General features: G+C 46.3%; 1 non-coding gene across 1 annotated transcript; it reads right to left on the bottom strand.

Moving 5' to 3' along the window:
* Positions 1-230,537: 230,537 nt before the first annotated feature.
* Trnak-cuu (transfer RNA lysine (anticodon CUU)) lies at positions 230,538-230,610 on the bottom strand. The gene has a single exon. It is a non-coding gene; the product is annotated as a tRNA-Lys (tRNA).
* Between the last annotated feature and the right edge of the window lie 57,748 nt (positions 230,611-288,358).

Consider the following 288,358-nt stretch of genomic DNA (forward strand, 5'->3'; position numbering starts at 1 on the left):
GAACTTAGGCACACAGATCAGTCAGTAAATGTCTTGTTGTAGAAGCATGTGGATCTAAGGACAATCCCATTTATGCAGTCACACAGAAAAGCAGGGATGGTATTGCCTATGTGTAATCCTGCACTTGGTAGGTAGAAATGGTTGGGGCCTGCTGGCCAGCCAGCCACTGCCTCTAGGCTGGTTGTTTCTTTTTGAGGCTATGTGCCTAGTGAGTTAGGTGATAGATGTTAGATGATTGATTGATAAATAAACAGATAGATACATACATACATGCATACATAGGTACATAGATTGATAATTGATTACTATAGACAGATAAGTGATAGGAGATGATAGATGATAGATAGATAGATAGATAGATAGATAGATAGATAGATAGATAGAAGATGAGAAATAGTTATGGGGCAGACAAGATAGCTGCATGAGTAAAAATGCTTGACATAGAAACCTGACAGCTTGAGTTAGAGTTCCAGAAATCCTGTGAAGATGAGAGGAGAGACTGACTCTTCATAACTCTCCCCTCACCTCCACATGTACCTCCCTACCTACACACACCCCAGACACAGGGGAGCAATGTTTTAGGAAAAGAAGGTGATAGCCCTGGCCTAAACACACACACACACACACACACACACACACACACACACACACACACACCAAATAAACCTATTAAAAGTTGAATTAAAAAAAATGAGGAGAGAATTCTCAATAGAGGAATCCAAAATGGCTGAAAAAAAATTAAGAACTTGCTCACAATCCTTGGGTATAAGGGAAATGCAAATCAAAACAACTCTGAGATATATTACTCCAGCCAGAATGGCTAAAATTAGAAACACCAATGACAACTTGTGCGGGAGAGGATGTGGGGAAAAGGGAACACTCCTCCACTGCAGGTGGGAAAGCAAACATGTACAACCATTTTGGCAATCAGTGTGGCAGCTCTTCAGGAAAATGGGAATGACTCTACCACATTACCTAGCAATCCCCCACTTAGGAATATAGCCAAATAATCCACATCCACACAACAAAGACATGTTTATGTTCAGAGCAGCATTATTTGTAATAGCAAGAACATTGAAGTAACCTAAATGCCCTTCAACTGAAGAATGGATAAAGAAGATGGTGCACATTTCCACAATGGAGTACTATGCTGTGAACACACACACACACACACACACACACACACACACACACACACTCACTCATACACACTGTAATCTTGAAATCTAGAGGCAAATTGATGGAACTTGAAGAATCCATCCTGAATGAGGTAACCCAGTCAGAAAAAGGGGAACATGGTATGTACTCACTCATATATGGATTTTAGACATAGTGCAATTGATCACCAGTTTATAATTCACTTTGGCTGAGAAACTCAGCTACAAGGATGATTATAAGAGGTTCATATAAGGTCCCTCACAGAATAGGAAAGGGACAAGATCTCCTGAGCATATGGGGTGTTGGTGGGGACAATGAATAGAGAACGATCTACAAGAAACAGAAGAGGAGAGAAAAGCACGTGGGAAGATTGTGTCAGGGAAGGAATAGATGAGAGAAAAGGGAGTGAGAGAGACAGAGACAGAAGGAGAGACACAGAGAGAAACCATAAAAGAGGGAGCCATTGTAGGTTTAAAGAGAAAACTGAACCTAGAGAAATGTCCAGACATCTACAAGTCTGACCCCAACTAACAATTTGAGGAACAGTGGAAAGGCTACCATACATGGCCTTCCCTGATAATGAGATTGATGAGTAACTTATGCACCATAATAGAGTACTCATCTAGTAGCTGATGCAAACAGAAGGAAACAGCCACAACTAAACACTTGGCATAACTGGAATCCATATGCACAGAGGGAGGACAACACCAGGCTGCAGTAACAAATAGAGGCAGCTTATCTGAACATAGAGGAGCCAAGGGGCACCAGAGGGATAGCTGGCAATTCATCATGGGACTGACTCGGATCCACTAAACATGGGTCTAAGTTAGAATGCCTGGACAGTGTAAGCGACCTTGGAGATTGGAACTACTATGTATCCCTGGTGCACACAAGGGTTTCGGATCACATCCTCCAAGAAGGGATACTCCCTTAACATAGATACAGGAGAAAAATCTTAGTCCCTACTCCAAATGACTTGAAAGATTTAGATTAGCCCTCCTGGAAGGCATCACCCTACATGAGGAGTGTGGAGAGCTAGGAGGGTAAGGGGGTCAGGAGGCATGAGAAAGTGGAAGAGAAAAAGATGAAGGGAGGGAGAGGCAACTGGCATCAATATATAAAATTAAAATAAATAAAGGAATACTTATGTTTTTTAAAATGTACATTTATTGTGCATTACATATGTTTGATTTTTTTGTGTTGTATTATCACTCCCTCTTTGCAATGATGCCTCCTTTATTGGTTTGGATGATATTTTGTCCTGTTTTGGAATCTCTTTATGAGGATTTTATTATTTGTTCACATATATTCACGAGAAAAATTGATCTCCAATTCTCTTTATATTTCCCACAATATAGGAAAGCCTTGCTGAGTAAGGTTTATGATCTCAACGTTATCAGGCAGAGTGGCTATGATCCATGGAATTATTGAAATTGGAATCCCCAAGTCTGTCAACCTGTTGCAATATCCAGATTGTTAAGGGCTATCCAGAAAGCCAAATTTCCACTGTACCCTGTTGCAGGTTAAAGGTATATGATGTAGTAACATCTGACATAAATTATGTATGAATATTAAAAAAAAAGCCTGAATGCATGGATATCTGTGTACCTGTGGCATCATAAAATAAATTGGGTAAAGTTTCTTGTGTTTTTATATCATGGAATAAGTTGAGAAGTAACATTTCTAACTCTTCTTTGAAAGGCTGGTAAATTCCAATGTTAAAACAATGTTTCACTCAGATTTTATTTATTTATTTATTTAAATTCTTACTTATTTTTGGTTGTGAGGCTTGTAATGATTCATTTTATTTCACTATGTGTGATAGTTCTATATTCAAATTGTTCATGTGGAGTTGATTGAACTTTGGTAAGTGGTAACTATGAAGATATATATTCCCAATTTGGATGAAGTATTTTTAAAGTATTTCTTATGGTTCTGTAGTTTTCCTTGTTGATTAAGTCTCATTTTAATTTCTGATTTTATTAATTGTTATATTGTCTCTCTCTCTCTTAGTTTTGTCTGTATAGTTGATTTTCACACAAAAATCAAATATGTTTTTCATTCAATAATTTTATTTTTCTTTGTTTCTAATTTATTAATTTTAAATGTGATTCAATAGTTTCTTCCTGTTTAATCTTCTTGGGTATGTTTCCTCATCATGTGTTTGGGGCATAGATATTAAGAATTGACATGTCATATCAGTGTTTGCCATTGAATATGGATTGTTCTACCCCATCTTTTTTAATTAATTTTTGTTTTAACACTATTTTGGTAGATACAGAATTTGCTCAAGAACCTTACTTGCAAAGACTAGTAAATATATCTTGGAAGTAAATGCTACAAGAAATGGAATGAGCTAGAGATGAGGAGGGTCAAAAGGGAGAGTAGTGTGGGAAGAAAACAAACAAGGAAAGCACATAATCACAAGCATATAAAGATACCACTATGAAACCCAATACTCTGTATTTAAACTAAAACTAAAATATGAAATTAATTGTCATTGAAGTAGATCATTGGATAGTGGCACTTTATACCAAATTCCAGTGACACAAAATGTTTCCTTGATTGGTAAAGCCTGGAAGATAGCACATGTGTACAGGCATGTGTTTGATCAAAAAAAAAAAAAAAAAAAAAAAAAAAAAGAAAAGAAAAATGTAATTAAAACTACACAAGAAAAAAATACTTTTAACTAAAAACATAAATTAGGATTAGGAGCTTTAGAGCTATATCAGAGGCAAAGAGTATTTACTGCTATTGCCAAATACCTGTGTTCACTTCCCAGTATCCATGCCTGGTGGCTTATAACCTCCTATAACTCCAACTCCATGTAATCCAGTGCTCTTTTATGGCTTCTGCAAGCAGTCACATGCATTGCATACATTCATACAGACACAATTCACATAATGAAAGCAAATATATGTATTAAAATGTAATTAAAGAATAAACTCAACAAGGTATTACAGTACAATCATGCCAGATTTGGAAGGGTAATGGGAATAAAACCATTTCCAGGGCCCAGTCTAGAGGACCTGAGTAAAATATCTGAGATTCATGGTGGAGAGAATAGGCACCAAAAGTTGTTTTCTGGTCTACACACACACACACACACACACACACACACAACACACACACACACACACACACACACACACACACACACACACACACTGGGAATGTGAATACATCCAAAGACTTGACTGATGCTTATTACACTGGGCATTTTTTGGAGAAATGGATAACCAGTCAGGAAAGAGAAAAAAAAATCCCAATATTATTGTGCATGACAGACAAAATGCAAACATGTTTTCACTAGTAAAAAAATGCAAAAGAATTTCTTAGGGTAAGGCTTGAAGAGTAGAAAGAAAATTAAGACACATGACATATTTTATTTATCATTTGGAGGGATAAATAAAAACATATTTGCTGGAGTGGTCTTTTGTGTGCTTTTCCAGAACTTGTTTCTCTGTGAATCCCAGGCTGTCCTGGAGATGATTTTGTAGACCCAACTACATTCAAACAGAAAGAATTCCCTCTGCCTCCTGAATGTTGAGATTAAAAGTCCTTTGTCACACACTTACAGCTAGTGGCCTTTATAACATTTTTATAACATTAACGTTCTATAATTAACAAGGGAAATAATAGCACCCAGTAAACCATGTGCTACCTAATAGTAATAATTGATTTATTGGATTCACCCTCATCTTAGGCAACCTGGCCCTGTTCCTACTCCCAAAGACTCCTCTTCCTGCCTTGGTGGTTTCTCCTCAGCACCTGACTGTCACTCCACACATGTCCTCTCCAGGGCCTGTTTCTTCTTAGGGAACCTTTCCAGATCACAGGCCTCTCTAATGCTCAAGTTCTTTCCATGCCCTGGAGTCGATCTTCTCTGATTTCCACAGATAACCTTCACTTCTCTCCTGGATCTGTTTTTCAGAGATGATCACTCTACACTGACATCTCAAAAGCTGTCAAAGTTGGAAGGCTAAGCCTTGCATTCATTAAGTGACTCCATAAGACAGTGCATGCAAAGGCCATGAGGAGCTGGGCCAATGGAACCCCCATGTCCCCAGTTAAAAGGGCCCCAACTGCAGAGCCTGGTTCTAAACTTCTTCCCTCCTCTTTATTAGCAAGCAACTACTGCCAATTTTCTCTCTCTTTCTATTTCTGCCCCCAATTGGTTGACATCTACCACTGCCTTCACTCCCTTTCCCAATAAACTCCTGTAGGTTTGTTGAGTTTGTTGGATCCAGTATCATCACTCAATGCTGCATCAAAGAATGATATTAACAATTAATAATAATAACAATAATAATAATAATCTGTAGAAGAACTAACTGTAAGTAGTGAATCTCTTTGGCTAGCAACATTGTTCAGGTTAGGAGCATTTATTCCTCTTCCAGAGGACTGGACTTCTGTTTCTAACACCCAAACCTGGTGTCTCAAAACCACCAGTAAAGAAAGCTCCTGGTGATGATGATTTCTCCTAATCTCCATGGACACTTGGATGTGTATGTACATATGTGTACATAATTCAGGGTAGCACACACACACACACACACACACACACACACACACACACAGGGTTTCTCTTTGTAGTCCTTGATGTTCTTCAACTCAGAGATCTACCCGCTTCTATATCCAGAGTGCTGAGTTTACAGGCTTGAAACATCATTGCTTGGCTAAATTCTCTCTCTCTCTCTCTCTCTCTCTCTCTCTCTCTCTCTCTTTCTCTCTCTCTGTTGTTTTATTTTTTTGTTCAATTCATTGTTTTTGTTTTATTTTGTGTTGTTTTAGGTTTTTGATATAGGGTTTTGCTGTGGCTTTGGAACGGGTCCAGAAATTCCTGTGAAGACCAGGCCAGCTTCAAACTGACAGAAATCCAACTGCCTCTACCTCCCAAGTACTGGGATTCAAGGTGAGTGGCATCAATGCCTAGCTGTTGAATTCTTCTTTTTTTTTTTCAATTCGTTTGCTTTTCTGATGATTGAAAAGGAATTTGCCAATTAAGTACCTTCAATAAAGTTTCAGCGGGAAAGTGGTAAGTATCTTTGTCTAGACTGGAGGTCATTGTCACACTTCCTCTGTGATGCCTAGTTTAAAAACTTGGCCATCTGTGGGGTCTCATAGATCCAGATTGAACTTCCTGTAACTCCAGGATTCAGAAAGCTAATGAGAGGAGACAGCCAGAGTTTGAGGCCAGTCTAAGCAACATAGAAAGACTCTGTCTCAAAAAAAAAAAAAAAAAAAAAAAAAAACAAAAAAAACAAAACTAAAATCAAAAACCAAAACCAAATACATGACAGGCACAGTGACACTTCAGTTTGAAAAAATGTAAAGTCAGGTCTTTGTATTTATTTATTTTTTCACAAAAGAAATGTTATTTTGATGGCAAAAACAAAATAATAATAACTCTGAATGGATGTGACCCCTAAACTTTAGATGTTAAAAGCAGGACTGCTGGAAGGCACTGAAGTAACCGAACCTCTCCTTCTTTGGTAAATGGCCATCCCTGTGCACCAAAACCATAATAGAGCTGACTACACAGAATTTTATTCATAATGCTACCAGATCAAAATCCTTTCCTCAGAAACAGCCCACATGGAGAAGTATTCATAGGCCACAACGTGGTCAGGGAAGCTGCTGGACCACCACCACCACGGGCCTAACTGAATACTGAATATGGCAGCACATTCCAGTCCAGCCTCCTGCTGGAGGGCCTGCCAAAAAGAATTTCATTACTCCCCATCCCACCCTCCCACATACCCTCACTCACCTTGCTTCAGCTTCTCTGTTGATCCATGCTCCTCCCATAATTCCCCACAGCACCACTCATAGAGCAGCAATCAATCCTCTGGCTCCTGTTCTGATACAAAACCAAGCCTGCAGCATGGCTCCAGGAAGTCTCCTCCAGACCTCAGACTAGAGGGTTGGCTCAATGTCCCTGATTGGCTAGTGAGGCTTGAGTGACAAGAGCAGTTCCCCAGGGTTAGACTGTTCTTAAAGACACAGCAAGCCCAGCACCTTCTTTGGCCCTGGTTTCTACTCCAGACCTAGAAATTTTTGAGATCTGCACAAACAGGAACTTATTTTTTGTTTTGTTTTGTTTTGTTTTGAGAGAGAATTTCCCTGTGTGGTGCCTGTTCTCCTAGAACTTGCTCATTAAACTGAGCTGGTCAATTCCTTCCTAATTATTATTATTAATCTTGTTGTTGTTGCATTGTAGTAGATTTTTCTCATTACTTGTTTAATATAAATTAATTATTTGATTATTTGATTAATTCAATCATTTCTTTTGGTGTTTGAAACAGAGTTTCCCTGTGTGGTCCCGCTGTCCTGGAACTTACTCTGTAGACCAGAGTGTACTTACAGAAATCTACTTGCCTCTACTTCCTGAGTGCTGGAATCAAAGACAACACCCAATACAACATAGACAGACACAAATTTCAATGTCGCTTACCCATGTCACCAATAAACAGTCCAGCTCACTTCCTGCAGTGCACAGGTTCTATCTCTCTTTCGTCCTCCAAACAATGTGCAGAGATTGCTCAGACCATTACACAATACAGACTGAAATGATTCTCTTATTAAACAGATGGAAGGCTTCCCAGAATATTAAAGGTATAGAGAAATTTTTTAGGACACAAGTGATGTTTGCTCTGTGCTGTCTTATTGAGGTCTGGAGACCTGACGGGACTTCTTACCTCATTGTCACAGGCCTCTCGGATAACCATGAGAGAAAGGCAGGAGCCATATTACAAACAAGATGATATATCTTTCTCCTCACAGACGCCAGTGATATAGGTCTATTGTATTGGAGTTTTATTCCTGATATTTGAGTCAAATTCTTGACATATGAAGAATAATAAAAAGTGTAATCTGCAAGGTAAGCTGAATACTCAAAGACAATGGTGCTGGGAAGAACACCTTTATCTATGAGTATTAGGCTGAACCAGCACAGGTTCCTCAGTAGGAAGATGAGGAAACAGCTGCATTATTCAATGTTCTCTGTTTGAACAGGATTGGTAGAACATATCTCTCTGTGTCTGTAGAAAGTGGGTTTATTGGAATGTCTCACAGGCTGTGGAATAGCTAGTATATCAGTCATGATGACCAATGGAAATTTGAAGAATTTGGTATGTGTTTGGTTTATGGGTGTGGGTGTCTCAGCTGGTCTTCAGTGCACATGAGTATGTCAAAGAAATAGGCTCCAAAGCTATAAAGTGATAAACTCAGCAGGATCCACACGCCATTAAATTTGTGGGGTCCATAAAGGTTTTCTCCTTTAGGGTGGTGTTGTGGTATTTTTTTTGCTTTAGCAAATAAAGCCTGCCAGGTGGTGGTAGCATATGCCTTTAATTCCAGTGCTTGAGAGGCAGAAGCTGGTTAATCTCCGTGTGTTTGATTGAGTTAGAAATGTGCACAGGGAAACCCTGTCTGAAAATAACACCAAACAAAAAGAATACACAAATCTAAACAAATAAACAAACAACAACAAAAAAAATTGCTTTAAGAAGAGAGTGTGGAGCTAGGCTGTAGTTAGCCATAAAGGACAGGCCATGGTGGAGCACACCTTTAATCCCAGCATTTGGGAGACATAATGAGGTGGTATCTGTAATTTCATGGTTGCCCCAAGCTACATCAGATTGACCCAGTCTAAAAGAGAAAGAGAGACAGGTGATGGCTCATTCCTTTATCCCTGTACTTGGGAGGTAGATATGGCTGGGAGGAGAAATATAAAGTGGAAGAAGACAGAAGTTTGTTACATTCTAATGGAAGACTCGTAGAATCAGAATTGCCCACCCCTTAGGTCTGAGGATTCAGTAGAAGTAAGACCTAGGGGTGGGCTGCTCTGCTACTCTGATTTTTCATCATTAATCACATATCTGAATTCAGGTTTTAACTATTAAGACCAAGTACAATTAGCTTTACAATTTCCAGTGTAGTGTGTCAAAGCTAAATTGTGGTGTCAATACTAGAATTGATGGTAATAGAATTGGTGTAATAAATATTTATCAATTTTCCAAGTTTATTACTATCTATTATATTGTTGAGCATGAGAGAAAATTGTTTGTATGAGTATACATGTTATGGGATGTAATTAATTATGTGAAGTCATGTGTCAGTATCTGACCTCTGTTCATCCCCCAAAAGATGTACTGAGTTTCTTGCCAAGATACACAACATGTTTTATCTGATGAGACAAACACTTCCACAGATTAGCAATAAAACAAAAATAAAGAACTAAATAATGGTCTTTTGGAGCATGAAGCATCAGAATTAAGACCCTATACATGGTAAGTTTGCAACATGAAATGAATACAACCCTATGACAATGAACAACAATTTATAACAACATGCTGATTACAAAGGCACATTAACAATTATTTTCGGAAATACTCGGAAAGTTCAATGTAATTATGAAAACATCTATGATAGCATCCCATCACTCACCATGTTGTGGCTTCTGTACTCAAACATGTTCCAATCACAATTTACTACAGTAGCACTCCCACAAAAGCAATCAGTCCACGGGCACTAGTTCTGCTTAAAACCAAACCTGCATCAAGAACAAAAGCCTACAGTATGGCTATAGGAAGTTTCCTGAAATGCCTGTGACTCGCAGGTCGGCCTGATGTTACTGATTGGCTAGTAAGGCTTGATCAACAAGATCACTTCCTTAATGGTTAAAGTGTGCTTAAAGACACACCACGGGTACCTTGGGTCTGGCTTCTACTCAAGATCCAGACCTTATAGACAACTGTAGAGACACAAATCTCAATGTCACTTACCCCTGTCTAAAATAGACAACCCACTCTCTTCAAGCAGTGTGAAAGATCATCCCCTCCTTCCTCAAAAAATGTGCAGATGTTGCAGATAAAATTACAAAATGCAGATGGGAATGAATATTTTAGTCAACAGAGGGAAGGGTGCCTAGAATATTAAAAAAATGAGAGAGATTTTAGCTCATATGGCAAAAAAAAAGATGTTGTTCTGGGCTTTTTGCTGAGGTCAAGGAAACTGGGTGAACATTTTATCTAGTACTCACAGACAATTTAGAAACCATGAGAGAAGGGAAGGAACAATATCAGAAAGAAGATAATATAACTTTCTCCTGTCAGATGCGTCGGTGATAGCTCCAATGCATTTGGAGTTTTATTCCTGAAATTCTTGAAAAATGAATAATAATAAAAACTGTTGTCTTCAGGGTAATTTGAATACTTTGAGAGAATTGGGCTGGGAAGTTTGCTTCTACAAGCACTGTGGTGACCGAGCAGAGCTTCCTCAGGGTACAGTGAGAAAATAGCTGCATTATTCAATGTTCTCTTCTTGAACAGGACTGTTGTCAGGTTTCTAAATCAGTGGATCCATCATCCAGCCTTGAGAATGCAGAAAGACTTATTTTCTTGTTTGAGATCTGGTTCCTGTTTTCTTTACTTTTTTCCCCCTGCTTTTCTGAAGTCCCAGTGACAACCATGAAATAAGTGGTTTCAGTACATCTGACATCAGTGGGAAACTACAGAATATCTCATTTTCTATGCCAAAATCTCTCTCATTAGTAGTTAAGACAGGGAATAATCACATCATGTGATTGTGTAGTGGCCTGTGAAAGCTAGAGAGCCACCTTGTTTTCAGGAGAAAGGAGTGGGTGCAGGAAGAGCAGTATTATTGAAGTCAAAGCCAGTGAAGTAGAAATGTGTATCTCTGCTGACCTAGAAATGGTTTTTGTCTGGGTTGGAAGTCCAGGTCAGGAATCATTGTGATGTCTCTTTAAGAAGGTGATCTTGTTACTCAGTCATCACTAGCCAACCAGACCCTCCTCAAGATTGGTCAATAATAAAAGGTACAGGGACCTTCTTAGTGCCAGATTCAGGCTTTTCTCTAAAGGAGAGCTGGCACCTTTATTGTGTGTGTGGTGTTCTTCAATTATTGCTGCAGTAAGTTCAATGGAGAGCTTGGGCGAGCTCAGTAATCACATTGTGAGTGAGGGGTCGCTGTCCCCAGGATAGAGGTGTGCATTGTGTAGTATATGAATCATGTGTTGGGTCCTCCCAACATCTGAGTGGGAACATGAAGACAGATTATACTTCTTGTGGGTTTTCATGAGATACGTGAATCTCCCTGGAATCAATGACTAAACTTTGTGGGTTGATTCTCTTCAGAGTATTGGGAGCAGGGAGCCCTGTGTAAAAACATCTTTTTAGTAAACTTCAATGAGCTTTTTGTGCATCCTTGGAAAGACTTCATTTCTTGGAGACATTTAACAATGTATATTTTACTTTATGTGATTGAAAAATTAAAAATTAGGGTTAATGGCAAGAAGGATAAACTACAAAGAACAAGAATCTCTTCTAGTGGATAACTTCCTGATTTCAGAGTAGAGACCCCACATGTTATTTTCATGAGATACAGGAAAAAATAAAGAAAAAGAAATCCTTGCAGGTGTGCTAATCAATCTTGATGCCCTTGCAAACAAACTTTGTACTCTATGAAATACTGTAACCTTGAAAACCCTATGAGCTGAGACTAGTGGTGTCAAGCCTCCATTTCACTTTTGTTGCTAGGTAACTTAGCCTTCCAATAGAGTGAACTCCCAGACTGTTTTGTTCTTCCCAATTAAAACCTTTTGCTTTCACATTTGGGAATAACTTCATTGGACTTGAGGAAACCCAGGAGGTACAAAGTTTGTGGGCTCATCCCAGATTTCCTCCAACCACCCAGGACCTTTAACCGTGAAAGACTGAAATAGACAAAGTAAAGACAAAAACCGAAGGAATGCTGGAAATAGAAAAACTGCGCAAATGATTGTGAACTACAGACACAACATGACCAACAGAGAAAAGAGAGAATCTCAGGCATGGAAGATAAACTAGAGGAAATACATTTATCTACCAAAGAAAATCATAAATCCAAGAAATCCTTAACACAAAACATCCAAGAAATCTGGGACACCATGAAAAGGCCAAACCTAGGAATAATAGGCAGCGAGGAAGGTGAGGAAGACCAGCTTAAACGTGTCAAAAACATACTAAACAAAATCATCGAGGACAACTTTCCCAATCTGAAGAATGACACGCACATGAAAGTACAAGAAGTATACTGAAGACCAATTAGGCTGGACCAAAGGAAAAAAAACCCTAGAAATATAATAAGGAAAACACCTAAAGCACAGAATAAAGAATACTAAGTGCAGCAAAGGAGAAAGGACAGGTAACATATAAAGGCAAACCGATCAAAATTACAAATGACTTTTCCATGGAATCCCTCAAGGCCAAAAAAGTCCTGGATAGATGTTCTACAAATACTAAGAGTCCACAGATGCTAGCCAAGGCTACTATACCCAGCAAAACACTCAATCATTATAGATGGAGAAAACAAGATATTTAATGACAAAGACAGATTTTTCTCCAATACTTACCTACAAATCCAACACTACAGAAAGATTTGGAAGGAAAACTCCAACCCACGGAAGTTAACTACGCACACAAAATGTAGGCAAATGATAATCTCCCTACACAAGAAACCAAGGGTAATGGAGGTCAAATATATTCACAATAGCACTGCCAAAATCAAATCTAAAACAAACAAGCATCACTAATCAATGGCCTTTACTCACCCCCAATATTAATGGTCTTAACTCACCTATAAAAAGACACAGGCTAACATAATGGATACGAAGAAAGAATGCATCCTTCTGCTACATACAAGAAACACATCTAAGTTTCAAAGATAGACATTACTTCAGGGTAAAAGGTTGGGGAATATCTTCCAATCAAATATACACAAGAAGCAAGCAGGCATGGCTATCCTAATATCTAACAAGATAGACTTCAAACCAAAATTAATCAAAAGAGATGAAGATGCTCATTCAGTATTCATTGCAGGAGAAATCCGTCATCACAAAGTCTCAATTCTGAAAATTTATGCCCGAAATACAAAGGAACCCAGAGTAAACCAACTGCCAACATCAAAATGAAAGGAGAGAAGCTTAAGGTGATTCCTCTAAAATCATGAGCAAGACAAGTCTGCACTCTCTCTCAATATCTCTTCAATATTGTACGTGAAATTCTAGCTAAAGCTATAAGACAAGAAAAGGAGATAAAAGGGATCCATATTGGAAAGGAAGAAGTCAAACTATCACTATTTGAAGATGATATGATAGCTTAATATAGCTTAATAAGCAACCCAATAAAATCTACCAAGGAACTCCTATAGCTGATAAACATCTTCAGCAAGCTAGCAGGGTACAAGATAAACTCAAAATAATCAGGAGCCCTACTTTTTTCAGAGAACAATGAAATTGAGAAGGAAATCAGAGAAACATAACACTTTACAATAGCCAGAAACAACATAAAGTATCTTGGAGGAATACTTCGCAAACAAATAAAAAACTCATATAATAAAAATTTGTGGCTCTAAAGAAAGAAATTAAAGAAGAAACCAGAATATGGAAAGATCTCCCATGCTCTTGAATAGGTAGGATAAATATAGTAAAAATGTCAATCTTGCCAAAAGCAATCTAGAGATTCAATGCAATCTTCATTAAAAACCCACCATAATTCATCACTGAACTTGAAATGATAATAATCAACTTTTTATGGAAAAACAAAATACCCAGCATAGCCAAAACAGCCCTGTACAATAAAAGAATTTCAAAGGCATCACCATCGCTGACTTTAAGATCTACTACAGAGCTATACTCCTGAAAACAGCCTGGAATTGCCACAAAAAACAAAAAACAAAAAACAAACAAACAAAAAAAAAAACAAAAACAAAAAACAGAAAAAGAACAGGTAGAACATGGAATGGATTTCAAAAACCTGATAAAAACCCACATACGTATGAACACCTGATTTTCTACAAAACATATAAAACAATACAATGGGATGAGGAAATCATCTTCAACAAATGGTGCTGGCACATTTGGATGATGATGTTTAGAATACTGCAGGTAGACAAGTCTGTAGTCATACACAAAACTATGGTCCAAATGGATCAAAGACCTCAACATCAATCCAACCTCACTGAACCTCTTAGAAGAGAAAGTAGGAGGTACCCTTGAACAAATTGTTATAGGAGACCATTTCCTGAACATAACTCCAGGGGCACAGACACTGAGAGCAACATTAATAAATGGGACCTCTTCAAACTTAGAAGGTTCTGTAAGGCAAAGGACACAGTGGAAAGACAAAATGGCAGCCCACAGACTGGGAAAATATTTTATGTAAGGAGTAAGGTTTTTCTGCCCGCCACGGGTCTGGTCCTGCCATCACGCCAGCACCAATTAACACACCGAAACTCTATATTTGACATAATGCTATTGGCCTGGTACTAGTTTCTTATCTGCTAGCTCTGTCTTAAGTATTAACCCATTTCTGCTGATCTATGTATGTTCATGTGGTCTTCTTACTGAGGAGCATACCGGCATTCTGTTTTCTCCAGACTCTTCATGCTGAATCCTCCTTCCAACTTCCTCTTTCCTCCTTGTCTCTTAGTCCTTCTTGTCTTCCTTTCCTATTGGCCAACATTTACAGAATGGCATCTCCCATCAATTTTCACCAATACTACATCAGACAATGGGCTGATCTCCAAAATATACAAACAACTCAAAAAACTAATCAACAAAACACCAAACAGCCCTATTAAAAAATGGGGTATAGACCAGCAGAGGAACTAGGTTACAAGGTGTATTCTAAGAGATTCATATAAAGTCCCTCACAGAACCAGGAAGGGACAAGTCCCCCAGAGCTCAGGGGAAGTGGGGAGGGCAGCGAATGGAGAGAGTAGTAGGAGAAAACGAGGGGGAGGAAAGGAAAACCTGTGCGACCAGGAAGATTGAACCTTGTTAGGAATAGAAGACAGGAAAGAGAGACACAAAGAGAGAGAGAGAACATAATAGAGGGAGCCAATATTCGTTTGAAGATAAAATTGAACACAAAGAAAGGTCTAGAGAACTACAAGACTCCACCCAACTAACAATTTGAGCTTCCTTGGAAAGGCTAACATAAATGCCCTTTCCAGAGGGTGAGGGAGAGTGAGATCAACAACTAACTTATCCATGGAGGCCTCAATTAATACCTGTTGGAAACAGGAGCAAATACCCATACATAAAAACTAAGTCGAAGTAGAACCCAGATGCATGTTGAGAGGACAAGACCAGGTGGCAGAAACACATAGAGACAGCTTACCTGAACAAGGAGCAGCTAACGGGCCACCAGACCGATAGCTGGGAAGCCAGCATGGCCGCCCTGAATATGGGTCTCAGCCAGAAAGACTGAGCAGTCTAAGGAACCTCAGACAGCGGAGCCAGGATGTATGCCTGGGACACAAAAGGACTTTGGGAACACATTCCCCATGGAGGGATAACTGCCTTAATCTTGAGACAGGAGAGAAGCACTAGTCCCTACTTCACATGAACTGTCAGCTCTACATGACCCCAACTGGATGGCATTCACCTACATGTGGAATTGGGGTGGGGGGATGGGAGGGTAGGGTGGTTAGAATGCATGTGAGAAGGCAGCGAGGGTTAAACTGAGGGAAGGAGGGAGGAGGAAGAAAGGGAGGGAGAGGGAACTGGGATTGACATGTAAAATAATAAATTAAATTAAGAAAATTGCTTTGACTCCAAAATTAAGTACAAGGACATGTTACTGGGGAAAAGGATTTCTATTATTGTTTTCACAGAAAATCAAAAGATGTTAATTCCTTCCAGACTTATGTGTTTGATCAAGCCAGACCACCTGAAAGAGAATACCAGGTGATCCTACATTCAAAACAGGTGGACAAAGCAGCCTTGCAGACTACAGCCAGGATTTCTGAATCTTCTTCGAATCCTCCATGACAGCACCTCTTACCAGCAGGAAGTAGTTTGATAAGAACGACACCCAAATCCCCAAATATTGTCTATAAATGTTTGTTATTATTTAAATGGGCTTGGTTATATAAAATGAAAAAAAAAAAGAATAGAAGCGTTGATTGAAAAAAAAAAACTTTATAAAATCAAAAAATAAAAATGGGGTACAGAACAGAAGAAATAATTCTAAATAGAGGAAACCAAAAAAGCTGAAATGCACTTAAGAAAATGTTCACCATCTTTAGCTATTAGGGAAATGCAAATCAAAACAACTTTGAGATACCATCTTACTCCTGCCAGGATGGCTAAAATTAAAAACACCAATGACAACTTATACCAAAGAAGATGTGGAGAAAGGGAATATTCCTCCACTGCTGGTGGGAGTGCAAACTTGTACAGCCATTTTGGAGATAAGTATGGAGGTTCCTCAGGAAATTGGGAATTAGTTTACCACGGGACCCAGCAATCCCCCCTTAGACATATACCCAAATGATCCATATCCCAGCAACAAAGACATCTGCTCAACTATGTTGATAGCAGCATTATTTGTAATAGCAAGTCACTGGAAACAACCTAGATGATCCTCAATTGAAGAATGGATAAGAAGATAGGATAAGGATAGGAAAGAAATTGTGACTAGGAAGATTAAGTCAGGGTAGGAATACGAGACAGAAGAGAGACAGAGAGATAGATAGGCAGAGAGAGACTGAGAGTGAGTGAAAGAGAGAGAGGGAGACAGAAAGAGAGAGATAGAGAATAAAAGAGAGAGCCAGTACAGGTTTGAAGAGAAAAGTGAATCTAAAGAAAGGTCTAGAGACCTACAAGACTGTTGCCAACTAACAATTTGAGCAACTGTGACAAAGCTACCATAAATGCCCTTCCTGGATAGTGAGATCAACAACTAACTTATTCACCATCATGGAGCCCTTCTATAGTGCTATTGGAAACAGAAGCAAACACCCAATCCTAAACACTGAGTTTAACTAGAATCCAGATGCAGATGGACAGAACAAGACCAGGTTGTAGAAACACACAGAGACAGCTGACCTGAACAAGGAGCAAATAACAGGCACCCAGACTGATAGCTTGGGATGCAGCATGGTACTGACTCAGTCTTCTCTAAATATGGGTCTCAGCCAGAAGGACTGAGTAGTCCTAGGGTCTGCAGACAGTGGAACCATGATGTGTTCCTCATGCACAAAAGGTCATTGCAGACACATCCCCCATGGAGGGTACTCCCTTAACCTAGAAACAGCAGAGAAGCCCTAGTCCCTACTTCAAATGACTTGAGAGATCTACATGACTACACCTGGATGGCATTGTCATACATGTGGAATTGGGTTGGGAGCTGGGAGCGGAGGGTTGTAACGGTGCATGTGAGGGGGAATAGCATGTAAATGGGTGGGAGGAAGGGAGGGAGGGAGGGAGCGGGAAATGGGATCGACATGTGAAATAAAAAAATAAATAAGTAAATTCAAAAATAAAATAAAATAAATACTCCCAGGCCAGAATCTTACAAGCTGCTGGTAAACAGCACCAGGCTCCTCCTGGTACAGAAGTCCTAAGCCATGCTCATCCAGGATCCATGCTGGGTTGTTGAAGACATAGGTGCATTGGGCCACCTGATGGGCAGTCAGAGAGGAGAGGAGTTCTGAATCCCTGGGGGCTAATGACAGAACCAGCCCCTGGCCCAGCTTCTCCTCTCCTCAGGTGGCAGTGACTGCGACCATAGGGAAAGGGGTGAGGGTGAGAGTGGGGAGGAGGAGGATGAGGGGTGTTGGGGAGAACAACTTTGGTAAATATTTTTGTGTCAACTAAAAAAAATGAAAATAACAAAATATATGGTAATTAGAAGTGATGGCTATGTGCAGACTTGTTACAATCAGTCTGAAGCAAGGAAGACAAAATAAGATAACAGTGGTCTAGTAGACAGGTCAAGTGGACTGCAGATTTATAGGTCAATGCAAATCATCAAAGCAGAACATAGAACATCAGAAGGAACTTTCAGGTGTTACGAGTATGATTAATTTCTCTGGGCAATAAAAGGTAGAACAGGAAAAGGATTGGCAAGATCCAGAAGAGTGGAAAAGAGATAAAAATAAAATTATAATACTGAAAGATAACATAAAAGAAGATCTGGTGTAACCCTCAAAATCCATAAAAGGAGCTAACAATTAAGAAAGCAGAGAGGCTCAGGGGAAAGCACCAATGTCAGAAGGTAGAGTCAGGAATTAAATAAATAAATAAGATTTCACTTGAGGCATGCATATCTGGGTAAGAGTCACTGATAAGAAAAAAGAAAAAGAGGAAAGGAGAGACATTTCTATGCTAGGGATGTCTGAGAAAATCGAGAGAGACTAAAGGTAATGTAAAAAGTTGTGGAGGTTCAAAGAAAAGTCGTCAAATGTCAAGAAAGATGTAAACTGTTTGCTGTGGGCTCTCATATCTACAAATATAAATTTAAGATTAGTAATATGAGTTAAAATTTTTGACCATACCAGGTTAATGGTTTAAAAGTTCTGTTTATTTCTCTCAAGAAAAATATATGTATTTGCTAAAAAGTTCTATCAGTGTTTCCTGTTAGAAACCTGTTTGTTGCAAGAATAGAGCTAAAACAAAAATGGTTTAAACATTTTTGCTGTTTAATGATAACAGACCCCAGCTCAAAATTTACCTCTGAGCACTGATCATTAAATTCAGATTATCAGAAAATCAGATGTCCTTTTAATGTAGATGACATTAATTCTGTTTTATGTTGAAAGCTGTTAAAAATTGAAACTAGTTAAAAAGTTACAATTATTAACACTGGAAATTAACATAAACTTAACAGGCACCAAGGTGACAATGGGTTTAAAGACATAAAGGGTGCTAAAATTATTTGATATTATATGAAGTCAGTACAGGATGTTTAATTGTTTTATCAAACAGTTTTTTATATGTTTAAATTCAGAAGGTTACATTATACTTGTGCTTTATTACATTGTTAATATTTGTACTTAAATTAAAGGGCTAAAATTTAAGATCATAGCCATACACTGAATATACTAACCAAAAGTTGAGAAGCTCATTTTTTTTATGATACAGATGGCAATCCATCCTTGTTTTTGCTAAATTTGGTAAGCATAAGTTATTTAGATAAACTGAATCACATAGCTCTTTTATGTTTTCCTAAAAGGAGTTTCAAATTAAAATCAGTATTTTTAAAGCTAAAACTGACAATGCAAAGTTCTAGTTTTATAAAATCTGGTAACTATTATAAAATGTTAAGAAACACAAGTGACCAGCCATCCTTATAGATTAACTTTTGGTTATAGTCAAACTAAGTATTAATGATTAATAACAGGAATAAACCTCACTCTGTCTCCTATACATATTCTAAAAGTTTAAGCTGAAATCGAGTAACTGAAAACCAAGTTGTCTATTAAGACCTACCTAGAAATACTTGTAATACTACACAGATCTGTGGAATAAGACATTTAAATATTAACTAAAAAAAACTGTACTAATTTCAGACAAAGAATCACAAAACCTAACAATGACCAAAGAAAGGTCTCTAAAGAACATTGTGGGGCAGCATGGATTGTGATGACACTGACCAGGGAGCAAGATGCTGAAACACAATACCTGCAGCATGATAGGACCCAGCTCGGACTGTGTAGAGGCTGCAGGGAACTGGAAAATTGTCTGCACCTTTGACTGGACAAAATAAGTTCAGACTTTTCCAATTCCAGGCTCCACAGTGGGGGGAAAAACACCTCTCACATTATGTACTTGGTGAAAAATTTCTCCCCTCAATGCCATAGAAAAGTGGATATGGCTAAGAATATAAGGAATGGTCCCTGTGATTTTTTTAATAGATTCAAAAGTAACATATACTTTATCCTTCTCAGATCTTTAATTCTATTGATGACTTGGCTAACAAAACTTTGTGAGCTTGGCAATAAAGGCAGGCTTGATATGGCTCCTAAATAAGAATTTAAAAATATAAAGATATATAAGTCTTTTTTGAACATTTAATTATTAATTATGCATACAGTGTTCTGCCTGCTTACAAGTCTGCACACCCAAAGAGGATACCACATCACATTATAAATGTTTGTGAGCCATAATGTAGTTGCTGGGGATTGAACTCAGGACTTCTACAAGAGCAGCCAGTGATCTTAACCTCTGCCACATCTCTCTAGCCCAAGACATATACTTCTGCTGTGCTTAAATTACAGCCACAGGGAGTAGACTGGATATATTGGAAGAGCTGCTAACCATGACATGGTGAATGAGGGGCTACTGTTCCCAGTTGGGGAGGGGCAGATCCTGACATTCCTGAACCAATTTGAATCTGAATGGGAAACTGCAGCCAGTTTCACTGCCCTGTGATGTATCACAAGGTCCTTGCAATTTGCTGTGCCCAAGTGTAGGCCTCTGAATCACTTCACTCTGTGGGATGAATGTGCTCAGAGCATTGGGAGCAGGGAACTGTGCGTAGAATCATGTCTCTACTCAACATCAATCTGTTTCAGTTGCATCCATGGAAAGGTTTCCAACCTCGGAGAGGCCTCATTTCTTTAGTATCTTCAAGATATTTAGCACTTTGCATTTTACATTTATTTGTTGACATGCATTACTGTGGCTGTTGTAAAAGGCTTCCCTTTTGTTCAGTGTACTCTACTTACATGCCATGATGTAGATGAGTAAAATTGTTTGTATAAGTGATTTACCAAATGTTGGAAATAAATAGTAAGTATCACAAGGTATATTTTAGCTTACAGACGACTGCCTCTAAGACACTCCAAAGACAATTGTATAATAACCAGTTCTGCTAGAAATCAGGATGGTAGAATACACATTTATTCAAGAGGATTGTCTAGACATTTGGGTCCAAACTGTTACAAATGAGCCACCCTTGATTTATAATCTGCTACTATGCCCATTGTTCTATGAAAAACAGGCCTCTAACAAGGTGCTCAAGGAGGCATTACACTGTCAAAAGCAACCTTAAAGCCAGTTGTGCCATGAAGTTACAGTGTTCTTCTTGAGACAAGCATTGCTATTCCAGGTGGGCAATAGGACACCAGGTGAAAACTATTTGAGAATCAAATCATTGCCATTTTAAGGACTTGCCCTATCATGCAGTTCATCACATGGCTTTCGTTTAGGCACTCAGTCAGGGAGGAGGAACATTCTTGGGAGGCTTCCCTAAGGGCCTAATATATTGACAAGAAAGCAGAGCTTTCTCTAAAACCAGGAGTGTGTTTGGTAGAGCTGGTAATGGTCTGCAGTCACAGCTTTCATGGAGGGTTTGCTTCAGATCCTGAGAACCTAAGCTTTCCAACCATGTAGAGCTGTCATTATTGATCGAAATGCCATCTTGGGCTTAGTCAGTAATGTTCTTGAGATACCCTGTGTTTGTCTTGTATAGTGTTATTTGAGTAGCTGCCTCCAGAATTTGTCCCATGGTCTGATGCTTCCTACTACTACAAAGAAGTCCCCTATTTTCTTCCAATCCTCCTATCCCCCCATGGAGAAGTATACAAGTTGCTATTCTGAAGAAGCTTAAATCCCTGCACTCTGAAGGCAGAGGTTGGCAGATCATAATGAGTTAAAGATGAGGTCAATGGTGTATTTAACAAATTACTCTAGGATGTTTCTTTGCCATATAATCCTTCCATATATCTCAGTGCCTACAACTACAAGTTCCCAGTCTCTCTTTAATTTGTTCAAAGTGTAACTTGGACCATGGACCCAAAAGACACTTAAGGATGATTGTGTATATGGAATGCGAATGTATCTAATCTGGGTCTACTTTGAGCATTACCTAGAGATGTATGCATGCCATCATTAAAGAGATTTTTCTTTATTAATCTCACAAGTGTGTGAAGGGATTTATCCCTAGGAAGGGAGAACAGCTGCATTTTGATCTTGTTAGAAAATAATGTTGCTGAGTCAAACTCTCCATGTTGAATCAATTGGCTTTGACACAAGTCTGTTACTCTCCAAAACAATGAACATCTGTGCTATATATTACATCTCCAAAATTCTTAGGTAACTATTCCACATAAAAGACTTCAAATTTTCCACTTTCCATCATGAAGTCATACACAGTGTGGTCATAGGAAAACAATTCACTTGTAGACCAATTTTTTTTCTGCCTCCAGGCAAGAGTAGGAGGCATGGTTTATTGTGTACACTGTAGGAAAAAAAAATTGAGAAAAAATTCAGGTGATTTAGTAAACTTTATGAGAAAGGACCAGACTGTGATAGGGGTAGTGATTCTGTAATTTCTCAGCAAGTTTTCATCCCTGTCATGTGTATGAATACAGATTAGTTTGGGTGCACAGTTTTGGAAGGTTATTTTGAGGCAATTAATATTTAATTGGCAATGAGGAAACTGTCATGTGTCCATTCCTGCTTGACACAGTTATGTCAGGTCAGAGGTTTGAGAAACAGATCATTGACTGTAAATGTATGTGTCAGGTTACAGTTCTCAGACAATATCTACATATGGGCATCATCAATCTATCTATTTGTTTCTTTGAGACAGGGTCTCTGTAGTTTTGGAGCTGGTCCTGGAACTCTGTAGACCAGGCTGGCCTTGAACTCATAGAGATCTGGCTTGGCACGGTGCTAACTGCACCTTGCCCAAACCACATTCTATGACACCTCAAGGAACAGGATGGCAGCTAAGAAAAGTTCTTCACCCACACCTCCTGAGTGTGAGCCCATGGACTCCTTTTTCTTCCCACCCCACATCAATCCTAGCCAGCACAATTAGCGAGAATCAAAACAACACCCATATACCCAGGGACTCTGGGTTGTTTAGGTAGAAGCTCTATAGGCTTTTATATATATGCTAAAAATTTGAAATATTTGTTAACCTTCCCAAAGCCGCCCTCATTGGACTGTGTCTCTTGTGTACACCTGGTCCTGTCACTCAGGTTTTACTAACCAATCAGAGCCTCTAGCACACCCACCAGTCAGAGGGAAAATTTCCAGGCTTTATTCTCAGATCATCTCCTGAGGAAGTCAGAATCTGTCTCATATAATGATTCTTTGTTTCTGATCAGAAGGTTGAGAAGTGTGTGTTGTGCTCTCCCTCTCTTCCTCCCTCTTTCTCTCCCCCTCACCTCTTCTTGTGTTGCAGAATTGTCAGATAAGAAAGTATATTTTCTTGAGTAGGACACTTTCCACATTTCTATATTTTCATCTGTGTAAGTTGTTTCCCAAGAAAACACACATTTATCATTTCTCTTGTTTCTAGTGAACTTATTAATACCCCATCTTCAAATGAAATAATATAGTTCACTGAAACTAAAGACAAGTATGGTATCTAAGTTATTCACCAAATTGTTTATATGAGATGTATTTTCTTTACTGTAAGTTGCTCCCTATTACCTGTTATCAAGATAATATGAAAGGATGTGAAATATGTACAGCATAGAGAATGGAAAAGCAAAATTATGACAAGCTCATTGCGAGGACGTATGTCTGATGTTTGAGAATGTTCTGGAGTTCCTGATCAAGGAATACTCAAGGGTCTAACCATCTTGGGAACAAACAATCACAGTCACAAACCAACACACTGACATCACATGATTAAAATTAAATCAAATCTGTAATCACAGTTTTCCACACATGGATATTTTCTCTTGTGAGCACTCTTACTTGACCCACATGCCAAGGAACTTATTCAAACAACAATATTCCTTCATCATGAACTGGTACATGTAAAAGAATGCAATCATGTAGGATTTGATTGAGAAAAATGAATTCATCTGAACAAGATTTTCTACCTTGTGGGTGTTAATTGTCTCCTGTGATTTCATTATTTATTTATTTATTTTAAACAATGGTGATATCATTTTATTATCTCTCTAGGGTTGAATTAAGAAAATTATCTCATCATTCATTTTTGTTCAAATCTATGATTAAAAACTCAATGATCTCTTCAGTTTTGAGCAATCTCGTAGGAGTCATGAATAAAACACCATCTACTTGTTTCATTTTTATTCATTTAATTATGAAAATCTGTCATTATTTATTCAGTGATCACTGGAGCTTTGAGCCTATTTATGGGAGTCAGTCTTGCAAGACCATCACATCATCTAATACTACACTTACTTATTTAACTGTAAAATTAGGAAATTAAATAATAATTCATCATTTAATTAACTTATTTAAAGTAAAGGTGATGTTATGGACCATAAGTCCCTTTTGGAATCAGATTATTGTAGTTGATGATGTAACATCATCTCGTCACTTGATTATTTAGCTACTGAAATAGATCATTACATCAGCCATAGATTCATGAGTTTGGTGCCATCTTGTCAGAGTTAATATAAAGTGCCAACTAATTAATTATCAATTTAAGTTTTTAAATAAATCATTATTACAGTAAGACAATGGTCTGACTTCTGCATGTGGGAGTTAAGTATGCACCACCATGTCATTAATCAATTATTTTTCATAACATATTAATTATTTAAATCCGTGAAGATGTTGTCCTTCATGACTCAAGTCTGGCCATTCCTCCCTGGGAGTTAATCGTGTGGCATTATTTAATGATGTAAGTGTTACTTCCTTGAGTGGGAGTCAAGTGAGAGTCAATTGTGTCGCGTATGGCAGACCGTTTCATCCTCTGATTATGTTGTTATTCGATTATTAAAATAGGACATTAGATAATCCATAACCAGTAGATTGTGTTTCTACGATGTGGGAGGCAATTATTATAGTCCATTTAAGTATCAATTATGTAGCTAAAATATGTAAATTAATCACGTCAGCATTGTTCACAAGTCTGGTTTGTAGCCACCATGATGTTACATGAACTCATTATTTGATTATTTAATTGTATAAAACAATGATTATATCATACATGACACCTGGGATTTTGTGCCAAAGATCATCTAATTACATAATTAAAGTATTTAAATTAGAATTCATGTTAATACCCAAGATAATGTAAATATTTTATAGTTATGTCAACCAAAATTCCTCCTTTCCATGAAGAGACCCGTAAAGCTCCCTCTTGTGGCGTTAATGTGCAGTATCATCACATTTTATGATTCATTGTTTCAATTGATGATGATGACATCCTTCATGACTGGAGTCTTGAAATGCTTCGCTGCCAGTTATATGCTACATCCACTCTTTATTGTGACAGTTAGCTACAACTGACTTATTTAATTCTTTAAATTGTTTAAATGACAGACAATGCCATCCCATCACCTATTATGATTAGGGTGCAATATCTGTCAGGGATGAGGTTAGGAAAGTTGTAGACATGGGCAGAGCCATTTCTGAATGATCTATGCATCTCCCAGAGTAATAGGGATGCTGGATGTTTGAGTCCAGAAGATTGCATGGTGCCCTCTGAAGAGTACAAGGACTTCACGAAGACAGGCTTGGTGGTATGTTTTGACTCCCTGCTCTTCCTCCACATCTTCACATATGTATTGCTCTACGATGAGAATTAGTAGTGGCACAAGGATGTCGGAACCGTCACCAAGAACTAGCAAAAGGATGAAGAACCACAACACCGCAGAACATCTCTCTCTCGGCTATGCTGACGTGCCCCTGCTGCAGCCATCTTTTCAGCTGATATCAACATTGTGGCTACTACTGCTACGTCAAGATTGGGCCCACTATCTCACATCCTGCCACATGATGACAGAGATTCAGGCGCTTGTGATGAGGTCAGGCCAACAGAATTCATCAGGCAAGACAGTATGATTATCTGACGCTTAACTTACGGAATTTTAAAAATCCATGATGACAGCATACTTTTTCATATCTGACAAGTCTGCCCAGGAATTGATGTTACAAAACAGGTCAATGAGTTACAGATGTAAAGATGCAATTATTAAATTGTTTCATTATATAATCTGTGAACCCTGAAGTTTGGTGCCACCTTGTGTGACTCAACGTTACAGACGGTATAACGATCTGATTGTTTTATTATTCAAGCCTGTCTTTTTCTACTCCCGGAAGTGTGGAGTCTGGACCCACCCTGTTGGTGTTAAGTTGTCTCTTGTGATTTCATTATTTATTTATTTATTTATTATTTATTTATTTAAATCAATGTTGATATCATTTTGTTATCTCTCACTAGGGGTGAATTATGAGAAATTATATCTTTATTCATTCATTTTTTTGTTCAAATCTATGATTGAGAACTCAATGTCTCTTCAGTATTGAGCAATCATTTAGGCTTCACGCATAAAACACCATCCACCTGTTTAATGTTTATTCATTTAATTATGAAAATCTGTCATTATGTATTCAGTGATCACTGGAGTTTTGAGCCTCCTTAGGCAAGACCATTGTACCAGACGATCATGTCATCTCATACTACACTTGCTTCTTTAACTGTTAAACTAGAGAATTAAGTAATAATTCATCATTTAATTTACATATTTAAAAAACAGGTAATGTTATGGACCATAAGTCCATTTTGAAGTCAGATTTTGGGAGTTAATGATGTAATATCATCTCATTACTTCACCATTTAGCTATGTAAATAGATTTTTACATCAGCAATAGTTTTAGGACTTTCTTGCCATCTCGTCAGTGTTACTATAAAAGGCCCACTAATTAATTATCAATTTAATTATCTAAAAACATCATTGTTCCAGGAAGAGATCAGTCTGACTACTCCATGTGGGATTTAAGTATGCACCACCATGTCCTTATTCAATCATTTTTCATTATATAGTAATTATTTAAATCGATGAAGATGTTGTTCTTCTTGACTGGAGTTGGGCCATTCCTCCATGGGAGTTAATCACGTGGCATTATTTAATTATCTAAGTACTACTTCTTAAACAATCAATGGAGTTTGGGTCCATCTTTTGAAAGTTAAATATGGAGGACTATCCAATTATTAAGTTATTTGATTGCGTAAGTAATGATGGTGTCATCCGTCATTTGGCTGCTGTGGGATTGACAGAGCAGGAGATCGGTACCAGAAGCAGTGCCCAGAGAATGGGGGACACTGCCTTATAAAGTGATTACTGATTACATAATAGTAGATATTTAACAATCGAATGATTACACTATTTAAAAAAAAACTGTACTGTTTCGCATGATCTGGTTCTGGGAGGTTGGAACAGAACTGACCCATGAAGGACACAGTGACCACTGATTTTAAAAATGGAATAACTGAATAATCTCCTGATCAGGGAATCTCATCTAATGAACTCTGTTGGGCTGAAAACATGACACACCACCAACAATAAATAACTCTAAATAACAATATTAGAAAGCGGGGTACATGATTTAATAGAGACCAGTCAATTGAGGAATCCAAAATGACTGAAAGAAACATAAGACACTGCTCAAAATCCTTAATCATCAGCCTAATGCAAATCTAAACAACTGTGAGAAACCACGGGATCAAGCTCCTCTAAAGGGAAGAGGATGAAGGGGAGTTTATTTTATTTTCAATAAAGGAAAAGGATTATGGTAGAGGCTATTAACTGTGTTGTTTCCATTGTAGAAATTAGAAAATTGAAGCATAGAAAACAGGTTTAAAATACTCATCATTGTACTGGAATAGCACAACGATGTTTTCTTTTTCATGCTTATGTCACTATAGGCAAGTTTTAGCTTGAGAGACTGGTAAATATGTAGAACTCAAAAGAATGAGCCCTGCTTTGTTTTTGTGAGAAACTCAGTGAGATTGTAAGGTTAGTTCATCGGGGGTATACACCTTTTACCATGGGGGAGGGGCACTAGAAAGTGACAGAAAGTTGGTTCATAAATGTTGCCTGGCAACCTTGCTTGCATTCTGTATCCTGTTATCATGGGCCAAGGACCAGAGAGCAGCTTCGAGAAAGTGTTATCATTGGACATTACAATCTCCCAAGATAGCTATATTCCCATAGCACCTGTCTGTGTGAAGGTCAAGATGAGTTCGCCATTGACACTCCAGACGCTGGCAAGAAGTAGTCTGCTCAAAAATGAAGCCTTGGCTATCTCTGCTCTGAATAAACTACCCATGGAGCTCTTCCCACTGCTATTCAAAGATGCCTTCAAGGGGAAACAAACCAAGATCCTAAGTGCTATGGTGGCAGCCTGGCCTTTCAGATGCCTTCCCTTGGGAGCCCTGATGAAGTTTCCTGACCTGGAGATCTTGAAGGCTGTGCTGGCTGGCCTTGATTTGCTGATTCAGCAGAAGGATCGACCTAGGTGAGTCAGAAAGTGTGACATGGAGGGGAAGAGTGTGGATGGAGAGAAGTGACTACAGAGTTCAGAATGTGGGTCGAGTTGAATCAGAGCTGTCTTAGAGAAGTGAATAAATGAAAAGAGACAGTGGTGCATGGAGCGCACTGCTAAGAGATGTAGTCAACACACAATGAGTCTACCTCGGCCTCTGTAGCCAGGCCCTAGAAAGGAAATTTTTGAGTCTTGGTTTCCAGGATGCATTCAAGGGAAGTGGATGTGTGAGGTGAAAGCCGATTATACATTGGCAGTCCTGCCATTTGAATCCCCTTCTTGTTTGACCAACAGGAATTGCAAATTAGAGGTGCTTGATTTTCGGGATGCCCATCATAACTTCTGGAACGTGTGGGCTGGAACAGAGGATGGTGTCTGCTCTCCAGATGTCGTCGTGGAGACCCAACCAGTGGTGCACCATCCCGAAAGACAGGGAAAAGAGGTTGTGACTGTGATGATGAACATTTCCCTCCATTCCAGACATCTCTGTGAATACCTGGAATGTTTCCACTGCTGGGCCCAGCAGAGAAAAGATGTGCTGCAGGTGATCTGTGAAAAGCTGGAGTTTGGGGCCCGCCCTGTCTATAACCCCCTAGAGCTGCTGGATGTATTTGCGCCATGCAGTATACGGGAACTGGAAGTGAATGCTCGCTGGGACCTGAGGACCCTTGCAAAGTTTGCCCCTGGCCTGGGCCAGATGAAAAACCTTCAGAAACTCCTTCTTCATGAAGTCTTCACACCCTTGCGTTGGTTGTGGAACCAAGAGATGAAACGACGGTGTTTTCGACAGATCGTTTCTCAGTTCTCCCAACTCAACAAGCTCCAGCATCTCTGTTTGAATCGTGTCTTCCTCCTGAATGCAAGACTGGACCAAGTGCTCAGGTAAGGAAGGATAGAGAGCTTGTTTAACAGGCCAGAGAAGAGCCTTTCCGTGTTACATGAAACATCAGTGTACACCTGGGGCTTGCCAGCCACTGGTGACTACACACGGATATGACCTCTGAATGAATGCTCTAGTAGTCTTTCTGCTATTCTTGCCACCATCACCGAGAAACGGTCTTTGAAACCTGACCTACAGAGGGGAGGGTGTTTTAAGTCACATGTTGCCCCATGTCAGCACTGTCCTCAGAACTGTATGCACAGTTTACATCGCTCTCTGATTTTCCAAGGGACAGGGGCTCTCTGAGCACAGGTAGTGTCTAAGTCAATGGAAAATTACTGAGAGTGAAGTGATTAGGGTGGGTCAAAGGGAAGACCCCTCAGTAGTACAGAGGCTGTGCTAGGAGGTGGGACTCATGAGGACCAATGTTAGCACACACAGAGAAGGCTCTGAGTTGCCACCAGGTCTTCATTCTTGGCTTCCTGCTGGCCCCATTTGTCATCTGATGAGGCTTTGAGTTTGACAGCGCAGGGGAACCAGGGTTGGGGACCTAAGCAGTCACATGATTTTGCCTGTGCTATTACTTCTCCATCTGAGAGCATTCTGGAATTGACCTCCACCAAGATCTCAGAACGACATTAGGACACACTAACCACTGCTCACTTGAAGTTGGTGCCCTTTGTCTACCACTATTAAACTTACTGAGATAATCTGCCTTGTCTTTCTGTAGGAACTTGGAGAGTCCCTTAGAGACGCTAGCAATCACTCGCTGCTCACTATCAGAATCAGACATGAGTTACCTGTCCCAGTGCCCAAGCGTCCATCGGCTCACACATCTGGACCTGAGTGGTGTCACCTTTTTAAATTTAAGTCATCCACTTCTGGGAAGACTGCTAGAGAGATTGACAGCTACCCTGCAGACATTAAAATTGAAGGGTTGTATGCTCATGGACTTCCAAATGGATGTCATCCTCCCTGCCCTGAGCCAGTGTTCCCAGCTGGTGGAGGTGAATTTGATGAAGAACTTCCTGTCTTTGACCAGCCTTAAGAAGCTGCTTCAGCACACTGCCCACCTGACACAGCTCACCTTGGAGATGTATCCTGCCCCTGGTGAAGTGTATGATGACTTTGGTGATGTCCTGCCAGACAGATTTGTCCAATGTTGTTCTGAGCTCTTGGACACTCTTAGAGCAATAAGACAGCCAAAGGAGGTCTACTTTGTGAGTAAGAAGTGTCTAGATTGCAGGCGATTCTGTGTCTATCACCAAGAGGCCTCCCTATGTTCATGTTGGGAATAAAGGATGAGAGATTACTGCTGGCCTGAGAAAGGAAATCAAGGACTCCAGTGACTCTTTAGAGAGACCCAGAGCTTGTCTATTCAAGGTGTTTTGGATATACTTGGAGACAATGTCATACCAAGGAATCAGAGGAGAGAGAGAGAGAAGCTTTGACATGGACAATCAGGGCCTGCTCAACTGCTCAGGGCCAACGGTGAAGACCCAACCTCAGATAGGAAAAGGGATTTGAGAACACTGTGTACTGACCCCACCACAGTCAGTGTGTGAGAGTTCAGATACACAGGGGAGGGGATAAAGACAGAGCATAGTACAACGAGCACCATGGACTGGATGAAATGTGTTCCATGTCTCTGCCTCCACCTTTTCTTTGCCTGACTTACATAAAGATTTGTAATATGTGCACATATATTTCCTTTTTGAAGAGTAACATTGACTGTAGAATGAACTGTTGTTGAGAGCACGGTCCTCTCCCTTTTCAACTGAGATCTGTCTTTCTGTGGTTACGAGAGGCATTTAAGCTGGATATTACTTGCCTCGCCCACCATCCTTAACGTTACAGTTTCCAATAAGCTCAATAAAAAAATGCTTTTGCATGAGAGAGTGTGTTGCACACTTTTAATTTACTAAGGTTTTCCCTTGACAATCCCAGACTTGTGCACTGCGCTCACTGTGTTTGCATACTCTTGTGTCTCTTTGTCTCTACACCTTCTGCGTCTTAGAACTTTCAGGCAGATGCTAACCTAACGTGCCACACTCTTGGGATTTTTATACCTCAGCTTCATGTAATCTCATCATAAAGTCCGAAAGAAACTCTTGGAATGATGGATGACTCAGCAAATGAGGGTACTTCATAACTTCTCTGGGGACCAGTGTTTGATCTTAGCGGGCAGAAACACTTGGACCTCTTACCAGATATCTGACATTCATTTCTGGTTTCTGGAAGCGCTTGCTGTTACCTCCATATACATACACACATTCCACACACATGCCCTTCAAAAGACATTTTCTTAAAGATAAGTAAAGTTAAAGTATGGAAAAACACAAATGAATTTATAGTATTAAACAGGAAGCCAGTCTAGAGGTCGATATCCCCACAGGGTTTAACCCATCAAAGTATGAAAAAGATAATAGCAAGTAGACTGATGATGCCCATGTGGGAATCTCCATAGATTCCCACATAGACAGTTCCGGTAAACGGTCCCTATGTGTTTCTGCAGCCTGGCCTTGTCCTCCCTGCCTGCATCTTGATTCCAGTCGGCTCAGTGTTTAATTGTGGGTGTTTGCTTATGCTTCCATCAGGTACTAGATGAGGGCTCCATGGTGTTTGATAAATTAGTTGTTGATCTCATTATCAGGGAAGGCCATTTATGGTAGCCTTTGCAATGTTGCACAAATTTTTAACTGGGGTCATTCTCGTAGGTATTTGGACATTTCTTTAGGTTCAGTTTTCTCTTCAATCCTATAATGGCTCCCCTTTTTATGGTCTCTTTCTTTCTCTTTCTCTCTCTTTTCTCTCTTCTATTCCTCAGCTGACTCAGTCTTACTAATCCCACGTGGTTTCCCCTCCTCCCCTTCTATTTCTCCTAGACCCCACCACACTAACGGCTCCCCAATCCCCTTGTGCTCTGGAGAATTTTTTGTTTCCACCTTCATTGAGGGACTTTATTTGAATATCTTAGATCTTCCTTGTCTATCAGTTTCTCTGGTGTTGTCAATTATATGCTGGTGATCCTTTGCTCTATGTCTAAAATACATATGTGAGCAAGTACATAGCATGTCCTTCTTTTTGTGATTGTGTTACTTCATTCAGGATGGTTTCTTCAAGTTCCATCCTCTTGCCTGAGAATTTCAAGATTCCATTGTTTTTTTCTTTCCCCCCACAGAGTAGTATTCCATTGTGTAGAAGTGCCATCATATCTTCTTTATCCATTCTTCAGTTGAGGGGCATCTAGGTTGCATCCACGTTCTTGCTGTTACAAATAATGCACCACGAACACAGTTGAGCACATGTCTTTGTTGCATGGATGTGCATCCTTTGGGTATATGACTAAGAGAGGGATCAGCGGGTCCTGTGGTAGACTGATTCCCAATTTCCTGAGGAACCGCCACACTGACCTCCAAATTGGCTGTGTAAGTTTGCACTCTCAGCAGCAGAGAAGGAGTGTTCTCCTTTCTCCACATCCTCTCCTGCATAAGACGTCATTGGTGTTCCGAATTTTAGCCATTCTGGCAGGAATAAGATGGTATCTCAAAGTTCTTTTGATTTGCATTTCCCTGATAGTTAAGGATGTTGATCACTTCATTTCGTGTCTTTCGGCCATTTTGAATTCCTCCATTGAGAATACTTTTCATTTCTGTACCCCCGTTTTTTAATAGGGTTATTTGGTGTTTTGATGGCTAGTTTCTTTTCTTGTTTTTTTTTTTTTTTTTTGGTATATTTTGGAGATCAGCCCTGTGACAGATGTAGGAGTGGAGAAAATCTTCCCAGTCTGTGGGCTGCCATTTAGTCTTGTCAACTGTGTCCTTTACTTTATAGAAGCTTCTGAGTTTGAGGAGGTCCCATTTACTAATTGTCAATGTCAGTGTCTGGAATTAAGTTTCGAAGGGGTCTTCTATACCAATTTGTTCAAGGGTACCTCCCCACTTTCTCTTCTAAGAGGTTCAGTGTGGCAGGATTTATCACGATGTGTTTGATCCGTTTGACTTGAGGTTTGTGCATGGCGATAGACATGGTTCTATCTGCAGTTCTACACACCATCATCCAGTTGTGCCAGCATCATTTGTTGAAGATGATTTACTCCTACCATTGTATAGTTTTAACCGTTTTGTCAAAAATCAGGTGTTCGAAGGTGTGTGCGTTATTATCATGTTTTCTATTCAATTCCATTGGTCTACTGCTCTATTTCTTGGCGATACCAGGTCCCTTTCAGGAGGATTGCTCTTTAGTAGAGCTTAAAGTTGGGAATGGTGATGACCTCTGAACTTCCTTTATTGTACAGGATATTTTGCCTATCCAGGTTCTCTTGTTTTCCAATATAAAGTCCATTATTATTATCCTTTCAAGGTTCGTGAAGAATTGTGCTGGGATTTTAATGGGCATGGCACAGTATCTATGGATTGATTTCGACAAGATTGCCATTTTTACAATGTTCATCCTTCCAAGAGCATGGGAGATCTTTCCATTTTCTGCTATCTTCTTGAATTTCTTTCTTTAAAGCCACAAAGTTCTTATTATTAGGTCATTTGCTTATTTGGTAAGCATTACCCCAAGGTATTCTATGTTGTATGTGGCTATTGTAAATGATGATGTTTCTCAGATCTCTTTCTCAGCCCCTTTGTTGTCTGAATAAAGTAGGATTACTCATCTTTTTTGAGAATATCTTGTATCCTGCTAGTTTGCTGGAGGTGTTTGTAAGCCTCAGGTGTTCCCTGGTAGAAGATGGTTTTTTGTTTTTTGTTTTTTTGTTTATTTGTTTTTTGTTTTTGTTTTTGTTTTGTTTTTTTTTTTGGGTTGGGGTTCAATTTTGTAAACTATCATATCATCTGGAAATAGAGAAAGTTTGATTTCTTCATTTCCATTTTGTGTCTCCATGATCTACCTTTGTTTTCTTATTGCTTTAGCTAGTAATTCAAGTACAATATTGGAGATATGGAATGAGATGATAGCCTTGTCTTGTTCTTGATTTTAGAGAAATCCCCTTAAACTTCCCTCCATTCAATTTGATATTGTCTATTGGTCTATGAACAGTGCTCTTTTTATGTTTAGATATGTTCCTGTTACCCCTGATCGCTCCAAGGCCTTTTTCGTGAAAGGGTGTTGATTTTTGCTGAAGGCTTTTTCAGAATCTAAGGAGATTATCGGGTGGATATCTTTTTCAGTTTTTTTGTAAGGTGGATCACCTTGATACATTTTAGAATGTTAAACAACCCCTGCATACCAGTGATGAAGCCTACTTGGTCATGATGGGTGATTTCTGTGATGTATGCTTGGATTTGGTTTGCCAGTATTTTATTTTGTATTTTTGCATCAATATTCATTAGGGATATTGGTCTGTAGTTTTTATTCCTAGTTGTGTCTTTGTGTGGCCTGAATACCAAGGTTATTGTCGGCCCCAAAAAAAAAAAGTGTTTGGCAATGAACTTTCTGTTTCTATTATGTGGAACAATTTGGGGAGTACGAAATTTAGATCTTCCTTGATTTTCCAGTAGAATTCTGGACTGAAGCCATCTGGCCCTGGTCTTTTTTGTGTGTCTGTCTGTCTGTCAGTCTGTCTGTCTGTCTCTCTCTCTCTCTCTCTCTCTCTCTCTCTCTCTCTCTGTGTGTGTGTGTGTGTGTGTGTGGTGGAAGGCTTTTGATGACTGCTTCTACTTCGTTAAGGGTTTATAGGTCTATTTAAGTTGTTTGTCTGTTATTGATTTTATTTTGGTGATAATTTTCAAGAAATTTGTTCATTTCCTTTGCATTCTCAAGTTTTGTGGAGTACAGGTTTTCAAGGTATGACCTGAATATTGTCTTGAGCTCACAGAGTTCACACATTTAATCCCAGCCCTAGAGAGGTATAAAAGGTAGAAGCAGGGGATTGAGGAGTCAGTCTCAGAATTCTCCAGCCCCTCCAAGGAGAGGAAGGTGTCTGAAACTTGGTGAGAGTTTGTGGAGACAGGAATAGCGCTTTCTTCCTGACATAAAGGTAAGAGGTAGTGGCTTGGCTTTCTCTGGATCTGCTATGTATCTTGCTGCACTCAACATTATTGGCAGCACATGGGAGTTAGAGGAAGTCACATCTCTGTGAGTTGTCGGGTAGCATAGCACGGTCTTAGAGCTAGTACCAGGAATGTAGGGTGTGACCACTGACAAACACTGTCTCAAAAAAATACAATTGATTTTGTAATTTTCAACACGATCAAACTCAGTTCAATCTCTGTCCTGAAAGTAGACGTAATTAACACGAACATGTCTTGTTTCGTTATTCTTCCACTAAGATTGGAAGGTTACTGAAGCCCTGGTTAGATTCCAGTGGTCATGGCAATGGTTACATAAAATGGAAATCTGATTAAAGACTATAAAACTAATTATTTAACAATACAGAGACAGATGCTTAGAGTTTGAGATGACTTGGAGAATGGGTTTTTACTGTTACCAGAGACTCAGTTCAATCTGTTTCCTGATGGGAGATCCAATCAAACTGGTCACATACAAGCTATAGCACTAAGCTCAGGTAGGAGGATTAATGAGATTTCCATGTCAACTCAGAATGAAAAAAGAGTTTAGATAGGGCTGAGCTTCATTGATCCAATGAATATGGAAATCTTACAACTGTCTACATGTCATCATGAGAGTAAATCCCAGAATTGAAAATTGGGGGAGAAGTTTTGTTTGCTTGTTTGTTTTGTTTTGTTAATTTTTTGTTTTTTTTCAAGACACGGTTTGTGTGTATTGCATTGCAGTCTGTACTGGAATTCAATCTGTAGAACAGGCTTCTCTTGAACTCACAGAGATCTGCCTGCCTCTGTGCCCCAAGTGCCGGGACTAAATGTGTGAGAAACCAATGCCTGTGCATGGACTAGTGTTTGAGTTAACCTGAGTCTTTGGTACAATCTGGTCTCCCCCCACACACAACTTTCCCACATCTGATTCTCTCAAGCCACAGCTGTGAAAGCTCAAGTATGATTGGGTGGGGATATGCTCAATTATCCAATCAGATGGCAGAATATGGCTGATGGTAGCGATTTGAATGGAAGTTGTAAGAGGATATGGGCATATAAGGGTTATCCTGGCCAGGTTAAACAGAGTTGTTTGGATCCTCAAGTCACTAACACAACTGCTGGGATTGGAACACCTCTTATGTGTGTGCTGATCAGGTTAGCCATTCAAGCCCTTCAGGACATACAACCTTACCAAGGATCTCCAGTCCCTCAGGCCATCTTAGTAACCTTGGATTTGTTATTATGTTTGGTTTTGCTATTTGAAGCTGAAAATCTCATTTAGCCGTGGTTAGCCTAGAACCCCACATGCAGCTTAGTGTTATGAGAGTATTATGAGATTTGCTGATTCAGCAGAAGTGTCGACCTAGGTGAGTCAGAAAGTGTGACATGGAGGGGAAGAGTGTGGATGGAGAGAAGTGACTACAGAGTTCAGAATGTGGGTCGAGTTGAATCAGAGCTGTCTTGGAGAAGTGAATAAATGAAAAGAGACAGTGGTGCATGGAGCACAGGTGCTAACTTGCTGTGCCCTTTAAGAGAATGATGAGGTTGCGATATTCAGGGGTTAAGACACACTGAGCAAGTACCGACCAACAACTCCAATCTGGCTTAAAAGGATTTAATTCAATGTGATTATGGACTTGTTAACTGAAGATGAAGAAAATTCTGTAGAAGCCCACAGATGGCCATGAATCTCAGCGAAGCATCAAGTTGACAAATTGTCAGTACTCAAACTCCTAAAGAGTGGTCTGGGGCTCATCTTGGCTGCAGGTCTAAAATATTAGAAATGACAGTGACTGTCTCCATTTCACATATTCTCCCAACAACCCCCACCGATTGAATGCAAAGTAAACTTGGCTGTGGGATTTTTAACTTTGACCTTGTGGATCAAGAAAGACATTTGAAGATGATTTCCCACAAAAGAGTCTAGCTCTTGTTTACTTTTCCACTCTCTCATTGCCCAGGGTTGTAGTATTCTGGGGAGCAGTGTTTTTGATTAGCAGAATAACGGGGAGATTTGTTGCCATGGTGGCTCATGTCCATGAGCATGAGGCCTTTGAGGGACCTATGCCTATGAGAAGTCAGACAGTGTGTAATAGGAAATGTGGGTTTTCCAACATTTCTAGACTAGTGACCAAAGCCCGGCAGGGTTTACGCCATGAAGGGGCAGAGAGTCCTGCTGAAAGTGACTTGTCTGAAAGGATTAATTCCTCTGAATATTCCCATAGCACCTGTCTGTGTGAAGGTCAAGATGAGTTCGCCATTGACACTCCAGACGCTGGCAAGAAGTAGTCTGCTCAAAAATGAAGCCTTGGCTATCTCTGCTCTGAATAAACTACCCATGGAGCTCTTCCCACCGCTATTCAAAGATGCCTTTAAGGGGAAACAAACCAAGATCCTAAGTGCTATGGTGGCAGCCTGGCCTTTCAGATGCCTTCCCTTGGGAGCCCTGATGAAGTTTCCTGACCTGGAGATCTTGAAGGCTGTGCTGGCTGGCCTTGATTTGATGATTCAGCAGAAGGATCGACCTAGGTGAGTCAGAAAGTGTGACATGGAGGGGAAGAGTGTGGATGGAGAGAAGTGACTACAGAGTTCAGAATGTGGGTCGAGTTGAATCAGAGCTGTCTTAGAGAAGTGAATAAATGAAAAGAGACAGTGGTGCATGGAGCGCACTGCTAAGAGATGTAGTCAACACACAATGAGTCTACCTCGGCCTCTGTAGCCAGGCCCTAGAAAGGAAACTTTTGAGTCTTGGTTTCCAGGATGCATTCAAGGGAAGTGGATGTGTGAGGTGAAAGCCGATTATACATTGGCAGTCCTGCCATTTGAATCCCCTTCTTGTTGCAAGGGGATTGCAAATTAGAGGTGCTTGATTTTCGGGATGCCCATCATAACTTCTGGAACGTGTGGGCTGGAACAGAGGATGGTGTCTGCTCTCCAGATGTCGTCGTGGAGACCCAACCAGTGGTGCACCATCCCGAAAGACAGGGAAAAGAGGTTGTGACTGTGATGATGAACCTTTCCCTCCATTCCAGACATCTCTGTGAATACCTGGAATGTTTCCACTGCTGGGCCCAGCAGAGAAAAGATGTGCTGCAGGTGATCTGTGAAAAGCTGGAGTTTGGGGCCCGCCCTGTCTATAACCCCCTAGAGCTGCTGGATGTATTTGCGCCATGCAGTATACGGGAACTGGAAGTGAATGCTCGCTGGGACCTGAGGACCCTTGCAAAGTTTGCCCCTGGCCTGGGCCAGATGAAAAACCTTCAGAAACTCCTTCTTCATGAAGTCTTCACACCCTTGCGTTGGTTGTGGAACCAAGAGATGAAACGACGGTGTTTTCGACAGATCGTTTCTCAGTTCTCCCAACTCAACAAGCTCCAGCATCTCTGTTTGAATCGTGTCTTCCTCCTGAATGCAAGACTGGACCAAGTGCTCAGGTAAGGAAGGATAGAGAGCTTGTTTAACAGGCCAGAGAAGAGCCTTTCCGTGTTACATGAAACATCAGTGTACACCTGGGGCTTGCCAGCCACTGGTGACTACACACGGATATGACCTCTGAATGAATGCTCTAGTAGTCTTTCTGCTATTCTTGCCACCATCACCGAGAAACGGTCTTTGAAACCTGACCTACAGAGGGGAGGGTGTTTTAAGTCACATGTTGCCCCATGTCAGCACTGTCCTCAGAACTGTATGCACAGTTTACATCGCTCTCTGATTTTCCAAGGGACAGGGGCTCTCTGAGCACAGGTAGTGTCTAAGTCAATGGAAAATTACTGAGAGTGAAGTGATTAGGGTGGGTCAAAGGGAAGACCCCTCAGTAGTACAGAGGCTGTGCTAGGAGGTGGGACTCATGAGGACCAATGTTAGCACACACAGAGAAGGCTCTGAGTTGCCACCAGGTCTTCTTTCTTGGCTTCCTGCTGGCCCCATTTGTCATCTGATGAGGCTTTGAGTTTGACAGCGCAGGGGAACCAGGGTTGGGGACCTAAGCAGTCACATGATTTTGCCTGTGCTATTACTTCTCCATCTGAGAGCATTCTGGAATTGACCTCCACCAAGATCTCAGAACGACATTAGGACACACTAACCACTGCTCACTTGAAGTTGGTGCCCTTTGTCTACCACTATTAAACTTACTGAGATAATCTGCCTTGTCTTTCTGTAGGAACTTGGAGAGTCCCTTAGAGACGCTAGCAATCACTCGCTGCTCACTATCAGAATCAGACATGAGTTACCTGTCCCAGTGCCCAAGCGTCCATCGGCTCACACATCTGGACCTGAGTGGTGTCACCTTTTTAAATTTAAGTCATCCACTTCTGGGAAGACTGCTAGAGAGATTGACAGCTACCCTGCAGACATTAAAATTGAAGGGTTGTATGCTCATGGACTTCCAAATGGATGTCATCCTCCCTGCCCTGAGCCAGTGTTCCCAGCTGGTGGAGGTGAATTTGATGAAGAACTTCCTGTCTTTGACCAGCCTTAAGAAGCTGCTTCAGCACACTGCCCACCTGACACAGCTCACCTTGGAGATGTATCCTGCCCCTGGTGAAGTGTATGATGACTTTGGTGATGTCCTGCCAGACAGATTTGTCCAATGTTGTTCTGAGCTCTTGGACACTCTTAGAGCAATAAGACAGCCAAAGGAGGTCTACTTTGTGAGTAAGAAGTGTCTAGATTGCAGGCGATTCTGTGTCTATCACCAAGAGGCCTCCCTATGTTCATGTTGGGAATAAAGGATGAGAGATTACTGCTGGCCTGAGAAAGGAAATCAAGGACTCCAGTGACTCTTTAGAGAGACCCAGAGCTTGTCTATTCAAGGTGTTTTGGATATACTTGGAGACAATGTCATACCAAGGAATCAGAGGAGAGAGAGAGAGAAGCTTTGACATGGACAATCAGGGCCTGCTCAACTGCTCAGGGCCAACGGTGAAGACCCAACCTCAGATAGGAAAAGGGATTTGAGAACACTGTGTACTGACCCCACCACAGTCAGTGTGTGAGAGTTCAGATACACAGGGGGAGGGGATAAAGACAGAGCATAGTACAACGAGCACCATGGACTGGATGAAATGTGTTCCATGTCTCTGCCTCCACCTTTTCTTTGCCTGACTTACATAAAGATTTGTAATATGTGCACATATATTTCCTTTTTGAAGAGTAACATTGACTGTAGAATGAACTGTTGTTGAGAGCACGGTCCTCTCCCTTTTCAACTGAGATCTGTCTTTCTGTGGTTACGAGAGGCATTTAAGCTGGATATTACTTGCCTCGCCCACCATCCTTAACGTTACAGTTTCCAATAAGCTCAATAAAAAATGCTTTTGCATGAGAGAGTGTGTTGCACACTTTTAATTTACTAAGGTTTTCCCTTGACAATCCCAGACTTGTGCACTGCGCTCACTGTGTTTGCATACTCTTGTGTCTCTTTGTCTCTACACCTTCTGCGTCTTAGAACTTTCAGGCAGATGCTAACCTAACGTGCCACACTCTTGGGATTTTTATACCTCAGCTTCATGTAATCTCATCATAAAGTCCGAAAGAAACTCTTGGAATGATGGATGACTCAGCAAATGAGGGTACTTCATAACTTCTCTGGGGACCAGTGTTTGATCTTAGCAGGCAGAAACACTTGGACCTCTTACCAGATATCTGACATTCATTTCTGGTTTCTGGAAGCGCTTGCTGTTACCTCCATATACATACACACATTCCACACACATGCCCTTCAAAAGACATTTTCTTAAAGATAAGTAAAGTTAAAGTATGGAAAAACACAAATGAATTTATAGTATTAAACAGGAAGCCAGTCTAGAGGTCGATATCCCCACAGGGTTTAACCCATCAAAGTATGAAAAAGATAATAGCAAGTAGACTGATGATGCCCATGTGGGAATCTCCATAGATTCCCACATAGACAGTTCCGGTAAACGGTCCCTATGTGTTTCTGCAGCCTGGCCTTGTCCTCCCTGCCTGCATCTTGATTCCAGTCGGCTCAGTGTTTAATTGTGGGTGTTTGCTTATGCTTCCATCAGGTACTAGATGAGGGCTCCATGGTGTTTGATAAATTAGTTGTTGATCTCATTATCAGGGAAGGCCATTTATGGTAGCCTTTGCAATGTTGCACAAATTTTTAACTGGGGTCATTCTCGTAGGTATTTGGACATTTCTTTAGGTTCAGTTTTCTCTTCAATCCTATAATGGCTCCCCTTTTTATGGTCTCTTTCTTTCTCTTTCTCTCTCTTTTCTCTCTTCTATTCCTCAGCTGACTCAGTCTTACTAATCCCACGTGGTTTCCCCTCCTCCCCTTCTATTTCTCCTAGACCCCACCACACTAACGGCTCCCCAATCCCCTTGTGCTCTGGAGAATTTTTTGTTTCCACCTTCATTGAGGGACCTTATTTGAATATCTTAGATCTTCCTTGTCTATCAGTTTCTCTGGTGTTGTCAATTATATGCTGGTGATCCTTTGCTCTATGTCTAAAATACATATGTGAGCAAGTACATAGCATGTCCTTCTTTTTGTGATTGTGTTACTTCATTCAGGATGGTTTCTTCAAGTTCCATCCTCTTGCCTGAGAATTTCAAGATTCCATTGTTTTTTTCTTTCCCCCCACAGAGTAGTATTCCATTGTGTAGAAGTGCCATCATATCTTCTTTATCCATTCTTCAGTTGAGGGGCATCTAGGTTGCATCCACGTTCTTGCTGTTACAAATAATGCACCACGAACACAGTTGAGCACATGTCTTTGTTGCATGGATGTGCATCCTTTGGGTATATGACTAAGAGAGGGATCAGCGGGTCCTGTGGTAGACTGATTCCCAATTTCCTGAGGAACCGCCACACTGACCTCCAAATTGGCTGTGTAAGTTTGCACTCTCAGCAGCAGAGAAGGAGTGTTCTCCTTTCTCCACATCCTCTCCTGCATAAGACGTCATTGGTGTTCCGAATTTTAGCCATTCTGGCAGGAATAAGATGGTATCTCAAAGTTCTTTTGATTTGCATTTCCCTGATAGTTAAGGATGTTGATCACTTCATTTCGTGTCTTTCGGCCATTTTGAATTCCTCCATTGAGAATACTTTTCATTTCTGTACCCCCGTTTTTTAATAGGGTTATTTGGTGTTTTGATGGCTAGTTTCTTGCTTTTTTTTTTTTTTTTTTTGGTATATTTTGGAGATCAGCCCTGTGACAGATGTAGGAGTGGTGAAAAACTTCCCAGTCTGTGGGCTGCCATTTAGTCTTGTCAACTGTGTCCTTTACTTTATAGAAGCTTCTGAGTTTGAGGAGGTCCCATTTACTAATTGTCAATCTCAGTGTCTGGAATTAAGTTTCGAAGGGGTCTTCTATACCAATTTGTTCAAGGGTACCTCCCCACTTTCTCTTCTAAGAGGTTCAGTGTGGCAGGATTTATCACGATGTGTTTGATCCGTTTGACTTGAGGTTTGTGCATGGCGATAGACATGGTTCTATCTGCAGTTCTACACACCATCATCCAGTTGTGCCAGCATCATTTGTTGAAGATGATTTACTCCTACCATTGTATAGTTTTAACCGTTTTGTCAAAAATCAGGTGTTCGAAGGTGTGTGCGTTATTATCATGTTTTCTATTCAATTCCATTGGTCTACTGCTCTATTTCTTGGCGATACCAGGTCCCTTTCAGGAGGATTGCTCTTTAGTAGAGCTTAAAGTTGGGAATGGTGATGACCTCTGAACTTCCTTTATTGTACAGGATATTTTGCCTATCCTGGTTCTCTTGTTTTCCAATATAAAGTCCATTATTATTATCCTTTCAAGGTTCGTGAAGAATTGTGCTGGGATTTTAATGGGCATGGCACAGTATCTATGGATTGATTTCGACAAGATTGCCATTTTTACAATGTTCATCCTACCAAGAGCATGGGAGATCTTTCCATTTTCTGCTATCTTCTTGAATTTCTTTCTTTAAAGCCACAAAGTTCTTATTATTAGGTCATTTGCTTATTTGGTAAGCATTACCCCAAGGTATTCTATGTTGTATGTGGCTATTGTAAATGATGATGTTTCTCAGATCTCTTTCTCAGCCCCTTTGTTGTCTGAATAAAGTAGGATTACTCATCTTTTTTGAGAATATCTTGTATCCTGCTAGTTTGCTGGAGGTGTTTGTAAGCCTCAGGTGTTCCCTGGTAGAAGATGTTTTTTTGGGTTTTTGTTTTTTTGTTTTTTTTTTTTTTTGTTTTTTGTTTTTGTTTTTGTTTTTTTTTTTTTTTTTTTGGGTGGGGGTTCAATTTTGTAAACTATCATATCATCTGGAAATAGAGAAAGTTTGATTTCTTCATTTCCATTTTGTGTCTCCATGATCTACCTTTGTTTTCTTATTGCTTTAGCTAGTACTTCAAGTACAATATTGGAGATATGGAATGAGATGATAGCCTTGTCTTGTTCTTGATTTTAGAGAAATCCCCTTAAACTTCCCTCCATTCAATTTGATATTGTCTATTGGTCTATGAACAGTGCTCTTTTTATGTTTAGATATGTTCCTGTTACCCCTGATCGCTCCAAGGCCTTTTTCGTGAAAGGGTGTTGATTTTTGCTGAAGGCTTTTTCAGAATCTAAGGAGATTATCGGGTGGATATCTTTTTCAGTTTTTTTGTAAGGTGGATCACCTTGATACATTTTAGAATGTTAAACAACCCCTGCATACCAGTGATGAAGCCTACTTGGTCATGGTGGGTGATTTCTGTGATGTATGCTTGGATTCGGTTTGCCAGTATTTTATTTTGTATTTTTGCATCAATATTCATTAGGGATATTGGTCTGTAGTTTTTATTCCTAGTTGTGTCTTTGTGTGGCCTGAATACCAAGGTTATTGTGGCCTCCAAAAAAAAAAGTGTTTGGCAATGAACTTTCTGTTTCTATTATGTGGAACAATTTGGGGAGTACGAAATTTAGATCTTCCTTGATTTTCCAGTAGAATTCTGGACTGAAGCCATCTGGCCCTGGTCTTTTTTGTGTGTCTGTCTGTCTGTCTGTCTGTCTGTCTGTCTCTCTCTCTCTCTCTCTCTCTCTCTGTGTGTGTGTGTGTGTGTGTGTGTGTGTGTGTGGTGGAAGGCTTTTGATGACTGCTTCTACTTCGTTAGGGTTTTATAGGTCTATTTAAGTTGTTTGTCTGTTATTGATTTTATTTTGGTGATAATTTTCAAGAAATTTGTTCATTTCCTTTGCATTCTCAAGTTTTGTGGAGTACAGGTTTTCAAGGTATGACCTGAATATTGTCTTGAGCTCACAGAGTTCACACATTTAATCCCAGCCCTAGAGAGGTATAAAAGGTAGAAGCAGGGGATTGAGGAGTCAGTCTCAGAATTCTCCAGCCCCTCCAAGGAGAGGAAGGTGTCTGAAACTTGGTGAGAGTTTGTGGAGACAGGAATAGCGCTTTCTTCCTGACATAAAGGTAAGAGGTAGTGGCTTGGCTTTCTCTGGATCTGCTATGTATCTTGCTGCACTCAACATTATTGGCAGCACATGGGAGTTAGAGGAAGTCACATCTCTGTGAGTTGTCGGGTAGCATAGCACGGTCTTAGAGCTAGTACCAGGAATGTAGGGTGTGACCACTGACAAACACTGTCTCAAAAAAATACAATTGATTTTGTAATTTTCAACACGATCAAACTCAGTTCAATCTCTGTCCTGAAAGTAGACGTAATTAACACGAACATGTCTTGTTTCGTTATTCTTCCACTAAGATTGGAAGGTTACTGAAGCCCTGGTTAGATTCCAGTGGTCATGGCAATGGTTACATAAAATGGAAATCTGATTAAAGACTATAAAACTAATTATTTAACAATACAGAGACAGATGCTTAGAGTTTGAGATGACTTGGAGAATGGGTTTTTACTGTTACCAGAGACTCAGTTCAATCTGTTTCCTGATGGGAGATCCAATCAAACTGGTCACATACAAGCTATAGCACTAAGCTCAGGTAGGAGGATTAATGAGATTTCCATGTCAGCTCAGAATGAAAAAAGAGTTTAGATAGGGCTGAGCTTCATTGATCCAATGAATATGGAAATCTTACAACTGTCTACATGTCATCATGAGAGTAAATCCCAGAATTGAAAATTGGGGGAGAAGTTTTGTTTGCTTGTTTGTTTTGTTTTGTTAATTTTTTGTTTTTTTTTCAAGACACGGTTTCTGTGTATTGCATTGCAGTCTGTACTGGAATTCAATCTGTAGAACAGGCTTCTCTTGAACTCACAGAGATCTGCCTGCCTCTGTGCCCCAAGTGCCGGGACTAAATGTGTGAGAAACCAATGCCTGTGCATGGACTAGTGTTAGAGTTAACCTGAGTCTTTGGTACAATCTGGTCTCCCCCCACACACACCTTTCCCACATCTGATTCTCTCAAGCCACAGCTGTGAAAGCTCAAGTATGATTGGGTGGGGATATGCTCAATTATCCAATCAGATGGCAGAATATGGCTGATGGTGGCGATTTGAATGGAAGGTGTAAGAGGATATGGGCATATAAGGGTTATCCTGGCCAGGTTACACAGAGTGGTTTGGATCCTCAAGTCACTAACACAACTGCTGGGATTGGAACACCTCTTATGTGTGTGCTGATCAGGTTAGCCATTCAAGCCCTTCAGGACATACAACCTTACCAAGGATCTCCAGTCCCTCAGGCCATCTTAGTAACCTTGGATTTGTTATTATGTTTGGTTTTGCTATTTGAAGCTGAAAATCTCATTTAGCCCTGGTTAGCCTAGAACCCCACATGCAGCTTAGTGTTATGAGAGTATTATGAGATTTGCTGATTCAGCAGAAGTGTCGACCTAGGTGAGTCAGAAAGTGTGACATGGAGGGGAAGAGTGTGGATGGAGAGAAGTGACTACAGAGTTCAGAATGTGGGTCGAGTTGAATCAGAGCTGTCTTGGAGAAGTGAATAAATGAAAAGAGACAGTGGTGCATGGAGCATAGGTGCTAACCTGCTGTGCCCTTTAAGAGAATGATGAGGTTGCGATATTCAGGGGTTAAGACACACTGAGCAAGTACCGACCAACAACTCCAATCTGGCTTAAAAGGATTTAATTCAATGTGATTATGGACTTGTTAACTGAAGATGAAGAAAATTCTGTAGAAGCCCACAGATGGCCATGAATCTCAGCGAAGCATCAAGTTGACAAATTGTCAGTACTCAAACTCCTAAAGAGTGGTCTGGGGCTCATCTTGGCTCCAGGTCTAAAACATTAGAAATGACAGTGACTGTCTCCATTTCACATATTCTCCCAACAACCCCCACTGATTGAATGCAAAGTAAACTTGGCTGTGGGATTTTTAACTTTGATCTTGTGGATCAAGAAAGACATTTGAAGATGATTTCCCACAAAAGAGTCTAGCTCTTGTTTACTTTTCCACTCTCTCATTGCCCATGGTTGTAGTATTCTGGGGAGCAGTGTTTTTGATTAGCAGAATAACGGGGAGATTTGTTGCCATGGTGGCTCATGTCCATGAGCATGAGGCCTTTGAGGGACCTATGCCTATGAGAAGTCAGACAGTGTGTAATAGGAAATGTGGGTTTTCCAACATTTCTAGACTAGTGACCAAAGCCCGGCAGGGTTTACGCCATGAAGGGGCAGAGAGTCCTGCTGAAAGTGACTTGTCTGAAAGGATTAATTCCTCTGAATATTCCCATAGCACCTGTCTGTGTGAAGGTCAAGATGAGTTCGCCATTGACACTCCAGACGCTGGCAAGAAGTAGTCTGCTCAAAAATGAAGCCTTGGCTATCTCTGCTCTGAATAAACTACCCATGGAGCTCTTCCCACCGCTATTCAAAGATGCCTTTAAGGGGAAACAAACCAAGATCCTAAGTGCTATGGTGGCAGCCTGGCCTTTCAGATGCCTTCCCTTGGGAGCCCTGATGAAGTTTCCTGACCTGGAGATCTTGAAGGCTGTGCTGGCTGGCCTTGGTTTGCTGATTCAGCAGAAGGATCGACCTAGGTGAGTCAGAAAGTGTGACATGGAGGGGAAGAGTGTGGATGGAGAGAAGTGACTACAGAGTTCAGAATGTGGGTCGAGTTGAATCAGAGCTGTCTTAGAGAAGTGAATAAATGAAAAGAGACAGTGGTGCATGGAGCGCACTGCTAAGAGATGTAGTCAACACACAATGAGTCTACCTCGGCCTCTGTAGCCAGGCCCTAGAAAGGAAACTTTTGAGTCTTGGTTTCCAGGATGCATTCAAGGGAAGTGGATGTGTGAGGTGAAAGCCGATTATACATTGGCAGTCCTGCCATTTGAATCCCCTTCTTGTTTGACCAACAGGAATTGCAAATTAGAGGTGCTTGATTTTCGGGATGCCCATCATAACTTCTGGAACGTGTGGGCTGGAACAGAGGATGGTGTCTGCTCTCCAGATGTCGTCGTGGAGACCCAACCAGTGGTGCACCATCCCGAAAGACAGGGAAAAGAGGTTGTGACTGTGATGATGAACCTTTCCCTCCATTCCAGACATCTCTGTGAATACCTGGAATGTTTCCACTGCTGGGCCCAGCAGAGAAAAGATGTGCTGCAGGTGATCTGTGAAAAGCTGGAGTTTGGGGCCCGCCCTGTCTATAACCCCCTAGAGCTGCTGGATGTATTTGCGCCATGCAGTATACGGGAACTGGAAGTGAATGCTCGCTGGGACCTGAGGACCCTTGCAAAGTTTGCCCCTGGCCTGGGCCAGATGAAAAACCTTCAGAAACTCCTTCTTCATGAAGTCTTCACACCCTTGCGTTGGTTGTGGAACCAAGAGATGAAACGACGGTGTTTTCGACAGATCGTTTCTCAGTTCTCCCAACTCAACAAGCTCCAGCATCTCTGTTTGAATCGTGTCTTCCTCCTGAATGCAAGACTGGACCAAGTGCTCAGGTAAGGAAGGATAGAGAGCTTGTTTAACAGGCCAGAGAAGAGCCTTTCCGTGTTACATGAAACATCAGTGTACACCTGGGGCTTGCCAGCCACTGGTGACTACACACGGATATGACCTCTGAATGATTGCTCTAGTAGTCTTTCTGCTATTCTTGCCACCATCACCGAGAAACGGTCTTTGAAACCTGACCTACAGAGGGGAGGGTGTTTTAAGTCACATGTTGCCCCATGTCAGCACTGTCCTCAGAACTGTATGCACAGTTTACATCGCTCTCTGATTTTCCAAGGGACAGGGGCTCTCTGAGCACAGGTAGTGTCTAAGTCAATGGAAAATTACTGAGAGTGAAGTGATTAGGGTGGGTCAAAGGGAAGACCTCTCAGTAGTACAGAGGCTGTGCTAGGAGGTGGGACTCATGAGGACCAATGTTAGCACACACAGAGAAGGCTCTGAGTTGCCACCAGGTCTTCTTTCTTGGCTTCCTGCTGGCCCCATTTGTCATCTGATGAGGCTTTGAGTTTGACAGCGCAGGGGAACCAGGGTTGGGGACCTAAGCAGTCACATGATTTTGCCTGTGCTGTTACTTCTCCATCTGAGAGCATTCTGGAATTGACCTCCACCAAGATCTCAGAACGACATTAGGACACACTAACCACTGCTCACTTGAAGTTGGTGCCCTTTGTCTACCACTATTAAACTTACTGAGATAATCTGCCTTGTCTTTCTGTAGGAACTTGGAGAGTCCCTTAGAGACCCTAGCAATCACTCGCTGCTCACTATCAGAATCAGACATGAGTTACCTGTCCCAGTGCCCAAGCGTCCATCGGCTCACACATCTGGACCTGAGTGGTGTCACCTTTTTAAATTTAAGTCATCCACTTCTGGGAAGACTGCTAGAGAGATTGACAGCTACCCTGCAGACATTAAAATTGAAGGGTTGTATGCTCATGGACTTCCAAATGGATGTCATCCTCCCTGCCCTGAGCCAGTGTTCCCAGCTGGTGGAGGTGAATTTGATGAAGAACTTCCTGTCTTTGACCAGCCTTAAGAAGCTGCTTCAGCACACTGCCCACCTGACACAGCTCACCTTGGAGATGTATCCTGCCCCTGGTGAAGTGTATGATGACTTTGGTGATGTCCTGCCAGACAGATTTGTCCAATGTTGTTCTGAGCTCTTGGACACTCTTAGAGCAATAAGACAGCCAAAGGAGGTCTACTTTGTGAGTAAGAAGTGTCTAGATTGCAGGCGATTCTGTGTCTATCACCAAGAGGCCTCCCTATGTTCATGTTGGGAATAAAGGATGAGAGATTACTGCTGGCCTGAGAAAGGAAATCAAGGACTCCAGTGACTCTTTAGAGAGACCCAGAGCTTGTCTATTCAAGGTGTTTTGGATATACTTGGAGACAATGTCATACCAAGGAATCAGAGGAGAGAGAGAGAGAGAAGCTTTGACATGGACAATCAGGGCCTGCTCATCTGCTCAGGGCCAACGGTGAAGACCCAACCTCAGATAGGAAAAGGGATTTGAGAACACTGTGTACTGACCCCACCACAGTCAGTGTGTGAGAGTTCAGATACACAGGGGAGGGGATAAAGACAGAGCATAGTACAACGAGCACCATGGACTGGATGAAATGTGTTCCATGTCTCTGCCTCCACCTTTTCTTTGCCTGACTTACATAAAGATTTGTAATATGTGCACATATATTTCCTTTTTGAAGAGTAACATTGACTGTAGAATGAACTGTTGTTGAGAGCACGGTCCTCTCCCTTTTCAACTGAGATCTGTCTTTCTGTGGTTACGAGAGGCATTTAAGCTGGATATTACTTGCCTCGCCCACCATCCTTAACGTTACAGTTTCCAATAAGCTCAATAAAAAATGCTTTTGCATGAGAGAGTGTGTTGCACACTTTTAATTTACTAAGGTTTTCCCTTGACAATCCCAGACTTGTGCACTGCGCTCACTGTGTTTGCATACTCTTGTGTCTCTTTGTCTCTACACCTTCTGCGTCTTAGAACTTTCAGGCAGATGCTAACCTAACGTGCCACACTCTTGGGATTTTTATACCTCAGCTTCATGTAATCTCATCATAAAGTCCGAAAGAAACTCTTGGAATGATGGATGACTCAGCAAATGAGGGTACTTCATAACTTCTCTGGGGACCAGTGTTTGATCTTAGCGGGCAGAAACACTTGGACCTCTTACCAGATATCTGACATTCATTTCTGGTTTCTGGAAGCGCTTGCTGTTACCTCCATATACATACACACATTCCACACACATGCCCTTCAAAAGACATTTTCTTAAAGATAAGTAAAGTTAAAGTATGGAAAAACACAAATGAATTTATAGTATTAAACAGGAAGCCAGTCTAGAGGTCGATATCCCCACAGGGTTTAACCCATCAAAGTATGAAAAAGATAATAGCAAGTAGACTGATGATGCCCATGTGGGAATCTCCATAGATTCCCACATAGACAGTTCCGGTAAACGGTCCCTATGTGTTTCTGCAGCCTGGCCTTGTCCTCCCTGCCTGCATCTTGATTCCAGTCGGCTCAGTGTTTAATTGTGGGTGTTTGCTTATGCTTCCATCAGGTACTAGATGAGGGCTCCATGGTGTTTGATAAATTAGTTGTTGATCTCATTATCAGGGAAGGCCATTTATGGTAGCCTTTGCAATGTTGCACAAATTTTTAACTGGGGTCATTCTCGTAGGTATTTGGACATTTCTTTAGGTTCAGTTTTCTCTTCAATCCTATAATGGCTCCCCTTTTTATGGTCTCTTTCTTTCTCTTTCTCTCTCTTTTCTCTCTTCTATTCCTCAGCTGACTCAGTCTTACTAATCCCACGTGGTTTCCCCTCCTCCCCTTCTATTTCTCCTAGACCCCACCACACTAACGGCTCCCCAATCCCCTTGTGCTCTGGAGAATTTTTTGTTTCCACCTTCATTGAGGGACTTTATTTGAATATCTTAGATCTTCCTTGTCTATCAGTTTCTCTGGTGTTGTCAATTATATGCTGGTGATCCTTTGCTCTATGTCTAAAATACATATGTGAGCAAGTACATAGCATGTCCTTCTTTTTGTGATTGTGTTACTTCATTCAGGATGGTTTCTTCAAGTTCCATCCTCTTGCCTGAGAATTTCAAGATTCCATTGTTTTTTTCTTTCCCCCCACAGAGTAGTATTCCATTGTGTAGAAGTGCCATCATATCTTCTTTATCCATTCTTCAGTTGAGGGGCATCTAGGTTGCATCCACGTTCTTGCTGTTACAAATAATGCACCACGAACACAGTTGAGCACATGTCTTTGTTGCATGGATGTGCATCCTTTGGGTATATGACTAAGAGAGGGATCAGCGGGTCCTGTGGTAGACTGATTCCCAATTTCCTGAGGAACCGCCACACTGACCTCCAAATTGGCTGTGTAAGTTTGCACTCTCAGCAGCAGAGAAGGAGTGTTCTCCTTTCTCCACATCCTCTCCTGCATAAGACGTCATTGGTGTTCCGAATTTTAGCCATTCTGGCAGGAATAAGATGGTATCTCAAAGTTCTTTTGATTTGCATTTCCCTGATAGTTAAGGATGTTGATCACTTCATTTCGTGTCTTTCGGCCATTTTGAATTCCTCCATTGAGAATACTTTTCATTTCTGTACCCCCGTTTTTTAATAGGGTTATTTGGTGTTTTGATGCTAGCTAGTTTCTTGTTTTTTTTTTTTTTTTGGTATATTTTGGAGATCAGCCCTGTGACAGATGTAGGAGTGGTGAAAAACTTCCCAGTCTGTGGGCTGCCATTTAGTCTTGTCAACTGTGTCCTTTACTTTATAGAAGCTTCTGAGTTTGAGGAGGTCCCATTTACTAATTGTCAATCTCAGTGTCTGGAATTAAGTTTCGAAGGGGTCTTCTATACCAATTTGTTCAAGGGTACCTCCCCACTTTCTCTTCTAAGAGGTTCAGTGTGGCAGGATTTATCACGATGTGTTTGATCCGTTTGACTTGAGGTTTGTGCATGGCGATAGACATGGTTCTATCTGCAGTTCTACACACCATCATCCAGTTGTGCCAGCATCATTTGTTGAAGATGATTTACTCCTACCATTGTATAGTTTTAACCGTTTTGTCAAAAATCAGGTGTTCGAAGGTGTGTGCGTTATTATCATGTTTTCTATTCAATTCCATTGGTCTACTGCTCTATTTCTTGGCGATACCAGGTCCCTTTCAGGAGGATTGCTCTTTAGTAGAGCTTAAAGTTGGGAATGGTGATGACCTCTGAACTTCCTTTATTGTACAGGATATTTTGCCTATCCTGGTTCTCTTGTTTTCCAATATAAAGTCCATTATTATTATCCTTTCAAGGTTCGTGAAGAATTGTGCTGGGATTTTAATGGGCATGGCACAGTATCTATGGATTGATTTCGACAAGATTGCCATTTTTACAATGTTCATCCTACCAAGAGCATGGGAGATCTTTCCATTTTCTGCTATCTTCTTGAATTTCTTTCTTTAAAGCCACAAAGTTCTTATTATTAGGTCATTTGCTTATTTGGTAAGCATTACCCCAAGGTATTCTATGTTGTATGTGGCTATTGTAAATGATGATGTTTCTCAGATCTCTTTCTCAGCCCCTTTGTTGTCTGAATAAAGTAGGATTACTCATCTTTTTTGAGAATATCTTGTATCCTGCTAGTTTGCTGGAGGTGTTTGTAAGCCTCAGGTGTTCCCTGGTAGAAGATGGTTTTTGGGTGTTTTTGTTTTTTTGTTTTTTTTGTTTTTTGTTTTTGTTTTTGTTTTTTGTTTTTGTTTTTTTTTGGGTGGGGGTTCAATTTTGTAAACTATCATATCATCTGGAAATAGAGAAAGTTTGATTTCTTCATTTCCATTTTGTGTCTCCATGATCTACCTTTGTTTTCTTATTGCTTTAGCTAGTACTTCAAGTACAATATTGGAGATATGGAATGAGATGATAGCCTTGTCTTGTTCTTGATTTTAGAGAAATCCCCTTAAACTTCCCTCCATTCAATTTGATATTGTCTATTGGTCTATGAACAGTGCTCTTTTTATGTTTAGATATGTTCCTGTTACCCCTGATCGCTCCAAGGCCTTTTTCGTGAAAGGGTGTTGATTTTTGCTGAAGGCTTTTTCAGAATCTAAGGAGATTATCGGGTGGATATCTTTTTCAGTTTTTTTGTAAGGTGGATCACCTTGATACATTTTAGAATGTTAAACAACCCCTGCATACCAGTGATGAAGCCTACTTGGTCATGGTGGGTGATTTCTGTGATGTATGCTTGGATTCGGTTTGCCAGTATTTTATTTTGTATTTTTGCATCAATATTCATTAGGGATATTGGTCTGTAGTTTTTATTCCTAGTTGTGTCTTTGTGTGGCCTGAATACCAAGGTTATTGTGGCCTCCAAAAAAAAAAGTGTTTGGCAATGAACTTTCTGTTTCTATTATGTGGAACAATTTGGGGAGTACGAAATTTAGATCTTCCTTGATTTTCCAGTAGAATTCTGGACTGAAGCCATCTGGCCCTGGTCTTTTTGGGTGTTTGTGTGTCTGTCTGTCTGTCTGTCTGTCTGTCTCTCTCTCTCTCTCTCTCTCTCTCTCTCTCTCTCTCTGTCTGTCTGTGTGTGTGTGTGTGTGTGTGTGTGGTGGAAGGCTTTTGATGACTGCTTCTACTTCGTTAGGGGTTTATAGGTCTATTTAAGTTGTTTGTCTGTTATTGATTTTATTTTGGTGATAATTTTCAAGAAATTTGTTCATTTCCTTTGCATTCTCAAGTTTTGTGGAGTACAGGTTTTCAAGGTATGACCTGAATATTGTCTTGAGCTCACAGAGTTCACACATTTAATCCCAGCCCTAGAGAGGTATAAAAGGTAGAAGCAGGGGATTGAGGAGTCAGTCTCAGAATTCTCCAGCCCCTCCAAGGAGAGGAAGGTGTCTGAAACTTGGTGAGAGTTTGTGGAGACAGGAATAGCGCTTTCTTCCTGACATAAAGGTAAGAGGTAGTGGCTTGGCTTTCTCTGGATCTGCTATGTATCTTGCTGCACTCAACATTATTGGCAGCACATGGGAGTTAGAGGAAGTCACATCTCTGTGAGTTGTCGGGTAGCATAGCACGGTCTTAGAGCTAGTACCAGGAATGTAGGGTGTGACCACTGACAAACACTGTCTCAAAAAAATACAATTGATTTTGTAATTTTCAACACGATCAAACTCAGTTCAATCTCTGTCCTGAAAGTAGACGTAATTAACACGAACATGTCTTGTTTCGTTATTCTTCCACTAAGATTGGAAGGTTACTGAAGCCCTGGTTAGATTCCAGTGGTCATGGCAATGGTTACATAAAATGGAAATCTGATTAAAGACTATAAAACTAATTATTTAACAATACAGAGACAGATGCTTAGAGTTTGAGATGACTTGGAGAATGGGTTTTTACTGTTACCAGAGACTCAGTTCAATCTGTTTCCTGATGGGAGATCCAATCAAACTGGTCACATACAAGCTATAGCACTAAGCTCAGGTAGGAGGATTAATGAGATTTCCATGTCAGCTCAGAATGAAAAAAGAGTTTAGATAGGGCTGAGCTTCATTGATCCAATGAATATGGAAATCTTACAACTGTCTACATGTCATCATGAGAGTAAATCCCAGAATTGAAAATTGGGGGAGAAGTTTTGTTTGCTTGTTTGTTTTGTTTTGTTAATTTTTTTTTTTTTTTCAAGACACGGTTTCTGTGTATTGCATTGCAGTCTGTACTGGAATTCAATCTGTAGAACAGGCTTCTCTTGAACTCACAGAGATCTGCCTGCCTCTGTGCCCCAAGTGCCGGGACTAAATGTGTGAGAAACCAATGCCTGTGCATGGACTAGTGTTAGAGTTAACCTGAGTCTTTGGTACAATCTGGTCTCCCCCCACACACAACTTTCCCACATCTGATTCTCTCAAGCCACAGCTGTGAAAGCTCAAGTATGATTGGGTGGGGATATGCTCAATTATCCAATCAGATGGCAGAATATGGCTGATGGTGGCGATTTGAATGGAAGGTGTAAGAGGATATGGGCATATAAGGGTTATCCTGGCCAGGTTACACAGAGTGGTTTGGATCCTCAAGTCACTAACACAACTGCTGGGATTGGAACACCTCTTATGTGTGTGCTGATCAGGTTAGCCATTCAAGCCCTTCAGGACATACAACCTTACCAAGGATCTCCAGTCCCTCGGGCCATCTTAGTAACCTTGGATTTGTTATTATGTTTGGTTTTGCTATTTGAAGCTGAAAATCTCATTTAGCCCTGGTTAGCCTAGAACCCCACATGCAGCTTAGTGTTATGAGAGTATTATGAGATTTGCTGATTCAGCAGAAGGGTCGACCTAGGTGAGTCAGAAAGTGTGACATGGAGGGGAAGAGTGTGGATGGAGAGAAGTGACTACAGAGTTCAGAATGTGGGTCGAGTTGAATCAGAGCTGTCTTGGAGAAGTGAATAAATGAAAAGAGACAGTGGTGCATGGAGCATAGGTGCTAACCTGCTGTGCCCTTTAAGAGAATGATGAGGTTGCGATATTCAGGGGTTAAGACACACTGAGCAAGTACCGACCAACAACTCCAATCTGGCTTAAAAGGATTTAATTCAATGTGATTATGGACTTGTTAACTGAAGATGAAGAAAATTCTGTAGAAGCCCACAGATGGCCATGAATCTCAGCGAAGCATCAAGTTGACAAATTGTCAGTACTCAAACTCCTAAAGAGTGGTCTGGGGCTCATCTTGGCTCCAGGTCTAAAACATTAGAAATGACAGTGACTGTCTCCATTTCACATATTCTCCCAACAACCCCCACCGATTGAATGCAAAGTAAACTTGGCTGTGGGATTTTTAACTTTGATCTTGTGGATCAAGAAAGACATTTGAAGATGATTTCCCACAAAAGAGTCTAGCTCTTGTTTACTTTTCCACTCTCTCATTGCCCATGGTTGTAGTATTCTGGGGAGCAGTGTTTTTGATTAGCAGAATAACGGGGAGATTTGTTGCCATGGTGGCTCATGTCCATGAGCATGAGGCCTTTGAGGGACCTATGCCTATGAGAAGTCAGACAGTGTGTAATAGGAAATGTGGGTTTTCCAACATTTCTAGACTAGTGACCAAAGCCCGGCAGGGTTTACGCCATGAAGGGGCAGAGAGTCCTGCTGAAAGTGACTTGTCTGAAAGGATTAATTCCTCTGAATATTCCCATAGCACCTGTCTGTGTGAAGGTCAAGATGAGTTCGCCATTGACACTCCAGACGCTGGCAAGAAGTAGTCTGCTCAAAAATGAAGCCTTGGCTATCTCTGCTCTGAATAAACTACCCATGGAGCTCTTCCCACCGCTATTCAAAGATGCCTTTAAGGGGAAACAAACCAAGATCCTAAGTGCTATGGTGGCAGCCTGGCCTTTCAGATGCCTTCCCTTGGGAGCCCTGATGAAGTTTCCTGACCTGGAGATCTTGAAGGCTGTGCTGGCTGGCCTTGGTTTGCTGATTCAGCAGAAGGATCGACCTAGGTGAGTCAGAAAGTGTGACATGGAGGGGAAGAGTGTGGATGGAGAGAAGTGACTACAGAGTTCAGAATGTGGGTCGAGTTGAATCAGAGCTGTCTTAGAGAAGTGAATAAATGAAAAGAGACAGTGGTGCATGGAGCGCACTGCTAAGAGATGTAGTCAACACACAATGAGTCTACCTCGGCCTCTGTAGCCAGGCCCTAGAAAGGAAACTTTTGAGTCTTGGTTTCCAGGATGCATTCAAGGGAAGTGGATGTGTGAGGTGAAAGCCGATTATACATTGGCAGTCCTGCCATTTGAATCCCCTTCTTGTTTGACCAACAGGAATTGCAAATTAGAGGTGCTTGATTTTCGGGATGCCCATCATAACTTCTGGAACGTGTGGGCTGGAACAGAGGATGGTGTCTGCTCTCCAGATGTCGTCGTGGAGACCCAACCAGTGGTGCACCATCCCGAAAGACAGGGAAAAGAGGTTGTGACTGTGATGATGAACCTTTCCCTCCATTCCAGACATCTCTGTGAATACCTGGAATGTTTCCACTGCTGGGCCCAGCAGAGAAAAGATGTGCTGCAGGTGATCTGTGAAAAGCTGGAGTTTGGGGCCCGCCCTGTCTATAACCCCCTAGAGCTGCTGGATGTATTTGCGCCATGCAGTATACGGGAACTGGAAGTGAATGCTCGCTGGGACCTGAGGACCCTTGCAAAGTTTGCCCCTGGCCTGGGCCAGATGAAAAACCTTCAGAAACTCCTTCTTCATGAAGTCTTCACACCCTTGCGTTGGTTGTGGAACCAAGAGATGAAACGACGGTGTTTTCGACAGATCGTTTCTCAGTTCTCCCAACTCAACAAGCTCCAGCATCTCTGTTTGAATCGTGTCTTCCTCCTGAATGCAAGACTGGACCAAGTGCTCAGGTAAGGAAGGATAGAGAGCTTGTTTAACAGGCCAGAGAAGAGCCTTTCCGTGTTACATGAAACATCAGTGTACACCTGGGGCTTGCCAGCCACTGGTGACTACACACGGATATGACCTCTGAATGATTGCTCTAGTAGTCTTTCTGCTATTCTTGCCACCATCACCGAGAAACGGTCTTTGAAACCCTGACCTACAGAGGGGAGGGTGTTTTAAGTCACATGTTGCCCCATGTCAGCACTGTCCTCAGAACTGTATGCACAGTTTACATCGCTCTCTGATTTTCCAAGGGACAGGGGCTCTCTGAGCACAGGTAGTGTCTAAGTCAATGGAAAATTACTGAGAGTGAAGTGATTAGGGTGGGTCAAAGGGAAGACCTCTCAGTAGTACAGAGGCTGTGCTAGGAGGTGGGACTCATGAGGACCAATGTTAGCACACACAGAGAAGGCTCTGAGTTGCCACCAGGTCTTCTTTCTTGGCTTCCTGCTGGCCCCATTTGTCATCTGATGAGGCTTTGAGTTTGACAGCGCAGGGGAACCAGGGTTGGGGACCTAAGCAGTCACATGATTTTGCCTGTGCTATTACTTCTCCATCTGAGAGCATTCTGGAATTGACCTCCACCAAGATCTCAGAACGACATTAGGACACACTAACCACTGCTCACTTGAAGTTGGTGCCCTTTGTCTACCACTATTAAACTTACTGAGATAATCTGCCTTGTCTTTCTGTAGGAACTTGGAGAGTCCCTTAGAGACCCTAGCAATCACTCGCTGCTCACTATCAGAATCAGACATGAGTTACCTGTCCCAGTGCCCAAGCGTCCATCGGCTCACACATCTGGACCTGAGTGGTGTCACCTTTTTAAATTTAAGTCATCCACTTCTGGGAAGACTGCTAGAGAGATTGACAGCTACCCTGCAGACATTAAAATTGAAGGGTTGTATGCTCATGGACTTCCAAATGGATGTCATCCTCCCTGCCCTGAGCCAGTGTTCCCAGCTGGTGGAGGTGAATTTGATGAAGAACTTCCTGTCTTTGACCAGCCTTAAGAAGCTGCTTCAGCACACTGCCCACCTGACACAGCTCACCTTGGAGATGTATCCTGCCCCTGGTGAAGTGTATGATGACTTTGGTGATGTCCTGCCAGACAGATTTGTCCAATGTTGTTCTGAGCTCTTGGACACTCTTAGAGCAATAAGACAGCCAAAGGAGGTCTACTTTGTGAGTAAGAAGTGTCTAGATTGCAGGCGATTCTGTGTCTATCACCAAGAGGCCTCCCTATGTTCATGTTGGGAATAAAGGATGAGAGATTACTGCTGGCCTGAGAAAGGAAATCAAGGACTCCAGTGACTCTTTAGAGAGACACAGAGCTTGTCTATTCAAGGTGTTTTGGATATACTTGGAGACAATGTCATCCCAAGGAATCAGAGGAGAGAGAGAGAGAGAAGCTTTGACATGGACAATCAGGGCCTGCTCATCTGCTCAGGGCCAACGGTGAAGACCCAACCTCAGATAGGAAAAGGGATTTGAGAACACTGTGGACTGACCCCACCACAGTCAGTGTGTGAGAGTTCAGATACACAGGGGAGGGGATAAAGACAGAGCATAGTACAAAGAGCACCATGGACTGGATGAAATGTGTTCCATGTCTCTGCCTCCACCTTTTCTTTGCCTGACTTACATAAAGATTTGTAATATGTGCACATATATTTCCTTTTTGAAGAGTAACATTGACTGTAGAATGAACTGTTGTTGAGAGCACGGTCCTCTCCCTTTTCAACTGAGATCTGTCTTTCTGTGTTTATGAGAGGCATTTAAGCTGGATATTACTTGCCCCGCCCACCATCCTTAACGTTACAGTTTCCAATAAGCTCAATAAAAAATGCTTTTGCATGAGAGAGTGTGTTGCACACTTTTAATTTACTAAGGTTTTCCCTTGACAATCCCAGACTTGTGCACTGTGCTCACTGTGTTTGCATACTCTTGTGTCTCTTTGTCTCTACACCTTCTGCGTCTTAGAACTTTCAGGCAGATGCTAACCTAACATGCCACACTCTTGGGATTTTTATACCTCAGCTTCATGTAATCTCATCATAAAGTCCGAGAGAAACTCTTGGAATGATGGATGACTCAGCGAATGAGGGTGCTTCATAACTTCTCTGGGGACCAGTGTTTGATCTTAGCGGGCAGAAACACTTGGACCTCTTTCCAGATATCTGACATTCATTTCTGGTTTCTGGAAGCGCTTGCTGTTACCTCCATATACATACACACATACCACACACATGCCCTTCAAAAGACATTTTCTTAAAGATAAGTAAAGTTAAAGTATGGAAAAACACAAATGAATTTATAGTATTAAACAGGAAGCCAGTCTAGAGGTGGATATCCCCACAGGGTTTAACCCATCAAAGTATGAAAAAGATAATAGCAAGTAGACTGATGACGCCCATGTGGGAATCTCCATAGATTCCCACATAGACAGTTCCGGTAAACGGTCCCTATGTGTTTCTGCAGCCTGGCCTTGTCCTCCCTGCCTGCATCTTGATTCCAGTCGGCTCAGTGTTTACTTGTGGGTGTTTGCTTATGCTTCCATCAGGTACTAGATGAGGGCTCCATGGTGTTAGATAAATTAGTTGTTGATCTCATTATCAGGGAAGGGCATTTATGGTAGCCTTTGCAATGTTGCACAAATTTTTAACTGGGGTCATTCTCGTAGGTATTTGGACATTTCTTTAGGTTCAGTTTTCTCTTCAATCCTATAATGGCTCCCCTTTTTATGGTCTCTCTCTTTCTCTTTCTCTCTCTTTTCTCTCTTCTATTCCTCTGCTGGCTCAGTCTTCCTAATCCCACGTGGTTTCCCCTCCTCCCCTTCTATTTCTCCTAGTCCCCACCACACTAACGGCTCCCCAATCCCCTTGTGCTCTGGAGAATTTTTTGTTTCCACCTTCATTGAGGGACCTTATATGAATATCTTAGATCTTCCTTGTCTATCAGTTTCTCTGGTGTTGTCAATTATATGCTGGTGATCCTTTGCTCTATGTCTAAAATACATATGTGAGCAAGTACATAGCATGTCCTTCTTTTTGTGATTGTGTTACTTCATTCAGGATGGTTTCTTCAAGTTCCATCCTCTTGCCTGAGAATTTCAAGATTCCATTGTTTTTTTCTTTCCCCCCCACAGAGTAGTATTCCATTGTGTAGAAGTGCCATCATATCTTCTTTATCCATTCTTCAGTTGAGGGGCATCTAGGTTGCATCCACGTTCTTGCTGTTACAAATAATGCACCACGAACACAGTTGAGCACATGTCTTTGTTGCATGGATGTGCATCCTTTGGGTATATGACTAAGAGAGGGATCAGCGGGTCCTGTGGTAGACTGATTCCCAATTTCCTGAGGAACCGCCACACTGACCTCCAAATTGGCTGTGTAAGTTTGCACTCTCAGCAGCAGAGAAGGAGTGTTCTCCTTTCTCCACATCCTCTCCTGCATAAGACGTCATTGGTGTTCCGAATTTTAGCCATTCTGGCAGGAATAAGATGGTATCTCAAAGTTCTTTTGATTTGCATTTCCCTGATAGTTAAGGATGTTGATCACTTCATTTCGTGTCTTTCGGCCATTTTGAATTCCTCCATTGAGAATACTTTTCATTTCTGTACCCCCGTTTTTTAATAGGGTTATTTGGTGTTTTGATGGCTAGTTTCTTGCTTTTTTTTTTTTTTTGGTATATTTTGGAGATCAGCCCTGTGTCAGATGTAGGAGTGGTGAAAAACTTCCCAGTCTGTGGGCTGCCATTTGGTCTTGTCAACTGTGTCCTTTGCTTTATAGAAGCTTCTAAGTTTGAGGAGGTCCCATTTACTAATTGTCAATCTCAGTGTCTGGAATTAAGTTTCGAAGGGGTCTTCTATACCAATTTGTTCAAGGGTACCTCCCCACTTTCTCTTCTAAGAGGTTCAGTGTGGCAGGATTTATCACGATGTGTTTGATCCGTTTGACTTGAGGTTTGTGCATGGCGATAGACATGGTTCTATCTGCAGTTCTACACACCATCATCCAGTTGTGCCAGCATCATTTGTTGAAGATGATTTACTCCTACCATTGTATAGTTTTAACCGTTTTGTCAAAAATCAGGTGTTCGAAGGTGTGTGCGTTATTATCATGTTTTCTATTCAATTCCATTGGTCTACTGCTCTATTTCTTGGCGATACCAGGTCCCTTTCAGGAGGATTGCTCTTTAGTAGAGCTTAAAGTTGGGAATGGTGATGACCTCTGAACTTCCTTTATTGTACAGGATATTTTGCCTATCCTGGTTCTCTTGTTCTCCAATATAAAGTCCATTATTATTATCCTTTCAAGGTTCGTGAAGAATTGTGCTGGGATTTTAATGGGCATGGCACAGTATCTATGGATTGATTTCGACAAGATTGCCATTTTTACAATGTTCATCCTACCAAGAGCATGGGAGATCTTTCCATTTTCTGCTATCTTCTTGAATTTCTTTCTTTAAAGCCACAAAGTTCTTATTATTAGGTCATTTGCTTATTTGGTAAGCATTACCCCAAGGTATTCTATGTTGTATGTGGCTATTGTAAATGATGATGTTTCTCAGATCTCTTTCTCAGCCCCTTTGTTGTCTGAATAAAGTAGGATTACTCATCTTTTTTGAGAATATCTTGTATCCTGCTAGTTTGCTGGAGGTGTTTGTAAGCCTCAGGTGTTCCCTGGTAGAAGATGGTTTTTTGTTTTTTGTTTTTTGTTTTTTTGTTTTTTTTTTTTTTTGTTTCTGTTTTTTTTTTTTTTTTTTGGGTGGGGGTTCAATTTTGTAAACTATCATATCATCTGGAAATAGAGAAAGTTTGATTTCTTCATTTCCATTTTGTGTCTCCATGATCTACCTTTGTTTTCTTATTGCTTTAGCTAGTACTTCAAGTACAATATTGGAGATATGGAATGAGATGATAGCCTTGTCTTGTTCTTGATTTTAGAGAAATCCCCTTAAACTTCCCTCCATTCAATTTGATATTGTCTATTGGTCTATGAACAGTGCTCTTTTTATGTTTAGATATGTTCCTGTTACCCCTGATCGCTCCAAGGCCTTTTTCGTGAAAGGGTGTTGATTTTTGCTGAAGGCTTTTTCAGAATCTAAGGAGATTATCGGGTGGATATCTTTTTCAGTTTTTTTGTAAGGTGGATCACCTTGATACATTTTAGAATGTTAAACAACCCCTGCATACCAGTGATGAAGCCTACTTGGTCATGGTGGGTGATTTCTGTGATGTATGCTTGGATTCGGTTTGCCAGTATTTTATTTTGTATTTTTGCATCAATATTCATTAGGGATATTGGTCTGTAGTTTTTATTCCTAGTTGTGTCTTTGTGTGGCCTGAATACCAAGGTGATTGTGGCCTCCAAAAAAAAAAGTGTTTGGCAATGAACTTTCTGTTTCTATTATGTGGAACAATTTGGGGAGTACGAAATTTAGATCTTCCTTGATTTTCCAGTAGAATTCTGGACTGAAGCCATCTGGCCCTGGTCTTTTTTGTGTGTCTGTCTGTCTGTCTGTCTGTCTGTCTGTCTCTCTCTCTCTCTCTCTCTCTCTCTCTCTCTCTCTCTGTGTGTGTGTGTGTGTGTGTGTGGTGGAAGGCTTTTGATGACTGCTTCTACTTCGTTAGGGGTTTATAGGTCTATTTAAGTTGTTTGTCTGTTATTGATTTTATTTTGGTGATAATTTTCAAGAAATTTGTTCATTTCCTTTGCATTCTCAAGTTTTGTGGAGTACAGGTTTTCAAGGTATGACCTGAATATTGTCTTGAGCTCACAGAGTTCACACATTTAATCCCAGCCCTAGAGAGGTATAAAAGGTAGAAGCAGGGGATTGAGGAGTCAGTCTCAGAATTCTCCAGCCCCTCCAAGGAGAGGAAGGTGTCTGAAACTTGGTGAGAGTTTGTGGAGACAGGAATAGCGCTTTCTTCCTGACATAAAGGTAAGAGGTAGTGGCTTGGCTTTCTCTGGATCTGCTATGTATCTTGCTGCACTCAACATTATTGGCAGCACATGGGAGTTAGAGGAAGTCAGATCTCTGTGAGTTGTCGGGTAGCATAGCACGGTCTTAGAGCTAGTACCAGGAATGTAGGGTGTGACCACTGACAAACACTGTCTCAAAAAAATACAATTGATTTTGTAATTTTCAACACGATCAAACTCAGTTCAATCTCTGTCCTGAAAGTAGACGTAATTAACACGAACATGTCTTGTTTCGTTATTCTTCCACTAAGATTGGAAGGTTACTGAAGCCCTGGTTAGATTCCAGTGGTCATGGCAATGGTTACATAAAATGGAAATCTGATTAAAGACTATAAAACTAATTATTTAACAATACAGAGACAGATGCTTAGAGTTTGAGATGACTTGGAGAATGGGTTTTTACTGTTACCATAGACTCAGTTCAATCTGTTTCCTGATGGGAGATCCAATCAAACTGGTCACATACAAGCTATAGCACTAAGCTCAGGTAGGAGGATTAATGAGATTTCCATGTCAGCTCAGAATGAAAAAAGAGTTTAGATAGGGCTGAGCTTCATTGATCCAATGAATATGGAAATCTTACAACTGTCTACATGTCATCATGAGAGTAAATCCCAGAATTGAAAATTGGGGGAGAAGTTTTGTTTGCTTGTTTGTTTTGTTTTGTTAATTTTTTGTTTTTTTTTCAAGACACGGTTTCTGTGTATTGCATTGCAGTCTGTACTGGAATTCAATCTGTAGAACAGGCTTCTCTTGAACTCACAGAGATCTGCCTGCCTCTGTGCCCCAAGTGCCGGGACTAAATGTGTGAGAAACCAATGCCTGTGCATGGACTAGTGTTAGAGTTAACCTGAGTCTTTGGTACAATCTGGTCTCCCCCCACACACACCTTTCCCACATCTGATTCTCTCAAGCCACAGCTGTGAAAGCTCAAGTATGATTGGGTGGGGATATGCTCAATTATCCAATCAGATGGCAGAATATGGCTGATGGTGGCGATTTGAATGGAAGGTGTAAGAGGATATGGGCATATAAGGGTCATCCTGGCCAGGTTACACAGAGTTGTTTGGATCCTCAAGTCACTAACACAACTGCTGGGATTGGAACACCTCTTATGTGTGTGCTGATCAGGTTAGCCATTCAAGCCCTTCAGGACATACAACCTTACCAAGGATCTCCAGTCCCTCGGGCCATCTTAGTAACCTTGGATTTGTTATTATGTTTGGTTTTGCTATTTGAAGCTGAAAATCTCATTTAGCCCTGGTTAGCCTAGAACCCCACATGCAGCTTAGTGTTATGAGAGTATTATGAGATTTGCTGATTCAGCAGAAGGGTCGACCTAGGTGAGTCAGAAAGTGTGACATGGAGGGGAAGAGTGTGGATGGAGAGAAGTGACTACAGAGTTCAGAATGTGGGTCGAGTTGAATCAGAGCTGTCTTGGAGAAGTGAATAAATGAAAAGAGACAGTGGTGCATGGAGCACAGGTGCTAACCTGCTGTGCCCTTTAAGAGAATGATGAGGTTGCGATATTCAGGGGTTAAGACACACTGAGCAAGTACCGACCAACAACTCCAATCTGGCTTAAAAGGATTTAATTCAATGTGATTATGGACTTGTTAACTGAAGATGAAGAAAATTCTGTAGAAGCCCACAGATGGCCATGAATCTCAGCGAAGCATCAAGTTGACAAATTGTCAGTACTCAAACTCCTAAAGAGTGGTCTGGGGCTCATCTTGGCTCCAGGTCTAAAATATTAGAAATGACAGTGACTGTCTCCATTTCACATATTCTCCCAACAACCCCCACTGATTGAATGCAAAGTAAACTTGGCTGTGGGATTTGTAACTTTGATCTTGTGGATCAAGAAAGACATTTGAAGATGATTTCCCACAAAAGAGTCTAGCTCTTGTTTACTTTTCCACTCTCTCATTGCCCAGGGTTGTAGTATTCTGGGGAGCAGTGTTTTTGATTAGCAGAATAACGGGGAGATTTGTTGCCATGGTGGCTCATGTCCATGAGCATGAGGCCTTTGAGGGACCTATGCCTATGAGAAGTCAGACAGTGTGTAATAGGAAATGTGGGTTTTCCAACATTTCTAGACTAGTGACCAAAGCCCGGCAGGGTTTACGCCATGAAGGGGCAGAGAGTCCTGCTGAAAGTGACTTGTCTGAAAGGATTAATTCCTCTGAATATTCCCATAGCACCTGTCTGTGTGAAGGTCAAGATGAGTTCGCCATTGACACTCCAGATGCTGGCAAGAAGTAGTCTGCTCAAAAATGAAGCCTTGGCTATCTCTGCTCTGAATAAACTACCCATGGAGCTCTTCCCACCGCTATTCAAAGATGCCTTTAAGGGGAAACAAACCAAGATCCTAAGTGCTATGGTGGCAGCCTGGCCTTTCAGATGCCTTCCCTTGGGAGCCCTGATGAAGTTTCCTGACCTGGAGATCTTGAAGGCTGTGCTGGCTGGCCTTGATTTGCTGATTCAGCAGAAGGATCGACCTAGGTGAGTCAGAAAGTGTGACATGGAGGGGAAGAGTGTGGATGGAGAGAAGTGACTACAGAGTTCAGAATGTGGGTCGAGTTGAATCAGAGCTGTCTTAGAGAAGTGAATAAATGAAAAGAGACAGTGGTGCATGGAGCGCACTGCTAAGAGATGTAGTCAACACACAATGAGTCTACCTCGGCCTCTGTAGCCAGGCCCTAGAAAGGAAACTTTTGAGTCTTGGTTTCCAGGATGCACTCAAGGGAAGTGGATGTGTGAGGTGAAAGCCGATTATACATTGGCAGTCCTGCCATTTGAATCCCCTTCTTGTTTGACCAACAGGAATTGCAAATTAGAGGTGCTTGATTTTCGGGATGCCCATCATAACTTCTGGAACGTGTGGGCTGGAACAGAGGATGGTGTCTGCTCTCCAGATGTCGTCGTGGAGACCCAACCAGTGGTGCACCATCCCGAAAGACAGGGAAAAGAGGTTGTGACTGTGATGATGAACCTTTCCCTCCATTCCAGACATCTCTGTGAATACCTGGAATGTTTCCACTGCTGGGCCCAGCAGAGAAAAGATGTGCTGCAGGTGATCTGTGAAAAGCTGGAGTTTGGGGCCCGCCCTGTCTATAACCCCCTAGAGCTGCTGGAGGTATTTGCGCCATGCAGTATAAGGGAACTGGAAGTGAATGCTCGCTGGGACCTGAGGACCCTTGCAAAGTTTGCCCCTGGCCTGGGCCAGATGAAAAACCTTCAGAAACTCCTTCTTCATGAAGTCTTCACACCCTTGCGTTGGTTGTGGAACCAAGAGATGAAACGAAGGTGTTTTCGACAGATCGTTTCTCAGTTCTCCCAACTCAACAAGCTCCAGCATCTCTGTTTGAATCGTGTCTTCCTCCTGAATGCAAGACTGGACCAAGTGCTCAGGTAAGGAAGGATAGAGAGCTTGTTTAACAGGCCAGAGAAGAGCCTTTCCGTGTTACATGAAACATCAGTGTACACCTGGGGCTTGCCAGCCACTGGTGACTACACACGGATATGACCTCTGAATGATTGCTCTAGTAGTCTTTCTGCTATTCTTGCCACCATCACCGAGAAACGGTCTTTGAAACCTGACCTACAGAGGGGAGGGTGTTTTAAGTCACATGTTGCCCCATGTCAGCACTGTCCTCAGAACTGTATGCACAGTTTACATCGCTCTCTGATTTTCCAAGGGACAGGGGCTCTCTGAGCACAGGTAGTGTCTAAGTCAATGGAAAATTACTGAGAGTGAAGTGATTAGGGTGGGTCAAAGGGAAGACCTCTCAGTAGTACAGAGGCTGTGCTAGGAGGTGGGACTCATGAGGACCAATGTTAGCACACACAGAGAAGGCTCTGAGTTGCCACCAGGTCTTCTTTCTTGGCTTCCTGCTGGCCCCATTTGTCATCTGATGAGGCTTTGAGTTTGACAGCGCAGGGGAACCAGGGTTGGGGACCTAAGCAGTCACATGATTTTGCCTGTGCTATTACTTCTCCATCTGAGAGCATTCTGGAATTGACCTCCACCAAGATCTCAGAACGACATTAGGACACACTAACCACTGCTCACTTGAAGTTGGTGCCCTTTGTCTACCACTATTAAACTTACTGAGATAATCTGCCTTGTCTTTCTGTAGGAACTTGGAGAGTCCCTTAGAGACCCTAGCAATCACTCGCTGCTCACTATCAGAATCAGACATGAGTTACCTGTCCCAGTGCCCAAGCGTCCATCGGCTCACACATCTGGACCTGAGTGGTGTCACCTTTTTTAAATTTAAGTCATCCACTTCTGGGAAGACTGCTAGAGAGATTGACAGCTACCCTGCAGACATTAAAATTGAAGGGTTGTATGCTCATGGACTTCCAAATGGATGTCATCCTCCCTGCCCTGAGCCAGTGTTCCCAGCTGGTGGAGGTGAATTTGATGAAGAACTTCCTGTCTTTGACCAGCCTTAAGAAGCTGCTTCAGCACACTGCCCACCTGACACAGCTCACCTTGGAGATGTATCCTGCCCCTGGTGAAGTGTATGATGACTTTGGTGATGTCCTGCCAGACAGATTTGTCCAATGTTGTTCTGAGCTCTTGGACACTCTTAGAGCAATAAGACAGCCAAAGGAGGTCTACTTTGTGAGTAAGAAGTGTCTAGATTGCAGGCGATTCTGTGTCTATCACCAAGAGGCCTCCCTATGTTCATGTTGGGAATAAAGGATGAGAGATTACTGCTGGCCTGAGAAAGGAAATCAAGGACTCCAGTGACTCTTTAGAGAGACACAGAGCTTGTCTATTCAAGGTGTTTTGGATATACTTGGAGACAATGTCATACCAAGGAATCAGAGGAGAGAGAGAGAGAGAAGCTTTGACATGGACAATCAGGGCCTGCTCATCTGCTCAGGGCCAACGGTGAAGACCCAACCTCAGATAGGAAAAGGGATTTGAGAACACTGTGTACTGACCCCACCACAGTCAGTGTGTGAGAGTTCAGATACACAGGGGAGGGGATAAAGACAGAGCATAGTACAAAGAGCACCATGGACTGGATGAAATGTGTTCCATGTCTCTGCCTCCACCTTTTCTTTGCCTGACTTACATAAAGATTTGTAATATGTGCACATATATTTCCTTTTTGAAGAGTAACATTGACTGTAGAATGAACTGTTGTTGAGAGCACGGTCCTCTCCCTTTTCAACTGAGATCTGTCTTTCTGTGTTTATGAGAGGCATTTAAGCTGGATATTACTTGCCTCGCCCACCATCCTTAACGTTACAGTTTCCAATAAGCTCAATAAAAAATGCTTTTGCATGAGAGAGTGTGTTGCACACTTTTAATTTACTAAGGTTTTCCCTTGACAATCCCAGACTTGTGCACTGTGCTCACTGTGTTTGCATACTCTTGTGTCTCTTTGTCTCTACACCTTCTGCGTCTTAGAACTTTCAGGCAGATGCTAACCTAACGTGCCACACTCTTGGGATTTTTATACCTCAGCTTCATGTAATCTCATCATAAAGTCCGAGATAAACTCTTGGAATGATGGATGACTCAGCGAATGAGGGTGCTTCATAACTTCTCTGGGGACCAGTGTTTGATCTTAGCGGGCAGAAACACGTGGACCTCTTTCCGGATATCTGACATTCATTTCTGGTTTCTGGAAGCGCTTGCTGTTACCTCCATATACATACACACATTCCACACACATGCCCTTCAAAAGACATTTTCTTAAAGATAAGTAAAGTTAAAGTATGGAAAAACACAAATGAATTTATAGTATTAAACAGGAAGCCAGTCTAGAGGTGGATATCCCCACAGGGTTTAACCCATCAAAGTATGAAAAAGATAATAGCAAGTAGACTGATGACGCCCATGTGGGAATCTCCATAGATTCCCACATAGACAGTTCCGGTAAACGGTCCCTATGTGTTTCTGCAGCCTGGCCTTGTCCTCCCTGCCTGCATCTTGATTCGAGTCGGCTCAGTGTTTACTTGTGGGTGTTTGCTTATGCTTCCATCAGGTACTAGATGAGGGCTCCATGGTGTTTGATAAATTAGTTGTTGATCTCATTATCAGGGAAGGGCATTTATGGTAGCCTTTGCGTTGCACAAATTTTTAACTGGGGTCATTCTCGTAGGTATTTGGACATTTCTTTAGGTTCAGTTTTCTCTTCAATCCTATAATGGCTCCCCTTTTTATGGTCTCTCTCTTTCTCTTTCTCTCTCTTTTCTCTCTTCTATTCCTCTGTTGGCTCAGTCTTCCTAATCCCACGTGGTTTCCCCTCCTCCCCTTCTATTTCTCCTAGTCCCCACCACACTAACGGCTCCCCAATCCCCTTGTGCTCTGGAGAATTTTTTGTTTCCACCTTCATTGAGGGACCTTATATGAATATCTTAGATCTTCCTTGTCTATCAGTTTCTCCGGTGTTGTCAATTATATGCTGGTGATCCTTTGCTCTATGTCTAAAATACATATGTGAGCAAGTACATAGCATGTCCTTCTTTTTGTGATTGTGTTACTTCATTCAGGATGGTTTCTTCAAGTTCCATCCTCTTGCCTGAGAATTTCAAGATTCCATTGTTTTTTTCTTTCCCCCCACAGAGTAGTATTCCATTGTGTAGAAGTGCCATCATATCTTCTTTATCCATTCTTCAGTTGAGGGGCATCTAGGTTGCATCCACGTTCTTGCTGTTACAAATAATGCACCACGAACACAGTTGAGCACATGTCTTTGTTGCATGGATGTGCATCCTTTGGGTATATGACTAAGAGAGGGATCAGCGGGTCCTGTGGTAGACTGATTCCCAATTTCCTGAGGAACCGCCACACTGACCTCCAAATTGGCTGTGTAAGTTTGCACTCTCAGCAGCAGAGAAGGAGTGTTCTCCTTTCTCCACATCCTCTCCTGCATAAGACGTCATTGGTGTTCCGAATTTTAGCCATTCTGGCAGGAATAAGATGGTATCTCAAAGTTCTTTTGATTTGCATTTCCCTGATAGTTAAGGATGTTGATCACTTCATTTCGTGTCTTTCGGCCATTTTGAATTCCTCCATTGAGAATACTTTTCATTTCTGTACCCCCGTTTTTTAATAGGGTTATTTGGTGTTTTGATGGCTATTTTCTTGTTTTTTTTTTTTTTTGGTATATTTTGGAGATCAGCCCTGTGTCAGATGTAGGAGTGGTGAAAAACTTCCCAGTCTGTGGGCTGCCATTTGGTCTTGTCAACTGTGTCCTTTGCTTTATAGAAGCTTCTAAGTTTGAGGAGGTCCCATTTACTAATTGTCAATCTCAGTGTCTGGAATTAAGTTTCGAAGGGGTCTTCTATACCAATTTGTTCAAGGGTACCTCCCCACTTTCTCTTCTAAGAGGTTCAGTGTGGCAGGATTTATCACGATGTGTTTGATCCGTTTGACTTGAGGTTTGTGCATGGCGATAGACATGGTTCTATCTGCAGTTCTACACACCATCATCCAGTTGTGCCAGCATCATTTGTTGAAGATGATTTACTCCTACCATTGTATAGTTTTAACCGTTTTGTCAAAAATCAGGTGTTCGAAGGTGTGTGCGTTATTATCATGTTTTCTATTCAATTCCATTGGTCTACTGCTCTATTTCTTGGCGATACCAGGTCCCTTTCAGGAGGATTGCTCTTTAGTAGAGCTTAAAGTTGGGAATGGTGATGACCTCTGAACTTCCTTTATTGTACAGGATATTTTGCCTATCCTGGTTCTCTTGTTCTCCAATATAAAGTCCATTATTATTATCCTTTCAAGGTTCGTGAAGAATTGTGCTGGGATTTTAATGGGCATGGCACAGTATCTATGGATTGATTTCGACAAGATTGCCATTTTTACAATGTTCATCCTACCAAGAGCATGGGAGATCTTTCCATTTTCTGCTATCTTCTTGAATTTCTTTCTTTAAAGCCACAAAGTTCTTATTATTAGGTCATTTGCTTATTTGGTAAGCATTACCCCAAGGTATTCTATGTTGTATGTGGCTATTGTAAATGATGATGTTTCTCAGATCTCTTTCTCAGCCCCTTTGTTGTCTGAATAAAGTAGGATTACTCATCTTTTTTGAGAATATCTTGTATCCTGCTAGTTTGCTGGAGGTGTTTGTAAGCCTCAGGTGTTCCCTGGTAGAAGATGGTTTTTTGTTTGTTTGTTTTTTTTTTTTTGTTTTTTTGTTTTTTGTTTCTGTTTGTTTTTTTTTTTTTTTGGGTGGGGGTTCAATTTTGTAAACTATCATATCATCTGGAAATAGAGAAAGTTTGATTTCTTCATTTCCATTTTGTGTCTCCATGATCTACCTTTGTTTTCTTATTGCTTTAGCTAGTACTTCAAGTACAATATTGGAGATATGGAATGAGATGATAGCCTTGTCTTGTTCTTGATTTTAGAGAAATCCCCTTAAACTTCCCTCCATTCAATTTGATATTGTCTATTGGTCTATGAACAGTGCTCTTTTTATGTTTAGATATGTTCCTGTTACCCCTGATCGCTCCAAGGCCTTTTTCGTGAAAGGGTGTTGATTTTTGCTGAAGGCTTTTTCAGAATCTAAGGAGATTATCGGGTGGATATCTTTTTCAGTTTTTTTGTAAGGTGGATCACCTTGATAGATTTTAGAATGTTAAACAACCCCTGCATACCAGTGATGAAGCCTACTTGGTCATGGTGGGTGATTTCTGTGATGTATGCTTGGATTCGGTTTGCCAGTATTTTATTTTGTATTTTTGCATCAATATTCATTAGGGATATTGGTCTGTAGTTTTTATTCCTAGTTGTGTCTTTGTGTGGCCTGAATACCAAGGTGATTGTGGCCTCCAAAAAAAAAAAGTGTTTGGCAATGAACTTTCTGTTTCTATTATGTGGAACAATTTGGGGAGTACGAAATTTAGATCTTCCTTGATTTTCCAGTAGAATTCTGGACTGAAGCCATCTGGCCCTGGTCTTTTTTGGTGCTGTCTGTCTGTCTGTCTGTCTGTCTGTCTCTCTCTCTCTCTCTCTCTCTCTCTCTCTCTGTGTGGGTGTGTGTGTGTGTGTGTGTGTGTGGTGGAAGGCTTTTGATGACTGCTTCTACTTCGTTAGGGGTTTATAGGTCTATTTAAGTTGTTTGTCTGTTATTGATTTTATTTTGGTGATAATTTTCAAGAAATTTGTTCATTTCCTTTGCATTCTCAAGTTTTGTGGAGTACAGGTTTTCAAGGTATGACCTGAATATTGTCTGGAGCTCACAGAGTTCACACATTTAATCCCAGCCCTAGAGAGGTATAAAAGGTAGAAGCAGGGGATTGAGGAGTCAGTCTCAGAATTCTCCAGCCCCTCCAAGGAGAGGAAGGTGTCTGAAACTTGGTGAGAGTTTGTGGAGACAGGAATAGCGCTTTCTTCCTGACATAAAGGTAAGAGGTAGTGGCTTGGCTTTCTCTGGATCTGCTATGTATCTTGCTGCACTCAACATTATTGGCAGCACATGGGAGTTAGAGGAAGTCAGATCTCTGTGAGTTGTCGGGTAGCATAGCACGGTCTTAGAGCTAGTACCAGGAATGTAGGGTGTGACCACTGACAAACACTGTCTCAAAAAAATACAATTGATTTTGTAATTTTCAACACGATCAAACTCAGTTCAATCTCTGTCCTGAAAGTAGACGTAATTAACACGAACATGTCTTGTTTCGTTATTCTTCCACTAAGATTGGAAGGTTACTGAAGCCCTGGTTAGATTCCAGTGGTCATGGCAATGGTTACATAAAATGGAAATCTGATTAAAGACTATAAAACTAATTATTTAACAATACAGAGACAGATGCTTAGAGTTTGAGATGACTTGGAGAATGGGTTTTTACTGTTACCATAGACTCAGTTCAATCTGTTTCCTGATGGGAGATCCAATCAAACTGGTCACATACAAGCTATAGCACTAAGCTCAGGTAGGAGGATTAATGAGATTTCCATGTCAGCTCAGAATGAAAAAAGAGTTTAGATAGGGCTGAGCTTCATTGATCCAATGAATATGGAAATCTTACAACTGTCTACATGTCATCATGAGAGTAAATCCCAGAATTGAAAATTGGGGGAGAAGTTTTGTTTGCTTGTTTGTTTTGTTTTGTTAATTTTTTGTTTTTTTTTCAAGACACGGTTTCTGTGTATTGCATTGCAGTCTGTACTGGAATTCAATCTGTAGAACAGGCTTCTCTTGAACTCACAGAGATCTGCCTGCCTCTGTGCCCCAAGTGCCGGGACTAAATGTGTGAGAAACCAATGCCTGTGCATGGACTAGTGTTAGAGTTAACCTGAGTCTTTGGTACAATCTGGTCTCCCCCCACACACACCTTTCCCACATCTGATTCTCTCAAGCCACAGCTGTGAAAGCTCAAGTATGATTGGGTGGGGATATGCTCAATTATCCAATCAGATGGCAGAATATGGCTGATGGTGGCGATTTGAATGGAAGGTGTAAGAGGATATGGGCATATAAGGGTCATCCTGGCCAGGTTAAACAGAGTTGTTTGGATCCTCAAGTCACTAACACAACTGCTGGGATTGGAACACCTCTTATGTGTGTGCTGATCAGGTTAGCCATTCAAGCCCTTCAGGACATACAACCTTACCAAGGATCTCCAGTCCCTCGGGCCATCTTAGTAACCTTGGATTTGTTATTATGTTTGGTTTTGCTATTTGAAGCTGAAAATCTCATTTAGCCCTGGTTAGCCTAGAACCCCACATGCAGCTTAGTGTTATGAGAGTATTATGAGATTTCCTGATTCAGCAGAAGGGTCGACCTAGGTGAGTCAGAAAGTGTGACATGGAGGGGAAGAGTGTGGATGGAGAGAAGTGACTACAGAGTTCAGAATGTGGGTCGAGTTGAATCAGAGCTGTCTTGGAGAAGTGAATAAATGAAAAGAGACAGTGGTGCATGGAGCACAGGTGCTAACCTGCTGCGCCCTTTAAGAGAATGATGAGGTTGCGATATTCAGGGGTTAAGACACACTGAGCAAGTACCGACCAACAACTCCAATCTGGCTTAAAAGGATTTAATTCAATGTGATTATGGACTTGTTAACTGAAGATGAAGAAAATTCTGTAGAAGCCCACAGATGGCCATGAATCTCAGCGAAGCATCAAGTTGACAAATTGTCAGTACTCAAACTCCTAAAGAGTGGTCTGGGGCTCATCTTGGCTGCAGGTCTAAAATATTAGAAATGACAGTGACTGTCTCCATTTCACATATTCTCCCAACAACCCCCACTGATTGAATGCAAAGTAAACTTGGCTGTGGGATTTTTAACTTTGATCTTGTGGATCAAGAAAGACATTTGAAGATGATTTCCCACAAAAGAGTCTAGCTCTTGTTTACTTTTCCACTCTCTCATTGCCCAGGGTTGTAGTATTCTGGGGAGCAGTGTTTTTGATTAGCAGAATAACGGGGAGATTTGTTGCCATGGTGGCTCATGTCCATGAGCATGAGGCCTTTGAGGGACCTATGCCTATGAGAAGTCAGACAGTGTGTAATAGGAAATATGGGTTTTCCAACATTTCTAGACTAGTGACCAAAGCCCGGCAGGGTTTACGCCATGAAGGGGCAGAGAGTCCTGCTGAAAGTGACTTGTCTGAAAGGATTAATTCCTCTGAATATTCCCATAGCACCTGTCTGTGTGAAGGTCAAGATGAGTTCGCCATTGACACTCCAGATGCTGGCAAGAAGTAGTCTCCTCAAAAATGAAGCCTTGGCTATCTCTGCTCTGAATAAACTACCCATGGAGCTCTTCCCACCGCTATTCAAAGATGCCTTTAAGGGGAAACAAACCAAGATCCTAAGTGCTATGGTGGCAGCCTGGCCTTTCAGATGCCTTCCCTTGGGAGCCCTGATGAAGTTTCCTGACCTGGAGATCTTGAAGGCTGTGCTGGCTGGCCTTGATTTGCTGATTCAGCAGAAGGATCGACCTAGGTGAGTCAGAAAGTGTGACATGGAGGGGAAGAGTGTGGATGGAGAGAAGTGACTACAGAGTTCAGAATGTGGGTCGAGTTGAATCAGAGCTGTCTTAGAGAAGTGAATAAATGAAAAGAGACAGTGGTGCATGGAGCGCACTGCTAAGAGATGTAGTCAACACACAATGAGTCTACCTCGGCCTCTGTAGCCAGGCCCTAGAAAGGAAACTTTTGAGTCTTGGTTTCCAGGATGCACACAAGGGAAGTGGATGTGTGAGGTGAAAGCCGATTATACATTGGCAGTCCTGCCATTTGAATCCCCCTTCTTGTTTGACCAACAGGAATTGCAAATTAGAGGTGCTTGATTTTCGGGATGCCCATCATAACTTCTGGAACGTGTGGGCTGGAACAGAGGATGGTGTCTGCTCTCCAGATGTCGTCGTGGAGACCCAACCAGTGGTGCACCATCCCGAAAGACAGGGAAAAGAGGTTGTGACTGTGATGATGAACCTTTCCCTCCATTCCAGACATCTCTGTGAATACCTGGAATGTTTCCACTGCTGGGCCCAGCAGAGAAAAGATGTGCTGCAGGTGATCTGTGAAAAGCTGGAGTTTGGGGCCCGCCCTGTCTATAACCCCCTAGAGCTGCTGGAGGTATTTGCGCCATGCAGTATAAGGGAACTGGAAGTGAATGCTCGCTGGGACCTGAGGACCCTTGCAAAGTTTGCCCCTGGCCTGGGCCAGATGAAAAACCTTCAGAAACTCCTTCTTCATGAAGTCTTCACACCCTTGCGTTGGTTGTGGAACCAAGAGATGAAACGAAGGTGTTTTCGACAGATCGTTTCTCAGTTCTCCCAACTCAACAAGCTCCAGCATCTCTGTTTGAATCGTGTCTTCCTCCTGAATGCAAGACTGGACCAAGTGCTCAGGTAAGGAAGGATAGAGAGCTTGTTTCACAGGCCAGAGAAGAGCCTTTCCGTGTTACATGAAACATCAGTGTACACCTGGGGCTTGCCAGCCACTGGTGACTACACACGGATATGACCTCTGAATGATTGCTCTAGTAGTCTTTCTGCTATTCTTGCCACCATCACCGAGAAACGGTCTTTGAAACCCTGACCTACAGAGGGGAGGGTGTTTTAAGTCACATGTTGCCCCATGTCAGCACTGTCCTCAGAACTGTATGCACAGTTTACATCGCTCTCTGATTTTCCAAGGGACAGGGGCTCTCTGAGCACAGGTAGTGTCTAAGTCAATGGAAAATTACTGAGAGTGAAGTGATTAGGGTGGGTCAAAGGGAAGACCTCTCAGTAGTACAGAGGCTGTGCTAGGAGGTGGGACTCATGAGGACCAATGTTAGCACACACAGAGAAGGCTCTGAGTTGCCACCAGGTCTTCTTTCTTGGCTTCCTGCTGGCCCCATTTGTCATCTGATGAGGCTTTGAGTTTGACAGCGCAGGGGAACCAGGGTTGGGGACCTAAGCAGTCACATGATTTTGCCTGTGCTATTACTTCTCCATCTGAGAGCATTCTGGAATTGACCTCCACCAAGATCTCAGAACGACATTAGGACACACTAACCACTGCTCACTTGAAGTTGGTGCCCTTTGTCTACCACTATTAAACTTACTGAGATAATCTGCCTTGTCTTTCTGTAGGAACTTGGAGAGTCCCTTAGAGACCCTAGCAATCACTCGCTGCTCACTATCAGAATCAGACATGAGTTACCTGTCCCAGTGCCCAAGCGTCCATCGGCTCACACATCTGGACCTGAGTGGTGTCACCTTTTTAAATTTAAGTCATCCACTTCTGGGAAGACTGCTAGAGAGATTGACAGCTACCCTGCAGACATTAAAATTGAAGGGTTGTATGCTCATGGACTTCCAAATGGATGTCATCCTCCCTGCCCTGAGCCAGTGTTCCCAGCTGGTGGAGGTGAATTTGATGAAGAACTTCCTGTCTTTGACCAGCCTTAAGAAGCTGCTTCAGCACACTGCCCACCTGACACAGCTCACCTTGGAGATGTATCCTGCCCCTGGTGAAGTGTATGATGACTTTGGTGATGTCCTGCCAGACAGATTTGTCCAATGTTGTTCTGAGCTCTTGGACACTCTTAGAGCAATAAGACAGCCAAAGGAGGTCTACTTTGTGAGTAAGAAGTGTCTAGATTGCAGGCGATTCTGTGTCTATCACCAAGAGGCCTCCCTATGTTCATGTTGGGAATAAAGGATGAGAGATTACTGCTGGCCTGAGAAAGGAAATCAAGGACTCCAGTGACTCTTTAGAGAGACACAGAGCTTGTCTATTCAAGGTGTTTTGGATATACTTGGAGACAATGTCATACCAAGGAATCAGAGGAGAGAGAGAGAGAGAAGCTTTGACATGGACAATCAGGGCCTGCTCATCTGCTCAGGGCCAACGGTGAAGACCCAACCTCAGATAGGAAAAGGGATTTGAGAACACTGTGTACTGACCCCACCACAGTCAGTGTGTGAGAGTTCAGATACACAGGGGAGGGGATAAAGACAGAGCATAGTACAAAGAGCACCATGGACTGGATGAAATGTGTTCCATGTCTCTGCCTCCACCTTTTCTTTGCCTGACTTACATAAAGATTTGTAATATGTGCACATATATTTCCTTTTTGAAGAGTAACATTGACTGTAGAATGAACTGTTGTTGAGGGCACGGTCCTCTCCCTTTTCAACTGAGATCTGTCTTTCTGTGTTTATGAGAGGCATTTAAGCTGGATATTACTTGCCTCGCCCACCATCCTTAACGTTACAGTTTCCAATAAGCTCAATAAAAAATGCTTTTGCATGAGAGAGTGTGTTGCACACTTTTAATTTACTAAGGTTTTCCCTTGACAATCCCAGACTTATGCACTGTGCTCACTGTGTTTGCATACTCTTGTGTCTCTTTGTCTCTACACCTTCTGCGTCTTAGAACTTTCAGGCAGATGCTAACCTAACATGCCACACTCTTGGGATTTTTATACCTCAGCTTCATGTAATCTCATCATAAAGTCCGAGATAAACTCTTGGAATGATGGATGACTCAGCGAATGAGGGTGCTTCATAACTTCTCTGGGGACCAGTGTTTGATCTTAGCGGGCAGAAACACGTGGACCTCTTTCCGGATATCTGACATTCATTTCTGGTTTCTGGAAGCGCTTGCTGTTACCTCCATATACATACACACATACCACACACATGCCCTTCAAAAGACATTTTCTTAAAGATAAGTAAAGTTAAAGTATGGAAAAACACAAATGAATTTATAGTATTAAACAGGAAGCCAGTGTAGAGGTGGATATCCCCACAGGGTTTAACCCATCAAAGTATGAAAAAGATAATAGCAAGTAGACTGATGACGCCCATGTGGGAATCTCCATAGATTCCCACATAGACAGTTGCGGTAAACGGTCCCTATGTGTTTCTGCAGCCTGGCCTTGTCCTCCCTGCCTGCATCTTGATTCGAGTCGGCTCAGTGTTTACTTGTGGGTGTTTGCTTATGCTTCCATCAGGTACTAGATGAGGGCTCCATGGTGTTTGATAAATTAGTTGTTGATCTCATTATCAGGGAAGGGCATTTATGGTAGCCTTTGCAGTGACAAATTTTTAACTGGGGTCATTCTCGTAGGTATTTGGACATTTCTTTAGGTTCAGTTTTCTCTTCAATCCTATAATGGCTCCCCTTTTTATGGTCTCTCTCTTTCTCTTTCTCTCTCTTTTCTCTCTTCTATTCCTCTGTTGGCTCAGTCTTCCTAATCCCACGTGGTTTCCCCTCCTCCCCTTCTATTTCTCCTAGTCCCCACCACACTAACGGCTCCCCAATCCCCTTGTGCTCTGGAGAATTTTTTGTTTCCACCTTCATTGAGGGACCTTATATGAATATCTTAGATCTTCCTTGTCTATCAGTTTCTCCGGTGTTGTCAATTATATGCTGGTGATCCTTTGCTCTATGTCTAAAATACATATGTGAGCAAGTACATAGCATGTCCTTCTTTTTGTGATTGTGTTACTTCATTCAGGATGGTTTCTTCAAGTTCCATCCTCTTGCCTGAGAATTTCAAGATTCCATTGTTTTTTTCTTTCCCCCCACAGAGTAGTATTCCATTGTGTAGAAGTGCCATCATATCTTCTTTATCCATTCTTCAGTTGAGGGGCATCTAGGTTGCATCCACGTTCTTGCTGTTACAAATAATGCACCACGAACACAGTTGAGCACATGTCTTTGTTGCATGGATGTGCATCCTTTGGGTATATGACTAAGAGAGGGATCAGCGGGTCCTGTGGTAGACTGATTCCCAATTTCCTGAGGAACCGCCACACTGACCTCCAAATTGGCTGTGTAAGTTTGCACTCTCAGCAGCAGAGAAGGAGTGTTCTCCTTTCTCCACATCCTCTCCTGCATAAGACGTCATTGGTGTTCCGAATTTTAGCCATTCTGGCAGGAATAAGATGGTATCTCAAAGTTCTTTTGATTTGCATTTCCCTGATAGTTAAGGATGTTGATCACTTCATTTCGTGTCTTTCGGCCATTTTGAATTCCTCCATTGAGAATACTTTTCATTTCTGTACCCCCGTTTTTTAATAGGGTTATTTGGTGTTTTGATGGCTATTTTCTTGCTTTTTTTTTTTTTTTTTTGGTATATTTTGGAGATCAGCCCTGTGTCAGATGTAGGAGTGGTGAAAAACTTCCCAGTCTGTGGGCTGCCATTTGGTCTTGTCAACTGTGTCCTTTGCTTTATAGAAGCTTCTAAGTTTGAGGAGGTCCCATTTACTAATTGTCAATCTCAGTGTCTGGAATTAAGTTTCGAAGGGGTCTTCTATACCAATTTGTTCAAGGGTACCTCCCCACTTTCTCTTCTAAGAGGTTCAGTGTGGCAGGATTTATCACGATGTGTTTGATCCGTTTGACTTGAGGTTTGTGCATGGCGATAGACATGGTTCTATCTGCAGTTCTACACACCATCATCCAGTTGTGCCAGCATCATTTGTTGAAGATGATTTACTCCTACCATTGTACAGTTTTAACCGTTTTGTCAAAAATCAGGTGTTCGAAGGTGTGTGCGTTATTATCATGTTTTCTATTCAATTCCATTGGTCTACTGCTCTATTTCTTGGCGATACCAGGTCCCTTTCAGGAGGATTGCTCTTTAGTAGAGCTTAAAGTTGGGAATGGTGATGACCTCTGAACTTCCTTTATTGTACAGGATATTTTGCCTATCCTGGTTCTCTTGTTCTCCAATATAAAGTCCATTATTATTATCCTTTCAAGGTTCGTGAAGAATTGTGCTGGGATTTTAATGGGCATGGCACAGTATCTATGGATTGATTTCGACAAGATTGCCATTTTTACAATGTTCATCCTACCAAGAGCATGGGAGATCTTTCCATTTTCTGCTATCTTCTTGAATTTCTTTCTTTAAAGCCACAAAGTTCTTATTATTAGGTCATTTGCTTATTTGGTAAGCATTACCCCAAGGTATTCTATGTTGTATGTGGCTATTGTAAATGATGATGTTTCTCAGATCTCTTTCTCAGCCCCTTTGTTGTCTGAATAAAGTAGGATTACTCATCTTTTTTGAGAATATCTTGTATCCTGCTAGTTTGCTGGAGGTGTTTGTAAGCCTCAGGTGTTCCCTGGTAGAAGATGGGTTTTTTTTTTTTTGTTTTTTGTTTTTTTGTTTTTTGTTTTTGTTTTTGTTTTGTTTTTTTTTTTTTTGGGTGGGGGTTCAATTTTTGTAAACTATCATATCATCTGGAAATAGAGAAAGTTTGATTTCTTCATTTCCATTTTGTGTCTCCATGATCTACCTTTGTTTTCTTATTGCTTTAGCTAGTACTTCAAGTACAATATTGGAGATATGGAATGAGATGATAGCCTTGTCTTGTTCTTGATTTTAGAGAAATCCCCTTAAACTTCCCTCCATTCAATTTGATATTGTCTATTGGTCTATGAACAGTGCTCTTTTTATGTTTAGATATGTTCCTGTTACCCCTGATCGCTCCAAGGCCTTTTTCGTGAAAGGGTGTTGATTTTTGCTGAAGGCTTTTTCAGAATCTAAGGAGATTATCGGGTGGATATCTTTTTCAGTTTTTTTGTAAGGTGGATCACCTTGATAGATTTTAGAATGTTAAACAACCCCTGCATACCAGTGATGAAGCCTACTTGGTCATGGTGGGTGATTTCTGTGATGTATGCTTGGATTCGGTTTGCCAGTATTTTATTTTGTATTTTTGCATCAATATTCATTAGGGATATTGTTCTGTAGTTTTTATTCCTAGTTGTGTCTTTGTGTGGCCTGAATACCAAGGTGATTGTGGCCTCCAAAAAAAAAGTGTTTGGCAATGAACTTTCTGTTTCTATTATGTGGAACAATTTGGGGAGTACGAAATTTAGATCTTCCTTGATTTTCCAGTAGAATTCTGGACTGAAGCCATCTGGCCCTGGTCTTTTTTGTGTGTCTGTCTGTCTGTCAGTCTGTCTGTCTCTCTCTCTCTCTCTCTCTCTCTCTCTCTCTCTGTGTGTGTGTGTGTGTGTGTGTGTGTGTGGTGGAAGGCTTTTGATGACTGCTTCTACTTCGTTAGGGGTTTATAGGTCTATTTAAGTTGTTTGTCTGTTATTGATTTTATTTTGGTGATAATTTTCAAGAAATTTGTTCATTTCCTTTGCATTCTCAAGTTTTGTGGAGTACAGGTTTTCAAGGTATGACCTGAATATTGTCTGGAGCTCACAGAGTTCACACATTTAATCCCAGCCCTAGAGAGGTATAAAAGGTAGAAGCAGGGGATTGAGGAGTCAGTCTCAGAATTCTCCAGCCCCTCCAAGGAGAGGAAGGTGTCTGAAACTTGGTGAGAGTTTGTGGAGACAGGAATAGCGCTTTCTTCCTGACATAAAGGTAAGAGGTAGTGGCTTGGCTTTCTCTGGATCTGCTATGTATCTTGCTGCACTCAACATTATTGGCAGCACATGGGAGTTAGAGGAAGTCAGATCTCTGTGAGTTGTCGGGTAGCATAGCACGGTCTTAGAGCTAGTACCAGGAATGTAGGGTGTGACCACTGACAAACACTGTCTCAAAAAAATACAATTGATTTTGTAATTTTCAACACGATCAAACTCAGTTCAATCTCTGTCCTGAAAGTAGACGTAATTAACACGAACATGTCTTGTTTCGTTATTCTTCCACTAAGATTGGAAGGTTACTGAAGCCCTGGTTAGATTCCAGTGGTCATGGCAATGGTTACATGAAATGGAAATCTGATTAAAGACTATAAAACTAATTATTTAACAATACAGAGACAGATGCTTAGAGTTTGAGATGACTTGGAGAATGGGTTTTTACTGTTACCATAGACTCAGTTCAATCTGTTTCCTGATGGGAGATCCAATCAAACTGGTCACATACAAGCTATAGCACTAAGCTCAGGTAGGAGGATTAATGAGATTTCCATGTCAGCTCAGAATGAAAAAAGAGTTTAGATAGGGCTGAGCTTCATTGATCCAATGAATATGGAAATCTTACAACTGTCTACATGTCATCATGAGAGTAAATCCCAGAATTGAAAATTGGGGGAGAAGTTTTGTTTGCTTGTTTGTTTTGTTTTGTTAATTTTTTGTTTTTTTTTTTTTTCAAGACACGGTTTCTGTGTATTGCATTGCAGTCTGTACTGGAATTCAATCTGTAGAACAGGCTTCTCTTGAACTCACAGAGATCTGCCTGCCTCTGTGCCCCAAGTGCCGGGACTAAATGTGTGAGAAACCAATGCCTGTGCATGGACTAGTGTTAGAGTTAACCTGAGTCTTTGGTACAATCTGGTCTCCCCCCCACACACACCTTTCCCACATCTGATTCTCTCAAGCCACAGCTGTGAAAGCTCAAGTATGATTGGGTGGGGATATGCTCAATTATCCAATCAGATGGCAGAATATGGCTGATGGTGGCGATTTGAATGGAAGGTGTAAGAGGATATGGGCATATAAGGGTCATCCTGGCCAGGTTAAACAGAGTTGTTTGGATCCTCAAGTCACTAACACAACTGCTGGGATTGGAACACCTCTTATGTGTGTGCTGATCAGGTTAGCCATTCAAGCCCTTCAGGACATACAACCTTACCAAGGATCTCCAGTCCCTCGGGCCATCTTAGTAACCTTGGATTTGTTATTATGTTTGGTTTTGCTATTTGAAGCTGAAAATCTCATTTAGCCCTGGTTAGCCTAGAACCCCACATGCAGCTTAGTGTTATGAGAGTATTATGAGATTTCCTGATTCAGCAGAAGGGTCGACCTAGGTGAGTCAGAAAGTGTGACATGGAGGGGAAGAGTGTGGATGGAGAGAAGTGACTACAGAGTTCAGAATGTGGGTCGAGTTGAATCAGAGCTGTCTTGGAGAAGTGAATAAATGAAAAGAGACAGTGGTGCATGGAGCACAGGTGCTAACCTGCTGCGCCCTTTAAGAGAATGATGAGGTTGCGATATTCAGGGGTTAAGACACACTGAGCAAGTACCGACCAACAACTCCAATCTGGCTTAAAAGGATTTAATTCAATGTGATTATGGACTTGTAAACTGAAGATGAAGAAAATTCTGTAGAAGCCCACAGATGGCCATGAATCTCAGCGAAGCATCAAGTTGACAAATTGTCAGTACTCAAACTCCTAAAGAGTGGTCTGGGGCTCATCTTGGCTGCAGGTCTAAAATATTAGAAATGACAGTGACTGTCTCCATTTCACATATTCTCCCAACAACCCCCACTGATTGAATGCAAAGTAAACTTGGCTGTGGGATTTGTAACTTTGATCTTGTGGATCAAGAAAGACATTTGAAGATGATTTCCCACAAAAGAGTCTAGCTCTTGTTTACTTTTCCACTCTCTCATTGCCCAGGGTTGTAGTATTCTGGGGAGCAGTGTTTTTGATTAGCAGAATAACGGGGAGATTTGTTGCCATGGTGGCTCATGTCCATGAGCATGAGTCCTTTGAGGGACCTATGCCTATGAGAAGTCAGACAGTGTGTAATAGGAAATATGGGTTTTCCAACATTTCTAGACTAGTGACCAAAGCCCGGCAGGGTTTACGCCATGAAGGGGCAGAGAGTCCTGCTGAAAGTGACTTGTCTGAAAGGATTAATTCCTCTGAATATTCCCATAGCACCTGTCTGTGTGAAGGTCAAGATGAGTTCGCCATTGACACTCCAGATGCTGGCAAGAAGTAGTCTCCTCAAAAATGAAGCCTTGGCTATCTCTGCTCTGAATAAACTACCCATGGAGCTCTTCCCACCGCTATTCAAAGATGCCTTTAAGGGGAAACAAACCAAGATCCTAAGTGCTATGGTGGCAGCCTGGCCTTTCAGATGCCTTCCCTTGGGAGCCCTGATGAAGTTTCCTGACCTGGAGATCTTGAAGGCTGTGCTGGCTGGCCTTGATTTGCTGATTCAGCAGAAGGATCGACCTAGGTGAGTCAGAAAGTGTGACATGGAGGGGAAGAGTGTGGATGGAGAGAAGTGACTACAGAGTTCAGAATGTGGGTCGAGTTGAATCAGAGCTGTCTTAGAGAAGTGAATAAATGAAAAGAGACAGTGGTGCATGGAGCGCACTGCTAAGAGATGTAGTCAACACACAATGAGTCTACCTCGGCCTCTGTAGCCAGGCCCTAGAAAGGAAACTTTTGAGTCTTGGTTTCCAGGATGCACACAAGGGAAGTGGATGTGTGAGGTGAAAGCCGATTATACATTGGCAGTCCTGCCATTTGAATCCCCTTCTTGTTTGACCAACAGGAATTGCAAATTAGAGGTGCTTGATTTTCGGGATGCCCATCATAACTTCTGGAACGTGTGGGCTGGAACAGAGGATGGTGTCTGCTCTCCAGATGTCGTCGTAGAGACCCAACCAGTGGTGCACCATCCCGAAAGACAGGGAAAAGAGGTTGTGACTGTGATGATGAACCTTTCCCTCCATTCCAGACATCTCTGTGAATACCTGGAATGTTTCCACTGCTGGGCCCAGCAGAGAAAAGATGTGCTGCAGGTGATCTGTGAAAAGCTGGAGTTTGGGGCCCGCCCTGTCTATAACCCCCTAGAGCTGCTGGAGGTATTTGCGCCATGCAGTATAAGGGAACTGGAAGTGAATGCTCGCTGGGACCTGAGGACCCTTGCAAAGTTTGCCCCTGGCCTGGGCCAGATGAAAAACCTTCAGAAACTCCTTCTTCATGAAGTCTTCACACCCTTGCGTTGGTTGTGGAACCAAGAGATGAAACGAAGGTGTTTTCGACAGATCGTTTCTCAGTTCTCCCAACTCAACAAGCTCCAGCATCTCTGTTTGAATCGTGTCTTCCTCCTGAATGCAAGACTGGACCAAGTGCTCAGGTAAGGAAGGATAGAGAGCTTGTTTCACAGGCCAGAGAAGAGCCTTTCCGTGTTACATGAAACATCAGTGTACACCTGGGGCTTGCCAGCCACTGGTGACTACACACGGATATGACCTCTGAATGATTGCTCTAGTAGTCTTTCTGCTATTCTTGCCACCATCACCGAGAAACGGTCTTTGAAACCCTGACCTACAGAGGGGAGGGTGTTTTAAGTCACATGTTGCCCCATGTCAGCACTGTCCTCAGAACTGTATGCACAGTTTACATCGCTCTCTGATTTTCCAAGGGACAGGGGCTCTCTGAGCACAGGTAGTGTCTAAGTCAATGGAAAATTACTGAGAGTGAAGTGATTAGGGTGGGTCAAAGGGAAGACCTCTCAGTAGTACAGAGGCTGTGCTAGGAGGTGGGACTCATGAGGACCAATGTTAGCACACACAGAGAAAGCTCTGAGTTGCCACCAGGTCTTCTTTCTTGGCTTCCTGCTGGCCCCATTTGTCATCTGATGAGGCTTTGAGTTTGACAGCGCAGGGGAACCAGGGTTGGGGACCTAAGCAGTCACATGATTTTGCCTGTGCTATTACTTCTCCATCTGAGAGCATTCTGGAATTGACCTCCACCAAGATCTCAGAACGACATTAGGACACACTAACCACTGCTCACTTGAAGTTGGTGCCCTTTGTCTACCACTATTAAACTTACTGAGATAATCTGCCTTGTCTTTCTGTAGGAACTTGGAGAGTCCCTTAGAGACCCTAGCAATCACTCGCTGCTCACTATCAGAATCAGACATGAGTTACCTGTCCCAGTGCCCAAGCGTCCATCGGCTCACACATCTGGACCTGAGTGGTGTCACCTTTTTAAATTTAAGTCATCCACTTCTGGGAAGACTGCTAGAGAGATTGACAGCTACCCTGCAGACATTAAAATTGAAGGGTTGTATGCTCATGGACTTCCAAATGGATGTCATCCTCCCTGCCCTGAGCCAGTGTTCCCAGCTGGTGGAGGTGAATTTGATGAAGAACTTCCTGTCTTTGACCAGCCTTAAGAAGCTGCTTCAGCACACTGCCCACCTGACACAGCTCACCTTGGAGATGTATCCTGCCCCTGGTGAAGTGTATGATGACTTTGGTGATGTCCTGCCAGACAGATTTGTCCAATGTTGTTCTGAGCTCTTGGACACTCTTAGAGCAATAAGACAGCCAAAGGAGGTCTACTTTGTGAGTAAGAAGTGTCTAGATTGCAGGCGATTCTGTGTCTATCACCAAGAGGCCTCCCTATGTTCATGTTGGGAATAAAGGATGAGAGATTACTGCTGGCCTGAGAAAGGAAATCAAGGACTCCAGTGACTCTTTAGAGAGACACAGAGCTTGTCTATTCAAGGTGTTTTGGATATACTTGGAGACAATGTCATACCAAGGAATCAGAGGGAGAGAGAGAGAGAAGCTTTGACATGGACAATCAGGGCCTGCTCATCTGCTCAGGGCCAACGGTGAAGACCCAACCTCAGATAGGAAAAGGGATTTGAGAACACTGTGTACTGACCCCACCACAGTCAGTGTGTGAGAGTTCAGATACACAGGGGAGGGGATAAAGACAGAGCATAGTACAAAGAGCACCATGGACTGGATGAAATGTGTTCCATGTCTCTGCCTCCACCTTTTCTTTGCCTGACTTACATAAAGATTTGTAATATGTGCACATATATTTCCTTTTTGAAGAGTAACATTGACTGTAGAATGAACTGTTGTTGAGGGCACGGTCCTCTCCCTTTTCAACTGAGATCTGTCTTTCTGTGTTTATGAGAGGCATTTAAGCTGGATATTACTTGCCTCGCCCACCATCCTTAACGTTACAGTTTCCAATAAGCTCAATAAAAAATGCTTTTGCATGAGAGAGTGTGTTGCACACTTTTAATTTACTAAGGTTTTCCCTTGACAATCCCAGACTTATGCACTGTGCTCACTGTGTTTGCATACTCTTGTGTCTCTTTGTCTCTACACCTTCTGCGTCTTAGAACTTTCAGGCAGATGCTAACCTAACATGCCACACTCTTGGGATTTTTATACCTCAGCTTCATGTAATCTCATCATAAAGTCCGAGATAAACTCTTGGAATGATGGATGACTCAGCGAATGAGGGTGCTTCATAACTTCTCTGGGGACCAGTGTTTGATCTTAGCGGGCAGAAACACGTGGACCTCTTTCCGGATATCTGACATTCATTTCTGGTTTCTGGAAGCGCTTGCTGTTACCTCCATATACATACACACATACCACACACATGCCCTTCAAAAGACATTTTCTTAAAGATAAGTAAAGTTAAAGTATGGAAAAACACAAATGAATTTATAGTATTAAACAGGAAGCCAGTGTAGAGGTGGATATCCCCACAGGGTTTAACCCATCAAAGTATGAAAAAGATAATAGCAAGTAGACTGATGACGCCCATGTGGGAATCTCCATAGATTCCCACATAGACAGTTGCGGTAAACGGTCCCTATGTGTTTCTGCAGCCTGGCCTTGTCCTCCCTGCCTGCATCTTGATTCGAGTCGGCTCAGTGTTTACTTGTGGGTGTTTGCTTATGCTTCCATCAGGTACTAGATGAGGGCTCCATGGTGTTTGATAAATTAGTTGTTGATCTCATTATCAGGGAAGGGCATTTATGGTAGCCTTTGCTACAAATTTTTAACTGGGGTCATTCTCGTAGGTATTTGGACATTTCTTTAGGTTCAGTTTTCTCTTCAATCCTATAATGGCTCCCCTTTTTATGGTCTCTCTCTTTCTCTTTCTCTCTCTTTTCTCTCTTCTATTCCTCTGTTGGCTCAGTCTTCCTAATCCCACGTGGTTTCCCCTCCTCCCCTTCTATTTCTCCTAGTCCCCACCACACTAACGGCTCCCCAATCCCCTTGTGCTCTGGAGAATTTTTTGTTTCCACCTTCATTGAGGGACCTTATATGAATATCTTAGATCTTCCTTGTCTATCAGTTTCTCCGGTGTTGTCAATTATATGCTGGTGATCCTTTGCTCTATGTCTAAAATACATATGTGAGCAAGTACATAGCATGTCCTTCTTTTTGTGATTGTGTTACTTCATTCAGGATGGTTTCTTCAAGTTCCATCCTCTTGCCTGAGAATTTCAAGATTCCATTGTTTTTTTCTTTCCCCCCACAGAGTAGTATTCCATTGTGTAGAAGTGCCATCATATCTTCTTTATCCATTCTTCAGTTGAGGGGCATCTAGGTTGCATCCACGTTCTTGCTGTTACAAATAATGCACCACGAACACAGTTGAGCACATGTCTTTGTTGCATGGATGTGCATCCTTTGGGTATATGACTAAGAGAGGGATCAGCGGGTCCTGTGGTAGACTGATTCCCAATTTCCTGAGGAACCGCCACACTGACCTCCAAATTGGCTGTGTAAGTTTGCACTCTCAGCAGCAGAGAAGGAGTGTTCTCCTTTCTCCACATCCTCTCCTGCATAAGACGTCATTGGTGTTCCGAATTTTAGCCATTCTGGCAGGAATAAGATGGTATCTCAAAGTTCTTTTGATTTGCATTTCCCTGATAGTTAAGGATGTTGATCACTTCATTTCGTGTCTTTCGGCCATTTTGAATTCCTCCATTGAGAATACTTTTCATTTCTGTACCCCCGTTTTTTAATAGGGTTATTTGGTGTTTTGATGGCTATTTTCTTTTGTTTTTTTTTTTTTTTTTTGGTATATTTTGGAGATCAGCCCTGTGTCAGATGTAGGAGTGGTGAAAAACTTCCCAGTCTGTGGGCTGCCATTTGGTCTTGTCAACTGTGTCCTTTGCTTTATAGAAGCTTCTAAGTTTGAGGAGGTCCCATTTACTAATTGTCAATCTCAGTGTCTGGAATTAAGTTTCGAAGGGGTCTTCTATACCAATTTGTTCAAGGGTACCTCCCCACTTTCTCTTCTAAGAGGTTCAGTGTGGCAGGATTTATCACGATGTGTTTGATCCGTTTGACTTGAGGTTTGTGCATGGCGATAGACATGGTTCTATCTGCAGTTCTACACACCATCATCCAGTTGTGCCAGCATCATTTGTTGAAGATGATTTACTCCTACCATTGTACAGTTTTAACCGTTTTGTCAAAAATCAGGTGTTCGAAGGTGTGTGCGTTATTATCATGTTTTCTATTCAATTCCATTGGTCTACTGCTCTATTTCTTGGCGATACCAGGTCCCTTTCAGGAGGATTGCTCTTTAGTAGAGCTTAAAGTTGGGAATGGTGATGACCTCTGAACTTCCTTTATTGTACAGGATATTTTGCCTATCCTGGTTCTCTTGTTCTCCAATATAAAGTCCATTATTATTATCCTTTCAAGGTTCGTGAAGAATTGTGCTGGGATTTTAATGGGCATGGCACAGTATCTATGGATTGATTTCGACAAGATTGCCATTTTTACAATGTTCATCCTACCAAGAGCATGGGAGATCTTTCCATTTTCTGCTATCTTCTTGAATTTCTTTCTTTAAAGCCACAAAGTTCTTATTATTAGGTCATTTGCTTATTTGGTAAGCATTACCCAAAGGTATTCTATGTTGTATGTGGCTATTGTAAATGATGATGTTTCTCAGATCTCTTTCTCAGCCCCTTTGTTGTCTGAATAAAGTAGGATTACTCATCTTTTTTGAGAATATCTTGTATCCTGCTAGTTTGCTGGAGGTGTTTGTAAGCCTCAGGTGTTCCCTGGTAGAAGATGGGTTTTTTTTTTTTTTGTTTTTTGTTTTTTTTTGGTTTTTGTTTTTGTTTTTTTTTTTTTTTTTTTTGGGTGGGGGTTCAATTTTGTAAACTATCATATCATCTGGAAATAGAGAAAGTTTGATTTCTTCATTTCCATTTTGTGTCTCCATGATCTACCTTTGTTTTCTTATTGCTTTAGCTAGTACTTCAAGTACAATATTGGAGATATGGAATGAGATGATAGCCTTGTCTTGTTCTTGATTTTAGAGAAATCCCCTTAAACTTCCCTCCATTCAATTTGATATTGTCTATTGGTCTATGAACAGTGCTCTTTTTATGTTTAGATATGTTCCTGTTACCCCTGATCGCTCCAAGGCCTTTTTCGTGAAAGGGTGTTGATTTTTGCTGAAGGCTTTTTCAGAATCTAAGGAGATTATCGGGTGGATATCTTTTTCAGTTTTTTTGTAAGGTGGATCACCTTGATAGATTTTAGAATGTTAAACAACCCCTGCATACCAGTGATGAAGCCTACTTGGTCATGGTGGGTGATTTCTGTGATGTATGCTTGGATTCGGTTTGCCAGTATTTTATTTTGTATTTTTGCATCAATATTCATTAGGGATATTGTTCTGTAGTTTTTATTCCTAGTTGTGTCTTTGTGTGGCCTGAATACCAAGGTGATTGTGGCCTCCAAAAAAAAAAGTGTTTGGCAATGAACTTTCTGTTTCTATTATGTGGAACAATTTGGGGAGTACGAAATTTAGATCTTCCTTGATTTTCCAGTAGAATTCTGGACTGAAGCCATCTGGCCCTGGTCTTTTTTGTGTGTCTGTCTGTCTGTCTGTCTCTCTCTCTCTCTCTCTCTCTCTCTCTCTCTCTCTCTCTCTCTCTGTGTGTGTGTGTGTGTGTGTGTGTGTGTGTGGTGGAAGGCTTTTGATGACTGCTTCTACTTCGTTAGGGGTTTATAGGTCTATTTAAGTTGTTTGTCTGTTATTGATTTTATTTTGGTGATAATTTTCAAGAAATTTGTTCATTTCCTTTGCATTCTCAAGTTTTGTGGAGTACAGGTTTTCAAGGTATGACCTGAATATTGTCTGGAGCTCACAGAGTTCACACATTTAATCCCAGCCCTAGAGAGGTATAAAAGGTAGAAGCAGGGGATTGAGGAGTCAGTCTCAGAATTCTCCAGCCCCTCCAAGGAGAGGAAGGTGTCTGAAACTTGGTGAGAGTTTGTGGAGACAGGAATAGCGCTTTCTTCCTGACATAAAGGTAAGAGGTAGTGGCTTGGCTTTCTCTGGATCTGCTATGTATCTTGCTGCACTCAACATTATTGGCAGCACATGGGAGTTAGAGGAAGTCAGATCTCTGTGAGTTGTCGGGTAGCATAGCACGGTCTTAGAGCTAGTACCAGGAATGTAGGGTGTGACCACTGACAAACACTGTCTCAAAAAAATACAATTGATTTTGTAATTTTCAACACGATCAAACTCAGTTCAATCTCTGTCCTGAAAGTAGACGTAATTAACACGAACATGTCTTGTTTCGTTATTCTTCCACTAAGATTGGAAGGTTACTGAAGCCCTGGTTAGATTCCAGTGGTCATGGCAATGGTTACATGAAATGGAAATCTGATTAAAGACTATAAAACTAATTATTTAACAATACAGAGACAGATGCTTAGAGTTTGAGATGACTTGGAGAATGGGTTTTTACTGTTACCATAGACTCAGTTCAATCTGTTTCCTGATGGGAGATCCAATCAAACTGGTCACATACAAGCTATAGCACTAAGCTCAGGTAGGAGGATTAATGAGATTTCCATGTCAGCTCAGAATGAAAAAAGAGTTTAGATAGGGCTGAGCTTCATTGATCCAATGAATATGGAAATCTTACAACTGTCTACATGTCATCATGAGAGTAAATCCCAGAATTGAAAATTGGGGGAGAAGTTTTGTTTGCTTGTTTGTTTTGTTTTGTTAATTTTTTTTTTTTTTTCAAGACACGGTTTCTGTGTATTGCATTGCAGTCTGTACTGGAATTCAATCTGTAGAACAGGCTTCTCTTGAACTCACAGAGATCTGCCTGCCTCTGTGCCCCAAGTGCCGGGACTAAATGTGTGAGAAACCAATGCCTGTGCATGGACTAGTGTTAGAGTTAACCTGAGTCTTTGGTACAATCTGGTCTCCCCCCACACACACCTTTCCCACATCTGATTCTCTCAAGCCACAGCTGTGAAAGCTCAAGTATGATTGGGTGGGGATATGCTCAATTATCCAATCAGATGGCAGAATATGGCTGATGGTGGCGATTTGAATGGAAGGTGTAAGAGGATATGGGCATATAAGGGTCATCCTGGCCAGGTTAAACAGAGTTGTTTGGATCCTCAAGTCACTAACACAACTGCTGGGATTGGAACACCTCTTATGTGTGTGCTGATCAGGTTAGCCATTCAAGCCCTTCAGGACATACAACCTTACCAAGGATCTCCAGTCCCTCGGGCCATCTTAGTAACCTTGGATTTGTTATTATGTTTGGTTTTGCTATTTGAAGCTGAAAATCTCATTTAGCCCTGGTTAGCCTAGAACCCCACATGCAGCTTAGTGTTATGAGAGTATTATGAGATTTCCTGATTCAGCAGAAGGGTCGACCTAGGTGAGTCAGAAAGTGTGACATGGAGGGGAAGAGTGTGGATGGAGAGAAGTGACTACAGAGTTCAGAATGTGGGTCGAGTTGAATCAGAGCTGTCTTGGAGAAGTGAATAAATGAAAAGAGACAGTGGTGCATGGAGCACAGGTGCTAACCTGCTGCGCCCTTTAAGAGAATGATGAGGTTGCGATATTCAGGGGTTAAGACACACTGAGCAAGTACCGACCAACAACTCCAATCTGGCTTAAAAGGATTTAATTCAATGTGATTATGGACTTGTAAACTGAAGATGAAGAAAATTCTGTAGAAGCCCACAGATGGCCATGAATCTCAGCGAAGCATCAAGTTGACAAATTGTCAGTACTCAAACTCCTAAAGAGTGGTCTGGGGCTCATCTTGGCTGCAGGTCTAAAATATTAGAAATGACAGTGACTGTCTCCATTTCACATATTCTCCCAACAACCCCCACTGATTGAATGCAAAGTAAACTTGGCTGTGGGATTTGTAACTTTGATCTTGTGGATCAAGAAAGACATTTGAAGATGATTTCCCACAAAAGAGTCTAGCTCTTGTTTACTTTTCCACTCTCTCATTGCCCAGGGTTGTAGTATTCTGGGGAGCAGTGTTTTTGATTAGCAGAATAACGGGGAGATTTGTTGCCATGGTGGCTCATGTCCATGAGCATGAGTCCTTTGAGGGACCTATGCCTATGAGAAGTCAGACAGTGTGTAATAGGAAATATGGGTTTTCCAACATTTCTAGACTAGTGACCAAAGCCCGGCAGGGTTTACGCCATGAAGGGGCAGAGAGTCCTGCTGAAAGTGACTTGTCTGAAAGGATTAATTCCTCTGAATATTCCCATAGCACCTGTCTGTGTGAAGGTCAAGATGAGTTCGCCATTGACACTCCAGATGCTGGCAAGAAGTAGTCTCCTCAAAAATGAAGCCTTGGCTATCTCTGCTCTGAATAAACTACCCATGGAGCTCTTCCCACCGCTATTCAAAGATGCCTTTAAGGGGAAACAAACCAAGATCCTAAGTGCTATGGTGGCAGCCTGGCCTTTCAGATGCCTTCCCTTGGGAGCCCTGATGAAGTTTCCTGACCTGGAGATCTTGAAGGCTGTGCTGGCTGGCCTTGATTTGCTGATTCAGCAGAAGGATCGACCTAGGTGAGTCAGAAAGTGTGACATGGAGGGGAAGAGTGTGGATGGAGAGAAGTGACTACAGAGTTCAGAATGTGGGTCGAGTTGAATCAGAGCTGTCTTAGAGAAGTGAATAAATGAAAAGAGACAGTGGTGCATGGAGCGCACTGCTAAGAGATGTAGTCAACACACAATGAGTCTACCTCGGCCTCTGTAGCCAGGCCCTAGAAAGGAAACTTTTGAGTCTTGGTTTCCAGGATGCACACAAGGGAAGTGGATGTGTGAGGTGAAAGCCGATTATACATTGGCAGTCCTGCCATTTGAATCCCCTTCTTGTTTGACCAACAGGAATTGCAAATTAGAGGTGCTTGATTTTCGGGATGCCCATCATAACTTCTGGAACGTGTGGGCTGGAACAGAGGATGGTGTCTGCTCTCCAGATGTCGTCGTAGAGACCCAACCAGTGGTGCACCATCCCGAAAGACAGGGAAAAGAGGTTGTGACTGTGATGATGAACCTTTCCCTCCATTCCAGACATCTCTGTGAATACCTGGAATGTTTCCACTGCTGGGCCCAGCAGAGAAAAGATGTGCTGCAGGTGATCTGTGAAAAGCTGGAGTTTGGGGCCCGCCCTGTCTATAACCCCCTAGAGCTGCTGGAGGTATTTGCGCCATGCAGTATAAGGGAACTGGAAGTGAATGCTCGCTGGGACCTGAGGACCCTTGCAAAGTTTGCCCCTGGCCTGGGCCAGATGAAAAACCTTCAGAAACTCCTTCTTCATGAAGTCTTCACACCCTTGCGTTGGTTGTGGAACCAAGAGATGAAACGAAGGTGTTTTCGACAGATCGTTTCTCAGTTCTCCCAACTCAACAAGCTCCAGCATCTCTGTTTGAATCGTGTCTTCCTCCTGAATGCAAGACTGGACCAAGTGCTCAGGTAAGGAAGGATAGAGAGCTTGTTTCACAGGCCAGAGAAGAGCCTTTCCGTGTTACATGAAACATCAGTGTACACCTGGGGCTTGCCAGCCACTGGTGACTACACACGGATATGACCTCTGAATGATTGCTCTAGTAGTCTTTCTGCTATTCTTGCCACCATCACCGAGAAACGGTCTTTGAAACCTGACCTACAGAGGGGAGGGTGTTTTAAGTCACATGTTGCCCCATGTCAGCACTGTCCTCAGAACTGTATGCACAGTTTACATCGCTCTCTGATTTTCCAAGGGACAGGGGCTCTCTGAGCACAGGTAGTGTCTAAGTCAATGGAAAATTACTGAGAGTGAAGTGATTAGGGTGGGTCAAAGGGAAGACCTCTCAGTAGTACAGAGGCTGTGCTAGGAGGTGGGACTCATGAGGACCAATGTTAGCACACACAGAGAAGGCTCTGAGTTGCCACCAGGTCTTCTTTCTTGGCTTCCTGCTGGCCCCATTTGTCATCTGATGAGGCTTTGAGTTTGACAGCGCAGGGGGAACCAGGGTTGGGGACCTAAGCAGTCACATGATTTTGCCTGTGCTATTACTTCTCCATCTGAGAGCATTCTGGAATTGACCTCCACCAAGATCTCAGAACGACATTAGGACACACTAACCACTGCTCACTTGAAGTTGGTGCCCTTTGTCTACCACTATTAAACTTACTGAGATAATCTGCCTTGTCTTTCTGTAGGAACTTGGAGAGTCCCTTAGAGACCCTAGCAATCACTCGCTGCTCACTATCAGAATCAGACATGAGTTACCTGTCCCAGTGCCCAAGCGTCCATCGGCTCACACATCTGGACCTGAGTGGTGTCACCTTTTTAAATTTAAGTCATCCACTTCTGGGAAGACTGCTAGAGAGATTGACAGCTACCCTGCAGACATTAAAATTGAAGGGTTGTATGCTCATGGACTTCCAAATGGATGTCATCCTCCCTGCCCTGAGCCAGTGTTCCCAGCTGGTGGAGGTGAATTTGATGAAGAACTTCCTGTCTTTGACCAGCCTTAAGAAGCTGCTTCAGCACACTGCCCACCTGACACAGCTCACCTTGGAGATGTATCCTGCCCCTGGTGAAGTGTATGATGACTTTGGTGATGTCCTGCCAGACAGATTTGTCCAATGTTGTTCTGAGCTCTTGGACACTCTTAGAGCAATAAGACAGCCAAAGGAGGTCTACTTTGTGAGTAAGAAGTGTCTAGATTGCAGGCGATTCTGTGTCTATCACCAAGAGGCCTCCCTATGTTCATGTTGGGAATAAAGGATGAGAGATTACTGCTGGCCTGAGAAAGGAAATCAAGGACTCCAGTGACTCTTTAGAGAGACACAGAGCTTGTCTATTCAAGGTGTTTTGGATATACTTGGAGACAATGTCATACCAAGGAATCAGAGGAGAGAGAGAGAGAGAAGCTTTGACATGGACAATCAGGGCCTGCTCATCTGCTCAGGGCCAACGGTGAAGACCCAACCTCAGATAGGAAAAGGGATTTGAGAACACTGTGTACTGACCCCACCACAGTCAGTGTGTGAGAGTTCAGATACACAGGGGGAGGGGATAAAGACAGAGCATAGTACAAAGAGCACCATGGACTGGATGAAATGTGTTCCATGTCTCTGCCTCCACCTTTTCTTTGCCTGACTTACATAAAGATTTGTAATATGTGCACATATATTTCCTTTTTGAAGAGTAACATTGACTGTAGAATGAACTGTTGTTGAGGGCACGGTCCTCTCCCTTTTCAACTGAGATCTGTCTTTCTGTGTTTATGAGAGGCATTTAAGCTGGATATTACTTGCCTCGCCCACCATCCTTAACGTTACAGTTTCCAATAAGCTCAATAAAAAATGCTTTTGCATGAGAGAGTGTGTTGCACACTTTTAATTTACTAAGGTTTTCCCTTGACAATCCCAGACTTATGCACTGTGCTCACTGTGTTTGCATACTCTTGTGTCTCTTTGTCTCTACACCTTCTGCGTCTTAGAACTTTCAGGCAGATGCTAACCTAACATGCCACACTCTTGGGATTTTTATACCTCAGCTTCATGTAATCTCATCATAAAGTCCGAGATAAACTCTTGGAATGATGGATGACTCAGCGAATGAGGGTGCTTCATAACTTCTCTGGGGACCAGTGTTTGATCTTAGCGGGCAGAAACACGTGGACCTCTTTCCGGATATCTGACATTCATTTCTGGTTTCTGGAAGCGCTTGCTGTTACCTCCATATACATACACACATACCACACACATGCCCTTCAAAAGACATTTTCTTAAAGATAAGTAAAGTTAAAGTATGGAAAAACACAAATGAATTTATAGTATTAAACAGGAAGCCAGTGTAGAGGTGGATATCCCCACAGGGTTTAACCCATCAAAGTATGAAAAAGATAATAGCAAGTAGACTGATGACGCCCATGTGGGAATCTCCATAGATTCCCACATAGACAGTTGCGGTAAACGGTCCCTATGTGTTTCTGCAGCCTGGCCTTGTCCTCCCTGCCTGCATCTTGATTCGAGTCGGCTCAGTGTTTACTTGTGGGTGTTTGCTTATGCTTCCATCAGGTACTAGATGAGGGCTCCATGGTGTTTGATAAATTAGTTGTTGATCTCATTATCAGGGAAGGGCATTTATGGTAGCCTTTGCTACAAATTTTTAACTGGGGTCATTCTCGTAGGTATTTGGACATTTCTTTAGGTTCAGTTTTCTCTTCAATCCTATAATGGCTCCCCTTTTTATGGTCTCTCTCTTTCTCTTTCTCTCTCTTTTCTCTCTTCTATTCCTCTGTTGGCTCAGTCTTCCTAATCCCACGTGGTTTCCCCTCCTCCCCTTCTATTTCTCCTAGTCCCCACCACACTAACGGCTCCCCAATCCCCTTGTGCTCTGGAGAATTTTTTGTTTCCACCTTCATTGAGGGACCTTATATGAATATCTTAGATCTTCCTTGTCTATCAGTTTCTCCGGTGTTGTCAATTATATGCTGGTGATCCTTTGCTCTATGTCTAAAATACATATGTGAGCAAGTACATAGCATGTCCTTCTTTTTGTGATTGTGTTACTTCATTCAGGATGGTTTCTTCAAGTTCCATCCCCTTGCCTGAGAATTTCAAGATTCCATTGTTTTTTTCTTTCCCCCCACAGAGTAGTATTCCATTGTGTAGAAGTGCCATCATATCTTCTTTATCCATTCTTCAGTTGAGGGGCATCTAGGTTGCATCCACGTTCTTGCTGTTACAAATAATGCACCACGAACACAGTTGAGCACATGTCTTTGTTGCATGGATGTGCATCCTTTGGGTATATGACTAAGAGAGGGATCAGCGGGTCCTGTGGTAGACTGATTCCCAATTTCCTGAGGAACCGCCACACTGACCTCCAAATTGGCTGTGTAAGTTTGCACTCTCAGCAGCAGAGAAGGAGTGTTCTCCTTTCTCCACATCCTCTCCTGCATAAGACGTCATTGGTGTTCCGAATTTTAGCCATTCTGGCAGGAATAAGATGGTATCTCAAAGTTCTTTTGATTTGCATTTCCCTGATAGTTAAGGATGTTGATCACTTCATTTCGTGTCTTTCGGCCATTTTGAATTCCTCCATTGAGAATACTTTTCATTTCTGTACCCCCGTTTTTTAATAGGGTTATTTGGTGTTTTGATGGCTATTTTCTTGCTTTTTTTTTTTTTTTTTTTTTTTTGGTATATTTTGGAGATCAGCCCTGTGTCAGATGTAGGAGTGGTGAAAAACTTCCCAGTCTGTGGGCTGCCATTTGGTCTTGTCAACTGTGTCCTTTGCTTTATAGAAGCTTCTAAGTTTGAGGAGGTCCCATTTACTAATTGTCAATCTCAGTGTCTGGAATTAAGTTTCGAAGGGGTCTTCTATACCAATTTGTTCAAGGGTACCTCCCCACTTTCTCTTCTAAGAGGTTCAGTGTGGCAGGATTTATCACGATGTGTTTGATCCGTTTGACTTGAGGTTTGTGCATGGCGATAGACATGGTTCTATCTGCAGTTCTACACACCATCATCCAGTTGTGCCAGCATCATTTGTTGAAGATGATTTACTCCTACCATTGTACAGTTTTAACCGTTTTGTCAAAAATCAGGTGTTCGAAGGTGTGTGCGTTATTATCATGTTTTCTATTCAATTCCATTGGTCTACTGCTCTATTTCTTGGCGATACCAGGTCCCTTTCAGGAGGATTGCTCTTTAGTAGAGCTTAAAGTTGGGAATGGTGATGACCTCTGAACTTCCTTTATTGTACAGGATATTTTGCCTATCCTGGTTCTCTTGTTCTCCAATATAAAGTCCATTATTATTATCCTTTCAAGGTTCGTGAAGAATTGTGCTGGGATTTTAATGGGCATGGCACAGTATCTATGGATTGATTTCGACAAGATTGCCATTTTTACAATGTTCATCCTACCAAGAGCATGGGAGATCTTTCCATTTTCTGCTATCTTCTTGAATTTCTTTCTTTAAAGCCACAAAGTTCTTATTATTAGGTCATTTGCTTATTTGGTAAGCATTACCCAAAGGTATTCTATGTTGTATGTGGCTATTGTAAATGATGATGTTTCTCAGATCTCTTTCTCAGCCCCTTTGTTGTCTGAATAAAGTAGGATTACTCATCTTTTTTGAGAATATCTTGTATCCTGCTAGTTTGCTGGAGGTGTTTGTAAGCCTCAGGTGTTCCCTGGTAGAAGATGGGTTTTTTTTTTTTTTGTTTTTTGTTTTTTTGTTTTTTGTTTCTGTTTTGTTTTTTTTTTTTTTTTTGGGTGGGGGTTCAATTTTGTAAACTATCATATCATCTGGAAATAGAGAAAGTTTGATTTCTTCATTTCCATTTTGTGTCTCCATGATCTACCTTTGTTTTCTTATTGCTTTAGCTAGTACTTCAAGTACAATATTGGAGATATGGAATGAGATGATAGCCTTGTCTTGTTCTTGATTTTAGAGAAATCCCCTTAAACTTCCCTCCATTCAATTTGATATTGTCTATTGGTCTATGAACAGTGCTCTTTTTATGTTTAGATATGTTCCTGTTACCCCTGATCGCTCCAAGGCCTTTTTCGTGAAAGGGTGTTGATTTTTGCTGAAGGCTTTTTCAGAATCTAAGGAGATTATCGGGTGGATATCTTTTTCAGTTTTTTTGTAAGGTGGATCACCTTGATAGATTTTAGAATGTTAAACAACCCCTGCATACCAGTGATGAAGCCTACTTGGTCATGGTGGGTGATTTCTGTGATGTATGCTTGGATTCGGTTTGCCAGTATTTTATTTTGTATTTTTGCATCAATATTCATTAGGGATATTGTTCTGTAGTTTTTATTCCTAGTTGTGTCTTTGTGTGGCCTGAATACCAAGGTGATTGTGGCCTCCAAAAAAAAAGTGTTTGGCAATGAACTTTCTGTTTCTATTATGTGGAACAATTTGGGGAGTACGAAATTTAGATCTTCCTTGATTTTCCAGTAGAATTCTGGACTGAAGCCATCTGGCCCTGGTCTTTTTTGTGTGTCTGTCTGTCTGTCAGTCTGCCTCGTCTCTCTCTCTCTCTCTCTCTCTCTCTCTGTGTGTGTGTGTGTGTGTGTGTGTGTGTGTGTGGTGGAAGGCTTTTGATGACTGCTTCTACTTCGTTAGGGGTTTATAGGTCTATTTAAGTTGTTTGTCTGTTATTGATTTTATTTTGGTGATAATTTTCAAGAAATTTGTTCATTTCCTTTGCATTCTCAAGTTTTGTGGAGTACAGGTTTTCAAGGTATGACCTGAATATTGTCTGGAGCTCACAGAGTTCACACATTTAATCCCAGCCCTAGAGAGGTATAAAAGGTAGAAGCAGGGGATTGAGGAGTCAGTCTCAGAATTCTCCAGCCCCTCCAAGGAGAGGAAGGTGTCTGAAACTTGGTGAGAGTTTGTGGAGACAGGAATAGCGCTTTCTTCCTGACATAAAGGTAAGAGGTAGTGGCTTGGCTTTCTCTGGATCTGCTATGTATCTTGCTGCACTCAACATTATTGGCAGCACATGGGAGTTAGAGGAAGTCAGATCTCTGTGAGTTGTCGGGTAGCATAGCACGGTCTTAGAGCTAGTACCAGGAATGTAGGGTGTGACCACTGACAAACACTGTCTCAAAAAAATACAATTGATTTTGTAATTTTCAACACGATCAAACTCAGTTCAATCTCTGTCCTGAAAGTAGACGTAATTAACACGAACATGTCTTGTTTCGTTATTCTTCCACTAAGATTGGAAGGTTACTGAAGCCCTGGTTAGATTCCAGTGGTCATGGCAATGGTTACATGAAATGGAAATCTGATTAAAGACTATAAAACTAATTATTTAACAATACAGAGACAGATGCTTAGAGTTTGAGATGACTTGGAGAATGGGTTTTTACTGTTACCATAGACTCAGTTCAATCTGTTTCCTGATGGGAGATCCAATCAAACTGGTCACATACAAGCTATAGCACTAAGCTCAGGTAGGAGGATTAATGAGATTTCCATGTCAGCTCAGAATGAAAAAAGAGTTTAGATAGGGCTGAGCTTCATTGATCCAATGAATATGGAAATCTTACAACTGTCTACATGTCATCATGAGAGTAAATCCCAGAATTGAAAATTGGGGGAGAAGTTTTGTTTGCTTGTTTGTTTTGTTTTGTTAATTTTTTTTTTTTTTTTTTCAAGACACGGTTTCTGTGTATTGCATTGCAGTCTGTACTGGAATTCAATCTGTAGAACAGGCTTCTCTTGAACTCACAGAGATCTGCCTGCCTCTGTGCCCCAAGTGCCGGGACTAAATGTGTGAGAAACCAATGCCTGTGCATGGACTAGTGTTAGAGTTAACCTGAGTCTTTGGTACAATCTGGTCTCCCCCCCACACACACCTTTCCCACATCTGATTCTCTCAAGCCACAGCTGTGAAAGCTCAAGTATGATTGGGTGGGGATATGCTCAATTATCCAATCAGATGGCAGAATATGGCTGATGGTGGCGATTTGAATGGAAGGTGTAAGAGGATATGGGCATATAAGGGTCATCCTGGCCAGGTTAAACAGAGTTGTTTGGATCCTCAAGTCACTAACACAACTGCTGGGATTGGAACACCTCTTATGTGTGTGCTGATCAGGTTAGCCATTCAAGCCCTTCAGGACATACAACCTTACCAAGGATCTCCAGTCCCTCGGGCCATCTTAGTAACCTTGGATTTGTTATTATGTTTGGTTTTGCTATTTGAAGCTGAAAATCTCATTTAGCCCTGGTTAGCCTAGAACCCCACATGCAGCTTAGTGTTATGAGAGTATTATGAGATTTCCTGATTCAGCAGAAGGGTCGACCTAGGTGAGTCAGAAAGTGTGACATGGAGGGGAAGAGTGTGGATGGAGAGAAGTGACTACAGAGTTCAGAATGTGGGTCGAGTTGAATCAGAGCTGTCTTGGAGAAGTGAATAAATGAAAAGAGACAGTGGTGCATGGAGCACAGGTGCTAACCTGCTGCGCCCTTTAAGAGAATGATGAGGTTGCGATATTCAGGGGTTAAGACACACTGAGCAAGTACCGACCAACAACTCCAATCTGGCTTAAAAGGATTTAATTCAATGTGATTATGGACTTGTAAACTGAAGATGAAGAAAATTCTGTAGAAGCCCACAGATGGCCATGAATCTCAGCGAAGCATCAAGTTGACAAATTGTCAGTACTCAAACTCCTAAAGAGTGGTCTGGGGCTCATCTTGGCTGCAGGTCTAAAATATTAGAAATGACAGTGACTGTCTCCATTTCACATATTCTCCCAACAACCCCCACTGATTGAATGCAAAGTAAACTTGGCTGTGGGATTTGTAACTTTGATCTTGTGGATCAAGAAAGACATTTGAAGATGATTTCCCACAAAAGAGTCTAGCTCTTGTTTACTTTTCCACTCTCTCATTGCCCAGGGTTGTAGTATTCTGGGGAGCAGTGTTTTTGATTAGCAGAATAACGGGGAGATTTGTTGCCATGGTGGCTCATGTCCATGAGCATGAGTCCTTTGAGGGACCTATGCCTATGAGAAGTCAGACAGTGTGTAATAGGAAATATGGGTTTTCCAACATTTCTAGACTAGTGACCAAAGCCCGGCAGGGTTTACGCCATGAAGGGGCAGAGAGTCCTGCTGAAAGTGACTTGTCTGAAAGGATTAATTCCTCTGAATATTCCCATAGCACCTGTCTGTGTGAAGGTCAAGATGAGTTCGCCATTGACACTCCAGATGCTGGCAAGAAGTAGTCTCCTCAAAAATGAAGCCTTGGCTATCTCTGCTCTGAATAAACTACCCATGGAGCTCTTCCCACCGCTATTCAAAGATGCCTTTAAGGGGAAACAAACCAAGATCCTAAGTGCTATGGTGGCAGCCTGGCCTTTCAGATGCCTTCCCTTGGGAGCCCTGATGAAGTTTCCTGACCTGGAGATCTTGAAGGCTGTGCTGGCTGGCCTTGATTTGCTGATTCAGCAGAAGGATCGACCTAGGTGAGTCAGAAAGTGTGACATGGAGGGGAAGAGTGTGGATGGAGAGAAGTGACTACAGAGTTCAGAATGTGGGTCGAGTTGAATCAGAGCTGTCTTAGAGAAGTGAATAAATGAAAAGAGACAGTGGTGCATGGAGCGCACTGCTAAGAGATGTAGTCAACACACAATGAGTCTACCTCGGCCTCTGTAGCCAGGCCCTAGAAAGGAAACTTTTGAGTCTTGGTTTCCAGGATGCACACAAGGGAAGTGGATGTGTGAGGTGAAAGCCGATTATACATTGGCAGTCCTGCCATTTGAATCCCCTTCTTGTTTGACCAACAGGAATTGCAAATTAGAGGTGCTTGATTTTCGGGATGCCCATCATAACTTCTGGAACGTGTGGGCTGGAACAGAGGATGGTGTCTGCTCTCCAGATGTCGTCGTAGAGACCCAACCAGTGGTGCACCATCCCGAAAGACAGGGAAAAGAGGTTGTGACTGTGATGATGAACCTTTCCCTCCATTCCAGACATCTCTGTGAATACCTGGAATGTTTCCACTGCTGGGCCCAGCAGAGAAAAGATGTGCTGCAGGTGATCTGTGAAAAGCTGGAGTTTGGGGCCCGCCCTGTCTATAACCCCCTAGAGCTGCTGGAGGTATTTGCGCCATGCAGTATAAGGGAACTGGAAGTGAATGCTCGCTGGGACCTGAGGACCCTTGCAAAGTTTGCCCCTGGCCTGGGCCAGATGAAAAACCTTCAGAAACTCCTTCTTCATGAAGTCTTCACACCCTTGCGTTGGTTGTGGAACCAAGAGATGAAACGAAGGTGTTTTCGACAGATCGTTTCTCAGTTCTCCCAACTCAACAAGCTCCAGCATCTCTGTTTGAATCGTGTCTTCCTCCTGAATGCAAGACTGGACCAAGTGCTCAGGTAAGGAAGGATAGAGAGCTTGTTTCACAGGCCAGAGAAGAGCCTTTCCGTGTTACATGAAACATCAGTGTACACCTGGGGCTTGCCAGCCACTGGTGACTACACACGGATATGACCTCTGAATGATTGCTCTAGTAGTCTTTCTGCTATTCTTGCCACCATCACCGAGAAACGGTCTTTGAAACCTGACCTACAGAGGGGAGGGTGTTTTAAGTCACATGTTGCCCCATGTCAGCACTGTCCTCAGAACTGTATGCACAGTTTACATCGCTCTCTGATTTTCCAAGGGACAGGGGCTCTCTGAGCACAGGTAGTGTCTAAGTCAATGGAAAATTACTGAGAGTGAAGTGATTAGGGTGGGTCAAAGGGAAGACCTCTCAGTAGTACAGAGGCTGTGCTAGGAGGTGGGACTCATGAGGACCAATGTTAGCACACACAGAGAAGGCTCTGAGTTGCCACCAGGTCTTCTTTCTTGGCTTCCTGCTGGCCCCATTTGTCATCTGATGAGGCTTTGAGTTTGACAGCGCAGGGGAACCAGGGTTGGGGACCTAAGCAGTCACATGATTTTGCCTGTGCTATTACTTCTCCATCTGAGAGCATTCTGGAATTGACCTCCACCAAGATCTCAGAACGACATTAGGACACACTAACCACTGCTCACTTGAAGTTGGTGCCCTTTGTCTACCACTATTAAACTTACTGAGATAATCTGCCTTGTCTTTCTGTAGGAACTTGGAGAGTCCCTTAGAGACCCTAGCAATCACTCGCTGCTCACTATCAGAATCAGACATGAGTTACCTGTCCCAGTGCCCAAGCGTCCATCGGCTCACACATCTGGACCTGAGTGGTGTCACCTTTTTAAATTTAAGTCATCCACTTCTGGGAAGACTGCTAGAGAGATTGACAGCTACCCTGCAGACATTAAAATTGAAGGGTTGTATGCTCATGGACTTCCAAATGGATGTCATCCTCCCTGCCCTGAGCCAGTGTTCCCAGCTGGTGGAGGTGAATTTGATGAAGAACTTCCTGTCTTTGACCAGCCTTAAGAAGCTGCTTCAGCACACTGCCCACCTGACACAGCTCACCTTGGAGATGTATCCTGCCCCTGGTGAAGTGTATGATGACTTTGGTGATGTCCTGCCAGACAGATTTGTCCAATGTTGTTCTGAGCTCTTGGACACTCTTAGAGCAATAAGACAGCCAAAGGAGGTCTACTTTGTGAGTAAGAAGTGTCTAGATTGCAGGCGATTCTGTGTCTATCACCAAGAGGCCTCCCTATGTTCATGTTGGGAATAAAGGATGAGAGATTACTGCTGGCCTGAGAAAGGAAATCAAGGACTCCAGTGACTCTTTAGAGAGACACAGAGCTTGTCTATTCAAGGTGTTTTGGATATACTTGGAGACAATGTCATACCAAGGAATCAGAGGAGAGAGAGAGAGAGAAGCTTTGACATGGACAATCAGGGCCTGCTCATCTGCTCAGGGCCAACGGTGAAGACCCAACCTCAGATAGGAAAAGGGATTTGAGAACACTGTGTACTGACCCCACCACAGTCAGTGTGTGAGAGTTCAGATACACAGGGGAGGGGATAAAGACAGAGCATAGTACAAAGAGCACCATGGACTGGATGAAATGTGTTCCATGTCTCTGCCTCCACCTTTTCTTTGCCTGACTTACATAAAGATTTGTAATATGTGCACATATAGTTCCTTTTTGAAGAGTAACATTGACTGTAGAATGAACTGTTGTTGAGGGCACGGTCCTCTCCCTTTTCAACTGAGATCTGTCTTTCTGTGTTTATGAGAGGCATTTAAGCTGGATATTACTTGCCTCGCCCACCATCCTTAACGTTACAGTTTCCAATAAGCTCAATAAAAAATGCTTTTGCATGAGAGAGTGTGTTGCACACTTTTAATTTACTAAGGTTTTCCCTTGACAATCCCAGACTTATGCACTGTGCTCACTGTGTTTGCATACTCTTGTGTCTCTTTGTCTCTACACCTTCTGCGTCTTAGAACTTTCAGGCAGATGCTAACCTAACATGCCACACTCTTGGGATTTTTATACCTCAGCTTCATGTAATCTCATCATAAAGTCCGAGATAAACTCTTGGAATGATGGATGACTCAGCGAATGAGGGTGCTTCATAACTTCTCTGGGGACCAGTGTTTGATCTTAGCGGGCAGAAACACGTGGACCTCTTTCCGGATATCTGACATTCATTTCTGGTTTCTGGAAGCGCTTGCTGTTACCTCCATATACATACACACATACCACACACATGCCCTTCAAAAGACATTTTCTTAAAGATAAGTAAAGTTAAAGTATGGAAAAACACAAATGAATTTATAGTATTAAACAGGAAGCCAGTGTAGAGGTGGATATCCCCACAGGGTTTAACCCATCAAAGTATGAAAAAGATAATAGCAAGTAGACTGATGACGCCCATGTGGGAATCTCCATAGATTCCCACATAGACAGTTGCGGTAAACGGTCCCTATGTGTTTCTGCAGCCTGGCCTTGTCCTCCCTGCCTGCATCTTGATTCGAGTCGGCTCAGTGTTTACTTGTGGGTGTTTGCTTATGCTTCCATCAGGTACTAGATGAGGGCTCCATGGTGTTTGATAAATTAGTTGTTGATCTCATTATCAGGGAAGGGCATTTATGGTAGCCTTTGCTACAAATTTTTAACTGGGGTCATTCTCGTAGGTATTTGGACATTTCTTTAGGTTCAGTTTTCTCTTCAATCCTATAATGGCTCCCCTTTTTATGGTCTCTCTCTTTCTCTTTCTCTCTCTTTTCTCTCTTCTATTCCTCTGTTGGCTCAGTCTTCCTAATCCCACGTGGTTTCCCCTCCTCCCCTTCTATTTCTCCTAGTCCCCACCACACTAACGGCTCCCCAATCCCCTTGTGCTCTGGAGAATTTTTTGTTTCCACCTTCATTGAGGGACCTTATATGAATATCTTAGATCTTCCTTGTCTATCAGTTTCTCCGGTGTTGTCAATTATATGCTGGTGATCCTTTGCTCTATGTCTAAAATACATATGTGAGCAAGTACATAGCATGTCCTTCTTTTTGTGATTGTGTTACTTCATTCAGGATGGTTTCTTCAAGTTCCATCCTCTTGCCTGAGAATTTCAAGATTCCATTGTTTTTTTCTTTCCCCCCACAGAGTAGTATTCCATTGTGTAGAAGTGCCATCATATCTTCTTTATCCATTCTTCAGTTGAGGGGCATCTAGGTTGCATCCACGTTCTTGCTGTTACAAATAATGCACCACGAACACAGTTGAGCACATGTCTTTGTTGCATGGATGTGCATCCTTTGGGTATATGACTAAGAGAGGGATCAGCGGGTCCTGTGGTAGACTGATTCCCAATTTCCTGAGGAACCGCCACACTGACCTCCAAATTGGCTGTGTAAGTTTGCACTCTCAGCAGCAGAGAAGGAGTGTTCTCCTTTCTCCACATCCTCTCCTGCATAAGACGTCATTGGTGTTCCGAATTTTAGCCATTCTGGCAGGAATAAGATGGTATCTCAAAGTTCTTTTGATTTGCATTTCCCTGATAGTTAAGGATGTTGATCACTTCATTTCGTGTCTTTCGGCCATTTTGAATTCCTCCATTGAGAATACTTTTCATTTCTGTACCCCCGTTTTTTAATAGGGTTATTTGGTGTTTTGATGGCTATTTTCTTTTTTTTTTTTTTTTTTTTTTTTGGTATATTTTGGAGATCAGCCCTGTGTCAGATGTAGGAGTGGTGAAAAACTTCCCAGTCTGTGGGCTGCCATTTGGTCTTGTCAACTGTGTCCTTTGCTTTATAGAAGCTTCTAAGTTTGAGGAGGTCCCATTTACTAATTGTCAATCTCAGTGTCTGGAATTAAGTTTCGAAGGGGTCTTCTATACCAATTTGTTCAAGGGTACCTCCCCACTTTCTCTTCTAAGAGGTTCAGTGTGGCAGGATTTATCACGATGTGTTTGATCCGTTTGACTTGAGGTTTGTGCATGGCGATAGACATGGTTCTATCTGCAGTTCTACACACCATCATCCAGTTGTGCCAGCATCATTTGTTGAAGATGATTTACTCCTACCATTGTACAGTTTTAACCGTTTTGTCAAAAATCAGGTGTTCGAAGGTGTGTGCGTTATTATCATGTTTTCTATTCAATTCCATTGGTCTACTGCTCTATTTCTTGGCGATACCAGGTCCCTTTCAGGAGGATTGCTCTTTAGTAGAGCTTAAAGTTGGGAATGGTGATGACCTCTGAACTTCCTTTATTGTACAGGATATTTTGCCTATCCTGGTTCTCTTGTTCTCCAATATAAAGTCCATTATTATTATCCTTTCAAGGTTCGTGAAGAATTGTGCTGGGATTTTAATGGGCATGGCACAGTATCTATGGATTGATTTCGACAAGATTGCCATTTTTACAATGTTCATCCTACCAAGAGCATGGGAGATCTTTCCATTTTCTGCTATCTTCTTGAATTTCTTTCTTTAAAGCCACAAAGTTCTTATTATTAGGTCATTTGCTTATTTGGTAAGCATTACCCAAAGGTATTCTATGTTGTATGTGGCTATTGTAAATGATGATGTTTCTCAGATCTCTTTCTCAGCCCCTTTGTTGTCTGAATAAAGTAGGATTACTCATCTTTTTTGAGAATATCTTGTATCCTGCTAGTTTGCTGGAGGTGTTTGTAAGCCTCAGGTGTTCCCTGGTAGAAGATGGGTTTTTTTTTTTTTTGTTTTTTGTTTTTTTGTTTTTTGTTTCTGTTTTGTTTTTTTTTTTTTTTTTTTGGGTGGGGGTTCAATTTTGTAAACTATCATATCATCTGGAAATAGAGAAAGTTTGATTTCTTCATTTCCATTTTGTGTCTCCATGATCTACCTTTGTTTTCTTATTGCTTTAGCTAGTACTTCAAGTACAATATTGGAGATATGGAATGAGATGATAGCCTTGTCTTGTTCTTGATTTTAGAGAAATCCCCTTAAACTTCCCTCCATTCAATTTGATATTGTCTATTGGTCTATGAACAGTGCTCTTTTTATGTTTAGATATGTTCCTGTTACCCCTGATCGCTCCAAGGCCTTTTTCGTGAAAGGGTGTTGATTTTTGCTGAAGGCTTTTTCAGAATCTAAGGAGATTATCGGGTGGATATCTTTTTCAGTTTTTTTGTAAGGTGGATCACCTTGATAGATTTTAGAATGTTAAACAACCCCTGCATACCAGTGATGAAGCCTACTTGGTCATGGTGGGTGATTTCTGTGATGTATGCTTGGATTCGGTTTGCCAGTATTTTATTTTGTATTTTTGCATCAATATTCATTAGGGATATTGTTCTGTAGTTTTTATTCCTAGTTGTGTCTTTGTGTGGCCTGAATACCAAGGTGATTGTGGCCTCCAAAAAAAAAAGTGTTTGGCAATGAACTTTCTGTTTCTATTATGTGGAACAATTTGGGGAGTACGAAATTTAGATCTTCCTTGATTTTCCAGTAGAATTCTGGACTGAAGCCATCTGGCCCTGGTCTTTTTGTGTGTCTGTCTGTCTGTCTGTCAGTCTGTCTGTCTCTCTCTCTCTCTCTCTCTCTCTCTCTCTCTCTCTCTGTGTGTGTGTGTGTGTGTGTGTGTGTGTGTGTGGTGGAAGGCTTTTGATGACTGCTTCTACTTCGTTAGGGGTTTATAGGTCTATTTAAGTTGTTTGTCTGTTATTGATTTTATTTTGGTGATAATTTTCAAGAAATTTGTTCATTTCCTTTGCATTCTCAAGTTTTGTGGAGTACAGGTTTTCAAGGTATGACCTGAATATTGTCTGGAGCTCACAGAGTTCACACATTTAATCCCAGCCCTAGAGAGGTATAAAAGGTAGAAGCAGGGGATTGAGGAGTCAGTCTCAGAATTCTCCAGCCCCTCCAAGGAGAGGAAGGTGTCTGAAACTTGGTGAGAGTTTGTGGAGACAGGAATAGCGCTTTCTTCCTGACATAAAGGTAAGAGGTAGTGGCTTGGCTTTCTCTGGATCTGCTATGTATCTTGCTGCACTCAACATTATTGGCAGCACATGGGAGTTAGAGGAAGTCAGATCTCTGTGAGTTGTCGGGTAGCATAGCACGGTCTTAGAGCTAGTACCAGGAATGTAGGGTGTGACCACTGACAAACACTGTCTCAAAAAAATACAATTGATTTTGTAATTTTCAACACGATCAAACTCAGTTCAATCTCTGTCCTGAAAGTAGACGTAATTAACACGAACATGTCTTGTTTCGTTATTCTTCCACTAAGATTGGAAGGTTACTGAAGCCCTGGTTAGATTCCAGTGGTCATGGCAATGGTTACATGAAATGGAAATCTGATTAAAGACTATAAAACTAATTATTTAACAATACAGAGACAGATGCTTAGAGTTTGAGATGACTTGGAGAATGGGTTTTTACTGTTACCATAGACTCAGTTCAATCTGTTTCCTGATGGGAGATCCAATCAAACTGGTCACATACAAGCTATAGCACTAAGCTCAGGTAGGAGGATTAATGAGATTTCCATGTCAGCTCAGAATGAAAAAAGAGTTTAGATAGGGCTGAGCTTCATTGATCCAATGAATATGGAAATCTTACAACTGTCTACATGTCATCATGAGAGTAAATCCCAGAATTGAAAATTGGGGGAGAAGTTTTGTTTGCTTGTTTGTTTTGTTTTGTTAATTTTTTGTTTTTTTTTTCAAGACACGGTTTCTGTGTATTGCATTGCAGTCTGTACTGGAATTCAATCTGTAGAACAGGCTTCTCTTGAACTCACAGAGATCTGCCTGCCTCTGTGCCCCAAGTGCCGGGACTAAATGTGTGAGAAACCAATGCCTGTGCATGGACTAGTGTTAGAGTTAACCTGAGTCTTTGGTACAATCTGGTCTCCCCCACACACACCTTTCCCACATCTGATTCTCTCAAGCCACAGCTGTGAAAGCTCAAGTATGATTGGGTGGGGATATGCTCAATTATCCAATCAGATGGCAGAATATGGCTGATGGTGGCGATTTGAATGGAAGGTGTAAGAGGATATGGGCATATAAGGGTCATCCTGGCCAGGTTAAACAGAGTTGTTTGGATCCTCAAGTCACTAACACAACTGCTGGGATTGGAACACCTCTTATGTGTGTGCTGATCAGGTTAGCCATTCAAGCCCTTCAGGACATACAACCTTACCAAGGATCTCCAGTCCCTCGGGCCATCTTAGTAACCTTGGATTTGTTATTATGTTTGGTTTTGCTATTTGAAGCTGAAAATCTCATTTAGCCCTGGTTAGCCTAGAACCCCACATGCAGCTTAGTGTTATGAGAGTATTATGAGATTTGCTGATTCAGCAGAAGGGTCGACCTAGGTGAGTCAGAAAGTGTGACATGGAGGGGAAGAGTGTGGATGGAGAGAAGTGACTACAGAGTTCAGAATGTGGGTCGAGTTGAATCAGAGCTGTCTTGGAGAAGTGAATAAATGAAAAGAGACAGTGGTGCATGGAGCACAGGTGCTAACCTGCTGCGCCCTTTAAGAGAATGATGAGGTTGCGATATTCAGGGGTTAAGACACACTGAGCAAGTACCGACCAACAACTCCAATCTGGCTTAAAAGGATTTAATTCAATGTGATTATGGACTTGTTAACTGAAGATGAAGAAAATTCTGTAGAAGCCCACAGATGGCCATGAATCTCAGCGAAGCATCAAGTTGACAAATTGTCAGTACTCAAACTCCTAAAGAGTGGTCTGGGGCTCATCTTGGCTGCAGGTCTAAAATATTAGAAATGACAGTGACTGTCTCCATTTCACATATTCTCCCAACAACCCCCACTGATTGAATGCAAAGTAAACTTGGCTGTGGGATTTGTAACTTTGATCTTGTGGATCAAGAAAGACATTTGAAGATGATTTCCCACAAAAGAGTCTAGCTCTTGTTTACTTTTCCACTCTCTCATTGCCCAGGGTTGTAGTATTCTGGGGAGCAGTGTTTTTGATTAGCAGAATAACGGGGAGATTTGTTGCCATGGTGGCTCATGTCCATGAGCATGAGTCCTTTGAGGGACCTATGCCTATGAGAAGTCAGACAGTGTGTAATAGGAAATATGGGTTTTCCAACATTTCTAGACTAGTGACCAAAGCCCGGCAGGGTTTACGCCATGAAGGGGCAGAGAGTCCTGCTGAAAGTGACTTGTCTGAAAGGATTAATTCCTCTGAATATTCCCATAGCACCTGTCTGTGTGAAGGTCAAGATGAGTTCGCCATTGACACTCCAGATGCTGGCAAGAAGTAGTCTCCTCAAAAATGAAGCCTTGGCTATCTCTGCTCTGAATAAACTACCCATGGAGCTCTTCCCACCGCTATTCAAAGATGCCTTTAAGGGGAAACAAACCAAGATCCTAAGTGCTATGGTGGCAGCCTGGCCTTTCAGATGCCTTCCCTTGGGAGCCCTGATGAAGTTTCCTGACCTGGAGATCTTGAAGGCTGTGCTGGCTGGCCTTGATTTGCTGATTCAGCAGAAGGATCGACCTAGGTGAGTCAGAAAGTGTGACATGGAGGGGAAGAGTGTGGATGGAGAGAAGTGACTACAGAGTTCAGAATGTGGGTCGAGTTGAATCAGAGCTGTCTTAGAGAAGTGAATAAATGAAAAGAGACAGTGGTGCATGGAGCGCACTGCTAAGAGATGTAGTCAACACACAATGAGTCTACCTCGGCCTCTGTAGCCAGGCCCTAGAAAGGAAACTTTTGAGTCTTGGTTTCCAGGATGCACACAAGGGAAGTGGATGTGTGAGGTGAAAGCCGATTATACATTGGCAGTCCTGCCATTTGAATCCCCTTCTTGTTTGACCAACAGGAATTGCAAATTAGAGGTGCTTGATTTTCGGGATGCCCATCATAACTTCTGGAACGTGTGGGCTGGAACAGAGGATGGTGTCTGCTCTCCAGATGTCGTCGTAGAGACCCAACCAGTGGTGCACCATCCCGAAAGACAGGGAAAAGAGGTTGTGACTGTGATGATGAACCTTTCCCTCCATTCCAGACATCTCTGTGAATACCTGGAATGTTTCCACTGCTGGGCCCAGCAGAGAAAAGATGTGCTGCAGGTGATCTGTGAAAAGCTGGAGTTTGGGGCCCGCCCTGTCTATAACCCCCTAGAGCTGCTGGAGGTATTTGCGCCATGCAGTATAAGGGAACTGGAAGTGAATGCTCGCTGGGACCTGAGGACCCTTGCAAAGTTTGCCCCTGGCCTGGGCCAGATGAAAAACCTTCAGAAACTCCTTCTTCATGAAGTCTTCACACCCTTGCGTTGGTTGTGGAACCAAGAGATGAAACGAAGGTGTTTTCGACAGATCGTTTCTCAGTTCTCCCAACTCAACAAGCTCCAGCATCTCTGTTTGAATCGTGTCTTCCTCCTGAATGCAAGACTGGACCAAGTGCTCAGGTAAGGAAGGATAGAGAGCTTGTTTCACAGGCCAGAGAAGAGCCTTTCCGTGTTACATGAAACATCAGTGTACACCTGGGGCTTGCCAGCCACTGGTGACTACACACGGATATGACCTCTGAATGATTGCTCTAGTAGTCTTTCTGCTATTCTTGCCACCATCACCGAGAAACGGTCTTTGAAACCTGACCTACAGAGGGGAGGGTGTTTTAAGTCACATGTTGCCCCATGTCAGCACTGTCCTCAGAACTGTATGCACAGTTTACATCGCTCTCTGATTTTCCAAGGGACAGGGGCTCTCTGAGCACAGGTAGTGTCTAAGTCAATGGAAAATTACTGAGAGTGAAGTGATTAGGGTGGGTCAAAGGGAAGACCTCTCAGTAGTACAGAGGCTGTGCTAGGAGGTGGGACTCATGAGGACCAATGTTAGCACACACAGAGAAGGCTCTGAGTTGCCACCAGGTCTTCTTTCTTGGCTTCCTGCTGGCCCCATTTGTCATCTGATGAGGCTTTGAGTTTGACAGCGCAGGGGAACCAGGGTTGGGGACCTAAGCAGTCACATGATTTTGCCTGTGCTATTACTTCTCCATCTGAGAGCATTCTGGAATTGACCTCCACCAAGATCTCAGAACGACATTAGGACACACTAACCACTGCTCACTTGAAGTTGGTGCCCTTTGTCTACCACTATTAAACTTACTGAGATAATCTGCCTTGTCTTTCTGTAGGAACTTGGAGAGTCCCTTAGAGACCCTAGCAATCACTCGCTGCTCACTATCAGAATCAGACATGAGTTACCTGTCCCAGTGCCCAAGCGTCCATCGGCTCACACATCTGGACCTGAGTGGTGTCACCTTTTTAAATTTAAGTCATCCACTTCTGGGAAGACTGCTAGAGAGATTGACAGCTACCCTGCAGACATTAAAATTGAAGGGTTGTATGCTCATGGACTTCCAAATGGATGTCATCCTCCCTGCCCTGAGCCAGTGTTCCCAGCTGGTGGAGGTGAATTTGATGAAGAACTTCCTGTCTTTGACCAGCCTTAAGAAGCTGCTTCAGCACACTGCCCACCTGACACAGCTCACCTTGGAGATGTATCCTGCCCCTGGTGAAGTGTATGATGACTTTGGTGATGTCCTGCCAGACAGATTTGTCCAATGTTGTTCTGAGCTCTTGGACACTCTTAGAGCAATAAGACAGCCAAAGGAGGTCTACTTTGTGAGTAAGAAGTGTCTAGATTGCAGGCGATTCTGTGTCTATCACCAAGAGGCCTCCCTATGTTCATGTTGGGAATAAAGGATGAGAGATTACTGCTGGCCTGAGAAAGGAAATCAAGGACTCCAGTGACTCTTTAGAGAGACACAGAGCTTGTCTATTCAAGGTGTTTTGGATATACTTGGAGACAATGTCATACCAAGGAATCAGAGAGAGAGAGAGAGAGAGAAGCTTTGACATGGACAATCAGGGCCTGCTCATCTGCTCAGGGCCAACGGTGAAGACCCAACCTCAGATAGGAAAAGGGATTTGAGAACACTGTGTACTGACCCCACCACAGTCAGTGTGTGAGAGTTCAGATACACAGGGGAGGGGATAAAGACAGAGCATAGTACAAAGAGCACCATGGACTGGATGAAATGTGTTCCATGTCTCTGCCTCCACCTTTTCTTTGCCTGACTTACATAAAGATTTGTAATATGTGCACATATAGTTCCTTTTTGAAGAGTAACATTGACTGTAGAATGAACTGTTGTTGAGGGCACGGTCCTCTCCCTTTTCAACTGAGATCTGTCTTTCTGTGTTTATGAGAGGCATTTAAGCTGGATATTACTTGCCTCGCCCACCATCCTTAACGTTACAGTTTCCAATAAGCTCAATAAAAAATGCTTTTGCATGAGAGAGTGTGTTGCACACTTTTAATTTACTAAGGTTTTCCCTTGACAATCCCAGACTTATGCACTGTGCTCACTGTGTTTGCATACTCTTGTGTCTCTTTGTCTCTACACCTTCTGCGTCTTAGAACTTTCAGGCAGATGCTAACCTAACATGCCACACTCTTGGGATTTTTATACCTCAGCTTCATGTAATCTCATCATAAAGTCCGAGATAAACTCTTGGAATGATGGATGACTCAGCGAATGAGGGTGCTTCATAACTTCTCTGGGGACCAGTGTTTGATCTTAGCGGGCAGAAACACGTGGACCTCTTTCCGGATATCTGACATTCATTTCTGGTTTCTGGAAGCGCTTGCTGTTACCTCCATATACATACACACATACCACACACATGCCCTTCAAAAGACATTTTCTTAAAGATAAGTAAAGTTAAAGTATGGAAAAACACAAATGAATTTATAGTATTAAACAGGAAGCCAGTGTAGAGGTGGATATCCCCACAGGGTTTAACCCATCAAAGTATGAAAAAGATAATAGCAAGTAGACTGATGACGCCCATGTGGGAGTCTCCATAGATTCCCACATAGACAGTTGCGGTAAACGGTCCCTATGTGTTTCTGCAGCCTGGCCTTGTCCTCCCTGCCTGCATCTTGATTCGAGTCGGCTCAGTGTTTACTTGTGGGTGTTTGCTTATGCTTCCATCAGGTACTAGATGAGGGCTCCATGGTGTTTGATAAATTAGTTGTTGATCTCATTATCAGGGAAGGGCATTTATGGTAGCCTTTGCTACAAATTTTTAACTGGGGTCATTCTCGTAGGTATTTGGACATTTCTTTAGGTTCAGTTTTCTCTTCAATCCTATAATGGCTCCCCTTTTTATGGTCTCTCTCTTTCTCTTTCTCTCTCTTTTCTCTCTTCTATTCCTCTGTTGGCTCAGTCTTCCTAATCCCACGTGGTTTCCCCTCCTCCCCTTCTATTTCTCCTAGTCCCCACCACACTAACGGCTCCCCAATCCCCTTGTGCTCTGGAGAATTTTTTGTTTCCACCTTCATTGAGGGACCTTATATGAATATCTTAGATCTTCCTTGTCTATCAGTTTCTCTGGTGTTGTCAATTATATGCTGGTGATCCTTTGCTCTATGTCTAAAATACATATGTGAGCAAGTACATAGCATGTCCTTCTTTTTGTGATTGTGTTACTTCATTCAGGATGGTTTCTTCAAGTTCCATCCTCTTGCCTGAGAATTTCAAGATTCCATTGTTTTTTTCTTTCCCCCCACAGAGTAGTATTCCATTGTGTAGAAGTGCCATCATATCTTCTTTATCCATTCTTCAGTTGAGGGGCATCTAGGTTGCATCCACGTTCTTGCTGTTACAAATAATGCACCACGAACACAGTTGAGCACATGTCTTTGTTGCATGGATGTGCATCCTTTGGGTATATGACTAAGAGAGGGATCAGCGGGTCCTGTGGTAGACTGATTCCCAATTTCCTGAGGAACCGCCACACTGACCTCCAAATTGGCTGTGTAAGTTTGCACTCTCAGCAGCAGAGAAGGAGTGTTCTCCTTTCTCCACATCCTCTCCTGCATAAGACGTCATTGGTGTTCCGAATTTTAGCCATTCTGGCAGGAATAAGATGGTATCTCAAAGTTCTTTTGATTTGCATTTCCCTGATAGTTAAGGATGTTGATCACTTCATTTTGTGTCTTTCGGCCATTTTGAATTCCTCCATTGAGAATACTTTTCATTTCTGTACCCCCGTTTTTTAATAGGGTTATTTGGTGTTTTGATGGCTATTTTCTTGCTTTTTTTTTTTTTTTTTTTTGGTATATTTTGGAGATCAGCCCTGTGTCAGATGTAGGAGTGGTGAAAAACTTCCCAGTCTGTGGGCTGCCATTTGGTCTTGTCAACTGTGTCCTTTGCTTTATAGAAGCTTCTAAGTTTGAGGAGGTCCCATTTACTAATTGTCAATCTCAGTGTCTGGAATTAAGTTTCGAAGGGGTCTTCTATACCAATTTGTTCAAGGGTACCTCCCCACTTTCTCTTCTAAGAGGTTCAGTGTGGCAGGATTTATCACGATGTGTTTGATCCGTTTGACTTGAGGTTTGTGCATGGCGATAGACATGGTTCTATCTGCAGTTCTACACACCATCATCCAGTTGTGCCAGCATCATTTTTTGAAGATGATTTACTCCTACCATTGTATAGTTTTAACCGTTTTGTCAAAAATCAGGTGTTCGAAGGTGTGTGCGTTATTATCATGTTTTCTATTCAATTCCATTGGTCTACTGCTCTATTTCTTGGCGATACCAGGTCCCTTTCAGGAGGATTGCTCTTTAGTAGAGCTTAAAGTTGGGAATGGTGATGACCTCTGAACTTCCTTTATTGTACAGGATATTTTGCCTATCCTGGTTCTCTTGTTCTCCAATATAAAGTCCATTATTATTATCCTTTCAAGGTTCGTGAAGAATTGTGCTGGGATTTTAATGGGCATGGCACAGTATCTATGGATTGATTTCGACAAGATTGCCATTTTTACAATGTTCATCCTACCAAGAGCATGGGAGATCTTTCCATTTTCTGCTATCTTCTTGAATTTCTTTCTTTAAAGCCACAAAGTTCTTATTATTAGGTCATTTGCTTATTTGGTAAGCATTACCCAAAGGTATTCTATGTTGTATGTGGCTATTGTAAATGATGATGTTTCTCAGATCTCTTTCTCAGCCCCTTTGTTGTCTGAATAAAGTAGGATTACTCATCTTTTTTGAGAATATCCTGTATCCTGCTAGTTTGCTGGAGGTGTTTGTAAGCCTCAGGTGTTCCCTGGTAGAAGATGGGTTTTTTTTTTTTTTTGTTTTTTGTTTTTTTTGTTTTTTGTTTCTGTTTTGTTTTTTTTTTTTTTGGGTGGGGGTTCAATTTTGTAAACTATCATATCATCTGGAAATAGAGAAAGTTTGATTTCTTCATTTCCATTTTGTGTCTCCATGATCTACCTTTGTTTTCTTATTGCTTTAGCTAGTACTTCAAGTACAATATTGGAGATATGGAATGAGATGATAGCCTTGTCTTGTTCTTGATTTTAGAGAAATCCCCTTAAACTTCCCTCCATTCAATTTGATATTGTCTATTGGTCTATGAACAGTGCTCTTTTTATGTTTAGATATGTTCCTGTTACCCCTGATCGCTCCAAGGCCTTTTTCGTGAAAGGGTGTTGATTTTTGCTGAAGGCTTTTTTCAGAATCTAAGGAGATTATCGGGTGGATATCTTTTTCAGTTTTTTTGTAAGGTGGATCACCTTGATAGATTTTAGAATGTTAAACAACCCCTGCATACCAGTGATGAAGCCTACTTGGTCATGGTGGGTAATTTCTGTGATGTATGCTTGGATTCGGTTTGCCAGTATTTTATTTTGTATTTTTGCATCAATATTCATTAGGGATATTGTTCTGTAGTTTTTATTCCTAGTTGTGTCTTTGTGTGGCCTGAATACCAAGGTGATTGTGGCCTCCAAAAAAAAAAGTGTTTGGCAATGAACTTTCTGTTTCTATTATGTGGAACAATTTGGGGAGTACGAAATTTAGATCTTCCTTGATTTTCCAGTAGAATTCTGGACTGAAGCCATCTGGCCTTGGTCTTTTTTGTGTGTCTGTCTGTCTGTCAGTCTCTCTCTCTCTCTCTCTCTCTCTCTCTCTCTCTCTCTGTGTGTGTGTGTGTGTGTGTGTGTGTGTGTGTGTGTGGTGGAAGGCTTTTGATGACAGCTTCTACTTCGTTAGGGGTTTGTAGGTCTATTTAAGTTGTTTGTCTGTTATTGATTTTATTTTGGTGATAATTTTCAAGAAATTTGTTCATTTCCTTTGCATTCTCAAGTTTTGTGGAGTACAGGTTTTCAAGGTTTGACCTGAATATTGTCTGGAGCTCACAGAGTTCACACATTTAATCCCAGCCCTAGAGAGGTATAAAAGGTAGAAGCAGGGGATTGAGGAGTCAGTCTCAGAATTCTCCAGCCCCTCCAAGGAGAGGAAGGTGTCTGAAACTTGGTGAGAGTTTGTGGAGACAGGAATAGCGCTTTCTTCCTGACATAAAGGTAAGAGGTAGTGGCTTGGCTTTCTCTGGATCTGCTATGTATCTTGCTGCACTCAACATTATTGGCAGCACATGGGAGTTAGAGGAAGTCAGATCTCTGTGAGTTGTAGGGTAGCATAGCACGGTCTTAGAGCTAGTACCAGGAATGTAGGGTGTGACCACTGACAAACACTGTCTCAAAAAAAATACAATTGATTTTGTAATTTTCAACACGATCAAACTCAGTTCAATCTCTGTCTTGAAAGTAGACGTAATTAACACGAACATGTCTTGTTTCGTTATTCTTCCACTAAGATTGGAAGGTTACTGAAGCCCTGGTTAGATTCCAGTGGTCATGGCAATGGTTACATGAAATGGAAATCTGATTAAAGACTATAAAACTAATTATTTAACAATACAGAGACAGATGCTTAGAGTTTGAGATGACTTGGAGAATGGGTTTTTACTGTTACCATAGACTCAGTTCAATCTGTTTCCTGATGGGAGATCCAATCAAACTGGTCACATACAAGCTATAGCACTAAGCTCAGGTAGGAGGATTAATGAGATTTCCATGTCAGCTCAGAATGAAAAAAGAGTTTAGATAGGGCTGAGCTTCATTGATCCAATGAATATGGAAATCTTACAACTGTCTACATGTCATCATGAGAGTAAATCCCAGAATTGAAAATTGGGGGAGAAGTTTTGTTTGCTTGTTTGTTTTGTTTTGTTAATTTTTTGTTTTTTTTTTCAAGACACGGTTTCTGTGTATTGCATTGCAGTCTGTACTGGAATTCAATCTGTAGAACAGGCTTCTCTTGAACTCACAGAGATCTGCCTGCCTCTGTGCCCCAAGTGCCGGGACTAAATGTGTGAGAAACCAATGCCTGTGCATGGACTAGTGTTAGAGTTAACCTGAGTCTTTGGTACAATCTGGTCTCCCCCCCACACACACCTTTCCCACATCTGATTCTCTCAAGCCACAGCTGTGAAAGCTCAAGTATGATTGGGTGGGGATATGCTCAATTATCCAATCAGATGGCAGAATATGGCTGATGGTGGCGATTTGAATGGAAGGTGTAAGAGGATATGGGCATATAAGGGTCATCCTGGCCAGGTTAAACAGAGTTGTTTGGATCCTCAAGTCACTAACACAACTGCTGGGATTGGAACACCTCTTATGTGTGTGCTGATCAGGTTAGCCATTCAAGCCCTTCAGGACATACAACCTTACCAAGGATCTCCAGTCCCTCGGGCCATCTTAGTAACCTTGGATTTGTTATTATGTTTGGTTTTGCTATTTGAAGCTGAAAATCTCATTTAGCCCTGGTTAGCCTAGAACCCCACATGCAGCTTAGTGTTATGAGAGTATTATGAGATTTCCTGATTCAGCAGAAGGGTCGACCTAGGTGAGTCAGAAAGTGTGACATGGAGGGGAAGAGTGTGGATGGAGAGAAGTGACTACAGAGTTCAGAATGTGGGTCGAGTTGAATCAGAGCTGTCTTGGAGAAGTGAATAAATGAAAAGAGACAGTGGTGCATGGAGCACAGGTGCTAACCTGCTGCGCCCTTTAAGAGAATGATGAGGTTGCGATATTCAGGGGTTAAGACACACTGAGCAAGTGCCGACCAACAACTCCAATCTGGCTTAAAAGGATTTAATTCAATGTGATTATGGACTTGTTAACTGAAGATGAAGAAAATTCTGTAGAAGCCCACAGATGGCCATGAATCTCAGCGAAGCATCAAGTTGACAAATTGTCAGTACTCAAACTCCTAAAGAGTGGTCTTGGGCTCATCTTGGCTCCAGGTCTAAAATATTAGAAATGACAGTGACTGTCTCCATTTCACATATTCTCCCAACATCCCCCACTGATTGAATGCAAAGTAAACTTGGCTGTGGGATTTGTAACTTTGATCTTGAGGATCAAGAAAGACATTTGAAGATGATTTCCCACAAAAGAGTCTAGCTCTTGTTTACTTTTCCACTCTCTCATTGCCCAGGGCTGTAGTATTCTGGGGAGCAGTGTTTTTGATTAGCAGAATAATGGGGAGATTTGTTGCCATGGTGGCTCATTTCCATGAGCATGAGGCCTTTGAAGGAACTATGGCTATGAAAAAGTCAGACAGTGTGTAATAGGAAATACGGATTTTCCAACATTTCTAGACTAGCGACCAAAGCCCGACAGGGTTTATGCCATGAAGGGACAAAGAGACCTTCTAAAATTGACTTGTCTGGAAGGGTTAATTCCTCTGAATATTACCATAGCACCTGTCTGTGTGAAGGTTAAGATGAGTTCGCCATTGACACTCCAGATGCTGGCAAGAAGTAGTCTGCTCAAAAATGAAGCCTTGGCTATCTCTGCTCTTAATAAGCTACCCATGGAGCTCTTCCCACCGCTATTCAAAGATGCCTTTAAAGGGAGACAAACAAAGATCCTGAGTGCTATGGTGGCAGCCTGGCCTTTTAGGTGCCTTCCCTTGGGAGACCTGATGAAGTTTCCTGACCTGGAGATCTTGAAGGCTGTGCTGGGTGACCTTGATTTGCTGATTCTGCAGAAGGATCAACCTAGGTGACTAAGAAAATGTGACATGGAGGGGAAGAGTGTGGATGGAGAGAAGTGACTACAGAGTTCAGAATGTGGGTCGAGTTGAATCAGAGCTGTCTTAGAGAAGTGAATAAATGAAAAGAGACAGTGGTGCATGGAGCGCACTGCTAAGAGATGTAGTCAACACACAATGAGTCTACCTCGGCCTCTGTAGCCAGGCCCTAGAAAGGAAACTTTTGAGTCTTGGTTTCCAGGATGCACTCAAGGGAAGTGGATGTGTGAGGTGAAAGCCGATTATACATTGGCAGTCCTGCCATTTGAAGCCCCTTCTTATTTGACCAACAGGAATTGCAAATTAGAGGTGCTTGATTTTCGGGATGCCCATCATAACTTCTGGAACGTGTATGCTTGAACATAGCATGGTGTCTGCTCTCCAGATGTCGTCAGAGAGACCCAAAGAGTGGTGCATCATCCCGAAAGTCAAGGAAAAGAGGTTGTGACTGTGATGATGAACCTTTCCCTCCATTCTAGCCATCTCTGTGAATACCTGGAGTGTTCCCACTGCGGGGCCCAGCAGAGAAATGTGCTGCAGGTGATGTGCCATCATATCTTCTTTATCCATTCCTCAGTTGATCAGCATCTAGGTTGAGTCCAGGTTCTTAGTATTACAAATAATACAGCCATGAACACAGCTGAGCACATGTCTTAGTTGCATGGATGTGGATTCTTCGGTTATATGACAAAGAGGGGGATCACCGGGTTGTTTGGTAGACTGATTCCCAATGTCCTGAGGAACTGCCACACTGACCTCCAACATGGCTGTGCAAGTTTGCACTCTGAACAGCAGAGCAAGAATGTTCCTCTTTCTACATATCCTCTCCTGCAATAAGTTATCATTGGTGTTCCTAATTTTAGCCATTCTAGCTGGAGTAAGATGGTATCTCAAAGTTCTCTTGATTTTCATTTCCCTGATAGCTAAGGATGTTGATCACTTTCTTTTGTGTCTTTCATCCTTTTTGAATTCCTCTTTTGAAAATCCTTTTCAGTTCTGTACCCCGTTTTTTAATAGGATTATTTGGTGTTTTGATGACTGTTTTCTTGCTTATTTTATAATATATATAAATTATAAATTATAAATATATATATATATATATATATATATATATATATATATATATAATCTGTCAGATGTAGGATTGGTGAAAATATTTTCCCAGTCTGTGGGATGCCATTTGGTCTTGTCAACTGTGTCCTTTGCCTTCCATAATCTATCATTACATGGGTAATATATTGTTAGATGACTCTAAATTATAAATATTAGGAAAAATGTTTGAGAAAGTAAAGGAAGATTTACCTGGCTGGGGATTACAAATTGCACCTGAAAAAAAAATACAAAAAGGAGAGTCTATCAACTACTTAGGATATAAAATAGGTCTACAGAAAATTAGACCATAAAAAGTACATATCAGAAGAGATCACAACAAGACTCTTAATGATCTTCAAAATTTACTAAGAGAGATTTCTCAACTGCAAACCATTATTGGAGTACAAGGGCATGATTTGAAAAACCTGAAAATGGCCCTAAAAGTAGATAAGGACTTGAATAGTCCAAGAATACTATCAGCTAAAGCTGAGAAGGAATTAGAATGGGTAGAAAAGAGGATACTAGAAGCACATGTGGACAGTGTGAATCCAAACCTAGACTGTATTCTGGTTATATTACCATCTAGAGAATATCCTTCAGGGATTTTGTTGCAGAGAGAAGATATCATATTAGAATGGATATTCCTACCACATAAACAGAATAAAAAACTAAAAACATATATAGAAAAGATCTCTGACTTGATTATAAAAGATAAATTAAGACTTCATTAGCTAATAGGAAGGGACCCAGCAGAAATTATAGTACCTTTAACTAATGAGGAAATTTCCTCCTTATGGAAAGATAACGAATATTGGCAGAGAGATAGCAGTAATTTTTATAGGGAACGATTAGCAACAACTATCTCAAAACTGAGAGAATCAAATTCATAAAGAAAACTATGTGGATCCTTCCACGCATTGGACGAAAAACACCTATTTCTGGAGTTCATACATTCTACACTAATGCAAAAAATTGGGTAAGGCGGGATATAATAAATCAGGAAAAAATAGCAAAGTGGTTCAAAGCCCTTACAATTCTGTACAAAAGGCAGAATTGTATGCCATTCTCAGGTACTTATGGATTTTAAAGAACCTCTCAATATAGTTACTGACTCTCAATACGCAGAGAGTGTCGTTTTACACATTGAGACTGCAGAATTTATTCCTGACAATACAGAATTAACTTCATTGTTTATACAGTTACAAGATAATATCAGAAAGAGGACTCATCCACGTGAACAGCAAAGGTTTAAAAAGGGATTTTTCTATCACTTGGGAACAAGCCAAGGAAATATTAAGGAAATGTCCTACTTGCTCATTCTATAACCAAACTTCTTTACCACCAGGCAGTAACCCTAAAGTTTTAAATAGGAATTAAATATGGCAAATGGATGTGTTTCATTTTGCAGAATTTGGAAAATTAAAATATGTACATCACACTATAGATACATTTTCAGGGTTTCAAAGGGCTACTGCTCTGAGCTCTGAAAAGGCTGATTCTGTTATCATACACCTATTAAAGGTAATGGACATTATGGGCATACCTGCACAAATAAAACCTGACAATGCTCCAGCATATGGCTCCAGCAATATGAAACAGTTTTTTGAGTATTATAACATAAAGCACAAAACTAGTATACCACACAATCCTACAGGACAAGCAGTGTTTGAGAGATCCAATCATACTTTAAAAGAAATGATCCATAAACAGGCAGGAGCAACCAAGTCACCCAAACATAGATTACATAATGCTTTATTAATATTAAACTTTCTTAATGTTGATTAAAAAGGAAAAACAGCTGCAGAAAGACACTGGACAATAGAAAAAACTTCTGAACTAAATCAGCCAGTGTACTTCAAGGATGTACTTACCTCATAATGGAAAGCAGGATATGTGTTACGTTGGGGTAGGTGTTTTGCATTTGTATCTACAGGAGAAGAAAAACTATGGATACCATCTAAGTTAATCAAGATCCGAGTTGAACAAGAGAAACATCTTAATAAAGAGAAATAACAAGTCATCCTACAAATTAGGTCCCATGAGGTGTGCGGAGGCCTCTCAAAGGTAGGAGAAGTGTTCTGTTCTTGTTCTCACAGGAAAACAGAGAAAACCTATCATCAAACAGCCAAAAGACACTGAATATGTAGGTACCTACAGAAGAGAAGACAGCTCTTCAGATATAAGGTGAAAAAATATTTAATTGTAGCAAACTATTTCTATACAGAAATCGATTTCTCTTTACTATCTAGTATTCCTGAAGTCCCAATTCATGTAAACAAATGCTGGCTTTGGAGTTGGATTTGGCTTTTCTTCTCTAAATTCAAGCATGTTGTTAAGATTAATTTCATGGTTTCTGCCTTAAATCAAGAAGCCAATTGGTGTAAGGCAGAAGAAAACAAAATCTAGGGACTCATTTCTCAGGCAATTTTCTATGTGAAATCCTAATTTTCTCACATATGTTTTAATGCTTATTGTTGTCTTTCCTTAAAACTTGAAAATTTTACTTTAATATTGATGTGTAACTTTTCCACAAGGAATAATAACGATTCCTAACAGCAGTCTTTGAACTCTCCGGAAAGAAGATGGGGCCCCACATCGTTTCCACTTGACTCAACCTGATGCATCTGAACTACAAACATCAACTTAAAACCGGTTTGAGACTGTTTTGCTCAAGAGAACTCATGACTAGCTAGCTGTAATGGTGCACCTTCTTATTACACCCTGGCCAGAGTTTCAAACAGAACTACAGTCAAGCATTTTCTGTCACACAGTGACTAGCTACATATGTCACAGCCATTTCTGTTGAGAATATCAGTTGCTAAAAATTTTCTTCCTACAGGATACATTGGAGCAATCATCGTCCCATTTTAGTTGGAAGTAACCTTAAGATAATGACGCCTCCTTTCCCTACCCTTGGAATTTTGGGATAATAGTCATTTTCTTTGGTTTGGTTTTAGTTATTTAGGGTTGGCTATGGAAGGTGATGCTTACACTCGGGTTTATCTTTTAGAGAGGAATAGGGAATGGTTGGGAAAGGTATGGTTTAGATGGGATATAGGTAGATTAGCCTATTTTCTAGTGAATTTGAGTAAGAATGAGATAGTATTTTACAGCTTACATTGTTATGTATTCTTATATGTGGTAAGCTATGTAAAATTAAGTTTATATTTTGTTATATTGTTTGAAATCTTTCCACTTACGATGTTTTATGCACATTATTTTTTACCATATTCTATGTATGTATACTTTTCTTGTATTCAAGACGTTTAATATATTGATACAATTTGGGATATTATCATGCTGCCCTTTATAGTTCTACCTCTTGTCTTGACATTTCTACTCTACCTCTATTTTAGGGATTTATATGTATGTATATGTATAGTTTTATTGTTTAAATATGTGTTCCTGCTTTACTCAGTAAAGTTTTAATCAGTTTTTTAGCTAAGTTCCTGAGTATTACAGATTATCTTCACTCATGTTTCCTGTACCTATGTGATTAGTCAGATATAGATGCTTAATCTTCAATCACTTCATAGACATGCAGAACATGGCATTTAAATGTTTTAATATTAGTACTCCATTGATATGAGACACTATTGCTCCTGACAGCACTGTGCACTTTCCCAAAAATATGTTGGACACTGTTGTTGCTCCTGCTGGAGTTCATTCTCAACTCAGCTAATGGTCTGTTGGGCAAAGAATTGCCCCCACCTTGACCAATGGTTTGGACATGCAGTCCTATGTGCTTGCAGGAGACAAATATAGAAGACTGCTGGACCTTGCCAAGTCAGGGTAAGACAGCCATTCTATCTCCCTGATATTGCTGTGGTCTGTCAAGTTCTCTTGGCCTCAGCCAAAACTGGGTGTACCAACGTTGCTGTGAGACCTAGGGTGACTGTCCAGTTGGCTTGCTATTTCTGTCCTTGCTGCACATTTTGGAAGTTGTCCACCCACACTTCCTGTGTACTGTAGTATCGTTATTTTCCTTCTCAGGTCTTGATGAAGTTGAAGATTAAACTATCACAACTATTATTCTCTCTTCCTAGTTATATATATTAGGTACTAGACTTACGTCTTCCAGCTTAGGACAACTCTATTGTAAACTCCGTTATGCCTTCACCCTAGGACTAGATATGTAGGGCCTTTTCTTCTCCATTTTCCTTTTCTTTTAGCACACTTGTTATTCACTGTTTTGTATATAGTTTTGTATTAGGCGTAAATCTTTTCCTTAGACTAAAAGGGGAATTGTAGTGAGATAGTCCTCCTGTGGCACTGACCACACCCATTGTGCAGTGCAGAAGTGTGCAAAAAATAAGAAGCGGTGAGTGCCTTCTCAGGTCCGCTTTGGTGGCAAAGATCTCCTTTGAAACAAGGAAGAAGCAAATGTCCCAAATCTGTGGTGAGTCCACCTGGTTAGGCAAGGGACCCTGCCCATTGGGGAATGTAGGGGAGGGGAGCAGTGTCTGCCACCTCAGTGAAACCCAGGTCCCCTGAAAATTCTAATCCTGCTTCTGACACCAGATATTGTGGTTAAATAAGGATCAGGATAAACTAATAGGCCGAATAGATGTTTATTCAGGGAGAAATAACTTACAACCTAGACAGATGAACACCAGGAAAATGCACTCGATGCTCACCTGTCCCAGTCACGCAAGCAAGAGGGCTTTTCCCGGCTCTCCAACCTCCTACAACAGGTCACTACTGCCCATGATTCCACCCCCCAATGGGCGAGGACAGTACCACAGAAGGACTATGTCACTACACTTCCCACATGCTAAAATTAGCATACCCTTCGATGGACTAACCTTACAGCCTCACTGATTTTCTCACAAAAACAAAGCAGGGCTCTTTTTCTTTCTTTCTTTCATTCTTCCTTATTTATTTATTTATTTATTTATTTATTGATTGATTGATTTATTTATTTATTGAGTTTGACATATTTACCAGTCTCTCAAGCTACAACATGCCTATAGTGATATAAACTTGGAAACAAAAGCAACATTATGCCATTCAAGTACATTGATGTGTATTTAAGCCTATTTTCTATGCTTCAATTTTCTCATTTCCAGAAAGGAAACAGTACCATTACAATAATCGCCTCTACCATAATCCTTTCCTATTTATTGAAAATAAAATAAACTTCTCTACATTCTCTTACCTTTAGAGCAGCTTGATCTCATGGTTTTTCAGAGTTGTTTTGATTTGCATTTGGCTGATGACAAAGGATTTGAGCACTGTCTTATGTTTCTTTCAGTCATTTTTTATTCCTCAGGTCTGAATAGAGAATTATCAATTATCAATAACTCAATCATGAAATCACAGGAGACAATTAAAACCAACAAGGAGGATCCAGACTCCACTCTTCCTGGAGTAGAAAAAGCAAGACTCGAGTAATGAACTAATCAGATAGTTACATCGACTGTCACATTTGACTCACACAAGGTGGCACCAAACTTCAGGGTTCACAGATTATATATTGAAACAATGTAATAATTACATCTTTGAATATGAAAGCAGTTGAACTTTTTTATATCATCAATTCCTGGTCTGTCATACTAGAAGGATAAATTGTGCTGTCATCGCTGACTTTTAAAAATCCATGAGTTAATGATCAGATAATCAAACTGTCTTTCCTGATGAACTCTGCTGGCCTGACATCATCAACAGAGCCTGAATCGTTGTTGTGGTGGGCCATACCTGGCGTAGCAGTAGTAGCTAAAATAGTGATATCAGCTGACAAAGATGACTGCAACAGGGGCATCACAAGCAGAGCTGAAAGAGAGCATTCCTTTTGTGTTCCGGGTCGTCATCCTTTTGCCAGGTCTCGGTTATGGTGCCGATATCCTGGTGCCAATACTTCTTTTATTCGTAGATCACAACCAATGTGAAGATGTGGAGTAAGATCAGGGAGTCAAACACACAGACCATCAGGCCTGCCTTTGTGAAGTCCTTGTACTTCTAGGAGGGCACCCTGAAATCTTCTGAACTTAATTATCCAGCATCCCTATTACCCTGGGTGAAGCACAGATCATTCAGCAACTGCTTTGTCCATATCTACAACCTTCCAAACCTTGTCCCTGACAGATATTTGTACCCTAATCATAATTGATGATGTCATTGTCCATCGTTTAAATAATTTAAATAATTAAAAAGTAAGTAATAGCTAACGGTCACAATAAAGAGGTGATGTAGCATTTTACGGGCAAGTCAGAATGGACAGACGCCAGTCATAAAGGATGTCATCATCATCAATTGAGTCATTGAATCATAAAATGTGATGATATTGCACATTAACTCCACAAGAGGGAGCTTCACAAGTCTCTTCATGGAATGGAGGATTGTTGTTTACATAACTATACAAATATTTACATTATCTTGGGGATTAACACAGATTGTCAATTTAAATTCATTAATTACGTAATTAGATGATCTGTGGCACCAGATTCCAGGTGTCATGGACGATATAATCATTGTTTTATATAATTAAATAATCAAATACATGTAACATCATCCACTTCCCTAAGGTGGCTCCAAACCAGGCTCATGAACGATGTTGTCGTGATTAATTTAAATATTTTAACTACATAATTGATATTAAGATGGTCTATCATAATTGCCTTCTACATCGTGGAACCATAATCCATTGATCATGGATTATCTATAGTCCTATTGTAATAATTAAATTATGACAAGATCAGAGGATGAAATGTTCTGCTATACTCGACACGATTTTTTTCTCACTTGACTCCTACACTATTGTGTGAAAGTTCCCGGACCATCCCTTATGTGATCACAGAGTATAGTAGTAAAATGAGTAAATGTGGAAATGTCATTGTGTATGCAGGGTTTTAGAAGATATCACATATATAATGTTGGACAGTTGCATCAAAACAGATGGACTACAATCCAATTATCCCTCAGTCTACTCTAACAAATGGATTACCGCCTTCCTGAAGGAAGTAAACAATGGAAAACTCAACTTTTGATGAATAATTGTGAGTCTTATTATCATTAATCCATAGTTTTACTTATTAGGAGAGAGAGAGCATTCATAACCAGACGTCTTTGAACTGTTTCTCCACAGATTATGTTCTCTGATATTAGGTAATCTTGAATTTGGTAACCAGTAAAAGCTGTAGGCAAACTTACAGAGACTTGGCTGTGACTTGGTGAGGTGAATCATATGCTGGGTTTAACATTTTAGGAGATAGTTGTCTTGGGAGATTGTAATGTGTCTTGATAATACTTGATCGAAGCTGCTCTGTGGTCTTTGGCCCATGATACCAGGATACAGAATGCAAGCAGGGTTGCCACACAATATTCATGAACCAACATTCTGTCACATTCTAGTGCACCTCCCACATGCTAAAATAGCATACCGACAGATGGACTAACCTTACAACCTCACTGATTTTCTCAAAATCCAAGCAGGACTCTTTTTCTGAGTTATACCTATTTACCAGTCTCTCAAGCTATATCATGACTATAGTGATTTAAGCATGAAAACGAAAGCATCATTAGGCAAATCAAGTACATTGATGAGTTTGAACCTATTTTCTATGCTTCAATTTTCTCATTTGCAGAATAGAAACAATGCTATTTATTGCATCTACCATAAAACTTTTCTATTTACTGAAAAAAAAAAGACATAAATTCTCATTACTCTCATACTTTAAGAGCAGCTTGATCACATGGTTTATCATAGTTGTTTTGATTTGCATTTGGCTGATGACTAAGCCTGTTGAGCACTGTCTTAGGTTTCTTTCAGTTACTTTTGATTTCTCAATTGATAATTCTCTATTGAGACTTGTATCATATTTCTAATATGATTATGTAGAGTAATTTCGAGTTGGTGTTGTGTCAGTCTATCAGCCTGACAGAGGTCATTAGATAAGATTCTCTGATCCTGAGATTGTTAAATTATTCAATTTGTAAAATCGTTGTTGACTGTGTCCTTCATGGGTCAGTTTTGTCGCAAAGTCCCAGAAACTGATGATGCAGAAATAATACAGTTTTATTTAAAATATTGGTTAATCATTTGATCATTAAATATCTATTATTTCATAATTAGTAATCACCCAGTGTCCCTCATTCTCTGGGCACTGTTTCTGGGACCAATCTCTTTCTTTGTCAATCACACAGCAGCCAAAACCATAATGGATGACAAAATCATTAGTCACGTAATGAAATAAGGAAATAATTGAATAGTCCTGCATGCTTCACTTTCATAAGATGGAACCAAACTCCAGTGATTGTCAAAGAGGTAATATTTACATAATTAAATAATGCCACAGGATTAACTCCCATGGAAGAATGGCCAGAGTCGAGTCATGAAAGCAACATCTTTATCGATTTAAATAATTAATATGTAATGAAAAATAATTGATTAAAGACACGGTGGTGCATACTTAAATTCCACATGCAGAAGTCAGACCGTTCTCCTCCTGGAATATTGATTTACTCTAAAAACTTAAATTGATAATTAATTAGTTGGCACTTTATACTAACTCTGACAAGATGGCACCAAACTTGTGAACGTATGGCTGATGTAATGATCTATTTCAGTAGCTAAATATTCAAGTTATTATATTATGTTACATCATCAACTCCCAAAATCTGAATTTTAAGGGCCATCGCCTTATTTTAAATAAGTTAATTAAATAATGAATTATTATTATTTAAATTCCTAATTTGGCAGTTGAATAAGTAAGTGTAGTTTTAGATGTTGTGACGGTCTGGCATGACTGACTCCCATAAGGAGGCTCAAAACTCCAGTGATCACTGAATAAATAATGAGAGATTTTCATAATTAAATGAACAAAAATGAAACGAGTGGATGGTGTTTTGTATGTGACTCCTATGAGATTGCTCAAAACTGAAGAGATCATTGAGTTTTTAATCCTAGATTTGAACAAAAAAAAGTAAATGAATAGTGAGATAATTTCTCATAATGCAACCCTAGAGAGATAACAAAATATCACCATTGATTTAAATAAATAAATAAATAAAATCACAGAAAACAATTAACACCAACAAGGTGGATCCAGACTCCACTCTTCCTGGAGTAGAAAAAGACAGATTTGAGAAATGAAATAATCAGATATTAAGATAGTCTGGTACAATGGAATGACACAAGGTGGTGCCAAACTTCAGGGTTCACAGTTTATATAATGAAACAATTGAAGAATTACATCTTTAAATATGTAAGTGGTTGAATTTTTTTTGTATCATCAATACCTGGGCAGACATGGCACACATGATATTGTACGCTACCATCGTGGATTTTTAAAATTCCATAAGTCAATAATCATATAATCATAATTCCTTTCCTGATGAACTCTGCTGGCCTGACATCATCACCAGAGCCTGAATCTCAGTTGTAGTGCGGCGGGACCTAACATCATGGGCCCATACCTAGTGTAGCAGTAATAGCTAAAATGTTGACATCAGCTCAAAAGATGGCTGCAGCAGGGGCATCACCGGCAGAGCTGACAGAGATCAGTTCTTTTGTGATCTGGGTCATCTTCATTTCTGCGAGGTCTTGGTGATGGAGCCAACCTCCTTGTGCCAGTATTTCTTCTCATTGTAGATTACAACCAATTTGGAGATGTGGAGGAAGAGCAGGGAGTCAAACACCCAGACAACTCTACCTGCCTTGGTGAAGTACTTGTACTTCTTGGGGGGTACCATGGAATGTTCTGGACCCAATCTTCCAGCATCCCTATTACTCTGGGTGAAGCATAGATCATGCAGAAACTTCTGTGAAAATGTCTACAACATTCCTATCCTCCTCTCTGACAGATATTTGCAACTTAATCAGAATCGATGATGTCACTGTCCATCGATTAAATAATTTAAATAATTAAAAAGTCAGTAATAGCTTATGGTCACATAAAAAGGTAATGTAGCATGTTACTGGCAAGTCAGAATGACCAGACACCAGTCATGAAGGATGTCATCATCATCAATTGAAACAATTAATCATAAAATGTGATGATATTGCATATGAGCTCCCCAAGAGGGAGCTTTACAAGACTCTTCATGGAATAGAGGATTATAGATTTACATAATTATACAAATCTTTACATTATCTTGGGTCTAAACAAGAACTGTCAGTTTAAATAATTTAATTATGTAATGAGATTATCTGTGGCACCATACTCCAGATGTCATGGATGATATAATCATTGTTTCACCTAACTAAATAATCAAATAAAGAGTTGATGTAACATCATCCACTTCATTAACATGGCTCCAAACCATGCTGTCCTGATTGATTTAAATATTTTACTTACATAATATGTAGATGATCTAAAAACTTTGACTCCCACTTCGTGGAACCATTATCCACTGATAATGGATTATCTATAGCCCTATTTTAATAATTAATTTATAACACGATCTGAGGATGAAATGCTCTGCCGCACTTGACACAATTTTCTTCTCTCTAGACTCACACACTATTGTGTGAAAGTCCCCAGTTCATCCCTTATGTGATCACAGAGTTTAGTAGTAAAATGTGTAAATGCGGACATGACATTGCATATGCAAGTTTTTAGAAGATATCAAATATTTAATGTTGGATGGCTTCCACAAAACTGATTGACTAGAATAAAATAATCTCTATGTCTTCTCTAACAAATGGATTGTCACCTTCCTCAAAGAAGTAAACAATGGAAAACTCACCTTTTGGTGAATAATTATGAGTCTTATTATCTTTTGTTCCATAGTTTTACTTCTTAGAAGAGAGAGCATTCATAAACAGAAGCCTTTGCACTGTTTCTCCACAGATTATGTTGTCTGATATTTAGGTTATCTTGAATGAGGTAACCATTAAAAGCTGTAGGCAAACTTCCAGAGATTTGGTTATGATTTGTTTAGGCGAATCACATGTTGTCTTTAAATTATAGGGGATAGTTATCTTGGGAGATTTGCAATGTCACATGAAAACAATTTCTAGTAGCTGCCCTCTGCTGCTTGGCCCATGATACCAGGATACAGAATGCAAGAAGGGTTGCCAGGCAACGTTTACAATCCAAACTTCTGTAACATTCTAGTGCCCCTCCCACATGCTAAAAGGAGCAAACCCACCGATGAACAAACCTTACATACTGACTGACTTTCTCACAAAAACAAAGCAGGGCTCTTTCTTTGGACTTCTACATATTTACCAGTCTCTCAAGCTACAACATGCCTATACTGACATAAGCATGAAAACGAAATTGTTGGTGGTGTGTCATGTTATCAGCCCGACAGAGTTCATTAGATGAGATTCCCTGATCAGGAGATTATTCAGTTATTCCATTTTTAAAACCGGTGGTCACTGTGTCCTTCATGGGTCAGTTCTGTTGCAACCTCTCAGAAACTGATGATGCGAAAGAGTACAGTTTTTTAAAATCATGTAATCATTCTATTGTTAAAAATCTACTACGACATAATCAGTAACCACTGTACAAGGCTGTCTCTCCCATTCTCTGGGCACTTCTTCTGGTACCGATGACCTGTGGTGTCAATCCCTCAGCAGCCAAATGACAGATGAAACCAGCATTACTTACACAATCAAATAAGTTAATAATTGGATAGTCCTCTATACTTAACTTTCAAAAATAGAACCAAACTCCCATGATTGTCAAGGAAGTAGTGTTTAGATAATTAAATAATTCGATGTGATTAACTCCAATGGAGGAATGGCCAGACTCTAGTCAAAAGAACAACATCTTCATCGATTTAAATAATTAATATATAATGAAAAATGATTGCATAATGACATAGTGGTGCATACTTAAATCCCACATGGAGTAGTCAGACTGATCTCTTCCTGGAATAATGATGATTTTAAAAAATAAAATTGATACTTAATTAGTGGGACTTTTATACTAACAGTGACCAGATGGCACCAAAGACCTAAACCTATCGCAGATGTAAAGATATATTTACATAGCTAAATGATGAAGTAATGAGATGATATTACATCATCGACTCCAAAAACCTGACTCCAAAAGGGACTTATGGTCCATAACATTACCTGTATTTTTAATACGTAAATTAAATGATGAATTATTACTTAATTTCCTAGTTTAACAGTTAAAAAAGTAATTGTAGTATTAGATGATGTGATGTTCTGCTACAACGGTCTCCCCTAAGGAGGCTAAAAACTCAGGTGATCACTGAATACATAATGACAGATTTTCATAATTAAATGAATAAACATCAAACAAGTGGATGGTGTTTTATGCATGAAGCCTACATGATTGCTCAATATTGAAGACACATAGAATTCTTAATCATAGATTTGAACAAAAAATGAATGAATAAAGAGATAATTTCTCATAATTCACCCCTACAGAGATAACAAAATGATATCAACATTGATTTAAATAAAGAAAGGAAGGAAGAAAGAAAGAAGAAAGAAAGGAAGAAAGAAAGACAGAAAGAAAGAAAGAAAAAAACCACAAGATACAATTTAACACCAACAAGGTGAATCCAGACTCCACTCTTCCTGTAGTAGAAAAAGACAGATTTGAATAATGAAAAAATCTGATAGTTAGATCGTCTCTCACACTTAAGTCACCAAAAGGTGGCACCAAACTTCAGGGATCACAGTTTATATAAAGAAAAAATGTAATAATTACATCTTTAAATATGTAAGCCGTTGACCTTTTTTGCATCATCTATTCCTGGGCAGACTTGCAAGGTATAAAAGTGTATGCTGTCATCACGCATTTTTAAAATGCCATCAGTTAATCATCAGATAATCATACTGTCTTGACTAATGAATTCTGTTGGCCTAACATCATGACAAGTGCATGAATCTCTGTTGTGGTGTGGCAGGATGTGAGATAATGGGCCCAATCCTGGCATAGCAGTTGTAGCCACAATGTTGATAACAGCTGAAAAGATGGCTGTAGCTGGGGCATCACCAGCATAGCTGAGAGAGAGATGTTCTTCCGTGTTCTGAGTTGTCATCCTTTTGCCAGGAATCGGTGATGGTGCCGACCTCCTAGTGCCACTCCTTCTTCTCTTGTTAGATCACAGCCGATGTGAAGATGTGGAGGAAGAGCACGTAGTCAACACCCAGACCACCGTGCCGGCCTTGGTGAAGTCCTTGTACTTCTCGGTTGGCACGGTGCAACCTTCTGGACTCACACAACCAGCATCCCTCGTACTCAGGGAGATGCATAAATCATTCAGAAAGTGCTCTGCCCATGTCTACATCTTTCCTAAACTTGTCCCTGACAGATTTTTGCACCCTATCAGTAATCAGTGATGGCACTGTCTGTCTTTTACATAATTTAAAGAATTAAATAAATCAGTAATAGCTACCTATCACAATAAATAGGTGATGTAGCATTTTACTGGTAGGGAAGCATGGCCAGACTCTAGGCATGAAGGATGACATCATCATCAATTGAGTCAATGTATCATAAAATGTGAAGATATTGCACATTATCTCCACAAGAGGGAGCTTTACAGGTCTCTTCATGGAATGGAGGATTATTGTTTACATAACTATAAAAATATTTTCATTATCTTGGGGATTCACACAGATTGTCCATTTAAGTACATTAATTATGTAATTAGATGATCTGTGGCATCAGATTCCAGGTGTCATGGACGATATAATCATTGTTTTATATAATTAAATAATCAAGTAATGTGTTCATGTAACATTATCCACTACCCTAAGGTGGCTCCAAACCAGGTTCATGAACGATGCTGTCGTGATTAATTTAAATATTTTAACTACATAATTGACATTAAGATGGTCTATAATAATTACCTCCCACATCTCGTCACAACAATCCACTGATCATGGTTTATCTAATGTCCTACTTTAATAATCAAATAACAATATAATCAGAGGATGAAACGGTCTGCCTACTCCACACAATTAAGTCTCAGTTGACTTCCACATGTTCGTGGGAAACTCCCTGGTTCGTCACTTATTTAATCGCAGAGTTGGGTAGTAACATGTTTAAATGCTGAACTGTCATTGTGTATGCAGGGATTTTAGAAGATATCACATATTTAATGTTGGGCGGCTGCCACAAAAGAGATGGACTGAAATCCAACAATCCGTAAGACTACGCTAACAAATGTTTTATCAGCTTCCTGAAGGAAGTCAACAATGGCAAACTCTCCTTTTGATGAATAATTGTGAGTCTTATTTGTCTTTTGTTCCATAGTTTCACTTCTTAGGAGAGAGAGTATTCATAAACGGAACACTTTGTACTGTTTCTCCACAGACTATGTTGTCTGATGATTAGGTAATCTTGAATTTGGTAACCAGTAGAAGCTGTAGGCACACTTCCAGAGGTGTGGCTGTGACTTGTTTAGGCGAATCAAATGCTGTCATTAAAAGTTATAGGAGATAGTTATCTTGGGAGACTGTAATGTCCCATAATAACTCTTTCTCGAAGCTGCTCTCTTGTCCTTGGCCCATGATACCAGGAAACAGAATGCAAGCAGGGTTGCCAGGCAACATTTATGAACCAACATTCTGTCACATTCTAGTGCCCTTCCCGCATGCTAAAAGGAGTATACCCACCAATGAACTAACCTTACATCCTCACCGAGTTTCTCTCAAAAACAAAGAAGGGCTCTTTCTTTTGAGTTCTACATATTTACCAGTCCCTCAAGCTACAACTTGCCTATAGTGACATAAGCATGAAAACGAAAGCATCATTGTGCCATTCGAGTACAATGATGAGTATTTTAAACCTGTTTTCTATGCTTCAATTTTCTAATTTCTACAATGGAAACAATACAATTAATCGCCTCTCCCATTATCCTTTTCTCTTTATTGAAATACAATAAAATACTCTTCATACTATTACCTTTAGAGGAGCTTGATCCCATTGTTTCTCAAAGTTGTTTAGATTTGCATTAGGCTGAAGATTAAGGATTTTGAGCATTGTCTTATGTTTCTTTCAGTCATTTTATATTCCTCAAATGACTGTTCTCTATTAAGTCCTGTACCCCGCTTTCTAATATGGTTATTTAGAGTGATTTATTGTTGGTGGTGTGTCATGTTATCAGCCCGACATAGTTCACGAGATGAGATTCCCTGATCAGGAGATTATAGAGTTATTTCATGTTTAAAATCGGTGGTCACTTTGTCCTTCATGGGTCAGTTCTGTTGCAACCTCTCAGAAACCGATGATGCGAAACAGTACAGTTTTTTTTTTTTTAAATCGTGTAATCATTCGATTGTTAAAAATCTACTATTACATAATCAATAATCACCATATAAGGCAGTTTCCCTCATTCTCTGAGCATTGCTTCTGGTACCTATCTCCTGCTGTGTCAATCCCACAGAAGCCAAATGACGGATGACACCATCATTATTTACGCAATCAAATGAGTTAATAATTTGATAGTCCTCCATACTTACGTTTCATAAGATGGAACCCAACTCCAGTGATTGTCAAGGAAGTAGTACTTATATAATTTTATAATGCCACATGATTAACTCCCGTGGAGGAATGGCATGACTACAGTCGAGAAGAACAACTTCTTCATCGATTTAAATAATTAAGATATAATGAAAAAAGATTGAAAAATGACATGGTGGTGCATACTTAAATCCCACATGGAGTAGTTAGACTTATATCTTCCTGGAATAATGATGTTTTTAAAAAATTAAACTGATAACTACTTAGTGGGTCTTTTATATTAACACTGACAAGATGGCACCAAAGTCCAAATCCTATCGCTGATGTAAAGATCTATTTACATAGCTAAATGGTAAAGTAATGAGAAGATATTACATCATCAACTCTCAAAATCTGACTTCAAAAGGACATATGGTTCATAACATTGCTTGTATTTTAAATACGTAAATGAAATGATGAATTATTATTTAATTTCCTAGTTTAACAGTTAAAGAAGTAAGTGTACTATTAGATGACATGATGGTCTGGTACAACGGTCTCCCCTAAGGAGGCTCAAACCTCCAGTGATCACTGAGTACATAATGACAGATTTCCATAATTAAATGAATACACTTTAAAAAGTGGATGATGTTTTATGCGTGAAGCCTAAATGATTGCTAAATACTGAAGAGACGTTGAGCTCTTAATCATAGATTTGAACAAAAAATGAATGATTAAAGAGACACTTTCTCATAATTCACCACTAGAGATGTAACAAAATGATATCAACATTGATTTAAATAAAAAAGGAAGAAAGAAAGAAAGAATTCACAAGATACAATTTAGCACCAACAAGGTGGATCGAGACTCCACTCTTACTGTAGTAGAAAAAGACAGATTTGAATAATGAAAAAATCTGATACTTAGATCGTCTCTCACACTTAAGTCACCACAAGGTGGCACCAAACTTCAGGGATCACAGATTATATAATGAAAAAGTGTATTAATTACATCTTTAAATATGTAAGCCGTTGACCTTTTTTGCATCATCTATTCCTGGGCAGACTTGCCTGGTATAAAATTGTATGCTGTCATCACGCATTTTTAAAATGCCATCAGTGAATCATCAGATAATCATACTGTCTTGCCTGATGAATTCTGTTTGCCTAACATCACCACAAGCGCCTGAATCTCTGTTGTGGTGTGGCAGGATGTGAGATAATGGGCCCAATCCTGGCATAGCGGTAGTAGCCACCATGTTGATAACAGCTGAAAAGATGGCTGCAGCAGGGGCATCACCAGCATAGCTGAGAGAGAGATATTCTTCCGTGTTGTGAGTCGTCATCCTTTTGCCAGGAATCGGTGATGGTGCCGATCTGCTAGTGCCACTCCTTTTTCTCTTGGTAGATCACAACTGATGTGAAGATGTGGAGGAAGAGCGGGTAGTCAACACCCAGACCACCATGCCTGCCTTGGTGAAGTACTTGTACTTCTCGGTTGGCACCATGCAACCATCTGGACTCAATCATCCAGAATCCCTCGTACTCTGGGAGATGCATAGATCATTCAGAAAATGCTCTGCCCATGTCTACGTCTTTCCAAACCTTGTCCCTGACAGATATTTGCACCCTAACCGAAAACGGTGATGTCATTGTCGATCGTTTACATAATTTAAAGAATTTAATAAGTCAGTAATACCTAACTGTCAAAATTAATAGGTGATGTAGCATTTTCGTGCAGGGAAGCATGGTCAGAATCCAGGAAAGAAGGATGTCATCATCATCAATTGAAAAAATGAATCATAAAATGTGATGATATTGCACATTAACTCCACAAAAGGGAGCTTTGCAGGTCTCTTCATGGAATGGTGGATTGTTGTTTACATTACTAACAAAATATTTACATTTCTTGGGGATTCACGCAGATTGTCAATTTAAATACTTTAATTATGCAATTAGATGATCTAGGGCACCAGATTCCAGGTGTCATGGAAGATATAATCATTGTTTTATATAATTAAATAATCAAGTAATGTGTTCATGTAACATTATCCACTACCCTAAGGTGGCTCCAAACCAGCCTCATGAACGATGCTGTCGTGATTCATTTAAATATTTTAACTACATAATTGACATTAAGATGGTCTATAATAATTGCCTCCCACATCATGTCACCACAATGCACTGATCTTGGATTATCTAATGTCCTATTTTAATAATCAAATAACAATATAATCAGAAGATGAAATGGTCTGCCATACTCCACACAACTGAGTCTCAGTTGACATAAGCATGAAAACGAAAGCATCATTGTGCCATTCAAGTACAATGATGAGTATTTTAAACCTGTTTTCTATGCTTCAGTTTTCTAATTTCTAGAACGGAAACAATACAATTAATCGCCTGTACCATAATCCCTTTCCCTTCAAGGAAAATAAAATTAACTCCTCTGCATCCTCTTTCCTTTAGAGGAGCTTGATCCCATGGTTTCTCAGAGTTGTTTAGATTTGCATTAAGCTGATGATTAAGGATTTTGAGCAGTGTCTTCTGTTTCTTTCAGTCATTTTGGATTCTTCAATTGACTGTTCTCTATTAAGTCCTGTTCCCTGCTTTCTAATATGGTTATTTAGAGTGATTTATTGTTGGTGGTGTGTCATGATAACAGCCCGACAGAGTTCATTAGATGAGATTTCCTGATCAGGAGAATATTCAGTTATTCCATTTTTAAAATCGGTGGTCACTGTGTCCTTCATGGGTCAGTTCTGTTGCAACATCTCAGAAACTGATTATGCGAAACAGTAGTTTTTTTTTTTTTTTTAAATCGTGTAATCATTCGATTGTTAAAAATCTACTATTGTGTAATTAGTAATCACTGTATAAGGCAGTGTCTCCCATTCTCTGGCTACTGCGTCTGGTACCGATCTCCTGCTGTGTCAATTCCACAGCAGCCAAATGACAGATGACACCATCATTACTTACACAATCAAATAATAATTGGATAGTCCTCCATATTTAACTTTCAAAAGATGGAATCAAACTCCAGTGATTGTCAAGGAAGTAGTACTTAGATAATTAAATAATGCCATGTGATTAACTCCCATGGTGGTTTGGCCCAACTCCAGTCAAGAAGAACAACATCTTCATCGATTTTAATAATTAATATATAATGAAAAATGATTGAAAAATGACATGATGGTGAATACTTAAATCCCACATGGAGTAGTCAGACTGATCTCTTACAGGGATAATGATGTTTTTCAAAAATTAAATTGAAAATTAATTAGTGGGCCTTTTATATTAACACTGCTGAGATGGCACCAAAGTCCTAAACCTATTGCTGATGTAAAGATCTATTTACATAGCAAAATGATGAAGTAAAGAGATGATATTACATCATCACCTCCAAAAATCCGATTCTAAATTGGACTTATTGTCCATAACGTTACCTATATTTTAAATACGTAAATTAAATGATGAATAATTACATAATTTCCTACTTTAACAGTTAAAGAAGTAACTGTAGTATTAGATGACATTATGTTCTGGTACAATGGTCTCCCCAAAGGAGGCTCAAAACTCCAGTGATCACTGAATACATAATGACATATTTTCATAATTAAATGAATAAACATCAAACAAGTGGATGGTGTTTTATGCGTGAAGAAAAATGATTGCTCAATACTGAAGAGATATTGAGTTCTTAATCATAGATTTGAACAAAAAATGAATGAATAAAGTGTTAGTTTCTCATAATTCACCTCTAGAGAGATAACAAAATGATATGAACATTGATTTAAATAAAGAAAGGAAGAAAGGAAGAATGAAAGAAAGAAAGAAAGAAAGAAAGAATTCACAAGATACAATTTAACACCAACAAGGTGGATACAGATTCCATTCTCCCTGGAGTAGAAAAAGACAGATTTGAATAATGAAATAATCAGATAGTTAGATGGTCTTTCAGACTTGAGTCACAGAAAGGTGACGCCAAATTTCAGGGATCACAGATTATGTAATGAAAGAATTTAATAATTACGTCATTAAATATGTAAGCCGTTGACATTTTTTTGTATCATCAATTCCTGGGCAGATTTGCCAGGTATGAAACTGTATGCTGTCATCACTCATTATTAACATGCCATCAGTTAATCGTCAGATAACCATACTGTCTTGCCTGATGAATTCTCTTAGCCTGACCTCATCACAAGCGCCTGAAAGTCTGATGTGTTGCGGCAGGACGTGAGATAGTGGGCCCAATCCTGCCATAGCAGTAGTAGCCACAATGTTGATAACAGCTGAAAAGATGGCTGCAGCAGGGGCATCATCAGCATAGCTGAGAGAGAGATGTTCTTCCGAGTGCTGAGTCGTCATCATTTTGCCAGGTCTCGGTGATGGTGCCGACCTCGTAGTGCCACTCCTTCTTCTCATGGTAGATCAAAACCGATGTGAAGATGTGGAGGAAGAACAGGTAGTCAACAGCCTGACCACTGAGCCGGCATTGGTGAAGTCCTTGTACTTCTCAGAGGGCACAGTGCAACCTTCAGAACTCAATCACCCACCATCCCTCGTACTCTGGAAGATGCATAGATCATTCAGAAAATGCTCTGCCCATGTCTACAACTTTCGTAACCTTGTCCCTGACAGATTTTTGTACCCTAAATGTAATCGTTGATGGCACTGTCTGTTGTTTACATAATTTAAAGAATTAAATAAGTCACTAATAGCTAACTGTCACATTAAATAGGGGATGTAGCATTCTACTGTCAGGGAGGCATGGCCAGACTCCAGTCATGAAGGATATCATCATCATCAATTGAGTCAATGAATCATACAATGTGAAGATATTGCACATTATCTCCACAAGAGGGAGCTTTACAGGTCTCTTCATGGAATGGAGTATTCTTGGTTACATAACTATACAAATATTTACATTATCTTGGGGATTAACAGAGATTGTCATTTTAAATTCATTAATTATGTAATTAGATGATCTGTGGCACCAGATTCCAGGTGTCATGGACGATATAATCATTGTTTTATATAATTAAATAATCAAATAATGGGTTCATGTAACATCATCCACTTCCCTAAGGTGGCTCCCAACCAGGCTCATGAACGATGCTGTCGTGATAAATTTACATATTTTAACTACATAATAGATATTAAGATGGTCTATAATAATTTCCTCCCACATCGCGTCACCACAATCCACTGATCATGGATTATCTAATGTCCTATTTTAATAATCAAATAACAACATCAGAGGATGAAATGGTCTGCCATACTCCACACAATTGACTCTCTGTTGACTCCCACATGATTGTGGGAAACTCCCAGATTCATCCATTATTTAATTGCAGAGCAGAGTAGTAATATGCTTAAATGCTGAACTGTCATTGTGGATGCAGGGTTTTTAGGAGATATCACATAATTAATGTTAGGCGGCTGCCTCAAAAGAGAAGGACTGAAATCCAATAATCACAAATTCTACTCTAACAAATGGATTATCACAATCCTGAAGGAAGTCATCAATGGCAAACTCACCTTTTCATGAATAATTGTTAGTCTTCTTTGTCTTTTGTTCCATAGTGTGACTTCTTAGGAGAGAGTAATCATAAACAGAAGACTTTGAACTGTTTCTCCACAGACTACATTCTCTAATGATTAGGTAATCTTGAAACAAAAATAAAGCAGCTTAATCTAAGGGAAATCTCCTGACCATCATGCTAGTCAATAAAATGAATAAATATCCCATTGTTACTTAAGGAAGAAGCCAACTCAGTGATTGTCAAGACAGTGATTGACTCAGTTGTTTTGGAAGCGAATGGCATTAAAATACAATCATTAAACCATGACTATTGTTACTGATTGATGATGGGAATAAATTTAATATGGAGATTAATTCATCTGGCATAATTAAATTACAAGGTAGATCAGATTCCTTCCAATCGATTAACATCATTGATATTCCAGATGGTTTTATGATCTAGAATCCTCATGAACTCTGAAAATGAGATGTTACTAAAGGTCCAAAACAGTTCCTACATCATACAAATTATTTGATGAATTATAATTTAATTTCCTAGTTTAATAAATAAGCGTGTACTTTAGATTGCCATGTTCCTTGGTAAAAGAAAAAAGTATGGTCAGAAAATGAAGATCAGATGCTAACTGGCTTCATTGTGGATGGTGTTTTACTGGAACAAGATTTTCAATAATTCAGGAGAATTATAGGACATTTGTACATGACCTGAATGAAAGATAATTCTCTACCTTAAGAGATCATTTGCTCAACATTGAGATAAATAATGAATGAGTGTTTTTCTCCTACAAGGGCCCAGTTTCCTGCTAGTAGACAGATTTAAATAATGAAATCAGAGACTCTGATTTGAGTTTACAGGTGACCAGTTTTCTTTTTAGCACTCTGAAACAATTAATAATTACATCTTTACTGATCTATGTATTTTCATCGTCTTCTCTTTTGTGAAGGGGATGTCAATTCACCAGATATCATTGACTCCTTTTAATTCCTATTTCCTCCTTGTCTCCATCCTCCTTCTTCCTTTCCTAGGCCAACAGCAACAAAATGAAAACATCAGAATTAATCTCCATTATCTCCTTTTTCTGTAAATGATGGTGAAGGATTTGGACCTTAAATGAAAATTCTTATGTGAAGATGTTAGGAAGAATTCATTAACACCATTAGCCTTAAATTTATCAGATGAAAAAGCATTCACACATTTTAGCTTGTGATTAAAGAATAATTTCTGTTTATCCTACTGAGAAAACTAGAATGATTGCTATGTCTTTAACTAATTAAAGACACAGAAGATGATATATAATCCCTAAAAGACTGAGACAATTCCTCCAGTTCGGAATTCTTTTGAATGTTCATCTTCAGTCCATTGCCATAGTGTGTCTGGCAGCCTTCCACAAAGAAAATTTGAACTGTCTTCATGTAATGGAGTTTGTTGTCACACCTAGTTTGCATCTTCTGGCAGACTTTTCCATAACAATTTCTGTAATAATGATCGTGAACCAGCAATCACTTTTCATGGGTATAATCCAGTTTATATAGTAAATAATCAAATAATGAGTCATGACATATTTCATCCAAATGGCTATGTTAATATTAATGATCTCCATAAGTGTGTATTTAGTCTCTTGATATTGGAGGGTTGTCCCACAGTTTATCCATTGTCTTGGAAAACACTAAATCATTTTAAATTCAATTTGTAAGTCTTTGAAAGGTTTGACTTCCATTCATCTTGAATACATCTTGTGTTCTCAAAATCCCTAATTTATCAGATTTGAGTTCATATGTAACAACATCATCTGTACCTTAATATTACATTTTAATGAGCTATACAAACAAGAGGAAAATTACATATCACCTAATGACTTAAGTTCAATAACAAAATCCATTACAACAAAGTGTTCATATCTATCCATAATTCCCTTTTTAATTTAAAGAACTCTGGATCAGAAGATTTTCCCTTCCATTTAAATGAAGCAAACATTTATAAACTTATTTGGTAATTTGGGGGTTGTTTCCAAAACTTTGTGACAGGCGAATCATGCTGTCAAAAGTTTCAGAAATCTTGGCTGTGTTCAACTTTTCAAGCTGCTTTGAATGTTGGAAACCAGCCTGAAGAGGCCTGGCTTGAAAACCACATTTCACTAAGGAATCCACACTTTTTATTTTGGGAAACAAAATGAACCCTTCAGAACTTTGTTAACTTAAAGATTGGTCAAAATTTTGAAATATTAAATTGAATTCATCCAGCACATTTCCTTAACATTTTGTCCCAGCATCAAATTTCTAAAGAAATATGATGTATACATATCCAGATTCTCTATGACTTTTCATCTTTATGTGGCTTTATATTAATTGTTTCTGTAATTTTTTATTTTTTGGAATAGTTTCCTTTCACTCTTATCTTTAATTCCTCTGAAAGCAGAGTTTGGTTTGCAAATGAAAGGATTGGTTGCCCTGTTTCCCAATTTGGGATTAAATTGTGTTCCACACCAGTTCCTCTTTTCATTTAAAAATTTTATTTTGTTCCCCACCTAGAGTTTCTTAAAACACTGTACTTTTCACCTTTTTTAATGAGAATGTTCTCTCTCTGTAAATCATTAACTTCCAGGCATGAGTCTTCTGAAACCCAATTGTTAAATGAACTTTTGTTTCTCCTGGTTTACAAAATTGTCTACATTCATATGAATTGCCTCACCATCTTCTCTTGTGACAGAATCATGTCCACTGAATTGTCACTGATTGGATCTTCATCAAACAATAAAGTTATGAGTTTCTCAAAGCAGCTTTTTTGCTGATTTAAGTCAGATTACTTTTAAAGGATCCCAGAATTCTTTGTTTTAGAAACAGAGTTCATTTGAGAAAAATCTGATCCAGAAACATGATTCAGGACTGTTGCTTCAAAACCTGTTAGTTTTGTAAATAATGGAATTCTTATTAACCACGTGGACATTTGTAAGCTGTATGCTCACTCACTGGCAATCTGCTGATGCCCACCAGAAATGAACACAGGGACTTATATTGATAATACGTTCCAGTTATGTTTTAGTATGTTAATTAAAATCCTTTCTGATGATTATGTATTTTCACATGATTCTCTAAGGGGATGGCCCCTTCCAGAACACCATTTGACTTTCATTATTAATAGAAAAAATGATTCAAAGGAGATGGTATCAGCTCACTGAGTGTCACCTGAGTATTTTCAAAAACCATGGGACAGATGTTCTCCCAGGATTTCATTAGTTCAGAGCCTTGTATAGAAAAAGGGAAAAACAAAGAAAAAACAAAACAATAGGGAAGTATAAGATCCTCTTAACCCTATGCAAAGTATGGAATAAATTTTCATTTTTCAGGAAGGGGACCATTTTTATTGAGTTTTGATCAGCATATTACCTAAACCACAATAATAATGATAGATTTTTAACAGATTGATGGTTAAAAGTGCCTGATGTTCTGTGTGCCAAGAATCTGGGTATGTCTTTACTGTAATTTGGCATAAACATGTTTGCAAAATTAATGATTGATTAGGTCAACAAGATTTGTTCCGAATGGTGTCAGAACACAGCATGATAGTCATTGACTCTTTCAGGTTCAACAACAACAACTAGAGCAGACAGCCTTGTTGTGAAGACATGATAGATGTCCTTTTATTTTTCAGTCAGTGTTGTAGATTTGGCTTAAACTAGATTAAATGATTTAGAAGAGCATATTAGAAACACCCAACTACACTACTTAAGACAATTTCAACAAATAATGGATAGTTAAGTACTCTGGGTTCTCATCACAACTCTTCATTAATTGGATAAGATTTGGCACAAGCATGGGTGGTGGATATTCCATTTAAAATATGATATCAATGCATTCAAGGAGAATGGATTATGGTAAATCAGCTAGATCTTGACTTTCTTCCTCATCAACATTTTACAAAATTCAGCTCATAAAGTTCATTATTCTTAACTCATATCTGTTTCCTCAGGCATTTGATGCATGTTATTTACATATTTTTAATACCTAATATTTTAAGAATAAAATCCTCATAAGTACCCTCCACTGAATTCACTATTTTATAAAATAAAACAAGAGGAACTCCACCAACCCAATCCAAACCATGGACCAATGTAGGAAATCCCAATTGATACAAAAGATGTTCAACTTCACTGGTTATGCCTCATTTTATAGCTGAGTTCTCCCAAAGAGTGATTTTCCAAATGGCAGCTCAACAGAGCTCAGAGCCTGTTGTCCTATCATGCAAATGAAATTGGCAAAGCTGTTTGGATGATAGTACACTGTTAATCTAGAAGAGACAATTCTTATGAGTTTCAGGCAGAAGGCTACACTGTGTGATCTGGCTAAAATAAAAAACCATGAACCAACCAGCTGAAGGCGAATCAAATGCCCCAAAAGTTTAGGAATTCCAAAAGATGCTGCCTAATTAACACCTCAAACAAAGCTGTTGTGGGCTTTACCACTGAGAATGCAAGGGGTTGCCTAAATCAATAAAACCACAGAGTTCTTGTCACATGCTAAAAATTTATGACCAGAGCCAATGGGGATTCTAAACCAAGCAGGCTTCCCTGAGAACTTGACACAGCAGGCAAAATAAAACTGATTGTTTTAAAGTCTCATGTCAAAATAAATGATGAAATTTTACAGGATTTCTATGGAGAAAGCATGGCACAAGAATCTCCCCTTAATTTCTGAAAAAACCTTTCCTGATAAAAATAGAGAGTTGCATCCTGGCTCAGAGTTGTTTATGCCAAGAATGCCCTCCCTTTGAGCAGTTCATCCAAGTCATTATTCTCCCCAAGAGCCCCTTGCTTTTCTGAACTGAGTAGGACATCTGTTACCTTAAACAGTGCTTGGTGTTTTAGATGTTTTCCTGAAAGATTATTCATACTGAAAAGGAACAAGTTCCTCAATCAAAATTGTCAACAATCAAACTGATGAAGAGAATTTTTAATAAAGTGGCTGTAGAGGTCCTAACTGGTACCAATCTTCAGGAAATCAATAACGGGACACCATGGAATACACCTGGTTTGCTTTCACCAAGTAATTTTATGAGACTCATCTTACATCAAGTGACAAAATGATGGAACCAATAATGACATTCAGGAGTAGTACTTAGATATTAAATAATGCCATGATTAACTCCCATGGAGGAATGGCCCGACTCCAGTCAAGAAGAACAACATCTTCATCGATTTATATAATTAATATAAATGAAAAATGATTGAAAAATGACATTGGTGCATACTTAAATCCCACATGGAGTAGTCAGACTGATCTCTTCCTGGAATAATGATGTTTTTAAAAATAAATTGATAATTAATTAGTGGGCCTTTTATAATAACACTGACGAGATGGCACCAAAGTCCTAAACCTATCGCTGATGTAAAGATCTTTTAATAGCTAAATGATGAAGTAATGAGATGATATTACATCATCAACTCCCAAAATCTGACTCCAAAAGGGACTTATGGTCCATAACATTACCTGTTTTTAAATATTAATTAAATGATGAATTATTACTTAATTTCCTAGTTTAACAGTTAAAGATAAGTGTAGTATTAGATGATGTGATGGTCTGGTACAATGGTCTCCCCTAAGGAGGCTCAAAACTCCAGTGATCACTGAATACATAATGACAGATTTTCATAATTAAATGAATAAACGTTAAAAAGTGGATGGTGTTTTATGCATGAAGCCTAAATGATTGCTCAATACTGAAGGGACATTGAGTTCTTAATCATAGATTTGAACAAAAAATAAATGAAAAAGAGAAATTTCTCATAATTCACAAGAAGATAACAAAATATTCATTGATTTAAATAATTAAAGGAAGAAGAAAGAAAGAAAGAATTCACAAGTACATTTTAACACCAACAAGGTGGATCCAGACTCCACTCTTCCTGGAGTAGAAAAGACAGATTTGAATAATGAAATAATCAGATAGTTAGATGGTCTGTCACACTAAGTCACACAAGGTGGCACCAAACTTCAGGGATCACAGATTATATAATGAAAGAATTTAATAATTACATCTTTAAATATGTAAGCCATTGACATTTTTGTATCATCAATTCCTGGGCAGACTTGCCAGTATGAAACTGTATGCTGTCATCACGCATTTTTAAATGCCATCAGTTAATCGTGAATAATCATACTGTCTTGCCTGATGAATTCTGTTGGCCTGACCTCATCACGCACCTGAATCTCTGTTATGGTGTGGCAGGACAGAGATAGTGGGCCCAATCTGGCATAGCAGTAGTAGCCACAATGTTGATAACAGCTGAAAAGATGGCTACAGCAGGGGCATCAATAGCATAGAGAGAGATGTTCTTCCGTGTTCTGAGTCGTCATCCTTTTGCCAGGTCTTGGTGATGGTGCCGACCTCCTAGTGGCACTCCTTCTTCTCATGGTAGATCACAACCGATGTGAAGATGTGGAGGAAGAGCAGGTAGTCAACACCCAGACCACCATGCTGGCCTTGGTGAAGTCTTTGTACTTCTTGAGGGCACCGTGCAATCTTCTGGACTCAATCAAGCATCCTTTTATATGGGAGATGCATAGATCATTCAGAAAATGCTCTGCCCATGTCTACAACTTTCCTAACCTTGTCCTGACAGATTTTTGCACACTAAACGTAATCATGATGGCACCCTTATTTAATCTCAGAGTTGAGTAATAAAATGTTTAAATGTTGAAATGTCATTTTGTATGCAGGGTTTTTAGAAGATAGCACATATTTAATGTTGCACGGCTGCCTCAAAAGAGATCGACTGAAATCCAATAATCACTAAATCTAATCTAACAAATGGATTATCACCTTTCTGAAGGAAGTAAACAATGGAAAACTCACCTTTTGATGAATAATTGTGAGTCTTATTATCTTTTGTTCCATAGTTTTACTTCTTAGGAGAGCGATCATCCATTAACAGAAGCCTTAGAACTGTTTATCCACAGACTATGTTCTCTGATAATTAGGTAATCTTGAATTTGGTAACCAGTAAAAGCTGTAGGCAAACATCCAGAGATTTGGCTATGACTTGTTTAGGCAAATCAAATGCTGTCATAAATAGTTTTAGGAGATCTTTATCTTGGGTCACTGTAATGTCCCATGATAACACTTTCTTGATGATGCTCTCTGGCCCTTGGCCCATGATATCAGGATACAGAATGCAAGCAGGGTTGTCAGGCAACATTTATGAACCAACATTTTGTCACATTCTAGTGCCCCTCCGACATGCTAAAAGTAGTCTACCCACCGATGAACTAACCTTACAGCCTCACTGATTTTCTCACAAAAACAAAGCAGGGCTCTTTCTTTTGAGTTCTACATATTTACCAGTCTCTCAAGCTACCACATGCCTATAGTGACAAAAGCATGAAAACAAAAGCATCATTATGCCATTCAAGTACATTTATGAGTATTTTAGACCTGTTTTCTATGCTTCAATTTTCTCATTTCTAGATGGAAACAATAAAATTAATCACATCTAACATGATACTTTTCTGTTTATTGAAAATAAAATAAACTCCTCTTCAGTTTCTTACCTTTAGAGGAGCTTGATCCCATCTTTTCCCAGAGTTGTTTGCATTTGCATTTGGCTGATGACTAAGGATTTGGAGCCCTGTATTATGTTTATTTCAGTCATTTTGGATTCCTCAATTGATAGTTCTCTATTAAGTCCTGTACTGTGCTTTCTAATATGGTTATTTAGAGTTATTTATTGTTGATGGTGTGTCATGTTATCAGCCAGACAGAGTTCATTAGATGAGATTCCCTGATCAGGAGATTATTCAATTATTCCATTTCTAAAATCGGTGGTGACTGTGTCCTTCATGGGTCAGTTCTGTAGCAAGCTCTCAGAAACGGATGATGCGAACCAGCACAGTTATTTTAAATCGTGTAATCATTCTATTGTTAAAAATCTATGATTACGACTCGGAGTTCCTGCGGGCAAGATCCTTGACCCCCAAATCCGGGCCCCTGCCAAAGAACAAGGTCTCAGCGGGAGAGCGCGATTTTCCAGTGAGATCCCACTACCCTGCAAAACCTTCTCAAGTTCCAGCCCAGCCCTTGTCCTCTCCTGCCGGCTATTGGCCAGAGAGAAACCTCCTAGAGAGCTTGGACCACACAGAGCTACAGACATTGAATCTTTGATCAACATAAGCCCATCGGGGAAGGACCATAGAGAGAGGGAAGAGACACCACCAACACCTACTGGAAGAAACTGTGGGAAGAAGGCAATACAAGAGAACACCTAACAACAGAATGACAAACATGTCACCAACAGAATCTAGGGAATCTACACCAACTAGAATGGAACACAACAACAAAGCAGAGGAAGCAGAAGGGTACGACTTAAAAATCACCATCATAAAAATGATAGAGGCCCTCAAAGAAGATATGAGACAATCCCTTAAAGAAATGGAGGAAAAAACAAACAAAAAAGTGGAAGAAATGAACAAATTCCTTAAAGAAAGTACAGAAAGCCAAGAAAAAACAATTAACCAGGTGAAGGAAACGGTTCAATATTTGAAAACCAAAATTGAGAAAATAAAGGCAACACAAATGGAAGGAAAGCTGGATATTGAAAAGCTGGTCAAAAAATCGGAAACCACGGGCACAAGCATAACCAATAGAATTCAAGAGATGGAAGAGAGAATCTCAGGCGCAGAAGTTAAACTAGAAGAAATAGATTCATCGACAAAAGAAAACCATAACTCAAACAAATCCTTAACACACAACATCCAGGAAATGTGGGACACCATGAAAAGGCCAAACCTAAGAATAATAGGCATAGAGGAAGGTGAGGAAGCCCAGCTCAAAGGTGCTGAAAACATATTCAACAAAATCATCGAGGAAAACATTCCAAATCTGAAGAAGGACATGCCCATGAAAGTACAAGAAGCATACCGAACCCCAAATAGGCTGGACCAAAGAAAAAAGACCCCTCGACATATAATAATCAAAACACCTAGCATACAGAATAAAGAAAGAATATTAAGAGCAGCGAAGGAAAAAGGACAGGTAACATATAAAGGCAGACCTATCAAAATTACACCTGACTTCTCCATGGAAACTTTCAAGGCCAGAAGGTCCTGGATAGATGTTCTAAAAGTATTAAGAGAACACGGATGCCAGCCTAGGCTACTATATCCAGCAAAACTCTCAGTCAATATAGATGGAGAGAACAAGATATTCAATGACAAAACCAGATTTTCCCAATATGTATCTACAAATCCAGCCCTACAGAAAGTATTGGAAGGAAAATTCCAACCCAAGGAAGGTAACTACGCCCACAAAAATGTAGGCAACAGATAATCCAACTACACCAGAAACCTAGGGTGAAGCAGAACAAATATATTCACAATACCACTGCCAACAACAAACCTAAACCAAACAAGCATCAACAATCAATGGACCTTGCTCACCCTCAACATTAATGGTCTTAACTCACCTATAAAAAGACACAGGCTAACAGAATGGATACGAAGACAGAATCCATCCTTCTGCTGTATACAAGAAACACATCTTAGCTCCAAAGATAGACATTACCTCAGGGTAAAGGGTTGGGAAAAGATTTTCCAATCAAATGGAAATAAGAAGCAAGCAGGCATAGCTATCCTAATATCTAACAAGTTAGACTTCAAACGAAAATTAGTCAAAAGAGATGAAGACGGTCATTTCATATTCATCTCAGCAGAAATCCATCAACACAAAGTCTCAGTTCTGAACATCTGTGCCCCTAATACAAAGTCACCCACATTCATAAAAGAAACACTACTAAAACTCAAAGCTCATATAAAACCTCACACACTTATAGTGGGAGACTTCAATACACCACTCTCAACACTAGACAGGACCACAAATCAGAAACTCAACAAAGAAACAAAAGAATTAACAGAAGTTATGTCTCAACTGGGGTTAACAGACATCTATGGAACATTCCATCCAAAGACAAAAGAATATATCTTCTTCCATGCTCCACATGGAACCTTCTCTAAAATCGACCACATACTAGGTGACATAACAATCCTCAACAGATACAAGAGAATAGGAATAGTCCCCTGTATATTATTGGACCACCATGATTTAAAATTGGAATTCAACATCAACACAAATAGCAGAAAACCTGCAAAATCATGGAAACTGAACAATGTGCAATTGCACCACACCTGGGTCAAAGAAGAAATAAAGAAAGAAATTAAGGAATTTCTAATATTCAACGAGAATGAGCATACAACATACCCGAATTTATGGGACACCTTGAAAGAAGTGCAACGAGGGAAGTTCCTTTGCAGTAAGTGCCCATATGAAGAAAACAGAGGATAGTAACATAAGAGTATTAACAGCCCAACTGAAAACCTTAGAACAGAGAGAATCGAATTCACCCCGCAGGAGCAGACACCAGGAAATAATCAACTTGAGGGCTGAAATCAACAAAATAGAAACCAGGAAAACAATACAAAAAATCAATCCAACAAAGAGTTGGTTTTTTGAGAAAATCAACAAGATAGATAAACCTTTATCCAAATTAACGAAAAAGCAGAGACAGAACATGCAAATTAACAAAATCAGAAACGAAATGGGGAACATAACAACAGACACAGAGGAAATCCAGTCAATTTTCAGGTAATACTTCGAAAATCTGTATTCCACAAAAATTGAAAATTCAAAGGAAATGGACAAGTTTCTGGATAACTATCACTTACCAAAATTAAATCAAAAACAGACAAACAACTTAAATAGACCTATAACCCGAAATGAAATAGAAGCAGTCATCGAAAGCCTTCCAACGAAAAAAAGTCCAGGGCCAGATGGATTCAGTGCAGAATTCTACCAGACATTCAAGGAAGCACTAATAGCACTACTCCTCAAACTGTTCCAGAAGATAGAAACAGAAGGTTTATTGCCAAACTCTTTTTATGAGGCCACAATAACTTTGGTACCCAAACCTCACAAAGACACAACTAAGAAAGAAAACTACAGACCAATATCCCTGATGAACATCGATGCAAAAATACTCAATAAAATAATGGCAAACCGAATTCAAAAATACATCAGAGAAATCATCCACCATGATCAAGTAGGCTTCATACCTGGATTGCAGGGATGGTTTAACATACGAAAATCTATCAACGTGATCCACCATATAAACAAACTGAAAAAGAAAAACCATTTGATTATCTCCCTAGATGCGGAAAAAGCCTTCGATAAAATTCAACACCCTTTCATGATAAAGGTATTAGAGAGGACAGTGATAACAGGAACATACCTAAACATAATAAGAGCAATATACAGCAAACCAACTGCCAACATCAAACTGAATGGAGAGAAACTTAAGCCAATTCCTCTAAAATCAGGAACAAGACAAGGCTGTCCTCTCTCTCCATATCTCTTCAATATCGTACTAGAAGTTCTAGCTAATGCTATAAGACAACAAAAAGTGATCAAGGGCATCCAAATTGGAAAGGAAGAAGTCAAACTGTCTCTATTTGCAGATGATATGATAGTTTCCATAAGTGACCCAATAAACTCTACCAGGGAACTCCTACAGCTGATAAACACCTTCAGCAAACTAGCAGGATACAAGATAAACTCAAAAAAATCAATACCCCTATTTTTTTCAGATGACAAAGAGGCAGAGAAAGAAATCAGAGAAACATCACCCTTTATAATAGCCACAAGCAATATAAAGTATCTTGGTGTAACACTTACCAAACAAGTAAAAGATCTATATAAAAAGAACTTTGTGACTCTAAAGAAAGAAATTAAAGAAGATACCAGAAAATGGAAAGACCTCCCATGCTCTTGGTTAGGTAGGATAAACATAGTAAAAATGGCAATCTTACCAAAAGCAATCTACAGATTCAATGCAATCCCCATTAAAATCCCACTACAATTCTTCACCGACCTTGAAAGGATAATAATCAACTTTATATGGAAAAACAAAAGACCCAGGATAGCCAAAACAACCCTATACAATAAAAGAACTTCAGGAGGCATCACCATTCCTGACTTCAAGCTCTACTACAGAGCTATAGTTCTGAAAACAGCCTGGTATTGGCATAAAAATAGACAGGTAGACCAATGGAATCGTATTGAAAATCCTGATATTAATCCACGCACCTATGAACACCTGATTTTCGACAAAACAGCTAAAATTATACAATGGGGCAAAGACAGCATCTTCAACAAATGGTGCTGGCACAATTGGATGAGGGTGTGTAGAAGACTGCAGATAGACCCATGTCTGTCGCCATGCACAAAACTCAAGTCCAAATGGATCAAAGACCTCAACATCAATCCAGCCACATTGAACCTCTTAGAAGAGAAAGTACGAGGTACCCTTGAACAAATTGGTATAGGAGACCGCTTCTTGAACATAACTCCAGGGGCACAGACACTGAAAGAAACAATTAATAAATGGGACCTCTTCAAACTTAGAAGCTTCTGTAAGGCAAAGGACACAGTGGACAAGACCAAACGGCAGCCCACTGACTGGGAAAAGATTTTCACTAATCCTATATCCGACAAAGGGCTGATCTCCAAAATATACAAAGAACTCAAGAAACTAGTCAACAAAACACCAAATAACCCTATTAAAAAATGGGGTACAGAACTGAAGAAAGAATTCTCAATGGAGGAAATCAAAAAGGCTGAAAGACACTTAAGAAAATGCTCCACATCCTTAGCTATCAGGGAAATGCAAATCAAAACAACTTTGAGATACCATCTTACCCCTGCCAGAATGGCTAAAATTAGAAACACCAGTGATGACTTTTGTTGGAGAGGATGTGGAGAAAGTGGAACACTCCTCCACTGCTGGTGTGAGTGCAAACTCATACAGCCATTTTGGAGATCAGTATGGCGGTTCCTCAGGAAAATGGGAATTAGTTTACCACAGTACCCGGCAATCCCCCTCTTAGGCATATACCCAAAGAATTCACATCAATGCAACAAAGACATCTGTTCAACTATGTTCATAGCAGCACTATTTGTAATAGCAAGAACCTGGAAGCAACCTAGATGCCCTTCAATTGAAGAATGGTTAATGAAGATGTGGCACATCTACACAATGGAATACTACTCTGCAGAAAAAAATAATGGTATCTTGAAATTCGCAGGCAAGTGGATGGCACTTGAAGAAACCATCCTGAATGAGGTAACCCAGTCACAAAAAGAGAAACACAATATGTACTTACTCATATATGGATTTTAGAACTAGATCAAATGATCACCAGCCTATAATTCACATCACCAGAAGAACTAGGATACAAGTTGTATTCTAAGAGATTCATATAAAGTCCCTCACAGAACTGGGAAGGGACAAGTCCCCCAGACCTCAGGTAAAGTGGGGGAAGACAGCTAATAGAGAGAGAAGTAGGAGAAAATGATAGGGAGGAGAGGAAGTCATGTGCGACCAGGAGGATTGAGCCTGGTTAGGAATGGAAAATAGGAAAGAGAGAGAGAGACAGAGACAGAGACAGAGACAGAGAGAGAGAACATAAAAGAGGGAACCAATATTGGTTTGAAGATAAAGTTGAACACAAAGAAATGTCGAGGGAACTACAAGACTGCTCCCAACTAACAATCTTAGCTTACGTGGAAAGGCTATCATAAATGCCCTTCCTGGAGAGTGAGATCAACAACTAACTTCTCCATGTAGTCCTCAACTAATGCCTGTTGAAAACAGGAGCAAACACCCATACATAAACACTGAGCCGAACTAGAACCCAGAAGCAGATGGAGAGGACAAGACCATGCGGTAGAAGTACATAGAGACAGCTTACCTGAACAAGGAGGAGCTAAGGGCCACTAGACTGATAGCTGGGAAGCCAACAGGGGACTGACTCAGACCCCCCCTGAATATGGGTCTCAGCCAGAAGGTCTGAGCAGTCTAAGAGACCTCAGACAGTGGAGCCAGGATGTATCCCTGGTGCACAAAAGGACTTTGCAAACATATCCCCCATGGAGGGATAACTGCCTTATTCTAGAGATAGGAGAGAAGCCCTTGTCCCTACTTCACAGGACCTGTCAGATCTACATGACCCCAACTGGATGGCATTCCCCTACATATGGTATTGTGGTGGAGGGTTGGGAGGGGAGGGTTTTTAGAGAGCATGGGAGAGGGCAGAGAGGGCAAAAGGAAGGGAAGAAGGGAGAGAGTGCTGGAGGGGAGGGAGGGAGGGAGGGAGAGGGAACTGGGATCGACATGTAAAATAATAAATTAAAAAAAAAAAAAACGCTTTGACTCCAAAAGTTAAGTTGAAGAACAAGTTACTGGGGAAAAGTATTTCTATATTTGTTTCCACAGAAAATGAAAAGATGTGGATTCCTTACAGACTAATGTGGTTTGATCACACCAGACCACCTGAAACAGAGTACAAGCTGATCCTACATTCCAAACAGCTGGACAAAACAGCCCTACAGACTACAGCTAGGATATCTGAATCTTCTTTGAATCCCCCTTTACAGCGCCCTTACCAGCAGGAAGTAGTTTGGAAAGAACGACGCCCAAATTCCCAAATATTGTGTATAAATGTTTGTTTTCATTTAATTGGACTTTGTTATATAAAATTAAATAAAAAAAAATAAAAAAATCTACGATTACATAATCAGTTATCACTGGATAATGTAGTGTCCTTCATTCTCTGGGCACTGCTTCTGGTACCGGTCTCCTGCTGTGTCAATCGCACAGCACTCAAATGACGGATGACACCATTATTACTTATGCAATCAAATAAGTTAATAATTGGATAGACCTGCATACTTAACTTTCATATGATGGAATGAAACTCCAGTAATTTTCAAGGAAGTAGTACTTAGATAAGTAAATAATGCCACGCGATTAACTCCCAGGGAGGAAGAGCTAGACTCCAGTCATGAAGAACAACATCTTCATCGATTTAAATAATTAATATATAATGAAAGATTATTGAATAATGACATGGTGGTGCATACTTAAATCCCACATGGTGTAGTCAGACCGATCTCTTCCTGGAATAATGATGTATTTAAAAATTTAAAAAGAAAATCAATTAGTTGGAATTTTATATTAACACTTACGAGGTGGCACCAAAGTCCTAAACCTATCGCTGATGAAATGATTTATTTTCATAGCTAAATGATGAAGTAATGAGATGATGTTGCAACATCAACTCTCCAAATCTGATTACAAAAGGCACTTATGGTCCATAACATTATCTTTATTTTAAATACATTAATTAAATGATCACCACCAAGGTGAAGATGTGGAGGAAGAACAGGGAGCAAACACCCAGAAAACCATGCCTGCTTCGGTGAAGTCCTTGTATTTCTCGGAGGGCACCATGGAATCTTCTGGACTCAATCATCCAGCAACACGTGTATCTGGGTGATTCATTGATTATTCAGAAACTGCCGTTTCCATTTCTACAACCTTCCCAACCTGGTCCCTGACAGGCATTTTCATCCTAATCGTAATCGATGATGCCACTGTCTGCTATTCAATTAATTTAAACAATTAAATAAGTCAGTAATAGCTAACCATCACAATAGAGAGGTGAGGTAGCATTTAACTGGCAGGGAAGCATGTCCAGATTCCAATCATGAAGGATGTCATCATCATCAATTGAAAAAATTAATCATAAAATGTGATGACATTGCATATTAACTCCCAAGAGGGAGCTTCACAGAACTCTTCATGGAGTAGAGGGTTATTGGTTTACATAATTATACAACTAATTAGAAATAATCAAATAAAGAATTGATGTAACATCATCCACTTTCATAAGGTGGCTCCAAACCAGACTCGTGAACAATGCTTGTCATCATTAATTTAATTACTTAATTAACTTAATTATATAATTAATATTTAGATGGTCTAAAATATGTGACTCCCACATCGTGGAACAATAATCCACTGATCATGGATTATCTAATGTCCTATTTTAATAACTAAATAATAACATGATCAGAAAAGGATATGGTCTGCCATACTCGACACAAGTTGTGTCTCACCTGCCTCCCACAAGACTGTGTGAAACTCCCCGGTTTATCCCTTATTTAATGGCAGACTTGAGAAGTAAAACGTGTAAATGCAGAAATGTCATTGTGTATGCAGGGTTTTAGAAGATACCCCATATTTGATGTGGGACAGCTGCCTCAGGGGAGATGAACTGCATTCCAATAATCACTAAGTCTACTCTAACAAATGGATTATCACCTTCCTGAAAGAATTTAACAACGGAAACCTCAACTTTTGATGAATAATTGTGAGTCTTATTATCTTATAATCCATAGTTTTACTTCTTAGGAGAGAGAGCTTTCATAAACACGAGACTTTGAACTGTTTCTCCACCAGCTATGTTCTCTGATATTAGGTAATCTTGAATTGGGTAACCAGTCATAGCTGTAGGCCAATTTGCAAACATTATTCTATGACTTGCTTAGGGGAATCAAATGCTGTAATCAACAGTTTTAGGAGATAGTTACCTTGGGAGATTGTAATGTCCCACAGTTTATTGAAGCTGCTCTCTGGTCCTTGGCCCATGATACCAGCAGGCAAGCAGGGTTGCCAGGCAACATTTATGATCCAACATTCTGTCCCATTCTAGTGCCCCTTCCACGTGCTAAAGTTACATACCCACCAATGGACTAACCTTACAGCCTCACTGATTTCCTCACAAAAACAAAGCAGGGCTCTTCTTTTGAGTTATACATATTTACCAGTCTCTCAAGCTCACAACATGCCTATAGTGATAGGAGCATGAAAATGAAAGCATCATTCTGCCATTCAAGTACATTGATGAGTATTTAAACCTATGTTCTATGCTTCAATTTTCTCATTTCCAGGATGGAAACAGTACCATTAATCGCCTCTACCATAATCCTTTTCTATTTACTGAAATGAAAATGAACTTCTCTTCATTCCCCTACCTTTAGAACAGCTTGTTCACATGGTTTTTCAGAGTTGTTTTGATTTACATTTGGCTGATGACTAAGGATTTTGAGCACTGTCTTACGTTTCTTTCAGTCATTTTTGATTCCTCAATTGATAATTCTCTCTTAAGGTCTGTACCCCACTTTATGATATGGATATTTAGAGTTAGTTAGTGTTGGTGGTGTGTCATGTTTTCAGCTGAACAGAGTACATTAGATAAGATTCTCTGATCATGAGATTATTAAGTTACTCGATTTTTTAAACTGGAGTTGAGTGTGTCCTTCTTGGGTCAGTATTGTTGCAACCTCTCAGAAACTGTTGATGCGAAACAATAAAGTTTTTTAAATCGTTTAAATCACTCGAACATTAAAAATCTATTATGTAATCAGTAATCACTAGATATCCCAGTGTCCCTCATTCTCTGGGCACTGCTTCTGGGACCAATCTCCTGCTGTGTCAATCACACAGCAGCCCAACCTATAATTGTTGGCGCCATCATTATTTATATAATCAAATCAGTAAATCATTGGATACTTCTGCACACTTAACTTTCTTAAGACGGAACCAAACTCCAGTGACTGTCATGGGAGTAATACTTAGATAAGTAAATAATGCCACACGATTAACTCGCAGGGAGGAATGACCAGACCTCAGTCATGAAGGACCACATCTTCATCGATTTAAACAATTATTATATATTGAAAAATTATTGAATAATGACATGGTGGTGCATACTTAAATTTCACATGGAGGAGTCAGACTGACCTCTTCCTGGAATAAATTGACAATTAGAATCAGTGGGTGTTTATAATAACAGTGACAAGATGGCACCAAAGTAGTAAATCTATGGCTGATGTAATGATCTATTTAAATAGCTACATAATCAAGTAATGAGATGATGTTACATCATCAAGCCCCCCAACATCTGACTCCAAAAGGGACGTATGGTCCATAACATCATCTTTATTTCAAATACGTTAAATAAATGATGAATTTTTATTTCATTTCTTATTTTACAGTTCAATAAGTAAGTGTATTAGATGATGTGATGGTCTGGCATGATTGACTTCCATAAGGAGGCTCAAAACTACAGTGATCCCTGAATACATAATGATAGATTTTCATAATTAAATGAATAAAAATTCAAGAAGGGGATGGTGTTTTATACGTGACTCCTAAAAGATTGCTCAGAACTGAAGAGGTCATTGAGTTTTTAATCATAGACATGAAAAAATAAGTGAATGAATAATGAGATAATTTCTCATAAGTCACCCCTAGAGAGTTAACAAAATGATATCAACATTGATTTAAATAAATAAATAATGAAATCCCAAGAGACAATTAACACCACCAAGGTGGGTCCAGACTCCACTCTTCCTGGACTAGAAAAAGACAGATTTGAAGAATGAAATAACCAGATAGTTAGATCGTCTGTCACACTTGATTCACACAAGGTGGCACCAAACTTCAGGGTTCATAGATTATATAATGAAACAATTTAATAATTACATCTTTACATATGTAAGTAGTGGAACTTTTTGTATCATAAATCCCTGGATAGACATGGCAGACATGATAAAGTATGCTGTCATCACAGAATTTGATTTTTAATAATTCCATAAGTTAATGATCAGATATTCATACTGTCTTGAGTAGAAGAAGACAGACTTGAATAATGAAACAATCAGATAGTTAGATCGTCTGTCTCACTTGAGTCACACAAGGTGTCCCCAAACTTCATGGTTAATATTTTCTATCAAGAAACAATTCAAAAATTACATGTTTAAATATGTAAGTAGTTGAACATTTTTGTATCATCAATTCCTGGGCAGACATGGCAGACATGATAAAGTATGCTGTCAGCACAGATTTTTAAAATTCCATAAGTTAATGATTAGATACTTATACTTTCTTGCCTGATGTATTATGTTGGTCTGACATCATCACCAGTGCCTGAATCTCTGTTGTGCTGAGGCAGGACCTGAGATGATGGGCCCATACCTGGCATAGCAGTAGTAGCTAAAATTTTCATATCAGCTGAAAATATGGTTGCAGCAGAAGTCTTTGAACTGTTTCTCCACAGACTGTATATATTCTCTGATAATAGGTAATCTTTAATTGGGTAACCAGTAATAGCTGTAGGCAAACTTCCAGAGATTTGGCTATGACTTGGTTAGCGGAATCAAATGCTGTCATCAAAAGTTTTTGGAATATGCCATCTTGAGAGATTGTAATGTCCCATGATAATACATCATTGAAGCTGCTCTCTGGTTCTTGACCCATGATACCAGGATATTGAATGTAAGTAGGGTTGCCAGGCAACATTTATGATCCAACATTCTGTCATATTCTAGTGCACCTCCCATATGCTAAATATCTCAAGAATTTGACATGAATTTCAGGAATGAAACCACAATCCAATGGTCCTATCACCCAGACATCTCTCAGGAAAAAGATGTATCATCTTGTTTGTGAGATGGCACCTGCATTTCTATCATGGTTGTTTTTGGGGACTCTGACATCCAGGTAAAAAGCACCCTCAGGTATCTTGACCTCAGCAGGATGACACAGTAAAAACATCATCTTTTGTGACCTAAAATGTTTCTCTTGATTTTTAATATTCTGGGAAGCCTTCAATATGTGAAAGAAGAGAATCATTTCAGTCTGCATTTAGTAATGGTCTGTGCTAGCTCTGCACATTGTGGGGAGGAAGAAAGAGAGATTAAACCTTTATACTGTAGGAAGAAACCTGTGTCATCTATTGGTGACATGGATAAGCGACAATAAATTTTGTGTCTGTCGCCTTTCAGTCCAGCACTCAGGAAATAGACACAAGTGGACATCTGTGAGTTTGAGGACAGCCTGCTCTACAGAGTAAGTTCCAGGACAGCAAGGCCACAAACAGAAATTCTGTGTCAAACTCCAAAATAAATAAATATATGAATAAATAAATAAATAAATATTAAACAATTAATTGGAAAAATCTACTAGAAAACATCAACAAGACTAATATTAATAATTAGGAAGGAATTGGCCAGTGCAGTTTACTGATCAAGTCCCAGGACAGCAGGAAACACAGGGAAACTTTGCGGCGCCTTCACAGCTGTAGAAGCCCGAGAAACTGTGGAGGATGTTGAGGTTAATAACACAGCACTCTTCATATTAAGAAGGCTTTATATTATATATCTTACTTTACTAGGCTAGCTTATATATCCTGGCACCAGAAGGAGGTAGGGGAAGCAAAAAAAGGGTGCTTAGTCATCTCAGGTTCCAAGGACCTGTTAGGGTGCTTTCAAGGCTGAAGGAGCCAATAGAGCATTAGCATTTTGCATTAGAAAGCATGTCTCCTGTTATCTAGCTGTTACAGCTGGAGGTTAATGTAAGATTTGAGAAAAGCTATGGAAGGGAGGGCTCAGGAAACTTTTAGGCCCCACCTGGAGAGGTGTCAATGAAAATGCAATTGAGAACTTGTCAACAATTAAGAATAAGTCTCAGGGAACTGCAGACCCTGTTAGCCCCACCTAGAAAGGTGTCAGTGAAAAAGTAAATGAGACCTGGTCACCTGTAAGGTGTTCAGGTTTTCTGCCTGCCTCCACTGGTCTTGTCCCACCACCGAGATAGCCCCAAATAATGCACACAGAGACTCTGTATTTGATATAATCTGTTGACCCATTACTAGTTTCTTATGGGCTAGCTCTGTCTTAATTATTAACCCATTTCTATGTATTTCCATGTGGTCTTACCGAGAGTGGAAGAATGGCAGTTCTGTTCTCTCCAGGCTCTCCATCCTGACCCTCCTTCCTACTTCCTATTTCCTCCTTGTCACCTAGACCCTCCTATCTTCCTTTCCTATTGGCCAACAGTGCTTTATTCATTAACCAGTATGAGAAACATATACAGAATGACATCTCCCATCGTCTCTTCTTTTCTGTCTAAATAAAAAGAAGGGTTTTAGCCTTAACATAGCAAAAAAGATCACAAAACAGTTATCAAGTAAGAATCACAGTTAACAATATTTATTCCATTAACATTTAGTAAGATATGAATAAAATATTCTATCATCTATTTTATCTTGTGAGTCTAAAGTCCTATATCATTGAATACTAACTAAGGAAAACAATAACCATAACTATCTGTCTTCGACTCCTTCAAAGACAACAGAAGGATAGTATATAAACTCTAGAAATGACATAGACATATCACTGTCTGGCCAGTCACCTGAATTTCTACTGTAATCTTCCATCTTCAGCCCATATGCCATAGTGTGTCTGGCAGACTCTTCAGCAAAGTAGAAAACTTTAAACTCTCTACTTGTACTGGCAGTTTGTCAGTCCTTTTTCTCTGTGTCCTGTAGACTGTCTGGCAGACTCTTCCATGAAGCAGGAACTCTATAGCAATATCCAACTTGAATCACCAGTCACTTTTGTGTGGGTCCTCCATGTCCAATTTATACCTTTCCTTGGCCCTGGCCCTGCACCTGACCTTGGCCCTGGCCCTGCAACTGGCCCTGCACCTGGGCCTGCACCTGTTTCTGCCCCTGTACCTGACACTGGCCCTGCAGCTGGCAATGGACATGAACCTGGCCCTGGCCCTGCACCTGGCCCTGCACCTGGCCCTGGCCCTGGCCCTGCACCTGACCCTGACCCTGGCCCTCCACCTAGCCCTGGCCCTGGCCCTGCACCTGGACATGGCCATGGCCCTGCACCTGGATCTGGCCCTGCACCTGTCCCTGGCCCTGCACATGTCCTTGGCCCTGAGGCTGGACCTCCCCCTGCACCTGTCCCTGGACCTGCACTTCGACTTGGCCCTGGCCCTGCACCTGGCCCTGCACCTGGCCCTGGCCTTGGATGTGAACATGGCCATGGCCCTGCCCCTGGCCCTGCACATGTCCTTGGCACTGCATCTGGCCCTGGCCCTGCACCTGGCCATGGCCGTGGCCCTGCACCTGGCCCTGGCCTTGTCCCTGCACCTGGCCCTGGCTCTGACCCTAGCCCTCTACCTAGCCCTGGCCCTGCACCTGGCCCTGGCCCAGGCCCTGGCCCTGCACCTGGCCCTGCAACTGGCCCTGGCCTTAGCCCTGGCCTTGGCCCTGCACCTGGCCCTGGCCCTGCACCTGGCCGTGGCCCAGACCCTGGCCCTCCATCTAGTCCTGGCCCTGGCCCTGCACCTTACCCTGGACCTGGCCCTGGCCCTGTACCTGGCCATGCACCTGGCCCTGGCCCTGGCCCTGGCTTGCACCTGGCCCTGGCCCTGGCCATGGCCATGGCCCTGCAACTAGAACTGGCCCTGTAACTGGCACTGGCCCTGCACCTGGCCCTGGCATTGACCCTGCACCTGACCTTGGCCCTGGCCTGCAACTGGCCCTGGCCCTACACTTGGCCCTGGCCTTCCACCTGGCCCAGGCCCTGCACGTGGCACTGGCCCTGCACCTAGACCTGGCCCTGAACCTGCACCTGGCCCTGCACCTGTCCCTGGCCCTGCACCTGGACCTGGCCCTGGCGCTGTACCTGGCCTTGCACCTGACCCTGACCCTGCACCTGGCCCTGGATGTGAACCTGGCCGAGGCCCTGCCCCTGGCCATGGCCGTGAACCTGGCCCTGGCCCTACATGTCCCTACATCTGGCACTGGCCCTGGCCCTGCACCTGGACCTGGCCCTGGCGCTGGCACTGGCCCTGCACCTGACCCTGACTCTGCACCTGGCCCTGGATGAGAACCTGACCATGGACCTGCCCCTGGCCATGGCCCTGACCCTGCAACTGACCTTGGCCCTGGCCCTGCACCTGACCTTGGCCCTGGCCCTGCACCTGGCCCTGCACCTGGCCCTGGCCCTGGCCCTGTACCTGGCCCTGCACCTGTCCCTGGCCCTGGCCCTGCACCTGTTTCTGGCCCTGCACCTGTCCCTGGCCCTGCAGCTGGGCATGGACCTGCACCTGGCCCTGCACCTGGACCTGGCCCAGGCCCTGCACCTGGCCCTGCACCTGGCCCTGGACATCCACCTAGCCCTGGCCCTGGCCCTGCACCTGGATCTGCCCCTGCACCTGTCCCTGGCCCTGCACATGTCCTTGGCCCTGAGGCTGGCCCTTGCCCTGCACCTGTCCCTGGACCTGCACCTGGATCTGGCCCTGGCCCTGCACATGGCCTTGGCCCTGCATCTGGCCCTGGCCCTGCACCTGGCCCTGGCCGTGGCCATGCACCTGGCCCTGGACTTGGCCCTGCACCTGGCCCTGGCCCTGAACCTAGCCCTCTACCTAGCCCTGGCCCTGCACCTGGCCCTGGACGTGGCCCTGGCCCTGCACCTGGCCCTGCACCTGGCCCTGGCCTTGGCCCTGCACCTGGCCCTGGTCCTGTACCTGGCCCTGGCCCAGACCCTGGCACTCCACATAGCCCTGGCCCTGGCCCTGCACCTTACCCTGGCCCTGGCCCTGGCCCTGTACCTGACCATGCACCTGGCCCTGGCCCTGGCCCTGCACCTGGCCCTGCATATGGCCCTGTACCTGGCCCTGCACCTGGCAATGAACCGGGCCATGCACCTAGCCCTGGACCTGCACCTGGCCCTGGCCATGTACCTGGCAGTGCACCTGGCCCTGGCCTTGGCCCTGCACCTGACCCTGGCCTTGGCCCTGCACCTGGCCCTGGCCCTGACCCTCCACCTAGCCCTGGCCCTGGGCCTGCACCTGGCCTTGGACCTGGCCCTGGCCTTGCACCTGACCTTGGACCTGGCCCTGCACCAAGCCCTGAACCTGGCCCTGGCCCTACCTGTCCGTGAACCTGGCACTGGCCCTGGCCCTGCACCTGGATCTACCCCAGTACCTGGCCCTGGCCCTGCACCTGGCCCTGGCCCTGCACCTGGCCCTGGACCTGGCCCTGCACCTGACCCTGACCCTGCACCTGGCCCTGGATGTGAACCTGGCCGTGGCCCTGCCCCTGGCCATGGCCCTGAAACTGGCCCTGGCCCTGCACCAGGACATGCACCTGGCCCTGGCCTTGGCCTTGGCTCTGCACCTGGCCCTGGTCCTGGACATGGCCCTGCCACTGGGACTGGCCCTGTACCTGGCACTGGCCCTGCAACTGGCCCTGGCACTGACCCTGCACCTGTGACCTTGGCCCTGGCCTGCAACTGGCACTGGCCCTGCACCTGCCCCTGAAACTGGCACTGGCCCTGCACCTGGCATTGGCCCTGACACAGCACCTGGCAGTGGCCCTGAACCAGGCCCTGCACATGGCCCTGCATCTGTCCCTGTCCCTGCACCTGGCCCTGGTCCTGCACCTGGCCCTGGCCCTGCACCTGGCCCTGGCCTTGGCCCTGCACCTGGACCTGGCCCTGGTCCTCCACCTAGCCCTGGTATTGGCCCTGCACTTGGCACTGGACCTGCACCAGGCCCTGCACCTGGCTGTGCATCTGGCCCTGGATCTGGCCCTGAACCTGGGCCTGGTCCTGCACCTGGCCTTGGCCCTGCACCTGGCCCTGTCCATGGACATGGCCTTGCATCTGACCTTGGCCCTGCACCTGGACCTGAATCTGGCCCTGGCCCTGCACCTGACCCTGGCCCTGCACCTGGCCCTGGCCCTACACCTGGCCCTGGCCCTGCACCTGGCCCTGCACCTGGCATTGAACCGGGCCCTGCACCTAGCCCTGGACCTGCACCTGGCCCTGGCCATGTACCTGGCAGTGCACCTGGCCCTGGCCTTGGCCCTGCACCTGACCCTGGCCTTGGCCCTGCACCTGGCCCTGGCCCTGACCCTCCACCTAGCCCTGGCCCTAGGCCTGCACCTGGCCTTGGACCTGGCCCTAGCCCTGCACCTGACCTTGGCCCTGGCCCTGCACCAAGCCCTGAACCTGGCCCTGGCCCTACCTGTCCGTGCACCTGGCACTGGCCCTGGCCCTGCACCTGGATCTGGCCCAGTACCTGTCCCTGGCCCTGCACCTGGCCCTGCACCTGGCCCTGGCGCTGGACCTGGCCCTGCACCTGACCCTGACCCTGCACCTGGCCCTGGATGTGAACATGGCCGTGGCCCTGCCCCTGGCCATGGCCCTGAAACTGGCCCTGGCCCTGCACCAGGACATGCACCTGGCCCTGGCCTTGGCCTTGGCCCTGCACCTGGCCCTGGACATGGCCCTGCCACTGGGACTAGCCCTGTACCTGGCACTGGCCCTGTACCTGGCACTGGCCCTGCAACTGGCCCTGGCACTGACCCTGCACCTGTGACCTTGGCCCTGGCCTGCAACTGGCACTGGCCCTGCACATGGCCCTGGCCTTGCACCTGGCCCAGGCCCTGCACCTGACCCTGAAACTGGCACTGGCCCTGCACCTGGCTTTGGCCCTGACACAGCACCTGGCAGTGGCCCTGAACCAGGCCCTGCACATGGCCCTGCATCTATCCCTGTCCCTGCACCTGGCCCTGGTCCTGCACCTGGCCCTGGCCCTGCACCTGGCCCTGGCCTTGGCCCTGCACCTGGACCTGGCCCTGGTCCTCCACCTAGCCCTGGTATTGGCCCTGTACCTGGCACTGGACCTGCACCAGGCCCTGGCCCTAACCCTACACCTGACCTTGGATCTGGCCCTGCACCTGGCCCTGAAACTGGCACTGGTCCTCCACCTGGCCCTGGCCCTGCACCTGGCCCTGGCCTTGCACATGTCCTTGGCCCTGAGGCTGGCCCTCCCCCCTGCACCTGTCCCTGGAACTGCACGTGGACCTGGCCCTGGCTTTGCACCTGGCCTTGCACCTGACCTTGGCCTTGGATGTGAAGATGGCCGTGGCCCTGCCCCTGGCCCTGCACATGGCCTTGGCACTGCATCTGGCCCTGGCCCTGCACATGGACCTGGCCGTGGCCCGGCACCTGGCCCTGACACTTGACCTCTACCTAGCCCTGGCCCTGCACCTGGCCCTGGACCTAGCCCTGGCCCTGCACCTGGCCCTGCAACTGGCCCTGGCCTTAGACCTGGCCTTGGCCCTGCACCTGGCCCTGGCCCTGCACCTGGCCCTGCACCTGACCCTGACCCTGCACCTGGCCCTGGATGTGAACATGGCCGTGGCCCTGCCCCTGGCCATGGCCCTGAAACTGGCCCTGGCCCTGCACCAGGACATGCACCTGGCCCTGGCCTTGGCCTTGGCCCTGCACCTGGCCCTGGACATGGCCCTGCCACTGGGACTGGCCCTGTACCTGGCACTGGCCCTGTACCTGGCACAGGCCCTGCAACTGGCCCTGGCACTGACCCTGCACCTGTGACCTTGGCCCTGGCCTGCAACTGGCACTGGCCCTGCACATGGCCCTGGCCTTGCACCTGGCCCAGGCCCTGCACCTGCCCCTGAAACTGGCACTGGCCCTGCACCTGGCTTTGGCCCTGACACAGCACCTGGCAGTGGCCCTGAACCAGGCCCTGCACATGGCCCTGCATCTATCCCTGTCCCTGCACCTGGCCCTGGTCCTGCACCTGGCCCTGGCCCTGCACCTGGCCCTGGCCTTGGCCCTGCACCTGGACCTGGCCCTGGTCCTCCACCTAGCCCTGGTATTGGCCCTGTACCTGGCACTGGACCTGCACCAGGCCCTGGCCCTAACCCTACACCTGACATTGGATCTGGCCCTGCACCTGGCCCTGAAACTGGCACTGGTCCTCCACCTGGCCCTGGCCCTGCACCTGGCCCTGGCCTTGCACATGTCCTTGGCCCTGAGGCTGGCCCTCCCCCTGCACCTGTCCCTGGAACTGCACGTGGACCTGGCCCTGGCTTTGCACCTGGCCTTGCACCTGACCTTGGCCTTGGATGTGAAGATGGCCGTGGCCCTGCCCCTGGCCCTGCACATGGCCTTGGCACTGCATCTGGCCCTGGCCCTGCACATGGACCTGGCCGTGGCCCGGCACCTGGCCCTGACACTTGACCTCTACCTAGCCCTGGCCCTGCACCTGGCCCTGGACCTAGCCCTGGCCCTGCACCTGGCCCTGCAACTGGCCCTGGCCTTAGCCCTGGCCTTGGCCCTGCACCTGGCCCTGGCCCTGCACCTGGCCCTGGCCCAGACCCTGGCCCTCCACCTAGCCCTGGCCATGGCCCTGCACCTTACCCTGGACCTGGCCCTGGCCCTGTACCTGGCCATGCACCTGGCCCTGGCCCTGGCTTGCACCTGGCCCTGGCCCTGGACATGGCCCTGCAACTGGAACTGGCCCTGTAACTGGCACTGGCCCTGCACCTGGCCCTGGCACTGACCCTGCACCTGACCTTGGCCCTGGCCTACAACTGGCCCTGGCCCTACACTTGGCCCTGTCTTTGCACCTGGCCCAGGCCCTGCACATGGCACTGGCCCTGCACCTAGACCTGGCCCTGAACCTGCACCTGGCCCAGGCCCTGCACCTGGCCCTGGCCCTGCACCTGGGCCAGGCGCTGGCGCTGGACCTGGCCCTGCACCTGACCCTGACCCTGCACCTGGCCCTGGATGTGAACCTGGCAGTGGCCCTGCCCCTGGCCATGGCCCTGCACCTGGCCCTGGCCCTGGCGCTGGCACTGGCCCTGCACCTGATCCTGACCCTGCACCTGGCCCTGGATGAGAACCTGACCATGGCCCTGCCCCTGGCCATGGCCTTGACCCTGCACCTGACCTTGGCCCTGGCCCTGCACCTGACGTTGGCCCTGGCCCTGCACCTGGCCAAGGCCCTGCACCTGTACCTGGCCCTGGCCCTGCACCTGTTTCTGGCCCTGTACCTGTCCCTGGCCCTGCAGCAGGCCATGGACCTGCACCTGGCCCTGCACCTGTCCCTGGCCCAGTCCCTGCACCTGTTTCTGGCCCTGCACCTGTACCTGGCCCTGCAGCTGGGCATGGACCTGCACCTGGACCTGCACCTGGCCCTGCACCTGGACGTGGCCCTGGCCCTGCACCTGGCCATGGCCCTGGCCCTGCACCTGGCCCTGGCCCTGGCCCTGCACCTGGCCCTGGCATTGACCCTGCACCTGACCTTGGCCCTGGCCTGCAACTGGCCCTGGCCCTACACTTGGCCCTGGCCTTCCACCTGGCCCAGGCCCTGCACGTGGCACTGGCCCTGCACCTAGACCTGGCCCTGAACCTGCACCTGGCCCTGCACCTGGCCCTGGCCCTGCACCTGGCCCTGCACCTGGACCTGGCCCTGGCGCTGTACCTGGCCTTGCACCTGACCCTGACCCTGCACCTGGCCCTGGATGTGAACCTGGCCGAGGCCCTGCCCCTGGCCATGGCCGTGAACCTGGCCCTGGCCCTACATGTCCCTACATCTGGCACTGGCCCTGGCCCTGCACCTGGACCTGGCCCTGGCGCTGGCACTGGCCCTGCACCTGACCCTGACTCTGCACCTGGCCCTGGATGAGAACCTGACCATGGACCTGCCCCTGGCCATGGCCCTGACCCTGCAACTGACCTTGGCCCTGGCCCTGCACCTGACCTTGGCCCTGGCCCTGCACCTGGCCCTGCACCTGGCCCTGGCCCTGGCCCTGTACCTGGCCCTGCACCTGTCCCTGGCCCTGGCCCTGCACCTGTTTCTGGCCCTGCACCTGTCCCTGGCCCTGCAGCTGGGCATGGACCTGCACCTGGCCCTGCACCTGGCCCTGGCCCTGGCCCTGCACCTGGCCCTGCACCTGGCCCTGGACATCCACCTAGCCCTGGCCCTGGCCCTGCACCTGGATCTGCCCCTGCACCTGTCCCTGGCCCTGCACATGTCCTTGGCCCTGAGGCTGGCCCTTGCCCTGCACCTGTCCCTGGACCTGCACCTGGATCTGGCCCTGGCCCTGCACATGGACTTGGCCCTGCATCTGGCCCTGGCCCTGCACCTGGCCCTGGCCGTGGCCATGCACCTGGCCCTGGCCGTGGCCATGCACCTGGCCCTGGACTTGGCCCTGCACCTGGCCCTGGCCCTGAACCTAGCCCTCTACCTAGCCCTGGCCCTGCACCTGGCCCTGCAACTGGCCCTGGCCTTAGCCTTGGCCTTGGCCCTGCACCTGGCCCTGGCCCTGCACCTACCCCTGGCCCAGACCCTGGCCCTCCACCTAGCCCTGGCCCTGGCACTGCACCTTACCCTGGACCTGGCCCTGGCCCTGTACCTGGCCATGCACCTGGCCCTGGCCCTGGCTTGCACCTGGCCCTGGCCCTGGACATGGCCCTGCAACTGGAACTGGCCCTGTAACTGGCACTGGCCCTGCACCTGGCCCTGGCACTGACCCTGCACCTGACCTTGGCCCTGGCCTACAACTGGCCCTGGCCCTACACTTGGCCCTGTCTTTGCACCTGGCCCAGGCCCTGCACATGGCACTGGCCCTGCACCTAGACCTGGCCCTGAACCTGCACCTGGCCCAGGCCCTGCACCTGGACCTGGCCCTGCACCTGGGCCAGGCGCTGGCGCTGGACCTGGCCCTGCACCTGACCCTGACCCTGCACCTGGCCCTGGATGTGAACCTGGCAGTGGCCCTGCCCTGGCCATGGCCCTGCACCTGGCCCTGGCCCTGGCTTGCACCTGGCCCTGGCCCTGGACATGGCCCTGCAACTGGAACTGGCCCTGTAACTGGCACTGGCCCTGCACCTGGCCCTGGCACTGACCCTGCACCTGACCTTGGCCCTGGCCTACAACTGGCCCTGGCCCTACACTTGGCCCTGTCTTTGCACCTGGCCCAGGCCCTGCACATGGCACTGGCCCTGCACCTAGACCTGGCCCTGAACCTGCACCTGGCCCAGGCCCTGCACCTGGCCCTGGCCCTGCACCTGGGCCAGGCGCTGGCGCTGGACCTGGCCCTGCACCTGACCCTGACCCTGCACCTGGCCCTGGATGTGAACCTGGCAGTGGCCCTGCCCCTGGCCATGGCCCTGCACCTGGCCCTGGCCCTGGCGCTGGCACTGGCCCTGCACCTGATCCTGACCCTGCACCTGGCCCTGGATGAGAACCTGACCATGGCCCTGCCCCTGGCCATGGCCTTGACCCTGCACCTGACCTTGGCCCTGGCCCTGCACCTGACGTTGGCCCTGGCCCTGCACCTGGCCAAGGCCCTGCACCTGTACCTGGCCCTGGCCCTGCACCTGTTTCTGGCCCTGTACCTGTCCCTGGCCCTGCAGCAGGCCATGGACCTGCACCTGGCCCTGCACCTGTCCCTGGCCCAGTCCCTGCACCTGTTTCTGGCCCTGCACCTGTACCTGGCCCTGCAGCTGGGCATGGACCTGCACCTGGACCTGCACCTGGCCCTGCACCTGGACGTGGCCCTGGCCCTGCACCTGGCCCTGGCCCTGGCCCTGCACCTGGCCCTGGCCCTGGCCCTGCACCTGGCCCTGGCATTGACCCTGCACCTGACCTTGGCCCTGGCCTGCAACTGGCCCTGGCCCTACACTTGGCCCTGGCCTTCCACCTGGCCCAGGCCCTGCACGTGGCACTGGCCCTGCACCTAGACCTGGCCCTGAACCTGCACCTGGCCCTGCACCTGGCCCTGCACCTGGCCCTGCACCTGGACCTGGCCCTGGCGCTGTACCTGGCCTTGCACCTGACCCTGACCCTGCACCTGGCCCTGGATGTGAACCTGGCCGAGGCCCTGCCCCTGGCCATGGCCGTGAACCTGGCCCTGGCCCTACATGTCCCTACATCTGGCACTGGCCCTGGCCCTGGCCCTGCACCTGGACCTGGCCCTGGCGCTGGCACTGGCCCTGCACCTGACCCTGACTCTGCACCTGGCCCTGGATGAGAACCTGACCATGGACCTGCCCCTGGCCATGGCCCTGACCCTGCAACTGACCTTGGCCCTGGCCCTGCACCTGACCTGGGCCCTGGCCCTGCACCTGGCCCTGCACCTGGCCCTGGCCCTGGCCCTGTACCTGGCCCTGCACCTGTCCCTGGCCCTGGCCCTGCACCTGTTTCTGGCCCTGCACCTGTCCCTGGCCCTGCAGCTGGGCATGGACCTGCACCTGGCCCTGCACCTGGCCCTGGCCCTGGCCCTGCACCTGGCCCTGCACCTGGCCCTGGACATCCACCTAGCCCTGGCCCTGGCCCTGCACCTGGATCTGCCCCTGCACCTGTCCCTGGCCCTGCACATGTCCTTGGCCCTGAGGCTGGCCCTTGCCCTGCACCTGTCCCTGGACCTGCACCTGGATCTGGCCCTGGCCCTGCACATGGACTTGGCCCTGCATCTGGCCCTGGCCCTTCACCTGGCCCTGGCCGTGGCCATGCACCTGGCCCTGGCCGTGGCCATGCACCTGGCCCTGGACTTGGCCCTGCACCTGGCCCTGGCCCTGAACCTAGCCCTCTACCTAGCCCTGGCCCTGCACCTGGCCCTGCAACTGGCCCTGGCCTTAGCCTTGGCCTTGGCCCTGCACCTGGCCCTGGCCCTGCACCTGGCCCTGGCCCAGACCCTGGCCCTCCACCTAGCCCTGGCCCTGGCACTGCACCTTACCCTGGACCTGGCCCTGGCCCTGTACCTGGCCATGCACCTGGCCCTGGCCCTGGCTTGCACCTGGCCCTGGCCCTGGACATGGCCCTGCAACTGGAACTGGCCCTGTAACTGGCACTGGCCCTGCACCTGGCCCTGGCACTGACCCTGCACCTGACCTTGGCCCTGGCCTACAACTGGCCCTGGCCCTACACTTGGCCCTGTCTTTGCACCTGGCCCAGGCCCTGCACATGGCACTGGCCCTGCACCTAGACCTGGCCCTGAACCTGCACCTGGCCCAGGCCCTGCACCTGGACCTGGCCCTGCACCTGGGCCAGGCGCTGGCGCTGGACCTGGCCCTGCACCTGACCCTGACCCTGCACCTGGCCCTGGATGTGAACCTGGCAGTGGCCCTGCCCTGGCCATGGCCCTGCACCTGGCCCTGGCCCTGGCTTGCACCTGGCCCTGGCCCTGGACATGGCCCTGCAACTGGAACTGGCCCTGTAACTGGCACTGGCCCTGCACCTGGCCCTGGCACTGACCCTGCACCTGACCTTGGCCCTGGCCTACAACTGGCCCTGGCCCTACACTTGGCCCTGTCTTTGCACCTGGCCCAGGCCCTGCACATGGCACTGGCCCTGCACCTAGACCTGGCCCTGAACCTGCACCTGGCCCAGGCCCTGCACCTGGCCCTGGCCCTGCACCTGGGCCAGGCGCTGGCGCTGGACCTGGCCCTGCACCTGACCCTGACCCTGCACCTGGCCCTGGATGTGAACCTGGCAGTGGCCCTGCCCCTGGCCATGGCCCTGCACCTGGCCCTGGCCCTGGCGCTGGCACTGGCCCTGCACCTGATCCTGACCCTGCACCTGGCCCTGGATGAGAACCTGACCATGGCCCTGCCCCTGGCCATGGCCTTGACCCTGCACCTGACCTTGGCCCTGGCCCTGCACCTGACGTTGGCCCTGGCCCTGCACCTGGCCAAGGCCCTGCACCTGTACCTGGCCCTGGCCCTGCACCTGTTTCTGGCCCTGTACCTGTCCCTGGCCCTGCAGCAGGCCATGGACCTGCACCTGGCCCTGCACCTGTACCTGGCCCTGGCCCTGCACCTGTTTCTGGCCCTGTACCTGTCCCTGGCCCTGCAGCAGGCCATGGACCTGCACCTGGCCCTGCACCTGTCCCTGGCCCTGTCCCTGCACCTGTTTCTGGCCCTGCACCTGTACCTGGCCCTGCAGCTGGGCATGGACCTGCACCTGGCCCTGCACCTGGACGTGGCCCTGGCCCTGCACCTGGCCCTGGCCCTGGCCCTGCACCTGGCCCTGGCACTCCACCTAGCCCTGGCCCTTGCCCTGCACCTGGATCTGCCCCTGCACCTGTCCCTGGCCCTGCACATGTCCTTGGCCCTGAGGCTGGCCCTTGCCCTGTACCTGTCCCTGGACCTGCACATGGATCTGGCCCTGGCCCTGCCCCTGGCCCTGCACATGGCCTTGGCCCTGCATCTGGCCCTGGCCCTGCACCTGGCCCTGGAAGTGGCCCTGCACCTTGTCCTGGCCTAAGCCCTGCACCTGGCCCTGGCCCTGACCCTAGCCCTCTACCTAGCCCTGGCCCTGGCCCTGCACCTGGCCCTGGCCCTGGCCCTGGCCCTGCACCTGGTCCTGCACCTGGCCCTGGCCTTGGCCCTGGTCCTGTACCTGGCCCTGGCCCAGACCCTGGCACTCCACCTAGCCCTGGCCCTGGCCCTGCACCTTACCCTGGACCTGGCCCTGGCCCTGTACCTGGCCATGCACCTGGCCCTGGCCCTGGCCCTGGCTTGCACCTGGCCCTGGCCCTGGTCCTCCACCTAGCCCTGGTATTGGCCTTGCACCTGGCACTGGACCTGCACCAGGCCCTGGCCCTAACCCTACACCTGACCTTGGATCTGGCCCTGCACCTGGCCCTGAACCTGGCACTGGTCCTCCACCTGGCCCTGGCCTTGCACATGTCCTTGGCCCTGAGGCTGGCCCCTCCCCCTGCACCTGTCCCTGGACCTGCACGTGGACCTGGCCCTGGCTTTGCACCTGGCCCTGCACCTGACCTTGGCCTTGGATGTGAAGATGGCCGTGGCCCTGCCCCTGGCCCTGCACATGGCCTTGGCACTGCATCTGGCCCTGGCCCTGCACATGGACCTGGCCGTGGCCCGGCACCTGGCCCTGACACTTGACCTCTACCTAGCCCTGGCCCTGCACCTGGCCCTGGACCTAGCCCTGGCCCTGCACCTGGCCCTGCAACTGGCCCTGGCCTTAGCCCTGGCCTTGGCCCTGCACCTGGCCCTGGCCCTGCACCTGGCACTGGCCCAGACCCTGGCCCTCCACCTAGCCCTGGCCATGGCCCTGCACCTTACCCTGGACCTGGCCCTGGCCCTGTACCTGGCCATGCACCTGGCCCTGGCCCTGGCTTGCACCTGGCCCTGGCCCTGGACATGGCCCTGCAACTGGAACTGGCCCTGTAACTGGCACTGGCCCTGCACCTGGCCCTGGCACTGACCCTGCACCTGACCTTGGCCCTGGCCTACAACTGGCCCTGGCCCTACACTTGGCCCTGTCTTTGCACCTGGCCCAGGCCCTGCACATGGCACTGGCCCTGCACCTAGACCTGGCCCTGAACCTGCACCTGGCCCAGGCCCTGCACCTGGCCCTGGCCCTGCACCTGGGCCAGGCGCTGGCGCTGGACCTGGCCCTGCACCTGACCCTGACCCTGCACCTGGCCCTGGATGTGAACCTGGCAGTGGCCCTGCCCCTGGCCATGGCCCTGCACCTGGCCCTGGCCCTGGCGCTGGCACTGGCCCTGCACCTGATCCTGACCCTGCACCTGGCCCTGGATGAGAACCTGACCATGGCCCTGCCCCTGGCCATGGCCTTGACCCTGCACCTGACCTTGGCCCTGGCCCTGCACCTGACGTTGGCCCTGGCCCTGCACCTGGCCAAGGCCCTGCACCTGTACCTGGCCCTGGCCCTGCACCTGTTTCTGGCCCTGTACCTGTCCCTGGCCCTGCAGCAGGCCATGGACCTGCACCTGGCCCTGCACCTGTCCCTGGCCCTGTCCCTGCACCTGTTTCTGGCCCTGCACCTGTACCTGGCCCTGCAGCTGGGCATGGACCTGCACCTGGCCCTGCACCTGGACGTGGCCCTGGCCCTGCACCTGGCCCTGGCCCTGCACCTGGCCCTGGCCCTGGCCCTGCACCTGGCCCTGGCATTGACCCTGCACCTGACCTTGGCCCTGGCCTGCAACTGGCCCTGGCCCTACACTTGGCCCTGGCCTTCCACCTGGCCCAGGCCCTGCACGTGGCACTGGCCCTGCACCTAGACCTGGCCCTGAACCTGCACCTGGCCCTGCACCTGGCCCAGGCCCTGCACCTGGCCCGGGAACTGGCACTGGCCCTGCACCTGGCTTTGGCCCTGACACAGCACCTGGCAGTGGCCCTGAACCAGGCCCTGGCCCTGCACCTGGACATGCACCTGGCCCAGGCCTTGGCCTTGGACCTGCACCTGGCCCTGGTCCTGGATATGGCCCTGCAACTGGCACTGGCCCTGCACCTGATCCTGAGAGTGCACCTGGCCCTGGATGAGAACATGACCATGGCCCTGCCCCTGGCCATGGCCCTGACCCTGCACCTGACCTTGGCCCTGGCCCTGGACCTGACCTTGGCCCTAGCCCTGCACCTGGCCCAGGCCCTGTACCTGTCGCTGGCCCTGGCCCTGCTCCTGTTTCTGGCCCTGTACCTGTCCCTAGCACTGCACCTGGCCCTGGCCCTGCACCTGGCCCTGGCCCTGCACCTGGACCTGGCTCTGCACCTGGGCCTGGCCCTGCACCTGACCCTGACCCTGCACCTGGCCCTGGATGTGAACCTGGCCGTGGCCCTGCCCCTGGCCATGGCCCTGAACCTGGCCCTGGCCCTGCACCTGGACATGCACCTGGCCCTGGCCTTGGCATTGGCCGTGCACCTGGCCCTGGTCCTGGATATGGCCCTGCCACTGGCACTGGCCCTGTACCTGGCACTGGCCCTGCAACTGGCCCTGGCACTGACCCTGCACCTGTAACCTTGGCCCAGGCCCTGCACCTGGCCCTGAAACTGGCACTGGCCCTGCACCTGGCTTTGGCCCTGACACTGCACCTTGCAGTAGCCCTGAACCAGGCCCTGCACCTGGCCCTGCATCTGTCCCTGTCCCTGCACCTGGCCCTGGTCCTGCACCTGGCCCTGGCCTTGGCCCTGCACCTGGACCTGGCCTTGACCCTCCACCTAGCCCTGGTATTGGCCCTGCACCTGGCGCTGAACCTGGCACTGGTCCTCCACCTGGCCCTGGCCCTGCACCTGGCCCTGCACCTACCCTGGCCCTGGAACTGGCCCTGAATCTGGCCATGCACCTGGGCCTGTCCCTGCACCTGGCCCTGTCCCTGCACCTGGCCCTGAACCTGGCCCTGGCCATGCAGCAGGCCAAGGACCTGCACCTGGCCCTGCACCTGTCCCTGGCCCTGCACCTGTTTCTGGCCCTGCACCTGTACCTGGACCTGCAGCTGGGCATGGACCTGCACCTGGACCTGCACCTGGCCCTGGCCCTCCACCTAGCCCTGGCCCTGGCCCTGCACCTGGATCTGCCCCTGCACCTGTCCCTGGCCCTGCACATGTCCTTGGCCCTGAGGCTGGCCCTTGCCCTGCACCTGTCCCTGGACCTGCACCTTGATCTGGCCCTGGCCCTGCACCTGGCCCTGCACCTGACCCTGGCCTTGGATGTGAACATGGCCGTGGCCCTGCCCCTGTCCCTGCACATGGCCTTGGCCCTGCATCTGGCCCTGGCCCTGCACCTGGCCCTGGCCGTGGCCCTGCACCTGGCCCTGGCCTTGGCCCTGCACCTGGACCTGGCCCTGACCCTAGGTCTCTACCTAGCCCTGGCCCTGGCCCTGCACCTGGCCCTGGACCTGGCCCTGGCCTTGCACCTGGCCCTGCACCTGGCCCTGGCCTTGGCCCTGGCCTTGGCCCTGGCCTTGGCCCTGCACCAGGGCCTGGTCCTGCACCTGGCCCTGGCCCACACCCTGGCCCTCCACCTAGCCCTGGCCCTGGCCCTGCACCTTACCCTGGACCTGGCCCTGGCCCTGTGCCTGGCCATGCACCTGGCCCTGGCCCTGGCCCTGGCTTGCACCTGGCCCTGGACATGGCCCTGCAACTGGCACTGGCCCTGTAACTAGCACTTGCACTGCACCAAGACCTGGCCCTGAACCTGCTCCTGGCCCTGGCCCTTCACCTGGCCCTGCACCTGGCTGTGCATCTGGCCCTGGATCTGGCCCTGAACCTGGGCCTGGTCCTGCACCTGGCCTTGGCCCTGCACCTGGCCTTGTCCGTGGCCTTGGCCTTGCACCTGGCCTTGGCCCTGCACCTGGACCAGAACCAGGCCCTGGACCTGCATCTGGCCCTGGCCCTGCACCTGGCCCTGCCCTGCACCTGGCCCTGGCCCTGCACCTGGACATGCACCTGGCCCTGGCCTTGGCCTTGGCCGTGCACCTGGCCCTGGTCCTGGATATGGCCCTGCCACTGGCACTGGCCCTGTACCTGGCACTGGCCCTGCAACTGGCTTTGGCCCTGACACTGCACCTTGCAGTGGCCCTGAACCAGGCCCTGCACCTGGACCTGCATCTTTCCCTGTCCCTGCACCTGGCCCTGGTCCTGCACCTGGCCCTGGCCTTGGCCCTGCACCTGGACCTGGCCCTGACCCTCCACCTAGCCCTGGTATTGGCCCTGCACCTGGCACTTGTCCTGCACCAGGCCCTGGCCCTGCACCTGGACCTGGATATGCACCTGGGCCTGTCCCTGCACCTGGCCCTGTCCCTGCACCTGGCCCTGAACCTGGCCCTGGCCCTGCAGCAGGCCATGGACCTGCACCTGGCCCTGCACCTGGCCCTGGCCATGCACCTGTTTCTGGGACTGCACCTGTACCTGGACCTGCAGCTGGGCATGGACCTGCCCCTGGCCCTGCACCTGGCCCTGGCCCTCCACCTAGCCGTGGCCCTGGCCCTGCACCTGGATCTGCCCCTGCACCTGTCCCTGGCCCTGCACATGTCCTTGGCCCTGAGACTGGCCCTTGCCCTGCACCTGTCCCTGGACCTGCACCTTGATCTGGCCCTGGCCCTGCACCTGGCCCTGCACCTGACCCTGGCCTTGGATGTGAACATGGCTGTGGCCCTGCCACTGTCCCTGCACATGGCCTTGGCCCTGCATCTGGCCCTGGCCCTGCACCTGGCCCTGGCCGTGGCCCTGCACCTGGCCCTGGCCTTGGCCCTGCACCTGGACCTGGCCCTGACCCTAGCCCTCTACCTAGCCCTGGCCCTGGCCCTGCACCTGGCCCTGGACCTGGCCCTGCACCTGGCCCTGCACCTGGACCTGGCCTTGGCCCTGGCCTGCAACTGGACCTGGCCCTACACTTGGCCCTGGCCTTGCACCTGACCTTGGCCCTGGCCCTGGACCTGACCTTGGCCCTGGCCCTGCACCTGGCCCTGGCCCTGCACCTGGCCCTGCACCTGGCCCTGCTCCTGGCCCTGGCCCTGGCCCTGCACCTGTTTCTGGCCCTGTACCTGTCCTTGGCCCTGCAGCTGGCCATGGACCTGCACCTGGCCCTGAACATGTCCCTGGCCCTGGACCTGTACCTGTTTCTGGCCCTACACCTGTCCCTGGCCCTGCAGCTGGGCATGGACCTGCACCTGGCCCAGCACCTGGACCTGGCCCTGGCCATGCACCTGGCACTGCACCTGGCCCTGGCCCTGCAACTGGCCCTGGCCCTCCACCTAGCCCTGGCCCTGGCCCTGCACCTGGATCTGCCCCTGCACCTGTCCCTGGCCCTGCACATGTCCTTGGACCTGAGCCTGGCCCTTGCCCTGCACCTGTCCTGGACCTGCACCTGGATCTGGCCCTGGCCCTGCACTTGGCCCTGCACATGGCCTTGGCCCTGCATCTGGCCCTGACTCTGCACCTGGCCCTGGCCCTGACCCTAGCCCTCTACCTAGCCCTGGCCCTTGCCCTGCACCTGACCCTTGACCTGGCCCTGGCCCTGCACCTGGCCCTGGCCTTAGCCCTGCACCTGGCCCTGGCCCTGCACCTGGCCCTGGCCTAGACCCTGGCCCTCCACCTAGCCCTGGCCCTGGCCCTGCACCTTACACTGGACCTGGCCCTGGCCCTGTACATGGCCATGCACCTGGCCCTGGCCCTGCCTTGCACCTGGCCCTGGACATGGCCCTGCACCTGGCCATGGCCCTTCACCTGGCCATGCACCTGGCCATGCAACTGGCCCTGGATCTGGCACTGAACATGGGCCTGGTCCTGCACCTGGCCTTGGCCCTGCACCTGGAACTGAACCTGGCCCTGGCCCTGCACCTGGCCCTGGCCCTGCACCTGGCCCTGGCCCTGCACCTGGCCCTGCATATGGCCCTGCAAATGGCCCTGAACCTGGCCCTGCACCTAGCCCTGGAACTGCACCTGGCCCTGGCCATGTACCTGGCAGTGCACCAGGCCCTGGCCCTGGCCCTGAACCTGACCCTGGCCTTGGCTCTGCACCTGGCCTTGGCCCTGACCCTGGCCCTCCACCTAGCCCTGGCCCTGGCCCTGCAACTGGCCCTGGACCTGGCCCTGGCCCTGCACCTGACCTTGGCCCTGGCCCTGCACCAGGCCCTGAACCTGGCCCTGGCCCTACCTGTCCTTGCACCTGGCAAGGCTGGCCCTGGCCCTGCAACTGTCCCTGGCCCTGTACCTGGCCCTGGCCCTGCACCTGGGCCTGGCCCTGGCACTAGACCTGGCCCTGCACCTGACCCTGACCCTTCACCTGGCCCTGGATGTGAACCTGGCCATGGCCTTGCCCCTGGCCATGGCCCTGAACCTGGCCCTGGCCCTGCAGCTGGACATGCACCTGGACCTGGCCTTGCCCTTGGCCCTGCACCTGGCCCTGTTCCTGGACATGGCCCTGCCACTGGCACTGGCCCTGTACCTGGCACTGGCCCTGCAACTGGCCCTGGCACTGACCCTGCACCTGTGACCTTGGCCCTGTCCTGCAACTGGTACTTGCCCTGCACATGGCCCTGGCCTTAGACCTGGCCCAGGCCCTGCACCTGGCCCTGGACCTGGCCCTGACCCTGCACCTGGCCCTGCACCTGGCCATGCACCTGGCCCTGGCCTTGGCCCTGCACCAGGCCCTGGTCCTGCACCTGGCCCTGACCCACACCCTGGCCCTCCACCTAGCCCTGGCCCTGGCTCTGCACCTTACCCTGGACCTCGCCCTGTCCCTATGCCTGGTCATGCACCTGGCCCTGGCCCTGGCCATGGCTTGCACCTGGCCCTGGACATGGCCCTGCAACTGGCACTGGCCCTGTAACTGGCACTTGCACTGCACCAAGACCTGGCCCTGAACCTGCACCTGGCCCTGGCCCTTCACCTGGCCCTGCACCTGGCTGTGCATCTGGCCCTGGATCTGGCCCTGAACCTGGGCCTGGTCCTGAACCTGGTCTTGCCCCTGCACCTGGCCCTGTCCGTGGCCTTGGCCTTGCACCTGGCCTTGGCCCTGCACCTGGAACTGAACCTGGCCCTGGCCCTGCACCTGGCCCTGGCCCTGCACCTGGCCCTGGCCCTGCACCTGGCCCTGCATATGGCCCTGCAAATGGCCCTGAACCTGGCCCTGCACCTAGCCCTGGAACTGCACCTGGCCCTGGCCATGTACCTGGCAGTGCACCAGGCCCTGGCCCTGGCCCTGAACCTGACCCTGGCCTTGGCTCTGCACCTGGCCTTGGCCCTGACCCTGGCCCTCCACCTAGCCCTGGCCCTGGCCCTGCAACTGGCCCTGGACCTGGCCCTGGCCCTGCACCTGACCTTGGCCCTGGCCCTGCACCAGGCCCTGAACCTGGCCCTGGCCCTACCTGTCCTTGCACCTGGCAATGGCCCTGGCCCTGCAACTGTCCCTGGCCCTGTACCTGGCCCTGGCCCTGCACCTGGGCCTGGCCCTGGCACTAGACCTGGCCCTGCACCTGACCCTGACCCTTCACCTGGCCCTGGATGTGAACCTGGCCATGGCCTTGCCCCTGGCCATGGCCCTGAACCTGGCCCTGGCCCTGCAGCTGGACATGCACCTGGACCTGGCCTTGCCCTTGGCCCTGCACCTGGCCCTGTTCCTGGACATGGCCCTGCCACTGGCACTGGCCCTGTACCTGGCACTGGCCCTGCAACTGGCCCTGGCACTGACCCTGCACCTGTGACCTTGGCCCTGTCCTGCAACTGGTACTTGCCCTGCACATGGCCCTGGCCTTAGACCTGGCCCAGGCCCTGCACCTGGCCCTGGACCTGGCCCTGACCCTGCACCTGGCCCTGCACCTGGCCATGCACCTGGCCCTGGCCTTGGCCCTGCACCAGGCCCTGGTCCTGCACCTGGCCCTGACCCACACCCTGGCCCTCCACCTAGCCCTGGCCCTGGCTCTGCACCTTACCCTGGACCTCGCCCTGTCCCTATGCCTGGTCATGCACCTGGCCCTGGCCCTGGCCATGGCTTGCACCTGGCCCTGGACATGGCCCTGCAACTGGCACTGGCCCTGTAACTGGCACTTGCACTGCACCAAGACCTGGCCCTGAACCTGCACCTGGCCCTGGCCCTTCACCTGGCCCTGCACCTGGCTGTGCATCTGGCCCTGGATCTGGCCCTGAACCTGGGCCTGGTCCTGAACCTGGTCTTGCCCCTGCACCTGGCCCTGTCCGTGGCCTTGGCCTTGCACCTGGCCTTGGCCCTGCACCTGGACCGGAACAAGGCCCTGGACCTGCATCTGGCCCTGGCCCTGCACCTGGCCCAGGCCGTGGCCCTGCACCTGGCCCTGGCCTTGGCCCTGCACCTGGCCCTGGCCCTGACCCTAGCCCTCTACCTAGCCCTGGCCCTGCACCTGGCCCTGGCCCTGGCCCTGGCCCTGCACCTGGCCCTGCACCTGGCCCTGGCCTGGCCCTGCAACTGGCCCTGGCCCAGACCCTGGCCCTCAACCTAGCCCTGGCCCTGGCCCTGCACCTTACCCTGAACCTGGCCCTGGCCCTCTACCTGGCCATGCACCTGGACCTGGACCTGGCCCTGGCTTGCACCTGGCCCTGGACATGTCCCTGCTACTGGCACTGGCCCTGTAACTGGCACTGGCACTGTACCTAGACCTGGCCCTGAACTTGCACCTGGCCCTGGCCCTTCACCTGGCCCTGCACCTGGCCATGCATCTGGCCCTGGATCTGGCCCTGAACCTGGGCCTGGTCCTGCACCTGGCCTTGGCCCTGCACCTGGACCTGAACCTGGCCATGGCCCTGCACCTGGCCCTGGCCCTGCACCTGGCCCTGGCCCTGCACCTGGCCCTGGCCATGTACCTGGCAGTGCACCTGGCCCTGGCCTTGGCCCTGCACCTGACCCTGGTCTTGGCCCTGCACCTGGCCCTGGCCCTGACCCTGGCCCTCCACCTAGCCCTGGCACTGCCCCTGCACCTGGACCTAGACCTGGCTCTGCACCTGACCTTGTCCCTGGCCCTGAACCTGGCCCTGAACCTGGCCCTGGCCATACCTGTCCGTTCACCTGGCACTGGCCCTGGCCCTGCACCTGGATCTGGCCCAGTACCTGTCCCTGCACCTGGCCCTGGCCCTGCACCTGGCCCTGCACCTGGGCCTGGCACGGCACTTAACCTGGCCCTGCATCTGACACTGTCCCTGCACCTGGCCCTGAATGTGAACCTGGCCATGGCCCTGCCCCTGGCCATGGCCCTGAACCTGGCCCTGGCCCTGCACCTGGACATGCACCTGGCTCTGGCCTTGGCCTTGGCCCTGCACCTGGCCCTGTTCCTGGACATGGCCCTGCCACTGGCACTGGCCCTGTACCTGGCACTGGCCCTGCAACTGGCCCTGGCACTGACCCTGCAACTGTGACCTTGGCCCTGTCCTGCAACTGGCACTTGCGCTGCACATGGCCATGGCCTTGCACCTGGCACAGGCCCTGCACCTGGCCCTGAAACTGGAACTGGCCCTGCACCTGGCTTTGGCCCTGACACTGCCCCTGGCAGTGGCCCTGAACCAGGCCCTGCACCTGGCCCTGCATCTGTCCCTGTCCCTGCACCTGGCCCTGGTCCTGCACCTGGCCCTGGCCCTGCACCTGGCCCTGGCCTTGGCCCTGCACCTGGACCTGGCCCTGGCCCTCCACCTAGCCCTGGTATTGGCCCTGCACCTGGCACTGGACCTGCACCAGGCCCTGGCCCTGACCGTGCACCTGACCTTTGCCCTGGCCCTGCACCTTGCCCTGAAGCTGGCACTGGTCCTCCACCTGGCCCTGGCCCAGCACCTGGCCCTGGCCCTGCACCTACCCTAGCCCTGGAACTGGCCCTGAATCTGGCCATGCACCTGGGCCTGTCCCAGCACCTGGCCCTGTCCCTCCACCTGGCCCTGAACCTGGCCCTGGCCCTGCAACTCTCCCTGGTCCTGCACCTGGCCCTAGCCCTGACCCTGGCCCTCCATCTAGCCCTGGCCCTGGCCCTGCAACTGGCCCTGGCCCTGGACCTGTACCTGGAACTGTACATTTCCCAGGCCCTGGCCCTTGCCTTGGCCCTGCACCTGGAACTGGCCCTGGTCTTGGCCCTGCACCTGGCCCTGGCCCTGCACCTGGCCCTGGCCCAGACCCTGGCCCTCCACCTGGCCCTGGCCCAGGCCCTGGCTTGCACCTGGCCCTGGCCCTGGACATGGCACTGCAACTGTCACTGGCCCTGTAACTGGCACTGAACTGCACCTGGACCTGGCCCTGAACCTGCACCTGGCCCTTGCCCTTCACCTGGCCCTGCACCTGGCCGTGCATCTGGCCCTGGAACTGACCCTGAACCTGGGCCTGGTCCTGCACCTGGCCTTGGCCCTGCACCTGGCCATGAACCTGACCCTGGCCCTGCACCTGGCCCTGCACCTGGACCTGGCCCTGCACCTGGCCCTGCACCTGGCCCTGGCCCTCCACCTAGCCCTGGCCCTGGCCCTGCACCTGGATCTGCCCCTGCACATGTCCCTGGCCCTGCACATGTCCTTGGCCCTGAGGCTGGCCCTTGCCCTGCACCTGTCCCTGGACCTGCACCTTGATCTGGCCCTGGCCCTGCACCTGGCCCTGCACCTGACCCTGGCCTTGGATGTGAACATGGCCGTGGCCCTGCCCCTGGCCCTGCACATGGCCTTGGCCCTGCATCTGGCCCTGGCCCTGCACCTGACCCTGGCCTTGGCCCTGCACCTGGCCCTGGCCTTGGCCCTGCACCTGGACCTGGCCCTGACCCTAGCCCTCTACCTAGCCCTGGCGCTGGCCCTGCACCTGGCCCTGGCCCTGGACCTGGCCCTGCACCTGGCCCTGCACCTGGCCCTGCATCTGTCCCTGTCCCTGCACCTGGCCCTGGTCCTGCACCTGTCCCCGGCCCTGCACCTGGCCCTGGCCTTGGCCCTGCACCTGGCCCTGGCACTGACCCTGCACCTGACCTTGGCCCTGGCCTACAACTGGCCCTGGCCCTACACTTGGCCCTGTCTTTGCACCTGGCCCAGGCCCTGCACATGGCACTGGCCCTGCACCTAGACCTGGCCCTGAACCTGCACCTGGCCCAGGCCCTGCACCTGGCCCTGGCCCTGCACCTGGGCCAGGCGCTGGCGCTGGACCTGGCCCTGCACCTGACCCTGACCCTGCACCTGGCCCTGGATGTGAACCTGGCAGTGGCCCTCGCCCCTGGCCATGGCCCTGGCCCTGGCGCTGGCACTGGCCCTGCACCTGATCCTGACCCTGCACCTGGCCCTGGATGAGAACCTGACCATGGCCCTGCCCCTGGCCATGGCCTTGACCCTGCACCTGACCTTGGCCCTGGCCCTGCACCTGACATTGGCCCTGGCCCTGCACCTGGCCAAGGCCCTGCACCTGTACCTGGCCATGGCCCTGCACCTGTTTCTGGCCCTGTACCTGTCCCTGGCCCTGCAGCAGGCCATGGACCTGCACCTGGCCCTGCACCTGTCCCTGGCCCTGTCCCTGCACCTGTTTCTGGCCCTGCACCTGTACCTGGCCCTGCAGCTGGGCATGGACCTGCACCTGGCCCTGCACCTGGACGTGGCCCTGGCCCTGCACCTGGCCCTGGCCCTGCACCTGGCCCTGGCCCTGGCCCTGCACCTGGCCCTGGCATTGACCCTGCACCTGACCTTGGCCCTGGCCTGCAACTGGCCCTGGCCCTACACTTGGCCCTGGCCTTCCACCTGGCCCAGGCCCTGCACGTGGCACTGGCCCTGCACCTAGACCTGGCCCTAAACCTGCACCTGGCCCTGCACCTGGCCCAGGCCCTGCACCTGGCCCGGGAACTGGCACTGGCCCTGCACCTGGCTTTGGCCCTGACACAGCACCTGGCAGTGGCCCTGAACCAGGCCCTGGCCCTGCACCTGGACATGCACCTGGCCCAGGCCTTGGCCTTGGACCTGCACCTGGCCCTGGTCCTGGATATGGCCCTGCAACTGGCACTGGCCCTGCACCTGATCCTGAGAGTGCACCTGGCCCTGGATGAGAACATGACCATGGCCCTGCCCCTGGCCATGGCCCTGATCCTGCACCTGACCTTGGCCCTGGCCCTGGACCTGACCTTGGCCCTAGCCCTGCACCTGGCCCAGGCCCTGTACCTGTCCCTGGCCCTGGCCCTGCTCCTGTTTCTGGCCCTGTACCTGTCCCTAGCACTGCACCTGGCCCTGGCCCTGCACCTGGCCCTGGCCCTGCACCTGGACCTGGCTCTGCACCTGGGCCTGGCCCTGCACCTGACCCTGACCCTGCACCTGGCCCTGGATGTGAACCTGGCCGTGGCCCTGCCCCTGGCCATGGCCCTGAACCTGGCCCTGGCCCTGCACCTGGACATGCACCTGGCCCTGGCCTTGGCATTGGCCGTGCACCTGGCCCTGGTCCTGGATATGGCCCTGCCACTGGCACTGGCCCTGTACCTGGCACTGGCCCTGCAACTGGCCCTGGCACTGACCCTGCACCTGTAACCTTGGCCCAGGCCCTGCACCTGGCCCTGAAACTGGCACTGGCCCTGCACCTGGCTTTGGCCCTGACACTGCACCTTGCAGTAGCCCTGAACCAGGCCCTGCACCTGGCCCTGCATCTGTCCCTGTCCCTGCACCTGGCCCTGGTCCTGCACCTGGCCCTGGCCTTGGCCCTGCACCTGGACCTGGCCCTGACCCTCCACCTAGCCCTGGTATTGGCCCTGCACCTGGCACTGGACCTGCACCAGGCCCTGGCCCTGACAATGCACCTGACCTTGGCCCTGGCCCTGCACCTGGCGCTGAACCTGGCACTGGTCCTCCACCTGGCCCTGGCCCTGCACCTGGCCCTGCACCTACCCTGGCCCTGGAACTGGCCCTGAATCTGGCCATGCACCTGGGCCTGTCCCTGCACCTGGCCCTGTCCCTGCACCTGGCCCTGAACCTGGCCCTGGCCATGCAGCAGGCCATGGACCTGCACCTGGCCCTGCACCTGTCCCTGGCCCTGCACCTGTTTCTGGCCCTGCACCTGTACCTGGACCTGCAGCTGTGCATGGACCTGCACCTGGACCTGCACCTGGCCCTGGCCCTCCACCTAGCCCTGGCCCTGGCCCTGCACCTGGATCTGCCCCTGCACCTGTCCCTGGCCCTGCACATGTCCTTGGCCCTGAGGCTGGCCCTTGCCCTGCACCTGTCCCTGGACCTGCACCTTGATCTGGCCCTGGCCCTGCACCTGGCCCTGCACCTGACCCTGGCCTTGGATGTGAACATGGCCGTGGCCCTGCCCCTGGCCCTGCACATGGCCTTGGCCCTGCATCTGGCCCTGGCCCTGCACCTGGCCCTGGCCGTGGCCCTGCACCTGGCCCTGGCCTTGGCCCTGCACCTGGACCTGGCCCTGACCCTAGGTCTCTACCTAGCCCTGGCCCTGGCCCTGCACCTGGCCCTGGACCTGGCCCTGGCCCTGCACCTGGCCCTGCACCTGGCCCTGGCCTTGGCCCTGGCCTTGGCCCTGCACCAGGGCCTGGTCCTGCACCTGGCCCTGGCCCACACCCTGGCCCTCCACCTAGCCCTGGCCCTGGCCCTGCACCTTACCCTGGACCTGGCCCTGGCCCTGTGCCTGGCCATGCACCTGGCCCTGGCCCTGGCTTGCACCTGGCCCTGGACATGGCCCTGCAACTGGCACTGGCCCTGTAACTAGCACTTGCACTGCACCAAGACCTGGCCCTGAACCTGCACCTGGCCCTGGCCCTTCACCTGGCCCTGCACCTGGCTGTGCATCTGGCCCTGGATCTGGCCCTGAACCTGGGCCTGGTCCTGCACCTGGCCTTGGCCCTGCACCTGGCCTTGTCCGTGGCCTTGGCCTTGCACCTGGCCTTGGCCCTGCACCTGGACCAGAACCAGGCCCTGGACCTGCATCTGGCCCTGGCCCTGCACCTGGCCCTGCCCTGCACCTGGCCCTGGCCCTGCACCTGGACATGCACCTGGCCCTGGCCTTGGCCTTGGCCGTGCACCTGGCCCTGGTCCTGGATATGGCCCTGCCACTGGCACTGGCCCTGTACCTGGCCCTGGCCCTGCAACTGGCTTTGGCCCTGACACTGCACCTTGCAGTGGCCCTGAACCAGGCCCTGCACCTGGACCTGCATCTTTCCCTGTCCCTGCACCTGGCCCTGGTCCTGCACCTGGCCCTGGCCTTGGCCCTGCACCTGGACCTGGCCCTGACCCTCCACCTAGCCCTGGTATTGGCCCTGCACCTGGCACTTGTCCTGCACCAGGCCCTGGCCCTGCACCTGGACCTGGATATGCACCTGGGCCTGTCCCTGCACCTGGCCCTGTCCCTGCACCTGGCCCTGAACCTGGCCCTGGCCCTGCAGCAGGCCATGGACCTGCACCTTGCCCTGCACCTGGCCCTGGCCATGCACCTGTTTCTGGGACTGCACCTGTACCTGGACCTGCAGCTGGGCATGGACCTGCCCCTGGCCCTGCACCTGGCCCTGGCCCTCCACCTAGCCGTGGCCCTGGCCCTGCACCTGGATCTGCCCCTGCACCAGTCCCTGGCCCTGCACATGTCCTTGGCCCTGAGGCTGGCCCTTGCCCTGCACCTGTCCCTGGACCTGCACCTTGATCTGGCCCTGGCCCTGCACCTGGCCCTGCACCTGACCCTGGCCTTGGATGTGAACATGGCCGTGGCCCTGCCCCTGTCCCTGCACATGGCCTTGGCCCTGCATCTGGCCCTGGCCCTGCACCTGGCCCTGGCCGTGGCCCTGCACCTGGCCCTGGCCTTGGCCCTGCACCTGGACCTGGCCCTGACCCTAGCCCTCTACCTAGCCCTGGCCCTGGCCCTGCACCTGGCCCTGGACCTGGCCCTGCACCTGGCCCTGCACCTGGACCTGGCCTTGGCCCTGGCCTGCAACTGGACCTGGCCCTACACTTGGCCCTGGCCTTGCACCTGACCTTGGCCCTGGCCCTGGACCTGACCTTGGCCCTGGCCCTGCACCTGGCCCTGCACCTGTCCCTGGCCCTGGCCCTGCACCTGTTTCTGGCCCTGTACCTGTCCTTGGCCCTGCAGCTGGCCATGGACCTGCACCTGGCCCTGAACATGTCCCTGGCCCTGGACCTGTACCTGTTTCTGGCCCTACACCTGTCCCTGGCCCTGCAGCTGGGCATGGACCTGCACCTGGCCCTGCACCTGGACCTGGCCCTGGCCATGCACCTGGCACAGCACCTGGCCCTGGCCCTGCAACTGGCCCTGGCCCTCCACCTAGCCCTGGCCCTGGCCCTGCACCTGGATCTGCCCCTGCACCTGTCCCTGTCCCTGCACATGTCCTTGGACCTGAGCCTGGCCCTTGCCCTGCACCTGTCCTGGACCTGCACCTGGATCTGGCCCTGGCCCTGCACTTGGCCCTGCACATGGCCTTGGCCCTGCATCTGGCCCTGACCCTGCACCTGGCCCTGGCCCTGACCCTAGCCCTCTACCTAGCCCTGGCCCTTGCCCTGCACCTGACCCTTGACCTGGCCCTGGCCCTGCACCTGGCCCTGGCCTTAGCCCTGCACCTGGCCCTGGCCCTGCACCTGGCCCTGGCCTAGACCCTGGCCCTCCACCTAGCCCTGGCCCTGGCCCTGCACCTTACACTGGACCTGGCCCTGGCCCTGTACATGGCCATGCACCTGGCCCTGGCCCTGCCTTGCACCTGGCCCTGGACATGGCCCTGCACCTGGCCATGGCCCTTCACTTGGCCATGCACCTAGCCATGCAACTGGCCCTGGATCTGGCACTGAACATGGGCCTGGTCCTGCACCTGGCCTTCCCCCTGCACCTGGAACTGAACCTGGCCCTGGCCCTGCACCTGGCCCTGGCCCTGGCCCTGCACCTGGCCCTGGCCCTGCACCTGGCCCTGGCCCTGCACCTGGCCCTGGCCCTGCACCTGGCCCGGCATATGGCCCTGGCCCTGCAAATGGCCCTGAACCTGGCCCTGCTCCTAGCCCTGGAACTGCACCTGGCCCTGGCCATGTACCTGGCAGTGCACCAGGCCCTGGCCCTGGCCCTGCACCTGACCCTGGCCTTGGCTCTGCACCTGGCCTTGGCCCTGACCCTGGCCCTCCACCTAGCCCTGGCCCTGGCCCTGCAACTGGCCCTGGACCTGGCACTGGCCCTGCACCTGACCTTGGCCCTGGCCCTGCACCAGGCCCTGAACCTGGCCCTGGCCCTACCTGTCCTTGCACCTGGCAATGGCCCTGGCCCTGCAACTGTCCCTGGCCCTGCAACTGTCCCTGGCCCTGTACCTGGCCCTGGCCCTGCACCTGGGCCTGGCCCTGGCACTAGACCTGGCCCTGCACCTGACCCTGACCCTTCACCTGGCCCTGGATGTGAACCTGGCCATGGCCTTGCCCCTGGCCATGGCCCTGAACCTGGCCCTGGCCCTGCAGCTGGACATGCACCTGGACCTGGCCTTGCCCTTGGCCCTGCACCTGGCCCTGTTCCTGGACATGGCCCTGCCACTGGCACTGGCCCTGTACCTGGCACTGGCCCTGCAACTGGCCCTGGCACTGACCCTGCACCTGTGACCTTGGCCCTGTCCTGCAACTGGTACTTGCCCTGCACATGGCCCTGGCCTTAGACCTGGCCCAGGCCCTGCACCTGGCCCTGGACCTGGCCCTGACCCTGCACCTGGCCCTGCACCTGGCCATGCACCTGGCCCTGGCCTTGGCCCTGCACCAGGCCCTGGTCCTGCACCTGGCCCTGACCCACACCCTGGCCCTCCACCTAGCCCTGGCCCTGGCTCTGCACCTTACCCTGGACCTCGCCCTGTCCCTGTGCCTGGTCATGCACCTGGCCCTGGCCATGGCTTGCACCTGGCCCTGGACATGGCCCTGCAACTGGCACTGGCCCTGTAACTGGCACTTGCACTGCACCAAGACCTGGCCCTGAACCTGCACCTGGCCCTGGCCCTTCACCTGGCCCTGCACCTGGCTGTGCATCTGGCCCTGGATCTGGCCCTGAACCTGGGCCTGGTCCTGAACCTGGTCTTGCCCCTGCACCTGGCCCTGTCCGTGGCCTTGGCCTTGCACCTGGCCTTGGCCCTGCACCTGGACCGGAACAAGGCCCTGGACCTGCATCTGGCCCTGGCCCTGCACCTGGCCCAGGCCGTGGCCCTGCACCTGGCCCTGGCCTTGGCCCTGCACCTGGCCCTGGCCCTGACCCTAGCCCTCTACCTAGCCCTGGCCCTGCACCTGGCCCTGGCCCTGGCCCTGCACCTGGCCCTGCACCTGGCCCTGGCCTGGCCCTGCAACTGGCCCTGGCCCAGACCCTGGCCCTCAACCTAGCCCTGGCCCTGGCCCTGCACCTTACCCTGAACCTGGCCCTGGCCCTCTACCTGGCCATGCACCTGGACCTGGCCCTGGCCCTGGCTTGCACCTGGCCCTGGACATGTCCCTGCTACTGGCACTGGCCCTGTAACTGGCACTGGCACTGTACCTAGACCTGGCCCTGAACTTGCACCTGGCCCTGGCCCTTCACCTGGCCCTGCACCTGGCCATGCATCTGGCCCTGGATCTGGCCCTGAACCTGGGCCTGGTCCTGCACCTGGCCTTGGCCCTGCACCTGGACCTGAACCTGGCCATGGCCCTGCACCTGGCCCTGGCCCTGCACCTGGCCCTGGCCCTGCACCTGGCCCTGGCCATGTACCTGGCAGTGCACCTGGCCCTGGCCTTGGCCCTGCACCTGACCCTGGTCTTGGCCCTGCACCTGGCCCTGGCCCTGACCCTGGCCCTCCACCTAGCCCTGGCACTGCCCCTGCACCTGGACCTAGACCTGGCTCTGCACCTGACCTTGTCCCTGGCCCTGAACCTGGCCCTGAACCTGGCCCTGGCCATACCTGTCCGTTCACCTGGCACTGGCCCTGGCCCTGCACCTGGATCTGGCCCAGTACCTGTCCCTGCACCTGGCCCTGGCCCTGCACCTGGCCCTGCACCTGGGCCTGGCACGGCACTTAACCTGGCCCTGCATCTGACACTGTCCCTGCACCTGGCCCTGAATGTGAACCTGGCCATGGCCCTGCCCCTGGCCATGGCCCTGAACCTGGCCCTGGCCCTGCACCTGGACATGCACCTGGCTCTGGCCTTGGCCTTGGCCCTGCACCTGGCCCTGTTCCTGGACATGGCCCTGCCACTGGCACTGGCCCTGTACCTGGCACTGGCCCTGCAACTGGCCCTGGCACTGACCCTGCAACTGTGACCTTGGCCCTGTCCTGCAACTGGCACTTGCGCTGCACATGGCCATGGCCTTGCACCTGGCACAGGCCCTGCACCTGGCCCTGAAACTGGAACTGGCCCTGCACCTGGCTTTGGCCCTGACACTGCCCCTGGCAGTGGCCCTGAACCAGGCCCTGCACCTGGCCCTGCATCTGTCCCTGTCCCTGCACCTGGCCCTGGTCCTGCACCTGGCCCTGGCCCTGCACCTGGCCCTGGCCTTGGCCCTGCACCTGGACCTGGCCCTGGCCCTCCACCTAGCCCTGGTATTGGCCCTGCACCTGGCACTGGACCTGCACCAGGCCCTGGCCCTGACCGTGCACCTGACCTTTGCCCTGGCCCTGCACCTTGCCCTGAAGCTGGCACTGGTCCTCCACCTGGCCCTGGCCCAGCACCTGGCCCTGGCCCTGCACCTACCCTAGCCCTGGAACTGGCCCTGAATCTGGCCATGCACCTGGGCCTGTCCCAGCACCTGGCCCTGTCCCTCCACCTGGCCCTGAACCTGGCCCTGGCCCTGCAACTCTCCCTGGTCCTGCACCTGGCCCTAGCCCTGACCCTGGCCCTCCATCTAGCCCTGGCCCTGGCCCTGCAACTGGCCCTGGCCCTGGACCTGTACCTGGAACTGTACATTTCCCAGGCCCTGGCCCTTGCCTTGGCCCTGCACCTGGAACTGGCCCTGGTCTTGGCCCTGCACCTGGCCCTGGCCCTGCACCTGGCCCTGGCCCAGACCCTGGCCCTCCACCTGGCCCTGGCCCAGGCCCTGGCTTGCACCTGGCCCTGGCCCTGGACATGGCACTGCAACTGTCACTGGCCCTGTAACTGGCACTGAACTGCACCTGGACCTGGCCCTGAATCTGCACCTGGCCCTTGCCCTTCACCTGGCCCTGCACCTGGCCGTGCATCTGGCCCTGGAACTGACCCTGAACCTGGGCCTGGTCCTGCACCTGGCCTTGGCCCTGCACCTGGCCATGAACCTGACCCTGGCCCTGCACCTGGCCCTGCACCTGGACCTGGCCCTGCACCTGGCCCTGCACCTGGCCCTGGCCCTCCACCTAGCCCTGGCCCTGGCCCTGCACCTGGATCTGCCCCTGCACATGTCCCTGGCCCTGCACATGTCCTTGGCCCTGAGGCTGGCCCTTGCCCTGCACCTGTCCCTGGACCTGCACCTTGATCTGGCCCTGGCCCTGCACCTGGCCCTGCACCTGACCCTGGCCTTGGATGTGAACATGGCCGTGGCCCTGCCCCTGGCCCTGCACATGGCCCTGGCCCTGCACCTGGCCCTGGCCTTGGCCCTGCACCTGGCCCTGGCCTTGGCCCTGCACCTGGACCTGGCCCTGACCCTAGCCCTCTACCTAGCCCTGGCGCTGGCCCTGCACCTGGCCCTGGCCCTGGCCCTGGCCCTGCACCTGGCCCTGCACCTGGCCCTGCATCTGTCCCTGTCCCTGCACCTGGCCCTGGTCCTGCACCTGTCCCCGGCCCTGCACCTGGCCCTGGCCTTGGCCTTGCACCTGGACCTGGCCCTGACCCTCCACCTAGCCCTGGTATTGGCCCTGCACCTGGCACTGGACCTGCACCAGGCCCTGGCCCTGACAATGCACCTGACCTTGGCCCTGGCCCTGCACCTGGCCCTGAACCTGGCACTGGTCCTCCACCTGGCCCTGGCCCTGCACCTGGCCCTGTACCTACCCTGGCCCTGGAACTGGCCCTGAATCTGGCCATGCACCTGGGCCTGTCCCTGCACCTGGCCCTGTCCCTGCACCTGGCCCTGAACCTGGCCCTGGCCCTGCAACTGTCCCTGGCCCTGCACCTGGCCCTAGCCCTGACCCTCCATCTAGCCCTGGCCCTGGCCCTGCAACTGGCCCTGGCCCTTGCCCTGTACCTGGAACTGCACCTTGCCCAGGTTCTTGCCCTTGCCTTGGCCCTGCACCTGGCCCTGGCCCTGGCCTTGGCCCTGCACCTGGCCCTGACCCTGTACCTGCCCCTGGCCCAGAACCTGGCCCTCCACCTAGCCCTGGCCCTGGCCCTGCACCTTACACTGGACCTGGCCCTGGCCCTGTACCTGGCCATGCACCTGGCGCTGGCCCTGGCTTGCACCTGGCCCTGGCCTTGGCCCTGCACCAGACCCTGGCATTGGCCCTGCACCTGGCCCTGACCCTGGCCCTCCACATAGCCCTAGCCCTGGCCCTGCAACTGGCCCTGGACCTGGCCCTGGCCCTGCACCTGACCTTGGCCCTGGCCCTGCACCAGGCCCTGAACCTGGCCCTGGCCCTACCTGTCCGTGCACCTGGCACTGGCCCTGGCCCTGCACCTGGATCTGGCCCAGTACCTGTCCCTGGCCCTGCACCTGGCCCTGGCCCTCCACCTAGCCCTGGCCCTGGCCCTGCACCTTACACTGGACCTGGCCCTGGCCCTGTACCTGGCCATGCACCTGGCCCTGGCCCTGGCTTGCACCTGGCCCTGGCCTTGGCCCTGCACCAGACCCTGGCATTGGCCCTGCACCTGGCCCTGACCCTGGCCCTCCACATAGCCCTAGCCCTGGCCCTGCAACTGGCCCTGGACCTGGCCCTGGCCCTGCACCTGACCTTGGCCCTGGCCCTGCACCAGGCCCTGAACCTGGCCCTGGCCCTACCTGTCCGTGCACCTGGCACTGGCCCTGGCCCTGCACCTGGATCTGGCCCAGTACCTGTCCCTGGCCCTGCACCTGGCCCTGGCCCTGCACCTGGCCCTGAATGTGAACCTGGCCATGGCCCTGCCCCTGGCCATGGCCCTGAACCTGGCCCTGGCCCTGCACCTGGACATGTACCTGGCTCTGGCCTTGGCCTTGGCCCTGCACCTGGCCCTGTTCCTGGACATGGCCCTGCCACTGGCACTGGCCCTGTACCTGGCACTGGCCCTGCAACTGGCCCTGGCACTGACCCTGCACCTGTGACCTTGGCCCTGTCCTGCAACTGGCACTTGCCCTGCACATGGCCCTGGCCTTGCACCTGGCCCTGTCCCTGCACCTGGCCCTGAAACTGGAACTGGCCCTGCACCTGGCTTTGGCCCTGACACTGCCCCTGGTAGTGGCCCTGAACCAGGCCCTGCACCTGGCCCTGCATCTGTCCTGTCCCTGCACCTGGCCCTGGTCCTGCACCTGTCCCCGGCCCTGCACCTGGCCCTGACCTTGGCCTTGCACCTGGACCTGGCCCTAGCCCTCCACCTAGCCCTGGTATTGGCCCTGCACCTGGCACTGGACCTGCACCAGGCCCTGGCCCTGACCATGCACCTGGCCCTGAACCTGGCCCTGGCCCTGCAACTGTCCCTGGCCCTGCACCTGGCCCTAGCCCTGACCCTCCATCTAGCCCTGGCCCTGGCCCTGCACCTGGCCCTGGCCCTGGCCCTGGCCCTGCACCTGGCCCGGTACCTGGCCCTGACCTGGCCCTGCACCTGGCCCTGGCCCAGACCCTGGCCCTCCACCTAGCCCTGGCCCTGGCACTGCACCTTACCCTGGACCTGGCCCTGGCCCTCTACCTGGCCATGCACCTGGACCTGGCCCTGGCCCTGGCTTGCACCTGGCCCTGGACATGGCCCTGCAACAGGCACTGGCCCTGTAACTGGCACTGGCACTGTACCTAGACCTGGCCCTGAACCTGCACCTGGCCATGGCCTTTCACCTGGCCCTGCACCTGGCCATGCATCTGGCCCTGGATCTTGCCCTGAACCTGGGCCTGGTCCTGCACCTGGCCTTGGCCCTGCACCTGGACCTGAACCTGGCCATGGCCCTGCACCTGGCCCTGGCCCTGCACCTGGCCCTGGCCCTGCACCTGGCCCTGCATATGGCCCTGTACCTGGCCCTGCACCTGGCACTGAACCTGGCCCTGCACCTAGCCCTGGACCTGCACCTGGCCCTGGCCATGTACCTGGCAGTGCACCTGGACCTGGCCTTGGCCCTGCACCTGACCACTGCCTTGGCCCTGCACCTGGCCCTGGCCCTGACCCTGGCCCTCCACCTAGCCCTGGCCCTGCACCTGGACCTAGACCTGGCTCTGCACCTGACCTTGGCCCTGGCCCTGCACCAGGCCCTGAACCTGGCCCTGGCCCTACCTGTCCGTGCACCTGGCACTGGCCCTGGCCCTGCACATGGATCTGGCCCAGTACCTGTCCCTGGCCCTGCACCTGGCCCTGGCCCTGCACCTGGCCCTGACCCTGCACCTGGACCTGGCCCTGGCGCTGGACCTGGCCCTGTACCTGACCCTGACCCTGCACCTGGCCCTAGAGGTGAACCTGGCCCTGGCCCTGTACCTGGACATGCACCTGGCCCTGGCCTTGGCCATTGCCCTGCACCTGGCCCTGGTCCTGGATATAGCCATGCCACGGGCACTGGCCCTGTACCTGGCACTGGCCCTGCAACTGGCCCTGGCAATGACCCTGCACCTGTAACCTTGGCCCAGGCCCTGCACCTGGCCCTGAAACTGGCACTGGCCCTGCACCTGGCTTTGGCCCTGACACTGCACCTTGCAGTGGCCCTGAACCAGGCCCTGCACTTGGCCCTGCATCTGTCCCTGTCCCTGCACCTGGCCCTGGTCCTGCACCTGTCCCCGGCCCTGCACCTGGCCCTGGCCTTGGCCCTGCACCTGGCCCTGGCCTTGGCCCTGCACCTGGACCTGGCCCTGACCCTAGCCCTCTACCTAGCCCTGGCGCTGGCCCTGCACCTGGCCCTGGCCCTGGCCCTGGCCCTGCACCTGGCCCTGCACCTGGCCCTGCATCTGTCCCTGTCCCTGCACCTGGCCCTGGTCCTGCACCTGTCCCCGGCCCTGCACCTGGCCCTGGCCTTGGCCTTGCACCTGGACCTGGCCCTGACCCTCCACCTAGCCCTGGTATTGGCCCTGCACCTGGCACTGGACCTGCACCAGGCCCTGGCCCTGACAATGCACCTGACCTTGGCCCTGGCCCTGCACCTGGCCCTGAACCTGGCACTGGTCCTCCACCTGGCCCTGGCCCTGCACCTGGCCCTGTACCTACCCTGGCCCTGGAACTGGCCCTGAATCTGGCCATGCACCTGGGCCTGTCCCTGCACCTGGCCCTGTCCCTGCACCTGGCCCTGAACCTGGCCCTGGCCCTGCAACTGTCCCTGGCCCTGCACCTGGCCCTAGCCCTGACCCTCCATCTAGCCCTGGCCCTGGCCCTGCAACTGGCCCTGGCCCTTGCCCTGTACCTGGAACTGCACCTTGCCCAGGTTCTTGCCCTTGCCTTGGCCCTGCACCTGTTTCTGGCCCTGGCCTTGGCCCTGCACCTGGCCCTGACCCTGTACCTGCCCCTGGCCCAGAACCTGGCCCTCCACCTAGCCCTGGCCCTGGCCCTGCACCTTACACTGGACCTGGCCCTGGCCCTGTACCTGGCCATGCACCTGGCGCTGGCCCTGGCTTGCACCTGGCCCTGGCCTTGGCCCTGCACCAGACCCTGGCATTGGCCCTGCACCTGGCCCTGACCCTGGCCCTCCACATAGCCCTAGCCCTGGCCCTGCAACTGGCCCTGGACCTGGCCCTGGCCCTGCACCTGACCTTGGCCCTGGCCCTGCACCAGGCCCTGAACCTGGCCCTGGCCCTACCTGTCCGTGCACCTGGCACTGGCCCTGGCCCTGCACCTGGATCTGGCCCAGTACCTGTCCCTGGCCCTGCACCTGGCCCTGGCCCTCCACCTAGCCCTGGCCCTGGCCCTGCACCTTACACTGGACCTGGCCCTGGCCCTGTACCTGGCCATGCACCTGGCCCTGGCCCTGGCTTGCACCTGGCCCTGGCCTTGGCCCTGCACCAGACCCTGGCATTGGCCCTGCACCTGGCCCTGACCCTGGCCCTCCACATAGCCCTAGCCCTGGCCCTGCAACTGGCCCTGGACCTGGCCCTGGCCCTGCACCTGACCTTGGCCCTGGCCCTGCACCAGGCCCTGAACCTGGCCCTGGCCCTACCTGTCCGTGCACCTGGCACTGGCCCTGGCCCTGCACCTGGATCTGGCCCAGTACCTGTCCCTGGCCCTGCACCTGGCCCTGGCCCTGCACCTGGCCCTGAATGTGAACCTGGCCATGGCCCTGCCCCTGGCCATGGCCCTGAACCTGGCCCTGGCCCTGCACCTGGACATGTACCTGGCTCTGGCCTTGGCCTTGGCCCTGCACCTGGCCCTGTTCCTGGACATGGCCCTGCCACTGGCACTGGCCCTGTACCTGGCACTGGCCCTGCAACTGGCCCTGGCACTGACCCTGCACCTGTGACCTTGGCCCTGTCCTGCAACTGGCACTTGCCCTGCACATGGCCCTGGCCTTGCACCTGGCCCTGTCCCTGCACCTGGCCCTGAAACTGGAACTGGCCCTGCACCTGGCTTTGGCCCTGACACTGCCCCTGGTAGTGGCCCTGAACCAGGCCCTGCACCTGGCCCTGCATCTGTCCTGTCCCTGCACCTGGCCCTGGTCCTGCACCTGTCCCCGGCCCTGCACCTGGCCCTGACCTTGGCCTTGCACCTGGACCTGGCCCTAGCCCTCCACCTAGCCCTGGTATTGGCCCTGCACCTGGCACTGGACCTGCACCAGGCCCTGGCCCTGACCATACACCTGGCCCTGAACCTGGCCCTGGCCCTGCAACTGTCCCTGGCCCTGCACCTGGCCCTAGCCCTGACCCTCCATCTAGCCCTGGCCCTGGCCCTGCACCTGGCCCTGGCCCTGGCCCTGGCCCTGCACCTGGCCCGGTACCTGGCCCTGACCTGGCCCTGCACCTGGCCCTGGCCCAGACCCTGGCCCTCCACCTAGCCCTGGCCCTGGCACTGCACCTTACCCTGGACCTGGCCCTGGCCCTCTACCTGTCCCTGGCCCTGCACCTGGCCCTGACCCTGCACCTGGACCTGGCCCTGGCGCTGGACCTGGCCCTGTACCTGACCCTGACCCTGCACCTGGCCCTAGAGGTGAACCTGGCCCTGGCCCTGTACCTGGACATGCACCTGGCCCTGGCCTTGGCCATTGCCCTGCACCTGGCCCTGGTCCTGGATATAGCCATGCCACGGGCACTGGCCCTGTACCTGGCACTGGCCCTGCAACTGGCCCTGGCAATGACCCTGCACCTGTAACCTTGGCCCAGGCCCTGCACCTGGCCCTGAAACTGGCACTGGCCCTGCACCTGGCTTTGGCCCTGACACTGCACCTTGCAGTGGCCCTGAACCAGGCCCTGCACTTGGCCCTGCATCTGTCCCTGTCCCTGCACCTGGCCCTGGTCCTGCACCTGTCCCCGGCCCTGCACCTGGCCCTGGCCTTGGCCTTGCACCTGGACCTGGCCCTGACCCTCCACCTAGCCCTGGTATTGGCCCTGCACCTGGCACTGGACCTGCACCAGTCCCTGGCCCTGACCCTGCACCTGACCTTGGCCCTGGCCCTGCACCTGGCCCTGAACCTGGCACTGGTCCTCCACCTGGCCCTGGCCCTGCACCTGGCCCTGCACCTACCCTGGCCCTGGAACTGGCCCTGAATCTGGCCATGCACCTGGGCCTGTCCCTGCACCTGGCCCTGTCCCTGCACCTGGCCCTGAACCTGGCCCTGGCCCTGCAACTGTCCCTGGCCCTGCACCTGGCCCTGGCCCTGCACCTGGCCCTGGCCCTGCACCTGGCCCTGAAACTGGCCCTGCTCCTAGCCCTGGAACTGCACCTGGCCCTGGCCATGTACCTGGCAGTGCACCAGGCCCTGGCCCTGGCCCTGCACCTGACCCTGGCCTTGGCTCTGCACCTGGCCTTGGCCCTGACCCTGGCCCTCCACCTAGCCCTGGCCCTGGCCCTGCAACTGGCCCTGGACCTGGCCCTGGCCCTGCACCTGACCTTGGCCCTGGCCCTGCACCAGGCCCTGAACCTGGCCCTGGCCCTACCTGTCCTTGCACCTGGCAATGGCCCTGGCCCTGCAACTGTCCCTGGCCCTGTACCTGGCCCTGGCACTGCACCTGGGCCTGGCCCTGGCACTAGACCTGGCCCTGCACCTGACCCTGACCCTTCACCTGGCCCTGGATGTGAACCTGGCCATGGCCTTGCCCCTGGCCATGGCCCTGAACCTGGCCCTGGCCCTGCAGCTGGACATGCACCTGGACCTGGCCTTGCCCTTGGCCCTGCACCTGGCCCTGTTCCTGGACATGGCCCTGCCACTGGCACTGGCCCTGTACCTGGCACTGGCCCTGCAACTGGCCCTGGCACTGACCCTGCACCTGTGACCTTGGCCCTGTCCTGCAACTGGTACTTGCCCTGCACATGGCCCTGGCCTTAGACCTGGCCCAGGCCCTGCACCTGGCCCTGGACCTGGCCCTGACCCTGCACCTGGCCCTGCACCTGGCCATGCACCTGGCCCTGGCCTTGGCCCTGCACCAGGCCCTGGTCCTGCACCTGGCCCTGACCCACACCCTGGCCCTCCACCTAGCCCTGGCCCTGGCTCTGCACCTTACCCTGGACCTCGCCCTGTCCCTGTGCCTGGTCATGCACCTGGCCCTGGCCCTGGCCCTGCACCTGGATCTGCCCCTGCACATGTCCCTGGCCCTGCACATGTCCTTGGCCCTGAGGCTGGCCCTTGCCCTGCACCTGTCCCTGGACCTGCACCTTGATCTGGCCCTGGCCCTGCACCTGGCCCTGCACCTGACCCTGGCCTTGGATGTGAACATGGCCGTGGCCCTGCCCCTGGCCCTGCACATGGCCTTGGCCCTGCATCTGGCCCTGGCCCTGCACCTGGCCCTGGCCTTGGCCCTGGCCTTGGCCCTGCACCTGGACCTGGCCCTGACCCTAGCCCTCTACCTAGCCCTGGCGCTGGCCCTGCACCTGGCCCTGGCCCTGGCCCTGGCCCTGCACCTGGCCCTGCACCTGGCCCTGCATCTGTCCCTGTCCCTGCACCTGGCCCTGGTCCTGCACCTGTCCCCGGCCCTGCACCTGGCCCTGGCCTTGGCCTTGCACCTGGACCTGGCCCTGACCCTCCACCTAGCCCTGGTATTGGCCCTGCACCTGGCACTGGACCTGCACCAGGCCCTGGCCCTGACAATGCACCTGACCTTGGCCCTGGCCCTGCACCTGGCCCTGAACCTGGCACTGGTCCTCCACCTGGCCCTGGCCCTGCACCTGGCCCTGTACCTACCCTGGCCCTGGAACTGGCCCTGAATCTGGCCATGCACCTGGGCCTGTCCCTGCACCTGGCCCTGTCCCTGCACCTGGCCCTGAACCTGGCCCTGGCCCTGCAACTGTCCCTGGCCCTGCACCTGGCCCTAGCCCTGACCCTCCATCTAGCCCTGGCCCTGGCCCTGCAACTGGCCCTGGCCCTTGCCCTGTACCTGGAACTGCACCTTGCCCAGGTTCTTGCCCTTGCCTTGGCCCTGCACCTGTTTCTGGCCCTGGCCTTGGCCCTGCACCTGGCCCTGACCCTGTACCTGCCCCTGGCCCAGAACCTGGCCCTCCACCTAGCCCTGGCCCTGGCCCTGCACCTTACACTGGACCTGGCCCTGGCCCTGTACCTGGCCATGCACCTGGCGCTGGCCCTGGCTTGCACCTGGCCCTGGCCTTGGCCCTGCACCAGACCCTGGCATTGGCCCTGCACCTGGCCCTGACCCTGGCCCTCCACATAGCCCTAGCCCTGGCCCTGCAACTGGCCCTGGACCTGGCCCTGGCCCTGCACCTGACCTTGGCCCTGGCCCTGCACCAGGCCCTGAACCTGGCCCTGGCCCTACCTGTCCGTGCACCTGGCACTGGCCCTGGCCCTGCACCTGGATCTGGCCCAGTACCTGTCCCTGGCCCTGCACCTGGCCCTGGCCCTCCACCTAGCCCTGGCCCTGGCCCTGCACCTTACACTGGACCTGGCCCTGGCCCTGTACCTGGCCATGCACCTGGCCCTGGCCCTGGCTTGCACCTGGCCCTGGCCTTGGCCCTGCACCAGACCCTGGCATTGGCCCTGCACCTGGCCCTGACCCTGGCCCTCCACATAGCCCTAGCCCTGGCCCTGCAACTGGCCCTGGACCTGGCCCTGGCCCTGCACCTGACCTTGGCCCTGGCCCTGCACCAGGCCCTGAACCTGGCCCTGGCCCTACCTGTCCGTGCACCTGGCACTGGCCCTGGCCCTGCACCTGGATCTGGCCCAGTACCTGTCCCTGGCCCTGCACCTGGCCCTGGCCCTGCACCTGGCCCTGAATGTGAACCTGGCCATGGCCCTGCCCCTGGCCATGGCCCTGAACCTGGCCCTGGCCCTGCACCTGGACATGTACCTGGCTCTGGCCTTGGCCTTGGCCCTGCACCTGGCCCTGTTCCTGGACATGGCCCTGCCACTGGCACTGGCCCTGTACCTGGCACTGGCCCTGCAACTGGCCCTGGCACTGACCCTGCACCTGTGACCTTGGCCCTGTCCTGCAACTGGCACTTGCCCTGCACATGGCCCTGGCCTTGCACCTGGCCCTGTCCCTGCACCTGGCCCTGAAACTGGAACTGGCCCTGCACCTGGCTTTGGCCCTGACACTGCCCCTGGTAGTGGCCCTGAACCAGGCCCTGCACCTGGCCCTGCATCTGTCCTGTCCCTGCACCTGGCCCTGGTCCTGCACCTGTCCCCCGGCCCTGCACCTGGCCCTGACCTTGGCCTTGCACCTGGACCTGGCCCTAGCCCTCCACCTAGCCCTGGTATTGGCCCTGCACCTGGCACTGGACCTGCACCAGGCCCTGGCCCTGACCATGCACCTGGCCCTGAACCTGGCCCTGGCCCTGCAACTGTCCCTGGCCCTGCACCTGGCCCTAGCCCTGACCCTCCATCTAGCCCTGGCCCTGGCCCTGCACCTGGCCCTGGCCCTGGCCCTGGCCCTGCACCTGGCCCGGTACCTGGCCCTGACCTGGCCCTGCACCTGGCCCTGGCCCAGACCCTGGCCCTCCACCTAGCCCTGGCCCTGGCACTGCACCTTACCCTGGACCTGGCCCTGGCCCTCTACCTGGCCATGCACCTGGACCTGGCCCTGGCCCTGGCTTGCACCTGGCCCTGGACATGGCCCTGCAACAGGCACTGGCCCTGTAACTGGCACTGGCACTGTACCTAGACCTGGCCCTGAACCTGCACCTGGCCATGGCCTTTCACCTGGCCCTGCACCTGGCCATGCATCTGGCCCTGGATCTTGCCCTGAACCTGGGCCTGGTCCTGCACCTGGCCTTGGCCCTGCACCTGGACCTGAACCTGGCCATGGCCCTGCACCTGGCCCTGGCCCTGCACCTGGCCCTGGCCCTGCACCTGGCCCTGCATATGGCCCTGTACCTGGCCCTGCACCTGGCACTGAACCTGGCCCTGCACCTAGCCCTGGACCTGCACCTGGCCCTGGCCATGTACCTGGCAGTGCACCTGGACCTGGCCTTGGCCCTGCACCTGACCACTGCCTTGGCCCTGCACCTGGCCCTGGCCCTGACCCTGGCCCTCCACCTAGCCCTGGCCCTGCACCTGGACCTAGACCTGGCTCTGCACCTGACCTTGGCCCTGGCCCTGCACCAGGCCCTGAACCTGGCCCTGGCCCTACCTGTCCGTGCACCTGGCACTGGCCCTGGCCCTGCACATGGATCTGGCCCAGTACCTGTCCCTGGCCCTGCACCTGGCCCTGGCCCTGCACCTGGCCCTGACCCTGCACCTGGACCTGGCCCTGGCGCTGGACCTGGCCCTGTACCTGACCCTGACCCTGCACCTGGCCCTAGAGGTGAACCTGGCCCTGGCCCTGTACCTGGACATGCACCTGGCCCTGGCCTTGGCCATTGCCCTGCACCTGGCCCTGGTCCTGGATATAGCCATGCCACGGGCACTGGCCCTGTACCTGGCACTGGCCCTGCAACTGGCCCTGGCAATGACCCTGCACCTGTAACCTTGGCCCAGGCCCTGCACCTGGCCCTGAAACTGGCACTGGCCCTGCACCTGGCTTTGGCCCTGACACTGCACCTTGCAGTGGCCCTGAACCAGGCCCTGCACTTGGCCCTGCATCTGTCCCTGTCCCTGCACCTGGCCCTGGTCCTGCACCTGTCCCCGGCCCTGCACCTGGCCCTGGCCTTGGCCTTGCACCTGGACCTGGCCCTGACCCTCCACCTAGCCCTGGTATTGGCCCTGCACCTGGCACTGGACCTGCACCAGTCCCTGGCCCTGACCCTGCACCTGACCTTGGCCCTGGCCCTGCACCTGGCCCTGAACCTGGCACTGGTCCTCCACCTGGCCCTGGCCCTGCACCTGGCCCTGCACCTACCCTGGCCCTGGAACTGGCCCTGAATCTGGCCATGCACCTGGGCCTGTCCCTGCACCTGGCCCTGTCCCTGCACCTGGCCCTGAACCTGGCCCTGGCCCTGCAACTGTCCCTGGCCCTGCACCTGGCCCTGGCCCTGCACCTGGCCCTGGCCCTGCACCTGGCCCTGAAACTGGCCCTGCTCCTAGCCCTGGAACTGCACCTGGCCCTGGCCATGTACCTGGCAGTGCACCAGGCCCTGGCCCTGGCCCTGCACCTGACCCTGGCCTTGGCTCTGCACCTGGCCTTGGCCCTGACCCTGGCCCTCCACCTAGCCCTGGCCCTGGCCCTGCAACTGGCCCTGGACCTGGCCCTGGCCCTGCACCTGACCTTGGCCCTGGCCCTGCACCAGGCCCTGAACCTGGCCCTGGCCCTACCTGTCCTTGCACCTGGCAATGGCCCTGGCCCTGCAACTGTCCCTGGCCCTGTACCTGGCCCTGGCACTGCACCTGGGCCTGGCCCTGGCACTAGACCTGGCCCTGCACCTGACCCTGACCCTTCACCTGGCCCTGGATGTGAACCTGGCCATGGCCTTGCCCCTGGCCATGGCCCTGAACCTGGCCCTGGCCCTGCAGCTGGACATGCACCTGGACCTGGCCTTGCCCTTGGCCCTGCACCTGGCCCTGTTCCTGGACATGGCCCTGCCACTGGCACTGGCCCTGTACCTGGCACTGGCCCTGCAACTGGCCCTGGCACTGACCCTGCACCTGTGACCTTGGCCCTGTCCTGCAACTGGTACTTGCCCTGCACATGGCCCTGGCCTTAGACCTGGCCCAGGCCCTGCACCTGGCCCTGGACCTGGCCCTGACCCTGCACCTGGCCCTGCACCTGGCCATGCACCTGGCCCTGGCCTTGGCCCTGCACCAGGCCCTGGTCCTGCACCTGGCCCTGACCCACACCCTGGCCCTCCACCTAGCCCTGGCCCTGGCTCTGCACCTTACCCTGGACCTCGCCCTGTCCCTGTGCCTGGTCATGCACCTGGCCCTGGCCCTGGCCATGGCTTGCACCTGGCCCTGGACATGGCCCTGCAAGTGGCACTGGCCCTGTAACTGGCACTTGCACTGCACCAAGACCTGGCCCTGAACCTGCACCTGGCCCTGGCCCTTCACCTGGCCCTGCACCTGGCTGTGCATCTGGCCCTGGATCTGGCCCTGAATCTGGGCCTGGTCCTGAACCTGGTCTTGCCCCTGCACCTGGCCCTGTCCGTGGCCTTGGCCTTGCACCTGGCCTTGGCCCTGCACCTGGACCGGAACAAGGCCCTGGACCTGCATCTGGCCCTGGCCCTGCACCTGGCCCAGGCCGTGGCCCTGCACCTGGCCCTGGCCTTGGCCCTGCACCTGGCCCTGGCCCTGACCCTAGCCCTCTACCTAGCCCTGGCCCTGCACCTGGCCCTGGCCCTGGCCCTGGCCCTGCACCTGGCCCTGCACCTGGCCCTGGCCTGGCCCTGCAACTGGCCCTGGCCCAGACCCTGGCCCTCAACCTAGCCCTGGCCCTGGCCCTGCACCTTACCCTGAACCTGGCCCTGGCCCTCTACCTGGCCATGCACCTGGACCTGGCCCTGGCCCTGGCTTGCACCTGGCCCTGGACATGTCCCTGCTACTGGCACTGGCCCTGTAACTGGCACTGGCACTGTACCTAGACCTGGCCCTGAACTTGCACCTGGCCCTGGCCCTTCACCTGGCCCTGCACCTGGCCATGCATCTGGCCCTGGATCTGGCCCTGAACCTGGGCCTGGTCCTGCACCTGGCCTTGGCCCTGCACCTGGACCTGAACCTGGCCATGGCCCTGCACCTGGCCCTGGCCCTGCACCTGGCCCTGGCCCTGCACCTGGCCCTGGCCATGTACCTGGCAGTGCACCTGGCCCTGGCCTTGGCCCTGCACCTGACCCTGGTCTTGGCCCTGCACCTGGCCCTGGCCCTGACCCTGGCCCTCCACCTAGCCCTGGCACTGCCCCTGCACCTGGACCTAGACCTGGCTCTGCACCTGACCTTGTCCCTGGCCCTGAACCTGGCCCTGAACCTGGCCCTGGCCATACCTGTCCGTTCACCTGGCACTGGCCCTGGCCCTGCACCTGGATCTGGCCCAGTACCTGTCCCTGCACCTGGCCCTGGCCCTGCACTTGGCCCTGCACCTGGGCCTGGCACGGCACTTAACCTGGCCCTGCATCTGACACTGTCCCTGCACCTGGCCCTGAATGTGAACCTGGCCATGGCCCTGCCCCTGGCCATGGCCCTGAACCTGGCCCTGGCCCTGCACCTGGACATGCACCTGGCTCTGGCCTTGGCCTTGGCCCTGCACCTGGCCCTGTTCCTGGACATGGCCCTGCCACTGGCACTGGCCCTGTACCTGGCACTGGCCCTGCAACTGGCCCTGGCACTGACCCTGCAACTGTGACCTTGGCCCTGTCCTGCAACTGGCACTTGCCCTGCACATGGCCCTGGCCTTGCACCTGGCCGTCCCTGCACCTGGCCCTGAAACTGGAACTGGCCCTGCACCTGGCTTTGGCCCTGACACTGCCCCTGGCAGTGGCCCTGAACCAGGCCCTGCACCTGGCCCTGCATCTGTCCCTGTCCCTGCACCTGGCCCTGGTCCTGCACCTGGCCCTGGCCCTGCACCTGGCCCTGGCCTTGGCCCTGCACCTGGACCTGGCCCTGGCCCTCCACCTAGCCCTGGTATTGGCCCTGCACCTGGCACTGGACCTGCACCAGGCCCTGGCCCTGACCGTGCACCTGACCTTTGCCCTGGCCCTGCACCTTGCCCTGAAGCTGGCACTGGTCCTCCACCTGGCCCTGGCCCAGCACCTGGCCCTGGCCCTGCACCTACCCTAGCCCTGGAACTGGCCCTGAATCTGGCCATGCACCTGGGCCTGTCCCAGCACCTGGCCCTGTCCCTCCACCTGGCCCTGAACCTGGCCCTGGCCCTGCAACTCTCCCTGGTCCTGCACCTGGCCCTAGCCCTGACCCTGGCCCTCCATCTAGCCCTGGCCCTGGCCCTGCAACTGGCCCTGGCCCTGGACCTGTACCTGGAACTGTACATTTCCCAGGCCCTGGCCCTTGCCTTGGCCCTGCACCTGGAACTGGCCCTGGTCTTGGCCCTGCACCTGGCCCTGGCCCTGCACCTGGCCCTGGCCCAGACCCTGGCCCTCCACCTGGCCCTGGCCCAGGCCCTGGCTTGCACCTGGCCCTGGCCCTGGACATGGCACTGCAACTGTCACTGGCCCTGTAACTGGCACTGAACTGCACCTGGACCTGGCCCTGAAACTGCACCTGGCCCTTGCCCTTCACCTGGCCCTGCACCTGGCCGTGCATCTGGCCCTGGAACTGACCCTGAACCTGGGCCTGGTCCTGCACCTGGCCTTGGCCCTGCACCTGGCCATGAACCTGACCCTGGCCCTGCACCTGGCCCTGCACCTGGACCTGGCCCTGCACCTGGCCCTGCACCTGGCCCTGGCCCTCCACCTAGCCCTGTCCCTGGCCCTGCACCTGGATCTGCCTCTGCACATGTCCCTGGCCCTGCACATGTCCTTGGCCCTGAGGCTGGCCCTTGCCCTGCACCTGTCCCTGGACCTGCACCTTGATCTGGCCCTGGCCCTGCACCTGGCCCTGCACCTGACCCTGGCCTTGGATGTGAACATGGCCGTGGCCCTGCCCCTGGCCCTGCACATGGCCTTGGCCCTGCATCTGGCCCTGGCCCTGCACCTGGCCCTGGCCTTGGCCCTGCACCTGGCCCTGGCCTTGGCCCTGCACCTGGACCTGGCCCTGACCCTAGCCCTCTACCTAGCCCTGGCGCTGGCCCTGCACCTGGCCCTGGCCCTGGCCCTGGCCCTGCACCTGGCCCTGCACCTGGCCCTGCATCTGTCCCTGTCCCTGCACCTGGCCCTGGTCCTGCACCTGTCCCCGGCCCTGCACCTGGCCCTGGCCTTGGCCTTGCACCTGGACCTGGCCCTGACCCTCCACCTAGCCCTGGTATTGGCCCTGCACCTGGCACTGGACCTGCACCAGGCCCTGGCCCTGACAATGCACCTGACCTTGGCCCTGGCCCTGCACCTGGCCCTGAACCTGGCACTGGTCCTCCACCTGGCCCTGGCCCTGCACCTGGCCCTGTACCTACCCTGGCCCTGGAACTGGCCCTGAATCTGGCCATGCACCTGGGCCTGTCCCTGCACCTGGCCCTGTCCCTGCACCTGGCCCTGAACCTGGCCCTGGCCCTGCAACTGTCCCTGGCCCTGCACCTGGCCCTAGCCCTGACCCTCCATCTAGCCCTGGCCCTGGCCCTGCAACTGGCCCTGGCCCTTGCCCTGTACCTGGAACTGCACCTTGCCCAGGTTCTTGCCCTTGCCTTGGCCCTGCACCTGGCCCTGGCCCTGGCCTTGGCCCTGCACCTGGCCCTGACCCTGTACCTGCCCCTGGCCCAGAACCTGGCCCTCCACCTAGCCCTGGCCCTGGCCCTGCACCTTACACTGGACCTGGCCCTGGCCCTGTACCTGGCCATGCACCTGGCGCTGGCCCTGGCTTGCACCTGGCCCTGGCCTTGGCCCTGCACCAGACCCTGGCATTGGCCCTGCACCTGGCCCTGACCCTGGCCCTCCACATAGCCCTAGCCCTGGCCCTGCAACTGGCCCTGGACCTGGCCCTGGCCCTGCACCTGACCTTGGCCCTGGCCCTGCACCAGGCCCTGAACCTGGCCCTGGCCCTACCTGTCCGTGCACCTGGCACTGGCCCTGGCCCTGCACCTGGATCTGGCCCAGTACCTGTCCCTGGCCCTGCACCTGGCCCAGGCCCTCCACCTAGCCCTGGCCCTGGCCCTGCACCTTACACTGGACCTGGCCCTGGCCCTGTACCTGGCCATGCACCTGGCCCTGGCCCTGGCTTGCACCTGGCCCTGGCCTTGGCCCTGCACCAGACCCTGGCATTGGCCCTGCACCTGGCCCTGACCCTGGCCCTCCACATAGCCCTAGCCCTGGCCCTGCAACTGGCCCTGGACCTGGCCCTGGCCCTGCACCTGACCTTGGCCCTGGCCCTGCACCAGGCCCTGAACCTGGCCCTGGCCCTACCTGTCCGTGCACCTGGCACTGGCCCTGGCCCTGCACCTGGATCTGGCCCAGTACCTGTCCCTGGCCCTGCACCTGGCCCTGGCCCTGCACCTGGCCCTGAATGTGAACCTGGCCATGGCCCTGCCCCTGGCCATGGCCCTGAACCTGGCCCTGGCCCTGCACCTGGACATGTACCTGGCTCTGGCCTTGGCCTTGGCCCTGCACCTGGCCCTGTTCCTGGACATGGCCCTGCCACTGGCACTGGCCCTGTACCTGGCACTGGCCCTGCAACTGGCCCTGGCACTGACCCTGCACCTGTGACCTTGGCCCTGTCCTGCAACTGGCACTTGCCCTGCACATGGCCCTGGCCTTGCACCTGGCACAGGCCCTGCACCTGGCCCTGAAACTGGAACTGGCCCTGCACCTGGCTTTGGCCCTGACACTGCCCCTGGTAGTGGCCCTGAACCAGGCCCTGCACCTGGCCCTGCATCTGTCCCTGTCCCTGCACCTGGCCCTGGTCCTGCACCTGTCCCCGGCCCTGCACCTGGCCCTGACCTTGGCCTTGCACCTGGACCTGGCCCTAGCCCTCCACCTAGCCCTGGTATTGGCCCTGCACCTGGCACTGGACCTGCACCAGGCCCTGGCCCTGACCATGCACCTGGCCCTGAACCTGGCCCTGGCCCTGCAACTGTCCCTGGCCCTGCACCTGGCCCTAGCCCTGACCCTCCATCTAGCCCTGGCCCTGGCCCTGCACCTGGCCCTGGCCCTGGCCCTGCACCTGGCCCGGTACCTGGCCCTGACCTGGCCCTGCACCTGGCCCTGGCCCAGACCCTGGCCCTCCACCTAGCCCTGGCCCTGGCACTGCACCTTACCCTGGACCTGGCCCTGGCCCTCTACCTGGCCATGCACCTGGACCTGGCCCTGGCCCTGGCTTGCACCTGGCCCTGGACATGGCCCTGCAACAGGCACTGGCCCTGTAACTGGCACTGGCACTGTACCTAGACCTGGCCCTGAACCTGCACCTGGCCATGGCCTTTCACCTGGCCCTGCACCTGGCCATGCATCTGGCCCTGGATCTTGCCCTGAACCTGGGACTGGTCCTGCACCTGGCCTTGGCCCTGCACCTGGACCTGAACCTGGCCATGGCCCTGCACCTGGCCCTGGCCCTGCACCTGGCCCTGGCCCTGCACCTGGCCCTGCATATGGCCCTGTACCTGGCCCTGCACCTGGCACTGAACCTGGCCCTGCACCTAGCCCTGGACCTGCACCTGGCCCTGGCCATGTACCTGGCAGTGCACCTGGACCTGGCCTTGGCCCTGCACCTGACCCTGGCCTTGGCCCTGCACCTGGCCCTGGCCCTGACCCTGGCCCTCCACCTAGCCCTGGCCCTGGCCCTGCACCTGGACCTAGACCTGGCTCTGCACCTGACCTTGGCCCTGGCCCTGCACCAGGCCCTGAACCTGGCCCTGGCCCTACCTGTCCGTGCACCTGGCACTGGCCCTGGCCCTTCACATGGATCTGGCCCAGTACCTGTCCCTGGCCCTGCACCTGGCCCTGGCCCTGCACCTGGCCCTGACCCTGCACCTGGACCTGGCCCTGGCGCTGGACCTGGCCCTGTACCTGACCCTGACCCTGCACCTGGCCCTAGAGGTGAACCTGGCCCTGGCCCTGTACCTGGACATGCACCTGGCCCTGGCCTTGGCCATTGCCCTGCACCTAGCCCTGGTCCTGGATATAGCCATGCCACGGGCACTGGCCCTGTACCTGGCACTGGCCCTGCAACTGGCCCTGGCAATGACCCTGCACCTGTAACCTTGGCCCAGGCCCTGCACCTGGCCCTGAAACTGGCACTGGCCCTGCACCTGGCTTTGGCCCTGACACTGCACCTTGCAGTGGCCCTGAACCAGGCCCTGCACTTGGCCCTGCATCTGTCCCTGTCCCTGCACCTGGCCCTGGTCCTGCACCTGTCCCCGGCCCTGCACCTGGCCCTGGCCTTGGCCTTGCACCTGGACCTGGCTCTGACCCTCCACCTAGCCCTGGTATTGGCCCTGCACCTGGCACTGGACCTGCACCAGTCCCTGGCCCTGACCCTGCACCTGACCTTGGCCCTGGCCCTGCACCTGGCCCTGAACCTGGCACTGGTCCTCCACCTGGCCCTGGCCCTGCACCTGGCCCTGCACCTACCCTGGCCCTGGAAATGGCCCTGAATCTGGCCATGCACCTGGGCCTGTCCCTGCACCTGGCCCTGTCCCTGCACCTGGCCTTGAACCTGGCCCTGGCCCTGCAACTGTCCCTGGCCCTGCACCTGGCCCTGGCCCTGCACCTGGCCCTGGCCCTGCACCTGGCCCTAGCCCTGACCCTCCATCTAGCCCTGACCCTGGCCCTGCAACTGGCCCTGGCCCTTGCCCTGTACCTGGAACTGCACCTTGCTCAGGCTCTTGCCCTTGCCTTGGCCCTGCACCTGGCCCTGGCCCTGGCCTTGGCCCTGCACCTGGCCCAGACCCTGTACCTGACCCTGGCCCAGAACCTGGCCCTCCACCTAGCCCTGGCCCTGGCCCTGCACCTTACCCTGGACCTGGACCTGGCCCTGTACCTGGCCATGCACCTGGCCATGGCACTGGCTTGCACCTGGCCCTGGCCTTGGCCCTGCACCAGACCTTGGCCTTGGCCCTGCACCTGGCCCTGGCCCTGACCCTGGCCCTCCACATAGCCCTAGCCCTGGCCCTGCAACTGGCCCTGGACCTGGCCCTGGCCCTGCACCTGACCTTGGCCCTGGCCCTGACCAGGCCCTGAACCTGGCCCTGGCCCTACCTGTCCGTGCACCTGGCACTGGCCCTGGCCCTGCACCTGGATCTGGCCCAGTACCTGTCCCTGGCCCTGCACCTGGCCCTGGCCCTGCACCTGGCCCTGGCCCTGCACCTGGCCCTGCATATGGCCCTGTACCTGGCCCTGCACCTGGCACTGAACCTGGCCCTGCACCTAGCCCTGGACCTGCATCTGGCACTGGCCATGTACCTGGCCCTGCACCTTGACCTAGACCTGGCTCTGCACCTGACCTTGGCCCTGGCCCTGCACCAGGCCCTGAACCTGGCCCTGGCCCTACCTGTCCGTGCACCTGGCACTGGCCCTGGCCCTGCACATGGATCTGGCCCAGTAACTGTCCCTGGCCCTGCACCTGTCCCTGGCCCTGCACCTGGCCCTGGATGTGAACCTGGACTTGGCCCTGCACCTGGCCCTGGTCCTGGATATGGCCATGCCACTGGCACTGGCCATGTACCTGGCACTGGCCCTGCAACTGGCCCTGGCAATGACCCTGCACCTGTAACCTTGGCCCAGGCCCTGCACCTGGCCCTGAAACTGGCACTGGCCCTGCACCTGGCTTTGGCCCTGACACTGCACCTTACAGTGGCCCTGAACCAGGCCCTGCACCTGGCCCTGCATCTGTCCCTGTCCCTGCACCTGGCCCTGGTCCTGCACCTGTCCCCGGCCCTGCACCTGGCCCTGGCCTTGGCCTTGCACCTGGACCTGGCCCTGACCCTCCACCTAGCCCTGGTATTGGCCCTGCACCTGGCACTGGACCTGCACCAGTCCCTGGCCCTGACCCTGCACCTGACCATGGCCCTGGCCCTGCACCTGGCCCTGAACCTGGCACTGGTCCTCCACCTGGCCCTGGCCCTGCACCTGGCCCTGCACCTACCCTGGCCCTGGAACTGGCCCTGAATCTGGCCATGCACCTGGGCCTGTCCCTGCACCTGGCCCTGTCCCTGCACCTGGCCCTGAACCTGGCCCTGGCCCTGCAACTGTCCCTGGCCCTGCAACTGGCCCTGGCCCTGACCGTGCACCTGACCTTTGACCTGGCCCTGCCCCTGGCCCTACCTGGCACTGGTCCTCCACCTGGCCCTGGCCCTGCACCTGGCCCTGCACCTACCCTGGCCCTGGAACTGGCCCTGAATCTGGCGATGCACCTGGGCCTGTCCCTGCACCTGGCCCTGACCCTCCACCTGGCCCTATACCTGGCCCTGGCCCTGCAACTCTCCCTGGTCCTGCACCTGGCCCTAGCCCTGACCCTGGCCCTCCATCTAGCCCTGGCCCTGCACCTGGAACTGGCCCTGGCCCTGTACCTGGAACTGTACCTTTCCCAGGCCCTGGCCCTTGCCTTGGCCCTGCACCTGGAACTGGCCCTGGTCTTGGCCCTGCACCTGGCCCTGGCCCTGCACCTGGCCCTGGCCCAGACCCTGGCCCTCCACCTAGCCCTGGCCCTGGCCCTGCACCTTACCATGGACCTGGCCCTGGCCCTGAACCTGGCCATGCACCTGGCCCTGGCCCTGGCCCTGGCTTGCACCTGGCCCTGGCCATGGACATGGCCCTGCAACTGTCACTGGCCCTGTAACTGGCACTGGCACTGCACCTAGACCTGGCCCTGAACCTGCACCTGGCCCTGGCCCTTCACCTGGCCCTGCACCTGGCCGTGCATCTGGCCCTGGAACTGGCCCTGAACCTGGGCCTGGTCCTGCACTTGGCCTTGGCCCTGCACCTGGCTCTGTCCGTGGCCTTGGCCTTCCACTTGGCCTTGGCCCTGCACCTGGCCATGAACCTGACCCTTGCCCTGCACCTGGCCCTGGCCCTGCACCTGGACCTGGCCCTGCACCTGGCCCTGCACCTGGCCCTGGCCCTCCACCTAGCCCTGGCCCTGGCCCTGCACCTTGATCTGCCCCTGCACCTGTCCCTGGCCCTGCACATGTCCTTGGCCCTGAGGCTGGCCCTTGCCCTGCACCTGTCCCTGGACCTGCACCTTGATCTGGCCCTGGCCCTGCACCTGGCCCTGTACCTGACCCTGGCCTTGGATGTGAACATGGCCGTGGCCCTGCCCCTGGCCATGTTCATGGCCTTGGCCCTGCATCTGTCCCTGGCCCTGCACCTGGACCTGGCCGTGGCCCTGCACCTGGCCCTGGCCTTGGCCCTGCACCTGGACCTGGCCCTGACCCTAGCCCTCTACCTAGCCCTGGCCCTGGCCCTGCACCTGGCCCTGGACCTGGCCCTGGCCCTGCACCTGGCCCTGCAACTGACCCTGGCCTTGGCCCTGGCCTTGGCCCTGCACCAGGCCCTGCTCCTGCACCTGGCCCTGGCCCACACCCTGGCCCTCCACCTAGCCCTGGCCCTGGCCCTGCACCTTACCCTGGACCTGGCCCTGGCCCTGTGCCTGGCCATGCAACTGGCCCTGGCCCTGGCTTGCACCTGGCCCTGGACATGGCCCTGCAACTGGCACTGGCCCTGTAACTGGCACTGGCACTGAACCTAGACCTGGCCCTGAACCTGCACCTGGCCCTGGCCCTTCACCTGGCCCTGCACCTGGCCATGCATCTGGCCCTGGATCTGGCCCTGAACCTGGGCCTGGTCCTGCACCTAGCCTTGGCCCTGCACCTGGACCTGAACCTGGCCCTGGCCCTGCACCTGGCCCTGGCCCTGCACCTGGCCCTGGCCCTGCACCTGGCCCTGCATATGGCCCTGTACCTGGCACTGAACCTGGCCCTGCACCTAGCCCTGGACCTGCACCTGGCACTGGCCATGTACCTGGCAGTGCACCTGGCCCTGGCCTTGGCCCTGCACCTGACCCTGGCCTTGGCCCTGCACCTGGCCCTGACCCTGGCCCTCCACCTAGCCCTGGCACTGGCCCTGCACCTGGACCTAGACCTGGCTCTGCACCTGACCTTGGCCCTGGCCCTGCACCAGGCCCTGAAACTGGCCCTGGCCGTACCTGTCCGTGCACCTGGCACTGGCCCTGGCCCTGCACATGGATCTGGCCCAGTACCTGTCCCTGGCCCTGCACCTGTCCCTGGCCCTGCACCTGGCCCTGGATGTGAACCTGGCCGTGGCCCTGCACCTGGCCATGTCCCTGAACCTGGCCCTGGCCCTGCACCAGGACATGCACCTGGCCCTGGCCTTGGCCTTGGCCCTGCACCTGGCGCTGGTCCTGGATATGGCCATGCCACTGGCACTGGCCATGTACCTGGCACTGGCCCTGCAACTGGCCCTGGCAATGACCCTGCACCTGTAACCTTGGCCCAGGCCCTGCACCTGGCCCTGAAACTGGCACTGGCCCTGCACCTGGCTTTGGCCTTGACACTGCACTCTTGCAGTGGCTCTGAACCAGGCCCTGCACCTGGCCCTGCATCTGTCCCTGTCCCTGCACCTGGCCCTGGTCCTGCACCTGTCCCCGGCCCTGCACCTGGCCCTGGCCTTGGCCTTGCACCTGGACCTGGCCCTGACCCTCCACCTAGCCCTGGATTGGCCCAGCACCTGGCACTGGACCTGCACCAGTCCCTGGCCCTGACCCTGAACCTGACCTTGGCCCTGGCCCTGCACCTGGCCCTGAACCTGGCACTGGTCCTCCACCTGGCCCTGGCCCTGCACCTGGCCCTGCACCTACCCTGGCCCTGGAACTCGCCCTGAATCTGGCCATGCACCTGGGCCTGTCGCTGCACCTGGCCCTGTCCCTGCACCTGGCCCTGAACCTGGCCCTGGCCCTGACCCTCCATCTAGCCCTGGCCCTGGCCCTGCAACTGGCCCTGGCCTTTGCCCTGTACCTGGAACTGCACCTTGCCCAGGCTCTGGCCCTTGCCTTGGCCCTGAACCTGGCCCTGGCCCTGGCCTTGGCCCTGCACCTGGCCCAGGCCCTGTACCTGGCCCTGGCCCAGAACCTGGTCCTCCACCTAGCCCTGGCCCTGTACCTGGCCATGCACCTGGCCCTGGCCCTGGCTTGCACCTGGCCCTGGCCCTGGACATGGCCCTGCAACTGGCACTGGCCCTGTAACTGGCCCTGGCACTGCACCTAGACCTGGCCCTGAACCTGCACCTGGCCCTGGCCCTTCACCTGGCCCTGCACCTGGCCGTGCATCTGGCCCTGGAACTGGTCCTAAACCTGGGCCTGGTCCTGCACCTGGCCTTGGCCCTGGTCCTGCCCCTGTCCGTGGCCTTGGACTTGCAATTGGCCTTGGCCCTGCACCTGGCCCTGAACCTGACCCTGGCCCTGCACCTGGCCCTGGCCCTGCACCTGGCCCTGGCCTTGGCCCTGCACCTGGCCCTGGCCCTGAACGTGGCCCTCCACATAGCCCTGGCCCTGGCCCTGCAACTGGCCCTGAACCTGGCCCTGGCCCTGCACCTGACCTTGGCCCTGGCCCTGCACCAGGCCCTGAACCTGGCCCTGGCCCTACCTGTCCGTGAACCTGGCACTGGCCCTGGCCCTGCACCTGGATCTGGCCCAGTACCTTTCCCTGGCCCTGCACCTGGCCCTGGCCTTGCACCTGCACCTGGGCCTGGCACGGCACTGAACCTGGCCCTGCACCTGACACTGACCCTGCACCTGTGACCTTGGCCCTGTCCTGCAACTGGCACTTGCCCTGCACATGGCCCTGGCCTTGCACCTGGCACAGGCCCTGCACCAGGCCCTGAAACTGGAACTGGCCCTGAACCTGGCTTTGGCCCTGACACTGCCCCTGGCAGTGGCCCTGAACCAGGCCCTGCACCTGGCCCTGCATCTGTCCCTGTCCCTGCACCTGGCCCTGGTCCTGCACCTGGCCCTGGCCCTGCACCTGGCCCTGGCCTTGGCCCTCCACCTAGCCCTGGTATTGGCCCTGCACCTGGCACTGGACCTGCACCAGGCCCTGGCCCTGCACCTGGACCTGGCCCTGACCGTGCACCTGACCTTTGCCCTGGCCCTGCACCTGGCCCTGAACCTGGCACTGGTCCTAAACCTGGCTCTGGCCCTGCACCTGGCCCTGGCCCTGCACCTACCCTGGCCCTGGAACTGGCCCTGAATCTGGTCATGCACCTGGGCCTGTCCCTGCACCTGGCCCTGTCCCTCCACCTGGCCCTGAACCTGGCCCTGGCCCTGCAACTCTCCCTGGCCCTGCACCTGGCCCTAGCCCTGACCCTGGCCCTCCATCTAGCCCTGGCCCTGGCCCTGCAACTGGCCCTGGCCCTGGCCCTGTACCTGGAAATGTACCTTTCCCAGGCCCTGGCCCTTGCCTTGGCCCTGCTCCTGGAATTGGCCCTGGTCTTGGCCCTGCACCTGGCCCTGGCCCTGCACCTGGCCCTGGCCCAGACCCTGGCCCTCCACCTAGCCCTGGCCCTGGCCCTGCACCTTACCCTGGACCTGGCCCTGGCCCTGTACCTGGCCATGCACCTGGCCCTGGCCCAGACCCTGGCTTGCAGCTGGCCCTGGCCCTGGACATGGCACTGCAACTGTCACTGGCCCTGTAACTGGCACTGGCACTGCACCTAGACCTGGCCCTGAACCTGCACCTGGCTCTTGCCCTTCACCTGGCCCTGCACCTGGCCGTGCATCTGGCCCTGAAACTGACCCTGAACCTGGGCCTGGTCCTGCACCTGGCCTTGGCCCTGCACCTGGCCATGAACCTGACCCTGGCCCTGCACCTGGCCCTGGCCCTGCACCTGGGCCTGGCCCTGCACCTGGCCCTGGCCCTGCACCTGGCCCTGCATATGGCCCTGTACCTGGCCCTGCACCTGGCACTGAACCTGGCCCTGCACCTAGCACTGGACCTGCACCAGGCCCTGGCCATATATCTGGCAGTGCACCTGGCCCTGGCCTTGGCCCTGAACCTGGCCCTGGCCCTGCAACTGACCCTGGCCCTGCACCTGGACCTAGCCCTGGCCCTGGCCCTCCATCTAGCCCTGGCCCTGGCCCTGCAGATGGCCATGGCCCTGGCCCTGTACCTGGAACTGCACCTTGCCCAGGCCCTGGCCCTTGCCGTGGCCCTGCACCTGGCCCTGGCCCTGGCCTTGGCCCTGCCCCTGGGCCTGGCTCTGCACCTGGCCCGGGCCAAGACCCTGGCCCTCCACCTAGCCCTGGCCCTGGCCCTGCACCTTACACTGGACCTGGCCCTGGCCCTGAACCTGGCCATGCACCTGGCCCTGGCCCTGGCCCTGGCTTGCACTTGGCCCTGGCCCTGGACATGTCCCTGCAACTGTCACTGGCCCTGTAACTGGCACTGGCACTGTACCTATACCTGGCCCTGAACCTGCACCTGGCCCTTGCCCTTCACCTGGCCCTGCACCTGGCCGTGCATCTGGCCCTGGAACTGGCCCTGAACCTGGGCCTTTTCCTGCACCTGGCCTTGGCCCTGCACCTGGCCTTGAACCTGAACCTGGCCCTGCACCTGGCCATGGCCCTGCACCTGGGCCTGGCCCTGCAACTGGCCCTGGCCCTGCACCTGGCCCTGCATATGGCCCTGTACCTGGCCCTGCACCTGGCACTGATCCTGGCCCTGCACCTAGCCCCGGACCTGCACCTGGCCCTGGCCATGTACCTGGCAATGCACCTGGCCCTGGCCTTGGCCCTGCACCTGACCCTGGCCTTGGCCCTGCACCTGTCCCTGGCCCTGACCCTGGCCCTCCACCTTGCCCTGGCCCTGGCCCTGACCCTGGCCCTGGCCCTGCACCTACCCTGGCCCTGGAACTGGCCCGGAATCTGGCCATACACCTGGCCCTGTCCCTGCACCTGGCCCTGAACCTGGCCCTGGCCCTGCAACTGACCCTGGCCCTGCACCTGGACCTAGCACTGGCCCTGGCCCACCATCTAGCCCTTGCCCTGGCCATGCAGCTGGCCCTGGCCCTGGCCCTGTACCTGGAACAGCACCTTGCCCAGGCCCTGGCCCTTGCCATGGCCCTGCACCTGGCCCTGGCCCTGGCATTGGCCCTGGCCTTGGCCCTGCACCTGGGCCTGGCCGTGCACCTGGCCCTGGCCAAGACCCTGGCACTCCAACTAGCCCTGGCCCTGGCCCTGCACCTTATCCTGGACCTGGCCCTGGCCCTGAACCTGGCCATGCACCTGGCCCTGGCCCTGGCCCTGGCTTGCACCTGGCCCTGGCCATGGACATGGCCCTGCAACTGTCACTGGCCCTGTAACTGGCACTGGCACTGCACCTAGACCTGGCCCTGAACCTGCACCTGGCCCTGGCCCTTCACCTGGCCCTGCACCTGGCCGTGCATCTGGCCCTGGAACTGGCCCTGAACCTGGGCCTGGTCCTGCACCTGGCCTTGGCCCTGCACCTGGCTCTGTCCGTGGCCTTGGCCTTCCACTTGGCCTTGGCCCTGCACCTGGCCCTGAACCTGACCCTGGCCCTGCACCTGGCCCTGGCCCTGGCCCTGGCCCTGCACCTGCCTGGCCCTGGCCCTGCACCTGGCCCTGCATATGGCCCTGTACCTGGCCCTGCACCTGGCACTGAACCTGGCCCTGCACCTAGCCCTGGACCTGCACCAGGCCCTGGCCTTGTACCTGGTAGTGCACCTGGCCCTGGCCTTGGCCCTGCACCTGACCCTGGCCTTGGCCCTGCACCTGGCCCTGGCCCTGACCCTGGCCCTCCACCTGACCTTGGCCATGGCCCTGCACCTGGCCCTGAACCTGGCCCTACCTGTCCGTGCACTTGGCACTGGCCCTGGCCCTGCACCTGGATCTGGCCCAGTACCTGTCCCTGGCCCTGCACCTCTCCCTGGCCCTGCACCTGTCCCAGGCCCTGCACCTACCCTGGCCCTGGAACTGGCCCTGAATCTGGCCATGCACCTGGGCCTGTCTCTGCACCTGGCCCTGTGCCTGCACCTGGCCCTGAAACTGGCCCTGGCCCTGCAACTGACCCTGGCCCTGCACCTGGACCTAGCCCTGGCCCTGGCCCTCCATCTAGCCCTGGCCCTAGCCCTGCAGGTGGCCCAGGCCCTGGCCCTGCACCTGGCCCTCGTCCTGCACCTGTCCCTGGCCCTGCACTGGGCCCTGGCCCTGCACTGGGCCCTGGCCCTGGCCTTGGCCCTGCACCTGGCCCTGGCCCTGACACTGGCCATCCACCTAGCCCTGGCCCTGGCCCTGCACCTTGCCCTGGACCTGGCCCTGGTCTTTGCCCTTTCACTGTCCTTGTCCCTGGCTGTTCTGTCCTTGGCCCTGGCACTGCACCTGGCCCTGATATAGGCCCTGGCCCTGGCCCTGGCCCTGCACCTGGCCCTGGCCCTGCACCTGGCCCTGGCCCTGCCCGGCACCTGGCCCTGGCCATGGCCCTGCACCTGGCCCTGGCCTTGGCCCTGCACCTGGCCCTCCACCTAGCCCTGCCCTGGCCCTGCACCTAGCCCTGGACCTGGCCCTGGCCTTTGCCCTTTCACTGGCCCTGTCCTGGCTATTCTGTGATTGGCCCTGGCACTGCACCTGGCCCTGATATAGGCCCTGGCCCTGGCCGTTCTGGCCATTACCAGGTGCAGGGCCAGGGCCAGGTGCAGGCGCAGGGTCAGTGCCTGTGACAGGTTCAGGGCCATGACCAGGGTCAGGGCAAGGGCCTGGGCCAGGGCCTGGGTCAGGGTCAGGGCCAGGGCCAGGGGCAGGGCCAGGTGCAGGGCCAGGGCCAGAGTCAGGGTCAGGGCCAGGGCCAGGTGTAGGGCCAGTGCCAGGGCCAGGTGCAGGGCCAGGGGCAGGGCCATGGCCGGGGCCATGGTCAGTGCCAGGTGCAGTGCCAGGGCCAGGGCCAGGTTCAGGCTCAGGGCCAGGTGCATGGCCACGGCCAGGTGCAGGGCCAGGGCCAAGGCCAGGTGCAGGGCCAGGTGCAGGGCCAGGGCCAGGTGCAGGGCCAGGGCCAGGTGCAGGGCCAGGGACAGGGCCAGGGCCAGGTGTAGGGCCAGGGCCAGGTGCAGGGCCAGTGCCAGGGCCAGGTGCTGGGCCAGGGTAATGGCCAGGTGCAGGGCCTGGACCAGGTGCATGGCCATGGCCAGGTAGAGTGCCAGAGCCAGGGCCAGGTTTAGGGCCAGGGCAGGGCCAGGTGCAGGGCCAGGACCAGTTGCAGGGCCAGGTGCAGGGCCTGGGCCAGGTGCAGGGCCAGGGCCAGGTGCAGGGCCAGTGCTAGGGCCCGGTGTAGGGCCAGGTGCAGGGTCATTGCCAGGGCTTTTTGCTGGGCCAGGTCCAGGTCCAGGTCCATCGCCAGTGCAAGGGGCAGGGCCAGGGACAGAACAGCCAGGGACATGGCCAGTGAAAGGGCAAATGCCAGGGCCAGGTCCAGGGCCAGGTTCAGAGCCAGGGACAGAATGGCCAGTGACAGAACCAGGGTGAGAAAAGCCAGGGCCAGTATGGCCAAGGCAATAACTGCCAGGGCCAGATTAATTCAAGGCCAGTGCCAGAACGGCCAGGGACAGAACTGCCATGTCCAGAATTGCCATGGCCAGGGCCAAAACGTCCAGGGCGATAACTACCATGGCCAGATCATTCAAGGCCGGGCCAGAACTGCAAGGGACAGAAAGACCAGGGACAGGGACAGACAGGCCAGTTTCAAGGATAGAACAACCAGAACCAGTTCCAGAGCGAGTGCTTGGGCCACAGCAAGAAAGGAAGTCCAGGGCCAGGGCCAAATCAGCCAGGGCTAAGTTCAGATCAGCCAGGGCTAAGTTCAGAATGGCCAGGGCCAGAAATCCATGGGCAAAGGCCAGAAAGGCCAGGGCCAGAACGGCAAGGGCCAGGGCCAGGGCCAGAAAGTCCTATACCAGAACCCAGGACCTGAAGGACCAGGTTCAGGGCAAGAAAATCCAGAGCCAGAAAGGACAGTGCTAGAATGTACAGGGCAAGTGCCAGAAGGGCCATGGCTTATATAACCAGGCCAGACCCAGAAGGGCCAGGGCCAGTACGGCAAAAGCCAGAATGACCTGGGTAAGGGTCATAATGGCCAGGGTCAGGAACATGACCTGGGCCAGTGTGAGGGGGAAGGACAGAACAGCCAGGGTCAGTGTGAGGGCCAAGGACAGAACAGCCAGGGCCAGGGCCAATATCAGGGCCATGTCCAGTTCCAGGGCCAGTGACAGAACATACAGGGATAGGGCCAGTGACAGGGCAAAGGCCAGGTCCAGGTCCAGGGCCAGGTTCAGGGCCAGTGACAGAATGGCCAGAGACACAACCAGGGTGAGAACGACCAGGACCATAACTACCATGGCCAGATCGTTCAAGTCCGGGCCAGAACAGCAAGGGACAGAAAGGCCAGGGCCAGGGACAGACCAGCCAGGTTCAAGGTTAGAACAACCAGACCCTTTTCCAGAGCAAATGCTTGGGCCAGAGCAAGAAAGGAAATGGCCAGGGCCAGGGCCAGGGCCAAATCAGCCAGGGCTAAGTCCAGATTAGCCAGGGCTAAGTCCAGAAGGGCCAGGGCCAGAAATCCAAGGGCAAAGGACAGAAAGGCCAGGGCCAGAACGGCCAGGGCCAGAGCCAATATCAGGGCCAGGTCCAGTGCCAGGGCCAGGGACAGAACATCTAGGGACAGGGCCAGTGACAGTGCTAAGGCCAGGGCCAGGTCCAGGGCCAGGTTCAGGGCCAGGGACAGAATGGCCAGGGACAGAACAAGGGTGAGAAAGGCCAGTGCCTGAATGGCCAGGGCCATAAAAGCAAGGGCCAGATCGTTCAAGGCTGGGCCAGAACAGCAAGGGACAGCAAGGCCAGGGCCAGGGACAGACCGGACAGGTTCAAGGATAGAACAACCAGACCCAGTTCCAGAGCAAATGCTTGGGCCAGAGCAAGAAAGGAAATGGCCAGGGCCAGGGCCAAATCAGCCAGGGCTAAGTCCATATCAACCAGGGCTAAGTCCAGAACGGCCAGGGCCAGAAATCCAAGGGCAAAGGACAGAAAGGCCAGGGCCAGAATGGCCAGGGCCAGGGCCAGGGCCAATATCAAGGCCAGGTCCAGTGCCAGGGCCAGGGACAGAACATCCAGGGACAGGGCCAGTGACAGGGCAAAGGCCAGGGCCAGGTTCAGTGCCAGGGACAGAATGGCCAGGCACAGAACCAGGGTGAGAAAAGCCAGGGCAAAAATGGCCAAGGCAATAACTGCCAAGGCCAGATCGTTCAAGGCCAGGGCCAGAATGGCCAGGGACAGAACAGCCATGTCCAGAATTGCCCTGGCCAGGGCCAGAACGTCCAGGGCCATAACTACCATGGTCAGATCGTTCAATGCCGGGTCAGAACAGCAAGGGACAGAAAGGCCAGGGCCAGGGACAGACCGGACAGGTTCAAGGATAGAACAACCAGTCCCAGTTCCAGAGCAAGTGCTTGGGCCACAGCAAGAAAGGAAAGGACCAGGGCCAGGGCCAGGGCCAGGGCCAAGGCCAAATCAGCCAGGGCTAAGTCCAGATCAGCCAGGGCTAAATTCAGAACGGCCAGGGCCAGAAATCCATGGGCAAGGGCCAGGGCCAGGGCCAGAAAGTCCTGTACCAGAACCCAGGACCTGAATGACCAGGATCAGGGCAAGAAAGCCAGAGCCAGAAAGGCCAGTACTAGAATGTCCAGGGCAAGTGCCAGAATGGCCATGGATTGTATGGCCAGGCCAGTCCCAGAATGGCCAGGGCCAGTACGGCAAGAGTCAAAATGACCTGGGTAAGGGTCAGAAGGGCCAGGGCAGGAACATGGCCAGGGCCAGTGTGAGGGCCAAGGACAGAACAGCCAAGGCCACGGCCAGGGCCAGGGCCAGGGCCAGGGCCAGGTCCAGGGCCAGGACCAATCCTGCACATTTGCTTTGTATTATATAAAGCAATTCATATTGGAGGAAACTGTTAATATTTTAACCACCTAATTACCTGGGTTAAGGAATGAGCGCTCACAATATTGTGTATTCACAAGTTAAGATATGTTTGGTTAAAGATTTGATTTAATTTTAATTATGTAGTGCCAGTGCATGTATTTGTGTTTGCTCCCACTTGTTCCCAAGAATTTTAGCCTTTTGTAAGAATAGTAATACTATTCTTAAAAAGAAGAGAATAAATACAAAAGTAAAATTAATGAAAATTTAAAGCATATATATTCAGTTTGAACACTTATGAAAACAAAAAAGAAAACAGTAAATAATCTATATCAAGGGTCATAATAGGCTTAGAATGCAAATATATGCAAAACAAAATAAGAAAGCTAAATATGGAATTTTTCATCTCTAAAGCACTCCCATATACTCGGTACCGGTTTCTGCAATAAGGTGGTCATAAAAGAAATCAATGTTTCTTTCATAGAGACATTTTCATTTGAAATACTCAAGACTTTTTCTAAAATGTGACTCCCTGGAAAATGAGAATTTTATGAGTCTACAGTTGCCGTGGTAGTAGGCCAGAATGGACCCCACAAAGTTGACTTAGGATCTCCACACGAATGTCATTGTCTAAAACCAGGTAATTAATTTACAGACACACACAACAGAATTTGTTCTGTTTCTTTTTCTGGTAAAAATGTCTTTGACATGGTATTTTATAGCATCTTTGCATAATCCATTTTGAAGGCAATACTTCAAGTTGAAGCACCCATGGGCAAATAGTGAGGACATGAAGAAGCATGGAATTTGAAGTAATAATTACTTATATTCATATCCACAGCACAATAAGCTATGTTGTGGAATAATGGCATATGCCACGGGGTTGCTCATGCTGCCTGAGTGAGTTCCAGCATTTTTAAGTTGCAGATCAAACTCAATTCTCCAGCACGTGTGGAACAAAGTGTTGTGGACTGGAGTTTGTAAGCCTGTAATCAGAAACAGCAGCTCAGTCCTATTGCGGTAAATAAGGATCAGGATAAACAAATAGGCCGAATAGATGTTTATTCAGGGAGAAATAACTTACAACCTAGACAGATGAACACCAGGAAATTCAACCCGATCCTCTCCTGTCCGAGTCACGCCAGAAAGAGAGCGCCTTCCTGGCCCCCTCCGACCTCCTTCCTCAGGTCACCTCCGCCCATCGCTCCACCCCCCAATGGGCGTGGTCAGTGCTACAGAAGGATTACCTCACTACAATTCCCCTTTTAGTCTAAAGAAAATATTTAGGCTTAATACAAAACTATATACAAAACTGTGAATAACAAGTGTGCTCTAAGAAAAGGAAAATCGAGAACAAAATGACCTACATATCTAGTCCTAGGGTGAGGGCATAATGGAGTTTACAATAGAGTTGTCCTAAGCTGGAAAACGTAAGTCTAATACCTAATATATCTAACTAGGAAGAGAGAATAATAGTTGTGATAGTTTAATCTTCAACCTCATCAAGACCTGAGAAGGAAAATAACAATACTAGAGTAGACAGGAAATGCGGATGGACAACTTCCAAAAGGTGCAGCCAGGACAGAAACAGCAAGCCACCTGAACAGTCACCCTAGGTCTCACAGCGACGTTGGTACACCCAGATTTGGCTAAGGCCAAGAGAACTTGACAGACCACAAAAACAGCAGGGAAATAGAATGGCTGTCTTACCCTGACTTGGCAAGGTCAAGCAGTCTTCTATATTTGTCTCCTGCAAGCACATAGGACTGCATGTCCAAATCAGTGGTCAAGGTGGGGGCAATTCTATGCCCAACAGGCCATTAGCTGAGGCGAGATTGAACTCCAGCAGGAGCAACAACAGTGTCCAACATATTTTCGAGAAAGTGCACGGTGCTATCAGGAGCAACAGTGTCTCATGTCAATGGAGTACTAATATTAAAACATTTAAATGCCATGTTCTGCATGTCTATGAAGTGATTGAAGATTAAGCATCTATATCTGACTAATCTCATAGGTACAGGAAATGTGAGTGAAGATAATCTGTAATACTCGGGAACTTAGCTAAAAAGACTGATTAAAACTTTCCTCAGTAAAGCAGGAACAAATACTTAAACAATATAACTATTTACATATACCTACATGTAAATCCCTAAAATAGAGGTAGAGTATAAGTGTCAAGACAAGAGGTAGAACTATAAAGGGCAGCAAGATAAATATCCCAAATTGTATCAATATACAAAATGTCTTGAATACAGGAAAAGTATACATACATAGAATATGGTAAAAAATAATGTGTATAAAATATTATAAGTGGAAACATTTAACACAATATAACAAAATATAAACTTAATTTTACATAGCTTACCACATAGGAATACATAACAATGTAAGCTGTAAAATACTATCTCATTCTTACTCAAATTCTCAAGAAAATAGGCTAATCTACCTAAATCCCATCTAAACCATATCTTTACCAACCATTCCCTATTCCTGTCTAAAAGATAAACCTGAGTGTAAGCATCACCCAATCCCAAATAACTAAAACCAACCCAAAGACGATGACTATTATCCCAAAATTCCAAGGGTAGGGAAAGGGGGCGTAGTCATATTAAGATTACTTTCTGCTGAAATGGGAGGATGATTGCTCCAATGGATCCTGTAGGAAGAAAATTTTTAGCAACCAAATTTCTCAACAGAACTGGCTGTGACATATGTAGTTAGTCACTGTGTGGCAGAAAATTCTTGACTGTAGTTCTATTTGAAACTGGCCAGCGTGTAATAAAAAGGTGCACAATTACAGCTAGCTAGTCATGAGTTGTCTCGAGCAAAACAGTCTCAAACCGGTTTTAGGGTGATGTTTGTAGTTCTGATGCATCAGGTTGAGTCAAGTGGAAACGATGATGTGGGGCCCCATCTTCTTTTCGGAGAGTTTAAAGGGCAGGAGTCTCTGTGTATCATTTGGGACTGGCGTCGCAGCGGCAGGACAATACCAGGTGGCGGGCAGAAAAACAGTACTCGTTACAGATGGCGCCCAACGTGGGGCACGAACCCACGACCCTGAGATTAAGAGTCTCATGCTCTACCGACTGAGCTAGCCAGGTGGGTGCCGCCGGGCGGGTGCCGCCGGGCGGGTGCCGCCAAGAGCCTCTGTGCTAATGCAAAGTCCCGTGCGGAAATGGGCAAAAAATGTTAAGCGGTGAGTGCCTTCTCAGGTCTGCTTTAGCGGCAAAGATCTCCTTTGCAGTAAGGAAGAGGCAAATGTCCCAAAGCTGTGGTGAGTCCACCTGGTTAAACCCTGCCCATTGGGGAAGGTGGGGGAGGGGGGCGGCTTCTGCCGCCTGGGGGCAAAACCCAGGTAAATCCCACTTCTGACACCAGATATTGTGGTAAATAAGGATCAGGATAAACAAATAGGCCGAATAGATGTTTACTCAGGGAGAAATAACTTACAACCTAGACAGATGAACACCAGGAAATTCAACCCGATCCTCTCCTGTCCGAGTCACGCCAGAAAGAGAGCGCCTTCCTGGCCCCCTCCGACCTCCTTCCTCAGGTCACCTCCGCCCATCGCTCCACCCCCAATGGGCGTGGTCAGTGCTACAGAAGGACTACCTCACTACACAGTCCCATGTCAATTCCTCAGTCAGTGAGTGTGGACAGGTGGAAGACAAGCTATCATTGATGAAAGGAAGACAGAGACATAATATGATGTCAGGCAGGTTCAGTCAGTACTGTAAGCTCCATTTTATTCATACACCAAACTTAAGTAGTCAAACAAAGGTGCGGCAATGGAAGGGGACATCTATTAATATGTATAAAGGGAAAACAGAAATTGCTTCCACTAATGCTAAAGGTACTCCATAATTGCAGATACTATGTGTCTTCAGTCACCCAATTGCTGCACTTCCTCCCTTACTTCAGGGTGGTTAACCTGTCTACTCCCAAATCATTGCTATTTAGATAGGAGACATTCATCATCAAGGCACAGGTGTCCTGTAGCAGGAAAGATAATGTCTTAAGGAAAATAGGAGTTACTGGAGCACTTTGAACTCATGACAAGTTGGAATGGATTCCCATGTAGGAGATGAGAAACTTCAGACTGGCAGAATATATTCCAGGGCTGCCAAAGCCATACAGAAGCCTTGTATGTAAACAGATGATGAGGTCTACCTTTAACTGCTTGGTGGCAGTGCAAATGTTTAATCCCAGGACACAGGAGGCTGCCTGATTTTGCTTAGGTTGAGGCCAGCCAAATCCACAGAATGAGTTTAAGTCCTGCAGAGATAAACCCTGTTTTGAAAACAAAAACAAAACAGAACAAAGTCACATAAAGGAAAAATCAGATCAACCTTCTGGTGGTAGCCTACATGTATAAATGGTATTGAAGCAGGAAGCTTTCCCTCTTTGGCTACTTACCCTAGCTCTGGGTACCAAGTTTATTCCTTTACTGCCATTAGAGCCTACTTTTTTGGAATTTTGATGTACAATGACCACCTGACACATCCATCCTTATAAACTAAAAAACTGCTGTACTCTTCAGATTCCCATTGGTAGGCAACCATTGTTGGACTAAATATATCACAGCTTGTGAGATATCGTAATAAATCCACTTTCTCCATATATGAAGAGATTCATCCTACATTCCTTTTCATGCAGAGAACCTTGGTTACTGCAGCTGGCGTTTGTTTTGTTTTATTTTTTATATGCTTACTGAAGATGTATTCCTCTGTAAATATTCAATTTTCCATGAAGACTACTTTTCTCATTATGATGCCTTTGCCAAGTGTTTGCTCTGAATTTCAGGGATAAAATTCTACATTCATGGAGCCATCATCCAGCATTCTGCCACGAGAAAGATCATTTATCTTTTTTTGAGATGTGGCCCCTGGTTTTCTTTCCTGATTATCTGGAGTTCCTGTGACAAACAGGTAAAAAGAAAATTTAGTTCAACTTAACTCAGAGTTTAACCAAATAACAAATAACACATTTTGCATTCCTAAATCTCTTTGTGGTAGTTAACGAATATTTGGAGCTCCCTTGCAACTTTTTCACCAATAATCACTCAATCCATTTAAGAAAGTATATTTAGCTAGCAACACTGTGTCTACAAGGAAGAAAGGTAAATGCCTGTGTACTACAGAATGATAGCACGGGTCAGCAATAGGAAATTGCTATAGAAATTCACATCACTGCTGATATATAAAAGTCTTTGTGCTAGATGGAAATCAGTAACCATTGCAATTTGTCCTTAAGCACTCTGCAACCACCTGGGAGGTGCTTTTTTCACTCAGGCCTTAATAGCTAATCAGGCCCCTTTGTGACCTGCCTGTCAAAAGAATTGCAGGGCCCTTCTGGTCTGGATTTGAAGAGAAACTGCAGCCAGTGGTTTTGAGTGATGTGCTTTGAGGAAGGGGAAACTGGAAAACCACAGCATGGTGAGTGAGGGCTGCCGCCCTCAGATCGGTAGTGGGAGATAGTGAGGTGATGGATCCAGTGTGGTGGATATTCGCTGGATCTGGTTGGGAAGCTGCAAGGAGACAACCTGTCCCGTGAGTTCTCATATATTCCTTGAAAAAACCAGAAGCTAGAGGCAGTCCACCAAAAACTATTCTGTGGGCTGTATCTGCTTTGAGTACTGTAAGCAGGAAGGTGTCTATGGAAATATTTTTTAAGTCAACTTCTACATACTTCAGGTGCACCCACTGAAAGCAAGGCAACAAACTTCCAGAGGCCTTTTAGTTAAGTATCTTTTATGAGTTCATCCATTTGCATTTTAATTTTATGTGTAAGATCCATGTATTGTTAATTTTCTGCAGGTTGTAAAAGGCATCTCATGTAAGGGTAGCACCGCACTATTGAGCAGTGATCTACAAGAGTTGAATTTGTAACAGAAATGATTTACAAATGCTTTTGAGATATTATGTCTCATAAAGTAGTATTTAACTGAGGTAGTACTGCGTCTAAAACACACAAAGATAAGTGTATGCTGACAAGTCCCGTTAGAATGTTGAATGCTAGATACACATTTGTTCTCCATGATTTTCGAGACATTTGACTCCAAACCATTACACAGAAGCTACTCCTGTGTTGCAAAGCATCTAGTCCCTTACCCTTATCATAGAACTGCCCCATAACAAGCTGCTCAGAGAGATATTACAGTGTCATAAGCAACTTTAAATTGTATTATATCATATAGTTGCAGTTTTCTTCTCCAGAAAAGCAAGTTCTACCACTGTGGCAATAAGACACCAGATTTTAAAAAGTAAACCAATGATGTATGAGTGGCCTGATAAAGCAAATCTTTTACTTAGGTCCTCATGCAGGGATGATTAACATTCTTAGAAGAGATAGTAACAACCAGGGGCCTAGGCCTTGAAAGATTTTCCTAAGGGCCTGGTGTATTGACAATAAAACACAGAACCTCATCAGAAAACAGGTATTGCATGGGAGAGCTGGTAATTGTATGAAGCAAAGCCTTTGTGGACAGGTTGCTTCAGATATGTAGATGTAAACCTACATAGAGCTATGGTTCTCAGTCCCAAGGCCACTGTGGGCTTAGTCAGCAATGATCATGAGATATTCTGTATTCCTTAGCACTGCATTGTTTTAGTGGTGTTCTCCTGAGTTTGTCCCATTGAGTGGGCTACTACTAACTTCACATAAGTATCCCCTTTCCTTCCATTTCCTCTGTGGAAATAGTATACAAGAGTCTATTCTCCTTAAGAAATTTTCATGGGACACATCTCCCTATCCCAGCTTTTTAAAAAAATCTTTTCTACCTTCTACATTTCCTAGCTATCACATTCCCCATCACCTTCACCTCAGGATCCTATATGTGGAACAGGTACTTCAGTTACAGGTATCTGGTGGCCTTTAGGAACAGTACTGGGAACACATTTGCTGTGTAATCCTCTCATCTCCCTAAGTAGCTAGACATGCTGTCTCCAGTCTCTACTGAAATTGTTCACTGTGTACAATGCAGCTTGAATCAAAAGCTATTTAAGAAGGATAGCATATATGAAAAGCAAACTATGTCTAGGCTGGCTCCTCTCTGAGTATTTTCCAGAGATAGATACATATTATGTTAGAAATATTTGTCTTTATGGATCATCTCTTTGGGTGAAGTGATTTTTCCCTGGGAAGGCATATTAATGCTACAACAGATGCATTTTCATCCTGTTAGAAGAATGTTTATGAGACAATCCCTTATGTTGATGCAAGTGGCATTGTTTGCAGTCTGTTGCTCTCCAAACAATGGCCTTGCTGTCTTCTGTACTATACCTTCAAATTTCTTAAATTACTGTAACACCTAAGATATTTAAAATTTCCATTAGAGTCAGGTGGCCAACTATCCAGTGCAGTCACAGGAAAAGCATTTGCAAGTGGAGCATTGCTTCTGCCTTCAGTGCAGAATAAGTAAAATTGTTTACACTGCAGGGGGATTCAGGGTAAGCAACCAGGTGCTGAATTCACCACTATGAAAAAAGTACATGACTATGTTAAGGGGAGTGGTTTTGTTATTACCCAGCATGTTTTAATCTCTCATGTGTTGGAACACAGACCAGAGTATGTAGGTGTACAGTTTGTGAGAGATGAAATGAAAGGCAGGGTTTCTCAGTGGCTAGCGTTGCCACTTTTGTGGGTGGAGCTTCTTTCAGTGCCCATCAGTTGTCTTGGTGGAAATGGGTGGTGCCAGCAGCTGGCCTGTCTATCTGTTAAAAAAAGCTTTTTAATGAGACATTTTAAATGCCATATTCTCTAGATCTCTGAGCATTTGAGGGCCGTCTGACTGTTTAGCATACCTTAGTATACAAAATACCCCTGTAATTAATCTGATTTGAAAACAGGATCCAACCTGAGAGGCTGTGGAGGGATATTTTACTCAGGGCCCTGCAGCCTGACAGTAACTGGTTTTTACTTAGTAGGGTACACTTATGACCACAGAGGACAAAGAGGTAGAGAAAAACTCCCTCTGATAATAGAGGCTTAACCTTAATAAACAGCTCACAGGAAAGACTGGGTGGCATAAATATTTTGTTAGCTTGAAATAGACATTTATAACCTTAAATGTTTACCACCATTTAAAGGCACATAGCAATTTAGAAATATTTGAGACTTAGTACAATAGAATTTAATTTGTATGAAGTTAGCATACATTTACATAAAGTTAAAGTTAAATGTAGTGATAGATATATTAAACAGGACTGTTTAAAATTGAGAAGGACTAGAATGTGAAGCTATGTATGACATAGCGAAAAAAGAAATTAGAGCCTAAGAATAAAGAATAAAGCAAATAAAAGAATAAAAGCAAAAGGTAAATGAATTACAGGTTCTGTTTGCAGCAGAAGCTGGCTATACTCCCTGTGCCTAGGTGTCTGGTGTACAGAGGGAAGAACCATGGGGGGGTGAGGCTAGGCCACGTTGTCAAATGGCAGCTTCCATAAACATATCCCCAACAGCTGGCAGAAATCATAAAGTTTTGAGATTCAATTTTGTCTTGAATAGATGCTGCCTCAGCCCAGCCTACTGCCCTGAGAGAAGATGCAGCTGCGGCAGGCAGGAGATTTTTAGTGTGGCGGGAAGAGAACAGAACCAAGTTGAGGGTAAGATATTGATTAGCAGAGAGATAGAAAATACTCCTTCCATCTACCTGTTCACTGGCAGTAATTTGAAAGATCCTGTAAAATATCTGGATCTAGAGAGCCATTACGCGGACAATTTGAATTTCCTAGGGGATATCTAGGCCACTTTTCAGTACAAAGGTAAATAAGTCTGGGTGCCTTAACAAGTGGCATTAAGTGAAAGGGTTTTAAATTTTCTATCAGGCATCCCAGTGGAGTGGTGGGAGATATTTCCTTAGTCGGTTTATTCCCCATGTGTAAAGAGGAAAGTGACCATGCAGTCTTGGAACTCTTCAGCCCAAGAGTGTGGCCACATGATAAGCGAGAATGGCAGAGGATTATTCCAAGATCATCAGCCTGAAAATGTTGCCAGGGCCAACAGAGGCCGGAAGGACTCAGTAGTCCCAGAGCAGAGCAGATATCCCGCCCCAGGCATTATGTCTTCCACCCGTGAGGAATACACCAGACCTTAAGGAAATGGGTTAAAATTTAAAAGGGTACCTTTCCTAATTGAAGCCTTGTGGGGTGGGATTTCCAGTGAATGGGGGATAGGGGGGAATGGAGGCAGACTACTGGTATCGGAAAAAGGATCCCGAGTGTCTCTGGCAGGCCGCCCACCAGCAAACAGCTGCCAGTGACCCTCAAGGAGAGCCTGCCTGGGTTTTGGCACCAATGTTGTTTTTTGCTGTGCAGCTAATACCTAAGAAACACAAACACGAGACTCGGCGCCCATGTGTAGTTTGTTGAGAGAAGGGAGAAAAAGAGGGGGTAGCTGGTGGCCAACTGAACGCATGAGAGAGAGAGGGGGTTTGGGGCACTTGCTTTAAAAAGGGGAGGCTTGCACATGTGTAACTGAGTGCTCTGGCAGCCATATAAAGCTTGAGCCATCAGGTAAAGCTGATGTAGTGATGAAATGGCCATGAGGGTCCCGCCCATCATGGGAGGGGGGGGGCTCAAATGGCTGCTAGTTCCTAACAATCAGATTACTAAGCGGAGTCACTATTTAGCTACACATGTAGTTAAGTGTAAGTCACTAGTTAGCAAAAACTAACCCACTAGTTAGCCACACATATTAGCTCACTAGTACCCACACACACCATGCCACTTGTTAGCCACATACTTAACTCACTATTTAGCCACACACATGAAGTCACTACTTAGACAAACACCTAAATCAATAGTCAGCCCCACACCTTTGTCACTAGTTAGCCACAAAAACTAAGCCACAAGTCCATCACACAAATAAAGCAGTACTTAGCCACACACACTAAGACAGTAGTTAATCACACACCTAAGTTACTATTTAGCTACATGCATAAGCAGTAATTAACCACATTGGCTAAGTCACTAGTTAGCCACAGTCACTATGTCTCTAGTTAGTTACACACAATATATCAATACTTACCAACCCATACTAAGTCACTAGTCAGCCACACATCTAATTTACTAGCTAGTCACAAACATCAAGAAAATAGTCAGCCACACACACACTGAGATAGTAGTTAGCCATGCACCTATGTATTTCTATGTATTTAGTCAACTACACACCTAAGTCTCTAGTTAGCTACCAACATTAGGTCACTTGTTATCCACACACATTAAATCAGTAGTTAGACACACACACTATGTCACTAGTTAGACACATACTAAGTCTGTCTAAAAGAAAAACAGCTCACACTAAGGTGGTCCCAGGACATGGGAATCAGGCCTTTAATCCCAGCAGCAGGGATTTGGAGATAGGAGTGACATGGCTGGACAGAGAGAGGAAGATAAGGTAGAGGAGCAAGAAGAGCATGCCGAGAGATGATTTTGTTTGAGAAGTTAGTCTGAGGGATCGAAGCGATAGCAGTCAATCTGAGTAGGCAGTGTGAGGACAGGAACACATCGCTTGTCTGAGAATAGTTAGAGATAACAACTCTAGTAGCCAGATGCTCTGAATCTGTGATCCTTCAGTTTTCACCTTCCCCTCCCTGTTAGATTACTGTGAGTTTTAATTATTAAGATATATTAGAACTTGTGCTGGAAGTGATGTTCTCTCTGTGGAGGTGTGATATTTCAAAGTCAATAGAGGTAAAAATTTTCAATTATTAAAGTATGTTAACTTTATTTTTGAAAATTACATTGGTATATTTTTAATGTTTTTAATTTGTAAAATTTCTTTATTATACTTATCAAACCAGTTCCCTCCAACTTACTCCCACCCTCCTTCCCGTCCCAACTTCCCAGGCCCCCAGCCACTCTCTCCTCCCATCCAACCAACACTATACATGTAGGTGGATGCCTTCCAGGAGGGGTCATCTAAATCCTTCAAGTCATTTTAAGTAGACACTAAAATGTCTCTCCTGTCTCAAGGTTAATGGAGTATCCCTCCATGGGGATTTTCCCCCAATGTCCTTTTTGCAACAGAGATACTTCCTGGTCCCTCTCTCTGAAGACCCTTAGACTGCACAGGCCTTTTAGCTGAGACCCATGTTCAGGGGTCTGTGTCAGTCCCATGTTTGATTCCCAGCTATAAGTCTGGAGCCCCATTAGCTCCTCCTTGTTCAAATCAGCTGTGTCTTTGGGTTTCTGCAATGTGGTTTTGTCCTCCCTCTCGGCATATGGATTCAATTTTGCTCAGTGTTTAGTTGTTCAAGGTTGCTTCTGTTTCCATCAGCTACTAGATGTGGTCTCCATGATGGTGCATAGGTTAGTCATTGATCTCATTGCCAGCAAAGGGAATTTATGGTGCCTTTACACTGTTGCTCAAATTGTTAGTTGGGGTCATTCTTGTAGGGCTCTGTACATTTCTCTAGGTTCTGTTTCCTCTTCTAACCTATAATGGCTCCCTCTTTTATAGTCTCTTTCTCTCTTTTCTCTCCTCTCCTCTCCTCTCCTCTCCTCTCTTCTCTTCTCTTCTCAAGTCTATTCCTCCCCTGACCAAATGTTCCTAGACCCACAATCTTTCCTCTCCTCCCATTTTCCTTGTGCTAGGTCCCTCTTCACTCACTACCTGCAAATACCCACCTATATGCTCTGAGGACCTTGTCCCTTCCTGCTTCTGCGAGTGTCCTTATGTAAAACTGTTAGACTCGTCCTTCTATCCTACTTTCTCTGGCAGTTTGATTTGTAGGCTGGTGAACCTTTGCAATATGTCTAAAATCCACATATGAGTTAATACATACCATGTTTCTCTTTCTGTGATTGGGATACCTCATTCAGGATGGTTTCTTCAAGTTCCATCAACTTGTCTGTGAGTTTCAAGATTCCATTGTTTCTACCCACCCCCACAGAGTAGTATTCCATTGTGTAAATGTGGCAAATCTTCTTTATTTATACTTCAGTTGAGGGGCATCTAAGTTGATTCCAGGTTCTTGCTATTATAAATAATATTGCTATGAACATAGGTGATCACAAGTCTTAGTTGCATGGATTGGGATCATTTGGGTATGTACTTAAGCGGGAGATTACTAGGTCTCGTGGTAGACTGATTCCCATTATCCTGAGAAACTGCCATGCTAGTCTCCAAAATGGCTGTACAAGTTTGCAGTTCCACCTGAAGTGGAGGTGTGTACCCATTTCTGCACATCCTCTCAAGCATAAGTTGGCATTGTTGTTTCTAATTTTAGCAATTCTGACAGGAGTAAGATGGTATCTCAAAGTTGTTTTAGTTGGCATTTCCTTGACAGCTAAGGATGTTGAATACTTTCTTAAGTGTCTTAAATCATTTTTTTATTTCCTCTATGGAGATTTATATCAAATATAGAGTCTCTGTATATTAATTGGTGCTGGCACAGCTGCGGGACAAGACCAGCAGCGGGCGGAAAACCTTACTCAGCATTTTTTGAAGATGCTTTCCTCATCCCATTGTATACTTTTAGCTGCTTTGTTAGTATGTGTTTGAGTTAATATCAGGATTTTCTATTCGATTTCATTGAGGTACTTGTCTATTTTTGTGCTAATACCAGGCTGTTTTCAGGACTATAGCTCTGTAGAAGATCTTAAAGTCAGGAATAATGTTCCCTCATGAAGTTCCTTTATTATACAGGTCGTTTTGGCTATTCTGGTTCTTTTGGTTTTCAATATAAAGTAGATATTATACTTTCAAGGTCAGTGAAAGATTGTGCTGGGATTTTAATGGAGATTGCATTGAATATGTAGATTGCTGTTGGTAAGATTGCCATTTTTCTAGGTTTTTTCTACCTATCCATGAGATTGAGACATCTTTACATTTTATGGTATTTTCTTTAAAGACAAAAATTCTTATTATATAGGTCTTTCACTTCTTTGGAAAGTGATACCCCAAGATACTTTATGTTGTTTGTGGCTATTGTGAAGGGTGATGTTTCTCTGATTTCTTGAACAACCCCTTTGTTGACTGAATATGTAATGGCTACAGATTTTTTTTTAATTTAATCTTGTATCCTCATACTTTACTGAATATATTTTTCAGCTGTAGGAGAATATTGGTAGAAATTTTTGGTTGCTTATGTAAACTATCATATCATCTGAAAATAGAGAAAGTTTGAGTTCTTCCTTACCAATTTGCATCCCGTTGAACTCCTTTTCTTGTCTTATTTCTTTAGCTAGCCCTTCAATTACAATAATGAAGAGATATGTAGAGATAGGGCAGCCTAGTCTTTTCCTGATTTTAGAGGAATCATCTTAAGCTTCTCTACATTCAGCTTGATATTTCCCATGGGTTTACTATATATTGCTTTTATTATGTTTACATAAATTCCTGTTATCCCTAATCTCCCCAAGACGTTTAACATTAAAGTATGTTGAATATTGTCAAAGGTTTTTTCTACATCTAGGGAGATGATTATGTGACGTTTCATTTCCAGTTTGTTTATATAGTGGTATATTTGATATATTTTCATATGTGAAACAATCCCTGCAAGCCAGAGATGAAGCCTACTTGATCATAGTAGACGATTTCTCTGACATATTCTTGGATTCAGTTTTCCCATATTTTCTTGAGTGTTTTTGCGTCAATGTGCATGAGGGGTATTGGTCTGTAATTTTCTCTCTTATTTATGGCTTTGTGTGGATGGGCATCAAGGTGATTTTGTAGCCTCATAAAAAGAGTTTGGTAATGAACCTTCTTTTCTATTGTGTGGAACAATTTCAGGAGTATTAATATAGCTCTTCCATGAATTTTTGGTAGAATTCTTCACTGAAGAAGACATCTGGCTCTGGGATTTTTATGTTGGAAGGCTTTTCATTATTATTCCTACTTTGTTAGTTGTTATAGGTCAATTTAAGTTGCTTGTCTATTCTTGATTTAATTCTGGTAAGTAATAGTTATCCAGAAATTTGTCCATATCCTTTGAATTTTCAAACCTTGTGGAGTATAGGTTTTCAAAATATGTCCTTAAAATTGTCTGCATTTTCTCAGTGTCTATTCTTATGTACTACTTTTTGTTTCTGATTTTGTTAATTTTCATGTTCTCTCTATGCTTTTTGTTTAGTTTGGATAAAGGTTTCTCTACATTGTTAATTTTCTCGAAAAACCAACTCTTTCTATCATTGATTTTTTTGTATTGTTTTCCTGTTTTTTATTTATTGTTTTTTAGAGACCCCCATTTCTTTTTGGCTCTGCTGCCTGTCCCACAACTATATATTGTGGAACAGGTTGGTCTTGAACCCACAGAGATAAGCTTCCATCTGCCTCCTGAGCACCAGCATAGTTGCCACCACCACCCAGCTTTTGGTACCTTTTTAAATGTCTTCTTTAAACATATTACTATTTTCATCACTATTTTGCTGCACTCCTATGCTTCTTAGATTTTACTTATTTCATTCTTTTTCTCAAGTGATGCTGATTATTGATTTCTGGGTAGAGCAAAGTTTCTTCTAACTGTGGCTTGTCTTATGCTGTGTAATTGAGAATTGTTTTGAACTCCTAATCCTGGATTCACCTGTACAGTGCTGGGAAGAAAATCCTACACTTCGTTCCAGTTGGGCCCTTGCCTGGTCAGGGAGAAGGAAAATAGACCAGAAAATGAGTGAACTCCCAAGATCTCTGATTATTGTGGGGTCTTATAAATGAAGAGGGATTTGAGCAATGACTGAATTCATGTCCCACTTGGATACTGGTGGAGTCACAATGCAGAAAGTGAGAGGCAGGATGGAAGCTGAGGTTTCCTCCTTCAACAGTAGTTGAGGTGAGCAATGTGGAATTAGATAATCATTGCTAGAAAATCCATTATTGTCTCACAGGGCAGTTTCTTGGAATCCACAGATGAGGGCTATCAAGACTTTGGATAGAGGAGAGACCTTATCATGTATACAAATTACTATAATTACAGTATTTAGCCAAAACCAGTCTGGGTGAACTCTTGTGGACCATGTAACAGGACTATTATTTTTTTTTTGTTCGTTTGGATATACAGTCTGAGAGAAAAGGTTTGAGGAATACTTAGTGTGCTCTAACTGAAACCCCTAGTCTCTGGAGCACATGGCCATGAAGCTATTTTCATCTTTTCAAAATATTTTTTTCAGATCATAGCTACATCATATCCACATATACTTTTCTGCCCACAAGCCCTGCCATGATTACTTGTGTTCTCTAATTCACAGCCTGCTTTTCTTAAACAGGAGTTTCACATTAAACACAGTGAATATTAGAAGGTGTCATACATTTGGCTGCAGTATTTCCCAGGTATGAGGTCAATGGTTACTGGCCAATAACAATGAGTGTGTAACAAAATGTGCACACAAGGTACAGTGTGATTTTAATAATGAGCAGCTTGACTTCCAGGACAGTAGAAGAATGTTTACTAAAACACAAACTTTCTGGATTAGGCCGCTATCTGCTGGGTGGGTAGTGCAGAGCTACAAGGACTATGCAATCTGAGTCATTGATTTCTGATTCTCTGGTAGTGGGCTGCAAAATTTTAGGTCCAACTGGGTGGTCCCAGTCAATGCTGGACTCTGAGAAGCCTTCTTTCCATGATTCTCTTTTCCTTAAGATCTGTCGAGTTGTAAGGAAGAACACAGGTTACACTATTCTGAGTGTACGGTTTTCAAAGCAGGTCTGCTCAGATGTCATTTCTGCACAATTTGTATGGACCATGAGACAGACTGGGGTTCTTTTGTTCCATGTGGTGACCTGGGCAGTTACCCTTGTCCTCTGAGCCTTCCTCTCCATGTGTTTCTTGGTTTGGGGGAGACTCTGCAGCCCTGGCATGGGTGGGTGTGTTGCTTATTATATAACTGTCCAGTGTGCATATGCATGCAATGCTGTTGGTGTGCATTGGGGGCTGACGCTGGATAACTGAAGGTCTGATTTCTTGAAGTTCTGAATATTCCATTCCACTTTCAGGTTTGCCTTATAAATATTTTAGAAAGTAGTAAAAAATGGTGATGTGGATGTCTCTCAGCAATATAAGATTATAATGTTTTTAATTCTCTGCTACCAAGAGTTACAATACTGTGTTAACTGACGTTAAATTCCGGTGAACAAAATGATTCTCTATTCTGCAGAGATATCTCAGGTGTGTATGGTTTTGGGTAGGGATTTAGGTCAGGATCTTCACCTTGGGCCATAAACCACTTGGCAGGAAGTTGATTTTAAATTATTCTCCAATGTTGTCTGTGGAGTGCGCATCAGTGCGGCTAGGTTTACCTGAAACAATAAAGGGGTGTAAAGTTCTACAGAGCCGTAGCAGAAGGTCAACTCCTTTTGCATGGAGAGCTCTAGAACATGGACATCCTGTCTTTGGAATAAATATCCATAGCTACAGGGTCAAAAGTGTCTAAGGGTCACTTTTAGTTGATTTAATTGTAGTGTTGAAGTCTGTGTTTATTTAATCTCTGTACACATGGATTCATAGATATTTGAATAACATTGGTCAACATCACACTTTTCTTGGCTAAGTTTCTTTTGTACTTTATATTAATAGTTGATATTTTTTGACCTTTGCTCTTGGGTTATTCTCTCTATCTCTTTTATTCTCTTACACATATTATACATATTTTTATTGTGGTTGCTTTGTGGTAAGTATAAAAGTCATATTATGTTAGTTTGTGTACTGTGTTTTCATAATTCCATTGAGCATTCTGAGTATTTCCAAAAAAATTGTTACTGTGCCTTTGCAATCTGCATTTTCTTATTAATTGTTGTTCATTGTCATTGGATTGTATTCATTTCATGTTACAAACTTACCATGTATAGGATCTTAAATTCTGATACTTCATGTTCTGAAAACCATTATATAATTCTTTATTTATTTTGGTTTTATTGTTAATCTGTGGAAGATTTTTGGTTCATCAGATAAAACATGTTGTGTATCTTGGCAAGAGACTCTGCACATCTTTTGGGGATGACCAGAGTTCAGATACTTACACTCAACTTCACATCATTATCTACAATCAATAACCTGTATACTTATACAAACCATTATTTCTCAAACTCATACATACAAAATATAACAATAAACTTGAGAAAATGGTAAAGATTAGACTATCAATATTATTGCCACAAATTCTAGTCTTGTACACTACAGTTTAGATTTTACACACTGCACTGGAAATTGTAAAGCTACTTCTAGTTGTTCTTAATAATCAAAACATGGATTCAGATATGCGATTAATGATGAAAGATCAGAGAAGCAGAGCAGCCAAGCCCTAGCTCTTATTTCTACTGAAGTACTCATACCAAAGGGGCGGGAAATTCTGATACTAGGAGTCTTCCCTCAGAAAACAATGAGCTTTTTTCTTCTTCCTCCTTATATTTCTTTCTCCTCCCATCCATATCTACCTCCCAATTTCAGGGATAAAGGAATGAGCCACCACTTGTCTCTCTTTCTCTTTTAGACTGGATCAATGTGGTGTAGCCTGGGGTGGCAATGAAATTACAGACATGCACCTGATTAAGTCTCCCAAGTGCTAGGATTAAAGGTGTACTCCACCATGGCCTGTCCTCTATGGCTAACCACTGCATAGCTCCACATTCTATTCTTAAAGCAAGTTTGTTTTTTTGTTTAAATATATTTATGGTTGAAGAAGAGAATAGTTTCAGTTTGAATTGTATAATGATCTTTGCAAGCTCTTCACATTGTGTGGAGAGAGGAAGAAAGTTTGAAATTCTCCTCTGCAGGAATAGAGCTGGGCCGTCTACTGATGACATGGGAAAGTGACATTGAAATTAATGTCTGACTATGCAATGTTGGCTTTTGCCTTTGGTTCCAGCACTGAGGAAGTAGACGCAAGTGGATTTCTCTGATTTAGAGGTCAGCCTGGTCTACAGAGTAAGTTCCAGGACAGTAGGGCCACAAAGGGAAACTCTGTCGCAAAAATAAAAATAAATAAATAAATAAATAAATAAATGTACCAATACATATTAGACAGTCAATGAAAAAACTATTAGAAATAAACAACAACAAGATTAATATTAATAATTAATAAGAAATTCACCAGCACAGTTTACTAAGCAAGGAATAGGATGGCAAGAGCCATACAGGGAAATTCTGTCAAAAAAAAAAACCCAAAAACCAAATAATTTCCTATTTGTGCAGATCTCTGAAATGTCTAGTTCTTGAGTAAAAGCCAGGGTCAAAGGAGGTGCTGGGCCTGGTGTGTCTTTACGATCACTGTAACCCTTTAGGATGAGCTCTTGTCAATCCAGCCTCACTAGCCAATCAGGTACACTGAGCCAACCCACAAGTCTCAGGTCTGGAAGGAGACTTCCTGGAGCCATGCTGCAGGCTTGCTTTTATATCAGAATAGGCACCAGAGGAATGATTGCTGCTCTGTGAGTGCTTCTGAGAAATGGAGGAGAACAGAAGCTGCAGCATGGTGAGTGAGTGGATTCAGAGGGTGGTATAGGGAGTCATGAATGTCTGTTTTGCAGGCCTTCTATGAGGATGCTGGGCTTGAATGTGCTGTCAAATTCAGTGGTCTGTTAGGCCCATTGTGGTCCTAGGAGCTTCCCAAACCAGGGTGTGGCCCAGGAATACTTTTCCTTGTGGGCTGCATCTGTGGAAAGCATTTTGATTATGCAGCAAGGTGAATAAATACTCTGAAGTCAGCTCTATTATGCTTTTGGTGCACAGGGAAGGCAAGTTACCAAAGAAGGAGAGGTTCAGTTTGTCCAGTGCCTTCCAGAAGCTTTGCCCTTCACATCTAACATTTTGGGGTCAGATACATGCAGAGATATTACCATTTTTTTGCCATCAAAATAACTTAACTTCTGTTGTTAAGAAATAAATAGAAAGATCTTATTTTGCATATCATTCTCACTTCCATCTCCCTCCCTCCTCCAGTGACTTCCCCATCCCATCCCACATACATTTCTCTGGAAGGCTGAGTTATTTAGGAGGATTCATCTAAACCTGTCAAGACATTTGGGTATGGCGCGGGCCCTCCTCCTTGTCTCTAGGCTAAGGGAGTATTCACACTTGGAGTTAATTTTGTGTATACTCTAAATGGCATTCTTTTTCTTAATTATATATATATGGATTTTTGTGTTACAGCATGATCTGGAATTTTCTTTTTTTAATGCTTGTTGTATTTTACTTTTCATCCTTTAATCCATTTGTTTATGCTTACTGATACATCATCGGCAGCGCCTGAATCTCTGTTTGTGGTGTGGCAGGACGTGAGATAATGGGCCCATTCCTGGCATAGCAGTAGTAGCCAAAATGTTGATACCAGCTGAAAAGATGGCTGCAGCATGGGCATCAGCAGCTTTGCTTCTGGACTCTATCATCTAAAATCCCTAGTACAATGTGAGATGCATTGATCATTCAGAAAATGCTCTGCCCATGTCTACAACTTTCCTAAACTTCTCCCTGACAGATATTTGCACCCTATTCTTAATCGGTGATGGGTTGGCATTGTCTGTCGTTTAAATAATTCAAAGAATTAAATAAGTCAGTAATAGCTAACTGTCGCAATAAAGAGGTGATGTAGTGTTTAACTGGCAGGGAAGCATGGACAGACGCCAGTCGTGAAGGATGTCATCATCATCAATTGAAACAGTGAATCATGAAATGTGATGATATTGCACATTACCGCCACAAGAGGGTGCTTTACAGGTCTCTTCATGGAATGGAAGATTTAGGTTTACATAACTATACAAACATTTACATCATCTTGGGTATTAACAAGAATTGACAATTTAAATACTTTATTCATGTAATTAGATGATCTGTGGCACCAAATTCCAGGTTTCATGGATGACATAATCATTGTTTTATATGATTTAATAATCAAATAATGAGTACATATAACATCATCCACTTCCCTAACATGGCTCCAACCAGACTCGTGAACGATCCTGTCGTGATTAATTTTAATATTTTAACTACTTAATTAAGACTTAGATGTTCTATAATAATTGACTCCCACATCGTGGAACCAATATCCACTGATCATCGATTATCTAAAGTCCTATTTTAATAATCAAATAACAACATAATCAGAGGATGAAATGGTCTGTAATTTCAACTCGACACAGTTGACTCTCACTTGACTCCCACATGTTTCTGTGAAAAAACCAGATTCATCCCTTATTTAATCGCAGAGTTGAGTAGTAAGTGGTTTAAATGCTGATATGTCATTGCGCATGCAGGGCTTTAGAAGACATCACATATTTAATGTTGGACGGCAGCCTCCAATGAGATGGCTTCCAATCCAATAATCCCTAGGTCTACTCTAACAAATGGATTATCGCCATCCTGAAGGAAGTTAACAATGGAAAACTCACCTTTTGAAGAAAAATTGTGAGTCTTATTATCTTTTGTTCCATAGCTTTACTTCTTAGGATAGAGAACATTCATAAAGAGAAACCTTTGGACTGTTTCTCCACAGACTATGTTTTCTGAAAATTAGGGAATCTTGAATTTGGTAACCAGTAAAAGCTGTAGGCAAAATTCCAGAGATTTGGCTATGACTTGGTTAGGCGTATCAAATGCTGTCATGAAAAGTTTTAGGAGACAGTTAACTTGGGAGACTGTAATGTCCCATGATAACACTTTCTCGAAGCTGTTCTCTTGTCCTTGGCCCATGATACCAGGATACAGAAAGCAAGCAGAATTACCAGGCAACATTCATGATCCAAGATTGTGTCACATTCTAGTGCCCCTCCCACATGCTAAAAGTAGCATACCCACCGATGAACTCAGCTTACAACCTCACTGATTTTCGCACAAAAACAAAGCAGGGCTCTTTCCTTTTAGTTATGCATCGTATTTACCAGTCTCTCAAACTACAACATGCCTATAGTGAAATAAGCATGAAAAGGAAAGCATCGTTATGCCATTCAAGTAAATTGATGAGTATTTTAAACCTGTTTTCTATGCTTCAATTTTCTAATTTCTGGAATGGAAACAATACAGTTAATCGCCTCTACCATAAACCTTTTCTCTCTTTTGAAAATAAAATGATCCCTCTTCATTCCCTGCCCTTTAGAGGAGCTTGATCCCATGGTTTCTTGAAGATGTTTCGATTTGCCTTTGGCTGATGACTAAGGATTTTGAGCAGTGTCTTATGTTTCTTTCAGTCATTTTGAATTCCTCAATTGATAGTTCTCTATTAAGTCCTGTACCCCGATTTTTAATATGGTTACTTAGAATTATTTATTGTTGGTGGTGTGTCATGTTCACAGCCTGACAGAGTACATTTGATGAGATTCCCTGATCAAGAGATTATTCAGTTATTCCATTTTTCAAATTGGTGGTGACTGTGTCCTTCATGGGTCAGTTGGGTTGCAACCTCGCAGATAATGATGATGTGAAACAATACAGTTTTTTTTTAATCATGTATTCATTCGATAGTTAAAAGTCTCCAATTACATAATCAGTAATCACTGGGTAACACAGTGTCCCGCATTATCTGGGGACTGCTTCTGGTACAGATCTCCTGCTGTGTCAGTCCCACAGCAGCCAAATGACAGATGACACCATCATACATTGAAACCATGAATCATAAACTGTGATGATATTGTATATTAACGCCACAAGAGGGAGCTTTACAGGTCTCTTCATGGAATGGACAATTTTTGGTTTACATAATTACACACATATTTACAATGTCTTGGGGATTAACACAGATTGTCAATTTAAATTCATTAATTATGTAATTAGGTGATTTGTGGCACCAGATTCCAGGTGTCATGGACGATATAATCATTGTTTTATATAACTAAATAATCAAATAATGAGTTCATGTAATATCATACACTTCCACAAGGTGGCTCGAAACCAGGCTCTTGAACGATGCTGTCGTGATTAATTTAAATATTTTAACTACATAATTGATATTAAGATGGTCAATAATAATTTCCTCCCACATCGCGTCACCACAATCCACTGATCATGGATTATCTAATGTCCTATTTTAATAATCAAATAGCAACATAATCAGAGGATGAAATGGTCTGCCACTCTCCACACAATTGTCTCTCAGTTGACTCCCACATGATTGTGGGAAACATCCATCTTCATCCCTTATTTAATCGCAGAGAACAATAGGAACATGTTTAAATGCTGAACTGTCATTGTGTATGAAGGATTTTAGAAGATATCACATATTTCATGTTGGACGGCTGCCTCAAAAGAGATGGACTGAAATCTAATAATCGCTAAGTCTACTCTAACAAACGGATTATCACCTTCCTGAAGGAAGTCAACAATGTCAAACTCACCTTTTTGATGAATATCGTGAGTCTTATTATCTTTTTTCCATAGCTTTACTTCTGAGTAGAGAGAGTATTCATAAACAGAAGACTCTGAACTGTTTCTCCACAGACTATGTCCTCTGACAATTAGGTAATCTTGAATTTGGTAACCAGTAAAAGCTGTAGGCACACTTCCAGAGGTGTGGCTATGACTTGATTAGAGGAATAAAATGCTGTCATGAAAAGTTTTAGGAGATAGTTATCTTGGCAGACTGTAATGTCCCATGATAGCACTTTCTCAAAGCTGCTCTCTTGTACTTGGCCCATGATACCAGGATACAGAATGCAGGGAGGGTTGCCAGGCAACATTTATGACCCATCATTCTGTCACATTCTAGTGCCCCTCCCATAGGCTTAAAGGAGTATACCCACAGATGAACTAACCCTACAACCTCACTGAGTTCCTCACAAAAACAAATCAGGGCCCTTTCTTTTGAATTCTACATATTTACCCGTATCTCAAGCTACAACATGGCTATAGTGGCATAAGCATGAAAATGAAAGCATCATTGTGCCATTCAAGTACAATGATGAGTATTTTAAACCTGTTTTCTATGCTTCAATTTGCTAATTTCTAGAATGGAAACAACCCCGTTAATCGCCTCTACGATAATGCTTTTCTCTTTATTGAAAATAAAATAAACTCCTCTTCATCCTCTTACCATTAGAGGAGCTTGATCCCATGGTTTCTCAGAGTTGTGTAGATTTGCATTAGGCTGATGATTAAGGATTCCTAGCAGTGTCTTATGTTTCTTTCAGTCATTTTGGATTCCTCAATTGACTGTTCTCTATTAAGTCTTGTAACCTGCTTTCTAAGATGGTTATTTAGAGATATTTATTGTTTGAGGTGTGTCATGTTGTCAGCCCGACAGAGTTCATTAGATGAGATTCCCTGATCATGAGATTATACAGTTATTCCATTTTTAAAATCGGTGGCCACTGTTTCCTTCATGGGTCAGTTCTGTTGCAACCTCGCAGAAACTGATGATGCGAAACATTACAGTTTTTTTAAAATCGTGTAATCATTCTATTGTTAAAAATGTACTACTACGTAATCAGTATCCCCCATTCCTGGGCACTGCTTCTGGTACCGATCTCCTCCTGTGTCAATCCCACAACAGCCACATGACATATGACACCATCATTACTTACGCAATCAGATAAGTTAATAATTGGATAGTCCTCCATACTTAAATTTCATAAGATGGAAACAAACTCCAGTGATTGTCAAGGAAGGAGGACTTAGATGATTAAATACAGCCACTTGATTAACTCCCATGGAGGAATGGCCCTACTCTAGTCAAGAAGAACAACATCTTCATCGATTCAAATAATTAATATTTAATGGAAATTGATTGAATAATGTCATGGTGGTGCATACTTAAATCCCACATGGAGTAGTCAGACTGACCTCTTCCTGGAATAACATATGACACCATCATTACTTACGCAATCAGATAAGTTAATAATTGGATAGTCCTCCATACTTAAATTTCATAAGATGGAAACAAACGCCAGTGATTGTAAGGAAGGAGGACTTAGATGATTAAATACTGCCACTTGATTTCTAATTTCTAGAACGGAAACAATACAATTAATCGCCTCTACCATAATCCTTTTCTCTTTAGTGAAAATAAAATAAACTCCTCTTCATCCTCTTACCTTTAGATGAGCTTGATCCCACGGTTTCTCAGAGTTGTTTAGATTTGCATTAGGCTGATGATTAAGGATTTTGAGCAGTGTCTTATGTTTCTTTCAGTCATTTTGGATTCCTCAATTGGCTGTTCTGTATTCAGTCCTGTATCCTGCTTTCTAATATGGTTATTTAGAGTGATTTATTGTTGGTGGTGTGTCATGTAATCAGCCCGACAGAGTTCATTAGATGAGATTACCTGATCAGGAGATTATACAGTTATTCCATTTTTAAAATCGGTGGTCACTGTGTCCTTCAAGGGTCAGTTCTGTTGCAACCTCTCAGAAACTGATGATGTGAAACAGTACAGTTTTTTTAAAATCATGTGATCATTCGATTGTTAAAATGTACTACTACGTAATCAGCAATCACTGTGTAAGGCCATGTCCCCCATTCTCTGGGCACTGCTTCTGGTACCGATCTCCTGCTGTGTCAATCTCACAGCAGCCAAATGAAGGATAACACCATCATTACTTACACAATCAAATAAGTTCAAAATTGGATAGTCCGCCATACTTAACTTTCATAAGATGGAACCAAACTCCTGTGATTGTCAAGGAAGGAGTACTTAGATGAATAAACACTGCCACATGATTAACTGCCATGGAGGAATGGCCCTACTCCAGTCAAGAAGAACAACATCTTCATCGGTTCAAATAATTAATATAAAATGAAAAATGATTGAATAATGTCATGGTGGTGCATACTTAAATCCCACATGGAGTAGTCAGACTGATCTCTTCCTGGAATAATGTTTTATTTATAAAATTAAATTGATAATTAATTAGCCGGCGTTTTATATTAACACTGAGGAGAAGGCACCAACGTCCTAAAACTATCGCTGATGTAATGACCTATTTCCAGAGCTAAATGTTGAAGTAAAGAGATGATGTTACATCGTCTACTCACAAAATCTGACTCCAAAAGGGACTTAGGGTCCACAACATTACTTGTATTTCAAATACGTTAATTAAATGACGAATTATTTAATTTCCTAGTTTAACAGGTAAATAAGTAAGTATACTATTAGATGATGTGATGTTCTGGCACGATGGAATCCCATAAGGAGTCTAAAAACTTCAGTGATCACTGAATACATAATGACAGATTTTCATAATTCAATGACTAAACATTAAACTAGTGGATGGTGTTTTATGCGCGAAACCTAAAGATTGCTCAATACTGAAGAGTCATTGAGGTCTTAATCATAGATTTGAACAATAAAATGAATGAATGAATGAAGAGATAATTTCTCATAATTCACCCCTAGAGAGATAACAAAATGAGATCAACATTGATTTAAATATATAAATAATGAAATCACAAGAGACATTTTATCACCAACAAGGTGGATCCAGACTCCACTCTTACTGGAGTAGAAAAAGGCAGACTTAAATAATGAAAGCATCAGATTGTTAGATCGTCTGACACACTTGAGTCACACAAGGTGGCACCACACTTCAGACTTCACAGATTATATAATGAAACAATTTAATAATTACACCTTTACATATTTAAGTCGTTGAACTTTTTCGTATCATCAATTCCTGGGCAGACTCGCCAGATATGAAAACAGATGCTGTCATCACGGATTTTTAATATTCCATCAGTTAATCGTCAATGAATCATACTTTCTTGCCTGGTGAATTCTGCTGGCCTGACATCCTCACCAGTGCCTGAATCTCTGTTGAGTTGCGGCAGGACCTGAGGTAATTGGCCCATTCCTGGCATACCAGTAGTAGCCAAAATGTTGATATCAGCTGAAAAAGTGGCTGCAGCAGGGGCATCAACAGCATAGCTGAGGGAGAGATGTTCTTCCGTGTTCTGAGTCATCATCCTTTTGCCAGGTCTCGGTGATGGTGCCAACCTCCTAGTGCCACTATATCTTCTAGACGTAGACCACAACCGACATGAAGATGTGGAGGAAGAGCAAGTAGTCAACACCGAGACCACCATGCAGACCTTGGTAAAGTTCTTTTACTTCTCGGAGGGCACCATGCAATCTTCTGGACTCTATTCTCCAGCATTCCTAGTGGTCTGGAAGACGCATAGACATTCAGAAAATGCTCTGCCCATGACTACAAGTGTCCTAATTTGTCGCTGACAGATATCTGCAACCTACTAATAATCGGTGTTGGCATTGTCTGTCGTTTAAGTAATTTAAAGAATTAAATAAGTCAGTGATAGCTAACTGTCCCAATAAAGAGGTGATGTAGCATATAATTGGCTGGGAAGTATGGCCAGACTCCAGTCATGAAGAATGTCATCATCATCCATTGAAACCATGAATCATAAACTGTGATGATATTGCACATTAACACCACAAGAGGGAGCTTGACGGGTCTCTTCATGGAGTGGACAATTTTTGGTTTACATAATTACACACAGATTTACATTATTTTAAGGATTAACACAGATTGTCAATTTAAATACATTAATTATGTAATTAGATGATCTGTGACACCAGATTCCAGGTGTCATGGACGATATAATCATTGTTTTGTATAATTAAATAATCAAATAATGAGTTCATGTAACATCATCCACTTCCCTAAGGTGGCTCCAAACCAGGCTCATGAACGATGCTGTCGTGATTAATGTAAATATTTTAACTATATAATTGATATTAAGATGGTCTATGATACTTGCCTCCCACATCGCGTAACCACAATCCACTGATCATGGATTATCTAATGTCCTATTTTAATAATCGAATAACAACATAAGCAGAGGATGAAATGGTCTGCCATTCTCCACACAATTTTCTCTCAGTTGCCTCCCACATGATTGTGGGAAACTCCCAGGTTCACCCCTTATTTCATCGCAGAGCACAGGAGTAACATGTTTAAATGCTGAACTGTCATTCTGTATGCAGGGATTTTAGAAGATATCACATATTTAATGTTGGACGGCTGCCTCAAAAGAGATGGACTGAAATCTAAGAATCGCTAAGTCTACTCGACAAACGGATTATCACCTTCCTGAAGGAAGTCAACAATGTCAAACTCACCTTTTTGATGAACAATCGTAGTCTTATTATCTTTTGCTCCATAGTTTTACTTCTGAGGAGAGAGAGTATTCATAAACAGAAGACTCTGAACTGTTTCTACACAGACTATGTTCTCTGATGATTAGGTAATCTTGAATTTGGTAACCAGGAAAAGCTGTAGGCACACTTCCAGAGGTGTGGCTCTGACTTGGTTAGGCGAATCAAATGCTGTCATGAAAAAGGTTTAGGAGATAGTTATCTTGGCAGACTGTAATGTCCCATGATAACACTTTCTCGAAGCTGCTCTCTGGTACTTGGCCCACGATACCAGGACACAGAATGCAAGGAGGGTTGCCAGGCAACATTTATGAACCAACATTCTGTCACATTCTAGTGCCCCTCCCACAGGCTAAAAGGAGTATACCCACCGGTGAACTAACCCTACAGCCTCACTGAGTTTCTCACAAATACCAAGCAGGGCTCTTTCTTTTGAGTTCTACATATTTACCCGTCTCTCAAGCTACAACATGCCTATAGTGACATAAGCATGAAAACGAAAGAATCATTGTGCCATTCAAGTACAATGATGAGAATTTTACTCTTGTTTTCAATTCTTCAATTTGCTAATTTCTAGAATGGAAACAATACAGTTAATCGCCTCTACCATAATCCTTTTCTCTTTATTGAAAATAAAATAAACTCCTCTTCATCCTCTTACCATTAGAGGAGCTTGACCCCATGGTTTCTCAGAGTTGTTTAGATTTGCATTGGGCTGATGATTAAGGATTTTGAGCAGTGTCTTATGTTTCTTTCAGTCATTTTGGATTCCTCAATGGACTGTTCTCTATTAAGTCCTGTACCCCGCTTTCTGAGATGGTTATTTAGAGTTATTTATTGTTGCTGGTGTGTCATGTTATCAGCCCGACAGAGTTCATGAGATGAGATCCCCTGATCAGGAGATTATTCAGTTATTCCTTTTTTAAAATCGGTGGTCACTGTGTCCTTCATGGGTCAGTTCTGTTGCAACCTCGCAGAAACTGATGACGCGAAACAGTACAGTTTTTTAAAATCGTGTACACATTCGATTGTTAAAAACGTACTACTACGTAATCAGTAATCACTGTATGAGGCCGTGTCCCCCATTCTCTGGGCACTGCTTCTGGTACCGATCTGCTGCTGTGTCAATCCCATAGCAGCCACATGACGGATGACACCATCATTACTTACGCAATCAAGTAAGTTAATAATGGGATGGTCCTCCATACTTAACTTTCATAAGATGGAACCAAACTCCAGTGATTGTCCAGGAAGGAGTACTTAGATGATTAAATACTGCCACGTGATTAACTCCCATGGAGGAATGCCCCTACTCCAGTCAAGAAGAACAACATCTTCAACGATTCAAATAATGAATATATAATGAAAAATGATTGAGTAATGTCATGGTGATGCATATTTAAATCCCACATGGAGTAGTCAGACTGGTCTCTTCCTGGAATAATGATTTATTTATAAAATTAAATTGATAATTAATTAGCTGCCATTGGATACTAACACTGACGAGATGGCACCAAAGTCCTAAAACTATCGGTGATGTAATGACCTATTTACAGAGCTAAATGATGAAGTAATGAGATGATGTTACTTCGTCTACTCACAAAATCTGACTCCAAAAGGGACTTAGGGTCCATAACATTACCTGTATTTCAAACACGTTAATTAAGTGATGAATTATTATTTAATTTCCTAGTTTAACCGGTAAATAAGTAAGTGTACTAGTAGATGATGTGATGTTCTGGCACGATGGACTCCCTTAAGGAGGCTAAAAACTTTAGTGGTCACTGAATACATAATGACAGATTTTCATAATTCAATGAATTAATATTAAACTAGTGGATGGTGTCATATGCACGAAACCTAAAGATTGACCAATACTGAAGAGTCATTGAGTTCTTAATCATAGATTTGAACAATAAAATGAATGAATGGAGAGATAATTTCTCATAATTCACACCTAGACAGATAACAAAATGAGATCAACATTGATTTAAATAAATAAATAATGAAATCGCAAGAGACATTTTAACACCAACAAGGGGGCTCCAGACTCCACTCTTCCTGGAGTAGAAAAAGACAGATTTAAATAATGAAAGCATAAGATTGTTAGATCGTCTGTCACACTTGAGTCACACAAGGTGGCACCACACTTCAGGGTTCACAGATTACATAATGAAATAATTTAATGATTACATCATTACATATCTAAGTCGTTGAACTTTTTCGTATCATCAATACCTGGGCAGACTTGCCAGATATGAAAACGGATGCTGTCATCACGGATTTTTACTATTCCATCAGTTCTTCGTCAGATAATCATACTTTCTTGCCTGGTGAATTCTGTTGGCCTGACATCCTAACCGGTGCCTGAATCTCTGATGTGTTGTGGCAGGACCTGAGGTAATTGGCCCATTCCTGGCATACCAGTAGTAGCCAAAATGTTGATATCAGTTGAAAAGGTGGCTGCAACAGGGGCATCAACATCATAGCTGAGAGAGAGATGTTCTTCCGTGTTCTGAGTCGTCATCCTTTTGCCAGGTCTCGGTGATGGTGCCGACCTGCTGGTGCCACTACATCTTCTAGACGTAGACCACAACCGATGTGATGATGTGGAGGAAGATCAAGTAGTCAACACCCAGACCCCCATGCAGACCTTGGTAAAGTTCTTTTACTTCTCGGAGGGCACCAAGCAATCTTCTGGACTCTGTTCTCCAGCATTCCTAGTGGTCTGGAAGTCGCATAGACATTCAGAACATGCTCTGCCCATGTCTACAAGTTTCCTAAATTGTCGCTGACAGATATTTGCAACCTAAAAATGATCGGTGTTGGCATTTTCTGTCGTTTAAGTAATTTAAAGAATTATATAAGTCAGTGATAGCTAACTGTCCCAATAAAGAGGTGATGTAGTATTTACCTGGCAGGGAGGTATGGCCAGACTCCAGTCATGAAGGATGTCATCATCGTGGAGTCAATGAATCATAAAATGTGTAGATATTGCACATTATCTCCACAAGAGGGAGCTTTACAGGTCTCTTCATGGAATGGAGGATTGTTGTCTACATGAGTATACAAATGATTACATTATCTTGGGGATTAACACAGATTGTCAATTTAAATTCATTAGTTATGTAATTAGATGATCTGTGGCACAAGATCAGGTGTCATGGACGATATAATCATTGTTTTATCTAATTACATAATCAAATAATGAGTTCATGTAACATAATCCACTTTCCTAGGTGGCTCCAAACCAGGCTCATGAATGATGCTGTCGTGATTAATTTAAATATTTTAACTACACAATTGATATTAAGATGGTGTATAATAATTGCCTCCCACATCGCGTCACCGGAATCCACTGATCATGGATTATCTAATGTCCTATTTTAATAATCAAATAACAACATAATGAGAGGATGAAATGGTCTGCCATGCTCCACACAATTGCCTCTCAGTTGACTCCCACATGATTGTGGGAAACTCCCATGTTCATCCCTTATTTAATCGCAGAGCAGAGTAGGAACATGTTTAAATGCTGAACTCTCATTGTGTATGCAGGGTTTTTAGAAGATATCACATATTTAATGTTGGACGGCTGCCTCAAAAGAGATGGACTGAAATCCAATAATCGCTAAGTCTACTCTAACAAACGTATTATCCGCTTCCTTAAGGAATTCAACAATGTCAAACTCACCTATTTGATGAATAATCGTGAGTCTTATTATCTTTCGTTCCATAGTTTTACTTCTGAGGAGAGAGAGTATTCATAAACAGAAGACTCTGAACTGTTTCTTCACAGACTACGTTCTCTGATGATTAGGTAATCTTGAATTTGGTAACCAGTAAAAGCTGTAGGCACGCTTCCAGAGGTGTGGCTATGACTTGTTGAGGCGAATCAAATGTTGTCTTTAAAAGTTTTAGGAGATAGTTACCTTGGGAGACTGTAATGGCCCATGATAACACTTTCTCGAAGCTGCTCTCTCGTCCTTGGCTCATGATACCAGGATAGAGAATGCAACAGGGTTGCCAGGCAACATTTATGAACCAACATTCTGACACATTCTAGTGCCCCTCCCACATGCTTAAAGGAGTATACCCACCAATGAACTAACCTTACAGTCTCACTGAGTTTCTCACAAAAACCAAGCAGGGCTCTTTCTTTTGAGTTCTACATATTTACCGGTCTCTGAAGCTACAACTTGCCTATAGTGACATAAGCAGAAAACGAAAGCATCATTGTGCCATCTTTGCCGACCTCCTAGTGCCACTACATCTTCTAGACGTAGACCACAACAGATGTGAAGATGTGGAGGAAGAGCAAGTAGTCAACAGCAAGACCACAACCGATGTGAAGATGTGGAGGAAGAGCAAGTATTCAACAGCAAGACCACCATGCAGACCTTGGTAAAGTTCTTTTACTTCTCGGAGGGCACCATGCAATCTTCTGGACTCTATTCTCCAGCATTCCTAGTGGTCTGGAAGACGCATAGACATTCAGAACATGCTCTGCCCATGTCTACATGTTTCCTAATTTGCTGCTGACAGATATTTGCAACCCAATAATAATCGGTGTTGGCATTGTCTGTCGTTTAAGTAATTTAAAGAACTAAATAAGTCAGTGATAGCTAACTGTCCCAATAAAGAGGTGATGTAGCATTTAATTGGCTGGGAAGTGTGGCCAGACTCCAGTCATGAAGAATGTCATTATCATCCATTGAAACCATGAATCATAAACTGTGATGATATTGCACATTAACGCCACAAGAGGGAGCTTGCCGGGTCTCCTCATGGAGTGGACAATTTTTGGTTTACATAATTACACACAGATTTACATTATCTTAAGGATTAACACAGATTGTCAATTTAAATACATTAATTATGTAATTAGATGATCTGTGACACCAGATTCCAGGTGTCATGGACGATATAATCATTGTTTTGTATAATTAAATAATCAAATAATGAGTTCATGTAACATCATCCACTTCCCTAAGGTGGCTCCAAACCAGGCTCATGAACGATGCTGTCGTGATTAATGTAAATATTTTAACTATATAATTGATATTAAGATGGTCTATGATACTTGCCTCCCACATCGCGTAACCACAATCCACTGATCATGGATTATCTAATGTCCTATTTTAATAATCGAATAACAACATAAGCAGAGGATGAAATGGTCTGCCATTCTCCACACAATTTTCTCTCAGTTGCCTCCCACATGATTGTGGGAAACTCCCAGGTTCACCCCTTATTTCATCGCAGAGCACAGGAGTAACATGTTTAAATGCTGAACTGTCATTCTGTATGCAGGGATTTTAGAAGATATCACATATTTAATGTGGGACGGCTGCCTCAAAAGAGATGGACTGAAATCTAAGAATCGCTAAGTCTACTCGACAAACGGATTATCACCTTCCTGAAGGAAGTCAACAATGTCAAACTCACCTTTTTGATGAACAATCGTAGTCTTATTATCTTTTGCTCCATAGTTTTACTTCTGAGGAGAGAGAGTATTCATAAACAGAAGACTCTGAACTGTTTCTACACAGACTATGTTCTCTGATGATTAGGTAATCTTGAATTTGGTAACCAGGAAAAGCTGTAGGCACACTTCCAGAGGTGTGGCTCTGACTTGGTTAGGCGAATCAAATGCTGTCATGAAAAAGGTTTAGGAGATAGTTATCTTGGCAGACTGTAATGTCCCATGATAACACTTTCTCGAAGCTGCTCTCTGGTACTTGGCCCACGATACCAGGACACAGAATGCAAGGAGGGTTGCCAGGCAACATTTATGAACCAACATTCTGTCACATTCTAGTGCCCCTCCCACAGGCTAAAAGGAGTATACCCACCGGTGAACTAACCCTACAGCCTCACTGAGTTTCTCACAAATACCAAGCAGGGCTCTTTCTTTTGAGTTCTACATATTTACCCGTCTCTCAAGCTACAACATGCCTATAGTGACATAAGCATGAAAACGAAAGAATCATTGTGCCATTCAAGTACAATGATGAGAATTTTACTCTTGTTTTCAATTCTTCAATTTGCTAATTTCTAGAATGGAAACAATACAGTTAATCGCCTCTACCATAATCCTTTTCTCTTTATTGAAAATAAAATAAACTCCTCTTCATCCTCTTACCATTAGAGGAGCTTGACCCCATGGTTTCTCAGAGTTGTTTAGATTTGCATTGGGCTGATGATTAAGGATTTTGAGCAGTGTCTTATGTTTCTTTCAGTCATTTTGGATTCCTCAATGGACTGTTCTCTATTAAGTCCTGTACCCCGCTTTCTGAGATGGTTATTTAGAGTTATTTATTGTTGCTGGTGTGTCATGTTATCAGCCCGACAGAGTTCATGAGATGAGATCCCCTGATCAGGAGATTATTCAGTTATTCCTTTGTTAAAATCGGTGGTCACTGTGTCCTTCATGGGTCAGTTCTGTTGCAACCTCGCAGAAACTGATGACGCGAAACAGTACAGTTTTTTAAAATCGTGTACACATTCGATTGTTAAAAACGTACTACTACGTAATCAGTAATCACTGTATGAGGCCGTGTCCCCCATTCTCTGGGCACTGCTTCTGGTACCGATCTGCTGCTGTGTCAATCCCATAGCAGCCACATGACGGATGACACCATCATTACTTACGCAATCAAGTAAGTTAATAATGGGATGGTCCTCCATACTTAACTTTCATAAGATGGAACCAAACTCCAGTGATTGTCCAGGAAGGAGTACTTAGATGATTAAATACTGCCACGTGATTAACTCCCATGGAGGAATGCCCCTACTCCAGTCAAGAAGAACAACATCTTCAACGATTCAAATAATGAATATATAATGAAAAATGATTGAGTAATGTCATGGTCATGCATATTTAAATCCCACATGGAGTAGTCAGACTGGTCTCTTCCTGGAATAATGATTTATTTATAAAATTAAATTGATAATTAATTAGCTGCCGTTGGATACTAACACTGACGAGATGGCACCAAAGTCCTAAAACTATCGGTGATGTAATGACCTATTTACAGAGCTAAATGATGAAGTAATGAGATGATGTTACTTCGTCTACTCACAAAATCTGACTCCAAAAGGGACTTAGGGTCCATAACATTACCTGTATTTCAAACACGTTAATTAAGTGATGAATTATTATTTAATTTCCTAGTTTAACCGGTAAATAAGTAAGTGTACTAGTAGATGATGTGATGTTCTGGCACGATGGACTCCCTTAAGGAGGCTAAAAACTTTAGTGGTCACTGAATACATAATGACAGATTTTCATAATTCAATGAATTAATATTAAACTAGTGGATGGTGTCATATGCACGAAACCTAAAGATTGACCAATACTGAAGAGTCATTGAGTTCTTAATCATAGATTTGAACAATAAAATGAATGAATGGAGAGATAATTTCTCATAATTCACACCTAGACAGATAACAAAATGAGATCAACATTGATTTAAATAAATAAATAATGAAATCGCAAGAGACATTTTAACACCAACAAGGGGGCTCCAGACTCCACTCTTCCTGGAGTAGAAAAAGACAGATTTAAATAATGAAAGCATAAGATTGTTAGATCGTCTGTCACACTTGAGTCACACAAGGTGGCACCACACTTCAGGGTTCACAGATTACATAATGAAATAATTTAATGATTACATCATTACATATCTAAGTCGTTGAACTTTTTCGTATCATCAATACCTGGGCAGACTTGCCAGATATGAAAACGGATGCTGTCATCACGGATTTTTACTATTCCATCAGTTCTTCGTCAGATAATCATACTTTCTTGCCTGGTGAATTCTGTTGGCCTGACATCCTAACCGGTGCCTGAATCTCTGATGTGTTGTGGCAGGACCTGAGGTAATTGGCCCATTCCTGGCATACCAGTAGTAGCCAAAATGTTGATATCAGTTGAAAAGGTGGCTGCAACAGGGGCATCAACATCATAGCTGAGAGAGAGATGTTCTTCCGTGTTCTGAGTCGTCATCCTTTTGCCAGGTCTCGGTGATGGTGCCGACCTGCTGGTGCCACTACATCTTCTAGACGTAGACCACAACCGATGTGATGATGTGGAGGAAGATCAAGTAGTCAACACCCAGACCCCCATGCAGACCTTGGTAAAGTTCTTTTACTTCTCGGAGGGCACCAAGCAATCTTCTGGACTCTGTTCTCCAGCATTCCTAGTGGTCTGGAAGTCGCATAGACATTCAGAACATGCTCTGCCCATGTCTACAAGTTTCCTAAATTGTCGCTGACAGATATTTGCAACCTAAAAATGATCGGTGTTGGCATTTTCTGTCGTTTAAGTAATTTAAAGAATTATATAAGTCAGTGATAGCTAACTGTCCCAATAAAGAGGTGATGTAGTATTTACCTGGCAGGGAGGTATGGCCAGACTCCAGTCATGAAGGATGTCATCATCGTGGAGTCAATGAATCATAAAATGTGTAGATATTGCACATTATCTCCACAAGAGGGAGCTTTACAGGTCTCTTCATGGAATGGAGGATTGTTGTCTACATGAGTATACAAATGATTACATTATCTTGGGGATTAACACAGATTGTCAATTTAAATTCATTAGTTATGTAATTAGATGATCTGTGGCACAAGATCAGGTGTCATGGACGATATAATCATTGTTTTATCTAATTACATAATCAAATAATGAGTTCATGTAACATAATCCACTTTCCTAGGTGGCTCCAAACCAGGCTCATGAATGATGCTGTCGTGATTAATTTAAATATTTTAACTACACAATTGATATTAAGATGGTGTATAATAATTGCCTCCCACATCGCGTCACCGGAATCCACTGATCATGGATTATCTAATGTCCTATTTTAATAATCAAATAACAACATAATGAGAGGATGAAATGGTCTGCCATGCTCCACACAATTGCCTCTCAGTTGACTCCCACATGATTGTGGGAAACTCCCATGTTCATCCCTTATTTAATCGCAGAGCAGAGTAGGAACATGTTTAAATGCTGAACTCTCATTGTGTATGCAGGGTTTTTAGAAGATATCACATATTTAATGTTGGACGGCTGCCTCAAAAGAGATGGACTGAAATCCAATAATCGCTAAGTCTACTCTAACAAACGTATTATCCGCTTCCTTAAGGAATTCAACAATGTCAAACTCACCTATTTGATGAATAATCGTGAGTCTTATTATCTTTCGTTCCATAGTTTTACTTCTGAGGAGAGAGAGTATTCATAAACAGAAGACTCTGAACTGTTTCTTCACAGACTACGTTCTCTGATGATTAGGTAATCTTGAATTTGGTAACCAGTAAAAGCTGTAGGCACGCTTCCAGAGGTGTGGCTATGACTTGTTGAGGCGAATCAAATGTTGTCTTTAAAAGTTTTAGGAGATAGTTACCTTGGGAGACTGTAATGGCCCATGATAACACTTTCTCGAAGCTGCTCTCTCGTCCTTGGCTCATGATACCAGGATAGAGAATGCAACAGGGTTGCCAGGCAACATTTATGAACCAACATTCTGACACATTCTAGTGCCCCTCCCACATGCTTAAAGGAGTATACCCACCAATGAACTAACCTTACAGTCTCACTGAGTTTCTCACAAAAACCAAGCAGGGCTCTTTCTTTTGAGTTCTACATATTTACCGGTCTCTGAAGCTACAACTTGCCTATAGTGACATAAGCAGAAAACGAAAGCATCATTGTGCCATCTTTGCCGACCTCCTAGTGCCACTACATCTTCTAGACGTAGACCACAACAGATGTGAAGATGTGGAGGAAGAGCAAGTAGTCAACAGCAAGACCACAACCGATGTGAAGATGTGGAGGAAGAGCAAGTATTCAACAGCAAGACCACCATGCAGACCTTGGTAAAGTTCTTTTACTTCTCGGAGGGCACCATGCAATCTTCTGGACTCTATTCTCCAGCATTCCTAGTGGTCTGGAAGACGCATAGACATTCAGAACATGCTCTGCCCATGTCTACATGTTTCCTAATTTGCTGCTGACAGATATTTGCAACCCAATAATAATCGGTGTTGGCATTGTCTGTCGTTTAAGTAATTTAAAGAACTAAATAAGTCAGTGATAGCTAACTGTCCCAATAAAGAGGTGATGTAGCATTTAATTGGCTGGGAAGTGTGGCCAGACTCCAGTCATGAAGAATGTCATTATCATCCATTGAAACCATGAATCATAAACTGTGATGATATTGCACATTAACGCCACAAGAGGGAGCTTGCCGGGTCTCCTCATGGAGTGGACAATTTTTGGTTTACATAATTACACACAGATTTACATTATCTTAAGGATTAACACAGATTGTCAATTTAAATACATTAATTATGTAATTAGATGATCTGTGACACCAGATTCCAGGTGTCATGGACGATATAATCATTGTTTTGTATAATTAAATAATCAAATAATGAGTTCATGTAACATCATCCACTTCCCTAAGGTGGCTCCAAACCAGGCTCATGAACGATGCTGTCGTGATTAATGTAAATATTTTAACTATATAATTGATATTAAGATGGTCTATGATACTTGCCTCCCACATCGCGTAACCACAATCCACTGATCATGGATTATCTAATGTCCTATTTTAATAATCGAATAACAACATAAGCAGAGGATGAAATGGTCTGCCATTCTCCACACAATTTTCTCTCAGTTGCCTCCCACATGATTGTGGGAAACTCCCAGGTTCACCCCTTATTTCATCGCAGAGCACAGGAGTAACATGTTTAAATGCTGAACTGTCATTCTGTATGCAGGGATTTTAGAAGATATCACATATTTAATGTGGGACGGCTGCCTCAAAAGAGATGGACTGAAATCTAAGAATCGCTAAGTCTACTCGACAAACGGATTATCACCTTCCTGAAGGAAGTCAACAATGTCAAACTCACCTTTTTGATGAACAATCGTAGTCTTATTATCTTTTGCTCCATAGTTTTACTTCTGAGGAGAGAGAGTATTCATAAACAGAAGACTCTGAACTGTTTCTACACAGACTATGTTCTCTGATGATTAGGTAATCTTGAATTTGGTAACCAGGAAAAGCTGTAGGCACACTTCCAGAGGTGTGGCTCTGACTTGGTTAGGCGAATCAAATGCTGTCATGAAAAAGGTTTAGGAGATAGTTATCTTGGCAGACTGTAATGTCCCATGATAACACTTTCTCGAAGCTGCTCTCTGGTACTTGGCCCACGATACCAGGACACAGAATGCAAGGAGGGTTGCCAGGCAACATTTATGAACCAACATTCTGTCACATTCTAGTGCCCCTCCCACAGGCTAAAAGGAGTATACCCACCGGTGAACTAACCCTACAGCCTCACTGAGTTTCTCACAAATACCAAGCAGGGCTCTTTCTTTTGAGTTCTACATATTTACCCGTCTCTCAAGCTACAACATGCCTATAGTGACATAAGCATGAAAACGAAAGAATCATTGTGCCATTCAAGTACAATGATGAGAATTTTACTCTTGTTTTCAATTCTTCAATTTGCTAATTTCTAGAATGGAAACAATACAGTTAATCGCCTCTACCATAATCCTTTTCTCTTTATTGAAAATAAAATAAACTCCTCTTCATCCTCTTACCATTAGAGGAGCTTGACCCCATGGTTTCTCAGAGTTGTTTAGATTTGCATTGGGCTGATGATTAAGGATTTTGAGCAGTGTCTTATGTTTCTTTCAGTCATTTTGGATTCCTCAATGGACTGTTCTCTATTAAGTCCTGTACCCCGCTTTCTGAGATGGTTATTTAGAGTTATTTATTGTTGCTGGTGTGTCATGTTATCAGCCCGACAGAGTTCATGAGATGAGATCCCCTGATCAGGAGATTATTCAGTTATTCCTTTGTTAAAATCGGTGGTCACTGTGTCCTTCATGGGTCAGTTCTGTTGCAACCTCGCAGAAACTGATGACGCGAAACAGTACAGTTTTTTAAAATCGTGTACACATTCGATTGTTAAAAACGTACTACTACGTAATCAGTAATCACTGTATGAGGCCGTGTCCCCCATTCTCTGGGCACTGCTTCTGGTACCGATCTGCTGCTGTGTCAATCCCATAGCAGCCACATGACGGATGACACCATCATTACTTACGCAATCAAGTAAGTTAATAATGGGATGGTCCTCCATACTTAACTTTCATAAGATGGAACCAAACTCCAGTGATTGTCCAGGAAGGAGTACTTAGATGATTAAATACTGCCACGTGATTAACTCCCATGGAGGAATGCCCCTACTCCAGTCAAGAAGAACAACATCTTCAACGATTCAAATAATGAATATATAATGAAAAATGATTGAGTAATGTCATGGTCATGCATATTTAAATCCCACATGGAGTAGTCAGACTGGTCTCTTCCTGGAATAATGATTTATTTATAAAATTAAATTGATAATTAATTAGCTGCCGTTGGATACTAACACTGACGAGATGGCACCAAAGTCCTAAAACTATCGGTGATGTAATGACCTATTTACAGAGCTAAATGATGAAGTAATGAGATGATGTTACTTCGTCTACTCACAAAATCTGACTCCAAAAGGGACTTAGGGTCCATAACATTACCTGTATTTCAAACACGTTAATTAAGTGATGAATTATTATTTAATTTCCTAGTTTAACCGGTAAATAAGTAAGTGTACTAGTAGATGATGTGATGTTCTGGCACGATGGACTCCCTTAAGGAGGCTAAAAACTTTAGTGGTCACTGAATACATAATGACAGATTTTCATAATTCAATGAATTAATATTAAACTAGTGGATGGTGTCATATGCACGAAACCTAAAGATTGACCAATACTGAAGAGTCATTGAGTTCTTAATCATAGATTTGAACAATAAAATGAATGAATGGAGAGATAATTTCTCATAATTCACACCTAGACAGATAACAAAATGAGATCAACATTGATTTAAATAAATAAATAATGAAATCGCAAGAGACATTTTAACACCAACAAGGGGGCTCCAGACTCCACTCTTCCTGGAGTAGAAAAAGACAGATTTAAATAATGAAAGCATAAGATTGTTAGATCGTCTGTCACACTTGAGTCACACAAGGTGGCACCACACTTCAGGGTTCACAGATTACATAATGAAATAATTTAATGATTACATCATTACATATCTAAGTCGTTGAACTTTTTCGTATCATCAATACCTGGGCAGACTTGCCAGATATGAAAACGGATGCTGTCATCACGGATTTTTACTATTCCATCAGTTCTTCGTCAGATAATCATACTTTCTTGCCTGGTGAATTCTGTTGGCCTGACATCCTAACCGGTGCCTGAATCTCTGATGTGTTGTGGCAGGACCTGAGGTAATTGGCCCATTCCTGGCATACCAGTAGTAGCCAAAATGTTGATATCAGTTGAAAAGGTGGCTGCAACAGGGGCATCAACATCATAGCTGAGAGAGAGATGTTCTTCCGTGTTCTGAGTCGTCATCCTTTTGCCAGGTCTCGGTGATGGTGCCGACCTGCTGGTGCCACTACATCTTCTAGACGTAGACCACAACCGATGTGATGATGTGGAGGAAGATCAAGTAGTCAACACCCAGACCCCCATGCAGACCTTGGTAAAGTTCTTTTACTTCTCGGAGGGCACCAAGCAATCTTCTGGACTCTGTTCTCCAGCATTCCTAGTGGTCTGGAAGTCGCATAGACATTCAGAACATGCTCTGCCCATGTCTACAAGTTTCCTAAATTGTCGCTGACAGATATTTGCAACCTAAAAATGATCGGTGTTGGCATTTTCTGTCGTTTAAGTAATTTAAAGAATTATATAAGTCAGTGATAGCTAACTGTCCCAATAAAGAGGTGATGTAGTATTTACCTGGCAGGGAGGTATGGCCAGACTCCAGTCATGAAGGATGTCATCATCGTGGAGTCAATGAATCATAAAATGTGTAGATATTGCACATTATCTCCACAAGAGGGAGCTTTACAGGTCTCTTCATGGAATGGAGGATTGTTGTCTACATGAGTATACAAATGATTACATTATCTTGGGGATTAACACAGATTGTCAATTTAAATTCATTAGTTATGTAATTAGATGATCTGTGGCACAAGATCAGGTGTCATGGACGATATAATCATTGTTTTATCTAATTACATAATCAAATAATGAGTTCATGTAACATAATCCACTTTCCTAGGTGGCTCCAAACCAGGCTCATGAATGATGCTGTCGTGATTAATTTAAATATTTTAACTACACAATTGATATTAAGATGGTGTATAATAATTGCCTCCCACATCGCGTCACCGGAATCCACTGATCATGGATTATCTAATGTCCTATTTTAATAATCAAATAACAACATAATGAGAGGATGAAATGGTCTGCCATGCTCCACACAATTGCCTCTCAGTTGACTCCCACATGATTGTGGGAAACTCCCATGTTCATCCCTTATTTAATCGCAGAGCAGAGTAGGAACATGTTTAAATGCTGAACTCTCATTGTGTATGCAGGGTTTTTAGAAGATATCACATATTTAATGTTGGACGGCTGCCTCAAAAGAGATGGACTGAAATCCAATAATCGCTAAGTCTACTCTAACAAACGTATTATCCGCTTCCTTAAGGAATTCAACAATGTCAAACTCACCTATTTGATGAATAATCGTGAGTCTTATTATCTTTCGTTCCATAGTTTTACTTCTGAGGAGAGAGAGTATTCATAAACAGAAGACTCTGAACTGTTTCTTCACAGACTACGTTCTCTGATGATTAGGTAATCTTGAATTTGGTAACCAGTAAAAGCTGTAGGCACGCTTCCAGAGGTGTGGCTATGACTTGTTGAGGCGAATCAAATGTTGTCTTTAAAAGTTTTAGGAGATAGTTACCTTGGGAGATTGTAATGGCCCATGATAACACTTTCTCGAAGCTGCTCTCTCGTCCTTGGCTCATGATACCAGGATAGAGAATGCAACAGGGTTGCCAGGCAACATTTATGAACCAACATTCTGACACATTCTAGTGCCCCTCCCACATGCTTAAAGGAGTATACCCACCAATGAACTAACCTTACAGTCTCACTGAGTTTCTCACAAAAACCAAGCAGGGCTCTTTCTTTTGAGTTCTACATATTTACCGGTCTCTGAAGCTACAACTTGCCTATAGTGACATAAGCAGAAAACGAAAGCATCATTGTGCCATCTTTGCCGACCTCCTAGTGCCACTACATCTTCTAGACGTAGACCACAACAGATGTGAAGATGTGGAGGAAGAGCAAGTAGTCAACAGCAAGACCACAACCGATGTGAAGATGTGGAGGAAGAGCAAGTATTCAACAGCAAGACCACCATGCAGACCTTGGTAAAGTTCTTTTACTTCTCGGAGGGCACCATGCAATCTTCTGGACTCTATTCTCCAGCATTCCTAGTGGTCTGGAAGACGCATAGACATTCAGAACATGCTCTGCCCATGTCTACATGTTTCCTAATTTGCTGCTGACAGATATTTGCAACCCAATAATAATCGGTGTTGGCATTGTCTGTCGTTTAAGTAATTTAAAGAACTAAATAAGTCAGTGATAGCTAACTGTCCCAATAAAGAGGTGATGTAGCATTTAATTGGCTGGGAAGTGTGGCCAGACTCCAGTCATGAAGAATGTCATTATCATCCATTGAAACCATGAATCATAAACTGTGATGATATTGCACATTAACGCCACAAGAGGGAGCTTGCCGGGTCTCCTCATGGAGTGGACAATTTTTGGTTTACATAATTACACACAGATTTACATTATCTTAAGGATTAACACAGATTGTCAATTTAAATACATTAATTATGTAATTAGATGATCTGTGACACCAGATTCCAGGTGTCATGGACGATATAATCATTGTTTTGTATAATTAAATAATCAAATAATGAGTTCATGTAACATCATCCACTTCCCTAAGGTGGCTCCAAACCAGGCTCATGAACGATGCTGTCGTGATTAATGTAAATATTTTAACTATATAATTGATATTAAGATGGTCTATGATACTTGCCTCCCACATCGCGTAACCACAATCCACTGATCATGGATTATCTAATGTCCTATTTTAATAATCGAATAACAACATAAGCAGAGGATGAAATGGTCTGCCATTCTCCACACAATTTTCTCTCAGTTGCCTCCCACATGATTGTGGGAAACTCCCAGGTTCACCCCTTATTTCATCGCAGAGCACAGGAGTAACATGTTTAAATGCTGAACTGTCATTCTGTATGCAGGGATTTTAGAAGATATCACATATTTAATGTGGGACGGCTGCCTCAAAAGAGATGGACTGAAATCTAAGAATCGCTAAGTCTACTCGACAAACGGATTATCACCTTCCTGAAGGAAGTCAACAATGTCAAACTCACCTTTTTGATGAACAATCGTAGTCTTATTATCTTTTGCTCCATAGTTTTACTTCTGAGGAGAGAGAGTATTCATAAACAGAAGACTCTGAACTGTTTCTACACAGACTATGTTCTCTGATGATTAGGTAATCTTGAATTTGGTAACCAGGAAAAGCTGTAGGCACACTTCCAGAGGTGTGGCTCTGACTTGGTTAGGCGAATCAAATGCTGTCATGAAAAAGGTTTAGGAGATAGTTATCTTGGCAGACTGTAATGTCCCATGATAACACTTTCTCGAAGCTGCTCTCTGGTACTTGGCCCACGATACCAGGACACAGAATGCAAGGAGGGTTGCCAGGCAACATTTATGAACCAACATTCTGTCACATTCTAGTGCCCCTCCCACAGGCTAAAAGGAGTATACCCACCGGTGAACTAACCCTACAGCCTCACTGAGTTTCTCACAAATACCAAGCAGGGCTCTTTCTTTTGAGTTCTACATATTTACCCGTCTCTCAAGCTACAACATGCCTATAGTGACATAAGCATGAAAACGAAAGAATCATTGTGCCATTCAAGTACAATGATGAGAATTTTACTCTTGTTTTCAATTCTTCAATTTGCTAATTTCTAGAATGGAAACAATACAGTTAATCGCCTCTACCATAATCCTTTTCTCTTTATTGAAAATAAAATAAACTCCTCTTCATCCTCTTACCATTAGAGGAGCTTGACCCCATGGTTTCTCAGAGTTGTTTAGATTTGCATTGGGCTGATGATTAAGGATTTTGAGCAGTGTCTTATGTTTCTTTCAGTCATTTTGGATTCCTCAATGGACTGTTCTCTATTAAGTCCTGTACCCCGCTTTCTGAGATGGTTATTTAGAGTTATTTATTGTTGCTGGTGTGTCATGTTATCAGCCCGACAGAGTTCATGAGATGAGATCCCCTGATCAGGAGATTATTCAGTTATTCCTTTTGTTAAAATCGGTGGTCACTGTGTCCTTCATGGGTCAGTTCTGTTGCAACCTCGCAGAAACTGATGACGCGAAACAGTACAGTTTTTTAAAATCGTGTACACATTCGATTGTTAAAAACGTACTACTACGTAATCAGTAATCACTGTATGAGGCCGTGTCCCCCATTCTCTGGGCACTGCTTCTGGTACCGATCTGCTGCTGTGTCAATCCCATAGCAGCCACATGACGGATGACACCATCATTACTTACGCAATCAAGTAAGTTAATAATGGGATGGTCCTCCATACTTAACTTTCATAAGATGGAACCAAACTCCAGTGATTGTCCAGGAAGGAGTACTTAGATGATTAAATACTGCCACGTGATTAACTCCCATGGAGGAATGCCCCTACTCCAGTCAAGAAGAACAACATCTTCAACGATTCAAATAATGAATATATAATGAAAAATGATTGAGTAATGTCATGGTCATGCATATTTAAATCCCACATGGAGTAGTCAGACTGGTCTCTTCCTGGAATAATGATTTATTTATAAAATTAAATTGATAATTAATTAGCTGCCGTTGGATACTAACACTGACGAGATGGCACCAAAGTCCTAAAACTATCGGTGATGTAATGACCTATTTACAGAGCTAAATGATGAAGTAATGAGATGATGTTACTTCGTCTACTCACAAAATCTGACTCCAAAAGGGACTTAGGGTCCATAACATTACCTGTATTTCAAACACGTTAATTAAGTGATGAATTATTATTTAATTTCCTAGTTTAACCGGTAAATAAGTAAGTGTACTAGTAGATGATGTGATGTTCTGGCACGATGGACTCCCTTAAGGAGGCTAAAAACTTTAGTGGTCACTGAATACATAATGACAGATTTTCATAATTCAATGAATTAATATTAAACTAGTGGATGGTGTCATATGCACGAAACCTAAAGATTGACCAATACTGAAGAGTCATTGAGTTCTTAATCATAGATTTGAACAATAAAATGAATGAATGGAGAGATAATTTCTCATAATTCACACCTAGACAGATAACAAAATGAGATCAACATTGATTTAAATAAATAAATAATGAAATCGCAAGAGACATTTTAACACCAACAAGGGGGCTCCAGACTCCACTCTTCCTGGAGTAGAAAAAGACAGATTTAAATAATGAAAGCATAAGATTGTTAGATCGTCTGTCACACTTGAGTCACACAAGGTGGCACCACACTTCAGGGTTCACAGATTACATAATGAAATAATTTAATGATTACATCATTACATATCTAAGTCGTTGAACTTTTTCGTATCATCAATACCTGGGCAGACTTGCCAGATATGAAAACGGATGCTGTCATCACGGATTTTTACTATTCCATCAGTTCTTCGTCAGATAATCATACTTTCTTGCCTGGTGAATTCTGTTGGCCTGACATCCTAACCGGTGCCTGAATCTCTGATGTGTTGTGGCAGGACCTGAGGTAATTGGCCCATTCCTGGCATACCAGTAGTAGCCAAAATGTTGATATCAGTTGAAAAGGTGGCTGCAACAGGGGCATCAACATCATAGCTGAGAGAGAGATGTTCTTCCGTGTTCTGAGTCGTCATCCTTTTGCCAGGTCTCGGTGATGGTGCCGACCTGCTGGTGCCACTACATCTTCTAGACGTAGACCACAACCGATGTGATGATGTGGAGGAAGATCAAGTAGTCAACACCCAGACCCCCATGCAGACCTTGGTAAAGTTCTTTTACTTCTCGGAGGGCACCAAGCAATCTTCTGGACTCTGTTCTCCAGCATTCCTAGTGGTCTGGAAGTCGCATAGACATTCAGAACATGCTCTGCCCATGTCTACAAGTTTCCTAAATTGTCGCTGACAGATATTTGCAACCTAAAAATGATCGGTGTTGGCATTTTCTGTCGTTTAAGTAATTTAAAGAATTATATAAGTCAGTGATAGCTAACTGTCCCAATAAAGAGGTGATGTAGTATTTACCTGGCAGGGAGGTATGGCCAGACTCCAGTCATGAAGGATGTCATCATCGTGGAGTCAATGAATCATAAAATGTGTAGATATTGCACATTATCTCCACAAGAGGGAGCTTTACAGGTCTCTTCATGGAATGGAGGATTGTTGTCTACATGAGTATACAAATGATTACATTATCTTGGGGATTAACACAGATTGTCAATTTAAATTCATTAGTTATGTAATTAGATGATCTGTGGCACAAGATCAGGTGTCATGGACGATATAATCATTGTTTTATCTAATTACATAATCAAATAATGAGTTCATGTAACATAATCCACTTTCCTAGGTGGCTCCAAACCAGGCTCATGAATGATGCTGTCGTGATTAATTTAAATATTTTAACTACACAATTGATATTAAGATGGTGTATAATAATTGCCTCCCACATCGCGTCACCGGAATCCACTGATCATGGATTATCTAATGTCCTATTTTAATAATCAAATAACAACATAATGAGAGGATGAAATGGTCTGCCATGCTCCACACAATTGCCTCTCAGTTGACTCCCACATGATTGTGGGAAACTCCCATGTTCATCCCTTATTTAATCGCAGAGCAGAGTAGGAACATGTTTAAATGCTGAACTCTCATTGTGTATGCAGGGTTTTTAGAAGATATCACATATTTAATGTTGGACGGCTGCCTCAAAAGAGATGGACTGAAATCCAATAATCGCTAAGTCTACTCTAACAAACGTATTATCCGCTTCCTTAAGGAATTCAACAATGTCAAACTCACCTATTTGATGAATAATCGTGAGTCTTATTATCTTTCGTTCCATAGTTTTACTTCTGAGGAGAGAGAGTATTCATAAACAGAAGACTCTGAACTGTTTCTTCACAGACTACGTTCTCTGATGATTAGGTAATCTTGAATTTGGTAACCAGTAAAAGCTGTAGGCACGCTTCCAGAGGTGTGGCTATGACTTGTTGAGGCGAATCAAATGTTGTCTTTAAAAGTTTTAGGAGATAGTTACCTTGGGAGACTGTAATGGCCCATGATAACACTTTCTCGAAGCTGCTCTCTCGTCCTTGGCTCATGATACCAGGATAGAGAATGCAACAGGGTTGCCAGGCAACATTTATGAACCAACATTCTGACACATTCTAGTGCCCCTCCCACATGCTTAAAGGAGTATACCCACCAATGAACTAACCTTACAGTCTCACTGAGTTTCTCACAAAAACCAAGCAGGGCTCTTTCTTTTGAGTTCTACATATTTACCGGTCTCTGAAGCTACAACTTGCCTATAGTGACATAAGCAGAAAACGAAAGCATCATTGTGCCATCTTTGCCGACCTCCTAGTGCCACTACATCTTCTAGACGTAGACCACAACAGATGTGAAGATGTGGAGGAAGAGCAAGTAGTCAACAGCAAGACCACAACCGATGTGAAGATGTGGAGGAAGAGCAAGTATTCAACAGCAAGACCACCATGCAGACCTTGGTAAAGTTCTTTTACTTCTCGGAGGGCACCATGCAATCTTCTGGACTCTATTCTCCAGCATTCCTAGTGGTCTGGAAGACGCATAGACATTCAGAACATGCTCTGCCCATGTCTACATGTTTCCTAATTTGCTGCTGACAGATATTTGCAACCCAATAATAATCGGTGTTGGCATTGTCTGTCGTTTAAGTAATTTAAAGAACTAAATAAGTCAGTGATAGCTAACTGTCCCAATAAAGAGGTGATGTAGCATTTAATTGGCTGGGAAGTGTGGCCAGACTCCAGTCATGAAGAATGTCATTATCATCCATTGAAACCATGAATCATAAACTGTGATGATATTGCACATTAACGCCACAAGAGGGAGCTTGCCGGGTCTCCTCATGGAGTGGACAATTTTTGGTTTACATAATTACACACAGATTTACATTATCTTAAGGATTAACACAGATTGTCAATTTAAATACATTAATTATGTAATTAGATGATCTGTGACACCAGATTCCAGGTGTCATGGACGATATAATCATTGTTTTGTATAATTAAATAATCAAATAATGAGTTCATGTAACATCATCCACTTCCCTAAGGTGGCTCCAAACCAGGCTCATGAACGATGCTGTCGTGATTAATGTAAATATTTTAACTATATAATTGATATTAAGATGGTCTATGATACTTGCCTCCCACATCGCGTAACCACAATCCACTGATCATGGATTATCTAATGTCCTATTTTAATAATCGAATAACAACATAAGCAGAGGATGAAATGGTCTGCCATTCTCCACACAATTTTCTCTCAGTTGCCTCCCACATGATTGTGGGAAACTCCCAGGTTCACCCCTTATTTCATCGCAGAGCACAGGAGTAACATGTTTAAATGCTGAACTGTCATTCTGTATGCAGGGATTTTAGAAGATATCACATATTTAATGTTGGACGGCTGCCTCAAAAGAGATGGACTGAAATCTAAGAATCGCTAAGTCTACTCGACAAACGGATTATCACCTTCCTGAAGGAAGTCAACAATGTCAAACTCACCTTTTTGATGAACAATCGTAGTCTTATTATCTTTTGCTCCATAGTTTTACTTCTGAGGAGAGAGAGTATTCATAAACAGAAGACTCTGAACTGTTTCTACACAGACTATGTTCTCTGATGATTAGGTAATCTTGAATTTGGTAACCAGGAAAAGCTGTAGGCACACTTCCAGAGGTGTGGCTCTGACTTGGTTAGGCGAATCAAATGCTGTCATGAAAAAGGTTTAGGAGATAGTTATCTTGGCAGACTGTAATGTCCCATGATAACACTTTCTCGAAGCTGCTCTCTGGTACTTGGCCCACGATACCAGGACACAGAATGCAAGGAGGGTTGCCAGGCAACATTTATGAACCAACATTCTGTCACATTCTAGTGCCCCTCCCACAGGCTAAAAGGAGTATACCCACCGGTGAACTAACCCTACAGCCTCACTGAGTTTCTCACAAATACCAAGCAGGGCTCTTTCTTTTGAGTTCTACATATTTACCCGTCTCTCAAGCTACAACATGCCTATAGTGACATAAGCATGAAAACGAAAGAATCATTGTGCCATTCAAGTACAATGATGAGAATTTTACTCTTGTTTTCAATTCTTCAATTTGCTAATTTCTAGAATGGAAACAATACAGTTAATCGCCTCTACCATAATCCTTTTCTCTTTATTGAAAATAAAATAAACTCCTCTTCATCCTCTTACCATTAGAGGAGCTTGACCCCATGGTTTCTCAGAGTTGTTTAGATTTGCATTGGGCTGATGATTAAGGATTTTGAGCAGTGTCTTATGTTTCTTTCAGTCATTTTGGATTCCTCAATGGACTGTTCTCTATTAAGTCCTGTACCCCGCTTTCTGAGATGGTTATTTAGAGTTATTTATTGTTGCTGGTGTGTCATGTTATCAGCCCGACAGAGTTCATGAGATGAGATCCCCTGATCAGGAGATTATTCAGTTATTCCTTTTTTAAAATCGGTGGTCACTGTGTCCTTCATGGGTCAGTTCTGTTGCAACCTCGCAGAAACTGATGACGCGAAACAGTACAGTTTTTTAAAATCGTGTACACATTCGATTGTTAAAAACGTACTACTACGTAATCAGTAATCACTGTATGAGGCCGTGTCCCCCATTCTCTGGGCACTGCTTCTGGTACCGATCTGCTGCTGTGTCAATCCCATAGCAGCCACATGACGGATGACACCATCATTACTTACGCAATCAAGTAAGTTAATAATGGGATGGTCCTCCATACTTAACTTTCATAAGATGGAACCAAACTCCAGTGATTGTCCAGGAAGGAGTACTTAGATGATTAAATACTGCCACGTGATTAACTCCCATGGAGGAATGCCCCTACTCCAGTCAAGAAGAACAACATCTTCAACGATTCAAATAATGAATATATAATGAAAAATGATTGAGTAATGTCATGGTCATGCATATTTAAATCCCACATGGAGTAGTCAGACTGGTCTCTTCCTGGAATAATGATTTATTTATAAAATTAAATTGATAATTAATTAGCTGCCGTTGGATACTAACACTGACGAGATGGCACCAAAGTCCTAAAACTATCGGTGATGTAATGACCTATTTACAGAGCTAAATGATGAAGTAATGAGATGATGTTACTTCGTCTACTCACAAAATCTGACTCCAAAAGGGACTTAGGGTCCATAACATTACCTGTATTTCAAACACGTTAATTAAGTGATGAATTATTATTTAATTTCCTAGTTTAACCGGTAAATAAGTAAGTGTACTAGTAGATGATGTGATGTTCTGGCACGATGGACTCCCTTAAGGAGGCTAAAAACTTTAGTGGTCACTGAATACATAATGACAGATTTTCATAATTCAATGAATTAATATTAAACTAGTGGATGGTGTCATATGCACGAAACCTAAAGATTGACCAATACTGAAGAGTCATTGAGTTCTTAATCATAGATTTGAACAATAAAATGAATGAATGGAGAGATAATTTCTCATAATTCACACCTAGACAGATAACAAAATGAGATCAACATTGATTTAAATAAATAAATAATGAAATCGCAAGAGACATTTTAACACCAACAAGGGGGCTCCAGACTCCACTCTTCCTGGAGTAGAAAAAGACAGATTTAAATAATGAAAGCATAAGATTGTTAGATCGTCTGTCACACTTGAGTCACACAAGGTGGCACCACACTTCAGGGTTCACAGATTACATAATGAAATAATTTAATGATTACATCATTACATATCTAAGTCGTTGAACTTTTTCGTATCATCAATACCTGGGCAGACTTGCCAGATATGAAAACGGATGCTGTCATCACGGATTTTTACTATTCCATCAGTTCTTCGTCAGATAATCATACTTTCTTGCCTGGTGAATTCTGTTGGCCTGACATCCTAACCGGTGCCTGAATCTCTGATGTGTTGTGGCAGGACCTGAGGTAATTGGCCCATTCCTGGCATACCAGTAGTAGCCAAAATGTTGATATCAGTTGAAAAGGTGGCTGCAACAGGGGCATCAACATCATAGCTGAGAGAGAGATGTTCTTCCGTGTTCTGAGTCGTCATCCTTTTGCCAGGTCTCGGTGATGGTGCCGACCTGCTGGTGCCACTACATCTTCTAGACGTAGACCACAACCGATGTGATGATGTGGAGGAAGATCAAGTAGTCAACACCCAGACCCCCATGCAGACCTTGGTAAAGTTCTTTTACTTCTCGGAGGGCACCAAGCAATCTTCTGGACTCTGTTCTCCAGCATTCCTAGTGGTCTGGAAGTCGCATAGACATTCAGAACATGCTCTGCCCATGTCTACAAGTTTCCTAAATTGTCGCTGACAGATATTTGCAACCTAAAAATGATCGGTGTTGGCATTTTCTGTCGTTTAAGTAATTTAAAGAATTATATAAGTCAGTGATAGCTAACTGTCCCAATAAAGAGGTGATGTAGTATTTACCTGGCAGGGAGGTATGGCCAGACTCCAGTCATGAAGGATGTCATCATCGTGGAGTCAATGAATCATAAAATGTGTAGATATTGCACATTATCTCCACAAGAGGGAGCTTTACAGGTCTCTTCATGGAATGGAGGATTGTTGTCTACATGAGTATACAAATGATTACATTATCTTGGGGATTAACACAGATTGTCAATTTAAATTCATTAGTTATGTAATTAGATGATCTGTGGCACAAGATCAGGTGTCATGGACGATATAATCATTGTTTTATCTAATTACATAATCAAATAATGAGTTCATGTAACATAATCCACTTTCCTAGGTGGCTCCAAACCAGGCTCATGAATGATGCTGTCGTGATTAATTTAAATATTTTAACTACACAATTGATATTAAGATGGTGTATAATAATTGCCTCCCACATCGCGTCACCGGAATCCACTGATCATGGATTATCTAATGTCCTATTTTAATAATCAAATAACAACATAATGAGAGGATGAAATGGTCTGCCATGCTCCACACAATTGCCTCTCAGTTGACTCCCACATGATTGTGGGAAACTCCCATGTTCATCCCTTATTTAATCGCAGAGCAGAGTAGGAACATGTTTAAATGCTGAACTCTCATTGTGTATGCAGGGTTTTTAGAAGATATCACATATTTAATGTTGGACGGCTGCCTCAAAAGAGATGGACTGAAATCCAATAATCGCTAAGTCTACTCTAACAAACGTATTATCCGCTTCCTTAAGGAATTCAACAATGTCAAACTCACCTATTTGATGAATAATCGTGAGTCTTATTATCTTTCGTTCCATAGTTTTACTTCTGAGGAGAGAGAGTATTCATAAACAGAAGACTCTGAACTGTTTCTTCACAGACTACGTTCTCTGATGATTAGGTAATCTTGAATTTGGTAACCAGTAAAAGCTGTAGGCACGCTTCCAGAGGTGTGGCTATGACTTGTTGAGGCGAATCAAATGTTGTCTTTAAAAGTTTTAGGAGATAGTTACCTTGGGAGACTGTAATGGCCCATGATAACACTTTCTCGAAGCTGCTCTCTCGTCCTTGGCTCATGATACCAGGATAGAGAATGCAACAGGGTTGCCAGGCAACATTTATGAACCAACATTCTGACACATTCTAGTGCCCCTCCCACATGCTTAAAGGAGTATACCCACCAATGAACTAACCTTACAGTCTCACTGAGTTTCTCACAAAAACCAAGCAGGGCTCTTTCTTTTGAGTTCTACATATTTACCGGTCTCTGAAGCTACAACTTGCCTATAGTGACATAAGCAGAAAACGAAAGCATCATTGTGCCATCTTTGCCGACCTCCTAGTGCCACTACATCTTCTAGACGTAGACCACAACAGATGTGAAGATGTGGAGGAAGAGCAAGTAGTCAACAGCAAGACCACAACCGATGTGAAGATGTGGAGGAAGAGCAAGTATTCAACAGCAAGACCACCATGCAGACCTTGGTAAAGTTCTTTTACTTCTCGGAGGGCACCATGCAATCTTCTGGACTCTATTCTCCAGCATTCCTAGTGGTCTGGAAGACGCATAGACATTCAGAACATGCTCTGCCCATGTCTACATGTTTCCTAATTTGCTGCTGACAGATATTTGCAACCCAATAATAATCGGTGTTGGCATTGTCTGTCGTTTAAGTAATTTAAAGAACTAAATAAGTCAGTGATAGCTAACTGTCCCAATAAAGAGGTGATGTAGCATTTAATTGGCTGGGAAGTGTGGCCAGACTCCAGTCATGAAGAATGTCATTATCATCCATTGAAACCATGAATCATAAACTGTGATGATATTGCACATTAACGCCACAAGAGGGAGCTTGCCGGGTCTCCTCATGGAGTGGACAATTTTTGGTTTACATAATTACACACAGATTTACATTATCTTAAGGATTAACACAGATTGTCAATTTAAATACATTAATTATGTAATTAGATGATCTGTGACACCAGATTCCAGGTGTCATGGACGATATAATCATTGTTTTGTATAATTAAATAATCAAATAATGAGTTCATGTAACATCATCCACTTCCCTAAGGTGGCTCCAAACCAGGCTCATGAACGATGCTGTCGTGATTAATGTAAATATTTTAACTATATAATTGATATTAAGATGGTCTATGATACTTGCCTCCCACATCGCGTAACCACAATCCACTGATCATGGATTATCTAATGTCCTATTTTAATAATCGAATAACAACATAAGCAGAGGATGAAATGGTCTGCCATTCTCCACACAATTTTCTCTCAGTTGCCTCCCACATGATTGTGGGAAACTCCCAGGTTCACCCCTTATTTCATCGCAGAGCACAGGAGTAACATGTTTAAATGCTGAACTGTCATTCTGTATGCAGGGATTTTAGAAGATATCACATATTTAATGTTGGACGGCTGCCTCAAAAGAGATGGACTGAAATCTAAGAATCGCTAAGTCTACTCGACAAACGGATTATCACCTTCCTGAAGGAAGTCAACAATGTCAAACTCACCTTTTTGATGAACAATCGTAGTCTTATTATCTTTTGCTCCATAGTTTTACTTCTGAGGAGAGAGAGTATTCATAAACAGAAGACTCTGAACTGTTTCTACACAGACTATGTTCTCTGATGATTAGGTAATCTTGAATTTGGTAACCAGGAAAAGCTGTAGGCACACTTCCAGAGGTGTGGCTCTGACTTGGTTAGGCGAATCAAATGCTGTCATGAAAAAGGTTTAGGAGATAGTTATCTTGGCAGACTGTAATGTCCCATGATAACACTTTCTCGAAGCTGCTCTCTGGTACTTGGCCCACGATACCAGGACACAGAATGCAAGGAGGGTTGCCAGGCAACATTTATGAACCAACATTCTGTCACATTCTAGTGCCCCTCCCACAGGCTAAAAGGAGTATACCCACCGGTGAACTAACCCTACAGCCTCACTGAGTTTCTCACAAATACCAAGCAGGGCTCTTTCTTTTGAGTTCTACATATTTACCCGTCTCTCAAGCTACAACATGCCTATAGTGACATAAGCATGAAAACGAAAGAATCATTGTGCCATTCAAGTACAATGATGAGAATTTTACTCTTGTTTTCAATTCTTCAATTTGCTAATTTCTAGAATGGAAACAATACAGTTAATCGCCTCTACCATAATCCTTTTCTCTTTATTGAAAATAAAATAAACTCCTCTTCATCCTCTTACCATTAGAGGAGCTTGATCCCATGGTTTCTCAGAGTTGTTTAGATTTGCATTGGGCTGATGATTAAGGATTTTGAGCAGTGTCTTATGTTTCTTTCAGTCATTTTGGATTCCTCAATGGACTGTTCTCTATTAAGTCCTGTACCCCGCTTTCTGAGATGGTTATTTAGAGTTATTTATTGTTGCTGGTGTGTCATGTTATCAGGCCGACAGAGTTCATGAGATGAGATCCCCTGATCAGGAGATTATTCAGTTATTCCTTTTTTAAAATCGGTGGTCACTGTGTCCTTCATGGGTCAGTTCTGTTGCAACCTCGCAGAAACTGATGACGCGAAACAGTACAGTTTTTTAAAATCGTGTACACATTCGATTGTTAAAAACGTACTACTACGTAATCAGTAATCACTGTATGAGGCCGTGTCCCCCATTCTCTGGGCACTGCTTCTGGTACCGATCTGCTGCTGTGTCAATCCCATAGCAGCCACATGACGGATGACACCATCATTACTTACGCAATCAAGTAAGTTAATAATGGGATGGTCCTCCATACTTAACTTTCATAAGATGGAACCAAACTCCAGTGATTGTCCAGGAAGGAGTACTTAGATGATTAAATACTGCCACGTGATTAACTCCCATGGAGAAATGCCCCTACTCCAGTCAAGAAGAACAACATCTTCAACGATTCAAATAATGAATATATAATGAAAAATGATTGAGTAATGTCATGGTGGTGCATATTTAAATCCCACATGGAGTAGTCAGACTGGTCTCTTCCTGGAATAATGATTTATTTATAAAATTAAATTGATAATTAATTAGCTGGCGTTGGATACTAACACTGACCAGATGGCACCAAAGTCCTAAAACTATCGGTGATGTAATGACCTATTTACAGAGCTAAATGATGAAGTAATGAGATGATGTTACTTCGTCTACTCACAAAATCTGACTCCAAAAGGGACTTAGGGTCCATAACATTACCTGTATTTCAAACACGTTAATTAAGTGATGAATTATTATTTAATTTCCTAGTTTAACCGGTAAATAAGTAAGTGTACTAGTAGATGATGTGATGTTCTGGCACGATGGACTCCCTTAAGGAGGCTAAAAACTTTAGTGGTCACTGAATACATAATGACAGATTTTCATAATTCAATGAATTAATATTAAACTAGTGGATGGTGTCATATGCACGAAACCTAAAGATTGACCAATACTGAAGAGTCATTGAGTTCTTAATCATAGATTTGAACAATAAAATGAATGAATGGAGAGATAATTTCTCATAATTCACACCTAGACAGATAACAAAATGAGATCAACATTGATTTAAATAAATAAATAATGAAATCGCAAGAGACATTTTAACACCAACAAGGGGGCTCCAGACTCCACTCTTCCTGGAGTAGAAAAAGACAGATTTAAATAATGAAAGCATAAGATTGTTAGATCGTCTGTCACACTTGAGTCACACAAGGTGGCACCACACTTCAGGGTTCACAGATTACATAATGAAATAATTTAATAGTTACATCTTTACATATCTAAGTCGTTTTACTTTTTCGTATAATCAATTCCTGGGAAGACTTGCCAGATATGAGAACGGATGCTGTCATCACAGATTTTTTAATATTCCATCAGTTAATCGTCAGATAATCATACTTTCTTGCCTGGTGAATTCTGTCGTTCTGACATCCTCACCGGTGCCTGAATCTCTGTTGTGTTGCGGCAGGACCTGAGGTAATTGGCCCATTCCTGGCATACCAGTAGTAGCCAAAATATTGATATCAGCTGATAAGGTGGCTGCAGCAGGGGCATCAACAGCATAGCTGAGAGAGAGATGTTCTTCCGTGTTCTGAGTTGTCATCCTTTTGCCAGGTTTCGGTGATAGTGCCGACCTCCTAGTGCAGCTACATCTTCTAGACATAGACCACAACCGATGTGAAGATGTGGAGGAAGAGCAAGTAGTCAACACCCAGACCACCATGCAGACCTTGGTAAAGTCATTGTACTTCTCGGAGGGCACCATGCAATCTTCTGGACTCTATTCTCCAGCATTCCTATTGGTCTGGAAGTCGCATAGACATTCAGAAAATGCTCTGCCCATGTCTACAAGTTTCCTAATTTGTCGCTGACAGATATCTGCAACCTAATAATAATCGGTGATGGCATTGTCTGTCGTTTAAGTAATTTAAAGAACTAAATAAGTCAGTGATAGCTAACTGTCCCAATAAAGAGGTGATGTAGTATTTACCTGGCAGGGAGGTATGGCCAGACTCCAGTCATGAAGGATGTCATCATCGTGGAGTCAATGAATCATAAAATGTGTAGATATTGCACATTATCTCCACAAGAGGGAGCTTTACAGGTCTCTTCATGGAATGGAGGATTGTTGTCTACATGAGTATACAAATGATTACATTATCTTGGGGATTAACACAGATTGTCAATTTAAATTCATTAGTTATGTAATTAGATGATCTGTGGCACAAGATCAGGTGTCATGGACGATATAATCATTGTTTTATCTAATTACATAATCAAATAATGAGTTCATGTAACATAATCCACTTTCCTAGGTGGCTCCAAACCAGGCTCATGAATGATGCTGTCGTGATTAATTTAAATATTTTAACTACACAATTGATATTAAGATGGTGTATAATAATTGCCTCCCACATCGCGTCACCGGAATCCACTGATCATGGATTATCTAATGTCCTATTTTAATAATCAAATAACAACATAATGAGAGGATGAAATGGTCTGCCATGCTCCACACAATTGCCTCTCAGTTGACTCCCACATGATTGTGGGAAACTCCCATGTTCATCCCTTATTTAATCGCAGAGCAGAGTAGGAACATGTTTAAATGCTGAACTCTCATTGTGTATGCAGGGTTTTTAGAAGATATCACATATTTAATGTTGGACGGCTGCCTCAAAAGAGATGGACTGAAATCCAATAATCGCTAAGTCTACTCTAACAAACGTATTATCCGCTTCCTTAAGGAATTCAACAATGTCAAACTCACCTATTTGATGAATAATCGTGAGTCTTATTATCTTTCGTTCCATAGTTTTACTTCTGAGGAGAGAGAGTATTCATAAACAGAAGACTCTGAACTGTTTCTTCACAGACTACGTTCTCTGATGATTAGGTAATCTTGAATTTGGTAACCAGTAAAAGCTGTAGGCACGCTTCCAGAGGTGTGGCTATGACTTGTTGAGGCGAATCAAATGTTGTCTTTAAAAGTTTTAGGAGATAGTTACCTTGGGAGACTGTAATGGCCCATGATAACACTTTCTCGAAGCTGCTCTCTCGTCCTTGGCTCATGATACCAGGATAGAGAATGCAACAGGGTTGCCAGGCAACATTTATGAACCAACATTCTGACACATTCTAGTGCCCCTCCCACATGCTTAAAGGAGTATACCCACCAATGAACTAACCTTACAGTCTCACTGAGTTTCTCACAAAAACCAAGCAGGGCTCTTTCTTTTGAGTTCTACATATTTACCGGTCTCTGAAGCTACAACTTGCCTATAGTGACATAAGCAGAAAACGAAAGCATCATTGTGCCATCTTTGCCGACCTCCTAGTGCCACTACATCTTCTAGACGTAGACCACAACAGATGTGAAGATGTGGAGGAAGAGCAAGTAGTCAACAGCAAGACCACAACCGATGTGAAGATGTGGAGGAAGAGCAAGTATTCAACAGCAAGACCACCATGCAGACCTTGGTAAAGTTCTTTTACTTCTCGGAGGGCACCATGCAATCTTCTGGACTCTATTCTCCAGCATTCCTAGTGGTCTGGAAGACGCATAGACATTCAGAACATGCTCTGCCCATGTCTACATGTTTCCTAATTTGCTGCTGACAGATATTTGCAACCCAATAATAATCGGTGTTGGCATTGTCTGTCGTTTAAGTAATTTAAAGAACTAAATAAGTCAGTGATAGCTAACTGTCCCAATAAAGAGGTGATGTAGCATTTAATTGGCTGGGAAGTGTGGCCAGACTCCAGTCATGAAGAATGTCATTATCATCCATTGAAACCATGAATCATAAACTGTGATGATATTGCACATTAACGCCACAAGAGGGAGCTTGCCGGGTCTCCTCATGGAGTGGACAATTTTTGGTTTACATAATTACACACAGATTTACATTATCTTAAGGATTAACACAGATTGTCAATTTAAATACATTAATTATGTAATTAGATGATCTGTGACACCAGATTCCAGGTGTCATGGACGATATAATCATTGTTTTGTATAATTAAATAATCAAATAATGAGTTCATGTAACATCATCCACTTCCCTAAGGTGGCTCCAAACCAGGCTCATGAACGATGCTGTCGTGATTAATGTAAATATTTTAACTATATAATTGATATTAAGATGGTCTATGATACTTGCCTCCCACATCGCGTAACCACAATCCACTGATCATGGATTATCTAATGTCCTATTTTAATAATCGAATAACAACATAAGCAGAGGATGAAATGGTCTGCCATTCTCCACACAATTTTCTCTCAGTTGCCTCCCACATGATTGTGGGAAACTCCCAGGTTCACCCCTTATTTCATCGCAGAGCACAGGAGTAACATGTTTAAATGCTGAACTGTCATTCTGTATGCAGGGATTTTAGAAGATATCACATATTTAATGTTGGACGGCTGCCTCAAAAGAGATGGACTGAAATCTAAGAATCGCTAAGTCTACTCGACAAACGGATTATCACCTTCCTGAAGGAAGTCAACAATGTCAAACTCACCTTTTTGATGAACAATCGTAGTCTTATTATCTTTTGCTCCATAGTTTTACTTCTGAGGAGAGAGAGTATTCATAAACAGAAGACTCTGAACTGTTTCTACACAGACTATGTTCTCTGATGATTAGGTAATCTTGAATTTGGTAACCAGGAAAAGCTGTAGGCACACTTCCAGAGGTGTGGCTCTGACTTGGTTAGGCGAATCAAATGCTGTCATGAAAAAGGTTTAGGAGATAGTTATCTTGGCAGACTGTAATGTCCCATGATAACACTTTCTCGAAGCTGCTCTCTGGTACTTGGCCCACGATACCAGGACACAGAATGCAAGGAGGGTTGCCAGGCAACATTTATGAACCAACATTCTGTCACATTCTAGTGCCCCTCCCACAGGCTAAAAGGAGTATACCCACCGGTGAACTAACCCTACAGCCTCACTGAGTTTCTCACAAATACCAAGCAGGGCTCTTTCTTTTGAGTTCTACATATTTACCCGTCTCTCAAGCTACAACATGCCTATAGTGACATAAGCATGAAAACGAAAGAATCATTGTGCCATTCAAGTACAATGATGAGAATTTTACTCTTGTTTTCAATTCTTCAATTTGCTAATTTCTAGAATGGAAACAATACAGTTAATCGCCTCTACCATAATCCTTTTCTCTTTATTGAAAATAAAATAAACTCCTCTTCATCCTCTTACCATTAGAGGAGCTTGACCCCATGGTTTCTCAGAGTTGTTTAGATTTGCATTGGGCTGATGATTAAGGATTTTGAGCAGTGTCTTATGTTTCTTTCAGTCATTTTGGATTCCTCAATGGACTGTTCTCTATTAAGTCCTGTACCCCGCTTTCTGAGATGGTTATTTAGAGTTATTTATTGTTGCTGGTGTGTCATGTTATCAGCCCGACAGAGTTCATGAGATGAGATCCCCTGATCAGGAGATTATTCAGTTATTC

The sequence above is a fragment of the Phodopus roborovskii genome, unplaced genomic scaffold (assembly GCF_943737965.1).
Source record: "Phodopus roborovskii unplaced genomic scaffold, PHOROB, whole genome shotgun sequence".
Lineage (NCBI taxonomy): Eukaryota > Metazoa > Chordata > Mammalia > Rodentia > Cricetidae > Phodopus > Phodopus roborovskii.